At 37.9% G+C, this 288,358-nt stretch overlaps 5 protein-coding genes across 30 annotated transcripts; 2 read left to right on the top strand and 3 right to left on the bottom strand.

Annotated features, from left to right (window-relative positions):
* Positions 1–9,610: 9,610 nt before the first annotated feature.
* Positions 9,611–24,760, bottom strand: DNASE2B (deoxyribonuclease 2 beta). Of its 5 annotated transcripts, XR_016469271.1 has the most exons (9): positions 24,309–24,760; positions 20,585–20,762; positions 19,259–19,340; positions 18,191–18,352; positions 16,508–16,705; positions 15,701–15,958; positions 13,722–13,961; positions 10,894–10,957; positions 9,611–10,021 (listed from the first exon to the last, which is right to left on the bottom strand). XR_016469271.1 is itself a non-coding variant. In XM_031600187.2 (7 exons), the coding sequence occupies exons 1-7, from the start codon at positions 24,476–24,478 to the stop codon at positions 13,894–13,896; spliced, it is 1,116 nt and encodes a 371-aa protein (XP_031456047.1). In that variant the 5' UTR covers positions 24,479–24,760; the 3' UTR covers positions 11,019–13,893. The 5 variants fall into 5 exon arrangements, 2 of the variants coding, with proteins under 2 accessions (XP_031456047.1, XP_031456025.1); XR_016469273.1 differs by lacking the exons at positions 9,611–10,021; positions 10,894–10,957 and adding an exon at positions 11,024–13,142; XR_016469272.1 differs by lacking the exons at positions 9,611–10,021; positions 10,894–10,957 and adding an exon at positions 13,076–13,638.
* A 740-nt stretch (positions 24,761–25,500) lies between these two features.
* On the top strand, positions 25,501–33,255 carry LOC116233357 (uricase-like). The gene is given in 8 exon segments (XM_031600199.2): positions 25,501–25,603; positions 25,605–25,844; positions 26,295–26,411; positions 26,533–26,611; positions 29,414–29,600; positions 30,087–30,210; positions 30,623–30,706; positions 31,778–33,255. Coding segments are annotated over 8 exon segments (1,032 nt in total). The 5' UTR covers positions 25,501–25,540; the 3' UTR covers positions 31,916–33,255.
* Positions 33,256–36,854: 3,599 nt separating this feature from the next.
* On the bottom strand, positions 36,855–49,930 carry SAMD13 (sterile alpha motif domain containing 13). Of its 11 annotated transcripts, XR_016469275.1 has the most exons (6): positions 49,053–49,930; positions 47,548–47,624; positions 43,545–43,656; positions 39,880–41,331; positions 39,512–39,730; positions 37,905–38,014 (listed from the first exon to the last, which is right to left on the bottom strand). XR_016469275.1 is itself a non-coding variant. In XM_090146443.1 (4 exons), the coding sequence occupies exons 1-4, from the start codon at positions 49,260–49,262 to the stop codon at positions 37,871–37,873; spliced, it is 543 nt and encodes a 180-aa protein (XP_090002569.1). In that variant the 5' UTR covers positions 49,263–49,925; the 3' UTR covers positions 36,855–37,870. The 11 variants fall into 11 exon arrangements, 5 of the variants coding, with proteins under 5 accessions (XP_090002569.1, XP_031456071.1, XP_090002570.1 ...); XR_016469274.1 differs by having other exon boundaries at positions 39,512–41,331; XR_016469276.1 differs by having other exon boundaries at positions 39,512–40,711; positions 49,053–49,922.
* A 9,220-nt stretch (positions 49,931–59,150) lies between these two features.
* On the bottom strand, positions 59,151–125,156 carry PRKACB (protein kinase cAMP-activated catalytic subunit beta). Of its 4 annotated transcripts, none has more exons than XM_090146440.1 (10): positions 125,019–125,156; positions 75,516–75,577; positions 74,494–74,622; positions 70,827–70,925; positions 70,050–70,132; positions 69,290–69,416; positions 67,062–67,157; positions 65,991–66,113; positions 64,555–64,719; positions 59,151–61,458 (listed from the first exon to the last, which is right to left on the bottom strand). In XM_090146440.1, exons 1-10 carry the CDS (start codon positions 125,062–125,064, stop codon positions 61,333–61,335), a joined length of 1,056 nt encoding a protein of 351 aa, XP_090002566.1. In that variant the 5' UTR covers positions 125,065–125,156; the 3' UTR covers positions 59,151–61,332. The 4 variants fall into 4 exon arrangements, with proteins under 4 accessions (XP_090002566.1, XP_031456085.1, XP_090002567.1 ...); XM_031600225.2 differs by lacking the exon at positions 125,019–125,156 and adding an exon at positions 92,771–93,085; XM_090146441.1 differs by lacking the exon at positions 125,019–125,156 and adding an exon at positions 88,606–88,627.
* TTLL7 (tubulin tyrosine ligase like 7) lies at positions 124,586–200,605 on the top strand. Of its 9 annotated transcripts, XR_004167957.2 has the most exons (23): positions 141,330–141,625; positions 154,848–155,006; positions 155,193–155,321; positions 157,014–157,135; positions 157,573–157,640; positions 161,864–162,022; positions 163,283–163,499; positions 166,001–166,165; positions 166,934–167,092; positions 172,161–172,255; positions 173,130–173,277; positions 173,356–173,429; positions 176,535–176,670; positions 177,225–177,311; positions 180,035–180,230; positions 180,982–181,262; positions 183,637–183,771; positions 185,479–185,559; positions 190,229–190,389; positions 194,654–194,827; positions 195,202–195,320; positions 195,931–196,004; positions 198,086–198,099. XR_004167957.2 is itself a non-coding variant. In XM_090146438.1 (22 exons), exons 2-22 carry the CDS (start codon positions 154,982–154,984, stop codon positions 198,118–198,120), a joined length of 2,721 nt encoding a protein of 906 aa, XP_090002564.1. In that variant the 5' UTR covers positions 141,329–141,625; positions 154,848–154,981; the 3' UTR covers positions 198,121–200,605. The 9 variants fall into 9 exon arrangements, 7 of the variants coding, with proteins under 7 accessions (XP_090002562.1, XP_090002564.1, XP_090002561.1 ...); XM_090146438.1 differs by lacking the exon at positions 195,202–195,320 and having other exon boundaries at positions 141,329–141,625; positions 198,086–200,605; XR_004167956.2 differs by lacking the exon at positions 195,931–196,004 and having other exon boundaries at positions 198,086–198,219.
* Positions 200,606–288,358: the final 87,753 nt, after the last annotated feature.

Below are 288,358 nucleotides of genomic sequence, written 5' to 3' on the forward strand. Positions count from 1 at the left end.
GTTTGTCCCTGGTAAAGTCACACTGCACTCGTTGTTTCCAGTCACCTTTGTGTCCTGAAAATGCTTGGAAATGGCTCCTAGGAGTGTTTGCTCCACAATCATCTTGGAGACTGAGGTGAGGCTGACAGACCTGTGGTTCCCTGGATCTTCCCTCTTGCTCATCTTGAAGTTGCAGCAATTTTTTGTGTAACTCTCTTGCTATATCATGTGAAGAGAAGTGATTTGTTACGCATTCCAATGGTGAAACATCTAACATCTCAGAATGTGCAAAAACGTGTGTGTGAGAAGAATTCAAATGTTTGGAAGTCTGAAACAGCAAAAGTTATCTGAAGAAAAATGAAGCAAACCAGAACATTTAAAAATAAGGCATTTTATGTGGTGTGCTTGCAAAAAAAAACTTGTAAATGTATTATTTAAATACTATGAAAATTCCCCTGACTACTGTGTTTAACTGTCCATCTTTAAAGCTCATTAGGGTTTTAAAAAAGATTTAGAAGCTGCTTATGTATGGATTTCAACACAACCTTAAATGTGTAAGTATATCAGACATCAAAATAATTCCTTCCCACAAGACCTATCAAGATGCTATAGCCAGCCATTATTTTAATCTGAGTAGATCAGCCTGATGAATACTGGGTGTTTGATTTCCCGCAAATCTGTCATCATTTCTGGTTAGCTAGTAGATTAAAACTACTAGATAATGCATTAATTATACATAAGCCAAAAAAAAAAAAAAAAGAAAAAAGAAAAAAAAAAGAAAGAAAGAAAAAAGAAAAAAAAAAAGAAAAAGGAAAAGAAAAAGAAAATAGGGGAAAAAAGGCAGTTAATGACAATATTTTGTTGACTTTGTGGGCATGTAGAAAATCGTCTGTTTCTTGGGGGGGGGGACTTGGTCCTTTATGTAGGAATTATTTTTCTATTGTTGGCAATTACACTTAGCTTGGGATACCCTAATAAAATATTCCTCCACATACTGAAGAAGAAAGAGTTTATTACAGTGTGACTCCTTACTAGACAGATAGATTCTGATTTTCTGATATTTTATATAAAGGCATGCTTGTGCTGTATGGTAATATTTTCTCTGTAATAAACAGAGTCAAATATAGCAAATAGTTTTGCTTGTTTCTCTGCTTGTATAGATTACATAGAAATACCTAAGAGTTTTCTCCTTTTCCAAAAATGATGCAAATTGATTTATAGATGTTACTTCAGAGATAATGGGACTATTTTGTAGTGGAGTAGAATACCTCAAGTGAAACTGTTTTTCCCCTTGTAGATTTCTCTTAACTCCATGGTATCAAAAAATATTAGCAACAATTAAGTGTAGTATATTGTATAATTATGCCCCTGCTTTGCTATATTTCAGAGTCTGGCTATCTTGCTGTTAGGCTCTTAGTAGATACTTTACATTTTCAACTGGAAAAAAGACTCAGGAACATTTTCAACTTGGAAGCATTAATAAGAAGCATTTATTAGTTTCAAAATTTATAAGCTAATACATAACAGACAGAAGTCGTCAAGTGGTACATAATAAGGATAGATTCTGCAGTGTTAACAGAATTTTAAGGAAGATAAGCTAATGTGAACAATGTGCAAACTAATACAGTTAATTACAAGCTAATATTTCTAGGAATGAAATATGTAGATCAGTTATCTGATGGAGAACTGTGATATGAAGAATAGCAATACAGACAGGCATTTAAGAGCACATAGAAATGCAGTCCTTGGGTGTACAAATGTGGGAGCACCATCTATGTACTAAGTAAGGATTCTACTGGTGGAACAGCATGTCTTGGTTTGATATCTGTGCAAAAGCTGGCAAACAGGAAGTGGTTAAACAGACATATCTAGAAACTGCCCTTACTGAAGAGACTTTAAAACCCTTATCTCTAGCCCATCTCTGAATCACACAAGAGCTAAAGAATGTGAAATCACCTCAGTAAGGAGAACAGTTGTCATCATAGTAATCTTCAGTTTAGCAGACAAACCTTTTAAAAGATGCAATTTTTGAAAGCTGAGATAAGAGACATTTCTGGATTAAAAAAGGCTTGTGAAGTATTGCTTGTCACGTGAAATCTTTAATCAGAGAAGGTGAATTTTTTTCCAAAGGAAGTGTTGTAGGTCCCCCAGAAATTACGCAGAAATCACTTGAGTTAGTTCTATCACCCACAGTGGGCAAAAGGTCAGGCTGGAGAATCAGTGCTTCCTTCTGGACTACGATGACATGAAAAGCTTATAATGCTATGAAACATCAAAATGGAGCAAAAAAAGAAAGAAACAGACAAACAAAAATCCTTTAAAAAACTACTATAATTTTATAATATCTATCATAATACTCAAACAGTACTTGATAGAGACTGCAGTGAATGGGTTTTTAATAAACAGGCTAAAAAACATTTCTAGCTAGACTACAGTGTCATTTCTTCTTTTCCCTTTTTATTGCTCAATTTTGGTGACTATTCACTAGAAAGGTAGAGTCGCTTTTATTTAAGGCTGACCAGCCCTTCTCCTGTGATAAGATTCTGCTTCCTTTCTTTATTAGCTTATGAAACCTTTTAAGATTGATATTTTCATGCTGGGTTTTCACTTCAAGATAACTATCTGGGAAGCATATTTCTATATTTGGTAGGAATTATAACAAAAAGCAAAATGACTGAGTTTAGTTACAACAATTAGTAAAACAAGGACAATTAGTTCTAAAATATTAAAAAGACTGGGGGAATATATATCAGGAGATATCCCTCTGTTTTAAACTCTCAATGACAGAACATTTTTTCTTACGTGTTGGTAAAATATGAACATGGTTTTGGGCGTTTATAAGTGCTAATCACAAAATAACAAAGGTAATGAACATTGTTAACTAGCAACATGTAATAATCTCAGTGTCAGATAAACTCTTTTTTTCCAGTATGCATATGTAGCTCTTATTAATGTAACTCAAGCTGCACATAATTACTGGTAACAGAAAATCGCTGGCGTTAACCTCCCACTTACAGAACCACACCTTGCCCTCCAGGAAATCCAGCGAGCTTCCCAAGAATGCCCCTAGCTCTGGCCTAGATTTCAGCCTGTTTTATAACATTTTACAGCAGAAGCTTGTCAGATCTAATCCTGACTGATGCACAAGATTTGATTGAACAAAGAAATAAAAGTCATTCTGAAATCTGGTTTTAAGTTACACTTCTTATTACAGTTGTTCCTTTGCTTGGTGTATGTGGTTCAGCAAGTTTGTTGTTCTATCCAGCACGCACAGACTGACACCAAGGTCTGTGGCTATTCAGTTCAGAGATGGAGGGCAGAATAAAAAAACACCATTTCAGTCAAAGCTACCGGACAAGATGACAAGGATGCATTAGCTAAGATAATATTTTCCTTTTTCTATAATTCCAATATGATTATATTTTCTTCTGCTTGGTACAGCTGAATGGCTTTGCTTTTATCTTCTAGGGTTGTGTGCAATTATTAATGAAGAGAAAATGCAACATGGTTCACTTTGATAGGAGAAGGCTTAATGGTTGATTCCTATTCATTTATTTCAGCAGCAGAATAACCATTAGTTTTAAATGCACCTGAAATGTAATTACAACATTCAGTCTGATACCAGGATTGTATCCATCAGCTGGTAAAGCATCTAGGCATGGTCTCTGCGATTCAGTTTCAAATGTACTGCTCGTGCCAATATGGGACTCAGAAGTCCCATTCTGTCCTCAGTTTCCTTTTTCACATATATTTCATAATAATATCCTCTGAGAAGCCCCTTTCTGCCTTATTTTTCTAGAAAAAAAGTGTGAAAGCTTTTTCTTTTTCTTTCTTTCTTTCTTTCTTTCTTTTTTTGCACCTTATAGAGATAAATTGGACTAAATCTAGGAAGAATAACAAGGCCAAGCAAATCTTACATGGAGTCATGGAGTGCTCTCCTGGGAAACAGACAGAGAAAAGGAGGTGGAGACTGTAATGGTCCACAACAGCTACTTCTCTGGTACAGTGACTAAAACAGAGAATCTAACTCTTGATTGCCCAAGCAAGAAAATATTGAGAAACAAAACAGTAGGGAGGTTTATAAATCCTCTGCGTCTGTCACTGATGAAAAACGTACGTGGGCTCTGTGTTCTCAAGTCAATAAGAACAATGAAAAATCAGTAAGATTTTATAGAATAAACATGAAACATGATTAAAGGGTTAGGATACTCTCCTAATGTGTGGTCCAAAGATTTCTGTTCATTTAGTTTATCAAAGAGAAAGTTAACGAGAGCTCTTTACATGCGTCTAAAAATACATAGCTTCAATCTAGCAGACAAAGACCCAAGAGTTAGAATCTTAACTTATAGTTTACCATAACTGACCATTGAGAGAGTTACCCAGCATTATCGTAGCTTTTATGTTATTTTTTGTATCAAGATGTGATGTTTTCTCCTTTAAATAATGCAATCTAGTCCAAAAAGGAGCTAATTCAGGACAATCTGCTCTCTGTTATACAAGAAGTCAGACTAGAAGATCATAGAAATCACTTCAGACTTTTTAATCTAATCTAATTAAATAGTTTAATTCTAGTTTAATTTGTTCTTTTGGTTGTTAATAAATAATATTTTTAATTTTCATGTCTGACTGCAGCCTCACCTAACCTCAAGTATTTCTTACTGTATGTGGGTGATGGGACATTGTCATCCTACCAGCACCTCCACCTTCATCCCTAAGACTTGTATCATTATCTTGTTACACAACCTGCAGGGCTTATATTGTTGATATGATGCCAACCACAATCACTGAAAAATGGAGGAGTGGTGATGGAGGACCCAACACAGCTGTTTGAAGACCAAGTTCTCTTCCACTTTTTAAAAACTTAACTAGAATATAGTGCTCAGGTGAGTGTAATCTCTTCACAGATCTATGTTGAGGGTTTTTAGCACATCATTCTCCTTTATTATTTTACAACAAAATCTATAACTTTCCAGACTGCAGGTATAAAAATCCAGGCTGACAAAGATATTTACAATTTTGTTCTTACCTGTTCATTCAGCTGTAGTTTTGCTTGGTAGTCCTGGGAACAGACTACCATCCTGACAAGGACAAACATCACTGTACCGAATGGAGAGAAGCTGTTCCTTTACAACACCTCATGAGGAAGCAGTCCATCTTGTCTGCGGAGCAATTATTTGCTGTCCTTTGGGCTCAGGATCTTTCATTCCTTATGCCTGATGGCAGAGATGAAACAAGATAATCCTGTTGTTTCAGGCAAGATGTCAATCCCATGCCCTCACCCCTGGGCTGTTTCCTTAGGTATGATCCTGTTTTAGGAAGAGGCAGGCACTCCACCACTCTGTGCTGTCCTCATCATGTTTGTGTGCATGAGTCGCTCCCATTTGTCTTGTTTCAAAAGGCAAGCTGCAGCAGACAACTCTCTTTACCTTTTTAGTTATCCCACATTTTGCTGCAGTAAATCTACTTGCAGTTTCCTGAACTACCTGGCCTTTAAATACTTCTTATACTTTCAAGAATTGTTAACAGTTGTGACCTAAAATATCAGTCCCAGTGTGTTCTCAAACCAAGCTTCCACCTACTGGGATTTTGAAAAGACACTCCGTTATACTACTATCAGGAAACTGCCTGGCTGAAACCAAACGATATACTGAAAAAGCATTTCAGTGGGTTTTAAGAAAAGCTTTGCTGCTTGGTAAAACCTTTGCATAAAGCCAGGATAATCCTAGACCAAATGTAAGAACCATAATGCTTCACTGAGCTAAACATGTCAAACTCCAGGATGGAGTTAGTTTCTGGGAAGGAGCTGACTAATGAGCAATAAGTAGAACAGAAGACTATACATTTAATAGAAAGAATTAAAAACCAGCAAAATGCTCTTACCCATTATTCGAGAATGCTGAAGATCTTGTACACTAAATGAAGGACTGTCCAGTGGATGACTAAAGACATTCCTGTATTTCTTCACTTTTAAGTGGATTTCTTTACAGTATCAGAGCTCTTCAGTTGTACCTTTCTTGATGCCTGATATGAAGCATGTTCATATGTCCATACAAATGACTTTCTAAAGTGGTCTTCAGTATTAAGCCATCTGGGACATGATGCTGTGTGTGTTTGAAGTAAAAGAAATCCAAAAGTCTGTTCTGATACATGTGCTTTCCTTTCAGTCAAAGTGTGGGGGTTTTTTTTATAAGCCTGCAGAAGAAAAAACATGGAATTGAAGTTAAGATGGAGTAATGGATGTGTAAAGGTGGAAAATCTTGGATGTCTTAAGATGCAAAAAAGGATGTCTAAAACATGCAACAGAAGTAAATGACTGAGCTGGATAGAAAGCCAATCATTTGGCAGAGTCTGGGGCACCTGCAGAGACAACTTTATCCTGGGAAAATCTGAAATAGAAAATTCAAAACACTGAGTTACAAAACTGTATCAATAGTGAAAGAAGTATCACTTATTCTTTCTTTAAAAAGGAAAACATAAGTTTCAATTGTGAGCATACGCAAAAGGTTTCTAAGTGTGAAGTATACTACAGGCTTAAACCTTTAGTTTTACCTTGAACACATCAGACCCAGTTTTCAAGGCTGTTCAGCACTTGGCAAACACATCATTTTCAACCATAATTATGAAAGATCACGTTTAAAAAAGCTGACTTTTATTTTTGAAGCCCAATCTGGAGAAGGTACTGAAAACCAGAACTCACCCTTTTACCAGTTTCCTCTGAGGGAGTGATGCTAGCAACATAAGAACTTTGCTAAAGAGCTTTTGAGAACTGGTCTCACAAACTTAGAAAATCTGTGTGAAGAAAGCAGTGGTTATCATTCAAACTGGATGCCAGTCTAATTACTGCTTCAAACAAATAGCATAAACAGGATTCATTTTTTAAAGAATATCTTTGGTACACAGTAGTAGTAGCCACACCTGTATCCTCTTAGAATAAACATATTTCTTTTCTGCTCAATACCTTGCACAAGTACACACAAGAATTTGTGCAGTGCTTTTGTAAATTTGTCAAGAGTTTAACTCTCCCAGTTTTTTACTTGACTGAACTTATTGTCATGCTTCATCCAATGCTACACTGAAATTACAGTGGACTTGCTCCGAATGCTGTTAGCCCTAACATGTGAAATTTCCCTTGTATAGAGAAGAAGCTGTACTTCTATTATACTTGATAAGGGCCACAAAGCTGCTCAGTTCCACTTTGCCTCTACCACATTGGTTTAACTAATCTAATCAAGTTGTTTGTGCTCAGCAGTGTTATGTTGGTGAGTGCCACTCAATCCCACAAAGTGCTGTGCTGGTATGGTAGGAGTCTGGGACCATGAAATAAAGATTACTTTCTTATTGGCAATAGTGTGTTTCACCTTTATTGCACTATCTGTCTAGCTGACAGTTATTTTACTTGGACTATCAAACTAATCCCACAAAACCTAATAGCACTACTACATGATTTTAAAAGCAGTTAAACCACATTTCTCATTTCTTACACTGATTTTATACAAGGTGATAGTTAAAAGTTAGGGCACTGAAAACCAATGGAGTTTAGTATTAAAGAAATACTGCATTTTCTTGGGGGGAAAAAAAAAGAACTGAAACCATAAGCTGTCTGTTCCCGAAGAATCTTTGGCAAAGCTCTCAAAAAATCAAATAAAAATTGATATTTTGACATAGGAATAAAATTCTGACTTGCAAAAAAGTCACAGCTTTTGAAATTTCTTTTAGTTTTCCAATAGAGGCATGGGCTTCCTTGAGAAATGTAATATCTAGAAAATATGCATGAACTTGCATTGTTTAGTGATATCTGTGACTCTCTTAAAGGGACTGAAAATCAGTGCCATGTAGAACACAGACATATTAGCACATGGTAAATGTATTTCTTTTAAAGAGGTTCTTGAGCAAATACTTATAATTTTTTTCTTTATGAGAACTGCAATGGACTGGCCGCACAGATCCAATAAGAAACATAACTTGATCAGTTGTTATGAAGAAGTCTTCTTCCTTAGGGTGCATACTCCCATAGAACATTTTTCTGAGAAATTTTCTGCAAAATTTGGTTATTTTGAAGGGTCTATCCTATCAGACATATTTTGGTGACCAATAATCAAGGATAATAGAGGACTTTTTCTTAAAGAGCTCAAACAGAACTACAGGGGCCATGTGTTTGTGGGGCAAATGAACTCACCTTTCAAGAGTACAACAAAGTCCTGGTGTGCACACTATCACACAGTGAGCTGATGTAGTGCAATCCTGGGAGTCGGAGAAGGAGTACATCAAAGGGATGAGAGGGAGAGGAATGTTTCTGCTAGAAGAATGGCAACTCTGTTATTTTAATGTCTATTTTGCTGTGTAGTGCCAGTACCAAAAGAAGAGATGCTTGGAATCACAAGGTTGCTTTATCTGGACTTTCCTTCTTTGGCTTTTTGCACCATTCAGCAGGCAGTGTGTACCCTTGAAGATCTTGAATCTCCCTGGGGAAGATTCCTGCTGTCCACGCTGCTCATCTTCCCAAATGTAGGGCATTGAAAGTAAACCCATAATCAGCATGAGGGTCAGTGTTCACCAAGAGGAGATGCATCTCTGCCTGGCTCCTGCCTGGCCCAGGCTCAGGGAGCGCTCTACCACAGACACTGCCTGTGCCTGAGGCCATGATGACGTCCATCCCAGCAGCCAGCACCACACACAGGACTGTGGTCAAGCCTGGCTGTGAAACTCCTGCTGGGGATGTTTCCACCGTGTCGGGGCCCTCTTCTGGTTTGTGTCATAGACCACAGAAGGTTCAGATTTTATCCTCCATTTTGTATGGACGATTCCCATGTCTTTGAAAACGTGTTCCCACTGAAGATGAAGGCAAATTCCCACTGCCATTAATGGACTTAGGATGTGTCCTCATCTCTCTTCTTGCTCATTTCCTTTGTTGCAGTAGAACTATTCCTTTATTAAAGCTTTTGCCTAGGGGGAAAAAAAAGCCACATTACTAAATAAATTATGAAATATTTGCATTTATGAAGCCAACCCCTTATGCCTAGCTCCTCCTCTGATATTACGAGGACACTTTTTATAGAGCTTCAGCTTCTGCACTACCATTACTCCTCTGTGGAATCCAAGACTGGGAGGCTACCAAGCAGTGGGTCACAATGAGCCAAGTGACAGTAAGTAATGCCTGCTGCCTTTGACTCAGTGCAGCGCCTAATACTGGTGTCTTGGTTAGTGCTAGAGAATGAAGTTGCACCAGGATGTAGGAAGAGATAAAACCAAAGAATGTACAAAACTGGGGAATTTTCTAAACTTAGCTTTATTTTTTCTGTGAGAATAAAAGGCCAAAATTTATAGACAAATCTGTAATAATAATGCCAAGAGCAAAGTGCTAAAGGCATCAGTTTGCTTATCACAGTTTATGCTCTTTTGTATTTGTATTTACTTTTTTTGCCTGCAGTTATTGAATGCCATGAGAATGAATTAAGTTAGCTTTAGTGTCACACTCCGTAATGAAATGGTCTGCAGTTAATCTTTCTATTTTTAAAAATAGAAAGAAAAAAGCATGTTATTCAAATACATTGTTCAAACTATCTAGGTTGGCTTGTAAATTGCTCCCTCCTACTTTTATATATGTAATGCTTTTGATTTTGCCTCACTCCACCTCTTGGAAGTTAGGTAACAAAGAGTGAGCTGCTTCCTCTCCAGGTGATTGGATTTGTTTGGTTTTTAATACTTGGCTAAGTCACTTCAGTTTGTGCTTCTCATTTTTTTCTCTCTGCGGCACAGCCTGTGGAGGTTATACCTGTAAAACAGATAAATGCTCAGCAGCTATCACAGTAAGTGAAACAGATAGTTGACTGTGTTTCTGCATGATTAACTCTTAATGGTTTGCTGTGATTGAAATCAAGGTCTCTGGCCTCCACGGATGTCTCCCACCCTAATGTTCCTTCTGCTCCTCTCTTGGCTCACCTTCTGTTGTCCTCTTCACTCTTCTCAGTTTTCCTCTGAGTTCTCTCCATTCTGACTTCTCTGGTTCTCCATGTTATTTGGCAGAAAAGAGGAGGGCAGGTTCCTGGGCAGTAGGGAACAAAACTACAGCAACTGCCTGTCTTTGTTGCGCAACGTTTCTTCTATGCTTTTTCCTCACAAAATGTCTCATGCAAAATTGTTAGTTCTCTCATTCTCCCCTTGAAAATCTTACTTTCATGCAAAAAATTATTTAGAGTAGTTAGAAAGCAAGAGAAGACACAGATTTAACTTGTGCAATGTCCAGGATTTACAAGATCAGTATAAGCAATGGAGCGGCTGCCAGGGGAAGGAAGCAGTTTCTGAAATATGCACTGAGCTTGGTGTTCTTAATCCTCTGCGTGAATGGGTGGGCAGTGGTGTTGAACATAAACACACAGGTGCAAGAATACAGTTTTAAAACTGCACTATAGAAATCTTGATTTCTGGCTGACAGAACCTTAGCCCAAAAAGGAAACCTGTAAAAATCCAGACACAGAAAAAGCCCTGGAGCTAAATACTGTCACACTTTGGGGAGTCAGAAGTATAGGAACAATGGCAAAAACCCAGCATGCCCAATGACATGGCTTTTAGCAAACAATTGACAGGTTTCAGAAGGCGACAGAGAAAAGCTGCACTGCTATAATGCGACATTATTATCTGAGGGCTTTAATGCATGTAAAAACAAATATACTGGTTAGTATATGATGATGCACAACTGTGTGGCTGATTTGCATGCACAATTTCTATGATTAATAAATTATGCAATGCTAGGACAAGTGTACTACAGTGAACTGCTTGCAGCAACCATGAGCACTCCAGCAGGTCACACTGAACACTCTGTCCTGCTCTGGTAAAGCTTTGAATATTTAATTTTTAGCTTGCAGCTCCTAGGCTGCAAAATGGTGAAAGGAGGGGAAAAATGTTCCTTGCTTTTACCTGATTTGCAGGAGATGCAGAATGGCCACCAATTACCTTGTGTAAAAATGAAAGATGAACTCAACTGAAAAAAATAAAATCAAGGGGATTTATTTGAATAAAAATATAAGAGTTGCTTAAGAATCAATGTATATATTTCAAATCCTAATGTTTTGTACTTAACAATTTGAGTAAAATTAAATTATCAAATATGTATATAATAATGGAACAAATCACTTAAAAACATTAGATAAGTATTAAAAAATTGTATTACAAACTACCTCCCGAGGCCAAGATCTGAAAGAGCTACAATGGTTTCAGATGCCATTTGCAGCAGCTTTTACTGCTGAAGAATTCTGAGAATATTCACCAGAGTAGGCTTTTAATCTGGTATCTCTGATCAAATAGGAAAGTGTCAGATATAGTTATTGTGTTTAGGGTATCAGGCTATCTATCAAAGACTGGTACCCTAGCTTGAAATCTGAGATCTGGCTCCTTGCCTCACACTGTGGAGAATGTATTCCCATGCTTTGCCTAACACAAATTCATTTCCTTTACATTCTCATTTTTAAATTACCGTCTTTTTAAAAAATCTCTTGTGTAATATGAGAAATGCATCATATTCTTGCATCACATTCTGAGCACAGTTAGACTTTGGCTTGCACTGAGGTTCTAGCAGACCCTGCCAGCACATCTCTGCCTCCTGAACATTTTACCCAAGGCATAGGCAGCTTACGTGTTTGGAAGCAATTACTGTGCTAAGTATCCAGTGATGTATCTTTTCCAGAAGCTGAAAATGAAGGTATAAAAGACATCTACACAATAATTTATGGGTGTTAATGTATGGGTGTAAGTTTCTCTGGGGATAATTATGTGACTACACTAATAATGCAGAAGATGCTTTGATACATTAAAGAAAAGAATGTTCTTTAGCATTTCAGTACTGTCAGGAGGGCATATATTTGAACAGAAGAGAGGGATGAGCAAACCGTATGTCTTATCAAATATAGCCCATTCTCTTAACACTGCAGGCATGCCATGAAGACACTGTTTGATATAAGAACTGATGTTTAGAAACATTTGCTGGAAACTTTCTGTTTTGAGAGCAGAAAGATGCAAACAGCATACTGCTGGTGAAGCACTGGCATGAGCCACTGCAGAAGTGGGAGAGGCATGGGTTACAACTGGAAGAGGGGGCATTGCTGGCAGTTGGATGGGCAAAACATCCACAGCTTTGCAGACTTTGGTACTTCTAAAAACTAGTCTAGCCCACTTTGAGGCTGACTTTGCTGTGTTTCAGATAGACCTGCAGGCCTTTATGACAAGTCCAGTGTCAGGCTTCATTAGCATGCCTTGAAGAAGGGAAGGTTCCCAGCTAAGTCAGAGCAATTTCTCCCAAATGATCCCTTTGCTGGCTGGCAGACAGCTGACATGGAACATGAGGTCCTTGAGAAGATCCCCAGCACACTGGTGGAAGGGATGGCTCCCATTGCTAGGCTTCAAGGTGTTTTTAGTCCTTGTGGAGACACCTGGAGCAATGCCACCATAAAGCTGCCCTGTGAAATGGCCTCCGGCTGGATGCCTCTGCCTGCTTTCCAGTGGAGTAACTGCCCAGCTGGAATGAAACTTCACACAGTTTAGGTTTTACCACCTTCCCAGTATTTTAGCTTTTGTCTTAGTAAGCCTGTCATCTAATCCTTTAGATGGCCTCTTCCTTTTATATCTGTATAAAATTGCTCAGCAAGCTACTACCTGAGGGATCCCCAGCCACTGGTGTTGCAGGAGAATCCTGAGAGGCTGACAGGAAAACCATCGGACTTGGTTTCCTGGGTTGATGGGGGCATGTGAGACTGGCGGGTGGATGGAGAAGGCCAAGGCAGGCACTGCAAGAGGCCACATTTGCACTTCCTGTCGCTGGAACGCTCATGGGGCTGCTGGGACAGGGCTTTGTCTGAGTAATTACAAGGCCATTCCTACCTAACAATGATACCTGCTGTTGTGTTTGTTGCAAACTCCCCTGTGTTACAGCAAGGCTTAGTGGATATTCTCATTTAGTCTAACCAGAACGGAGCCCAAGGGTCAGAACAGCCATACTTGTGCATCAAGGGGATGAGACACGGGGATTCCAGAAGGAGAAGAGCTTTCTGCCCTCTCCATGCTGGGTCCAACTCTTCTGCCCTTCCGCAGCCGCAGTGTGGCTTACCAGGTCCCTTCCCGGGGGCTGTGCTGCGTGCTGTCCTCCATGGGCACAGAGGGATCAGCAGGTAGAGCTGTGGAGTGTTTGATGTTTTGATAAAGAATGGCACATTTTAAATTAAACTCTTGTAAAAATATGCAAAAATACTTCACACCAGCGACAGCATGTGCTATCAGGGCATGGAAGTTTGAGCAAGGGGATGTGGTCCTGATGTCACATGGCTGGCCTGACAGATACAGGCCATTCAAAAATCCAGAAGTTCAGATTGCTGATCACAGGTCTGTTTTGGGAAAAAGAGCATCTACCCCTGTTTCATAATGTGTGTAGTGGAAGTACTGGGAGATATGCAAATACGGACATTATGCAATGAAAGGAAAACTACTTTAAAACTGTTTACAGTCAGAAAAAGTAAGAACCAGAACTGCAGCCTTTTTATTGCTACACCACTGAAATGAGTGTGTGCCCAGCCTACTTAGGTAGTGTAGTGTACAGGGCTTCTTTCCATCTTCCCACTGCTGTTTATGCCTCTTTAGTAACAGCTGACATGGAGGCAATCAATCTGGAGCACACTGGAAGAGGAATACTGTGAAAAGTATTGCTCTATGATAGCTACCATGTGAACAAATAATTAAGGATACCAATTAGCACTTACAGTCAAGGGATAGGCCTGGGGAGCGGGACTGTGACACACCAGTGTGTCAGCCTGGGGATGGAGACTCCATGCTGTTGAGCTCTGTGAGCCAAACATTGCGGCCGAGCATCTCCCATAGGAAATACAGGTGGTGGAGCAGATCCCAGTGCCCTCTGGTGCACCATGGAGCACCTCACCTGAGTTGACTCCAGTGAAGGACTCCTTGTTGTTCCTGTACAGTAAGGTCACGAACATGTGGTGCTGTGGGCAAGATGCAAGAGGTCAGGCCAGTTAGGTCAGTGTCTGCCATGAAAAAGTGGACAAGACAAATTTTATCTTGGCTTATTCAAGCAAAGCCCTACTGTCCCAGCACTCGATGCTGTCTAACAGGCAATTTTCACAGCCACAAATAGTTATTACTTGACCACAGCTAGTGAAACAATGGAAAGCATGCATGTAAAATAATTTGACAAGCTTCAGAGGAAAAACATTATTTAACATATTATTTGTAAAATTTTTGCTCATATGTAGAGATAAAGAAAAAAGTCTATTTCATGCAAAATATCTAAACTATTTACATTATTTTCATTGAGCTATGAGAGTCAGCTTAATCTTCAATCCAGGTCGACTAAACATACAATCCAGTTCTGCACAGTTCTCCCCATTAACCAGGCCAGATAATTTTATTTCTTCAAGAAGTACACTCAAATGTGATACGACACTAATTTATTTGTTACTTTGAATACTTTGTTGATTGATTGATTTTTTCAGGATGGAAAGGGAAGGAAGTCTTCAGTAAATTCTTGTGGTCATAGGGTACTTCTTTATAGCTATTTGACACTTGTATACAGGCAGGGGTATGGACTACAAACACAGCACAACAGAAATATTTGCAGGGCAGGCAAACCTTCAAACAGGAGTTTATAGCAATTCAGGAAAAAAAAAAAAACTAACAAGTGAGATATAATCCTACAAATGTACCTAGAAACATATTAAAAATTGATTCAAAAAATGCTACTGCAAGTTTGCAAGTTAGCTTTGTCTTTATAGCAAATCTATGCAAACTTCAAATGCTAGGCCTGAGAATGGAGGTATCAAAAATTAACAGCCACATTATCTGCAGTGTGAAAATGTAGATGAAATAACATCTTCAAATATTTTCTTCTCTCTCTTTTTTTCTCCCTAGTTTTCTCAATTTTTCCTTTGGCAGCTATAAAACCATATAACCAATCACAAATAGCTATAGATGGAAGAGAGAAACCATAAAAAGAACATCTTCTCTCTTAATTTATTTTATTCATTCATTTTTTGGACGTGTTTATTGGTTTATATGATTGCTGCACATGAATAAAAGCACTAGAAACATTTCCAAGCTATTGGTAACAAATGATTCAAAGCTCATTTCTTCTCTAAAAATTAATCATAAAAATGAAGCCTTCTTGTCCCCAGACTACTTGTCTTCCTGTCTGCATCCAATTACGCCTGATTTTTAAGAAATTCAGCCCAGCCTCAGCAGACATGATCTGATTTCAACAGAACCTGGAACGGGCGGTGATTTTGAAACATTTTGGGGTACTTTTCTCCTGTCAACAGCCCATCCCAGACAGCCTACATAGCAAGGCAAGTTTTCATTTTTCCTCACATCCCCTGTCCAGCATTTCTCACTGACATCCCCTGTGAACCACTGCTGGCAGCAGCGCGCTTTGCCTCAGCGTCACAGTGCAGGGAAAAAAACAGCCATGTTTTACCCATAAAATGCTTTTACAGCTAATGAAGTGAAAGTCTAGCACATCTGTTAACTTACAGGGCCATTTTTTTCAGAGAGAAAATACAATTTAAGGGAGATATTTCCTACACATTTTATGTAATGAGGGGCTATGCTGTTTGGGAGGAACAGTCTATTTATATCCATGTGGAAGCATCATTGCAACTTTCATAGTGGATCACCAGATGTCTAAAAGCATTGTAGATGTGTTTGTTCTGTGTACAGATGAACCCACCACTCCTCCAAGCTTGCTCAACAGCACGGTTTAAGTCTCCAATGCAGGTCCACTGAACTTCATCCTTCATTGAAACAGACCATTTGGAGTGATCCTGGATTGAGGGGAAGGTGGAATTCAGTGGCGTCCCTATGAGATTTATGTTGTAGACATAGTACTGGAGAGAGCAGTTTGAGGGAAGTTTTTGGCCAGAGTGCTGCCAGGATTCAGCCAACAAATCAGTCTTCAGTTCCTGAGCCACCCAGGCCACATAGATATCTGTGGGACAGCAGAGGATGGGAGAAGTCAGCCTTCATTTTCCTTCATTTAAGAAGGAACCAAAAAGGATCACCTAAACTGGGCAAACTTTGCTCCAATGCCTGAAGTGAACCAGAAGAGATTTTGCCCCCAACCTCCACTCATTTTGAGTTTTATTTCCTGAATTCACTCTTGTTTTCCCTTCTTTTGCTAGAAAACTTGTCAGAAATAATCAATAGGAAATAAAGGAAAAAAAAAAAAAATTTCAATTCTTCATAACAAAAAAAAAAGCAGATGATTCAAACCTCATTTTTGTTCTTTGCTCCTACAGTTGAATAGCAGGATAGAAAATTTCTGACAACCCCATTAGTGTGCATTGTAAGACATTTGAGAGACCAGATAGCTTTTCACTTTGTGGGGCTGACAGAATGACAGACCATTCCCCACTCTGCTACATTTATTTCTGAAACTGAAATTCTTTTCTTCACCTCAAAGAAAATATTGTCAAAGGATATACTGACTGCCCACTGCTTGCTTGAGCACGTGATAGATAACAGCACTTTCTCTTACCATCCACAAAAGAATTAGACTTTGCAAAGTGGAGAAAGGCTTCCCCACGTGCGGACTGCAGCTTGGAGAGGCGGCGCAGGGGGTGTGAGGGCAGCCTGGAGCCTGCACAGAGCTTTTGAAGGTTTGGGAGATCGGCTTGGAAGGTATCAGGTAGGGAGCAGCTGTAGATTTCTGGATTAGAGCTCAGCATCTGTTGGTCTGGAAAAAAGAAGTAAACAAACAAAAAGAAACAGAAACAAAAGCCCCCAAACAACACAAAAAATCCACAAAGAAATGAAAGCAAGCAAAATGAAAATAGGTTAAAGTGAAGCAATCAAGATAGTAAAGTTCTGCCTGGGAAGAGAAACACAAATCCTTTCTAATCTTCACAATTTATCTCCCAGAGGAGTTCAGTGTCAAAGTAGCTTGTTTTAGCAACCAAAAATGTGTTTAATTGCTTTGAGTTCTGACTGGCCCTGCAGCACACAGCCTGGCTGGGAAAGTAAGCTCCATTTTTACCATGTACACCTCCCTGCTCTCAGCAGAAGGGCCGTGCCACATCCCTCCATGACCATCTTCAAGCCTCTGAGTGGTCACACAGTGCTCAAGTGGCATGTGTGAATTCATCTCTGTATCTACAGGAGGAGTTTCCACTCAGTTACACTTGCCAAGCCAAAGCCAAAGAGAAAAGCTGACCAAGAACCTAGCTTGATTTTAGAGAGAAGAGTGTTTGACTTTCAGAATCTGGACCGAATCTGCAGAGGAAAGTTCTCTGTACAGTGCTCAGTCCTTGCTGTGGATTGCATAAAGAGGAAGAGTACAAATAGCTGATGAGTTCATGAAGATGACTCCATCAGGAACTTTCCAGTCTTTCCAGCTCAGGAAAACCCTAAACTACAGATTACCAGAAGCTGGGAGGATAGAGCATGAAAACATTACTGTGCTTCTCATTCTCTTCTTCCCTTTCCCTAAGCACAAGCAAAGATGCACCTCCAGGAACAGGATCTTGGTTTTGACAGCTCCATAGTGTGCCCAGCTTGTTTGTTTACAATCTTACACATTTCTTTGATAAAATCTGGCGCTGGTAACTGAGCAAAGAGCGAAAAACAATGTAAAAGGTGTTAAGGAACATATAAGTGTGTCATCTTACCATGCCTTTTGATAGTCCTTATTCAGAACCTCCAGTGTCAGGTACTTCTAAATCTTACAGATACAGATTTTTTTTTTCTTATTTTTAGGTTTCATGTTTTATGTGGCAAAAAGTACCTATAGAAATTCTGGGGAATATTTTTTCAAGCAGTGATTATTGATATTTTTCAAGCAGCTTTGCATTTGTAGAACTGCAGACTACAGCAGTTGAATAAGCTATTACTTCTGTTAAAAATGATGACCCATCCTCCTTTATATCTCTAAAGCATTTGGTATGTATGGGCTGACTTTGCCCTCAATATGCTCTTGCGACTATTATTATCTCAATAGACCCCATGGGAGATGGAGAGAGAGTGGAAGAGTGAATTTCCCACGTTCCCACAGGAAGAACTCGATAAATAGAACTGAAAGCCAAGCACAGAGTTTCCAGGCCCCATTTGGTTACCAAATTTGATAATGGAGGATAAAAGCAAACAATTTTGGAGGCACAGCAAAAAAGGAAAGGAGTCAGAGAGTTGCAGTGGTGCAAAGGCATTCTTAGGGAGGTTTCCTTACCTATTTCTATGAACTGCTCATACATGAAAGTTATGCACATGGCTGTCTGTCCGTAGAACTCCCCACTGGCTGGGTAACCATAGCCATCCTCAGGAAAGGGGGGGAACAAGGGCACGCTGTGGATCACCCAGAAGCCTTGTGATTTGTCCAAGAGCAGAAATCCTATCAGAGGAAAGTTATATCAAATGAATGACGTAAGCCCTGAGACATCACAGTGGTGCCCTGCTTTGGATTTGATGCTGCAGACATCATGCTTTAGTGTGTTAATGTCTACAGTGAAACTGTCTCTACAATATATCAATGGGCTATAGAAAACACTGATATTGTGCTAAAATTGCATTAATTCTTGGCTGTGTAGCCGAACTTGAACCGTCACCTCTGTGCTTTCAAAGAAAACCTTTGCAAAACTTTTTCATTCTCTGCTCAAATACTGTCTCTGAAAAATCTGATGGTTTAATATCTGTGACTCCCTCCTCATGACCCCCTCCCCTTCCCTTCATTTCATCACTGTGCTCAGTGCAGGATGCCCTGCAGGTAGGCAGGGGCCCAGGGAGCAGCCCCCAGCTCTGCAGCTGGATACAGCCCTGCCATGGCTCTCCAGCTCCAAACTGGGCAAGTCCTATCTGCTTCCTCGAGGGACCACCAGGACTGCACAGCAGCTCTGTGGCTATACTGTCACTGCTTACTTAAGTGCTTCTATAATCCTTCCACAGACATGGAAAGCTGGGAGCTCAGAGGCTAACCATCTCACAGGGTGCCATTCCCCTTGCACTGGGTGCTGCTGTCACACAGCCAGCTCAGGACGATGCGTCTGTACTTGCTGAAGGAGATACATGAGTTTCCACTCTTGAAAACAAAGGTTCCCTAATCCCTAAGAGTTCTTCAACACAGAACAGGAACAGCAGAACCAGAATAGAAGCAACTGCGGTTGTCACCACACTGCAAACCACTCATCATGCAAATTTGCTTTCCAGTTTTGTTTTAGGCAGGATTTTTAGATATGCAGATTGACAAACAAACAAATTCCACAACTTTAAAAAGGATGAAAGCTAGGGACTCTCCCTGTACCTTTGGTGTGTCCTCTTTTCTTGCTGATGGGGCCTGAGTGAGGGACCTCATCGTTATAGATTGCATACACAGTGTTGTTCCTCTGCAGGGAAACACACATTTCTGAAACACAACATTCAGTAAGAGGAAGGCCTTTAAGCAAACAACTTTTGCTGAAAGAATTCAGCAGATCTCTGCATACATCACGAGACTCTTTCCTGTGTCAGCTGCCACCATCTCCACAGAGCTTACACGAAAATAAACTTGAAGACTCAGCATTAGGATCCTGGTTAATATAAAGCAGAAGTTCTCTCAATCATTGCAACAGTCCTTCAAGCTCAATATGCTCAATAGGACAGTTTCCACAGGTTCTGTTGGGCAACCACTTCCCAGAACTTCCCACCCTCTGCTTTTCTGTGCATCTCTTTCTCACTTAGCAATAAGATCCTGTAAAAATGTCTGCTCAGGAAAAGAAGCCATTGCAAGTGTTCTTATGAAGGACAAACAATGAATATTTTTTACAAAAAAATTTACATACAACTGCACCTACATGTTATCTGCCCCGAATAAAGAACTTCAAAGGTTGAGAGACATTTCCCCACCTGATGCACAGTTTGCAAATGCTAGCAGGGTAGGAAGATGGGATCAGCATAGCTCAGTGTTGTGAGCTTGTAAAGATTGTTTGTATTACAGCTCCAGCGTGATACAAAATAGGAGAGTCGAGTGGTTTGGCAATATTCGACCAATTTTTTTTTTACATATAAATGTAATGACACCCTACACTAACCCACAGCAGAAATGCAAAGACACACCCAGACTCCTAAGAATGGGAACAGTGTGTAGATGCTAAAAAATAATCATGGGCAGACCTTGTGGTATTTTATGATCACACTAGTATAAAGGAAGTTTCTGACTAGAAAAAGAAATTATTACTGGTGAAGCAGTCAGAAGGCAACAGCAAAACCCAAATGTGATCTAAGGCATTGGAGCAGCTTGCCCAGAGAGGCAGTGGATGCCCTGTTCCTGGATACTTGCAATGTCAGCCTGGACAGGGCTCTGAGTGCTTGATCGAGCTGTCGGTGTCTCTGTTCAGTGCAGGGGAGTTGGGGTAGCTGACGTTTAGGGGTCCCTTCCAACTCAAACAATTCTACGATTCTATGATTCTAATTGTAGCCAGAATTGCAAATGATCTGCCAAGCCACCAGTGTGCTCACGTTGATGCATATTAGCAGATCTAGTCAGTCAGGTCTGGCTATATCCCTACATGCTTATTTTGGCTGGTTTCATTTAATTTGCATGTAGTGTCAAGTAGACATGCTAGCAACACAGCAATTAAACCTTACTTACCTTGGACTCGTATGCTTTGTAGAGCTGCTCCAGTGTCTGTCCCAAAGCACCCTGTGTCATGTTCACAAGGTACCTGCCAGGCTGCCACTGCTGCGCTAGGCTGTCCATGTACAGGTATTCCAGGCCCAGCCCTGTGCCATCTCCTTTGGTGTGCTTTGGCAGCTTGTATAGAGCAAACCTGCAGCAGTGACAAACAAATTTTGTTTTTCTCACTAACCATTCTACTGAATGCATAGGTCCATCTCTTCTCCCCCATGAGCATGTAAAGACCAAGGTGGCCACAGGGATGCCTGCACAGTGGCACCAGTGCTAACACTCTGGAGCCAGCACTACCGTGTCCCTGCGGACACCTTCAGTCTACTTCTCTGAAGAGGCTTAGACAGCACCAAACTACCCTTGCTATGGCCACACTGCTGTCAGTACCCCAGAATAACTAGCCTTAGTTTTCCCTCACTGCACCCACGTCCCTCCTGTGGCTAAAATGTGAACGTGAGCGTCTTTGAGCAAAACTCTGTCTTGCATCTTTATGAGGTTTTCACCCTTGGCACAAAGGCTGCTGAGAGGATGAGCTCTGCCTGGCATTTCAGTGATGAACTGTGAGCTCAGCATCAGGGAGATACAGCAGGGAAACCTATTCAGGGATGCACGTTGTGGGGACATCCTCTGGCATCCCATGCAGCCACCAAATTCATGCTGCTTGTTCCTGGCTTTCATAAACAGGAAAAGGCTGAGCCTGAACTTCAGCTCCCAAACTCAGTCTGTCATTCTCTTGGTCAGTATGGATAACTCTTACCAACCATTTCTTATTCCATACAAATAGAATTATATATTTATATGAACCATAATTACGTTGTATATTAAATCATAAAATTGTATAATTCCACATGTTCATACATACATATAATAAGCACGAAACCGTGATTAATTACAATCCTTCAATAGCAGACTCACATTCTGCTGAGCTGTTGCAAGTGGAATATTTAAAAACAATTAGTAAGAAACACAACTCTCTTCAAAATTGCAGAGTACTCTACATTGTTGGTAAATGGGTCCATTCCTACTAGTGTTTCTGATGAAGTAAACAGGTTTTCCTAGTGCAAAAGTCCATGGGATTAATTGCAGTCTAATTAATTGAGCCACTTTCTTTGAGTGCTCTGCTTAAGTAATTTATTATTTACGTCAATAGTAAGAACTGAGTGGCATTATTTTCAGTCCTGGGTATAGTACTTGGCAATAATGCAGTCTGACTGCACTTAACACTTTGAGTATGTCAGGAGGAGTAGGTCCTGCCCAGATAAATTACAGTTGGTTAAAAAAAAAAAAAAAAAGGCAGCTCAGAAAGCAGGTAAAAGCACCAGAAGAGCATTATGCTAGAGGGACATTTAGTCCATGGGAAGGGCACATATACAGGCTGAGGAGAAGCACACACTATGCTAATGGTTCTTGTAATCCACCTACATCCCCACTGTCTGAGGGACATCCCAGGAGAAGGTGAAGAAGGGATTTGCAGGGGAGGTCTGGTGAGAGTGTTTCCTATTTGAAAAGCTGCAGCCACCCCTCCACTTGCAATGAGGTTTTGGAAAGAAGACAAATAGTAGTAGTTATACAGGTAGGAGATGAGCCAAGAACTGCTGCCTGAAGCCTTTCCAAACTCCTCCAAAACATTCTGGAAGGTCAGTGATCTCTCCATGTTTACAGCCCTGCAGCTAACCTGCTTACAGGAATGCCCACTCCCAGGTGAGCTGAGTACTCGTCCTGACAGCTGAGTGCCTCAGCAATTGAAGCTGGATAAAAGTCCTCATTGCTGGTGGTGCACAGGAAGTTTATCATGAGTTTGAAGTATTGAAGTGTTGTGGGAATGGACAGAAATTACTTTCCTGACAATCAGGAAAAAGCAAAGTCATTAGCAGTAAAGAATCTGATTAACACAGCCACAGTGTTTCCTTCTGAGTGAGCACTGAATTTCTAGAAGCAATTTTTAACCATCTTTTAATGTCTTTTTTCCCCATCCTATAAAAACCAGTGCACTGCCCTGGCTTCAATCCCTAGCTCTGCGTGCACAAGATGATTCTCAAAGAGCGCAGTGAACTTGGGCCAATAAAGCAGAGACCTCTGCCCTCCTAAGGACAGTGGGCCTGGGGCCATATGCTGCGTGCAGGGGGTGCTGAGGTGAGCTCCCAGGTGAAACAGCACCTGTGGCCATTGCCAGCCCTACCACTCATGGAAGGAAGTGCAGGCAGGCTGGGGACACAGGTGGGAGTACAGATTCACGGCACAGTTTGGGTTGGAAGGGATCTTACAGATCCAGCTGTCCCCCAGTAGGATGCCTCCCAGTAACTTGAGTTGCCCAAAGCCCCCTCCCACCCAGCCTTAGGCATTTCCATGGAGGGATCAGAGTGGATAAGGGAAATGATTCCTTCAGTCTAGCAGCAAAGAAAATGCGTGTGAGTACTGGTAATAAGCAATTATGGAGAACTGCAGCAGGAAGCCACTGAACAGCAGAGACTCGCATACAGCTCCTGCTAAGTGAAAATAAAAAAAGTAAAAGCTGTGTTTGTTTGAAACGGTGTCAACATTCTTTGGTTAAGAGGAAGCTTTTCTCAGCAGTTTCAGTTCTCCTTCGTAGCAACTGACTTCAGAATCGGGAAGAAGCAGAGGATTTTGTCAATAAACAAGCATGACCATGCTGACAGGCAAGCTTCTCTTTCATCAGGTCACGATACGTTTGGAAGATCTCCCCTCTTCTCCCTACTACTCCTGTCAGAAGGGACCAGGGTCAGCAACTTACTCTGAAAAGAATCATTGTTTTACAGATAAATGAAGTCTTTCTCATCACCAATTTCTTGGCTGCCTGCACCAATTCAGATTCTGATTCCCAAAAAATGACTTTTATCTGGAGGTGCGTTGGTAAGCGGGATGGGGCTGGGCCAGTCCCTCAGGAGCTCAATGTGAGCAACATGCTGCCTGTGCTTGGGAGCCCCCGGTGATCCACGTGTGAGGGTGGTGGTACGGAGCAGCACCACCTCCTCTATCGCTTATATCTGAACTGATTGCTGCTCTATCATTCTTATTTTAAAGTGGTGATATTTGTCTTTCAGAGGTTTCAGTGCTTTTTTTCTTTTATTTCCTTTCTTAAGAGCCCTTGCTTTACTTTCTAAACCTGGGTTGGCTGCTATGTGATTACACTTCGTGTCTTTCATCTTCAGGGTGCATTAATCCAGTTAATCACTTGGCACCTAAGTGCTGGCTGAGTGCTGCCAGACACCACATTCCCACACAGCCATGGCTGCCTGCGCTCCTTGTGCATCTCCCAGCCCACTCGGCAGGTGACTGGGCCTCGGCTCCACTGTGTGGCCAGGGGCCATCAGTGAGATCAGGGCAGGGTGCGGGCATTTTCCCGGCAGTGCTGCTGCAGGCAGTTGTGGTGCTGGCACTGGAACACAGGCGAGGCTGTCTTTGATCATCAGACATGCATGCTGTGTAAACCTGTCATTATTTTGCAGTTAGTCATAACAGAGCAGCGTGGTTGGTTCCATGCAATGAAATCACCTTTCAATAACCTAGCCCAGGTTTTCCTAATGCAAAAATCAGCTACTCAGAGGCAAGAAGGATTAAACCAGTGATTGCTATGCATTACTTTCCAGTGACCCACCTACCCTGCACAGTATAATTTTAGGCATTATTTACTCATCCAGTTTCCCTCCCATGTGTGGTGCTTACTTACCAGTCCACTGCCTCCCCGTCTTCATTCCTGCAGGAAATCTCCGCTGCCCACAGGGCTGGGGAGAAGAGCAGCAGCAGCAGAGTAGGGCCGCACCACGCAGAGCTCGCAATCATCTCGGTGCGTGGCACAGTGAGTGCAGGGCAGGCTCCGAAAGCAGAAGTCACCCGCATTTCCTCAGGCCGTTGGTGAACGCCCCCAGGATCAATGCGGGCGGAACGGAAACGTGAAACTCGTCAATATTGTACAACTACCTGAAAAACTTCAGTTTTCAGACAAACAAACCAAACCCACTTTCTCCTCTCTGCTTTTTCATGCAGCCTTTGCACCACTCCCATTTGGGTGTGGTGCCAGCCCCCAGTTCAGCTCCGTTCCTCCATTTGCCCATGGGCACTGAGCCTGCAGAGACTGACAGCAACAAAAACCTCTGAGCCACAGCAATTTACTTCCAGTTAGTTAGTGAGGTTTTAAAATTCCTTTTAAAATGCATTAACATTTATCTTAGGAACAAAGTCTGAATTGAACTGAGCCTTGAAAATATTCTCTTCTCCTTTCCCATTACACTTGCACTGGAAGAAGTTAATATCAGGTACGGGACGAGTCAGCCTCAGGGAAAGTCTATTGCAGTCAGCACTGGATGTTTTAGCAGAAAAGAAAACCCCATGACCCCACAGTATTTTTCCTTCTCTCCCATTGCAGTGCCTCCAAGTTGGGCTGCACAGTTTGACCAAAGCAGGATAAAAGCAATTAGGGCTTAGCGCAAACAAAAACAATGATCCCAGAAAGCCAGGATTGTAGAAGTGTGAATTGAGAGCTGAATTTTGCTGCTCAGACTTGCTTCTGATCCCTTTCAAGAGCAATCAGGGCTGGAATCCAGTTGCAACAAAACCCTTTCAACCAGCCCAGCCCTGCACTTCTTTCCTTCTCTGGAGAACCACAACGTGCACAGATGGGGCAACAGAAAACAAAAGTCATCAAGAACATGACAGCTGCTTTCATTCTTTCGTTGGGAGTTATGCCTGCTCACAAAGCCACCTGCCTGCCCTGCACTGAAGCTTTGCTTCAATGCCCCTGCAGCTCCGCGTGCGATTTGCTAAAAGATCTGCCCTCCAAGAAACGTTTTAAAGTCTGTCATAGCTGTTACTCATAAAGACATCTTCTCAAAGCATTTATCCTTCTATCAGGACTTGGAAATATTTTCATAATCACAGGTAATCACAGAAATAAAACAATAAATGTTACTTATGTTTCACTGCCTAAGTGTAACTAATGCCTCTGCCAAGTTCTATTACAACTATAGCTTGTGTGTTTTCCCTTCAGATTAAGGATATAGAATTGCTCAACTGTGAATATGGCAAGAACACAATCAAGTTCCTTCGCCTTCATAGAGATGGAAAGAAGCACTTCGTTAAAGAAGTGGAAGTGTGCACACATCTCCGGCTGACTTCTGCTCATGAGTATTTGGATGGAAACAACTCTTTCGTGATACCTACAGACACCATTAAGAATATTGTCCTGGTGTTGGCCAAACAAAAAGGGGTATCTTTTACTTTTTAGCTATCCTTGCTTTTCTTGTTTCTTCACTAGGCAGTGTTTGTTATGCAGCATTTTAAACAGAAGGACTCTAAGTAGCTTAGTCTCCTCTTAATTCTGTTAACTGTGCTCTTACTTCCCTTAGTTCCTCATACTGTAAAGAAAATCTGCAGCTCAAGTTCTCTCTCTTTTAATGAAATCCACATTCAGCATTACATCCAGGGACTCCAGCTCCCAAGCTGCAGAATGGGAGATTGTTGAGCTGGATCTGGATGTTTATTTGCAGCATTTGCTGCAAGCTGATCAAATGAGTAGGCTCGCCACGTGCAGAGCCAGAATTGAAAGAAATCTGTATTTTTAACAACACTGATCCTCCTTAAATATTTACAATTAGAACAATCTGCTCTCATATGTGAGGTAATTGCTTTGTTCTAATAATATTCTTTGCTGCCTTAGATCTCAAGTATAGAACAATTTGCTATTGATATCTGCAAACACTTCATGACAACATTTTGCCAAGTGGCATACGTCAAAACCTACATTCAGGAAGTGCCATGGCAACGTCAATACCAGGTATCTGAAATACTAATGCATTCCCTTGGCTCGTGCTGGAGCCATTTGTCACTCTCTTACCCTGTTCTCCTGTTAAGGTGATGCTTTCTGCATTTTAACTCACGTCTGCTCTGGATTTTAGAACGGCGTTCCCCACATCCACTCATTCATACTTGTTCCTGATGGGATTCGCTTTTGTGAAGCTGAGCAGTGCCGGAATGGTGAGAAAAGACTTTGCAGCTTCCCCTGTTTCTCTGTAAATATTTCTGCTGATGAAAGAAGGTGGCTTTAGGGACAGCAAAAGCCGTGGCAGGGCTTACAGAGTAACAAAACCTCTCCAGAGGTCTAAACCAAGGAATAATTTTATGGTCTAATTGTGTAGTCCTTGATCTCTGAGAGACAGCTAAGGAACAGCTGAGCATTGGCCCCACATTCCTGCTGAAAAAAAAGAGAAAGCCCATGCAGGTTTCCAGTGCCTTTTGGCATAATGTTTTGTAATGTTCACAGTAATGTTGACAACTACTACATTTTTGTCAGCCTTGATATAATTAATTTTATCTTCTTGAAAAAAATTAAGAAACCTGAAAAAAAAAAAAGTTTATGCTTTCTTGAGACGCTTCTGCTTCCAGTGTATGAACTGAATATAATATTTCATCATCATGATAATTCTGCATGCAATTTTGCAATTTCAGCCTTTACAAAGGCTTTCTGAAAAAACTGCCTTTTCTTCTTAGTCTTTTCTTCATGTAGTCCTTCAGCTGTTTCTTCAGGATTCCCTGCTTGTGTGCACAATAATCAGAAGATTTTCAACGCTCTTTTATTCTCCTTATAAGTGAGCCTTCTCTATCTTTAGCATCCTCCTATGCACCTAACAGCCAGACACACAAATTTATTTCTCTGTTAACCCTGTGTTTTAGCACTTTACTCATCATTAAAAGAAAACTTGTGAGGCTTAACAGAATTACAAGTTTTTTTTTCTTCTTCTTTTTTTTTCTCCCCTGTACTATTTCAATTGATTGGAGGTTCAGAATTTTTTAAAACCTGAAAAAATCAGAAGTAACTTAATCACAGCATTGCAGGGTTGGAAGAGACCTCGAGAGATCATCGATTCCAACTCTCAGTGGAGTTGCCATCAGACAACTGAAAAAACAGTACAAGCACAAAAGCTTCTGAAAGCACAGGGACATTCAGCTCTTTAAAAACTTTGTCAAGGTGTTATAGTTCTAGGTAGATAGCTAGCCAGCCAGCATTTCATTAAAGCACTTGTTGCAAGCAGCTTTTTCAAACAAGAGTATGCATTTGAATATGAAATATTTCAAGGTACACTGATAGTATTTGATTACATTTGTACACAGTTATCTTATAGCTGAGCAATGAAGTCATCAAGATCTGAACCAAATCCAGTATATTCTGTTCAACAATATTGGGCAGTTAAGATAAATCTTTAGATTCTATAAAGCTTTGGTGAATAATGAGGGAATGTAGTGAAAGTAATAGATAACACCTCCCTGGACCCATTCAAAAAGCAATGATGAATGTAAACAAGAAAAGAAATAGGTGAAATACAGTTTTAATCATATCCAGTAACAAGTCATTAAAACAAACAAACAAACAAAAAAAAACCACTCTAAACAATCATTTCATTTGAAAATATCTATCAAAGCAAAATTACTTTCAATATAACTTTCACTGAATCATAGAATGGCCTGGGTTGAAAAGAACCTCAAAGATCACCTAGTTTCAACCCCTCTGCTTGGGAGCCACTAGACCAGGCTGCCCAGAGCCACATCAAGCCTGGCTTTGAATGCCTCCAGGGATGGGGCATCCACATCTTCCTTGGGCAACCTGTTCCAGTGCATCATCCTCTGAGTGAAAAGCTTCCCCATAATATCTAACCTAATCTTCCCCTGTCTCAGTTTAAAACCACTCCCCCTTGTCCTATCACTATCTACCCTTGTAAACAGCCGTTCCCCCTCCTTTTTATATGCTCCTTTCTTCAAAGACAATTTAAGGACAAAGTGTGTCAGTCCTCCAAGTCAAAGGCAGGATTACTATGTGCCAGGCTTACTCAAGGATTAATTTTGAACTAGCTAGTGTGTGCATGAAGAGCACAAAGCAGCAGCATGGGCTTCAGCCAGTGAACATCTATATGGGCTCTGGGTAAGTCTGCATGGTGTAAAGTTACTCTTTCCCAAATTTGCATTTCTGGCAGCCCTGCTCAGTGAAATTTTCAGTTATCAGTTTGGTGTAATCTAAATGACTGACCACATGAATTTTTTTAGCTACCATCCAAAATGACAGAAGAAAATGTTCAGGACACAACTGTTAGGTCTTGAGAAAATTATAATCCGCCTATGCAGCATTGATCTGCAACAGCTCATTTTATAAATAGTGGCTACAAGGAAAACATTGTCAGTTTGAACCTGTGGGTGGTATCTGTATTAATGCCAGTTCCTGCTAATTAGCTGAACTGCAAGCATTTGCATTGGCTCCTTGCCCTCTCGTTCTTAGGGATGTAAAACACAACAGGATGGATATGTAAAGTGAATTTCTGGTTGAGGTCCCAGTCTTTGTATAACCTACCTTTCAACACTCCTCCATGTTAGAAAAGGCCTCCCTTTACCTTTCCTGCACACCACAGCACCAGTAGCCCATTTCATTTCCATTTTGAGCAATTAGTGATCCCCAAATTGACATCAGTTAAGAGCCTACCTGATATGCATCCCAGCTCCAAGGAAGTGAGATGTGTCCTCAGTTCTCCACTGCAGGTCACTCCACAGGATTCTCTTCTTTTTAGACTGAGCTCTGATTTCAGTGGCTTCTATCTTGTTTCTTGCCTTCTTGCTGACATCAGCACACAGAAAATAATTTTTAGAAGTAGCTAGCCTTGCAGCAGAAACGTGCAAGTCTTGAAGTAGTCAATACCTGATGGCTCTAGAACTGCTACTACAAGTGCACAAGCAGAGGTTCTTTCTGTCTGCCTCTGAAAAGGGCTCATGCTATCACATATTTCTGGCTCACAGGTCCTCTGGTTGTTTTTGCTGGAATTAAAGATTTGAAACTTATGAAGACAACACAGTCTGGATTTGAAGGCTTCTATAGAAATGAACACACCACACTTCCTGAAAGGAATGACAGGATTTTATGTGGAGAGCTCTTCTGCAAGTGGTCATACGGCGAATGCAGAGATCTTGACTTTGACTGCATGTGGTATATATAAAGTTTAATAATATTTATCACCCAATCTTTGATCCCAAAGTCCCTCTAGGCATCGCAGCAGGGTAAGGGCCAGACCTGCAGCTGCCGAGCACCAGCTGCTCCTGTAGGTCTCGGCAGAGGCTCTAAGCATTCAGTACTGGGGCAAAAGGCAATCCCTGGGGCTAAATCAGCTTCCGTTTCCAATGGTCGACCGGACAGCAGGATTTAAATGGACAGTCTGTAGCTCAATTCAGAACACTTTAAGAGAACAGCTTCACAACTCATTTGTTAAATATTTTTAACAAAATATTTGCTGGCAAGTACAGAGTTTGCAAGAGAGGAACTGGGAGGAGACAAGACAAATACACTGATCTTCTGTGAAATCTCATATGCTTTTTCTGACAAACCTGTCAGAAAAGACAGAGAAAAGCAGAAATGAGCACAGTAAAATATGATGAATCTGGACAGAAGTTTTGTAAGAACGTGTTTTATCTCTAGGGCCAAAGTCCGGGAATGCATCCTTGAGGCCTTTTCAGGGCCACCTAACTGTGGGGAATATTCACCCTCTTACCAGAAGACCATCAACTGCATCCAGATGTGTGTCCTTTCCCGAGTGTCACAGGTATTGTCTTTCTTTCTGTTGATGTTTTACTTAAACAACAGTGTACATTAATTGTCCTTTGAGAGGACCAAAATGAACCTATCTCCTCTAGGAGTTCTAAGATGGAACTGTTTGGTGGTACAGCTAGATGGTCTGAAAAACTATAAATGCTCTCACAAGTTCAGTCCTGAGAATTTCTGCTTATTAGCTATGACCATCATGGGGGAGAACACTGCTTTATGCTTGATAGGATATGACTAAGGGTGAAAGGAACACTGCAACAGTGGCCATACATTCAATAGAGTGCATTGATCAGCTGTACATATTTTGGAGAAAGAAGGTGTTGCTCTGTTTTTCTTCACACTGAGGGAAAACATCATAGGCTGTTGGCTGAGAAATGTTATGATTCACTGCTCTGTTTTCATATTTTCAGGTACAGATCATAGAAGTCATCCTGAACAACACTTTTTATAATGTGGTAGACATGAAGGCACTAGGCTGTACCAATGACAAAGAAGTAAGTAAATGCTCCAATTTGCCAGAATTGCTCTATAAACACGCAGCCATAAAGCACAGCAGCATCTCTGCATAGAAAACAGAGTTAAAGGGAGCAAATTCCTCCCCACCCCCCGCCCCTGTAAGCTCTACCTTACTGTTAAAGGAGCTCTACACTAACTACAAGAGAAGAATGATTGCCTTCTTATGTTGCTAAGCACAGGAAAATGCTTTGGAGATCAGAAAGATCCGTAACAGATGTCTGAAAGAAATCATTCATTTTTACTGCATTACGATTTTAGTGATAATATCAACTTGTGCAGTTTTAACCAAGTAGAATTAGTCTCATCATCCTTTCACATGACCTGGCAATTTGAAATGCCAGTACAATATGGCTCTTCTTTCTACTCCATTGGCAGCACTGCTGAGGCCAGTGAGGATCCTTGGTGCTGTGAGGTCACAAGCAGGTTAGCCAAAGCCATAGACTTTATCTCTAGATGACAGAAGACCAGCACTCTAAGACAGCAATGAAGGAATTGTTCCGTAGTCATTAGGAGCCAAAGCAGGCTGGTCCAGCAGTGGACAAGGTATATAAACTAAGTTACATATATTATATTAAATTATATAAATATTATATATTATATATATTATATATGTAAACTTAACATCAAGCAGAATGACAGACAAAGCGGCTGCAATGTATTTTCTCCTTCTTCCACAGCTGTTGGTTTCCAGCTTTAGCTGTTGGACAGGTTCAGCTGAAAGTTTGTTCTGTTATCCTCACTTGACAGAGAGAAACTTGGTTACTTCATATTGCAGTTGTTGTTTTGACTGATCAACGGTCCATAGGCTGTTTACACTCTGGCCTTCCTTTCAAATCATGATTATCCTGCCACCCTATACTACCTTTGGCCTCTTGCAGGAACATTATAAAGCTACTTCCATCTGAGATGACAAAATCTACCATTGAGGTCCAGAAGGGATGTAATGGACCAACACATGATTTTGAAAGGAGGAGAATAGATGCAGTTTCTTCTGTGATGGTAATGACAGGTCCTTGTCTCAGGCATGACTCTGTATTCCTTCTCCACAGGTTCTGGTTCCAGTAGAAACTCCCTATGGTTCCTGTGCTTGCACGGTTGGCAGAAAGAAGTACTTAGAAGCACAAAGCCACATGATGAAAGATGAGAAGCAAAGTCAGTTTGGACTGGTAGCTACTCAGGGAAAGTAAACCTCTTGGCTTCCTGTGTACATTCCTGATAAACTTGCAGTATGGCTTTCCTATATACTTACTACTGGCCTCTTTCATGCTGACTACTTTCCACTCAGTGAACTCCTAGATTGGGATTTCTAAATCCTCAGAAATTCAGATAACAAAGTATCTCCCTGGAACTCAGTGTGATTTGCAGACTGAAATCCCAGCTGGAAACATTATACTCAATTTTTAAATCAGCTATTCCCAGATTTAATGAATTTTATAATCTTTAACATGTTTTTGACACACAAAATAAGCCATTTTGTATATTGTCTATTCATATTTCTTCAGTAAAATGAATATACAGACACAATACCAGATGTTTCACTTATGTAACCTGTGCCAACCCCTTGATGCCACAATGACCTAGAGAGTTGAAGTTCTGATCTGACAACCGAGTGGGGAATCAGTCAGACACTGATTTCTTTGTGAAGGAAATAATAATAATAAAAAAATCTAACATATCTTCTGTATAGCATGACTAGTTACAGCTGTTTACTAATTTCTCTGCATACGTTTTGGTTGCATGGCTGCTGCTGCTATTCATGAGAATATACAGTTACTTTATAATTACTTTTATATTAATCATTGAGGTGTTTGAGGATTTGGGCTATCTCTGTAATTTTAATTAAATAGGTTTCTTTGGTCTAATAATCTCACCATGACTTCTGAGCAGGCACAAATCAACCTAAGTAACCCTATTATTCTTAGGAAGAGGCAGAAATACAGGATGCATTGAGATAAAACTGCAGAACCAGCAATTCTCATCTCAGAAATGGCAGCTACCACATTTGCAATAGAAATCCTGCTCAACTTCTAATAGCTTCTAACCACTGCTTTCATTTTCTCCAAGTTTCACTGTCACAGAATTCCATGTGACAGAGACAGCAAATCCAATTGGAAGTGCCCTAAGTTATGTCTGAAAACTGCAAATTGGTTGCCTTCGTGCCTCCTCAGCATTTCTCGGAGTACAGAGGGTCAGAAATACTGAAAATGAAGAACATGTCCTGCACCATACTCCATGACAGGAACTTGCCTTGATGAACAAGATTAACAGTTGTAAAGGGAAGGCGCTGTTCACAATCTGAGACAGCACCTCAGAAACAACAGAACAAATGATACCACAGATCTGCTGTTCTTTGGTCACTTGTTGATTCTGAATGCTTCATTAGTGACACTGATTTGTTTTGCTGGGGTTTTGCTGGGGATGTGTATTCTTACCTTGTTTGACTTGATTTGTATTGTACTTGTGGGCTTGGGCTTATATCTTGCTACTTCTTCTATGTTAGGTGCTTATAATTTATTAATTTATCTTTCAAAAGCAAATAAAGAGCAATATAAAAAACCAAACAAATCAGAATTTGACTCTTCATAAGAAATAAAACAATTTCCTACTTGCATATACATATAAACACTGTATGGAATGATATTTTAGTTCAGACAATTTTACTTCAAAAAGTGATCAGCATTGCTTCAAATGACAGTTCACTACCAATTGATAAAAACAAAAGGAAAAAAAGGTTCATACTGCACATCTCAATCTTTACCCCTTTCTAAGCAAAGCAGATTATTTATTCTGCTCTTCACAACCAACTTTCCTTCTACCTGATAAGAAATGAGTTGCACTGAGTGGAAGGTTGTCATTGCTATTAGTGCTTCATCTGTGGGCTTACAAAGTAATAATGGATTAACCTTCATGGCAGAACAAGGATGCAAAGAAGCAACTAGTTGTTGATTTAAATTATTCTCTGGCTAAAAGCACATACACACTCTTGTAATGTGGTTTCTATAGACCTCCACACACACGGACCCACAGCAGTTCTTACAGACATCTCAGCACAGCCCCGTCCAGCAGTGCAAAACCTGAGTCATGCATATGGACATATTCCTTCCAATGTAAGTATTTAGACAATAGGAAGAAGCCCAAATCTTCTACACGACAACTAGAATCAGATCACAATGGGATAAGTCATTCCTGAAAATGGGACTTAGCCACATTATTTGGGCCCAATCCCTGATCAAATTCCTTTTTATCTTCACAGAATCACACAGAATGGCCAGGGTTGGAAGGGACCTCAAGGATCATGAATCTCAAACCCACCTGCCACATGCAGGGCCACCAACCTCCCCATTTAATACTAGACCAGGCTGCCCAGGGCCCCATCCAATCTGGCCTTGAACATTTCTAGGGATGGGGCATCCACAACCTCTCTGGGTAGCATGTTTCAGCACCTCAATGCTCTCATAGTAAAGAACTTCCCCCTAATATCCAACCTAAATCTTCCCTCCCTCAACTTACAACCATTTCTCCTTTCATCTTAAAACCATTTCTACCTTCTTTAGATTTGGTCTCCATGATGGTCAGTGAATAGGAGGATCTTGGCTGTAGTATGTCTCCCTGTTCCTGTGCTGACTGGCAGCAGGGCAGGGGTTTTGATTGTTGCTTTGCTCCTTCATGCTGCCTCCAGGAAGTGGAGGACTCTCTAAATCATTCATTCAGTGTGAAAGCAAAGAGACTTGCAGCACTGAGACTACTATCATTCTCACACCCAGTATCAGCTGAGCAGTCAGACACTGGGCACCCAAAGCACGAGGCTGGCTTTTAACCAGGACCCCTGCATAGCTCTGCCACTATTAGAACCACAGTTCTGACATGGTATCCAGTACTGCCCATCAGTTGTTTTCTCATCTCAACAGCAGCTGTGTTTTCTGGAAGACGAATGGTAGCTAAAAATAATCTGGCTTTTACTTCCTCTTTCAGACTCTCCAGTCTCTTTTAAAAAGATTTTACCTTTCTCTCACAGAAACAGCAAGGAGTATGTAATGGACAAAATCAGGACAGTCACTTACACAAAGAGAATCAAAGAATTGCAGGGATTGGAAAGGGTCTCTAGAGATCATCTAGCCCAACCCCCAGGTTCCTAGCATAGATTGCAGAGACAAATATCCAGGAGGGTTCTGAATATCTCCAGAGAAGGAGACTTCACAACCTCGCAGGGCAGCATTAGAAAGCTCAGAGAGCAGTAGGAAACCACAATAAAGATCAGGAAAAAAAAATGGTTATAGTTCAGAATACTCCAAACTCCCTTCCGTGCTTGCACTGAGCTTTCTGTAAGATCTCTACTTGTATGAACCAGTTCACAGTATTGATCAAGAGAAGAATACAATCTGGATGGTTTTTAATCCAATTCACTTACTCACTAAAACATGTTAAAAGAAAGCACAGTACTCAGTAATCACCATATATATGTCATATTTATTGTCCTTTTCCTTTTCTCTATCTTAGTAAATAGTTTTATCTCAAGCCACAAGTTTGTTGGGTTTTTTTTTTCTTTTTTTTTTCCCAATTCTCTCTTCCATCCCATCGGAAAGAGGGGAGTGAGCAAATGACTGTGTGGTGCTCAGCCACCTGCTGGGTTAAACCACAGCAGTCATTAAAACACATTAAAAGAAAGCACAGTACTCAGTAATCACCAAATGAGTCCTCACAGCTGTACAGCAAAGATTTTTACTTCCTGATGGAATGAACATCTTTTAATTTGATATCATCCACAGATCTAAAAAAAAAAACAAAACAAAAAAAAAACCAAACATTCAAATGGAGGAGGAAAAGGGAATATTTAGTTCATCCTTTGGTAAGGTAGCATGATGTATTCCACTCCAACAATTCTACAAATTCAGGGCAGGTAGGAATCTCCAGACAGCTACAGGCAACTGCTTCACATAATCCTTCCCATAAGTAAATCTAATTCTGTATTAAATAATTAGAGAAATTTTATGTGTAATTTTTCAGCTGAAGCCTCTGACTGGCCTGATACAGCCTGTACCTGAAAATTCCCCAGGGCAGGGATGATTCTCTCTACTTGATTGAAGTCTTCCAGAAGATCTCTATTCCCAGTAGGTATCCCTGGCTGCTACCAAACTATAAACAATAAAATTGTAACTAGAATTCAGACTGTGACCTACAAACTTGCTAACAAACAGATACTTAAAGAGAGCACAGTTCTCTGAGGGAAAGGAAGAGAAATGGTTAATACACCCCAGAATCCTATCACACATCTAAATAGATGCTTTACAGTGTAAAGGTTAGGAACTATACAAGAAAGCATGCTGCTGTATAGTTTATCTATCATAGCACACACCATGAGTTTTACCCATACAGCAGATACACATGTGGCTTTATCCCCTTCCAAATGGCAATACTAGAAATATAAGCAACTCTCCTATCACTGTAGCATCCACAGCTACCTTGCACTTGACCAAATCATAGTGAAGGCAGGACACCTACCTAAGGCAGGAGATTACAGGAACTTCTCTTTCCTGTCACAGAATGCTGTCCCCACTTGGCTGAAATCACCACACCCCTACTCTCTCCCTTCTAATCCCATCACAACTGCCTCCCAAACCATATTCACTTTTAGCACACACTCCCACTTATTTCCTGCTTCCTAGCTCATCTGCTCAGTCTCACTTATGCAACTCCACATCCCATTTTAGAGGTCATCACAAAGCTCTCTGGGCCAGAGAAGATGACAAGCCTGGACAGTGCTAAGCAGTATCTGTACGTTATCGCCCAGGCACTGAGGGATAATTCACTCTGCTGTAGCGGTGCCAGCACAGCACCTCTGCACCACTGACAGCTCTAAAGAAGGGTAAGAGAAGTACAGATGTTACTGGTGAACATAACCAATGCTTCAAATTCTCTCCTTCAGCAGTATGTAACACTAGATAAGAAAAAGCAAAAATAAAGTCTTTAAATATCTTGGTAGGTGGCGTTAAAAGTAATCACAGGAGCAAAGAATATGCAGAAGGTTTTGGTACTGTTTTAATGGAGAAGTGGAAAAAAAAAATAATCAGGAAATTCAATATAACATAATAAAGAAACAAAGTAAAAAGATCTATAAAGTAAACCGAGTTCAAACATAAGCAATGCTTTATTGGGTTATAGCAAGCAACCTATCAAGGAAGGAACTGGTACAAACAGATTGAACAAGACTCTCTTTTAACAGAGATGTATGGTGACAAGACAGTTTCTTTCAGTTTTTAAAACAAGTATTCAAACTATTAAGTAAAGCATTAAAAAAAAAATAAACCATTACAACACCAATGACAGACAATATTAAAAATGTGCAGGTTTGTTTAACAAATTTCTGCATAATGTTAGAAAACAAGTTATCATAAATTAAAAAAGAATGATCTATTTCTTTTGCTTGCAAAGCAACACAAACTTTAAAAACCAACTATACTTTACATAGAGCTACCGTTAAAAACAGGTGAAAACAAGCTGAAAATTTAAAGGACAGCAAAAAATACACAACCCAGTTTCACCTGTCAGCAACACCTTCTGCTATCGAAGGGGTTATGTTATTTTATGTACAGCTTTAAACATCGCGGCATACCACAAATAAACCTTAATAAGGTCAAAATAGGACCCTCTGCAAAAAAGGGTGAGTTGGCAAATGTCAGTCCCATCCCAGAATTACAAGTAGTAATAGTTTTAGTAGGTTTTTATTGTACACCAGAAGATACTTCCAACGGTTTATCTCTCCCAAAGATGCACGTAAACTTTATTTTATTTTTCTTCTGTTTGTTTGATTTTTTGGTATTTAAATAATGATATTAAGAACACGTCTGGCTCAAAAATGAGAATGACATACCTCCCTTTTGTTCTGGATACAGTGATGTAGCTATTTCAACATGCTCACTGACAAACCCTAAAAGAGAAAATCATTATGCACTATGTGAAAAATACACACCACCTCTCTCAATTCAGACTCAGTATACATTATATTGCCAACTCTATCCAATAGGATAAATATCTAAATTTGGTTTAAATTCTTAATATATTCTCTCTTTACAAAGTTCCATCACATGAAACCAAATTGCTTATTTACTGTTTGAGGCACAACATGACCCCAATTAGACAATTCGCTATAAAGAGTTGTTCTTTAGATGTTGTGTCTGTAGAGGTTTTACGTGATATTCATAGATTTTCAGCGCAGGCCCCAGTTTTAATGAAAGTCCAGTCAGTACATCATTTCTTGTCATCAACAGTAATGATTTGCCATCAATTTCCTATAAGAAGAATTAAAGAATTGATAAAGAAAACGTACAAATCTAATAGCTGAGAACAATCATGCAACAAATGGAAGACTACTACAGAGGATCAGTGAGAAAAGAAATAGTAGCCTTTTATTTTTCTGAAATAATTGTTCGTAGCTGCTAACATCTGCTGTTTGGTTTTTCAAGTGCTCAACTGTGCTGACTAATGCATAAATACTATTTAGTCAAGCACAAAAATCAGCCTCATTTCAAAATTCCCTCCTTGTACATCTGTTTGAAATTAATAGGTACATGTTCAGCTTGCCTAACTAACGTTAAGCCATTAAGCAAAGGACACACTTAGGGAGAAGGCAGTGAAATGTGTTTCAAAATTATCACTGACAGCAGTGTGCAAGTTTGGACTAGTCAGTACCTGCTAACAACTTCAGGTGACTGCTTTAAATGGCCAACTTCCCACATACCCTGCAGAGAAAAGGAGACTCCTATGATCAGAACTTTTACGAGGATCCAACTGCAGAGCTCAGCACTCCAAAGAAAATTCCTTCAGCTACAGTGGAAAAGGCAGCACCTTCCCAGGCTGAATCTCCACAATGGCTACACTTTTAAATCATAGGGTTTTCATTCTTTTCTCTTTTTTTTTCCTTTATGCTTTTCTTTTTTCTTTTTTTTTTTTGGGGGGGGGGGTCTCCTCTCTCAAATCTTTGCTTTCTAACCTATTTTGATTAGAAATCCTACAGGCTTTTTTTTCTCCCCCATCTGATAATCTTGTCATATGTTTGCAAATTAACTGTAAATGACTCTCCATACATCAAAAAGCAAAAAGAATCCCTATCTCACAACTCCCACCTCTGTTTCAGACACGTGACCATTCTTTTATTTATGCTGTCACAGTTCAATCACTGTGCTACCCATGAAACAAGCTACATCTACAAAGCAATGCATTGACTGGGGCCTCACAAGGTCATCACAGCCCAAAGTCCTTAATGTTAGGATGTTCTCTTGCACTGGACTTCACTTTGCTGCATTCTTTTTTACTTTTAATTAAAAAAAACAAATTTGAATTTGGCATCAATAGCTGACAAGTTCATATGCCTGCATATATTATTGTCGCCCATTGCTCTATAGTACCACAATTTTGTGTTTTTATAAATACCATAGATAAATACCACACATAAAACAGTTCCACTGCAGTATCTTTCTTACAAATATTAAATATTGTTTTGGAGATGTTACTGATCATATTTTTTGTTACAATTTAACATGAAAAAATGACAAAGAAGGCACATTAGATTCAATAGTAGCTTGACTGGACTGATCTCTCTCATGATTTGATTAAAAATACAAGATTGATGGAAAAAGCATACTATAACCAAATATCCACTGAAAGTGGAATCTCTTTAAAACCTCACCAAGAGATATAACTGCTAATCCCTCCAGAAGAGCACAGTGTAACAGTATTTCTGAAAAAATCACATTTCCAGTAACTTTTTACCCAATTATAACAGGTACCTCCTTCCAATTTCTGTTGAGAATGTTAATAGTTAAAAACAGTTGATATTTTCTTGTTTCCATTTGTCACAATTCTTTTTGTGGAAATTCTGACACCACTGAGTATTTTGCTCATTGATATGACTGATCTGAAGTTGCCTTTTCCACTGCCGTTCAATGACGTTATGGAGTAAGAACAACCTCCAGCTTGGAGGGATCCAGATGAAGAAAATCCAGTACCTGGAACAGGAGAAACTCCATGAATAGGTAGAGAGAATTTATTTCCTTTTTCCTTCTTCTTCCACAGGGTTCCCCATGGATTTAAGAAATGCTGGGAAGTAGATCATCTAAGGATTTAATTGAATAGAAAACTGATCCTCTAAGCTTACCTGGGTAGGAATGAGTAAATATATATTAAAATTCCAGTGTGTTACATCTCTATGTCTATCTTATGGTTTACTTTCACCTCTTTTTGTTTTCTTTCCCCTGCTTCCATAGATTTGCCATTGTCATTCCACTTTTTGGCATCAGGTAAGACTTTGTGTGCTTTGGAGACTTCTGTGAAATTCTTCTCTGCTACTCCACTATTTTCAGGATATTTTTCAGGATGCAACGTCAATGCCAGCTTTTGGCATGCCCTTCTAGTGCCATCTAGAGAGGCATCCCTCTGCACATCTAGAGCTAACAGTAGTTCCTTAGCTGCAATAGTCAATTTATTGTCTTCAGCAAATCCCCATGTGACCAGTCAAGAATCAAGTCTGCTCTTTTTCCAAGTGACTGAGAACTGCAACGTTCTGCATCACAGCTGACAAGAAAGTATACCAGCCAGCATGCCCACGTGCTCCTCCTCCATGCTGTGAATCTGCTAGAAGACGGCAGCAGATACCAGTTAATATCAAACCTGTTTCCCTTTTGGTAAGGCACTGTAGCAAGGGCCAGCAAACTACCACTGAGTTCCTTAGGCTGAGCTGCATAACACAATACTAATGGTAAGAAGTTGCGTGGCAGTAGTGAAGGTCGAGCATTGCACTACCACATCTCAGGACACGTCATAAGGATTCCATTTCCAAGCAAGCCAAAGCCCCCTGTGCTCCCAAGGCTCCTAGAGAAATCTCAGCCATGTACTTGCAGATAACAGTTCTCTGAAGATGTTCACACTGTCACACATATCTGGTCTGCCACTCTCTTCAGTGATCCTCTGTGCCCAACTTCTTGGCTTGCCTGGAAAAATTTGCTTGATGTTATTGTTTTGGATATTGGGCAACATCTTCCAGTTGAATCTTTTCAGAGAGCTCTTACAGCTTGCTGACATCAATGGAACTCCAAGAAAGAATAAGGTATAACCATCATGTACTCATCATGCCCTATCAGCACTTACAATACAGTTACTAAAAACATTCTGTAGTCCTTAAAATGTTTTTTTCATTTTCCTTTGAAAGTATAAGAAAAAAATCACATCTTACAAAATCCTTTGAGTCACTTGCGTCATGTGAGTCCAGATTTAGATTCATTAGAAGTGTGGACTTAGTTACTGTTACGTAGAAGCTGAACATACTAATATTTCTTGAGATTACATTTCGAACTATGGATGTCTTGCAAGAAAATCGTTGTGCTAACCCTTCTGAAACAGTTCAGTGGAAAACAATTTCTCAGTGTTGTAGGTGAATTAGGATACTTCCCTTTACCACTTACAGCCTTGTACCCTTCCAGTATATATCCATTGCAGTGGCAGATCAAACAAATTTCAGATTCTGAGACCCAGACAAGCTGCAGAACAAATGGCATTTAAAACCAGAGATGGCCACAGTTTCAGCTGCCATACCTGGGGAGCCTGTGAGATCCTGATAACAAATACCATAAGTATACAGAGTTAAAATTAGCGTCTTCTAAACAATGCAAAGGAAACAAAACAACACTGCTGTTAAGAGGATAGAGATAGAATTGTTCCTAAAGCAGACAGGGAAGGGTCAGTTCTTGCCTGCTCTCTATGCTGCTAATTGAATAGAAGCGGAAGGGAGTGGCAATCATTTCCACCTCAAATGTCCATGTCACATCTCTGGCTATATCTTGGTGGCACCTGTCAGCTTCTCTCCAAAGCTTTAGCATAAAGTGAAGTTAGTAGCAGAACCAAAACCGTAATTTCTGCCTATGGCACTTACTGCCCATCTAACCTAGCGGAGCCTTGGCAATATGTGGCTAAAAATAAGCTTACTTCATCTTTCCTCCTGAAGCCACTTGCCCTCACTGCAGAATACTAACAAAACCTGTACTTGTCACTTCTACATGGTATTTTCCATCAGGCTGTTGCAAATTGCTTTGCCAGAACTCCTGAGCTAGCCTCACCTTGCTGTTGCAAGATCAGTAGTAATTACTGCAGTATTATTGACAAGCCAGCTGGTGTGTAGAGAGGTTAAAGCACGTAATGAAAGTCAGAAGTATCTATCAGAATAAGGAAAAAACCCAGAGGCTGCAATTACTTGGCTTGTGTTTTTTTGTGTGTCATGTTTCCAGGGTTGTTGAGGAAACATGAATGCTGGTATTAAGGAGTTGATAAACTTAGGCTTTTTTTATTTGTTTACACATCTTCAAATTCTCAAAAATTATTAGCAGCTGCAGCAAAAATCTCTCTGCCTTCTGCCAGAAAATTAGCCAGTACCAGGCTTTTCACCTCCCAGAACAAAGAGCTAAATTTAGATACTTCTTTATACTCATCAGTTCCAATTGGATGGGACTTCATAGCCCAGGTGCAGAAGGTCAGCAAGATTATTCTGATCAACTCTATTTCAGTTTAGATGTACTGTTCTCTAGCAAAGTTGGCCATATCTTACTCTGGCTCAGGCCTTGGAAAGTCAAGCCATCCATTTTAGTAACTAAACAAAAATGTTCATGGAATAAATCACAGAAGGGTTTGGGTTGGAAGAGATCTTACAAGATCACCTAGAGTTCCAGCCCCTCAGCTGTGGGCAGGGTAACCTTTCACTAGACCAAGTTACCCAAAGCCCCATCCAAATTATCATGACAATTAATTTCCTGGTATTTGCACACAAACCTACTATTTATTACAGAATGTGCTGAACTGACAATCTGCAGATTTAAGATCCGTCTCTATGGAACAAGCGAACCACAAGTCAAGTAAGCAAACACCCCTATCCTTCCTCACTAATGCACTTTAACAGTGTGTTGATAGGTGAGTTACCAAGTAGCTATATGACAGCTATTCTTTTTGCAAAACTGCCAAAAGCAGCTATTCATTGCATCAGAAAGTGTGTTCATAATGTAGGTACTTGTTATACTGAGACTAACGCCATATACTGAAGCTAACTCTGGAGTCAATATCACAAAGGCTAAAGTTGTAACAATGATTTCTGAACTTGATTCATGCTCCCACAATTGTTTTTTCTGTGGAAAGCAGTCCATGGCTGTCCCTTTAACTGATTTTCCTCCAGTAGCCCTTCCTTGTCATATAAAGGCTGATGGAAAATTCTCCAGCTCACAGCTTTTGCTCAGTTCAAGGATCTAAACTCTCCAGGTCTTCCTGATGCTTACAACCACCCATCTGCAAGCCCCAATCTCTTCATCAGATTGGAAGTCCTACAAACATGCCACTCCTGTGAAAAGATTATTCCCCTTAATTGCCAACTTACTCTTTCCCTGTTCACATGTATTGTCTAGTTCAATGGAACTCAGTAGCCCTTTTCATTTTCAAAATTCAAAAGCAATTATTGTGTTAGGAACCTTGGATTTTACAAGTACTCATGAGAGTATTTGCACAGTATACTTAGGAAGAAGGAAATTACCATCCGCATTTTAAACCAGTCCAAGTGAGAAAACTTGTTTAGATTCCTCACCTTTCAGATGACATTTCAAACATACTTCATCCCGTTATGTGGATCCTGTAACATGACAATCTTCAACTCCCACAGGTTTTCATCCAATAACATACCCAATCACCTAATGTGGGATTTTTCCATTTAACAAGGTATCACTGGGTCCATGGCAAAAACGTGCAATGGGAGAAGGTGGTGGCAATCAGAGTGTTTCCTAGCAGACTTACCTGTTCTTGGAAAGCACTGGCTTGTTCTTCAAATCCAGCTGTCCTGAAATAATTCACAACATCTATAACAGCCCAGTCAGCAGGATCTGGAGGTCTCCCGTTTTCTACTGAACTGCAATATACAAACCCAAACAAATAATCACTACTTGTCTGTAGAGTGCCTGCTGCTTCTTTGTAGACAACCCATGTATGTTCCCTTCTCTGTTCCTCCAGGAATAGTACCCCTCAACACACCTGACACCATTCCAATAGAGAAGAATTACTGCTTTTCTGTTTCGTTTCAAAGACCTGATACCAGGGATAAGTGACATACTCCTCCCTTCAGAAAAGAAGTATATGAATATTCACATCAGCCAAAGGCAGTCAATCAGGAGCTTTGCCTGTGAGTGTGCTGCCTTTGCAGAACAGAGGCTACCTCTGTAGTTTGCTTTCAGCTATCAAAAATTCATATAGAATTGCAGTATGCAGATTACTCTTCTCCAAGATCAGATTGTGCTATATTGTAACAGGGGTAACAGTACTGGAAACTATCTTTAGCTCATAAAACAAGAAAATAGAGGCACCAGTGATTGCATTAATTGCTCAATATAGGGAATCCTTCAAAATTTCTTTTTGACTTGACTTTGGAGAAATCCAGGGACTTTCTGAACTAAGAATGCAAGAAAATATCTGTTCAACACAATCAGAACAGATTCTATGATTGACTTTAAGCAATTACTTTCCACAGTAGTAAGACCAACCAATCACTCACGTTGCTACTCTAACACTGCATTTCTTATCCTCAGCCTGCCATCATATTATCTCAGATAACATTTGTGTATCCGCAAACTCTTTGTGAAACTCATGAGCTTGACTGCCTGCCCTACAGCAATGTAGTAGGATGAAGAACAAGATGTCATTCAATAGAAAATAAACTTGGATAACATGCTTCTCCAACTAGATGTCCCATGCTTACAGGCCAGATGTTTTTCATTGTCCTGCATGCTTAATCATAATGTTAATAAAGAAATTACAAAACCATACAGATAGAGTACCAGATGGAAAGCAAACTTAGATTATACTCCTCTGACAAAGTTTTTGCTCAGTCCTTCAAATTTTCCTTTTCCAGTGTTCACCACCTCTGCTCCTTCTAGACTTGTATGTCTTTCAGCAGACTCACTGGGTGAATGAAGGGCCAATCATTTTTTTTAAAACCAGCCATGAAGAGATGAAAGTAGAATCACACCAGGTACTTTAGATCACCGTTTCTACAACATTTCTATTTCTATGACCACATGAACATGGTGAGCATGATTTTTATTTCTCCCTTAATTCTTGAAACACACTTGTCAATATGACAACAAAATTCTGGCTCTAGAGACTCACAATGCAGCCTCAATATCACACTGTATGTTGTAGTTGACCTTTTAAAAGCAGTCTCTTTAAATTATCACACAGTATATACATATTTCAGCAGAAGGAGCAAAGGCCAGAGTTTCTTGCTCTTGCTCATAAAGTAACAACTTTATGAACTGTTCTGCTGATTGGGATTGCAGAGAAAGGCAACACTCAGCAAAATTTTAAATGAGACTATCCAACTTTATCAGAGTTGCACCTGAAGTTTTTTTTTTTTGGTGTGTGCACATTCTGAGGCTTAAGAAGTAAAATGCTGTGAAAAGCACCATACAAAAATCTATGCATATTTGTAGAACCAAGATTTGAAGACTTATATACGTATATGGATTTCCCCCCAACACAGATACTTGCAATGACACATCTTTAACTAAAAATTAAAAATAAACTAAACCCCCAAAAACTCAGTATTAAAAAAAAAAGCTAAAAGAACTATATAATTATTCCTAAACAGTAAATGAAAGACTCAATCTGTCAAAATACTTAACCGAATTTTGCTTACTTTCCAAAGCATTTTCATTTCAAGTTGACTATGATCCCCCCACAATGTATTTCATCCCAAGTGTATTGGTTCTTCATACAGCTCTTCTTTTACTGCTAGGGAACATAGCGCTTGGTCTAGTCTCATCCTAGGCCCAACTGAAACATCTTCAAGGGCTCCACCTTAGTCATTCCTAACCCCAGGAATAATGGCAAGTTCCTAATTGGAATAGCATCATGTCGGATCTCAAGTAGAGTCCATTTCCACAGCTACAGCTGCAATAAACTCACAGGCATGTGGCATACCATCAGGGGCTGGCTGGATTTTAAATCATCTACCCACACAGATGCTCATTTGGCTTCTAGACAGCCTTCTCCTTGCCCTGCTGTTGCACACGGCTCTATTCTTTAAACAGAAAAGGGAATATATAAGAGCCACTGTTTAGCCATTCTGGATGCCCTAAAAACTTAAGAGAGCGAGTATGTTAGGCTTTATAATCAGATGCTAGGTGTGCTAACAATGAATAAAGATTTGACTTGTCTTCTGTTTGCCACTGTCCCTGTACCTTTATTGCCATCATGTGGCCGAAACAGTAAGGCCTGGAAAAATATAACTGTGAACAAACAGATTTTATCCAAGCTATTTATAACCACTTCAAGGAAGCGCCAAATACTTCCTTAGTACTATATATTTTTCTTTAGAAACCACAGCTTATGCTCTGTTTAATTATAATCACTACCAGATTTAAAAAGCCACCACTGCGATTAGTAGTTGAGTCTTTATCACCTAAGCGTTGGGAGAAAGTGAGTAAATGTAAACTGTCCTTGTTTTCACTGCTTCCCTTCTTGCCTCTGCCATGGAGTCTCAGGTGCAGAAGAAAAATGGGTAACTGAAGGTGGATTCTGAGATGCATAATCTATGCATAGTCACTTAACAGGGAAACACTTTTTACTTTGGTGTAGTATAGCCAGAGTCTTAAATTAATGGGGAAGATACAAATTTTATTGGCTACCAGCAGATCTTTTGATGCTGTATCATAATCATGTATTTCAACAGTATCCTGAAGAGACCATTATTATTATTATTGTTGTTGTTATTTACATTATTTGGTGCTGGGAAACCTAAGCATCATCACATTTTCATGGACAACTTCTGGCAAAGAGACCTGAAAGACAAGAATGAGGTGCAGCTTCATAGCAGTGCTGCAGTCTGAGAGGACAGGTGATAAGCTCTCTGTAGTTCCCTTCTCTGTGTTACTTACCAACAGAGTATCTATAAGCCTAACAGAACATGGCTGTTTATCCCACACAGAACTTCAGTTTTCAGACAGTAAGTTAGATTAGGACTAGTGATCTTAACTGAAGAACTGATGACCTTCAAAGATAAAGAAATACCTCTAAAACAGTTCCTATCCCTTAGCCTGCAGCCCACCACACTGAAGAAAACTGCAGAGCTGTGTACATCATGTCTTTCTTTCCCTTATTTCCACCATAGGTATGAAGAAGGAATCTGTTTAGAGCTTCTCCAGCAAACAGCTTAAAATATCTGCTTCAGAAGGGACACCAGGGACACATGATGCTTCTCAGCTTAGGATGGCTGGGCAGTCAGCAGGGAGATAAAAAGAATGGGAGGAGACATATATATGGGACACTTCTCCCCATCAGGCATTCGTTCTAGAAAGCACAGTCACCACAGGCACCATTTGCTGCTTTGACTTTTCCAAGTCCTTCCTCAGGAATTTCACCTCATCAGTCAGTGTGGATGGTGAGAGGAGCTTTCCCCACAACAGCAAACAGATGAACATGGGCAGAGAATTGGTTGCTGTGCTACCACTTGCTTCGGTCTCTAGCTGAGATAAGAAAACAATGGAAAAAGGAATACTACCAACTCATTAGCTTCCGCACTTCTCCATTGCTGTACTATCCTCCTGCATACCACTTTAAATCACTTCAGTGCCCTAGATTCTTTTATTTCAAAGTAGAAATGCAATAAAACTAACTGAGAATATAGATTGGTAGAAATAAGAAAAGATAGAGGTCCCCACCCTTGCCAACCATATTAAGTCAATAGAAAAATACAATCAAAATTCACATGCTGTTTGCATAAACCAAACTCTAAGGAATCACTTACTTTTTGACATCCAGAGAACCATTTTCCTTGTTTTCCATGTCAACAGTTCGCATAGAGAAGAGAGGTTTCCTCAGCAGCTACCAACAGGAAAAAAGCTGCGTTTAGTTACTAGTAGTATGAAAAGAACAACATGACACAACAGAAATAAGTATTCTTAGAGATGCAACTTTTTCCATCTGAGAGTAAAGTGCTGTAGAAGACCACTTCCCTCATAACCTTGGCAAAGCTGGTAGTAACTAATGAATTAGGAAAAGTTTGTCTGTGCTTTGAACACAGGAAATCCCATCTACCTTGATTTTCAGTCTTGAAGCATTACATATGATCCTTTTTTAAACTAATACAATCTTGATCTAAACTACGTAGAGAAAGACCAGCCTGCAACATGTCTATGACCGGACACTGAGCGTGCTCTCAGTGCCTTCAGTCACCCCGAGCAGAAGCATGACCCTACTGCTAGCGAGGCTTGGAAATCTACGCCCTTGTTTTATAAATGGGGATCTGAAACCCCGATGAGAAATGCGATTTCTACCCCAGTCACAAACCAGCTGGCAAGGCGAGTCACTGAACGAGTCCAAAACTCCTGAGGCCTAATTGTGCACCTTCTCCACCAGCCCGTCCTTCCTGCGCTTTGCACTGCTGCCTCTACGCACACTGAGCTCGGAGGGGGGAAGGACCGCACAAAGGACACGGGAGGAAAGGAAAGCCGGCCCGCCGGCTGCTCCCACCGCCCCAAGGAAGGCACAGAAAGCAGCCCAGCCTCCTCCTTCTGCTCTCAAAGGCATTTCTATGTCGGGGAGCCCCGTAACTACCCACGGGCTCGGGATGTTCCCGCTGTAGGTTAATGGACGCCGGCGGTACGTCTCGGAGCTCGGGGAAGTACAGCACGGGGAAATCGCGCTCCTCAGCTAAAACTTTGCAAAAACAAACGATAGCGATCAATGCCGCTGCGTACAAAAATAAAAGCAAAGGAAGGACCCTTCACGAGCCAATTACCAGCGCCAGAGAGCAGCGCCAAACTGACGGTGAGGATGCTCCTTGCACGCCGAGCCCGGAGCACTCGGCGCAGCCCAGGTGTGGGCGCGCTGACAGCCGCCGGCTGCGGGCCGGGACGGAGCCGCCGCGACCCCGCCCGCACCTGGGGGCTCCCGGCGGGCGCTGCGTGACACGCGCGCACCATCTTACGAGCATCTCCGGCAGGCAGCGTGGCACCACATTGTCATTATTTTTCGTGCGGGAGGGGAAGGGAGGGAGCGGAGCAGGACGGACGGACGGACGGACGGACCTACCTACGGGCAACTACACCGAAGCATGGCTACGCGCTGCTCCGGCGCGGCGGAGCCCCGGCCGCCAGCCCCCCGCCGGCAGCGGGGCGCTCGGAGGCGGCTCCGTGTGGCAGCGGGCAGCGGCCCCGCCTGGCTCCCGGCCCGCGTGACGACGCCGCCACACACGGCCCCCACCAACCGCCGCCCGCGTCATGGCGGACCATTTAAAGGCGCCGCGCCTACCTGCTGGAGGAGACTGTCTGCCTCCCTGCCTGCCGCCGCGGGGCCGGGCCCTTTCGCTTCCACTGTCCTACCCGCAAGGGTGAGCCAGGCAGTATCAATGGAGCGAGTGGTCGGGGCGGCGAACAACTCCGCAGATAGCTTTGGAAAAGAGCCTCGGGAAATAGGAGGGAAATAGAACAACCGGGCTTTGCAAAATTGGAGAAGTTGCATCGAACTACTTCTGAAATGAGTTTGTCAGTACGTGAGTGGGCAGCGAGCGCTGGGCTGCCTCTCAAACTAGAAACCAGAGCATGGCAGTTGCAGCCCGGGCGCCTCGGGATGTGAGGCCGTGCTCCCACCTGCCCTGCGCATCGCACGCTGCGGTGCTGGGACACGTGCGAGTGCCTGCAGGGTGTGCAGTGCAGCGATGTACAAAGGCCGGTCTGGCCCACTGGAACTAACGTTCCATCCACTGAGATTAACAGATTTTGTCAATTTTCTCTTGCAATTACATTTTTGTTTCACTCTATTACACACTGGTTATTTCTTTTGCAAAGTTTCCCCAGATTCAAGAGGTTTTCTAGCAGCATAGAAGTATTCCTGCAGATGACGTGCTATCAGTGTGAGCAGTGCTTACCACCACATCCTACCTTGCCCCGCTAAGGCTTTCCAGACCCCTGTGCACGATGCCCCAACGACTGCCTCACCACTCCTAACAGCACCAGTTTGGTATCAGTACAGAAATCATTTTGGTATCGCCCCTAGAAGCAGCTGAGTGCACCCTGTGTTTGCAGACAGGGATCCAAGCCCCAAAATGGCAAACCAGCACAGCAATCGCAGGAAAGGCACAACTGAGCCCATGGGCCTGTAGACACAGTTCCCCCTAAGCATTTCATTTTGCCTTAACCAAACAAATAACCAAAGCATACAAAAACTATGCAAATAATGATAAGAGTGCTGAAAACTAACAGCAGTGTGAGTCCTCACTGCTTTAGATTTTAAACAAACACAGATAAACAAGTCAAATAAAGTATTAAACATACTGCACCCGAAAGAAAATCCTCTTTACCTCAAATCCCAGTGCATATGGTAAAACGTGGCATATTTGCAGTGGACAAGTCACAGAAGGCAATTCTATTTTGTCTCTTGAGAAATAAGCACTCTAAACGAGGCAATAACGAGTTTTCTGCATCAGCTGATTTCTGACTTTGGTAATGAACTGACATTTGAAGCTACAAATATAGACCAGCTTTTTACTCATGCTCTCCCGTGCCTTCCATCATGTTCTCAATTAGTCTTTGGAGCATTCAGCACAGGGCATGCAGCATAAAAGACCTTGAGCAGCAAAGAGAGGAAGTTTAAGAAAACAGACTGTAGAAGAATTCAGTGTGGAATATGATCTGCAGCTCACATTTTCACTCATTAGGGTAAGGTGATTTAATTAAAGTGAGATTATGTCTGGAGGGAGACAATGCAGGAAAGTAAATTAAAGGTTTTGTTTGACTACTTGCGTCCTGCTTCTGGCAAAAACTGTGTCTAGGCCACGTGAGACCGGAGCAGGAGCAGTGCTGGCTGAGCCACGCCAGGAATCAGCCCTGCCTGACTGAATTTCTGCCGCTTCTCAAACGTAGAAGTCAGTGTGGATTATTGTACACAATGATCTTATCTTCTGGGTATAGGAGAGTGTCAGTTTTTTGCTGAAAGCCCAGCAGTGACAGCTGGGTATGCAGACAAACATCACACAGCTGGCACAGGACAGCACCAAAGACCAAACTCCAACTCTCCCAGAGCTGAGAGGGGTCTCTTCAGATCCTTCTTCTTCCTGTGTAAAAACATGACTAAACACATTCATTGGGAAGGTTAGGCAAGAAAACAACAAAGGAGTTTTGCACTTTCAGCTGGAGGAAAGCCAGGAGTGCTAAATCAGCCTTACACAGAGCAGAACGGGTCACACACCTGTATAAAACACACATTTCTGTCAGTAAAAAATGTGTCCTTTAGACTTATCAGCAAAAATTGGGGACCAAGAACTCAGTGCTGCAGTGGCCCGGTACCGGAGCAGCCCCTCTGCCAGCCCTGCCATTACTGCCCATGCATGGCCCTGCCAAGTGCTGCTGGGATGTTGTCCATGGGGCTGCTGAGAGCTGAGGTCCCACCAACACTGCAAGGGCATCCAGGCTGGTTGCAGGGACACTGGCACCCTCTGCCAAGAGCCTGCAATGTGGCTTTAGGCAGAGACATCACCAAGAAGTTGGGTGTAGGAAGGGTTGGGTCACTTTAAGCAATTCCTGTCACAGGAGTGAGAGTGGCACAGGTTGATAGTGGCTGCTTGCAGCTGTGAAACTGAATTCATTTGTCACTATTTCCAGTCTAATAACCTACTTACCTTCCACCTCCCTTATGTGCTCTGAATACCCTGGGTTCATGCTGCACTTACACTTCTATTGCATACCCATCACACCCACATAGCATTGTTGCTTCTTGTTGTCCTAGGATCTTGAAGTACCTCAGAGTCCTTTCCATAGTCACCGGAAAAAGCTGTGCATCCAGAAAAAGGAAAAATCTCCATTACCAGCCCTGGTTATGCCTTTCCAACACTTCATTCAATAAAAACTCTTTCCTCAGTAAGGACAAAGTCTTTTCCACTCCACTATGCTCTCTTTCTGTTTTTCCTGAATGAAGCATCAGCATTTACCTTGATTCTCAGCACCAACTGCTGAATGCCCCTCCTCCTGCTCTGCCCTCGTCAGGCATGGAGGGGAGATGTGAGGGATAGTTCCCAGCTCCTGTCTGCACACTGAGTTCCTGTGCTGGCCAGGAAGGTCATCTAAAAGCCTGGATGCTGTGTCTTCGTTACTGATACTTCTGACCTGCCATAGTTCTCTGTATGGCCAAGCTTTCTACATCGCTCTGAAATTCTGCACAAAGTCCAAACAAAAGGCCAGAACTAGCACTGGTGTCAAGCAGGTGTGGGAAGAAAGGCAGAAATTCTGTGCCAAGAATTCAGCAGAGGAGTGTGTGCCAACCCAGCCCTTGCTTCTAACGCATGTAACTCCCCAGATGCATGCTGGAGGTGAGACCCCCTTACTTTATTCTGATGGAGAGACCCTTAAAACTTTTGATTCTCTTTTATTGATGATTGACCATGAATTTTAGTGGGAACAAAGCTGAGCAGGAGTCACTAAGAATGTCATTTTTATAGCTTCTTAACATCAGAAAAGAAAAATACAATAGGTAGAGGAAGGCTCAGAGCATTATTTTCCATCACTTAGCCCTCTTTTCCTGTTTTACACTGCATTTGTCACTGTTGTAAGCTGCAGCACTTTCAGAGATGGACAAGGACTACCAGCAGTTTGTGCTTTCCAGTGCCTCATGCGTACACTGGCTGCACCCTGCGTGTTGCACAGCTGATTTCTCCTAAGGGAACTGTGCTCCCGCAGCCCGTGCTGCGTGACACAGTGTGAGTAAAAAGCACACTCATTCATCGAGTAATGGCTTTTTAACTCCATCAGTACAGTACAGTTTAGGGACACATTCTCCAAATGCCCTGCATTACTACGTCAGGAAATTTTTATACTGTAAACATTATTCAGTCTTTTTTTTGTAAACATATAAATCTCATATAAAGATGACTGGAACTGCACCTTCCTCACACAAGGAGACAAAAGAAATCTCACAACAGTGCAAGGCCAGTAGCACCTTTCTGATTGTGTTTCCTGTGGCTTGCAAAGCTGAACTGCTTAAGCAAATGTCCCTGCACGTGAATTATATCCACTTCACTTAGAATTTCCTGCCCTACTTGTTTTGTTGTGCTCCTTCTTATTCTGGTAACTGCTCTATATTTAACAAAGCTACTATCTGGACATAAGTACTTGCTAATTAAGCATGTACTTTACATCACGAAATCACTGTATAAAACACAACCCCATGCCACATAATTGCCTGGCTAGTGATAATGTAACAAGCGGCTTTTAAAAATTATTCCTTTGAAAGACCAGCATTATAAAATCCAGCTTAATAAATATATTTTATAAAAGGGTAGCTCAAGTAATTCGGTGAAATAGTGCTTATGTCTACAGGAAATCTGAATGGTCACAGTTTGGTTGTATGAAATGAGGCAAATGAAGAGCAACACACGTCTGAACATAAGAGCGGGAAAAAAAATAAGTTGTAGGTAATAAGACAAGCAGAAATCTAAACTGTATTTTAAATGATATGTGAAGAAATCAGCACTAGACTAGGAATCTGATAGCTTGCTTGCTATCAGAGGGTTTTTTTTTTTTTTGCTTCAGAAGCAAAAAACCCATCTATGACTGGGAAACCATCAAAAGCCAAATGCTGGGTGCCTTGCAGTCCCAGTGCCCTGCTTGGCAATTGGTAGTGACAGGGCAGTTTGCATACCTACAGGCCCATGCAGATTTCCCTGAACACTGCTCAAAGAAGAGACCCACACTCAGTTCAAAGAAACATCCATCACAGACACACAGATAACAAGCTGGAAAATATTTTCTGCAGAGACAACCCCAAACACCTCCTCCATTTCTAAAAATCCTATCTTATTTTTCCAAATTCTTATTGTTTTTCCAGCAGGTAAGACCAGCACCCAGCTTCTCCAGTAGCCAACTGACAGCAGCTATCAAGTGTGCCAGCGCAGCTGTGCTGAGCCTTCCCCTATTTTCAACATGGGTCCATTAACAGCTGCTCCACAGCTGCCCATGTAATGAAGGTTTCTGCTGGATCCTGCACAGGCTTTCTAAGGTGTCATTAATTTCTCCTTAAAAGCACCAAAGTAACATTCATATATCACTTCTCATCAAAAGGTTTTCTTAGAAGCTGAAGGCGGTAAGATTCAGGACCAGGTATACATTTAATGAAGAAGACCAGAGGCTTGTTACAAACTCATCTTGGTATCAGAAGTTCAAAGGCTCCGTAGGCCCTGAACTATGAGAAAACTAAAAGCAATCAATGCAATTCTAATCTTTGTGCATAAACACAAAAGACAAAGGGATGCGTGTGTGGTTTTGGCAGACAGCGATTGCAAACAGCACCAGTGACTGCAGGAATGAAAAACCCCTGTTTCAGCAGGGCACTCCTACCACCGAGCAGGAGGAGACCCTGCTTTTCCTCTCTACCCTCCTTTGATATAAAGCAAAACCCAAACCATGCAGATAGTCACATGTGAACATGAGCAGACATGGCATTGAGAAGTTATTCATTAAGGTTATAACAGTGAGGCTGACCTTTTAAAAATATACATTTACTGATCTCTGAATTGTTGATGGGTTCTAACCTGAGACTCCCTGAAGAACATGGTTGCTGTAACTTCACTTTCTCTCCAGCTGCTCTAGTGCTGACCTCATGCAGAAGAACAGTGGACAATGTGTTGGGATTTTTTTTTTTTAGCTTTTAAACAGTTCAGTTATGGTTAGTAGTAGAGGCAACATAGAGATGCATCTAAACTTGATTGGTATTCAGCTCCCTAATACACATCTTTTTATTAATGCTGTATGTTTAGTGAACCTGTTTAGAAATTATGTTATTGTGAAAAATCTTTGTTTTAAAGCACAGGACTTCTGAAATTTCAAGTGCAGGTAATAAATAAACAGGACTGGTGCTATTAAAACAGAAAACACTCTGACCCCAGATTCTAATTAAAATAGAATTAAAGAGTCCTGGATTTTTAGGGGAATTTTCATGTAGCTGGTGCAGACATAGTACAGAAAAATGCTTTTGTTCAAGTTAGCAGCAAAAAATTTCTTTGTTACTGATATAAAACCCAGTTAAAAACATTGCAAGCATTAGTTACTAATTACTTCATAAAAGATTTAATGGCAAAACATAATAGATAAGCAACAGATACTCATGGTTGGTATTGCATACATTACCTTCTTATTAATTATCTGAATGCTCCTACCCAAATTTCTCCTTTGCTACTACTTGTCAGTGGGCACTGTGCAAGCTGCCTGTTCTTCCTACACACCACAGCCGGCACTTCTCACACATCTCACATCCTGATCCACATCATTTCCACGTGCCATCTACTGGCAAATGAATGCAAATAGAGAATTTTGGAATTCAGAAGTCATGTTAAAGTGGAATTGGGATCCATTTTAATTTACAGATTTTCATTGTAGTCTGGAGTATAAAAAGTTTAAGAAAAGTCAGATTTCCCAGCATAAACTTTCTTGGTAAGGACAGAGATGAAAAAACCCCTCAGGCAAATACCAGCTCCTTTTAACCCTGAAGCAGACCAAAATCTTCCAGGCCCATCTTTGCCTCATCTGCTCTAGGTAGAGCTTTAGGACAGCCATCTTGGGCCTGCTGCCCAAGGCACACCATCACAGGCTACTTTCCAGCTCCCCCTTGGTGACATGGCTCTCACAGGCAGTTCTGAATGCCTGCTGTAGCCACAGGATGCCAGCAGTTTTGGGAGCCCTGGCACCAAGCAGGATCTGGCATGGGTAGTCAGAAGGACCCAAGGCTTCTGGTGGCATATCCTACTGCCCGCCTTCCCCTTTTCGCTTAATGCTTGCCAGGGACAAATGGGAAAGTAGGGCTATGGCCACCAGGGCTGTGTTCATTAGCAATCAGTAGAGTCCTGTAGGTCTGGAGTTACAAAGCAGAACAGCACAAACACCCTAATGTCTATACAATACAGATTTTAAGGGCTTTATTTGTATTAGCCTTAGTTTCACCTAACCCATAACGGTCTAGTAGCAGCTGAAGCATCTTAGACATGCTTCTAAAGCATGTGTTCCAGTTAATCCAGAAGAATTCCAGTTTGTGATAGACCACACCATAGCAACTGGGACCAACTGTGAAGTTTACCTCAGAACCACACTCCTGATGTGAACCAATATGCTAATGTTGACAATTTCTTAATGTTAAAGTTATATAGACACTATATCATGTAGTCTTTAGGCTGATTCTGCCACCAGGATCTTCTGATGACAGAAGAATTTCAGAAAGTAATATTAACCAAACTGAAGAGCAGAAAGTTAGAAAAGAATACATTTTTATTTTCTTAGTGATATGAAGAAAGTGAAAAAAAAGGACCACCTTGCCAGTGTCTTTCTGAAGAAGCATCTAGAGAGAACTCACTGGCTGGTAAAAGCTTGATTACTGAATCAGTTTGTTATGGAAGATTTCTGTCCACAAAAGTTAATCACTGTATGTAGAGAAATATACCTGTAGGATATAGGTGATTTATAAGCCATTTAAATATTCTCTATTTACAAGTCATTTACATAGTACAAATGCTATTTCACTCCTTTTCACTATTTATGATCTTATTCCAAATAAAGCAACAGAATAAGCAAAAATAAAACATCAAGTATCTGTGATGCTTTTCATTTACATGAAAAAAAAAGCCAAAATCAAGGGCTCAGGATTAAAACCAGGCTATGACAAGCAGCTTTCACACTTGGCTGAGTGTGATTCTGACAAGGTGCATAGAGGTAGAACACACCCTCTGTTTCAATCTGTCAGCATTTTAAAAAATATTGTCTAAGGACAAATTTACATACTGATTTTATATTCTCTCTCTTTGTCTCTCTTTTTGTCTCTCTCTCTCTTTCTCTCTCTCCAGTTACCAGAAAACTGCTGGGGCAACAATCTCTCTGCTTCCTGAATTCAGCACTTTGGTGCTGAGGTGAAGGATCAAGCCTTTCTGCCAACACTTTCAATTTTTCAATATTGTCCTGCTCACCAGTATTTTTTCCTGGAGTTTTCAAACTGACCAGATGGACTCAGAATGCACCACACTACACACCAGACTGCTGAGACCTTGCTCCACTTGGGTAAATATATCCTGGCAGTGTTCTTGCCAGCATTTTGGAAGCAAAGAAAAAAGATTAGCTTCTGTCTCCTAGCACAGGAAAACTGCTAATATGGTTTTCTGTCATCAAACTCCTCCTTAAGAGAAGAACTTTTCATCCTAAGGAGCTTTTGTGCTGAAGTCATGTCCATCTATTGGGTGAATCTGTATTGATATATCATTGAGATGTATCACTCTTATATAGGCTACTTCTCAATATGAAGAAGAGAATTTGCAATTAGATAATGAATTGATGTCATGTTGTCTATAAAAACTGAAACATTGCAACCTGGGCACTAATAAGGAATGTGCAAATCCACCGCTGGATCTTTTCTACATAATTCATTGACCATGAACCATAAATTGCTTTTAAAATTTAAAAGACAGACGCAATTAAAAACCCAAACAAACAAACAAAAAAAAAAAAGAAAAAACCAAGCAAATATCAAGAGAAGACAAAAATGGGACTAGACCTCAGATTTAAACAATCATCATCAACTTCAAAAGCTAGGAAAATAAGCTATCTTAAGGTCTTCTCCTGAGATACCTGTCTTGTCTTTCTAAGGAAAACTTTATATAATGGAAGAAGACATACTTACTATCCTATAGATATTTAACCATCTTTGTGGAACCCATCTACTATGGTCATAATTTAAATTCTTTTTTTCTCATTTTTCGGTCAGACATCCAGATCAGCTGTACACACCCCATCTCCAGAACAAAATCATGCTTTTACCAGTTTCCTATTTACTGGATCTTCCCAAATTCTCATCTGGGACAACTCCCCTGTAAGTACAGCAAATTTAAGAACAGATTTCAATGACACCTTCAAGTTACTGCTGGACATGCTGTGTTTGCATGGGAGTTTTAGTAAAAGCAGATCATCTAAGGAACTGCAAAATGATTATCTTTACAAAAAGTACAAGTTTTTAAAACGCAATACTGGTTTAGACTATGAAACAAAGTAAAACAAAAAAACCCACAAAACCACAGCAGTAGGTGTTACGCAGCATAAGCAAAGAGTTGAAGCGCTGATCAGAAGTGGGAAGAAGAGGAGCTGCATTACAGATGGAGGTATCAGAGCCTCTCGGAACAACATTTGCAGAAAAAGCCTCCAGACAGACAATGCCAAGACCATTAACAGTCTTTACTTCTATCAGTTGTTTCACAGCACAATGAGACACAGCACATATTTGTACAGCGGGATCTGCAGACAATTTAAAAACAGGCAATTATCTTTAATAAAAAGCAGCAAGTCTGAATGTGAAAATATGAAGACAAACAATACTGCTGATAATGATCACCTAATTTTCTTTTGATTGTCTAAGAAGTCCAACTCACTGACTTCTTGGAGTGCCTTTGATCCATACCACGTTCTCCAAACATCCTAACTAGTGCAAATCTTAATGGGTCCCAACTAGTACGTGCAGTATGGGTCCTAACCTTCTCATCTTGTTTCAAACACCTGTTGCAGTGTGTGGTGAGATGCAATGACTCATCATACAACATTTTGATTCACAAAGAAGCAGCGTGAGAGTTGTACATAATTTAATTTGCACTTCTGTATATAAATGTTTACTATATTGCACACTATTGCAGCACTTAAAAACATCTAATTATTTGCAAAAATTAGTAAAATACTTTAAAGGATTTAAAAATAAGGGTTTTAATGCAACTGACAAGATAATAAAAAAGCAATTTACTTAATGAGATACAATCCTTTATGTTGGAAATGAAAGTTACATACAACTAGAGTACAATTAAAATATACCATATAGTTCAACACTTAATTCCTCAAATGTGTAAAATTAACAAGCTTCTACTGTCATAGATATACAATTTTTCCATATTGTGAAAATGATTTTTCAAATTAAATACAGGTAACATAATATTCTGCAGTTATATTTTATGACTGTGTTTAAATGAGAGGGTTGTATAATACTCACATTGTCAAATGTACTCACTAATGCCTTGGAAATTGCACACTTCCCCTCCTTTTCCAAAATAGAATCTCATTTCCATACTGAAGTCTATTATGCCATATTGGAAAAGTATTTTACTTTCTAACGGGATTTTCATAAAATTAAAAAATATCATAATATCATGGCATTACGATGACTTTCCCACTTATGCCCACGTTGATTTGTTCTGGATATCAGACAGACATGTCAGAACCAATTTCCTAGACTTTTGTCTTATTGTACACGCAAGATGATTGATTACAGTATTTTACAAAACAGAAAATCTCTGAATCTTATCAGAATTATGCAATGACTAAAAATTAAAATCATAACAGAATCAAATTGTGATCTCCAACATTTATTAAAATCTTTTAAAGTTCATAAACGACAACAAAGTTACTGTAGAATTTATCGCATACAGCTAGCATACAGCAGCATGTCCTTGGTCTAAATGAAATACAAAAGATTTTAACATTTTCATACAAAGGATTTCTTTAAATTTATTAATGTGACGATATATCTTTGTTACATAAAATTTGCTACAGCAAAGTATCTTATACTTTTCTTGCAAATATGTAAATATGGGTGGACAAAGACTGCATTCAGTGTCAGCCTCCTAATGATGTTGTGCAAAAATGCTCAACAACCTAAACATAGAGAATGTTTGATGGTACGCCTCATACTCTTTTGTAAAATGTCGACAAAGTCTTTTCTTAAAGGAGTGTCATACAGTTTAAAAGGAAGGAGTGTCAGTGGTTTATTTTCTCTGACATTCAAACAAATACAATGGCTATGTATCAATAGAGCTCAGTTTTATTAAAAACAATTCATCCTTGTATGCAGGTAAATTTGTCATGAAGTATGAGTCTAGTTTAAACTGTTTTGATGCGCCGTTTTAAGACAGGTCATTGAGAGAGCCAGAATCAAGTGTACAAATAAAACTACTATGAATAAGTTTAAAAGCAACCCCCAAAAAAGTGCTGAGCCACTGATTATTAACATTGAAATAAATGTGTAAAAGTGCCCAAAGCTAGCACATGACAGCAATATCTTTTAAGTCAGTTGGTGAGAGTATACAAAACATAATTAAGCCCAAATGCTTATATCTGTGTGACCATACATTCTGGTTGATTGAAAGAAAGTAGGTTAAAAATGAAGACACAATGCAACTAAAATAAAACCAGCTGTTGCAGTTTTTAAACTTTGTCTCTTTTCTTCATGAATGAAGTGCTGTAATTAAAAAGAAAGTGATTGTAGCAGTACTCCATCCTCAGTTTACTAATATAGTATACCAGAATAAAACTTGGCAATAACCTCTTATTCTTAACAGCTAACAAAAAATAACCGTGTTCATCCAGCAATGCATCTAGAACATTATTTTGCATTTGCTAAACCATTTGCTTTTCACAAGCCAATGGCAGAGCACATTTTTTGTTTTTGTTTTTGTTTTTTTTTCGCTTTAACATCATTTTCTATTAACTTTTTTTTTAAAGGATGCCTTTAAAAAAAAATAAATCAAAAAAGGCTTGAAACAAGGAATACTTTGGGAGCCCAAATATTGGCTAAGAAAAAGAAAAAAAAGAACCAAAATGAGTCATTCTCTACAATACTGACCAAAACTTCCTTTAAGAGTACAGGGTTAATGTTCTTAAAAAAGTCGTTTCATATGGCCAACTGAAATGCTGGTAAGTTGACTTGGTTAAATATGGTCCAAAATCCAGACCAGATGGAATTACTCCCTCTCTTGAGACTGTAAGCTTTCCATGGTACAGTCTGGTTATGGCAATTGACCTACTGCCTAGGTGGAAATACAAAGGAAGGAGGCAGTGACAAAAACCGCAGGGATGTAGAAAACCAAGGCACGGGGTCTAGCTACTGTCTCCTACTTAAGCCTTCCAATTGATTCTACTGAATTTTGGTCAGTCTCCAGGAAGAAACATTTTTAAGTTAATTTAGCAGACATTTATATGGCGATAAATACTACCTTCAAAAACGCTAAAAATGTTGGCTAGGTTTAGTCTGAGCTACTAAAAAATTATTATTATAAATTGTAGCATCAGACACGAGACAGACAAGAATTATTGGCTGGCACAGACTAGAAGCAACATTTACCTTTCACTTCAGTCTAAATCACACTAGCCGCAACACCTTCCATTTCACTCACACAAATAATACATTATTCAAAATAAAATGGAGCATTCTTGGGTAAAAAACTACTTCATTTTAAAGGGGAAAAATGAACAATACACAGAAAACAAAGAACGACAGAAACCAAAGTTAAGTAGGAAAGTGGTCTATTATTCTGTGTTACTGCACAAACAGTGCTTGCTTAATTGTGCCTAGTTAGAAGGGTTGGTGCAAACTGCACACATGGAAGATGGCAATAAAGACCTCAGTCAGCTTTGTGGAATGAAGTAACTAGGTAACTGTTTTGACATATGATGGTCTCAGCTCCACCTCATCTGTTAACAGAGTGCAAAGATCCCAATGTGAGCCCTGATGTCATCTTGTCCTCCTACTCCTACTAAAAATCAGCAAATTCTTTTGCACATTTTTCTGTTAGAGACGCACGAATATCTTCTTCTTCATAGTCATCAAAGTTGCTGGTATCTCCAGGGCCTCTGCACTTTGGTATGAATGGAGCTTCTACCTGTGTTTACCAAAAAAAAAAAAAAAGAGCACATTAAATGTTATCAGTCTAATACCTTCATATTTAGCACTATGATAACAGGCATAGCCATCTTCCCTTTACTTCTCAAAGCCTGCTAAGAAAGTAGATAGTATAGTAAACCAGCTAAAAGCTGTGGCAAATAAATAACATCAGCCTAAGATCATGTAGGTCTAGATGAATGAATGTGTGTTAAAAAAGTCTAGTATCTCATTGTCAAACACGAATTTAAAAAATACTTCCACTTCATAACAAATTTAATTATTTCCTTTCTGCTTCCTACTTCCAAGCATATGTAACTTAAATGTTACTTTCTCTTACTGGAAAGTAAAAATCTTCCTGGTAAAGACAGGCAGCACATACTCACAAAATCACAAACACATTGTTAGGTTTGAAATTCTGTGCATCTTATGCCAACTGTATGGTAATAAACAATTCACATTTATATATTAGAACCAGTTGTTTTCCAAGATTCTCAATACTGCTGTTTCTTAAAGCTGACAGAACCTGCTACTTTTTGATCTTGACCTTAGAAAATTTATCCATCTTTATACAAAATTTAAATATTATTTGATATAATGCAAATTCAAAACTATAAAAACTAGGAAATGCAGAGTGATCGGATAGGTATCTTTCTCAGGAACTTCCCAAGAAGAGCATATGCCTGAAAATAACATGAGCTTTCTGCATTTATGGACCATGTTACAGTTATCAGGAGCATACTGTACTGTCCCTGAAACAAGGTGTCTGTTTAGGTTATGTATCCGAAGAATATTCTCAGCCTCAGTAAATACTTAGTTACCATTAAATACACTTACCATTATCTAAATTCTATTTTTACATCTTCCCAAACTAATTTTCAGTTACTGCCTTATAATAAAGCTCAGAGAACAATAAATATCTAATTTACTGCTGGAATTACAGAATGTGTTCAAATGAGATGCATCAGACAGCTATTTGTGTCTGTATTTCACAATGTTTTTCCTATTATCTTCACTGAGAAAATAGCTAAAAAGAGATTGCAGGAGACAGTACTGTTTTATAGTGAAAATACCTGTTTGGCCCTAAGTATACCATATTACCAAGCAGCATTTTAATAAATAGCCATGCAAGCATACAAAGAAAACACGATTTTATCTCATCTGAAATATTAAGTAACTGAATGTATTACTTAAGACTGCAGCATAACAATATTATTCCTGTTTTGATAGCTGCCAAGGAACACTAGGTTTATTCAGGAAAATCCATGCTGTGTTAACAGCTTGTGTGAAGCTGGCATAAACCCTAAGTTTTTTTGCAGTATTTCAATGATTGCTTAAATGAGACTACAATATACACTGTTGTTTCAGACCTCTAGTATTACTGTATTTATGTTGTAGAATTAGAAGCTTCAAAGTTCTTCTGTATCACTTTTCACAGTCCTTTAAAGCTAATAACAGCTATTCTGCCTGTAGTACCAGTTCATTTTTAAAAAAATATTTATTGTTTCTGTAAAAGTAAATTTCTACAGCAGTGTACTAGAAATGCTATAACAATATTATTTTTATATAATAAATTATATTATATTATAATGCTTCAATATAATGGGGCCTGGGTGTCCCAGAAGAGCATACTATGGAATGAAACTCATAGTGTTTAAAATTATCTTGTAAACAGGCATTAAGAAAGCAGAGAGCAGATAATTACAATTCTGCAGAGGGAAATCTTTTCTTAAAACATCCATACTTAACACAATGAATATGAGATGTCTTAATTGTATCCTGTCTTCTACTAATTAATATATAAGCGAATACCATAACAACTGTACTGTCAGTTCGTGTAGCCAAACAACCAGTTTCTTTTTATAAACTATTGTTAGTGTCTAAGTTTGTCCTTTAAAATTCTGTTACAGCAGCAAGTTCATGCCTCTAGTCAAGACGGATAGCATTTTAATGATGGTGAGCCGCTCCTTGAAGTGTTTGTTATTGTATTGTATGTAACCTTTTTAGCAAATTCTGAACACTAAACGATTCTTCCACATGATTCTTCTGGGACAGCACCAACAGAATTATTTTGGTCTTTTCTGGTGTTTATTGAAAAAAAAACAATTCAGAGATTGCCTTAAAACAACAAATAATTTCTAAGCAATCCGTTTCTAGTAGCTCACTAATATACAAACATTCAACTTTGACTTTGAATACTAGAATATAGCTTCAACTAGCTTCCATGGGAAAGGGAGATTTGGAGCTACTGGAAGACAGACCTACGCTGAACTGCAGTCATCCTTCCTCTTTTCTCCAGTGTCCTTTCCAAGCCCTGTCTTACTAATCCCTGGAAGTACTGTGCTCCTCTGGTTTGCTACTGGCTCCCCATGCTCTCCAAATACTTCCAGTTCTCCATTTTACTTTCATTCTTATGCAAGTTCACAGTGCATACTGGGCATCAAACTTATTAAATGCCACATTAGATTTCACATTGGCCAGGCAGGTCTAGAAAGCCATTCTGAAAATATCACAAAACAGGATTCAGGAGGGCTCTGTAAGTCACTGCTGTAATTTACGAAACCACAGTCAGCTGCAGTGTAGTGTCAGAATGGAAATATCTCCAGTAGATACATTCTACATCTGAACCTGTTCCAGTCACAGGTAAGGCAAGAGCAAGAGCAAAAAGGGAGATTACATTTCAGCAGAGAGTGATACTTCAGCTTTGGCTAGAGTTTCTCTCCAGTAAAGCACAGCCTGGCTGCTAAGAAGTAGTTGGAAAGGAAAACAGATTCCTCTCTGCTGTGGAGTATTTATAGATGCCATTATAACAGGGATAAATAAAAAGCAAGAGAGGCAGGAGATGGCTCATTCTGAGATATTCCAGAAATAGACTAAAGCACAAACACGTGTTAAGTCAACATGAGTATACGGAGGTCCAGGATAAAATGGCAACAAGAAAGAAACATAATTCAATCAGTATATAATTCTCAGTCTTATATGTTCAACTACTTTCACATTTTCTCATTTGAAAAATTACACATTTAAGAAGGCAAAAATTAACAAAATAATTAGAAATTTGACTTCAACTCCTTATTTGATTCAGGAAATGTCTTACCTTTCTCTGATAAATGGCAATCCAATCTGTAGTCGCAAACCACTTGTGGTTCTTTATGTCATTTACACCATTCTTGAGATTTCCATATCGTTTGGTCAGATCTACCTGGAGTAAATTTCTTAGAAGATCCTTTAGGTCTGAACTGAAGTGTGATGGGAACCTTACCTGAAATATACATCCACAACATTAATGTACAGATTTGATTCTTCCCTTGTATAAGCAAAACAACGTTGTCGCGAAAAAAAGCATTGGTGCCACTTTCCATTCCACTTTTAACCACAATCAAATAGTAACATAGGAATAGAGATCATTATTGTTGCACATTTGTATTTCTGCTTCAGAAAGCCTTTATCAAGAGCATTACCTTCCCCATCTATCATTTTCTGATCTGGAAGTTTCTAGATTTGATTGAGTTGGGGGGAGAATATTAATTTAATATAACAACAACATGAAAGCTAAATCTAAATTTTACTAACTAGTTTCACAACAACAAAACCACATTTCAAGGCATTCTCAACTAATTTCTAGGACCAAATTTTTAAATTACATGCATAAACATACTACATGTATGCAATTTATATATATAAATAATATATACACACACATTCTGTGTGTATATGTAGACACAATATATATAGTAACAACATTCACGTACACCAAGTATTCTAAGTAATGAACTAAATGCACGACAAATTAAACTATTAAATTGAGGCTATAAAGGAAATATACTGAGATATGAGATATGAATATACTGATATGTGAGAACAGAATACTAGAGTTTCCAGTGTTCAAGTCCACTGTTGTTTCCACAGCCACCCACTCATGGACTTAAGAACAGATTAGATGATAAACAGTAAATATGTCAAACAAAATAGGTAAAATTTGAAAAACAACAAAAACAAACAAAAAAACCCCATCAAAACTACAGCACTTCGTTGCTGCAGAAGAAAACGACTATGAATTATGGAAACACTTTAGAGCTTCTCAAAAGCTACAAAGATATTTCTATAAAGAAAATAGCTAGGTAAACAATGTACTGGTAAATGGTTGTTAATAGTTGCTGGATCATTTTTATCCAAGCATAGAATGGTATAATACTACGGCGTTGTAAGTTTAAAAAGATGCATTTTAAATTTGATGTCAGGGACCTGTACAGGCTGCAAATATCTGGATTTTTAAAGCTTTGATTATTATTACTGTCACAATGCCTGTACCTAAGAAGTATTCATTACAAATTCTTCCCATATTCATAGACAGTTTGGTTTGGAAGGGACCGTTAAGATCATCCAGTTCCAGTCCCCTGCTACATTCATTCCAAACCTCTCAGTGTCTATAGCATCCAGTGAATTTTGCATCAACTCCACATAAAAATTAGGTACTACAAACATAGTGAAAAACAAACTGTGCTTGTGAAAACATACAGAGCCTTTACTTACCTTGCCAGACACAATCTTCTCATAAATTTGAATGGGTTGATCTGCAAAGAATGGGGGATATCCAGCTGCCATTTCATAGATTAACACTCCTAATGCCCACCAATCCACTGCCTTGTTGTAACCCTGGATAAAACCGGAAACACCACAGTTAGTACAATTTCTAAGAGTCTAACATTTGCTATACATATATCTATACAATGTAAAGAAAGAAAATATAAAATATATATATATTTTTGCTGATTTAATACGCCCTAGTTCAAAACAAACTGAAGTTCTCCAATTTTAACAGCAATACTGTAATGAAAGCAAAACACTTTGCACAAATTCTTGTGTTGATTCCCAGTGATATCTTTACAGCAATAGGATATATAGAATCTATAAACACAGAAAACCCCCATAGCCCGAGTTTCATGTGCTCCCTCTGAGATCTTTTACAAAGCTCAAGGTCAAGAGTCAGTTGTTCTTGAAAAATCAACTATGGAGAATTTGTAGTAGAGGCATTGCAACTTCCTTTGCTGCTTTAGCTGTCTAACATCATAAACGCCAAAAACATCCAACACTTTCTCCTAAAGTAAAATTATTTTCTGTTTAAAGACCTACAAAGGGTATTTAATTAAACTACACAAAACATAATTTAACAAGATTGTGAATGTAATGAACAGTTTCATGAAGTATAAGAATTTTTTCTTTTGCAAAACATGAAAAGATACTACAGCTATAAGATTTCTTCTGTGTTCAAATAGAGTACAAGTATTAGACTGCATATAATTTATGTGCAAGACCAGTGTTTTTCCATGTTTGATTCGTGTGTAATGCTTTAAACATAAAACACTGCAAGTAGTTTTCCCAGTGACTACTGATTCAACCATAACGCAGTTCTGGAGCTCCTCTTCTAGTCTGTTAACACTTATGATGCAAAACTTGCATTTTGTATACTTCACTAAAACTTGTCAATAATTTGAATTTTCAACTACCGGCAACTGTTCATCCCTCAGAGGTTAATAATTAGGTAATACCTTTTAATCACACCAAATACATGACTGACAATTATCATTCATAGAAATGAAGTACCTTGCTGAGAATTATTTCAGGTGCCAGGTATTCTGGAGTCCCACATAACGTCCAAGTTCTTCCTTTTACTCTTTTTGCAAAGCCAAAGTCCGTGACCTGGCATTAGAATTTAAAATTAAGTATCTCTGAAATATTTTGGAGAGGAATTTTATACATGGGAAAAATTTATGTGTCAGATCACATACTATCACATAGTCACATGCATCCTATATGGCAACTTTTTTCTGATAATTTTAATTCACTTAGTTTTGTTTTTCTCATGATAAAATAAACAACACAAAAATAAATGTTCTCTTCCTCAAAAAATCTTCTGTTTAGAATTTCAATAATCAGTAGAAACTACAACTCCCTCATCTGTACGTACTGCAAAATATTAACATTTTCTTATACTTTTCACATCAAACTGTTTACACCGCTAAAAGTTCTAAGAATGTAAATATTAACAAGATATTTATTTTTTCCCCTCAGTTGACAAACAAATGAATCACAAAAAGGGTTAAGATATCAGAGAATCTTGGGGAAGTTTTCATAGCAGAAGTGTATAAAGATAACATGGAAAAAATAGTGTGGGAACATGACAATGTAGAAGAGGTCTTCCAGTAACTTCTGGTTCTGAATATCTTTGAAAGCATCACCAGAACCCAGCTTACTTATCTGAAGATTGTGTATGTATGGAAAATGTAGCTGTAACTGTAGTCACAAATGACAAGTTCTTGGCTGTTAAGGATTCTTCATTCCACTTGTCATGTTTTCTGCAGTAAGTTTTCAGAACTTTGCATGCTAATTCATCTTTCACACTGGGATTTTTCCTGGACCATATTGCAGAATACATATGGAAGCCAGCAGGTTACTTTTGAAATTCTGGGACCAGTTTCAACCTATCAAGTCTATGCTTACTTGAGGATCTATTCCTTCTTTTATTTCCTCCTTTTTGGTATCACTAATTACATAACAACTTGTGCCAATGTTTCTCATACAGTAAGGTCACACAGAGATAGTTAAACAAGCTAAATGCCAAACTATCAAGGCAGCTTTTGCTTCATTTTTCATAGAAACAACAGCAATCACACCTGCAACTGAATGGAGAGAACAAACATGCTGACTAAGCAGACCTGCCTCAGTCAGCAAAGAATTCCTGCTGTGTTTGTGAATGCATATTAATCTGAGTAAGAACATACTGCAGGCTTGGGACAAACAAGTAACTGTTTCAAAATTCAAGAAGAAAATTAATGGAGCTTTTAAACAAAGTTTAGTTGGAGCTGCAGCATGAACACATGAACACCAAACTCCTCCTGCTTAGAAGCAGAAACTAAAGAACCTGCCATGGGAAGACTGACTGCTGGGTCTGTTACCATTTGCAGTTTGCCCACCATCATAAATATATATTGTTCAGTACAGAGAGTCAGTAGTTCTATAGAAGACATTCATAGCTTTATGTTCATGGTACTCTTTAACCACATTAATGAAATTCATATTTCTCTTCTCTCTACAGTGTTATTTTGTTCTCCATGCAGTATTATTGTACAGTTAAAAAAGCTCAAGTTAAGAGTCCTTTCCCATTCTCTCCATGTTTTCATAATTTATTTTTCTGTTAGACTTAGGCATGGCTAAAGTTGACGCTATGAGGGAAGAAAAGCTTCCATAGTGTAAGAACTGCAAGGTACTGCAGAATGCTTGTTGCTGTATATCACCTTCCCATTTGTCCTTTTGATCACAAACAGAGAAACTAAAAAGAAGTTGAAGAGGTGCTGAGAAGCTGTTGTAAAACAAAAGAAATCATTTGCAGCACTGCAATTCTGATCTGAATTGCTGAGAAGGTTATGGGCTCTCCAATGCTGGGAGATTAAGTACTGCCTGAAATTAAGTACTATATTGCAGATGTTGACATCTAATCATCCTCAACTGCTTATATAGACAATGCAGAGAATCAGACACTGTAGGATACCTTCTCATTTTAGGGCAGATGGATAATATAGCTCAGATGAACAGAGCCATATAATCCCCTCCTCCTCACCACAGACCACAGGGGAAATCCTGACAACTTGGCCAAGCATAGGCAATAAACGTGTGCATACTTTGTTTCAGTCACAGGATGTTCAGCCCAGTGATGCCCCAGAGCATATGCTAACATGCCAGCCAGCTCATTTATTCTAAACATATTTGCTACAATTACCTAACTGCACTGTGAAACGAGAGTTCACTCCCCAAATACATGAAAACTACCATACCTGGATGTATCCTTGCTGATCAATTAAAAGATTTTCAGGCTTTAGATCTCTGTAGATGAGGTCTAATGAATGGAGGTACTCAAATGTTAGCACTATCTGAGCTGCATAAAACCGTGCATGTGGTTCACTGTGAAGAATTAAAACAATATTAAGTAACTCGATGATATGCTAAGACACTGAAACAATCACCAGATTGCCAGAGACAGATGATATAATCTTTTAATTAGTTCTTTTATTGTATACTAAGAACAAAAAGAAAAACCAAACAAAAATCCGTATCAAACACAACCCCCCAAACCACTGCGAAAACAACCAGCAAATATTTTAGAACTGATCCTTTCATTCATTAAATCTAATTTCTTAGGTTTTGTATTTAAAATATATTTTCAAATCAAGATGATTATATTGTACAGCATAGAACTTAGAAAAACTCAGATTTTAAACTTTACTTTTCAAAACCATTATCAGTTTCAGTGCAAATGTGCATAGCAATTCCTAATTACAGGAATTAGGAAAATGGAAAAAAAGAAAAAAAGCAGTTCCTAGATTCTATTATGCCTAGATTACTAATACCTGTAGTAACAAACTGAAAATTAATTATAATTTTTTCATTGCATATATTAGGCCGCTAAAAGAAGGCAAAATTAAATGCACTTACCCCTTAATGAACTTTTTCATTAATAGTAACACATTTTATGAAACTTTTCCACATTAGCAGCAGAACTATTTTTGAAGGAATAGTTTTACTAAGACTTCTTACCTGAACCTTCCGATTCTTCTTAGATGTGAGAACATTTCACCACCAGGAACATACTCCATTACCATGTATAAATTAGAATTGTCCTAAAGAAGCAAATAAATGCACATAAATACATACTAGACATCCTATAGTGTTTATAATTCCTAGGTACAGTATATTTTATTAAAGAATGAAAATGAAAAATTGTAGCCATCCAATGACCTTAATAAATAAAAAGAAACACAGGTAAAAAATTCTTGGAAAAATGCTGACACTCGACAAAAGGAGTATCAGAATGTCAAGAAATATATTAAAATTAATATTAAAATATAAGGATAATTAGTGGGCTCCTGACACAGAATGGTGTAGAATGATATGAAGGAGCAAAGGGGGAGATGCTGACCACAAGCTATGAACTTGCACTCTTACATCTATAATCAACAGCCTATAATACTCTCATCTCATAGCCCCATCCCAAACCTCAAAGTCATAAACATTAAGCTAGAATGTCTGTTTGTTTAAAATGCTAAAATAAAAATAAAAATAATTTTAAAAAGTAGTAAATATTCACAGGACACATATCACTATTAGCAAAATACTTGATTTCTTTGCAGACCAACAAGCACACGCTGTCTCGGAGTTAGAAGCTGATCTCGAATTTCTCACTAAGGTTGTCACTAAATCCTGCTCCAGGTAACAATCTCACACAAATAAGCCGCAAAACAACTACAATTTTTCCTAAAGTTTGATCATGTACTTTCCAGAAACTCAGATCATTACTTTCAAAGTAACGATTACCTTAAAAGAATACTCCAGTTTTACAAGGAAAGGAAAGTTCACTGCTTGTAATATTCTCTTTTCATTCAGTGTGTGTTCTATCTGTTTCAGCTTGACAACCTAGTAGAGAAAAAACAAACAAAAAAAAATCTCCAGCCTATGACATTTTATAATTATCAGTATATTTTTCAGTGCAACAAAGTCATTTGAAAACAAGCACATATCTTTACAGATAGCCAAAAACCTAACAGCTTATTAGTACAGTAAAAGTATTGAGAAAGGAATGAGAAGCATAACCATTCTAAAGTGTAATACTCATGTTATTTAGTCTGCAGGTAACTCGAGAAACAGTAGTTCTTCCTACCTGCTGAGCATAAGAATCTGTAAGGAAAACATTTTTTTTTTTACATGTTCATAAGAATTCTTTGTTCTTAGAACAGAGATACTTCTGCAGCAAGACAACTCAGTAAAAATCTAGTAACTGGCTCAGCTAAGAAAGGCAGGAAATTGTATCATATATTTAATTATGAATTTTGTTACAAATGAACAAAGTAAACTGATTCACTTTACAGAGTTCACACATTAGTGAGAAGACTAAGGAAAACATACATTCAAAGTTTCCATTTTTATGAACAGTTACTTCAGTGATATTTCAATGAATTTTGCTTTTTTGTATTATATCAAACTGCTTGGTGATAGAACTAAAAAATTAAATGCTACCTTCTTGAAATACATTACAGCGTCAAGCTACCAGCAAGACAGCAAGCGGTAGATGGCTGATCACTTCTTGGGAATTAGCAATTTGTTTCCTGATGTTAAACCCCATTTTACTTCATCCATATTACCTAATTTATCTGTATCTTGAGAATGACATAAAGTCACTTTTTTCTGCACTGGAAACATGAAAATGTACAAGGCTGATGAAAATAAGCCTGTTTTCACAGGTTTGGAAAGCAAATGTAACTGCTATAAATAACAGATAAGCACGATACTCCAGTCCAGACTAAAATGGTGTTTAAATTTAACTATCCTTTAAATGAAAATAGTATTAAAAAAAGGTTTTGTTTTTTTTCTTAAGAAATGCCATACAAAAGAAATTGTGAATTAAAAGTATTAAATCTCTTTTCAATCACAGGATTTATAGACCAAATCAAGAACTTGCACTGAGGCATAAGAACAGCAGGAAAAAAACCCAAACACTATGAATCAGCTCACTTGTGGGAAGTGTCCCCTTTGTCCCCAAAAAACTATGGCACTGGAATTGTTTTGGCCACCAAAAACAGCAAACTAAGGTTGTAATTTGATACTGCAAAGCATTCAGCTTCTAGACAAGATTTAACCACCTTTTCTGCAGCTTCTGCTGTTGAAATAGTGGGGGGTGATCACAGCAGTACCACATGCCGAGACTACTACTTGGCACTTCATGCTATCAAATTGGAGCCTCAGCTAACACAGCTTTATTCACACTGAATGTGGCTAAATTTTGCCGTCCAACGACACCTTCTAGATCAATGATATCCACACCAGCTGAAGGTTATCCCATAACTTGCTTGGGTCTGAGCTTTTGTTAACAATGCTTACCTTCCAAAATCAATTGTGTAACGAAACTATGCATTGTTATGTGGTCTGCTCTGAAAGTTTGCCTTCTATTTTGTTATGTTGGCCCACAAAGTCAGAGGTGGATGTTGGTGGGATGGTGGTAGAGTCTGAATCCTCTCACCAATACCCCATTACATGTTGTTGCCACGTGACAGATGGCAGCAAAGGGGCAGTGTGAGCATGGAGTCTGATATATAGGTGCATACGAAGCAAAGGAGTGGCAATGAACTCCTCCCAGTGGAAGAAATTGTGTCCACTGACATTCATCAATACTTACTGAACGTTTCTGGAAAACAAACAGGATTTGAGCACAGTGAGGCAGTGGGTGGTGCATTTCAGCAGTGCTGACAGTGGGTCACCACCACTGTTACAGATCCTTGTGAGTGCAGCATGCAAGCTCTTGTTCATTGCTAGCAAAAATGCGCAGCTAATGGTGGTGACAATATTGAAAAATGGTATTTTGTAGCTGACTATTTCCTCTGTCTTATAGTGTTTTTATGATCTTTGTATCTGTCATTATTTCCACAGAAATAAATAGGAGGCTTTACTTTCAATGACCTTTGTATATTATATCCTTGCTAGGTCAAGGCAGACAAATAAAAGAGTAACAACCCTACATAGGTCAATATACTCTATATTTCTTTCCTATCCTAATGAATTAGACATAAGTTTTGTTAAAAAAAAAAAGTCACTGCTTTGGGCATCCATCCTGTTCAATATTCCTTCAAATATTTCTGAGATGATCTGTCCTTTGTGATGAAGGACTCATAAATTCTCTGTAAAACTTATTGAAACTGGCAGAAATTTCCAAAAGGAAATACAGCTGTATATTTGATAAAGAGATGACTGACAGGAAACCACCACCAAGAAGTAGTTCTTGCAATTAAAATACAAAACAAAACCTTTTCTCAAATGACTGAGCTCCTAGCCATTTTCTTTGTTTGTATAACAGCAGCTGGACTTCCCTGTGATCCTCTATGGTAACAGAGGGCAGTAATGCAGCCAGCCCTGGAACAATAAGCAAGAAGTGACTGATTTCTCTGTGCCTAAAAATCCCAAGGACAAGCTGGCTGGACTAGAGAGGCAATGTTTCTACATGCCACACTTGGTTAATGTGCCTTGGGAATCAAAAGAGACTGGAGCATTGCAATAAGGGTTCTTTGCAAGAGGGCTTCCCGGTTCTAAAAGAGATGGACAACACCAGGCTGTAAAGAGCTTCCCTTGGAACCAATAGCTCAGTATGGCTGGACACTGCCAACACAGCACCTGGCACCATGGGACCAGATGCTGACATCAAGGTTTGTACACAGGGCAGTTCAAATGCCCAACGCCTGGTTCCAGCCCAAGCACTGGAAGAAAACTGACATGATTATTGACTTGTGTACTTCATTGTGGAGCAGCAGACAGCCTTCTGCCAGCAGACAAAAAGCCACCTATCTTTCTAATAGTGAACCAAGCAGACAAAAAGCCACCTATCTTTCTAATAGAGAACCAACATAACTAGTTGCAAATATCTTTTAGCCTGTCAGAATGTTTTACTGTAAATCCAATACGATCATTAAAAATGTGATTTTTTTTTTGCCAGATAATTTTATAGCTATAGCTATCCAATTTCCAATTTGCCAAGTCAGATAACTGACTCTCCCACAGGCACAGGATGCTCTTATTCATCACACCCTCTTTTACAGGGAAACTTCTTGCAGAATTTCATCAGCCATAGTAAGGGAATAAAGTGTTAAAATGGTCTCAGTTGCCTTTTATTTGTACTGTGTTGGGAAGTCTTTTTAATTTTAAGTGAATATTTTCTGTCTTTAAAAAAAAAAATAAATGTTAGAAAACAGTCTTAGGAGAATGCTAACGTTGAAAGAAAAAAAAAAAAAGAGCTCTTTCAAGTAAAAATAATGCCAAGATTTATGCTATAAAGTTTAGTTTCCTAAGTCTTGTAAAGGAGTCTTTATTAAATTACACATTAAGGTTAAAATTTGTGCAACTGTACAAGTAAGAGAAACACAGTTTAGTCACAGTTACCAGATTTTGTCTGCATTAAACCCTTCTGAACCACAAAAATGCAATAAAAAATTGCACCAACCTTTTGTTTGTCCAGTATCTTCATGGCATAATACTGTTCTGTGGCTTTATGCTTCACCATCATAACTCTCCCAAATGATCCTGTTCCAAGAGTTTTTTGCCTCTCAAAATCATCTAGGCCAGCAGTATTCTATGTGTACAAGGATAAAATGATATTATTTACAATCTAATATCAAGAGACAACAAAATATAGGCAACCTAGTGCTGTTTTAAGTTGTCATGCTTATTAAATTTTAATAAGGTTTTATATTTTACATTGCACTCATGAAAACAAAAAGACTTAATTGAATTGTATTAACATTTCAATAATTTGTCTACACAGATGACAAATGCTTAGTAAGAAGGAGACTTTAACAGTAAGTAGATCATGAATTTAAGGCACAGATAAACAAACCCTGTGCTGCTCCACAAAGCAGAAAATTAGAGCAAAATCCTAGAACCAAACCACATATACATTGTTCGGAAGAAATATCACTGACAAAACTTCCTCAGTTACTCATTATCAAAGTATTTCAAATGCTGCTTCAATAAAATACCATCACCATTTCCACTGTCCCCACCCCTCCTCTCCATGAAAAAGCCCACTCCCCTCAGTTTAACTTTGAACAGATTATTCTCTCAAGCTCCTCAGCCTGCCCACAAGCTTCAAGCAGTATATTCTTTCTTAACAATATAAGAAAATATCAGCAAAGTAAATTACAGATTCGCCAATCACATGGTTACTGCTACAAAGAGCCAGGTAAAATATGACCATTGATTTTGAGTTTTGTCATGTTGATGGTAAACATAATTCAGTGCAAGAGAAAGCAGTTGCTCAGTACGACAATTTCATCAGCTCAGGCTAGAGATCTGAGTCTTTTCTGACGAACTTCAGTGACAAAATTGACATTCAAAATGGAAACTCTTTTGATAAATGTGTTAAACTTATTTCAGTTTTTTCTGCTGCTCATTACACTGATACCACACTTATAGCACATCATGAAAAAATGCTATTGAATTATTGAATTATTAAATGATTGATACCTGAGGTGGGCTTTCCCATTTTCTTAAAAAGTCTTCTTTGGCTTTGGCTAGGAACTCTTTCACTGAAAACACACACAAAACCAACATTTTTATTAACGTAAGTCATCATGGATGTGATAAGAGATGCACTGTTTACAAAATATATGAACTTCATTATCAATTCCACTCTTCAATTCTTAATGTACTATTTTCTATCTTCTATGGTGAGCACCAATGTCTCAGACTCCTACAATTATCTCCAGGTGATCTCTAAGCTTCCTGGAGTAGCTACATTATTCCACACACTTTACTTAAACTGCACCAGCTCTAGTAGCTTGAAATACTGTGTAAGCAAGCAGGTTTTAAGGCAAACAAAACTTTCCTAATTTGATTGGGAAAAAAACACAAACACCTGATGTATAAACAGCCATTCAACAAGGATAATTTAAAATAATACTTTTTTCTTTTCTTTCAACTTATTAAGTCTCAATACTTCCCCTCCACCCCCATCACCTTTAAATAAAGGCTGTTTTCAAGCTCCAGTAATAAAAAGCACAGCATTACTGCAAGCAAAGACAAAGCACAGGGCTACAACACTGCACGTTAGATGTGCCCACAGTCAGAGAGTAAGTATTCTTAATTTTGCATTGAGATACAAGAAATGAATAAGTGCGAAGTTCTAATGACCATTTAAAATGTGCACCAACATTTTTTGTTCAGATAATCTTTCACTTGTTGTATTTCTCTGAATATCAATTATCAGCCAGATCAAAGTAGGTTACTTAATACAGTCATAAATGAGAGGCATTTTAGAAATTGCTGTGATTCTGAAAAAGTCACAGAATTGAGAAGAAAGCATCATACTGTTTTTGTGTTTTCTGAGTCACTACACATAATAAAATATTAATGACAATGGATTTTGTGTATTGCAATGTTCAGACCTAAGCAATTTCTAAAAATACTCAGTAACGTGTCAAGATTATTCTGGCCAATATCCGGAAGTATACAGTTTTGGATCTATCTTTTACTTTCTGATGCTCATAGAGACCTTTTCTCTTACCATTTTTCTGAGACTGATGCAGTATCTGCAGTGATAAAAACAATGGCAGCCCTGGAATAGACTGGTCACAAATTCTGGTTTTCTTTCCCTCCCAGCTGTGCTATAAGATTCAACTGTAGCAAAATACTCAAGGAAGAGGGGCTTGCAGCTCCTGCCATCACTGGCTCCTATAGGATAGCATCGATGCAAGGGAAATTTTAGACAAAATGTCAAAAGATCTGGCAGACCTTAAGGTTAGAAAAGTGTTTAAAACGTGAGATATGCTCAGTAATTTTATCTTAAGAGGAACACATGATAATGTACTCCTTCTCTCTATTACTTTAAACTTATGTGTAAGTAGAATAGAAAAACATTTATGTCAAAGGAATTACATTAAATTGGCATTTAAACTGACTGTGAGTTAAATGTATTTTAGCGGGGAGCCAATAAGATGTTTGACAGTTGTCCCAAGTAGGAAAAACATCTTACTGTTTTGAAATATTTTGGACTACTCATTTAATGATTCTCATTTGAGAATTTAATTCTCAATCATTAATCCTCATCATTTAATGATCTAAAGATCCTCATTTGAGAAAAGGACAGGATTTCCCATGACATAAAATTCTCAACACAAAAAGGGAATCTCACAATGTCTAAGTTCATATCTAATGATCATCTCCTTCCACTAGGAGTACTGAGATGACTACTGATTAGTTTGATGACTACATGTATTTTTATTTACTTATTTATTTTTACGTAAGTTGACTCCAAAGTAATATGACTTATTGTTTCTTAATGACAAGAAAAAAAAATTAAGATGATCAGTACAATTACCAAAGAGCCAAACCTTCAGACTTGTGGGCCTTCAAATTTTTAGGGACACAGTTTAGTGGGCCTGGTGGTGATGCGTTGACAGTTGGATTATACAATCTTCATGGTCTTTTCAAACCTCAATAATTCTATGATTCTAAGCAGCTGTAGATGATTAATTAACATTAACTTTGTTTTAACAATACAAAGCATAGACAAAACATGAAGTTTTAATTTGCTCATGTTATTATGGTATAGCATGTCTTAAATATCCCTTGCAAAAGTTCCATTGTTCATATAAAGAAATACTTTGTGTTTCCACGTTTCTTGCACTGAAATATAATTTCCAATATTTTAAAAATATACCATGACATTTTCATGTAATCGTCTCTGTCTCAGTTCTTCTTATGGAATAAAGAATGTTTATGAAAAAAATTGAAATCTAGCTGGAAATACTCAAACTGTGGATTCAGGGGAAAAAAGAAGCCTAGTTTCTAGAAAAATCAAGAAGCCACAAGCTCTCCTTCATACAGAACATTTAACTTACTCTACTTATGTTCCTTTTCAGAAAGTGGCACTGAACATGTGTTTACAAAAGAAAGCTACCTAATGGTACTAATTTATTCACGACGCCCTCATCTTTTAAGAGAAAATGTATCAAATTTTGCCTGGTTCTTACATTCAGAAGTCACCTGGATTCCTACACCACATCGAAATTCAGGAGGTGACTTCCAAAATAATTTAGGCAACTTAAACGCACACACTTATGTCATTTCTGAAAACAGACAGATATTTTTTTAAAATGTATTTTGATCATGAATCATTACCTCTTGATACAGAACTCATTTTATTTCTACCTTTCTAGTGCCAAATCAAAATTTATGCTAACTAGTTGTAGTCTGTAGTAGCCAATGGTATTATTTTGATGGTGCAAACAAACATTAAATGATGACTTTGAAGTTTTTCCTCGAGTGCACATTTTTAGCCACTTCACATTGCTGCACAATGAGACCCCCTCCACCCCCCTCTATTTTCTCATCTTTAAATTGTTCCCAGCATCTGACTTTGGGCACTAATGAAAGAATGAGCATACCAAAGGTCTCTATAGGTCCCCAAAGGGTTTGCAGGAACATTCACCCACACAGATGAGATGATGAAGAGAGGAAAGAAAGAGAAAAAAAAAATGTTTTATGCATTTCCACAGCAAACACATAGAAAACACAAATACATTTCACCCTTTCCCCTCCCCACTCAGGGTTGGACCCAGCAATAAACCAGTCCTTTCCCACACAAACAGAATGACTCATGCTACACCACAGAATGTTTGAGCAAAGATTAACAAATGAAAAATAAAAAAAAGAAAGAAAAGAAAAAGAACACACCAAAGGCAGCTAAATTCGGTATGAAAAAAAGATGTTGCATCACAAAAATAAGCACAGCTTACAAAATTTCAGAAGATCAAGTTGGCATCCCCAATAATTAACCTATTCCAAGACATACACACATCCAAGGAACTGTTGCTAATAAAAGTGTATCTATCTTCATTGCAGCATTCACTATAAAACCTGGAATTGGGCGATCTTCCCACTACTTAGCGCTTTGCTCCAGAAGACGACATGTGTGAACTGCACACCATGTGGTGGGCAGCGCAGAAATGGAAAACAGTCTCCAAAAAATTCAAAACTGCATTTCAATCCCATTACCCAACAGCAGCAACAAAACCATTTGAGAAGCCTGAATCACACAGATGAAGTTATCCTACCCAAAGTGCAACGCATACTTGAATTCTCTGCAGTAGCTGTATAAATACAATTTAATTTTGTGAGATAGGCACAAGAGAGCTACAGCCAAAAATTCTGGGAGCACCAGTAAGGAATCAGCTGGAAGCAAATAGGCTACACCCAGACCAGTGAGCATGAGTAGGCCCCGTTGACCTAGCTCTCATTGGCATTCTCAGCCCTTAGCAGAAGTAGTTTCATGCAAGGCAAACATCCAAAGCCACAGCAGGAAATCAGAGGAGATTGAGAAAAACATAGTTAAGAAATGGAGTGGTGACCAAGGAGTGAAGACTGAAAACTTTATAAAACTGAAAGACAAGTTTAATAACTTCTGCCTGATCAGAGGGAATCCTACAGGTGCACAGAGAGCTCAATTATATACCAAGGATTATATATGCTGTCACTTATGTATTGCAGATGATGTTGAGACTAGGCCAATGGACATCTGTACCCATAACAAAGGAAAAATGGTGATAAGTGGGAAAGCCTACTAATGGGAAGCAGAGAGCAGGACAGAAATATATCAAGTTCATAATAGAACACAGCCACTTCCACACACAGTGCCAGACAATGACAGTTACCAGTTAGTTTTTTAACTGTCCGTGGTCATAATGAATGCAAGAGCTTCCTGTTCAAATAAGCTCTGTTTTCAAGTGACAAAAACCATCTGGTCCCAGCGTGATGAAAAGGTGCTTATTCAGAACACCAAAGGGAAACCCACAGATGGCTTCTTTGGTTCAGAGAGGCGCTGCTCCTCACCTGCTCTGTGCCAGGAACTATGTGTACTTAAAACTTCAGCTTGAGATCCAGAGGTTCCCAGGTAATACTAGTAGCAAACAATGAGGTATTTAAAAAACAAGCAAATAAAATCAAACGAATACCACAAAACAAAACCAAAAATAAACTCCCCCCAAAACAAAGAAATGAACATTCTCACCCTCCAGCCCTCTAAACTATAGGAGATGTGGCAAATAGATTTGTTTTGTTTTTAGCAGTATATTAATGCAGTACACAATATTTTTGTTTAATTATTTTATGGATGAACTTTTATATGAAAAGTTAGCAGAGTTAACAAGAAATAACAAAGAATAGATGAATATTATAAAATAAAGAGTACTCTGCTCTGACACAGTTTAAAAGCAAATGAATCCTAGGAAGGTTCCTGAAAAACTTAAGCAGTCTGGGACGTGTCAGCTGAAGGGGTGCAATTAGGGCAGAGGGGGGAGGTGTCACAGGTGGAGAAGTCCTGAAGAGTTAACATGAATTACTTTGCCTTTCTCCCACCTCTCACCATCGTATTTGTTATTCTCAAGCACATCTACCACAGTAGACAGCAAGCCAGATTTTTTTTTTTGGGGGGGGGAGAGGGAAGGGGAGAGGGCGGTATTTGGACAGGATTCATGGAAAAAAAAAAAACCAAAAACTAAACTGATTAAGACTAAACACTGGGCACCACTGCAAACTCTCATATGCTGTACTAAATGCCAATCTCTGCTTGGTATTTAAAATGCCCTTTATCAAAATACAATTCAATTTCTGTTCCAAAACTGTAATGTTAGCACTTGAAGTCTGGAATTGAACAGGATATTTAATTTAAATATCCAAATTTGATTTAATTGAAAAATGAGTGTGAAGAGATTCTGATACCTGTATATTTCATTTTCATAAAAACATAGTTTATAGCCTTAAACATCATTGAGGTGTAAGCAGATGTCTCAGTGAATCCTGTGGTTATGATATCACGCTTTAGAAAGAAGTGGGAAGTGTTTGAGTCAAGCCTCTCTCTTACACCATTAACCCGTTGTCTTAAATTTCTTTTGTACCTTTCAGTAGCAAGGCTTACAACAAGATATTTTTACTTAGGTGAAACACACTTACTGTCTCTGTTGTGACAAACTGACCACTGATGATTCTGTCTTGTTTCTGCTCTAAGAGTTGCAAGGTCACTAAAGCTAGATTAATCAACTTTCATCTCATCTATCGACTTTTTGATTTCAACACCAAGGTTTTGATCTAATATTTCAGTTTTTTAAATTTCAATGATCATTAAAACTGGTGGTGCAAAGCAAACTAGTAAATTAATAGTGGCAATAGATAAAAATTTTCCTTCAATTTTATATACATGGAACACCTCTGAAATACAAGAACTAAAATTTCTTATGGAGTGAAGGATCACAAGAACTGCTAACTTCATACAAATTCGCTATTAAAATGAAAGTACAATTAATTAATCTAACTGCACACTGTAAACACTTCTAGGGAATACCAGGAAGGAGTAGTAAAAAGTAGAGAACAAAAGAGCATGGAAAAGTGGTGGAGAAAAAGGGTGAGGAACAGAATAAACAGTAAATGAAGAGCAACTGCAGCTGCAGTTTCTGAAGATCAGGGAAGCAGTGGAATCTGATTCTGGGGGAGTGCATTCTGGAATTATCATTATGGTACATTGTAAATTGACAAATAAGGAGGATAATTTGCATTTTACAATGCAAAATATGGCATACAGGCAAAATCTTATTTCATTATTTTGAAGTCTTAAGCTAGACAGTATTTTATCAGTCTTATAAAAGAAAACTAATCCAATTTTTTTTTCCCCCTATTCACGACTGCAGGCTACAATTTTAAGCTGTACATTAAACAAACCTGAATTCTTACTTACTCTTCATCTCTTGACTTGATTGCCTTGAAGGCAACAGCCTGTACAAGAGATGTGACAGATTCAGGCAAACCAAAGGAGCTGGATTTGCAGCTATCGAAGATGATGTCTATCTTTGCTGAATTCTGAGTGGATAGAATTCTACTGCATGCAACTGCCACAGACTGACTTTCTTCTTCCTTCTTTTATTTTTATTAGAGAAAAAAAAAATCTTATTTTCAAATCTAATTTTCAGTCTTTTCCCCTCTGTCATCATTTTAAATCATAAAGTACTGGTCCAAGCAGAGGCAGCAAACTCTGCTAATGTCAAAAGAACAGAACAGAAGAAAATCCAAGGAGATAGGATCAAATCCAACCAACACTGAATCACTTAAACACGAATCTCTGAAGTATTGCTTAGAAGTGTGTAATCAGTAAACTTATTCAGTCAAAATCACAATTGAGTCTTGAACTTGTTGTTCAGGTCTATCTGCTCACAATAAATCATCTTCTAAAGAAAGAAAACACTGGTGAGAGGAAAAGAATACCTTCTTAAACTAAAAAAAGAATTCAAAACCAAAACTCATTAAAATTTACAACTGAATAAGCTTCATTAAAAAAAAAAGTGACTCCTCCCTGAAGACACACATAGATAATGCTGCATTTTCCAATTATATCAAAGCCACTCATCCTTTCTGCCAAAACCAACCACACTAAACCCATTAACCAAGCTAAGATTTATTAGTCAAATCCTAAATTTTTTAATTACATGCAAGATCTCATCACAGAGGAGCAGAACAGCTTCATCAGAACATGCAAGGATGGGCAACCTAAGATATATTTGGCAGATGCCTGCCAAATGCAAGTTGCATCCCACCCCTTTGGGTCTTAAGGTCCTTCATGGTGGTTGGCACCTCCCTTTTCTGCCCAAGCTCCCCTTCCAAAGAGAGTATTCTAGCAACCTGTCTCTGACTGACTGAAGTGGATGTTGTCTTTTCTTTTTTCCTCCCAGTTCATCAGTTAGAACAAGTGCCCAGTTACTTCTGGAACACATTACAACTAAGCTTCAGGAGGAAAAAAAGGAAAAAAAAAAAAAAAAAAGGAAGTTCTTGTGTACCTTTTCCCTGTCCTTGAAATGTTCACTGATGGGAATTATTCCAGCCTGCCAGGAGACAACCTCCATATTTTTCATGTTTATGTTTCCATTCTTGCAACAATCCACATGCTTTTTGGTTTGAAAGTCCAAGGAGCAGACATTCAGAATTGGATTTGCAAGGTTGCAGCTCAGTGTGGACTGGTACAAACAAGCACTGCTTCCAAAAACCCCAATCCCATTCTTCCACAACGTTTTGTTCCTGCCTCTGTATCATGACCTTCCTTGAAAGAGCAAAAGCAGCCTGTGGCTGCCTGCCAAGGCAGGTTAGGGAACTAGGCCAGATTAAAACGTAATGGACAAAAGGCAGGAGAGGACGAGGAAAGCTAATTTTAATCCAAAGCAACTCCCAACTGTATTCATGACATGAATGCTTCTCCCAGGGTGATGGAAGAGCAGTGGGATGGAAACGTACAAATATGTGTGGCAAAGAGAACTGCTCCTTTTCTAAAGGACAGTCACCTTATGGTAGATTAACACAGCCTAGAAGCACTGCACTGGACTACTGAAAAGGTTTCTAAGTAATAACTCTAATTTTAAATTATTAACCTTCAATTATTTGATCAGTTAATTCTATTAGCTTAAAATTTTAAATTAATGAGAAATTTAATAAAATGGCTTTCAATTGCAGTACTTAATACTCCCCACATATAACATTACTTCACATAACATGATCCAATTTTAACAAATAAAGTCCTCAAATATTATACATTGATGTGTTTTGTGAGGAATTAGGAATTAAGTGTTATCAATGCAGTACAACTCTCTACAGTTGTAGCTGAACCTCACTCAGCATGTAATCGAAAGTGTAGCAAATATCACAGAATCTGTAGTGCAAAGCCCCGCCTCTGTGAAATGTAACAGGTACCATTTTACAAAGAAAATTGAAAACTGTGGGCAAATTGTGAAATTTCAAACACTTCTGTTTCTACAGTGCATGTGTTTCCATGGTTACCAAGCAGGAAAAAAAAAAAAGAATAAATTTTAAGAATGAATTCCAAGAACAAAATTTTCTAGGGCACTACTAGAAAACATCATGTAACTGTCTATATTCCTGAGTAAAGGTTCATGTTATGCTAGTTAAATGTGAATAAATAAAATAATCAGCTTTTCCTCTTACCATCACCCACACCAAGCCAAAGTTTACGTTATCTGCTGTTTCACTCCAGTTTATCCCTCTGCATTACAAGTACTGGCCAACTGGTTGGCATCAACTTTCCTCTCTGGATTACTATCCCCCCCTTCCCCTTTAGTGAAAGTCCACTGACAAAAAAGGATAACCAGTTTCTGAGCAGCTATCACTTCATACATCCTTCATAACACTATCTATATTCATGCACAAATAATTGTTTCTTTAGAAATAACTCAAGTTTTATTAAATTCATTTTCTACTTGTATTCCAAACAAAGCATCTTTAGGGGCTGTTGGATGCTATATAGATGCCTATGTATGTAAGTTACTTGAAAAGATTAGCTCTTGTGTTGCTCTCCCTTTTTTTTCCTCTCAAGTATTTTGAAGCATCAAAATAATAGTAGATACACCAAACTTGGCTTAACTGCACTCATTTCTAAGTCCACTTCCCACAAAAGTACTTTGTCACAGCCCTCACATTAACAAAACCATACACGATCCCAAGTACTTGCTTTGGAATCGGTAACTTCACAGCTGTCAGAGTAAATAAGCAAAATAGCTCATCTCTGCAAGATTTGAGAATCTGACACATCACAACACTGACATGTCTCCCACAGAACATATTTCAATATTCATTTTTAGTATTTAGAGGAAGGGGTTGCCTTTCCTATCCAAGCAGTAGAGGTTCATTTATAACCTTAAATAGCGGAGATGGATTTTCTGAATGTTTTACGTAAATAAACATATTTCACAATTCAGCACATCAAGTGAGCAACATTTTGTTTCCTTAGGATTAGGGTAGGAAAAAGTAGGTAAGAGTGTTTGATATCCATTCTGATAATGAATGGGACTGTAGAGGAAAACTGGTTAAAGTCAGTGCTTATTTTGATGAAAAAGACAACGTAATACTCACACACTGTACATGAAAAAAAACACAAAAACACACAAATTAAGAATTCCTAATGAGCTGTAGTACATGAAAACAACCACAACAACTAAAGGAAAGCATCAAAACTATTAGTTAGGTTACAAAACTGCCCTTAGTAACTTCAAAGATGTGACATTCATGCTACACACTTTGGTGAACAACAGCAATACCAGCAGCAGGTCTTAGAAGAACTAACAACAAATAGTTATATAAACTATTTGAGATGTAAGCTAAAACACAACAAGAAGAAAATCTTACTGGTAATACATATACATGTAAGAAACATAGCAGAAAGTAGAGTAAGCCACAGTTCTACAGAGATGCAAGATTACAACATATAAAATACCCTTTCCTCTGGAAGCAACACAAATTTTATTAAATTAATCTTTTGCTCATACTCAAAACTAAGCACGCTGAGGACTGTTCTCCGGATGGAGGCATTTTAAGAACTATGTCAAAGCAGCAACCCATGCTGTTTTTTCTTTCTTCGGATACTTCATATAAGAGCCAGAAACAATATGAACCCAGCTCAACACCTAAGAAGTTACCATATTCTATTGTCAGTGGCAAATTGATAATGGAAAATTTTTGCAAGGAAGATACCTTCAAACCAACAAGACACTTATAGAAGGACATGTTTCTAGCACCTGAGCATTCCACTCTTTCATTTTCTATACCATCTCTTCAGCAGCAGGAAGAATTGCTTCTCAAGATCTTTCTCCACAACTATATGTATTGAGAGGAAAACACTTGCCATGTTCAGTACCAGTACTGACATGCCTCTAGATTTCTCATCTATCTTATAGTGGTAAGATCCTTCTTACCCTTCAAACCAGTATATCTGGCACTGATAAATGCAGCCCTGTCTCTTTCCCTACATAATCAGCTTCTAAGCTCAGTCAGCCCAGATGTACAGCAGGTCTTCAGCTTCAAGACCTCTTTGTTACGTGTTCTGTTACTGCACAATGGGAACCTTCAGCCAATTCAGCTTTGCTCTGATACAATTTCCTATTTCTCAATTGCTAAAGTTTCAAATATACTTCTTTGAACTGGTTGTCCCTTGCTCTTAAAAGACTGTCGCAATACACACAGCTAAGATATTTATACTCTGTCCCTTCACCCTTATTCCTGAAACACTCCTGTTCTCCAGTGCCTCCAGTCCTGACAATAACTCAGCAGAGGCTATCAGCATTGCTCACACTCCTCATACTGCTCCATCTGTACACACATATGGGGACTACTATCTTAAGAGCATAAATTTCAGGATCAGCAAATACTTATTTTCAATATTGAAAGCACTAACTCAACTGTGGACTTGGTGCTACTAGGAGGATTAAGCCTCTTCCTAATGAAACACCACAACAGCGCCTTTCTTGCCAGTTTTATCTGTTAAGGAATGTTCTGCTATTAAAAATGAAACAAACCCTGAACCAAAGAAAATGAAAAACAAGGACTCTGAAAGGCAAACAGTTTTTTTTCATTCTTTAAAGAAAAAAAAATATATATATCTCTGGAACTTTCCTAGAGGAAAGAAAAAAAAGTACGTCAACCATATCTGCAATTGAAGAAAACATTACTATTTCATCAGTTCCACTTCATCTGGACCACCCTTTAAAAGGAGAGCATCTGATTTTATCCACTTAAAGGGTGTAGAACTGCTGCAGCGAAGACAACTGCAAAGGTGCATCAAACAGCAGAAATAATATTCAGTGGGATAATCTAATCCTCCTGACAGGAAGCACAAGACACCTTTCACTAAGGTAAAACAAATCTTCTGATTTGCAGACTATTTTGATTGGGAACTGGCAATAGGTACAAGTTGCAGTTATTTATTTTTATTTTCAATGGACTTGGGAGCTTGGATGTCAAGGCGAACATAATGTACAGATGCAAATTGTGGAATAAAACCCCATGATAAAAAAAACAAAAACAAAGAACAAGCCCACAAAAAAACCCAGAATGGTTGCTTCTTTTTCACCAAGTTTCAGTAAGAAATTTATTCCCTTAAAATCACTCAGTCTTAGGACAACAAAAAAAGGAAAAAGTAAATGCTTAAGCAGAAAAATCTGAGATTGATATAGCCGACTTCCACAAATCTTAATTCCTGTGGAAGTTACCACACAACTGCAAGGAAAAACAGGAGAAAAAAAAAAAAAAAAACAGTTAGGAAAAATCCAGCACTGGTGATGGCGACCAGAGACTTTCCAACTCATAATTTGAGTCCTCTTCATCCACAGAATAATGCAGCCATGCGATGCCAGCAACACAGCAGGGCTGCAGGCTCACCCTTGCTCAGAGGAGCAGCTCCTAGCAGGGAGATGTTGCAGCCCCCCGCCCAGCTCACGGCTTCACATGCCCACAGCCATGCAGGTGGGGGCTGGACCACCCCTCCTGGTCGGCCTGCCCTGAGCTATACTTCAGAGGCCATGATGCTGTAACGTGGGTCTTCATAATTCATGGACAAAGTTCTGATAACTTGTCTTACAGCCATATCTGTACATTGCTGCATGTAACAATACTGCATGTTGTTGTAATCCATACACTGAGGAAATGACGGCAACGCTTTCCTTTTCGGGGAGGACGACCTCAAAACATTTGTATGAGATAAGTACATGCAAACTGATATTAGGCAAGGCAGTGGGTTGGCTCCTCCCACTTTTTGTCTCATGCCTTCTACAAAACTGAAATCTTTGTAAAAACAGACCTTTAAATTCGTAGGACAAAGCAAAACCATGCAGACACACACACAGAAACTCTGTATAAAATTCTATTTGTTTTTTTTCTTTATAAGAAATCTTTAACCCTCTCAAGTCATTTCCCAAGGCTCCAGATTATCTGCTTGAAATGATACGGCACAATTGCAGAAACCATTATGCTTGGGCTCTTTGAAAACCATTTTCTAATGACATCTTCTTCTAAAGAAATGAACATACATAGTTTAAACATTTAGGTACAATTTTGGACAATATATCAAGGAAGAATAAAATACTTCATAATCCCACTAATTCGAGGTGCTTTACAACAAAGCAGTCAGTGTTTTTGGAAAGCAACCACCTGCCTGATAAGTTCACTGCACCCATTATAATATCTCATTTTAAATGTCACTCTCCTCCCCTTCTCCACTTCCATGCACGACCTGAACTATTCTGCTATCCATCATTTAGAAAGAATAAAGAAGAAGGATAAGACGGTTCAGATGAAAAACAACAAAAGCAGTTCAGACTTTTAGGTGACAATTATAATAATTTCAGAAGGGTTTTTTGATTTGTACCAATTCACAGAAAATAATTTGTTATGAATGGCACACAAAAATAAGTGAAGCAACACACAGAGCATACAATTATAAAATTCTTCATGTCAGATTCTATGCCCTATTCAATGATTTGGAACAGTTATTTCTAAAAGAAAGCTGCAAAATAGAATTTCAAATGCTAAATACCAATTATGCAAAGCAAAATGTTTAATAAAACCGCTAATCTTTAAGACAGGTCATTTTTAGAATCCACAGTAAGTCGATTACAGAAACAAAGGGCTCTGTAGTCGATGTAGCTCTGCAGACAAGAAAGGGAAACCTGGTAGATTTTTCCTGACTCTGAAGACAGAACAAAAAATAGTGTCAAAGGCAATAGAAAAGACTTACCATTCATGCTGAAAAGCTAATTTTCAGAAACATATTGCTGCTAATATTAATCCAACAACTGCTGAAGTATGTTAATCTCTACAAAAATCAGTGCTCCAATCTCGAAACACAACTATACACTAACTGGAAAGAGAAAGCACACAGAATCCAGAGAGCTTCTCTTCCTTACGAGCTCCTTGTGATGCAAAAATCTGTGAAGCACAAGATAGCAGTAGTAAACCAAAATCAATATTCAGCACACGGGTATTTGGTTTTGCTCATTAACTACTTCTGTTCTGACCAATGCTACCTATTCATGTCTAAAGCAACTCAAAATGGCAGGGCGAAAAAAGCATGCAAACACCAGGAGGTTTTTAAGATGTTCTCAATTATATCAAGCACTGGTTGTTTCCATGGCAACCTTAGACCAGAATTATCTGTTGACTTGTACCCAAATAGTAGTTACTCTAAAGCTTTAATCAATTTGCACAATGTATTTTGCACGTTATTTCATATTTCAATTGTATTTTTTCCTCTACATATATCTAGCAATTATTCAGCTAAATTTCTCTAAGAAATTCCACAGTACTTGAAATATATTGGTAGGTTGAATCAGTTAGAGACCAAATAGAATTCCTATTCAACGTCCATACATTTGCAATTTATAGACTATGAGAATCTGAAGATAATAAAAAGATGCAAGCGGTGCCTCTCTGGACCATGCCTGTTATTCCAAGTTATTAAGACATACTCTTATTTTGCACAGATTCATAAAATATTTGTAGCAGCTTAAGAATAAAAGATTCTCACTGATCTTGCCATCCCTACAGTCAACACCAAGCAGCCTCATTCTCCTATCCACTTCTACTTCAGTCTTTCAGAGAACAACAAACTATTAAGAAAACAAAACAAAGCAATCCGCAAAAATAATCAAAACTTGGGTTTCACATAACTGCAACCAGTCACGTTCCAGACATCTGAAACTCAGAGAAAAGTGTGGCATTCTGCTGCCTACCATCACATCCTTTTTGCACTTTGCAGCACACCTGACCCCACTGCTGCTTGTGCAGTCTGTGCATTTACATGTGCACTTGGCCAATTTTTCAGAATAGATTCAAAGGCCTGTGGTATCCAAAGCAACCTCTGTGCCTACTGGATTCTAAAGATTTTACAGAACAAATTAATTGCATATGTAGGTCACTCTGAAAGTAATGCCTCCTATTTATTTCCATGGAAACTACAACAGGTGCAAAGAGCACAATAATACTGCTTGACAGAGCAAATTCTTAGCTACAAAGTACTATTTTTCAACACAGACACCATCATTAGTTACACATTTTCACCAGTGATAAATGACAACCTGCATGCTGCACTCCTAACAACCTGTACCAGCAGACGTACCCACTATTCCTATTGCCACTACTGAAACACCATCTCCCACCTCACTATGCTCACATCCACTGTTTGACCTCCATAAACATTTAGCAAGGGTCGATGAATATCACTTGGTGCCTTTTGGCATCCATTCTTCATGGAGGAATTCAATGAGGCACCTTTGCTTCATATGCACTTCCATGTCAGACACCGTTCTGTCAGACTGTCCATCCAGTGCCATCCGTCACACAGCAACATTTAATGGGATACTGGTAGGAAGGTTTGACCTCTACTGGCATCCCACCAACACCCACCTCTGACACTGTGGGCCAACACAATAAAATAGGAGGCATCACTTTCAGAGCAAACACTGTACATTAACTAAGAGTTGAAGATATATTAGAAATATCATGTTCCATAGATAACAAAATAATGAAACTAAGGCATTGAATAAGTTTCAGAATCAATCACTGAAAACCCCTGAGGCTGCAGAGCACATGTCAAGGTAGTCTAAGCCACAGCAGTAGCTGACTGGCAGCACATTAGCAAGAAGCCACTTGACAGCAAACAGCTCCTTCACCTTCAGTAAACACAGTGTCAGCAGTAGCTGCTTGCACAAGGACATACACAGAAACAGACCTGTTACCATGCTGCATTACAGAAGGTGTTAATATTTTAATTTTCTTTTTTTATCAATTCAACTTCAATACTAGACCTACAACAAAAATCTGAAAAGTTCTTTTGCAATTTTTTAGGAATGCAAGAGTGTTTTTACCTTCACTTTAGAATTAATTCATGCTAAATATCTGCTATTTAATTTTAGTCAAGCTTAAAATTCCATAAGTTGCTGTTATATTCATAGAAGAGAATATTCAAATATCCATCTAAAACAAACATCATCACATTTCTAAAATTGCTTATTCATTAAACTTTGTGAATTCAGTGACCCAATACAATTCTACAACACTGACTTGTTTGGGAGGGAGGAGAGGAGGGGGGAACAACAAAAAAAAAAAACCCACAACACTAAAATCTTCTCCCTTCTATTTTTCCTTTGCAATGTTGCAAAGAACTTTCAGGGATGATGTATTTTCCCAGGGATACAGTTACAAGTCTGTGCAGTCAGCAGCAGAGATAAAGGAGAGAAAGGCCACCTCCCTCTGCTCTTCCTTCTCTATCACTCCTTGTGCCATAGTGCTAGTGAAGCCGGAATCCTGACACGTATATGTAGGCCATACCTACCAAGAGGTATCCTTAATTTTTTAGCAGTGGACACATTGAAAGCCAAGATTCAGGATAGATACTCAGAATATCACCCTGAAACCAAAGCTACATAATCAACCAATATTCAGCTGTTTTCCTGAGAAAAATCAAGTAATTAAGCATGGTGGTGGGATGTAAAATGACATTCACGTAACAGGCCTTTTCACTATGTTTATCATTCGAATACATGACAGTCCATTTCCTCATGGAGCATGTCAGACAAGGAAGCTGGCCTTAAATAGAGGGGAAAAAATAGTAGAGACTTGTACACGAGCAGCTCACCATTTGCAAATGTCAGTAGGTCAGTAACATTTTTTTTCCTCCATGTTACATAAACAGAAGTTCTTCATTGTTTTTTTTTTTTTTTTCAAACAGTTATTTACATAAAAAAGAACTTCTGCATAAACAGAATAAGCATCTATTTTTACCAATTGGAAAATACTTAGGAGAACCGGAAACTCAGAATTTATGCACTTTTCATCATTTACCTTTCCAACTAAACTATTCCATCCTTTTCCATCCCATTTTGGAGACCCAGATTTAATCTATTTTAGGTTGATGCATTAACACTTTTTGTTTCCATGTTTACTGCCTATCCTCTGAGAGCAGATTCACTCCCAGCTCGTATACTGTTAGCAGTATAATCATAACTGAAAGCAGGGATATGTGCAAATGCTGATTTTCATCATGCTAATACTGGTGCTAAGCATTTCAAATAAGGCCTATTTTCAATTGAAATAACTGTGCTAAATCTATCAATGAACCAGAAATCTGGAACAAAATTATCATCAATTACCATATTGCAACATTTTAAAATGAGTATTTAACCACAGGGATAATAATTGCTTTGAAAAATAATGTATTGCTTAAAAAAAAAAAGTCAATTCACTTACACTGTGCTATTGCTGAATTCTCCCTTTTATTAGCCAACACACAATCATGAAAAGTTTTAGTCCATACAAATGCATATTGTCAACTCTTCACTAATTAAGAAATTAAAGCTAACGACATCCAGCATTCCTATACTAACAGATCACAATTGAAACTAAACACAATTTTATACTGTTTACCACTGTATGGACCATTCTGAGACACCATGCAAAATTAAATGACAAATGACATAAAGCCCTATAATTTGAAACTTAATCTGTGCAGCCATGTCTGCACAGTCCAAAATTTAAACATCATAATTTTCAACAAAGTTTCTCTTTCTGCTGAACTTGTAGATTTAATTCGAAACTAAAGGAAGTAATTTAGCAGTATACATTGAAGCGAGGGCTTGCTAAAACTAGTCACGTGTGCTTTAACAGAACAGGACCAGTCAAATTCTCCTGCCAGTCACACAGTCCACGAAACCATTCCTCACTTCCCTATGCATGATAAAATTTCTTATTCTTCACATTAATGGCTTATGGTAATGAATTGTAAAATTGCCCCTGGAATTCATTTCAGATTGCATTCAATTACATACATGGAAGTTCTTCAACTGCCTTGCACACTAAAGAGAGAAAATCTGTAAAATAAACAACAAAAAAGAAGTCCTACTTACTTGATTTGTCCCATAGGACAGCAAGTTCAGAGAAGTGATGGCTCTCATTTTCCAGAGTCACTCTCAGTTCATGCGCACTGCCCTTTGAATGCCTATGGAAAAGGCGATTAGCGAAACCTTCCAGTCTCTGCAGTGCGGTGGCTGTCCCTGTACACTGGCCACAAGGTACCTCCTTCTGAGCTGCCATCTATGCACACTGGCAATTTTCAGAAAGTCAAAACAGAAAATATCTGAAAGGACGAGTCACAAGCACTAAGAGCTACGCGTGTGTCTAACTTCCTGTATGCAGTGTTTTCTAACCACTGCTCTGTTCTACTTCCTGCTAAGAAAAGCTCTATCATGTAGTGTTTTGTACCGTTAAAATGTCTCTTTTCCTGATAATTAAAAAGAATTTCTGTAAGAAAACACCAGCAACAACTGCTGTAGCTTCTTTGCATTACTTTTTAACACATCACCTATTCCACACCATAATGTAAGTTTTATACTAAAATACTATAAACAACTTGCTCAGAAGCAAAGATCAGAAGCCAGATATGTATATATATTTTATCTTACCACAGCCACGCCTGAAAAAAGAAAAGTGACTATTCTACAGTCCTTCCTATTTAGGAAGATGGAGTACTAGCACCAGCACCGCAAACACAACCAGCTGTAATTTAACCACTAACAATCTGAAGTTTTCAACTAATTTTCTAAGCAAGGGTTGCCTTGCAAAAACTACTGAAGAAATTATTATCATTAAAAATATATTATCTCTCTCTACTTGGATAAAATAATTTTGAAGTTGAATTCTATTGTAACATATAAACAAGTATAGCACGGGGGCTGGTCTTGATCTCTAGAGTTTCCCTACAATTACCCTTTCAACCCCTATAATTCTGTGATATTTGTCCATATGGGGGACTACCTACTCTAAAAATTAACTTATTAACAAAAGTTACTTAAACTTTTTCAGTAATAAGCTACCAGAACACATCACATTGACAGGCCCTTACCCAGTAAGTAGCCCATTCTCTCTCCCAGCCCCAGAAGCAGCCGGAGGGGAGTCCCAAAGTCACAGCCACTGCCTCCTAACACTACTTATGTTGAAGTGCATGTCTTGCGACATTACACATGGAGGATTTTTCATACGCAAGAAATCTGAATATTTTCAACTGTAGACTAAGACTAGAAAGCATCATTCTTATTGGCCCACAACAGTGGGGAGATAAATTGAAAGTGGCGTTACATGTTATATTAATATTTAAATTATGTAATTTTGCACACTTACAATGAGTAACACTTATAAGTATTTGTGTTTGTGAAAGTGGAAATATACGTAGGGCAGGTTTCCCAGTATATCTTCAGAGGGGATAAGATGTGGTTTCTTAAAAATTTAGGACTATTCTTGAATAAGATTGAAGTAACTTTTCACAATGTCTCCTCTCTTATAGACAACAGGCCTGAACCAGGCCTCTCTACAGCAACCTAATTTTGTCTCTCTTATTTTTCACCACCATACTTCTCACTAAATAGTTTTCAAGTGTCAGCTGATACCCATACTTGAACATTACATAACTATTTCATAACAGCTCGTGTTTTCAGATAGGATGACAAAGCCATTAGTCCACCCCACTGAGGGCACAAATAGGCAGAATGACATGTAATAGTGCAAGTAGTGATATATGGAAGCTGGCATAGCAATACTCTAAGACATATTTACATCAGCACGTCTGTGTTCACCCTCTTGGTGAATGTTCTAGGGCTGAAAAGAGTCCCTGTGGAAATATTCAGCCATGCTCCCCAGGAAGCTCACAGCAAGTCTCTGCATATCCAGGGGATCTTTCCAAGAGACTTCTTTATTTCTCTCACCTTTCCTATTTTCTCCAGTAAATCAAGCCACCTGTCATGGAGGTGTGTTCAGTTAGTCTTTTTCCTCTCTCCTGATTGTGTGCCTTTTTTTCATAGCACTGTAGCTGTATATTTCACACAGTTAGTTTCCCAGATCAAAAAAAAAGATAACTTACAAAATTCACATCACTTCACATTATGTATGTCACAAGTCTACCAACCCTCTGGCATCAAATGAAGATATGCGAGAGCTGCCTGAGAGCATCTCTGCCTGCTGAAGTGCATTTTGAATGCACCCAAATGGCTAACCTGGGAACTTGAATGAGATGCCAGAAACAGAGCAGAAATCACAATCCTCTGAGACACAGCAGTGAACTGGTTTAAGTGAAACAGGTTATCAACAAGGGATTATTAAAAGATACCTAAGAGAAAACCTGGATTTGCCAGAATTTTAAAATCTCACTTCTCCTTGCAGCCAAAATGAATGCTGACATATTAAGAACAGCAGAAATGCTATTTTCACTTCTCTCTAGCCACTATGTCTTGGCAATATTTTGAAACACATTTTTTAAGAAAGATCCAGCTACAAATATAAATGTTGTGTGTGTAAATTATGATACTATGATAAATGTTTCAATAAAAGTTCTTAAGGTACCCTCCCAACACAAGAACGGTCATAGAAACAGACTGGGACTGCAGTGCTGTAATGTGAACAACACAAAATAATCATTTACACTTTTCCTGATGGCCAACTCATAAAGTCAGTGTGCGCTTCCCAGCAGGTGATCCCCAGAGTACATATTTCAGCCGCAGTTAAAAGAATGCAGCAGTATAATTCAGCCAGACTTCCAGTTTCTCACTGAAAATGAGCCAACAATAATGTAGCTAGATGGATTATTTGTTTTTAATAATCTCTGCTACCACATCATTCCTTAGTTTTTAGGAAGCCAATCCACTCTACCAATCAAGCCTTAAAATTAACCATTAAGGAAGAGCACACTCCTTTCCTCCAAGAACTTAGAAATGGAGGAGTAACACCATTATATGTACATTCTGGCTTCAATTGAATACAGAAAAACACATTATAATTTTAAAATGTTTAATATGTTCCCCAAGTAAAGTTACTGTGAGATGTCTGAATTTCAAGGTAGTACAAAATGGAATAACATTAAAAACTACAGCACAGCTAAAGACTTCAAGATGTCTCTATTTTAGTCCTGAGAACCAATGCCACAGAACTGAAACTCCCTCACACTATCAGAACTGGAACACCTTCCCATCATTGCCAATTATGAATATCTTAGAATCAAAAACACATAGGAATTTTTAAGACAATGAACTATATTCCCCGATGGGGTCATTAAAGACGGGTCTATGATGTAAAAGAAATTTCAGATCACTTGCAACTAATATTTAGGTCTTAATTCTAATCCTGCAATTTAATGTTTTCCTGGTTATCCACAAAACTGAGTCCACTTGCCTGTTTAAGCATGCTCTACTACTTCTTAAGAAAATATCATTTAAAATTAATCATTCTTCTTTTCAGCACTGGCCTTCATCCACAAGTAAAAAAGACATATTGTTACACATTTTTTTTATTCATAATTATAGAAAAAATAACTTAAAGAAACCTCATTAATGAATAAGAATGATTTTTTTCTCCTCTAGATGTTAAGGACAGTTTATTTATTTGCTTCCAAAACAGTTTGCTTCATAAAGTGTATTTTTTGCTTTACGCATCAGTTATTTCTACCACTCAAAATCCAACTTTATTATTAACAAGAATGAGCAGTTATTAACACAGTTAGTGAGGGCTCCTCCATTTATAAGACCTTGTGGATTTTGCTGAATTTTGCATCTCTCCCACTTACCTATACAATAAGTTGATAGAACCATCATATTTTAAAAAGATTAAATATTTCATTGTCTCATTTTGGATTTCAAAATACAGGATTTTATTTTTATTGAATAGCTCTACAATTCATTAAAGGATGTGTAGTAAATAAAGAAACTGGAGTGTTTTGTGGTATAAACATGAGGAAATACATATGATCTTTTTTCCAGCTATTATATAAAGCTTGAAAGGAAAGGAAATAAAACAAAGTACAAAGGTAGTCATTCAGTAGCTAAAAATTGCAAGAATTTTATCAGAAATTATGTTATTAAATGCAATTCATACTAGCTCCTGTCAGGCATTCGTATTTCAAAAAAGAATTATGGGTAGAAAAGAGGCAGAATAAAAGCTTCCTGAAAAAGCAGATGTATTTTGATTTTCACTGTACATCCAGTGCTATGTCACTAGCTTGCATTTCTTTTTAAATGCATGAAAGGAAGTGCACTATTTGCTAATATCTTACAGATTTAATGGCTTTCCACTTTGAAAGAGAGATTTTTCGAAATGTGTATCAGCAAAATAAACACAACTGATAACTGTTGAACAAACCTGAAAATTCACCCATGCAGTCTTAGTGTAGATTCACATGCACATTTTTTCTAAAAAAAAAATTAACCCCCTATTAGAAAGTCCCTCTGTAAGCAGTATCAAAGCTGGGACTGCAGCACTTCTATAAATAGGACTGTCAAGAGGAAGTTGTTGCTATGGAAATGCTGGTCATATTTCTATTTTGACTCAGTAGATCTCTACTGGCATCTACTGTACACAAACTTAATTGCAGCAGACATCTTTTACTTTCATCTCTCACTAGGAAGCATAAATTAAGGGTTGCATGGACAACCAATATCATTTTCTCTTTTTCCATGACAATACAAAAGGAAGAAGAACAACAAAACAACAAACTAAATGCAAAGAGAAGGAAAAAAATGAAGAAGTCAAACACTAGTTGTGTTTAATATCTTATTTTTATAGGTAAGCTACAAATTGTTCCTCTGTCAGTTTTCTTGTCAAAATATGACAATTCATCATCCAAGTCAACAGGATTTTCCTCTTGTATATACTATAGCAGCAGATCAAGCTTCCTCCTTTTTACCAGCACATATCTGCAGCATTTTGAAGTCAAATACCTTGTAGTCATAATTCCAAATCTAGTCCTCTTTAAGTACAGGACAGAACTCTCTCATCACAAGTCAAATCTTCCACAAAACCAACCAATTTGCCACGAATGACAAAGAGCATCATATTCCTTCCTTTCTAACTCTGCTCTCCTGATACCTTCCTTTGACACGATGTGGTCACTGGTGCTTGTGATCTGCACCCATCAGTAGCAGCCACACTGCCAGACAGTTTCAGAATATGAATAAAGATTACACAACAACTTTGTAATAGAACTTTAACAATCTTTGTTTCATCTTTGACATATTTGCTTTTACATAAGTACAAGAAGTCTTATGAATGAACTTGCAGAAACCTTAATAGTAAACCAGCTTATTAGTAAAATCAAGTTCCTGAATTAGAAGAAAGGCTAAAAACGTGGATATTTTACTACACATTTGACCGGGTTGAAGGAAAAACTTCTTGGCTCAATTCTGAGAGATCTCATTTTGAAACAACAGTTTTAAAGTTCAGCCTCTCAAAACAACCAGAAACAGCTCCAGAAGCTTAGAGTTAGCCACTTCTTTGCAACCCAAGAGATACACTTGTACTTGAAGTCTCCTGTACAGGACAAATTAAAAATTATGTGTTTCAGTCACGAGTGTAAAGAGTGCCTAAGTTAACAACTAATGATTAAACCTGAGAGATATAGGGAGGGTCACATTTCGAGCTCATTCTTGGTGTGGGACACTGGAAGGAACAAAAAGAAGGGACAGTAGTAACATGCTTACCAGGACTAATGTCCTGCAGATTAAAATTCTTGACATAGTAACAACTACACTCTACTAATCATATACTGTACTGTATCTATTATCCTCGTCTTCTACTGTACTAGAGGAACTATATTTGTTTTAATATCTCTTTCAGGAAGCTTATCTGCATTTTAGATCATTCTCTAAAGGAAAACAAAACAAAGCAACAAAGAACCCCAGAGATTCCATTTTGGACTAAATACTTACAGTTACTTAATCAAGAGGAATAACTCTTTTGCATAAAGTGAAAGAGTACCAAATGCAAATTAGAACACAATAGTGGCCTTCATAAAGTGTGGTCTAAAGTACAAAACATTTGACACATTATGTGGAGAGACAAACACCTCTACTTGTATTAGAAACAGACCCTGTATTCCTCTGCCTGATAGCTATCCCACAGACACCACTGCATAGCCTTCTGGCTCCTCCTCTTCCACTAGCCTGCTCTATGTCAGATATTCCACAGGAGAGGGGAAATACTGAATCAGTATACCTCTACCACTAACCTCCACATCAGCTGAAGTGAACAACCAGCATTACACTCCCTACAAGTAGAGGGGATGCTGCTGGACACTATGTGAGAGGCTGTAGAACGTGCAAGAAGATATATCAAAGTTTGTTAAATGTTCTCAACACATCCTTGTGTTAAGAAGGTAGAATCCTAGTTGCAAGAACATGCATTAACACACAGACATCACAAATATAGCTCAGAGACCAGGATTTCTCTGTATTTTTAAATTACTAATAACTGCGCTTGCGAAATTTCATGCATGTCTGCATTTAACTGCAGAATCAAATGTTCTTTCCTGAAGTAGGATCAAACCAAATATAAAGAATCGAAATTGGGTTACTAAGCAATAAATTTTAGAAGTACTCAACCATTCGTGTGTTGTGTAAACAATTAAGCAACTCTGATTTTTGAGAAGATAAATATAATCCACACCATGATGTTTCTAACTACAGGCTATTTTTATTAGTGAGGCAGCAAAAAAGCACACATATTTTGTTCCAGCTGTGACACATATTCATTAATAAATCATAATTTATAACCAATTGGTTTCATGAAAGATGAATCTATTTAATAGTAGTTTAAATATAGCCCTGAATAGCATCTGTATTTGAATATAACAGAAATCAATTATCACCCCAAAATAATTAATTATAAAGAAACATTCTCTGTTGCTGTTTACAAAATGTTCTGGCTACCAGTAAGCAAATGGGCATTTTATTTCTCAGTAATTACTATCCTTTCTGTAATAAAGGCTAAAAGAACTAAAGTTTAGACAGGTATCTTGAAATTGAGGTCACTTTTTATTGTAAGATGTAACTGCTGGTAGGAGAAACAGCCTGGTGACCTTTCACTTTTATACTTACTAAGAATGAAAGAAATAGATTGCAACAAAAACTTGTTATTTACTCTAATACCTGTTTAAAGCACAGGAAGGCAGAAGGCACTATTCAAGATGGAAATTTTATATGATAAAGTGTATACCTGTTTCTTTCTGTAAGTTTGTCAAGATGCTCTTTTGCTTGTTCTTTACAGAATATTTACAGTGCACAATAGAATTTCAAGAATAATAATTAAGAATTCATAAAGCAACACAGAATTTGCAAAAAATCTTTAGAAGTGAATATGAATAAAATGCACCATTACTTGTAATTCTCTTCCCCAAAATCAAGCAACTCATACTGCATTTCAGCTTACCTGACGGAAGGTAAAATAGATTTTCTTAAAACAGTATCCTTGAGAAGCCACAGCCTTGCAATATTTTTATTCTCCTTGTAAAATTAGATTCGGGAATACACAGCAATTGTATTTATCTTTGATTTTCTTTAAAATTAAGAAAAAAGGAGCAAGCAATAATTAAGAACGCATCCTGCAAATCACTTAATCTCATGCTGTGATATGCCAGCAAGAGCAGTTTCTTGCAATAGCACATCTCATGCTATCAACACAACTCAATGTTCTACTAAAAAGGAAATAGTAAGACTTTTCTATATCACTGTTATTCAAAGAATTACCCAAGGTAATATTCCAGCAAAATTTGGCCCTGCAGTTATCCTTCCCTCTGCCCTCTAAGCTAATGAACTCTCCTAAAGGTAAAGAATTTTTCATGGCATAGATCCAATCTACTTGATATTGAGTAATATTAGCCATAAAGCTCACTCTAAAATTTTTTTCCCCACTAGTTTCTATTCTTGATGTTTACAGAAATATGATGCTTACAACAACGGAAGTAATCTCAAATTTTGCACGATTTTAACCCTATTCTCATCCTAGTCTCAAAAGCCAAGAGACCTAGATGATAAGAAACTACTTGTGATAGATTCAAGACCTAACAATTCTAAGGTAAAAAATCTTTGAGAGCCTTGGTCTGGCCTTCTAAAGATTAATTACAAAATAAGCTTATTAAGATATGACTACATATGAAAATAAAGCAACTAAATCCAGTAACTGGTCAATAGCAAGTGTTCTATTTGTTTTTAGAAAATGCCACTGACATTTCATTTTTTTCCTCCTGATCAACAGAACTCTTGCTAGGAAAAAAAAACCACCACAAATTGAACACAGGAAGCACACACAGGTCAGAATTTACTAATTGTGGCAAATTACAGATGCTTAAGTATTTTCAGCCTTAAATGAGAGATCGCTGCCAAAAAGACTGGAGCTGTAGAAATGTGCATGCCTGAAATAACCAACAGCTTCAGTGCACGCCTCAACTGCAGACTGCATTCTGACATAAGCAACAAAGAATTTGCCTAAACAGGCCTTTAGCAACGTGGGGGATTCCTGCTAATAACTGTGTATGCTACTCTTAACCTTGCAATGATACAGCCATCCTATCCATGCTGCTGCTCACATCGCCACAATAACAAAAAATATTGTTTTGTATATCCCTATTTTGAATAGGCAAGATCTATCTTATGATAGCATCACAAGGGCTCTTCAGTTTCTGGGAAGCAAAAATCCCTCTCACTTAGAAGACCAGGAAGACTTACCATCTTGAATTTATTATCTTATTTGTATCATTTTGAGTAAAAAGTAACTAAAATTTTTTAACTAGCCAGAGGCTAGTTTTCTTCCTCCTGGAAGAACATACATGTTTCATCTAGAGCCAGTCTCAGCTGCTCATAACTCTTCCTAACAACTTCAACACTGAGAAGTTATTTCTGGGAGTCACATGGCACGTGGGAAGATTCTGGTTTTCTTCCAGTTCCACTCAAGTTAAACTCTACTCAAGAAAAGTGCCAAAATGAAGTACCAGTTGCAATACATTACATGCATTTTAAAACTTATTTTCACAATAAGAGTCACATTCCTTAAATTTTGGGCAGTAAAATTAGGAAGAAATATAGTACCATATAGTAACCCATTTAAGTGAACTATCAAAATAATGGAGTTATTTACTGAGCAATTGCACTTACTGAGCCTTCTTTCTCACCTTTTTATTATGATAGAAGAAACAAAACTTAAATTATGCAGAAACGAAAACCGAAATGAATAATTATCCTGAAGTGAACTGCTTATGTGTTAAGTAAATAACACATCCTTCTCATTTCTGTCCATTTTCCTCTGTAGAGAAAACATTCTCAGAAGAAAAATATCAACAGATTATTCAGGCAAATTATGTATTATTTTAACTTTTGGAAACACTGCTGGTCCCTACTTTTCCTGAAAATATGTGAAAAGTTAACAATGCTAATATGTTGTCTAATGCATCTGTGTGTAGTTTCTAGTGGGTTTCTGGGTAAACAGGATGTCAAATATGTGCAAGTTCTGAAGACAAATGGATTTGGGGACCCAAGTTGAATGAGCTCTTAAGTTCTACTCAGCTTGGAATATACATTTGAATTACCTTTTCAAGCAAGTCTTACCTCAAATGCAACCCTTATTATAATCATGAAAGTAAAAATAATACTTCAGTGTACCAAATACAATTTCTTTCAGAACTTTTCAGAGAGTTTTACATTTCCTTTCTTTCTTTAGTTAAAATGAGACAAATATTAGAAGCTTCATTAGACATCCAGATTGTGCTGACAGCTTAGAAACTGGTTCCTTTGATCGTTCCGGAGATTCACTCATCACAACTACTAGATTAACTATAGCTCCTTACTATCTTCAGGTAAATGTTCATTAAGACCTCCAACCATGAGCTAATTAACATCAAAATAAATATAATTGTTGTCCATACTACATTAACTGTGACTGCTTCAGTAACACTCAACTATGCCCAACACCAGCATTTGGTCCAGTCTGTACGCAGCGCCAGCCCCTTTGAAGAATGGTGTTCCAAAACAATAAAGATACACCATGTGGCTTTTAAGCTCTGAAGGTATCTTATCTTCTAGCTTTATGGAGGATAACACCTCTCACAACCTCTGGGAACTGAGTAGCATATTCCACTCTCTTAACTGAAAAGTTAAATCAATAGATCAGATTCAAGAATGTTATCAAAAGCATATCATTAATGTCCATTACCACCCTTCCCTGGGACCATAGGTTTAAAATTGTACACACTTAATTCTGGGAAATAACAGATTAATGAACAAAGCAAACTTGGCAATTTTTTCAAAACAAAGCAGAGCACCAAATATGATTCCACCTTCTCTTATGCTTGCTGCACAAGCATGCACTTGCATGTAACTTAAGTTACTCCGTGACACTCCACCCAGCCTACACAGAAAAGACAAGTCCAACCTAAAATAAGCTCATCTTACTCTTTAATTAAGAGCTTCAACTAGAACTGCAGAGCTTTATAGGTCACTGGAAAATTTGCAGCCTGGTAGCTACTCACATTGAAACAGTTTTTCTTCTTTCCCCCCAGGAAAAGAATAGATACCTACATATTCTCCCTAAGAAAAAGGCAAGAAAAGCTGATATCCTGAGTACAAATATTGTTCTACTTAGAGCAACCAGCTCAGCAAATACAGATAAGAAAGGATTATTTTCAGTAGTTTCAAACAAACCCGTAACTAACAGTATTGATAAGATGCTGGAAGACACCTAGAACAGATATGAAAATAAAAAGTCAACAAACCCAGAATGAATCTTTACATTTTTTCCTTGCCTACAAGTTCTTCTCAATGCTATCAAACAACACAGATCACACCTCTTCATAATTTCCAATATAAGATTCTGAGCACCAAGTTATGAGCAACGCTACGTATGAATATATGTGAAGCACTGCTTTTGAAAACAGGAATGTATTTTTGTCATTTGGAGAGCTGTTATTTAACTTGCTTGTTTCATTCCCTCAAGGGAATGAATGCACATCAAAAGACAAGAGGACAGAGCCACAAGACAGCCACACCTCTGTGAAAAGATGAGAGGTCACACAATCACACCCTGCACAGAGCACAACGGGGTCAGGTCCCCTCTGCCTCTCCCTAAAGCATCATTTTTCAATCAAACTGCTTCTTTGATAGAATTTTGCCCCACATATTCAAGTATTTTTCATTTCAGTCTGACTGATCAATATGCCGAAATTTCTACCATGTATTTCTCTGTTTTCATAAATTTGTAAGTGAAATTTGAAATAACTGGTGGCCTGAAAAATTAAATTAAGGTTTAAACATGGAAAAATTTCAAGTAGATTTCACTACTTTCATTTAAATAAAAAATGACTTGGTGTTTGATATGCTCAAAACAGCATTCTCAAATTCAAATGTTGTTGTTAAAAAACAAAACAACCACCACAACAATAATAATATAAAAGCCACATTTAGCAAGGTCTGGTTTTTTTTTTTTTTTTTTTTTTTGTCCTAAATCAAATAGATCCAAATTCAAGGTCTCCCGAGATAACATGTTGATTCAAAACACTAAAATAGGTCTTATGAAAATGCGAGAGCAAGACATACACAAGCAACAGAGAGATCAGTTACTGATGTAACTGGCTGAAATATGAAAGTTAAAGGAAACTGTGCTCTCCTCTCTGCTCACAAGTAACCAGTGAACTCTTAACACACAGCATCAAGTAAAAGTATTTTCTTATTCTGTGTCATTAAGTGCCAACCTCAGGAATAAACACAATACAAACTGAGGGAATGCACAATATTATACAAACTGAGGGAACATACAATATTACAGTATACCAAAATATCCCTGCCAAAGTGAAAATTTTGCAACAGAACTGTAAAAAATGAAGAAGATACCAAGTACCAACTACAGCTTCAAACAAACACAAACAAAAAAACCAACAACAACAAAACAAACCAAACAAACCCAGGCCCAAAACAGAATGTGACAAAAAGAAAAGATGCTGTAAAGACAAGTCCAAGAGTGCAGCCAAAGCTCCTCCATACAAGTAAAAAGTCTGCCCTACCACTGGTCGTGGAAAAGGTGAAAAAATACCTAACCAATCCCTGTCATTATTTTTCAGTCCCTGAACTTAAAACGCTCCATGCCTACATACAATTCATCCGTACTTTGTCTTAGACAATAATTTTAGAAGGCTGTATCCCAAGACTGACACAATACAATCTCATTATCTCAGCTCTTTTCATTCCAGTTCGTAAACCAAATTTAGTTACTGACTGCCAACTGTGCATAAATGAAAGACAAAACACCCACTTGAATATTTCCAATATTGTAGTTACTTCAGACTTAGCAGCAACTGGCTCAAGATATGAATACAGACACACCTTGGGCACACATCAAACACTCATTCTTAAGCCTTTTTTGCTGCCTTTTTAAATTTCTACCTGGTGATGTTAGGATACTGGTCAAGATACTTAAGTTACAAAACCAATCGCAGCACCACTAGCATGTTGACCTCTAGGTGACATTAAAAAATGTCTTCTGTCCTTGAGGTGCACTCTCTCCAGCTGTATCCAAGATTTCAGACAGAATAAAAAACAGCATAGCATGAATACTATTTAGCACATAAGCTGAGCAATGAAAATACCCGGTCAGCTGAGGATTGTGTTTGTGCACTCCTGGATCCCAAATGATGAGATAGTTTGGATTGAAAAGAGCATTAGTGCTACTTTCTCATATTTTGCTAAATTCTGGTATCTTCTCTGCAGTGCAGCCTGTTGGTGGCATTTTTGTCTTTGTGACTGACTGCATTATTACAAATGATAATTGCACAGATTTATGCCGGTAAGCTGCTCAAACTATGATTAGTGTATGAAACAACTGCATACTCAGATGCAACCATGGAACCAACCATTCCAGTAACACCTCATCTGGCCTCCTCAGATTCATCTGTCTTCAGAGCTGCCTTCAACCTAGAGAAAGCTAAAATCCTTGACTGCTTTAGAAATTCATTCAGTTTTGTGACAATAATTTGGTGAGGTGCTATCCTGCTAGAAAAGTTCTAACAGTACAATTGAACTTGCTTACTAAGGAGATAAAAGAAATCCCCATTGACCATTATAAAACAAATACTAACTTTCACATAACTTTTGAACTGTTTTTCTCTGACTTTGGTTACAGAATAGAAGGGTAAAGATTTTCCTCTCCATCGGTCAACCTATTTTTCATAGAGATGTTTGAGACATTTAATACATTTTGAAAAACTTACACACAAAGGGAAACAGCAATTATTTATTTGATATTGATCTACATTTACCAAGAAAACATTTACATGACAAAATAGGATAATGCAATTCTGAGCTTGTGACATACAGTACACATCTCATTTTCCTTTACAGTATCAGAACATTCTCAAGACTGAAATGAAGAGTCACTCTCTCTGGCGTTCTCATTTTTAAAGAGAATTTGCACAATTCACTCTAGTTTTATTTCAGCTTTTTATGATTAATAAACATAAAAGCCTTGAAACATAGCCAGAAAGACCAATGGATAATACATGATCCCATTAGGAGGCACTTTACCCAGAAATACATAGGAAACCTGCTCTGCAACAGAAGCCAAAGTTTGAAAAGTACTTTCCCAGAGTCCATTTAGACTTAAAAATAGATAAGCAGTATTATGATACAGCAGTCACATGTGGTACATTTGATCTATTTTGAGCTAAAATTAATAAGCACTCCAAGAACGTGAAGTAAATTGATATACTAATTGCCATAAAAATAAGTTATAGCTTTCTCTGCAAAACAGACTTGCCAATTCAAATGCATGATTGGTGAAAAACGAGCATACACACTTGTTTAAGGTACCAGAAGCGTTACTACAAACCTCTGATAATTATAAAAGGACACATTGTGTATTTCTATAGGCCTACGTCTTCTAAAAAGCTAATTCCTTAATAAATACTTGCAGTTAGTTGCCAGTTTTCAGATAAAAGGTGCTTAATAGCATCAACTAATTTTTAAAAGGTAAGATTTTTCCTAAAAGACATACTTTCCTCACCAGTAATTCAGAAATGGTTAAAAGCAGCAGGACTGCTAAGCCTGATTGCATTGCCTCTGCCTTGTTTTTCTGGAACATCGCGACTGAGAAGTAAGGATTTAGACAATCACATGATTCCCAAGTTTAACAGCCCAGATTTTCAGTACATTGAGCCTACATACAAAGATAGCAAGTACTGTGGTTTGACCTCAGTTAAGAGCCAAATCGTATCTACGAACCCTTTTAATCACCGGACAGATTTCTGTTATTCTTACAAAACACAGAAGGATGTGCTTTCAACAGAGATTCAACAAAAGAATGTTCTAATGTTTCTGGTGAGTAAAAGCTTACCACTACTAGAGTCTACTCTCTTCCCACAAACCTACATTTTCCTTGAGAGTAGCTATACAAACATATGTCAGGTTTGACAAATTTTTAGTACCTTTCTTTAAATTGAGCATAAAAATACACAAACGATGAACTCTGCCATTGGAAAAGGTTCCCTATGACATCCTAGCTTCACTGTATATTCAATAAACAATAAGCAGAAATTCAATCATCTTCAGATACAGTGAACTAACCAACTGTCAACTCAGTTGTCAAATTATTTACAAATACATGTAACTGACAAGCAAAAGACAATTGTTTTAGTATCCCCTGCTTCTTTTACATATTTGTTATAACAGATAAAATAACGTATTCCTTTTTTTTTTTTTTTTTTACAGGTCATACCTCATGCAGTACAGCACAGAGCTGCTCTGGAAATCGTTCACGACTGTGCACTGAAGGAAATTTTTCTGTAGGACTCTGAAGTGGAAAGTGGAAAGACAGACAGCTCTGGGTAGCTGCAGGACATTGATGGTGAAGGCCACTGAATGCTGCCCTTGCAAAGCCCAAGCTCTCTCTGCTCCACTGCAAGTTCCTTAGACCACGTTATTTTCAGCTGCATCTACTGCTGCTTTTCTATCCCCAATACGATGACCAAAGAGTATTTGGTGTCTGTTCCACAAAGAAGAGCGAGCATTTGTAACTGCCACAGAAAGCCATACAATTAGCACCAAAGTGCTTCAGAAGATTTCATGTAGTACATTCTCTGAGAAATTAGGGCTTCCTAAATAAAGGAAAACATCTCTCTGCATCTCAGTCCTGTTAGTAAAAAGTATTTAAAGAGACAGTGTAAGGGTATTGTAAGAATATTTCCACAGTGTCTATATTCTAAAATGATTTTTGCAAAAAGCTCTCAAGTAGAAGAATAACGTGCATTAAGGCAGATGTATATGCACAGAAAGTGATAAGGAAAAAAAACCAACTTGCTCAGCGAGTACTACTAAATGTCTTATGCAGCAAAATCAGTAAAATACTTTGGGAGGTTAAGGTTTTGGGAGAAGAAACATAAGGCATGGTAATGTTTTGCTTATAATATCATAAATGCAAGGGAGCTGAAATGCAGTTCATTCAGGTAGTTTAATTCTGCTCATCCTGTCCTTTTAAAACTGATTTTGCAACATTAGCAATTTTTCCTCTTTTCGGTTACAGAATCTTAAGGTTTTTAGAGAAGAAACCTAAGATCCAACTATCAACTTGTGGCATCATCTAGATCAAGAGATCATTCATCAGAAGATCCCGCCCTTGAACCTGTTACATTGGCTGTTAGGGAAGGTGTCTTTGGAAGTGACAGACTTTTAGACTGTTTTTCTGTATGGAGAAATTCAGTGACACTCCTCTGCTTCATATACACCTCCATGTCAGACATTTTCCTGTCTGACTGTCCCCCTCTGCTGCCATCTGTCACACGGCAACAACACGTAATGGGATATTGGTGGGAAGGCTCAACCTCTACTGCTGTACCACTACCATCTGCCTCTGACACTGTGGGCCAACATAATGAAACAGGAGGCATTACTTTCAGAGCAGCCCTCATAATATGAAGTTGTAGCATACTAACTTAGGAACTCCGTAATATTAAAACACTTAATATTTCAAGGCTACCAAAACATTATGCATTATAACACAATGGATAATTTAACACAATGGAAAACTGGTGCAATATTACAGAGAATTATTTTCTTGCTCCACCTTGTGATTATAACTGTAAAAACATAAGCAAGGAGGAAACAGTGATTTATTTTATTCTCTGTGTTGTATCGCAGTGCTTCAATGACATACCAGATCAAGTATCTTTCAAATGGAATTTTAAACAGAAAATTGTTTGATATATACAATTTATATAATAATAATAATAGTGAAGAAAATGTTTTGATTTGAACAAAAATTTCAGGGAGACACAAAATGTATCTGGCTCAAATAGAATGAAATGGAAAGAGAGTTTTGGGGAAAAAGGCACCAAAAAAAGATGTCTCTTTGTATGCTAAATAGATCTAGAAGTCCAAGAAGAATTGCATGAAGAATACTACAAATAAGAGAAACAAGTTCAATTCCTTACCAAATAACTTCAATATTCAAATATTCATCCTCACCACGGTAATGCTTATTTTAAATTGCACAGACAAGAAATCCTCTGATTGTTAGCAGAGCTCTAAGAGCACAACAGTCACTCTTCAGTTTACAGCCCCAGCCTAACAGTTTAAGCCAACTCTTTACAACCCATAAAGGTTTGACAGAACTGGAAGAAATAAACCAGAATTTATTTTAAAAGCCTCTCAATTTATATTACAATTGTAAACTTTCTGAGCAGCAAGAAAGCACCAACTTGGCAACATAAATGACTCAGTGTGTACCTGGTAGTGCATAATCATGGATTCTCGGAAGCCCTTTCTGCACAGACAGCATATACTGGTATTGACAATGGAAGGAAATCCATGTAGCAACTAAAATGTCATGCTGGGCAGAACAGTTTGCCTGACTGTAACTGAGGCTGCCTGGCTATGCTTTCCATTCTGCTGTCTGAACTCTCCTCTCCAGGTGGTGCAGGTACACTCCTCCAGCCCTACAGCTCTGCCCAATGCCTGCACTTGGATTCAAAACATTCCTTCCATTGGTTTGAGTTTTGATGTGGGAGGAGTTGTTGATTTTGATTACCAAGAAAAAGAAAATTTCATTTCTGTCCTTCAGTATCTTTAAACATATGCCCAACTCATAATATCACAAATGGAATAGCAAGAAGGGGCAGCAAAAGAAACCTGTCTCCTAAGGGTGCAAATCATTTGACCACTTAATTTTAGAGGACACAAGATAAAACAGAAAGAGACACAGTGTACAAACACCTGTTTGCAAGAAAAGCACAACTCCAATTCAACACATTTTCTTCTGGTAAAAATAATAATGCTTGTAACTAAAACCACTTAAAGGAAAGAACAGAAAATATTCTTCTGAAGAAGATGATATCCACTTTTTTTTTTATGTTGCTACATGTACTAAAACAGAAACACCGAATTAAGACAGGCTGTCTTGGTACTCATAAACTAATTTGTTCAAATTAGACTCTTCGTTAATAAATAACCAAGTAATAATGTATCATGTAACCTCAGTTAATGGAACTTTTTTACTTCTGTTTTTTGACAGAACAACAGAATATCTGATCCCACTGTAAAAACCTTTTTAAGTTCCTTAAAGTGGGAAAACAAAACAAAAACCCTCAAAAATGCCTTTTAGAAGGCTAAAAAAATTCACTGAATTCAGACAAGTTATTAGATCAAATGCACAATACTGGTACAAATAACGCCATGGAAAGCAGACAGTTAATGAAATAGTTTCAGATATTCAACTTTGAACATACACATCCCATTTTGTGCCCTATTCGTAACCAGACAAACAAACTGCACAATATCAATCTCTTCTCCATCACTACTAGAATGCCAATGACCTAAGGCTTATTTTCAAGGAGGTTATATGTATAGCTTTATCTTCTGATGAAAATTACTGCTGTATTGAACAGTAATATTGTTCATACCATCTGAGGTATAAATGAACAATGGAAAGCATATATATAGGAATATGACCATTTAAAAAAAATACAGTGAATAAAACAGACCTCTTTGGTCACTATGGCTATAAAAAAAAAAAAAAAAGAAGGTAAAATATAAGATGTCACTAGAATAATTGGCCTTTACATCTATGATACTGCAAAAAAGGAGGCTGATCTCTGATTTCTGCCATGCTGGTCCTGGTTTCCATCCAAGTTCTTGTCAAGATTTCTTATAGTATTTCATATAACAAAATATTAACGTTACAAGCCATAACTGTTAAATATTATGTAGGTCACAAAAGCAATGACTCCTATTTATTTCCATGGAAACTATACCAGGTACAAAGAGCACAAGAATGCTATTTAATAGAGAACACTCTCAGCTACAAGATGCTGTTTTGCAGCACAGACACCTGTTTGATTAGCTGTGCTTTTTTGCCAGCAATGAAGAACCTGCATGGCACGCTCGTAACAATCTGCACCAGTGGAAGTGACCACTGTCACTGCCAACAGTGCTGAAACACACCTCACACCACCTCACTGTGCTCACATCTACTGTTTGGTGTCCATAAACATTTAGCAAGCAGTGATGAATGTCAATGGGTGCCATTTTTTCCACATGGAGGAATTCAGTGATACCCCTTTGCTTTATCCACACTTCCACATCAGACTCTATTCTGTCAGATTGCCCCTCTGCTACCATCTGTCACATAGTAACAGCATGCAATGGGGTACTGGGAGGAGGATTCAGCCTCTACTATCCTACCAACATCTGACTGATGTCATGGGCCTACCTAATAAAACAGGAGGCATTACTTTGGGACTTGTGCTTCCTCAGTGACCCAACGCCATCGCATCTTAACTTGTGCTCCAAGAACATGACCAGATGGGAAATCCCCCTATTTGTGCATTGTACATCAAGAGCTGTAGAATAAAAATCAGCACTGCATTTTTTTTTTCCTGTTATTACACGAGAGGGCAGAGTATGTTCTCTAATTAATTAGAATGCAGGTGTTGCTAACATCTGTTTCTCTTTGGAAGGTTTCTACTTCCTTCTATATTTTGACAAAGGTAATATGAATTGTATTTAATTGTCTGCTGTAGCAACAACTTCTCAGTGCCCTTTGATAGGAGATAATTCTTGCACCACAAACAGAAACAGTACTCATATATTATAGCTGTCTGCTCTTAGTGGCTTGGTTTTGTGGTCTAAACACAGCTTAATTGTCACAGCATTAGACAGTTCATAACTTAGATAGCTGTCATGTGAAGTATCAAAATACTGTGGTTAGAATTAGACGTTGTTGCTATTAAAAAGTCCTTCTACCCAATATTTCTACTGAAGGACTTAGTGGTGATGGTATTTAAGAAGGGACAACAAAATTTAAATAGCTGTGATAGACAGCCTACAGATATAAATTCGGTACTTCACATTTTTACAACTTAAGCAAGCAAATATCTAGTCATAACAGTATTCTAATATTTACAGCTTCTTTTTACTGAAGTATGTATACATAAACAGAATTTGCTTAATAACTAAAGGAAAATCTCTGAACAAGTGGAAGACAACTTACTTCATGACTTTCAGGTTGGAGAATATCCTGCATATTCCTTCTTCTTACTACTACTGTGATTCTCAGAAAACTGCCACTACTGTACCTTATGCCTGTAACACTGAGTATATCCCATCTCCTGCAGCTACAGTATACATTTTCCCCAAACCCACTAGATGTCACCTCCTCAATTAAACGCGCATCCAAAAAGAAATAAAATCTTTCCCTCTTCAGTTCGCTCAAACAATGACACATCATTTGAGAGAAATTCTGATTCTGTCATACCTGATCTCTATTCTCTCATTTCACAACTTGCAGTCAGATTCTATAAATCACTCACGTGCTGCACAAGTAGCAAGCAGAATCTCAGGGTCAGACTTTCTTTGCTTCTCAGCTTCTCTGAACCATACCTGAAGGGCTGTATGAGAATGGCATGCATTTAAGTACTTTCCATACTGAACAGTGACTGCTCTCCTGGCTTCCCAGCCCCTGCATTTTGGGCTAGTCCTCTCACCTAGCACACTGGCAGTGGAACAAACAAGTTTGTATGTATTAGCGGAAATGAATGAGTCAATTTAGTTGGTGGAGAAAATTACCATGTTCTGAGTGTAACTGTGCCAACCACTATTTTCTGTTTGTTTTCACACAAAGAAAGGCAGAACTACCTCAAGTTATCCTTTGAAAAAAAGACCAGACTTGATTTTTGCTTTAAATGAAAACAAACAACAAGCAAAACAAAAACAAAAACCAAAAAAACAGCCCTGCAGAAAATCAGTATCTTTGCCATTAAGTGAAAAACTCACTCAGCTGCTGAAAAAGCAAATGCAAGAGATTCTTAACTTTCTTGTCAAAGATCATATTAAGCTCACAATGCTTATACCTCCGGTCCTACTGCATCATTTAGGCTACTTTCAGCATCAGGCTCCCCTGCGTCCCTTTACATGCACATTGTACACAACACAGACTTGCATGTTTCTTCTCTTCCTCCTCTCACTCCCTACTCACATGTTGTACCTAAAATCACTGCCTATATATTAGTCATCTTCCAGTTTTATTTGTCCTAAAAAATACTTGAGCACACACTAGAATGATTAAAAATATAAGCAGGAAAGCTGGTGATCCCTTTGCCAACTTTTGATCAAAATAGATTGTGCTCTGGTGATGACAAGAACAATCATATTTAACAGAACTAAAAACCATTTTAATCACAGTAGAAACAAAAAAAAATGGGACAACTTCTGGTGACTCACTTGTTTCTCCTCTTCTTCTACACCTCCCCCCTCCCACCTGTATCACTACAACACAAGGGCAAATAAGTCCCTGAAATTAATGGGTTAAACAGGAAAGCCAGGGGAAGAAGCTAAGATTTAAGATGACTTCAGTGACTTCTGAACAGTCCTCAGAACAGCAAACTGCAGCATGGAGCAGAACAGCAGGGGTGATCAGCACAGGAATTTTTCAGGACAGCTTTACTGCCAAAGAAAATTGGTCAGCTAATCACTCTGTAAGCAGCAAGTTAATGAAAATTTTATAATCGAGAGTCTGAAACCTCAAGTGTGTTGGTGGGTTTTTTTGTTTGTTTTTTGAAAAGTCATCATATTGGCAAAACTCAGGATCTACTCTGAAAACACAACTCTTTCCCAGCAGAAATTAGAGCTACTCCAAAGGCCTTCTGCAAAAGCATTTTAAGCAGTACTAACAAGTAATTGTGGTTATAACTGATTTAGAAATTGAACTAAATCATCATATGATATTGTCCTAAGGTTGAAAAGCACAACAGTTTCTTGGCCAAATTATGTTCTGTATTTCCACTGTAAGCTACTTGGCAAGCAGTTTTCTTTAATAAATGGTGTAGTTTCAAACACCTGTTAAAACCAAATGAAAGTTCTCTTCTGAAGGAAACAACTTTTTAACTGCAGTTCAGTGTCTGAAAATAGCAAAATCCAAAAGAAACATTATTCCTTTAGAAAAATATTCTGAGTAGCACAGATAATTATCAGGATAAAAGATCAGACCAGAAGTACCGCTCTGGTACTGCAAACAATGTACTCCCTCGGTGCAATGGAAACCCACCTAATGTCAGTCTAAAGGAAAACTGCCCAGGACTGTTAGGAACACAGGTAAGAGCATAAAGAAGCTTAGGAACGTAGATAAATAAGGGACTCAACATCACAAGTATCTAAGGAAAATGCTAAAAGATAGCTGAAACTCTACAACATTACAAGTATACCATCCTTCTCCGGCAGAGATAAATAAGTATACTGCCTTTGTGTATTCAACATGAAAACAGTCACTAAAGTGACTGCCTGCCTGGGATATTGCAGCTGTACCTGGAGTCCTGTGTCCAGTTCTAGCCCCCCTCAGTGCAAGAGAGACTTGGAGTACTGGGAAGAGTCCAGCAGAGGGCCACCATGATGGTCAAGGGTCTGAAGCAGCTCTCCTGTGAGAGCCGCCGGGACTGTTCAGCCAGGAGGAAGAAAAGGTCAGGGGTGAACTCATCAATTTATGTAGTGAATACCTGAAAGGAGACTGCAGAGAAGATTGAGCCAGGCTCTTCTAAGAGATGTTCAGAGGCAGTGTACACAAACTGGAACATATGAGGTTCTTTCTGACTATCAGGAAGCAGGAACTATTCTGTGCAGGTGCCAGAGCACTGGCACAAGTTGTCCAGAAAAGCTGTGGAGTCTCCTCTCTGGATATCTTCTCAAGTTGCCTGGACATGGGCTCAGGTATCTTGCTCAGAGAGGCCCTCCTTGAGCAGGGGTTGGACATGATGGCCTCCAGAAGCCCTTTCCAACCTTAGCCATCCCATGATTCTGCGAAGGTGCCCTGACCTGCAAAATGCCATTTCTACACAACAGCCAAACTTCTGATTACAAACCCAGCAGCAGATTCTGTTGTCACTGCAATACATACATACTTTCCCATACAATTCAAAGGCCTCATGACATCTAGTCAATTAATCTTCAAACCTCATCTTGGAAAATTCCACTATGCTTTCATGTCTCATTTTCTCACCTTTTGCTCTATCCAGATAGCAGGAGACAGGATCTCTTACCATCAGAGAGGCAAGATGACAGGTGGACAGCTTGTACTCCAAGCTAAATCCAAACCTATCCAGGAAAAACACTGTGGATATCTTTATAATGCCATTCATAGATGCCCTGAGAGTTCTGCTACTTCAAGAATAAGAGAGAGCACACACATGGGAGAACCCTATTGAAACAAACAGCAATCCCTTCTCCTCTAACTTCTCTAAAACTTCTTGCCAAGATTCTCTTACCTATATTCTCCTTTATATTTATACATTTCTCCTCTGTGGATTTATCTGATGCAGGATTTCCTCATCAACTCCATAGATTATGACTCAGGAGGAAGAACCATCATTGAGTGACACTGACACCCATTTCCTCAGGAAGAGCACCTCTAGCCAGTGTACATCAATTCACTCTCAAGGAGGGATCTGATATTTTAGTAGGTACCTGGACCTACAGGAAAAAGCCATAGAAACAGTGTCTAAAAGTGGCTACTTAAGAAAAGCAAGAATGTTGAGCACACGACACTTCTCACTTCCTATGGCACACAAAATTTTACATATGTCCTCTTTCAGTTGTTTTTATTCTAGATTGACGAGCTGTCATAGGGAAACCCTTTAATGTCTTTGCTGCTCTTCTGTGAACCTATTCGCAGGCATTCAGCTTGGATCCAACATGTATGATACAATTCACTGAATTGTATCATGAATGAACACATTTATTATGCTGAAGGGAAAAGTCCAAATGGGAACAAATGTTACTCAGCTCACTCAATGGAAATGGAGAAAAAAAAAATATGTGGACACATTCACACAAAGTTCAAGAATGTGCTTGTGCTTGGTAATTAAAAAAAAAAAAACATGAGTTAATATAAAAAGAAATACATTCTGTATTTGAATACTAAATGTGCAATCATTATGTAGGTAGAATCAGAAGAGTAATTATTTGGCAAAAAGTGTGTAATAACAAAGATAGAAACTAATCTCTTCCCAGGTATCAGCACAGCCTGTGTATGTAAAAAACTGAAGCAAACTTCAGTTTTGTGTTGGTTTCACTTTTAATCCTTAGTCCAAAGGGAAATTGAAAGAAAAAGCACCTGCTAATTTGTAACAGAACCGTAAGATAACCCAAGAACTACTGAAAAGCACCATGTACCCTAAATTTTCCTGTTAATCCCAGATCACAGGAAGTTGTTGTAGACTTGAGCTAACTGCAAAACAAGTAAGTTTTGCAATTTCATATTCACAGAGGCCACTCAGTTGTCCAGCACTTCATTTTACTCTGAAGATCAGTCCCCATAAAAAAGTACCATTACAATACAGGTTTTACACAAATGCAGAGAAATCAGTTTTACCACAGGATGAACTGCAGCAGTCTAATCCATTAGCATTGTTAACACAAAGTGGAGCCCTAGCACTGGGACCTGCAGAGAGTGCTCACTCCTTCCTTCAGTGAGAGCCCCTTCCCACATGGGTTTTCACAGGGACCAAACCTACAATGGAAGGCTCCAGTGTAAAACAAAACAAAACAACAACAAAAAAAGAAAACAACAACAGAAAACCACACAATACAAAGTATTTCCACTGGCTGGTAAAGGACTACATCTCCATTCATTGTAATGGCACTGCTTATTAAGAAATATCAAGATCTTCTAAATCAGCATGGCATGAATTTAGCTACATAATGTTTCCTTTCTCTCACCACATAGTCAGTTTTTAAATGAGAAATCCTGATAAAAACCCCAAGCTCCATATTAATTCATCTACGGATCAGTTAATGATAGACTTCTTGAATACAGGTAATTTGCATTAAAAACTTTATCTTAATAATAGACTTACATGCAGCGAAGTCACATTTTTCCTTGTTAAAAGTAAGGGTAGATTATCACATACTTAAGAATCGGAGTTTAAATATACAATAAACCTAGCACTGTTATCTGCTGTAAGACAAACAAAGCATTTGAAACTGCCTAATATCATGTTAATCAAAACTAACCTTAATTACTATTGCAACATACCTGCTGATTTGTCTGAGTACGTACACCCTTAATTATGTCACTTCACATGAGGGAAGTGCAATTAGATTCCAGGTACAGGCCAATTAATGATTTTCTATTTTTTTTTTTTTTTTTTTTTTTGGAGTGTGTGAGGGGTGGGGGTGGGGTGCCAGAAGCACAGCTTCCTTTGTTTTAATTTCTTGAATCACACTGCAGCTGTGGGTTTACACATCAGCACTAACAGCAAGTGCTGAAGGTTAACAAGTACGCATTTGCTGGAAGCAGCTTAAATTGAATGAAATAAACAAAAGTTCCTCATATCCTCTGTTTAAATATGATGATATTTCAACAAACAGACACAAGGTAACAATATGCAGATGGGTAACAAAAGTAACACCTTTATATATCACCCAGACTACACCCATTAGATTATCCCCTTGAAGGAGGATTTCCTAGGTTTCTTCTTTTAACATTACAGAAAACAGATGTTACTGTTTCTGTTTGTCAAGAAGATACTGTCCCATCCAGCAGTCAATGCAACAGTAATTCTTTGCCACTCCTACAGAGAGAACTTGGCTGTTCTCTGGGACAGAAAGTCTGATGAGCATTTTAAGCCATGTCATGGCTTTTATTTTCTCAGAGTCTGGAGACCCAGAGCCTGGAGACCCAGTCATCTCTAACATGTAGGGTTCATTTATATAACTTGATGGTTCTCTGAAAGACTTTCTAAAACACATATACCACTGCACTGTACAGAAACATGCTGAGAACAGTTTCTGTCTGGTCTCAACCTATAAACACTGTGACTTGCTTCTGTTTAGAAAGGAAAAAAACAAAACCAAAGAGCCACCAAGCCTTCATTACATTTTAAAATGGTGTGCAACACAGACAGAGAGCACTCATGCCATAACCCTTACTGAGTGACTACATACATACATACATGGATGCATCTCTAGGAATATACACCAGAACTCAATACACTACAAGCTAGAAAGATTATAGAGGAAATTCTTATTAGGAACCAGCAGAAAATAGTTTAATGAATAAGCAAATGAATGAATGAATGAAACAAAAAACTTCAGGAAGCTTCTTGGTTTGAACATCAGATGGGCAAAAAAAGAACTGAATTAAATTTAAAAAGTTCAACAGACTAAAATATTGTTTTCTTAAAGATCTGCACGATGAGCAGAGATAGAAAGAAGCAAATCTTTGCTATACCTTATCAACCCATTAAAGCTTGAATAAATGAAGTCCAACTGCTAGATGCTAACACCCCTTACTAAGAGCTGAACTGTGAGACTTCAAGTAACTCATATGAACGCAGGCAGTCTGAAAAGAGGTGGTTTTGAGTAATCATTTTTCCAAGCAGTTAGCAGGGTGAGGTCTTAGGAGACTGTTGAGTTAATTTAAGAGCTCAGTGCTAAGAAAAGAACGTCCTTCTTCTTGCCACCTCACCATTTCATTGCCAGCAGTGCTTTCACTGGTTCCTCTGAATGTCTGTTGCCATCTAACACCTCAGCAAACTCATTTGGCTTGAAAAATAATTGCAGAAATCCCAAAGGGATAAAAACCACATTTTTATGGCTATATAACACAGCTAAACAATGGATTGAAAAAAACACTAGAATTGTGACAAGTGAAGAAACTAGGAGTAAAAACATACTTTCCACCAGTGCAAGCCACCAGATGGGCTCAGCTGTTTCATGAAACCCTACCCTCAGTGGAAGATGTTGTTCTGCTGTGACGCTGAAGAAGTAGTGAACAGGATGCCAAACAACAGGCTCAGTAAAGTGCTGAGGTTTGTCCACTTGTGCTGATCCCTAACACAGCAGGGAGATATATCAGTACCTTCCTTTTAGTTCCTGTAGAGCAACATGCACACACACCCTCACAGATCGCTCTGCTCTGATTCTCCTGTTACACAGCCTGCTCATCTCACTTTTATTTTCTGTCTGTGTTGACCTTACTGTCTAAGGTAAATCAGACCATGTGTATTTTGGAAAATAAATTGTCTATTCTGTGTTCGTGTGAACAAAGTGGGATCCTGATACACAGCCAGCCCTCCTGAATGCAGGGACAATACAAATAAATAAAATTACACACAGGAACAAGCACAAGCCTTTCCCAAACATCAGGAAAAAAAGAAAGAAAGAAAGAAAAAACACACAAAAGAAGGTGAATGTATCTTCAGTTTGCAGTTCCTAAGAGAACACATCTCTCACTTCACTTACCTGCTGACATTTCCACTGCTACTCCATCCTCTGCCCCGTTCCCCAGGCAACATCCCCGGCTCAGGGTGTGAGGACAAGGCCCGTGGCAGCACTGCAGCTCTCCAGCAACTGCAGCTGTTTGTGCAGCCCCTGCTTTGCGCCTGCTCTCCCCTCTGTGCCACCTCTCACTGCACTGGCGCAGTACTGGTGCAGCTTCAGTGCTGGATCAGACAGCTGAGCCAGGTTAACCAAAGCCCTTCTGCTTTCCCTTTTTTGCAGGGTTATTTTTAACCTAGATCAATCTCAAATTCAGTTCGCCTTGTTGTTTCATAAATAGTGTTCCAGTACACTTGAGGGCACAGAGGCAGAAACGAAGCAGCAAGAGATAGAAAAGCAGAACTGCAACCAAAGGCATGCTTATGAAATAACAGCTTACACCTGTATCAAAGGCACAGATTGAGAGCAATACTGCAGAGCAGATTCCTCACCAATTCCAGCCCAGTTTCACAAGTTTATAAGAAAAATCCCTGCAGACTGAAAATTCTGAGCACTGAAAATACTGCAGGCTTAAATAACCAGAAAAACTGATTTAAAAAATACACTGTGCTTGGGTCTGACCTGGACCCACCTGCTGTGCAGCACAGACATCAGCCTTTATTAAACTAAGTACAGAAAGGCTTCTGGGCAAACAAGCCCTTCACAATAGCTACAGGAAAGATGCAGGCGAAACACACCACATCTGAAAGTCATCCAAAGAGCCCTTTCCACAGCTCTGTCCAAAGGAGAGATGTGTCAGTTACGGAAGAGCTGAACTAACTGGAAAAGAATCCCAGACAACCTCACACGCAGCGGGGCACACACCCAACAGCAGCAGGGGAGACATGAAACTGAACTTCCAGTGTTGTGTCCTTCTGATTTTCCCACTTACTGCTCTATTCACATTCTGTTCCTTATACCAAATAGGTAGTTAACAGCACGGACACAGCCTAATTACACTAAGGAACAAAGCAACGTAGTTAACTTTTGAAGAACAGACATAGCCTTACTTACACCAGGAAACAAAATTCCTCCCCAAAAATAAAAGAACTCTAGTATTTTTCAAGATATTTCAGCAAATGTTTCATTTCTACGATTGTGGATTTATAATTCAATGAATGAATGCTAAAGAGGTAGCAAACAATTTAAAATATTCTGTTTAAAAGCCTAAGGATAACAGCTGAATACATACACTATTATCAATAGGGGTCCTTGTGACCTTTTGTTGAGCCCCTAGGTGGCAATCAGTTACTGAATAGCAACACTTAGCATGTACTAGCTTTGAATATGCATTTTGTTTTTAATTAAACAAGAATTTTAAAACAATAATGTGCCTCTTTAGGCACATTGTTATCACTATTACTGTTATTATGTGTACTGACGGTCTTACACATTGGCAATTCCATCCAATGAATTCTTAGATATTACTCCAACAAATTATAACTATCGCTGATATTCTGATGATGACATCCCATATTGTTGAAGCCTAATGATCAATGGTGAAACATTACAAGTCCAAAATATAAGAAAAGTAGCTTTAAAAACAGTGTTTAATAATACTATCCATAGAATCCTCCTACAATAGATGTATTTTAATAGCCCCTGTATACAATAAATACTCTCACTGATGTTCTAAAATAGGCAAACAAGGCTCCAAAAGCTGTTTCAAAATTTAAAATCATAACATGGTGGGCTAAAGACAGACAACAGCTGATGAACTGAACTACAGACAAAGTAAGAATACTGAAATCAGGGTCTCTGGAGAAGTGACAAGGAATCAGCAAGCCTGCAATAGCGATGGCCGTGCAGCTTTTCACCTCCAGTTCACTGATTTTAATCCAATCAAGGTCAGCAGTGACAGAGCTTTGCCTCATCCAGCCTTTACGTGAAATGAACTTGTACTCTCCTTTAGTACTCGGTGAGTAAACACAGCAGTGACCCAGCACTGAACACACATGAAAAATAAGAACAATAGGCAGTTAAGATCTTCTGGCAAAGAAGAATTAAGAAGGCAGCATATTCCCTTCAAGAACGCTTCAAAGGAACACTACTTACAGAATAATTATAAGAGTTAAAAAGGGAAGAATTGACTATAATAGGAACACTTGTCAGAATGATGATAGTAGTGGGAGCACTTTGAGGAGGAGGAGGATTGAATGAACATAAATCTCACAAGCAGAGTAGACAGTCACATACACACATAGTATGTGGCTACTTAAAGACCAGAGAAGGTAAAGCTACTCACAACATTAGATTAATAAAATCTTCATGCACTGGAAGCTGCAGATTTGAATAGCAGGTAAGAACAAATTTGTAGAGGTTTGTGTTTTGAAAGTCATGTATGGGTGGACATTTAAAGAGCTATTTACTATGACATATTGCTACAGAAAAGCAAATGGCAAGGACCATCAGAAGCCTGCCTAATGCAGCTTGGAAGCCAAAACTGTGCAGCTTCCAGAGCTGCTGAAAGACGGGAAAGCGTACAAATCTTCAGTCAGCAAAGAGTCTGTTCTGGTTACTTGGCTTCTAATCCACTTTAGTGATTTAAAATAAAAATGAACAATATCAACACTAATCATTTTTGAACAACAACAATACTTCCCAGGTGAGGACAACACGAGAGATCACCATTAGTTTCTAAACAAACTCCATGCTGTCATGCATTCTATCACCATAGGAATCAAAGGGGCAAATAAGTCAGATGCACACACACACACAATATACATTTTTGACAAATTTGACAATTTGCAGGTCTGACATTCATTCCTGTTTAAAAAATCATCCTAGTAAAGTTAAAATATTTCTGTTTTTATATAAGATCAATAACAATCTTTAAAATGGTCCAGTTAGTGGATTAAAGAATACTCCATGTCCTTTTTTAAACCCATAGATATAGCTATGTTTCTATTGCAATACTGTAATAAATGATTCCAACATAATGAACCTTAATAAGGCCAACATCTTCCTACATTAATTGCAACAAATTAAGGTAAGTTCTCAATTACTTTTTAATGCAATTTACCATATGTTGACTTTTTTTTTTTTTTTTTTTTTTTTAACTTGTGGCTTGCAAAGGAATAAATCTCAGCTACTGTAAATTGAGCAGCTGAGAAAAACTACCCATAAGCAGAACATATTAGGATCAAGGACCAAACTTACAGAAACTTCTAAGATGACTGACAATCGTGTCTCTTTTTTTACTCTTAAAAAACCCTCAGAATCTGTAGGCTGTTGTGCCCTGTGGAGACCTAGGACACCCAACAACCCCTTTTAAAGCAGATACAGAGGGAGAGCCTCATGTTTCTCTTTGGAACAGGATCATTTCCAACTTTGATTCTTCAAATCGAACTCTACTACATTTTAGGAGAGCCCAGAAAGAAGGGCACAGGAAAAAAACTAAGAGACTATACTAAAGCATTCCACCTTTTCCATACACACATGTACAGCTTGCCCTCTGTCCATGTAGGCCCAATTTGATTTTTGGGAGCTGCACTTAAGGAAGTTGAGCAGCACTCAGATCTCCTTCACCTTCTGCCTAGAAACACTCTGAAATGTTTGCTCCATTCTACTACTGGTGTTTCAGGCAGCCTGAGTGAAGTAACAAGTGCTGACGATATTTAAAAATATGCGGAAAGCTCAAACAAACAAGAACATAAGGGCCACAGTTAGGTTAGCAGCATTTTGTAGCCCTGAGCACAGATAGGGAAAGAGCTCTCAAATTACACTTGATGAAATAGTAAGTACAGTTATCAGGGGAAGCAGTGTTACCCTGCATTGTTGTCTGTGGGACCTTACTGTGCCCTTGATCCACACAACGCCATAAGCTCTGAGTATGAATCAAGGGCAGAACATCACTACTACCATTCCTACCCAGGTTGTTTTCCTGTCACCACATAAAACTTTGCTTTAAGTGTACTAAATTTTGGAATATGTACTATTAAAGACCTGGTAGGAAAGTATGACTGTCCTATCAGTGTGAATGGGCATTGGAAATACCAAAGCTCCATCACACTTCACATTTCCCTAGTTTTTAGATGTCACACATTGTATGAATGGATTACACACCAACTTCCACTGCCAGAAAACCAAACGTTGCTTCTAGTGATTTATTCTATGTAGAGTATTCATATACAACTCATCCTTGCAGTAAATGAATCCTGGTCATTCCCAGCAGAATGTCAGCGACAATCATTATCCTCTCCCAGTTACAGGATTTGTATCAATGCACCCAGTATCAGAACACCTGAGCTGCACGTCGCAGGCAGCATCGTGTTTTCAGAGATCAGTTCTTTAACAAAGGGAGAGAGAGAAGTTCTGTGAACAACTGTCTCTGTAGCCTCAAATCCCTGCGTTTGGTAATATGAGAAAAAAAATCATTAAAATGAAAGGAAGCATTCTCCATGGTATGATGTTATTTCCCTGCACAGACGGCGATGCAGCTTCTGTTAAGTGTAAATTGCAATGCTCTGCCAGCATCTGAAGCACTTGAAGCAGCCCATCCTCTCTTCCCTCTTCAGTATCCACAGGTAGGCTATGACGCTTCCTAAGAGAAATGTCTGCACGCAGCTTAACAGCAAGAGCACCAGGCTGAGGGAGAACCACAGCAGGACCGGGGCGGCCACCTGGGGACCCCGGCGCCGAAGGTGGAACAGAGCCGGCATGGGCAGGCACCGACCTACGAACAGGGTCACCCAGCTCCATCCTGGCCCTCGGTACGAACTGCATACGCCACAGTAAATAAACAACTAAACACTTAGCAAAAAATAACGCGGAGTAACCCGGACATTTAAAGTTCTCTCCTTTTATAATGCCCACGGCATTTCCAGTAACAAAGGGTATTGTTGTAGAGAGCGCTGCGCTCCCACAACAGGCTGTTCTTACGTCTCGTCTCTTATCCATAATAAACGCACCCAAACTTTTCAACTGGAAAAGCAGCCGGTAAGACCGCTTACAGAAAACAGAGTCCGTTATTTTTTCTAAACCCCGGAGCGGGGTTTTATAGATGACGCCGGGATGCTCGGACGGCAGAAGAGAACTAAAGCGGCACGCTGCCGAGCTCCCACCGGCGCTTTTGTCCTCCGTTCGCGGCGGCCGAGCAGAGCCGCGGCCGAGCCGCTCCCGCCGCCCGCTGACCTACATTCCCGGCGGCGGCCCGCGGCCTGCCCGGCACGGCGGGGCTCAGGGCCGGGGCCGCGCTGACACCTGCCCGCGGGGCTCCTCCTCCGGCGGGAGCGGCGCGCGCGGAGCCGCGGTGACAGACACCTGCCGGGAACGGCCGCCGGAGCCGGGCCGCCGATCGCCTGCGACGGTAAGCCCCGGGGAGGGGGGAAGGGAGGCGGCGGGGCGGGCCGGGCCCAGCAGGCCGGCGGCGGCGGGGCCTGCGCGGGGCGGTGCGGGGGGCTCGGCGCTAGGCCGCGGGGCCTGCGGCGGCGCGGGGCGGTGCGGTGCGGGGCGGTGCGCCGGGCCCGGCCCGCGGCCCCTCCTCGGGGAGCGGAGCCAGGAGCCAGAGGGGGGGGGGGAAGGGAAGGCGGGGGGGGCGCGGCGGCGGCGGCTCCCCCTCACTCACCGCTCTCGATCTCGTTGCCCTTCTTGGCGGTGGCGGCGTTCCCCATGGCCGAGGCGGGGCGGCGCGGGGCGGGCGGGATGCCGGGCGGCGGGCGGGGGCAGGGCGCGTGAGGCGGCGCGGCGCGGCCCGCGGGCGCGGCGGCGGCTGAGCTGCCCGGGCCCGCGCTGGGTCTCTGTGTCTCCGGCCGCCGCGGAGGAGGAGGCGAGCGCTCTGCCCCCCTCCCCCACCCCGACACACGGCGGAAATGACGGCCGGGGCGGCGCCTCCGCCGTGCTACGCCGCCCGCCGGGCGGCCGGGGGCGCGCGGGGCGCGGGACGCCGCCGTCCGCGACCGCCGCCCCCGCCGCGCGGCGCTCCGGGGCCGGGCCGAGGGAGAGGGGACCCGGCTGCCGCCCCCGCCCGCTGAGCGCCGCCGCCTCCGCCCCGGGGCCGCCCGCCCTCGGCCTCTGAGACGGAGGTGCGAACGAACGCCCGGGGACCCGCGGGGCCCGACCCGGCCGGCGGCCGCTGCGTGAGAAGCGAGAGCGCTGCCCGGGGCCGCCGCGCCCAAGGTGACCCCGCGGGCCGGGTGCGCTCCCCATCCCCGCACCTCAGCGAGCGGCCCCGCCGGCGCTCACAGCCCTGCGGCTGGCCCGGGGAGCTGCCGTCTGCTCACGGCTGTATTTACGCGGCTCTTCCAAAACAGTTAAGAGGGGAAGAGAGCTGCCAGGAAATAATTTTTTTTTTTTTCCATCTTGCTGCCACTCATGACATAAATAGCTGCAGCTACTCCTTTTCAAATGGTATTGTGACTTCCAACTTGATGATAGTGCTTTAAATATATGTATTTATCGTGTGACATGTTTGGGGTATTTTAACTTCGGAAGGAAACACTTATCAAAAAGAAGGCTCTGTTTTATTGCGTCTTTGCATGGTGAGAAATGGGAAGCAGTAGTAGTAATCCTATGGATCACTGACCATATCTGTTTTGCCAGGACCACGTACACAGTGCTTAGCCTCCTCTAGCAGCATCCTTTACCTAGGGCCATACAGACCATTCTGGCAGCAGCATCCCAGCTCCCACCTTTCACAGGGTGAAGAATTCCCCCTTCGCTCCCAGGAATGCCTACCTGGATGGCATGCACCACCAAAGCCCATTTTCCACTTTACAAGATGGGTTTTTATGCACAAGAACATGCACTTAAAACAGACACCCATGGGAAAGTTCAGATCTCCTGAGCTTGTGCAGCAGAGTACACATCACATGCAGAGGAGACAGATGTGACAGATGCAGCCTGTGTGCAGCTCTGCCTTGACAGGGTAACTGCTACCAGGACTGTCTGGCAGCATGTTCCTGGGAACACCTGCCTGAATTAATTTGATGTTTGTACACTGACAGTCTACCAATGAACCCTTCCATTAGGGAATTTTCTCCTACATTTTCACCTTCTCACTTTCATTATCCTGGTTTGAGCGACATTGCTCCCTTCAGACACACATCTGTGCATTTATGATTATTGAAGCTAGGTCTGTGTGGGTTTGGAGGTCAGAAACAAGATGTAAATGTGTAGAAACAACCTGCCAACCAGTGGGGGGCAAACCTACTGAGGAATACTGTTGTGCTTTGCTGTAGCCAGTCTCCCAGTTCTTCTTCACCAGAAGTAGTTAAGCTTGAGGAAAAAAAGAAGTACATTTCCCATTGACCATCATGATCACTCTGACAATGGAAGACAAAAAACCATGAGGCACTGTAACACTGAGATAAACATCTTAAGATAGTGTTCCAGATAGGTAAAGATGTTACTCTGCTCTTAAATTATTTTCTCCACTCCAGCTGCCATCATTTTCATTTTGGTCAGATCAAATCTGAGTCAGCTGATTTTCATCCAGGTGCTGACAGGCATTTTGATATCCTTGAGAAGACAGCAGCTGCATCGCTAACAAATGAGATCTGCTGCAGCACCCATAGCATATTATTGGCATTAGAGTTTATCCCTTATTCTCAGTGGCAAGTTATGCTGCATAGGCTCTGTATGAAGGACCCACCAAGGTCCAATTGGCCATTGCTGCCCTTTGGGAATTGCTGGACAAGGGCCTGCTGGTCATTGCATGTATTCCAGCAAAATCCTATATGTGCACACAACATGTATATATGTGCTGCAGTGTATTAGGCTAGTTCTCAAATAAGCACATGCTCTGTGATTATTTGCCCTGTGCTTATGCATTTGCGTAAATGTTTGTACACAAACTCTTATAATCTGAAATGTAACATATATTGCTTAAGTCAACAGTGCTGCAAAACATTAAGTGAACCACTTCCACAATCACAGTATTAAGTGTCTAATTTAAGATGACAGATATGAGGACTCAGAGCTGAACATTCACATTCTCATTCACACTACGTATTCAGCTTATGCTATAGTAACAGGTTAAGACTCATTAATTGCAGAACCTGTGTTGCACTGTATTATATGTACTACATATGTAATTAGCATCCAGAGCATCACATCTAATTCCAGCCCCTCAGCCCTGTCTGCCTTCCTCAACTAATCCTTTGCTGCAGAAGTGACTCATGTCACCTGCTCTCACAAAAGTAACGTTTATTTCTTTCAATGCAGTTTGTTAAACAATCAAGTTAAGCAAATATGAAGTGTTCTGTTTGTATGTTAGAATATCTCAGTAATGGTGCAACCTAAAAAATTTAATTTTTACTGATCTGTGTAAGATTTAGAAAATTGCTATACTCTAAAAGATTCAGCTCAGCACTTTTACTACTATACACATTTAATGAGGGAGGTTCAGTGACTCACAGTGGATTTTAATCTGTGTTTCTACACATTCATTGGGTACTATTGATTACAAATATCCTAGCAAGACCAATTTTTTTCCCTCTGTTACCAAAGCTCTGTAAGATAAGTATGTTCCCTGGTGGAACTTGTATATTGCACTCCACATAGAGCAGAACTAAAAATGAGAGGGTCATTTCAGGACAGAGAATATACAATTCTAGTAGACTGAAGGCTCTCTCATACGCTTTTAATGGAAATCACTCGTTCATACAGTAATTACTGCTGCAACCACATATTGTTTCACTCAGTAATCACACCAATTTCCAGAGGAGACAGCAGCATTTCTGCAGCAACTATAGCAGTTATGTCCAATATAAATTTGAAGCAATCACCAAATATGAATTGTGACACATCTTAGTTTTCTTCAAATGCATGCAAGGTGTGCCTGCATTGCAAGGGGCTGGCACACAGAGACTAGAACTTTGTCCATCCATACTGATACAGACAATCAGTAAAAATAACTGGTACTGAGCTGTTGCCCTGCTCAGACTATGTACCTTCCTTAGTTGTTACTCTGTACAGCCTCTGGATTGCACCAGTGCCTGTTAACCCCCATTTTTGCCTGCTGCTCCCCAAATCCCACATTCCTGCATTTGAGTATCATTGCCAGCCTCCTTCTCTACTCCTAAACAAGGTGATATATTTGGCATTTTACTCTTTGCTGTCCTTTCAGGTTGTTCCAGACTGCTGGCACATTTCCTGCTGCCAGCTAACCCAGTGTGGGATGTTTTTCTAGCAGGTTGCTCAAGTGTCAAGAAGCATGTGCATCTCAGTGAGCATAAAAGCTACTTTCTAAGTTCTACAGCTCCTGACCCAGAAACTGCAGCATAATTTCAGATGTGCCAAGAAAATATCAGTTATGTCATATAACTATGACAAGGGAAAGGATGGAAACTGAAATATAGCAATTCCCCCTTTCCATGCAGTAGTTATACAGAGAGTGACAACATACATTTTTGTGCGAGACCAAATCCACTGGTGCCCAGTTCGCACCTGTTTGAGGACATGTCTCACAGAGAAGAGCAGAACAAAAATCTCACACTGAGTTTCTACAATATTTGAGGTTGCCAGCACCTGAATTCACAATGAAACCATAGCAACTCAGCCAACAGCTTGCTCTCAGATGTCCTGAGAAATGCACCTCAACACACCTTGATTGTGAGTCCAGAAGGAATTCAGAGCCTCAGGAAAGCAGCATGCTGTCTGCCTGCAGCTGTTGTGATTATGAAAGATTTTAGTTCAAGAAGGGAGGGCTTTTTAACTGAAGTTCATTCACTGTGAAGAGGCATACTGAAAGGAAGAAGCAGGACAGTTACACTAGCAGCCACCATTGCATTGAAGAGATTCTTGGCATTAGGCATTTCCTAAGACAGTCCCTGGTCAGAGAAAACATTTACTTGCAGAAGCAAAGTGTTTGTATGTTTTTCATACTGATTTTTAGCTACACATACTTTACCACAAATCTCTCAAGGATCATAAAGTTCCAAGGCAGTGATTTACCCTAAACATAATTAAAAAACACAGATACACTGGAGTTATGCTTTTGCACCTTGATGAGATCATATTTGCCATTATCCTATAGATAGTAGCTGTGTATTCATTCATAGGAGGTGCTACATGCTCCCTGGTGATCAGTGTCCCACAGAGAAGGCTTTTTTTTTTTTTTTACCAAGACAAACTATGGACTTATTGAATGGTAAGTCTAGCCTCTCTGGTTTTGTCCTTTATCTCATAGAATCATCTGGGAGAAGGGGTGTGGTCTCTCCCTATCAGTCAAACAGCACCTTTTCAGTTGCTTATTATTGTTCCATAGATCCTTCTTTCTCTGTAGAATACACTGCCTGGGTTTTATGATTCAGAGTGAATTACTAGCAACAGTTAAAGAAACTTCTTACTGATTGGCCTGTGTAACTGACTCGGTCCTTTTGCATACCCTGCTGCCATTGAGCTCACTTTGCATGCTTCCTTATCCACACTGAGAGAAGTCCTTCACATTTCTACACAGGCATTCAAAAAAATTGTTGCACTCATGATGGATTTCCTAGTCAAGAGAAGCATGATACTGTGTATCGTCTTCATACACTGCACTTCTGAACATTTGCTTATGTACTAAAAGCTAGCAACAATATACAAATAATTGCACATTTTGTTTTTGAATTGTTAGTAAGTTCAGAAGATTTGGCTTGCTGTACATAAATTACAGTAAGACTGAAACTTAAATGAAAATTGATTGTATAGATGTCTGATGTAGCTCCAGACTTCACACAAGAATTTGACTAGAAATAGCACTTGCGTAGCCAAAGCTATTCAAATCATGGCGATTAACTATATTAAAACATTTTCTATGTATTTGAGACTTCATTATTTGCCTACTGTAACTTAAGCATGATCAGTAGTACGCTAATGTTTGTTCTGTATATTGAGATTGCTTTACTTTTTGTGGGATAAAATTGAAACAAAAATAACAGTCATTTTAAAATACCTAAAAAAAAAAAAGGGGAAATTTTACAGAGATCTCCAGTTAATTACACCTATTAAATTTAAGTAAATGAAGCTACATAGAATGCCTTTATGTTTTACTTCAGAATTAAAAATGACATTGTTCAATTGAATTTCGTCTACTATGGAAGTGAAATAGGTGTCTTAGTGAAGGTCACTTAAATCCTAAGGGAGTTTACACAAAGAGTTTGTGGTTTGACTACCATCTGAGGAAATAAATTTAGATAACTTTACAATATCACTATACAGAGTATACCTTATTATAGTTTATAAGCATAATCTTCATTTTTTAAGAGCTGTCCTTACAATATTGTTTAGATAACAGGAGGGAAAATGCATTACGCATGGGCAATTAGAGCATAAGGGAAAAGTAATATGAATACTAGTGAGATACCAGTTGGGTAAGTGAATTTATTTTAGAGTTATGGAATGAGGGAAACTGTAAGATCAATAGTAAAATGTCTTTAATATATCAAATGCTCATATAAAATTAAGCAGTTTAATTATTTGACATGAGCTACATCTATTGACTTACTCTTCCAGTGCTTACATAGAAAAGGAAAAAGTTGAATACATTTAGTGAACAGTGTGGTATTAATAGAACAGCAAGCAAAGTTTGTTTAAATTGTACTCCACTGAAAAGTTCCTGATAACAAGAAGAGCCCAAAACAACTTCTTTTGTGTTGTCTCATGTTATTAGTGGTTATCCTGGAGATGAATTTCTCTAGAAGGATCCTCCTTACTTCAAGATACAATTTCTAATGCAACTGCTTACTTAAGTAACCTGAATGTTATTAAGAATTCCTTGCTCTTATAAAGCAAAGCATCATCCACATTATTATAAGTGTTTAATTAATCTCAGATATTCACACCATGACTTATGCTTAAAATCTGCATGAAATATCAGTGGTATTTCTGCTGGAGGCAGAAAATTCATTTTTCATTAAGCATTGTGTCCAAAAGTCTGATAGGTCTGATAGCTTTAGCTTGCTTATCTAGAAGTATAAAAAGCTATTTTTAAACACATGTGAGTCTTTGCTCCTTTCTACCTCTTTTTCAGCATTTAAACTGTTTACTTAAATTGCTTCTGTTTTGCTTTTCCAAAAAGTGTATTTTACACAACACAAATACACAGACTTTATTACTGCTCTGCAAATATTAGTCTGGCTTCGAAGTATTAGCGCCATTAGCATTGATTTGCATCATGTAACCATACTGGATTGTAGTTGCTCCTAGCTGATAACAGCTTCAAAGATCCTGAAGAACAGCAAATATCAGTTACAGAGTCCTAGCATAATATTGCAATAGGATGGAAAGTACTACAATAGTAGTCCTCAACTACAACAAAGTCCTCAGCTACAGCAAATGAGAATGAGCCTGTAGCTATAGTAGTGAAGGAAAAAGAGCTGTTTACCTTTAGAAGTCCTCAAGTTGACAGAGATCTCCAGAAAAAGAGAGCCTTGCTTCTACTTTCAACCCTTAAATGAAGTCTGGAAAGGGGTGGATCCTGGCTCCACCCCTTCCTGTTACTCAAGTGCTTTGCATGCACCTGAGCTCCCCGGGTTGGCCCTGCCTTCCGTCAATTGCTGTTTCAAGCCATGACTTTGTGTTTCTGCTACAAATAGAATCATAGAATCGTGGAATGGCTTGGGATGGAAGGGACCCCAAGGATCATCATCAAGTTCCAACCCTCTTGCCACAGGCAGGGCCACCAACTACCAGGTCTGGTACTAGACCATGTCAGCTTTATCTGTAGTAGTAATAGACCTAAGTTGAGGCTTTGCTGTATTCTCATCAAATGTATATCCTGTAAACTGTGCCTCCCAGTTACGTATCACTGCAGTGGGTAAAAAAAATCTCACTAAAAAGCTTTTAAATGCATAATCAGCTCTTCAGTTGTAATTTCTTTGGTAGTGTTACCTAAAAATAGAAAAACAGACTAGGATATTTTTCCTGGTTTACTATTCATACCTAGATGCATGTTTTTTGTTTTTGTTTTTAACAGAAACACAATCTATTTTCTGGGGAAATGCAAACTGAATTTTACTTACGTGCCTTTACTTATATGTTTTTCTGCAACCAGTTGGTTTTCTTTTAGCCCCTGGAAATAATACAAATTTTTTTACATATGTTTAATGGAACGTAAAATATATTCCATTTGCTTTCATGGTTATACTATACTGTTATTTTTTTCTGCAAGATTTCTTCCTTCATGTGAGAACAGCCATCTCAGCCACAGGTGTTAGCATCTGTATGGTAACTATTGAGTCACAGCCTGAACCACTGATTGAGCACCTGGGGAGAAGACCCGGTCAGCCCTGGGAGCACAGGTGAAGCCAATTCAGCTGTGTGACAAGAAGGGGGTGGAGTCTGGCTGCGCTTCTCTTAGACACTATTTAAGTGGAAGGATTGCCAGTTGGGAGTTCCTTCCTTGGGGATCCTCAATTTTTGGAGACAGATGAGTACTTTTACTTTGAAATATTGTCTTATCTCTACTGGTCTCTTTGCTGTTCTATTCCTGTATTGCTTTTCTACTGCTTTAATCTTTCCGATTGTACCAGCTTCACTCAGTTTGTTTGTGGCTCAAATTCCTGATGCTTGCAGTGTCTGTCGAGTTAATACAAGCTTTTGCTTAACTTTCCACTTTTGTCTGTTTTATTTGTGTTGTTAAGGCTTCAAGCTCTATTTCTTTTCTGTATCTAATAAGTTTATCTTTGTATATTTTGAGCTTCTGATGATATCTAAGGCAGTAGAGCACTATCCAGCCCAATGCATAATTCAAGTACTTGTTCTATGGTAGATTCTTGTTGGGGTCTACTTCCTTGAGGACTTAATTCTCTCTTGTTTCCTCTTCAATTGCAAACCAGAAGCCTTCTAAAATCAGTTTTATTAAATATAAATGTTCTGGTTGTTTTTATCCTAAGAATGTGCTTCATTGTAACACCTTGTAAAAGGCAAAAGTGTTCTAGCTAAAATTTGTCTTTCCAGCTGTATAAACTACAGAATGCTTCTAAACCTTGAAGTTGAAGGCATTTGACTTTCATAAGTTTCATTTTATTTAGAATGTAATACAACAGTTTCACAACCATCTCACTTCATGTGGATTGCTGACAACTTTTAAATATGTGAAGTACAGCAGTACTTTCTCTTTTCAGAAGGAAAATCTTCTAATGGTCTTGCTTTTAAATAATAGATCTTCCAGATGTACGTTGGAGTCTTTTTTATTAGTAGTTTCTGGTATTTTTCAGAGTTTGAGCCTTAAGTGCTATGATTTCTTCTCAGAGTCTTTTGTTACTCCATAAATGAGGAATCATTCTGGTCTCAGAGGATTACAGTAGATGTTCTTTAACCATGTGTGTCCACAGTGCCTTTTTCTCATACTTGCAAGATAAAGCTAAACCTCTGAAGGAATGTTTTACCAGTAACCTTTTATTATAACAACAAATAACAAAAGAGAACTATAGTACTGTATTTACAGATATATAGAAACAATCATGTAATAAATAGAAAAAACTACTTTGCTTCTGAAAAAAGGAAACCAAGAAATAAACTATTTAATTTTTTGCAGTTCTATTTTTGGCTTATATTTGTCTGCTAAAGATAGGAGAAATATGCTGCTAGCCAAGAAGAATGTACTAATCCTTAGCAGTGTAAAGAAGTGGCTATTCTTGGTGGTTATAATGAAAATATTGATATAAAATCTTTTTCATCTCAACTACAGAATCTGAGATGCCATTTGCAGAATGCACTTTGATATTAGTGAATGTTGGGTATTTCTGGTAGCTGCATTACCAGCTCACCAAATGAGAAGTCAAATGTTTTCAAGCAATTCTTTTTATTTCAGATCTTTAAATCCCATCTGCATTTTTTCGGAGATGGATCTTATACTCAGTTGGATATCTGAAATATTGGGCTAATTTTCTAATAATAGTTGAAATAAGTATATTACTTCCAGTGAAGCTTTTAAAATCCATCTTAAGAGATTGTATCCATGTGAAACACAGGTTTTTGTCAGAAATATGAAATACAAGGCTTTCTAATTGGTACTAGGTATTACCACATTGATCATCATATTCTCATGAGAGATCTCCATTCATTCCATTTTGTGCAAAGTGCAGATCTATTACCAAGTAATATATGAACTGATAAATATCTATGTATAAATATTACTTTCAAGCATTTCTTTTGTTTCCTAGTGTTATAATTCCTCTCCAATGATTTTTTGACAAAGACAACCAATCAAGGTCTCTAGTAGAAAATATATAGCCATACAAATATCTGACCCTCTTAGGGATAATGTTTGCACTTAGTTGTGTTATGGCCATGTGCAACACTGAGTGATGCAATTTTATGTATAGATCACTTGAGTTAGTGGCTTACTTTGTCCTCTGTAATTCTTACTTTCTGGCTATTTTATTTTTTTAGTAGAATAAAAATTCTATGTTTTAAACAAAATATACCTTTGTACTTGCACTGCCTTTATTTCTTTTGTATCCCTTTTGGCTTCCTTTCATCATCACCTCTCCCATCCCATTCTATTTACTTGCTCTTTTCCTTTGTACTGCAAACTTATGACCAATTCACCAAGCTAATACAGTTCAGAAGCACACTTTGCTGATGGTTATCTCTTGCTGCAGCCAAATACCTGGGACATTAGATCTCATTTTCACTAATAGAGTTGGGTGTAAGGACATGGGCATGCCCAAATCAGCTGGGGTCTTAGCTGGGCATTACTGAACAGGCAAACCACAGTTAAGATTTCTAATCCCCTGAGCACACGTTCTCAGGGGCAAAGGTCTTAAAAATCTTTGCTGAGGAGGAAAATATTGTTGGTCTGAAATGAAGTCCTACTTCACACTCAAAAAAGGTTTTGCCATCACTGATACTGGCTCTGAGTTGTTCTATTTTTAAAGCTGATAATACTTTAGCTACCTTAAAGAAAACATGGTTACATGCTGCCACAAGATTGCATAGATTAAATACTAAGGAAAGAGTGTAATTAGCTGTATGCATTCCTTCGAGTTTGGCATAGGACAGGATCTGAATAGGCATAGACACATTAGCAATGGTCTTCCTGGATGAGTAATTTATTCCTGCATTTATTGTTTCTAGGAAATTGTAGGTTACTTTCTTCTTTTCTTCAAAATACTTTCTTTACAGAAGATAGGGGAGGATATTTCTTTTCTATCTGCTACCTGTTTGAAGGGAGGGGCTAAATGCTATGGATAGTGATCCTTTAACATATTTTTCATCCCTAAGTCCCAGAGCAAGAAAGTCAAAGCTTCTAAAAGTTTCAGTGGTGTTTGAGAGTGGCAAACCCCTGGCAGCTGGGAGTTCTTGGGTACAAAAGAAGGAAGGGCAGCAGAACCCCTTGTGAGGGGCATCTTAACCCTGCTGCAGGGGAGGAGAATGCAGTAACCATGGTAAAAGGCTAAAATAGTACAGAAGAGGTTTTGAAAATGGTAAACCGAGAGAACAAAGAAGCCACAAGTGCTGGAGTATATACCTGCAGAGAAGGCAAAACAGGTAAAGTAATAACAGGAGGGAACTTGTGGAACTTGCCTCATTCAACAGGAAAACATATACTACATCTAAGATAGGGAAGAGTACAGAAGGTATTAGGTTTTGTTTAGAGAGGAAAAAGCAGGGTTTATGCTGACAGAACCTGTGCTCTTGTTATGTTCTTGGCAACATGTATCCTTCTCTATGTGGGGGCTGCGTGCAGAGCTCACAAGTCACTTTAAAATGAGTCTGAGTGGGAGAATTTGCAGATCTCTTGTCTAGACAAAGTGTTTTCATATATATTTGGACATCTGCATTAGAAGAAGATCCTGATTTTTGAATGGGCTCTGTTTCTGCCATAATTAAAGTAAGCCATAACCACTTAGCAATAGGGACTACGTTACTTTTTGGACAAATTGGTCTTCTAATGCCATAGGATATTTTCTCATGAGATTGTTAAGAAATCTAAACTAAATCAATATTACTTGCTGTATTCAAAGCTAATACATTCCACTGTCTGAACCAAAACAAAAAAATCATCATGATTACATGTACTTATAGCAGTCTTGTTTCTTTGCTATGAAAAGTAGTTGTGAAGAATTCCACACATTTTCTTAAATCAGGCTATACATTTCCCCATAAGCAGCACCCTCTATGAAGTTTGTTTTCTTCTGTGTTTCAGAGGCTATTGAATGAACAGGATAGACCCCTTTAAATGTCCCTGTTTTATCTGGTTGCTTGGGACAACCCCTGTAAACATCAGAGGAATAACATGTGGTCTTCAAAAGACCTTGAGGGGGAAAAACTAGGTCATGATGGAACAGTCAGATTCTGTGCATCTGTACCTACCTGTAGGGAAGGAACATGTTTCTGCATGTTTTCTTGGAGTGCTTTATGGTTTTATGTTCTGTACTTGTTTATTATATTAGGAATTAAAACATTATCTGATAATAGCTTTCCCTCCTGCTTTCTATATTGCTTTTCTATTGTGAAAAACATTACTGATTTAATATTTAAATGGAACAAAAGATTATAAGAAAGCTGACTATACAGATGACAACTATACTTATCATTTTAATTTTACATTGTCTTTTTATTGTGCCTTTGTAAGTGATGGCTCTAGAAAGGCAAGGAGCCTATCAAAAATGTAATTAAAAATGTTTCTGATGGAAGTTAAAATGAAAGGGTTTCTCTTTGCAATACTAAGTTGCTAATTGGACAGTTGAACAAGTTAAGTATTAGCTAGTTCATAGAATCATAGAATCACAAGGTTGGAAGGTACCTACAAGATCATCTAGTCCAACTGTCCCCCCATTACCATTGCTACTACAATGCTTGCTTTGCTTTGGGTACAGTGAGGCTGGCTCCTCAGGGCCATGCCACGCAGCTTCTCTCTTCACTTGTGTTCTATCAGTGAGCAGGCAGTAGAGGTTTAACACATCAGCACTCTAATGTATTAGCACTGAGTAATGAAATCCAACTTTCAGATTAATATTGACTATGCTTTTACTACTTACTCTATTTAGGTAAATATTACCTCTTTCACAGCCCTTTTTTTCTTGTAAGAAAATAATGTATTTCTGTGGCAAGGGATTCCTTGTAGTTTAGTTTCTGAAAACTTGCATCTGAACTTAAGAATTCAGGAACAAATTTGCTAGCTAGCTACTGGAGCAATGCTCTGCAGAATACGAACTGGAGAAATTTTTTATGAAGTAAAATGCTTTGATTTTTAAACTACTAAGAAATACAACAAGGTTATAAATTTCTACTCAAAGTATATGTTATGTGTTTTGTAAGATAGTCTGTGACAACAGATCTATGGAGCATGCCCATTTTTCTTCCCTGCAAATCCTGACAATACTGCTTAAGTAATGATCTATCAGCTGTGAAGGACAAGATGCTCACACACCCACTTTGGTCTGCAGGCCAGCAATAATAGCACAGGCAGCCTTTGGTAAAAACAATTAATGGATTTTATGAAAACTTCATCTCCTTGATGGCCATATTAACTTAGTTGACAAGCAGATAGAAATTTGCATTTTCTTTCAATATGCCTCATTTGGTCTTAGAGCACCCATACAGTGCGCATATTTTTTTTTACTAGTTTGATGACTGCTCAGCATAAAAAAAAAAAAGTCTTTCCAAAGTGTGGAAGTTTTAGGGCTCCTTTTCTCTTAAGCAGTGCAGACAACAAATGGGAACTTGACAAGATTGCTTGAACAAGCATCTCCAAGCTTTGATTACTAATCAGATAAAGATACTCTGAAATTATATTCTGTGTAGTTAAAATAAACAAGTGCTCTTGTCTCAAAGCCATTCAAAAACATGCCTGAACTGACAGGGCCCCATTAAGTTTTGGTGTAGTTGACTGCAGTCTGTGGTCACCTTTGGTACTATGGTGTCTGCTTACATCAGTACTGAATTTCATCACCATGTGTTTGGAGTGGTGAGGACTATAAAAAAGTTATTGTATGAAAAGCTGTGTCAATATTGTATTGCTACAGCTTGTAAATTCGCATTGATTTGTCTTATAAAAAATGTTTATAGCAGCAATGAACACAATCAGACCTATGGCATGTGTGGTGATGTGTGTTTTTTTTTTTTTTAAAAAAAAAAAGCCATCTTGCTAAGAATTGATTTTTTAGGAGATGATCCTAGACAGTGGTCTGAAAATCAGAGCGATAGGAGACAGAAGCTGTGACAGGCTGGCAGCATCAGGAATGCCATACTGTGTTAGTAGATGTTGGTACCACTGGGAGATTGTTGGATGGATTTTGCTATCACACTGAGCAGGTGGTTTGTCATAGAAGAAATGGGAGGTTTTTCAAAGCAAACAACATATATGGGTTGAAAAGTCCTGTAGTCAGAGTCCTGAGGGAATAAAAGGTGTAGAATTAGGACTTGAGCTGAACCTTTTTTCTTGATTGGCAGTGTTTTTTTGAGTCAGACTCAAGGAAACTTAATTTTTGACAGTGCAGATTGTTTGGACATAGTTTTATAGCAAACTGGAAATGCACCTGTTCAGAAAAGCAAAATTAAATATATTCAAAAATAAATGTTGTGCAAACAGAAGGAAACACTTGGAATTGCTAAACTTATCTTTCATCTACAAGCTGGATCTGTTTCAAAGCTTTTGAACTTCATGATTGCTATCTCAAATTGTTTAGAACTCCAGCTTCCTGGCATTCCCCAGCACTAACTGCATGAAGATACAACCTGTTTCATCTGCGGAGGTGAAATGCAACTCCAAGTTTTCTAGACTATAGCAGTCTGCATCCTATTGCATCCTACTGCACCTCTGTAAGCTAGTGGTTGATTGGACAGGAAAAACGTTTTCATTTCAAAGTGTATTTTGGAACTGTTCAAATACTGGTGGTCTTTGAAGTAATTATCATCTTTTTAATATGAAGAAATTACATTTTCCAGCTTTGACATGAATTACGTATAATAAGCATTAGAGTGCCCGTGATGATCCAGGGAGGACACTACTGGTAACTAGGAAGATGAAATAGGAATTGTACTCAGTAGCTTTTCTGTAAAATTTAGGATTGATCTGATTGCTTCTATCATTCTTCTGCTATAACACTGAGGTCATAAAAGTCTTCAGTGTCCCCACATGGAATGACTGAGGGGAAAAATATTCATAGAAAGACGCAAACTTGTGTCAGCACATTCATTCTAATCTCTAATTGTTTTGTTTGTTTTGCCTATTTCTTCATTTTTGAAATTCATAAGATGTTCTCTGTGCCCTACAAGGTATTTCTTACTGCTAGTTCTATTTACAATAATTATTCTGGCATGTGTTATCGAAAGGGCACCAATGTTCAATATTTGAATTAGCTCAATATTTAAGCTACAGCTCTATTTAATGTTCTTGATCAAGCATATGAGTATTGGATACCCCATTGGAATTGCCTACAAAAGTGTTAGCTCTAATATTTCAGCTAGGAGGTGGGGAGCACTACCTACTCTGATACAGAATGTAGTTCACATTTTAGAAAAGGGAATGTGATCTGCTTCTGGGGAAACAACTAAAAGCCCATTCTGGAAGAAAATCTGGAGATGAGAAAAAACATTTGTGTGGTCAGACTCTAGTATTTGCTGGGAGATTGTGCCATAGGTGGTGGTTTCTCAGCTGAGAGCAGCATCTGTCTGCACCAGCCTTCCTGGGAATCGGAAGGAAGAACTACACCTTGGAAGCTAGGTGGCTGGAGCTGCCACCTGGGGGCACAGTTATACTGGAAGGCTCTAGGTTTGCCCAGAAGTTATAATCTGCAGCTGAGTGCAGCTTCCTGTCACACTGCTTACATAACTTAGCACAAAGGTATGCCTTGACTTTGGGGCAGAGAGACCTGATTTAGGGCACAAAGTCAGAGCATACAGCTGAAACAACGACGAGACCTGATGCAAGTCCAAAGCAAGCTCTGACCTGGAGATTACATGCAATACAAGGGTTTCAAATTGCTTCATCTGCAGCCCATGGCAACATCCCAAACACCTCAAATGGAAAGAGAACCAAACCTTTCCTACAAGCATCCTATAATGGCTGTGAAAAAAAAACTAAGAGAACTAGGAATGCTTACATGGAAACAGCCAAGGGTTGCATTGCTTCTGCATGAGATTTCTTTCAGTAAAATATAAGCCCAATCCTGCAAACACCAACCACCACGAAGAACTATGTGGATTTCAATGTGATTACACACTTGTGGACAGAAATGGTACCTGTTTGTTTCCGTGTATTATTAAAGCCAAAATATAAACTATAATTAAACCCAATTAAAAAGACTTATCTGTGACAAGTGAGCATTGCTGCAGCTGTACAAGCTGCACATCTACCCTACAGAGGTGAAGTGTGACATATCCCCAGTGCACTCTTCAGAGTTTGTTTTCAGGCCTTCTGTCTGTACAGCCCAGTGTCTACAAGAAGCCCACAGCCTGTTTCTGTTCACATATCGGTTTACTTTGTAGGATGTAGGAGAGAAAATATAAAGCTGAAAATTCACAATTACGTTTTCAATCAACTTTATTTGCTTTGCATCTTTTTAGCAAATTTCTATTTATTGTCAGCTGTCTTTGTTGCTGGATGTAAAAGACAATGTTCTTAAAAATCCGGGTGATGAATGCCCCTCCATTTTATTTACTGTTACTGAAGCATTTATCTCCCTAGGTCGTGTGTCTTGTGCTAGGATGCACAACGTTACAGAAAATGACTGACTTTTGGAGCGGCCTACTGCTGTTCCACACACATGGGTTATCAGGCCAAGTGGGAAGGAAAAAAAAATAGATGTCTGACAACCGCTGGAAATCAGCGCGGCTGCCCGGGTTGCAGCGGTGTAGGGACCCGAGCGTTCCGCCTCCTGGAACGCCGTTGCTCCGTCCTGCTCGCTGCCCCGGGCAGAGCGCGGGCCGCTCCCAATGCGAGCCGCAGGGGGGGTGGGCGGGGGGGCGGTGCTCTGCGGGCTCTGACCCGGCCCTGCGCCGCCCGCCCCGCTGCGGGCACCTCGCCGCGCCTCGGCGTCCGTCCCGCACGTACCTGCGTGCGGAGGGCCGCTCCTCCTCGCCCCGCCCGACCGCTCCAGGCGCTGCCCCCTCGCGGGGAATGGTTTCTCCCGGCCTCCCAGCCGTACTCTGCCGCTCCTCCTCCTGCTAGTGCCCAGCTCTCCGGGTGCCGGGGTGGATGCTGCGTCCCGGGAGGGCTCCGCTGCACAGCCCGTAAGGCGCCGCTCGCTCCGCACCGCACCCGCGGGGACCGCCGGACGCCGTGCCCCTGCCCGACAGGTAACGGTGGGGCAGCGCGGGACGGTGGCTTGCGTCTCCTCCCGGCAGCGGCGGCCGTTGACCCCCCGCCCCCCGCCTGCCCTCGCCCCCGCTGCTCGCGGTCCGCGCCGCCGTCCCCGGGGAAAGGAAGCGGAGCGGCTGCCTGCCGTGATTCAGCACCACCGCCTGCGAGGGAGGAGGAGGAGGAGGAAGAGAAGGAGGGGGGTGGTGGGGGCGGCTCGAGGGTCTGCGGGGCAGGAAGAGGAGCTCCGGCTTCTCGGTGCGCGGCCGCAGGGAGCCCGCTCGGCGCAGGGTGCCCCGGGCTGGGCCGACCCGGCCGTGCTGCCCGGCATCTCCGTGTCCCGGCGGGGCACCAGGAGCGCAGGGAGCGAGCAGGCACTTCCCACTTACAGGCGTTCAGTTTTCTCGCTCGGAGTTCGCGTACAGCGTCATTTATCTCGGGTGTGTGGCTGGGCCGCTTCGGAGCCAGAGAAGGTTAAAACGGTGCCAAAATCTGCTGACGGTGTTATCCAGCTGAGCCTAAAATGTAGACCGCGTTAAATCTCGGGAGATGAACTTCAAATGTCCTCTCGTGCTTTTGCTTTTAGCCGAAAGCCATTGTCTGTCGGATTTCTGTCAGTTTCTGCTGTTGAAATGAGGTGTAAATGCATGCACAGAGGAGCGTGCTTGGTGATTGCTCTGCAAAGAGATGGGGGTGTTGCTGAACTCTGTGAAACCATTAAGAGGCCTCTGCTCTGACCATAGTTGTGGCTTATGATGTTTTGCATTGTGAGTACTGAAAGTAGAACATATTGTTTCACTATTAAAAACCCAAACCAGCCGAGCAAGAAAACCCTGATACAGTATTATTTTCTGCCTCAAAACCTTAGCTGATTTACGTACCTGGATGTTGTTGCTGTTCTTAATAATACTCAGAGAAATCACATTTTTTTTTTTTTTACAGCTGGAAGATGAACAGTGCTGTTCTGTGTGAGCATTGGTTGTCCCTTGCATTCTGTGAAGTTATGTCTGAGTCCCTTGGCTTCAGTAGAAAGCTTTGCTATTGGTTTAAGTACTAAGGTGTCTTTTTTTCATAGAAATAGGAGATGATAGGATTAGATATATCAGTGGTTCCTTAAACAAAATTCAGGTAGAGACAGTAAGAGTGCCAGGGGGCTTTTCCTAGAGGACGAGTAAACTCACTCTCTGCGCCAGCATAGGGAACTGAATTTGAAGCCAGATTCTCTGAAGGCAACTGTTACAATATTTCAGAAAATTACATCACGTAGGAGATGGGAATTCTTTTTTAGAAAAGCACCCCCATTCTATAATTCTGATAATTGGGATACACGCTTCCATAGAGATTTGCCCATCACTTTGGGAATGCTAAGGAGGCCGGGAGATGGGGCTGTCAGCACTTACGTGGCCGTCATTCCAGTGAGCCCAGAAGCATCTCCGTCATCTGAGGCTCAGGTTTGTGACGAAGTGATGATTTGTTCTCACTCTTTCAAAGTGAATGGTGTCACACTGGCAGCACAGATCAAGCTTGAAGAACTGGGAAATGGAGTGGTTAATGAGCAGCTAGGTGCTAAATCATCCTGAAGTCTTTTGTGTAACCAGGATTTTTTCCTAAGTTCTTTGTAATTCTCCATATCTACCATGAAAGCCATAAATATCTTTATGAAGATGAAACATGGCAGACTAATGTGTCTGTGGAAGGACCCTGCTTTGAACTGTCAGCATCAAAAGACTGAAATCTCCATTGTCTTGATTTAAATCTTCATCTGTGGATATTTATTATCTGTTTAAAAATGTCTATAAGATACATATGGCAAATGACTAATTTCTTATATTTCCATATTTTCTAATGTCCAATGTATTTCTTTTTTCCCCCTGTGTAATAATTTGTATTAATAGATACTTTCAGATGTATGTATTACTATAAATTAAGAACACATTATTAGTGAAAAAAAAGATTAAATCCATAAAGACACTGAATTATATTGATAGGTTTTGTGTCAGTCCCTGAAGAAAAATGCAGCTGGTGGCAGTTCCTTGTATTTGGAAAGATGCAATGGATTTACTTAACTTTGACTGTTTATAGGTAGGTATTACATTGTATCTTCAGAGGATATTAGATCTTTTTTTTTTTTTCCTTTTTTTTTTTTTTTTATTTTCCCGTGAGCTTCAATATATCTAGCTTGATCTTCCCTTTTATTTTCTACATACCAAGGAAGTCAATTGGGACTGTTTGACTTCCAGCAGCATGATTTAAACTGCACCTTATTTAGCTGGAGGAAGCTCTTTACAGCTCCATTAATGCTCACCTAAAACCCTGCCGGGATGGGGAACTTCACAACTATTCCTTCTGCAGGCATCATGACTTCCCTTTAAAGATTATTTGAACCTTTTTAGCATTAATATTTAAAATATTAATGTATTTGAAAACTGGAACTGAATCTTTGATCTTGACTACAGTGGTGGATAAGAGAAATCTGTAACTGAGAGTGGATGTGGGAGAAAAACACTGACATACTGAAGTGGTCAACCTCTGTAATGGTTGGATCTTTGAGTAAATTTTCCTGTTCCACAGTAGTTACCCTTCTTAGAGCTGAAAGTTCTTTCAGACCAGGAGGATCTGTGCTGCCTTCTACCAAATATTCATCTCTCTGGTGGTGTATGCAGGAACACACAGATTCTGAAGGGACTAAAGTCTTTGCTTTTCGCTAAGTTATTGCTTGCAAAAGAGTCTCAATTGCCTTTTGTTCATGCACGTATTGAAAAGCAGTATGCCAACTACCACATTAATTTATACTGATTCATAGATGCTTTTGCTCTTGCCTTAAATTCCTTACAAGCTGAGGCATAATAGAACAACTTTTTGGTTTTGTGTTTTAAATAAAGCAGGCATCGTGTCACTTTCATTCCGTCTCAGTTTTAAGCTGGATGCAGGATCCCCAAGATGCATATTTATAGCTGTAACTTTTCACATTCTGAAGGTGTAATTTCAAATAGCTTAAACCATTAAAAACATAGGTATGCCTTACTTACGTTCTTTACTTCAGAGGTAATATTTAAGAATATGTCACACTTTTTTGATGAGCATTCATCTCTGGGAACACAGAAATAGTACTGTTTTATGGTGAGCCCAAATGAACAATAATATTGAAAGAAATACGAAAGAAAACTCCTTTCTTATTTAGGACACTTATTTTTCTGTGGGTTTAGTGGCATGGCAATTCTCATTTATGCCTGTGCTTTGTTTTGGAAGGATTCCAAAAAGAATCCTAACACACATCTCTTCTCAAATGCACTTTGGATGGTTGCAGTAGTGTTAATTGATAGAAAAATGGATGCCAGAGGTAGTGCTTCACGCTGCAATTCAGAAGCATCTTCCTGGTTCAGCAGCACTAACAGTTGCTTTTAAGAAGAAAGAAAAATAAAATCCACCTTTCGTCTATTATAAATGCTGCAGGAAGAACTGAGTGGGGTGTGGGCTTCACAGTTAGATGCAGCTATGTGTTGACAAGTTTATTTTCATCCTTGCTTAGTAGCAAAATGCTAAATATATTCTTCTTTAGTTACATTAAAGTATGTTTCCTTCCAACTTCGTCCTTGGGTTGACATGTGTTTGTTTTATTTTTAGCACATGAAAACCAGCATGGTAATATTCCTATAGGGTGCAGTGAAAGCATTGGAGTATGGCAGGATGAAATGGAATCAGATGCTTCATACTGCATTTGTGCAGGTCAAGAAGCAAAGATCTAAATACTAGTTATGAGCACAAAAAAGAGTGGTCTGGGAAAGCAGAAGATTCTGAAATTTGTTGGGAAAATTTCTCTGTATTACCTGCCTAGAATGGTCTTTTCTTGAAAAATATATAGCAGAGCTATGTGATAGAAGTCTGTGCATTTTCTTTGATTTTTATGTGTAGTTATCATGTGCTGACTGAACGTGAAATTTCTGTTGCTTCATCCTTTGAAGCTTTTTTGGGCTGAGGAGGTATGTTCTAAAATGCATGATATTAATTATTGATTGAAGAGGTCTTAAAAATGTGCTATTTTTTTCATCCAGGAAAAAAAAAAACACCCTTCTAAACAACATTTTATTTTGCATGGGTTTTTTTGAGGGATGTAATGTTATTGTAACTTCATTTTTTGTCAGCCTGAAGTCTTCAAAAGATTATGAAATACTAGCAAGCATTAACAATTGTGCATTAAGTTGAATTAAAAAAATCAAAAAGAGTTATATGAGAACATGACTTAGCTTGGTACATTCTGTACCATTTTCAAAAAAGGAAGCATATGCTGAAAAGAATATTTCTAGGAATGGAGAAGATATATTCAGTAAGTAGAAGTGTTACTGGATGAAGAGACAGGAATCGCTGCTATTTTTGGGCTGTTGCAAGGACTTTATTAAAATGAAGCGTCTTGCAGATGCTCTATATCTATATCTTCTAGGCAAAGAAATAGAAGAAAAATTAAAATACAGAGTTAGATTTGAAATTTTGGATAACTGCATCATCTCTCAACAGTTAATGACTCCAACCAGTCACTTAACCTCTCCATATATTACTTTCCACAGTTTCCTCTATGTCTGAAGAGGAAAATGAAAGAATGTTGCAGCCTTTCTGCCTGAAACAGCACTTATGAATGCAAAAACATATAGAAAGAGTGTTTTTGATGTTTTCTGAGAAAATGAAATAAAATTTGTGAAAAAAAAAAAAAAAGAAGTATATTCTCTTGAGAAGGTCAAGATGGCCAGCGTGCCATTTAGTTTCATTGATAAAGAGGATTCAAATTCCAGTCAGTCATGGGTCACACTCAAGTAATGCTGTTGCAGCTATTGGAACGTGTGAGATCTTCAGTGCCATTGAGGCAGGCTGTCCTTACCAGTTAGATGTAAGAAACTGGGCACCATGACAGTATGTGCAGCCACAGGGAGAAGCCTTAGGTGTGAAAGGACTTTAGGAAAAGTTCCCAAAGAGGAAATTGTGCCTTTCTGACACTCAGTGTAACCCCTGGCACACGTGCCATGTCTCTGCTCATGGATCTAGAGGCTCTGCAGCAGCCCAGCCCAGGTCTTCAGCCACTGAATTCAGCACTTAAATTTTGGAAGATGTACCTGTTCAATCATGGCACAAGTAGAGGCCTTAATTCTTCTCCTTCCCTCAGTTATTTTTTCCCCCCTAAGGAGAGAAATGTTTTCATACTGAGAACTTGGATGGGATTCATCTCACCAATGTTTACACAGCTCCAATCCAGACACCGGCAGCTGCCAGCACTGGCTGTCTGTAGGCTGTGAAGGCAGCCCAGAGCAACTACCTCAAGCATCTATGCTGTAGGGGTCAGCAGTTACACAGATAAATCCACCATTCTGTCTTCATATTTAAGAAGTAAATGTTGTTGCAATGTCACCTATGGGGCTTCATTGTAGTATTTTTACCTCATGTGAAGGAAAGAACCACATTTCTTTTGAACTGGGGAAAATAGCAACAAACTGTGATAGAGCCATTGAATTTTCAGAGCCTTATTTCTTTGTTCCTGTGGTGAAAATACACATATTTGTTTGATTTTCTGTATCGCTTGAATGTGCAAGAGAGAACATCTACTTTTAGAATTCATAAACTGTGTGGAAGCTGTTTCATTCTGCATGCATGACATTAAAAGATGGCAAAAGAACCAAGACTACAAGCTCTTTATGCAAATATTCCTCTCAGGCACACTAGAATCTGACTCTTTGCAATTCTTCGTCTTTGTGGAACAGACGTGGCAATACGTTGGCCTTGTCTGGTCCTGCATTCTGTGATAAGGGACTTGAATGCTCTAAAACTGGCTCAAATACCATTTCACATGGAGAAATGGTACCGTTTCCAAATTGTCTGTGTTACTGCTTGGCACAAAGAGCTCAGGATTTGCTTACTTGAAAAGTTCTCTTTGAAAGCTGGAGTTTATTGCATGCTAATATAAGTATACTGTCAATGTGGGTAATCCCAGCATTTGGAAAATTGTCAGTTGTTCTTTTGTAACTTTAGAAATCTGTCAGTATGAAGCAGGAAGAGAACTGTAACCGTTTTTCTTTTAGCACATGGGCTATTTATCTTAGCTTGCTTCTCTGCTTTGTGTTGCTGTGGTCTTGACCTCTTAATTCTACATTTGGAGAAGTCATTGTTCTTGTTATAGTTTCTTGGTATGTCTTTGGTAGAACTCCTTCCCGATCACTGAGTCACTTTCTGTTTTTAGATTTAACTTCACTTTAGCTTATTGTTATGACTAAATTCTACTGACTTGCTTCCCGCAGCTCTTGTCACACACTAGGGGTGGTGGAAAAACATTGCATTCTTTTCTTAGAGCATGTATCAGCCTTTCTCTTTTCGCTCAAAACAGTGAAACATTACCTAAAAAGAGTTAAGAAAGACATCCCAAAAGCGCTAGTATGAGGCTAAATGAGAAGGTGCTGCTACTGCAGCGTGTTTTTCCCTGGTGTATAAGCATTGCCTAAAATTGTATCACCTGTCAGTTATTGATAGAAAAATCTATTTCCACAGCTCTAACAACAGCCTCAGTAAAGAGAAACTAACAGGTAAGTAATTACATTTTGCTACTTCTGCTGTAGAATTATTTTAAATGAGTTTCTGTTTCAGTGGGATGTCCTGGTATGGCTTTATTTTGCAGGATGTAATCTTTTTGGTTAAATTCATTTTATATGTATTTGGTGTTGCTCTTATCAGTAATTTGTGTGCAGAAGAATTTGGTATAACACACTGCCACATACTGCTACCATTTTTTTTTCTCCACTATTACTTTCTATTGCAGGCTATGTGAAGTGACAAAAGCATTCAAATTGAAGGTAGTGTATGTGTCTTGTACATATTTTGGTTTGAATTCATTTCTAGGATTCTTGTTCATCTCAGATGCTGCTGCTTTTTTTCCTTTCTCAGTTCCTCATCTCATAGCTGCAGATTGCCTTTCCTTACAATGAAAAGAGAAACCATGAGCATCTTCTGAATACAGTGAAATTTTATCCATTAGCTAAGCAATTTTTTTTTTTTTTTTTTTTTTTTTTTTTTTTTCTGGAGAGCAGCAGGAAGATTTTCCTACATATCTATATAGTTTTTTTCCAATATATCTGTATGTTAGAAAGAAATCCTTTACTCAGGGAGTGGTGAGACACTGGAACAAACTGGAGGAGCTGTGGATGCCCCATCTCTGGAAGTGCTCAAGGCCTGGCTGGATGGGGCCCTGGGCTGCCTGATCTGGTGGTTGAAAACCCTGCCCATGGGAGGGGGTTGGAACTTAATGGTTTTTAAGGTCTCTTCCAACCCAAGCCATTCCGTGATGGGTGACAATGTTGACCTGTGCTTTAGTTATATACCTGAACTATGCTTTCAAGGCTGTTCTGAAATTGGAACACTGTGATTTTAAGCCCACAGCATTCAATAGAAACGTCTACATTTACTTTGTTGGGCAATATCCTGTAGCATATAGCTTATTTGCATTTACACACTGGACTTGAGACAAATATTGTCACAGGCACAGAAGAATAAACATTGTAATTTTCAGCCTAAGATAGTGTGTTAAATAAAAAACTGTAGCACTTTTCAACCATGTTTAAATTAATTGGGAGGTTTATTACAGCATAAGAAATGACTACTATTCTTTCTTTTGAATATTTGAAAGCCAGCTAACTTTGCAGCCAGCATGTATTTGCCTGTTTAAATTTCTTCTGCTTCACTAGGACTATATCTTTGAAATTTAAGATTAAAGCAATGAAAAATCAAGTAGAACCTTGGAAGTGAATTAAATACCCCATGGCTCTAGCCTCTGACTGAGGACTGTTATTTCAGTACATTTCTTGAGTGTAGCTCTTAACCAATACACAATGGCTTTTTGCTGCTTAAAAAACACTCCAGAGCCAATTGCTTTTAAGTGTTTCTTTTTAGGCGCTGACAAAGATGGATGAGGACAGGGCTAACTGTGATATTGTTCTAATCTTGGATCTGTGCTACTGCTGTGATTTCAGTTGTGAAGGGAAATATGTGTGCTTCGGTTACTTACCTCATTCAGATTTTGTAGATATTTTAAACTACAATAAAACCTACAATACCATTGCCAGTACAACCCCTGTTTTGATAAATAAACTGTTCAGTACTTACAATAATGTTGAGAGTATGATTCAGAAGGTATATTATTCTGAATATCCTGGAGAACTACTTTTTGGTCAACAAATTTTATAGTCTAATTTTTATTGGCTTTTGGGAAAAATTAAAGCTAGTGTGTGGGAAGTGTGTGGTACATCATTTTTCTTGTTTGTTTTGGTCATTCCAAGTATTCACCTTATGTGCAAAATTTAAGGCATGTTATTCTAGACTTTCTGAGTGCTTGCTGTATTCCTCTGTAGGTAAGCAATACAGACATAAAACATTCCTATAATAGGATATTGGAGTGGGATCTCATTATTGATGAGGACAGGAATTCTATTTAGATCCCCTTCAATGAATTACAGTAGAAAACTGTGGGGTTTGTAGCCAATTCTGCCTTTAAAGCAGTTTTTATAAATCAGGTCAGTTGCAGTTAGAGAGGCTTTTGCAGGTTCGCATCCATTCCCAATTGCTAAATTTATCTTTTTTTCATTTGTAAAAATATTTTTAAATCTTATATTTTAAATAAAGTACCACATTAAGGCCCAAATACTAATCTGTGGGGAGGAAAGCTTGTTTTTGCCTAGTGCTTTGTAGCTTCTGGAGTTTCTCACTTGTTTATCAGCAGTTTGAAAAGTATTACTGCCACTGAGTGCTGTTGCAGTTATCTCAGTGAGGTTCTTGGCCAAAACAGATCATGTTCATTATAATACAGGAGATCAGCTACCAGTCCTCATACAGGCACCTTGGTACTCCCAGTGAAGCTGAGCAAATTGAACAATAGTAGGAAGTGATGATATAATATGGTAAACAAGTCAGTGATCATGTAAGAGTATCTTTCTTGTACTTTCATGGCCAAAGAGAGCTTTGAATAGATGTCTCTTGTGAGTACACTTGGTAACATATTCAAGTCTTGATTTTTGTTTAGCATTTTCACATTAGGTGCTGGGAAATGTTGCAGGGAAATGTCAACTAATTTATATTTCAAGCTGCTGTGGGAGTATCCTCCTTGTTGTTAAACATTCTTTTGTGACAGTTTGTCAGAGTATTTGTGGGCCGTGTGTGATTGAAGACTGCCTTCAGGTGTGCTGAAATAGCTTGATGGTCTGTGGGCCTGGAACATGGGAGATGTAATGGGACAGACTTTGTGTGGTGCTAAGGTGTGGCTCTTGAAACAGAAAGGTCTCTAGAAATGCTGTGTGTCCCTGAACTTGAGGCCAATTTCCTACTAAGCCAACAGCACCATCTTGAAGCAAGCGTGTAATAAGTAGGAAAACCCTTCACTACTATGATGAACACAGATGTAAGGGAGCAAAAAATCTTAGTTATTTAGGTCACACTGAAAATACCAAACTCTGATATTTGCTCGGTTTATGCTCAGCAATCTGCTTTCTCTTACTTCTTTTTGTGTTTCTGTTAAATTTTCATTATTTCTATTTTTCATGTAACTGGGGAGTAAGAAGGGCAGTGCTATGCTTTGCCCTTTCATATCTGTGATCATCTGCCAAGTGGTGTAATTGCATCTGAAATGCATCTCCATTGCAAGGTGAAGACTCCTCATTTCAGGAGCTTTGGGGATTTCTTCTGAACTACTGTGCATTTCCAGATGCTTTTGACAACACTGAGTAAACTGCACTAATGGACTCAGATGAAAGCAGTCTGATAGTTTCAAAATCTATATTAAAATATTCAACTGTTGGTGAGTAATTACTTATCTTTACACAGGGAGTCCAGTTAATTCAAATAAAACTGGCAATCCTATTTTTGTAGTGCATCACCTCAGTAAATACAGAAAAAAGTGAGAAACTTGAGAAAGCCTGTTGTCTTTGAAAGCTACTGTCATACATACCACAGCTTGAGCTCTGAGGTCAAGGTTTCAGTTCATGTGTGTAAAGCTAGGTACGTGCATGGCCTTGTGGCTTTTCAAACTGGTTACCAAACATGGAGTGATTTGTTAGTAAATGATTCTATCATTCTTAGTGCTTAAATCTATTAAACTACATCTATTTTAAATGTACATATGCAAACTAGCCCCTTTTTATTTGGGTACACAGTATTGGTTAAATAGTTACTGATGGGATCCTCATTTCCTTGGAGGATCTCACTGATTTTGAGTGCTCTTTGGAATAGATTCTCAAGTTGCACTGTCTTATTTTAAGTTTGAATTTGATATTCCCCCAGTCTCTATTTTGATCTGATTAAGTCAAACGTTTTCTGGGATGCTTGGTCTTTGGGGAAAAAAGGACTTGATGACGTGCAAGATACTATTTAGTGTTGGAAAAATAACCTTTTCATTTCCATACTGCATCAGGACTGAAAGTGAAGGATCATGAAAGGCAGAGGTCATGTGGAAGCACCGTGGAACAAATAACTTGGGAAATGAAAGAATGGTTTGTTCAAAAATGCTTTTATGTAATCTAGACCAGAAGAAAATCTTTCGGGGAGCATAATAACTACTTCTGATAAACTTTATTTTTGTAATAGCAAAAAAGAGCTTTTTTTTTCTTTTTTTCTTTTTTCTTTTCTTTTTTTCCCTCCCTACAGCGAATTACAACTTGCAACCAAGGAAACAAGCAGTATTCCGTTTGTTATAAAACCTGCTTTTCCCTCTGTAACCGACTCTGCACCCAGGCGTCCTCCTAGCCTCTGTTACTATTACTTTTGTCCTGTTACTTTTGTGCATTGTCTTGAAACTGTTCCCTTTGATGGACTGAAGCATCTGTCTTGGTCTCTGTGTCAGTGCAACATTGTTACTCTCTAGTAAGAGTACCTGACCTCAAGGAAGGATCTCCTTGTTTCGCTGGCCTTTGCTTTCATGGTTTTTTCAGCGTCTCTGAAAGAAGATTTGACATCTATTAGAGGAGTGCATAATTCAGCTGTGATGATTAAAATTATCTATTCCATAGTCCTGTCAAGAGAAGAGCTTCTTCAAAGATCAGTTTGCAGAGGTTTTTCTGAGAATTACTCAATCGAGTGACTTTCTTTTACATATGGCCTAACTAATTGTCCTCAGAGTACTCCAAAGGTCACCATAAATCTTTACTATCCAGTTGTGGATGTGTGCCAACAAGTTGGTTGGCTGGTAGTCAGTAAGGATGGGAGCTGAGAGTTTCTATTGAAGTGTTGAACACTGAGTCTGTAGATAAAATATTCATGCCAGGGTGTTTGTGGTCCCTATTAAATAATCTGAAAAGCATTCTACTCTAAACAGTAGAATATAAAAAGAAAAAGAGAAAGCCGACAACGTAGTATAGATTTGAGCTTTATGGACTACTTTCAGAGTATCGTGGCTTTAGAGAAACTCTGGACAGATATTTTTCTCTGTTGCATCAGCTCTGCAAGCTGCTTGATTTTTACTGCTATATGATAACTTGTAAATCGTGGTATATTTGTAAAGGCTGCTATTTCTAACAGGGAAATATTAGTCATTTTGACATTTTTTCCAAACTTGAAAGTTTTTAGCCAGTACAGCTGTGAAACAACTGCTAGGAATCTGTATATATCCATACAAGTCCTTAACTGGCAAACAGACATACTTAAGTGTTATTCCCAGAAACTAAACATGTCTTGTACTCTGGTGGTATTCTTAGCTTGAGAAACAGATAACATGCAGTATCCAGTGAGTCACTGTGTCCAGTACTGCTTTTCCTTAGCTGTGCTGGTAAAGAGGACACGTGCTTCATTTCACTGTCTTTGTATCTAATTTTAGCAGGAGAGCTTTCAGGGCACCTTTTCAGCTGAGGATGTCCGAAACATTAAAACCTCAAAATGATCTGCCAGTTTTGGTTCAGTTTGTTCTCAGTGTCACTTTATCTACCTCTAAGGCTCTGCATGTTATTACCTGTTGGATAAAGGTTTCAGAGTTAATTTGCACAACTCTGAACAGACATGAGGGTGATGTTTTTGTTTTCTTTCAATCAGAAATCATAAAAGAACATCATGATCCATTGCATTAGAGAGCTTTTAAGGATAGCTTCTCTCTTGAAATGAAGAAAGATCTTGCAGCTCAATCTACCTGTTTTTACAATTTCTTACCATAAATGTGACTTGTCTGGGATAGAATAATTATTCTCTCTTTCTCCCTCATAAATATACATACTGTACATGCTAATGCTGTGATAATTTTGCCAATGTACATCTTGCCCAAACTTACAAAAAAAATTTGTTTCACATCACAAGTCATGGCTAAACTTGACTTTTTTACTGCAATTTTTGCTATATATAGCTGAAGAAAGTCCTCATGCTCTGTACAAAGTTATTTTAAGTAAGTTTTGCAAATACTGCACGCAGCCGTATGAACTCATCTAAAGCTTGGATAAGGAACTTTAGCCAAAGTCATGCAACTGTATGTTTAGACCAGCATTTCTCTCCTGAGTGTTTTTCTAATGTTTTAGCTTGTTGTTCTCGTGTATGTGGAGTTTTCACATGTTCAAGTGTATTCTGAGATTAAAAAAAATGTGAATGGTTTTTAGCAATAGACATGAAAAATAGCATTTCATACAAATGATTTAGAAACTGACTGTTCAGATTCTTGGCAACCCAAACTGTCTTTTAAATTTCATCAGTTGTGTCATGAAGTATTTTGAAACTGTGGTCGTGTATTACAGAGTGATTACTGAACAATCATTTCTAAAAATGCTGATAAAAGAGAAGGTGGAAAAAGGTTATTAAAATAATTTCAATTATTTTCCTTTTAATATCTTAAAATGCATAATGCATGGTGTCTGATTTCGATATGTTAATTTAAGTATGGTTTTAAATTCCTATAAATTCACTGGGATTTGAAGAGTCAGAAATGTGCAGTCTCAGTTGAGTTCAGTATTGCCTGTTTTCACTCCCCAGTCTTTTGAACATAAATGAAAATAAGACAATGAGATAGCATAATCTTGTTTTGTAAATTAATACTGCAAAATTATTTTTCTCTGAAACAAAATGATTGAACTGCATTAAAGTTTTACATCTACAATAACTTGCTTTATCCCTGAAGTGGTACTTTTGACTTATTAGGCACAGTTCCATAGTTTTTGTTTGTTTGTTTGTTTTTAGGATTTATCTATAACAAAATTTCTTGTAATTTTTAAAACAAATAATTCTCCATTCCAGAATTAATATTTGCAACAGCCAGAGACTGAAATGGTACAAATAGAGCGTTAAAATCCCATCATTTCGACAACTCCATCATTTTCTGAGAACCTGGAACATAATTTGGGCTCTGCTTCAGCGTGTCTTAGATTATAATGCCATCCTTGCCTAATGACGGAGGTATGCAGGTCTTATATTTTTTATATAGTCTATTAACTATTTCTCTTGGCTTGTACCTGTAAGTTGCAGTGAGGCTATAACTGACTAGCTTAGATGCTACTTGATGGTATTGTGATTTTAGTTCATTTGTATACATTATTTAAGACATGAATGTTATGTTGATAGTTAAAACATTATTTTTCAAAGATAACCATGGAACTGCTGCTGTGACTTTGCAATCGGAACTACCCTATCAAAGCACAATTAAAAGAAAAGTCAGAAAGAAGAAGAATGGAGTCATCACTGCAAATGTTGCTGGCACAAAATATGAAATTGGTAGGATGCTACATATCTTGTTTTCATCATAATAGCCACTGATGTGAGTGAATTGCTAACTAATGGGGTGAATTAATGGACTTTGCAGACTGACAGTGAGTCACATCCAAAGGATTTTGTTTTCTAAGAAACCTTAGTTCTTTTTTTGTAACATTGTGTTGATGATTTTGAACAATGTACATCTATTACTCATGGAAAGGCCTTGAAGTGAAAAAAAAAATCTAATTAATCAAGGTGTCTGTGGAAAAAAACATCTTAATTATGAATCAGGTATGTGTTTGAAGGTATACTTAAAGCCTTAGGAGATGAACGGTGTAAATTAAATGTTGAATACCCTTATTATATAGAGGTTTCTCAATTAAAATCTAATAAAGTTTTACATTTTAATGCTTGGGGCTACTATCACATTACATTTATAGTTTGCATTCTCCTGTGAAAGAAAAAATGTGGAGTACTAGAATATTGTAATTCGGCCTCAGGCTTTTAAATAGTGTGTTTGTGGGAACAGCATTGTATTTTGGTGCAATAGCAAAAGAGAATCTGGGAGGCAGCACTAATGTTGATTCTTGATTAAGAGCAAATAATAACACTACATATATGCACAATGAGTTTGTTCTGATAGCTGTCAAAAAAAAAAAAAAAAAACAAAACAAAACCACAACAAAACAAACAAACAAAAAAACCCCAAACAAACCAAAACAAAAAAACCCCTACACACACACACAAAAAAAAACCCAAACCCAAAAAACCTTAATGGCGAAGAGTGAAGATGTGTAGTTTATCCTTCTCAAAAGTACAGTTATTAGTGACTAAAGAACAACGCTTCCTCTAGCCTTATTTCTTTTCAACTGTGTAAATATTTCAACAAATTTTTCAGAGACTGCAAGCCTAATAATTATTTCAGAGACTTTCAGTGGCATCTGTGAAGCTTCAAAATGAACTATCTAGTCTGGAAGCCAATGGAGAATTTCTCTCAGGTTCAAGTTGAACTAATAATGACAAACTTTTGAATTCCAAACTCACAGTACACTCAAATAGACTTGCTGATTTTTTACCAGGTGGGGATAATGTGAAATCCAGAGATGTGCCTTCTGTAGGGAGGTGGTGTCAGAATAAACTAGTTATATGGGTAGCAGAATTAATAACTTAAGGCAGAAAATATCTCTCTTAAATTGCTTTGTTTGTAAGTTTTTCAGAAAAATCTTCTATTTTAGAACCTGTGTTATGCCTGGCACAGACAGATTTCCTCTTTTTTATCTTCCTATAATGTGTGCATATGTTTTTGTAACTGCAGTATTCTTGACTAAAGAGGCCTTGTCCCTTCTGCAGTGATGCTTATACTCATCATAGTTTTAAAATTAACATATATGATGGTCAAGATTAAATCTAAAAGCTGTTCTAGTGGACCTTTACTAGATCATTGTGGAATAACTTGAAGTTTATTTGTGGTTCCCCACAGTGATTGCCCTCTGATTTAAGCACTAGTACAAAGTCCTGTAATGCTGTAATTACAGTTTTGAAGTAAACTAGTGGAAATATTTCAAGTTAAATAAGACCTTGCATTCTAATATTGTTCTTAAACAAAGGGTTGAGTGTTGCATATGTTCAAAATCTTGATTATTTTTTCAAGTTTTGAAAATTAATGTGTTTTAGATAGTAAAAATATTCCTTAACTATGTGATTTCTCTGTAGTACGCATTGTAATACAAGAAATGGGATTTGTGAAAACACGTGATGAAGATGAAACAGCTAATCTCATTTGGAGTGATTCTGCTGTGCAACAGGAAAAGATTGCTGAACTTCGGAACTATCAGGTAGAGCCATAGTTTGTACTTCTGACACGTTTCAGTAAACTGCTTCACTTGGAGTCCTTCAGTAATACCTTTTGGTCAGTTGCGTGTATATAGAGAATAAAAAAACCACAACAGCAAAACAATGTTAGGCAGACTGTAACAAGGCTACACCACTATATATTTTGAAGAATTTATTCCCTTTTCCATAGTTATTTGTTCATACCATTTGGAATCTGGTGTTTAAATATTTGGAGCTATTCTTTCATGCTTTTGTCTGCCCATGAGACATTATGAATGGTCACAGTTAACAGAAGATACGTTCTCTTGAATGATTTAGATGTAATAATGATTACATTTGCCTGAGCATGGAGTTGAATGTTTTAAATGATTATTGGTATTGGTTTTACCAGAAAAGCTAAAAAGTATCAATTTACTTTCTCTTCTTACTCCTTCCTCAGAGAATCAACCATTTTCCAGGAATGGGAGAGATCTGCAGAAAGGATTTTCTGGCAAGAAACATGACTAAGTAAGCTTTCTTTTAGTACTAAGAAGTTTTTTTCAGTGATTTAATGCAGTAAAATGCTGAATTATTGCAAGGTTTGATTATCTTTGAGAAGAGGCTCCGAGAGGACCAAGAATAATCTTCAAAGTTCCTTTGGCTTTTGGCCATGGCCCTGTAGTATCTGTCTGGGCTATATTTTATCTTTCTGATTTTTTATCTTTCCACCTGAGTGGAAAATTATTTGGTTCAGTTTTGTGTCTACTGCTGCAGAATGCCTGAAGCAGTTTGAAATTATTATGTAATACATGTAATGTATAGTAGACCCAGAAATAGTTCATGTAATGCTAGAAAAGTATAAATGACAAGTATGTGAATAGACATTACTTGTTTTTAAAATAACCCATGATTATATTTTTGTATATTTCACATTAAAAATGTGAAGTGTTTTACTGTTAATGTAAGAAATAAATCAAATAAGCTGATTTGTCTTGTTTATACATTTCCCTTCCTTTAGTGAAATAAATGAGAATTATATTAGCTTAAAATCTGTGAGTAAGACCTGTGAGAAAACAATAGTAAATGATGATTCATCAGCTTAGTAATAAGGAAGAGTCTAGAGAGAGATGTGTGTGAATATTTTGATCCTTCTAACCTAAATTAGTTTAAACAGTTTTAAAAAGTTCATCTTTTGGGCCCAAATTTTACCTATACTACATTTGCCTTTACTTGCATTTATTAATGTATTTAATGTAATCTGTTCACTCTTTCGTGTCCTCTCTTTCCTTTTCTGCTTTGTAAATCCTACGTATCACATGTAGAATGTACACAAATAGTATGTGCATTGCTATGGTGCCTACAAGTCCTGCTTATGGACCAGGATCTCCTTGTTCTGGTCCATAAGTATCTGCTGCTCAGGAACTTCTCACTGCCCCTTCCAGACTTAATTCGAAGTAAGAGCATGGAGATAGAAGACTGATAACAAGCAGCTATTTGGAGACTTCTTTGAAGCAATGGAGCAATTTTGATTAGTTTGAAAGGCAGCACTATCCTTGTATATTGCCACACTTCTGTGGTTTAAAGCAAATGTTCAAAATGAGCAAGAGGTTGATGTTATCATGCACATGTTGTTTTCTAATACAATCTCATTATGCCTCTCTCAACCTACCGAATTCAGAGTTTGAAGCATTTTAAAGATGCTGAAGGTGGAAATTGCATATATTAGAAATGAGTTTTTCATTTTCTTCAAAGAGAATCCACAAATGTCCAGAACTTACTTATCTCTACATGCATTTCTTGGGAGAAGTAAGCAAACAACATAAAGAAGAAAGTGAGAATGAAAAGATTTAGAATAAAATTATATACCGACAGTGATACTAAATCTTTCTTCATCAGAGGACCATTTTGTTTCCATATGCAGAAAGGTGGAAGGGAAATAGTGTAATATGTAGCAAGTGTAATATATATGTAATTCTTACCTATTTCCTAGCAGGGAGAGTATAGGAATGTAGAAGAAATTAACCAGTAGCAGCAGAAATGACACTGAGAACAAAAGAAGGCATGAGAGTAATTTTCAAGCAGAATAATCAGAGTGGAGGAAAAAAAAATAGAAGGTGGCATTTTACTAAACTAAAACTAAATCTTGTTTTCTATAAATGGTCTCAGATGCAGTCTCCTCATGTGAGTGATCAGTGTGCCAATCAAACAGGTCAAACAATAAGTATGGCAAAAGGCGTACAGGTGGAATGGGCAAGGGAATAGAGCTATGCATGAGATGACTTTTTATGCAACACCTTTGTTGTTTACCTGTTTACATTTAAATGGCTTGTGAATTGATTGTGAACAAAGGACTTTCTCATTCCCTACTAACTTTCTTTCATACTTGAAAAGTCAGGAGATCTTGAAACATAGTCAGTGGAACCTGTGTTATTTGATTGATAAGTTACTTCAGTAACCTACATTTCGTACAAAACACCTTTGATCCTTTTGCACAGAATGCACTTGGAGAAACAAGAGCAAGGTCTGACCAATGAGTTAAACAGCACTCAAAAGAACAATACTTGCTTTTTAATTCTCAGATCTCAGTGCCAGTAGGGACTGCAAGACTAATGGACAGAATAGCACAGTGAAGAAATGGTTACCAACAGTAGTAGATAATGGAAGCAAATAGAGCTATTGTAAGGGGATAGATCTTTGTTTAGGAAGCTGCTTGATGTTCCTATACCATTTGTGAATAGGGCCAGGCAGGAAAGAACAGAGCTGAATTCTTCTGTCAAAGATTTCAGTGTGCACCAGAACTTGTAAACAGTGATAAGTATTCAGCTTCATATTATGAAGTGTTTGTAGTCTACTCAGTTATGCATAAGATTAAAAAAAAAAAAAAAAAAAAAAAAGGCACAGAGCTGATGTAATTGCAGTCAGAAAATAATCTATGATACCATCTTGTTATATACTTTTAATATTGAATTCTATGAATATAGAATATAAATAGCAAGTTTCTGTCATGTAACTTCAGGATGTGCATGATAAGTAATTTGGTGAGAAATGTGAATGGATGCAGAAGTTGCTTTTTCCCTAAATATAATAATATATAATATATTTAATACAAGAATATATAATATAATAGTATATAAAAACTAATTAGTTTTAAGTATGCATGAATGATTATAATATTATTTTATTTTATTCTGAACATTCATTGGCTGTCATCAGATTAGATTTTAAAAAATGATTGTTACATTGAAGCTGCAGGAGCACTGAGTCTCCTGCAGTACTTCAAGGCTACTTTAACTGTTGTGGTTCCTGCTGAGCTTTTGTTGGGTAGTTGGCTGAACAAGTTGGTGACAGTCTATCTATTATACCAGTAGGGCTTGGCTACAGTCCTAGTCTTACAGATGCAGTTGGCTGTTCTGTTTCTTCTGTTAGTATTTGAATCACTTGAAGAAAAAGTGCTTTATACTGTATGAGGATTGTGTAGGTTCAGAGCAGAAATGAAATTCTGAAATGATATTGGTAAGTCTCCTTTACATTTAAGTTATCCTATTAGCTTCCATTACAAAAGAATAAGTGTAGCTAAGTCTGGAACTAATTAAAAGATATTAAAATTCACCATAGTGCCATTTTAAAAAACTGAAGTCTGGGCAGTTTGCTTTGTCAATTCATCTGAAAGCTGCATGCTTTAAAACAAGTGATCTGTGGTTATTTGTATTTTTTGATGTGTCCACCCTAAATGCTCCAGACCGTTGTCCACTAAGCTGACTTCACGGAAAGCAGAAAACTACATATGAAGTTTCAGGAGTCCTGAGTACCTGAAACATGCCAACTGCTTCAGTATTTAACTCAACTAAGATTAAATTTATCCTGCTGACAACTGTGGTATGCTAGTCAACATAGTACTACTTAGTCTACATTGCTTGTTAAACTTGGCTGCTACCAGTATGTACCTAGCCAGCACTGCCAACCTGGTGTGGGTATATGAGCTTTCTATCTGCTAGCAATACAGCTTTGGGTGATGGAAGTTTCTGCTAAGCTTCTGCACTGGAACAAACTGCCCAGATAGTTTGTGGAGTCTCCTTCCCTGGAGATATTCAAGACCCACCTGGATGCTTTCCTGTGCAACCTGCTCTAGGGAACATGCTTTAGCTGGAGGGTTGGACTAGACAATCTCCAGAGGTCCCTTCCAACCCCCATGATTCTGTGATTCTAACTGAATTCTCTTCTGTTCTTCCTCTTCAATCTCTCTTTGCATTCAGACAGTAGATGTATGAAGTCAGACATGCTCACACCTCAGCTGCCCCAGCTATTAAAGCAGAGAGATCTGGTCCTTGCTGCATCCTTTAACCAGAGTCAGTTTATGAACTTGTTCCCATTTCATAACTTTAGTTTTGTTTTACTTTGTTCTTCTTATTTTTTTTCTTGTGTTACCTTATATTTCTTTGCTTTCTTTTGAAAGTGTAAATGAACAAAAACTAAATATTAAATGTGTGTCAAGGAATGAGAGGAATGCCAGTAAGATAAGCAAATGCAATACATTGATAAGAAAAATGAACAAGATTTTGCTTTTGTTGTTCCTAAAGTGTACGTTCTAGAAAAATAAATTTCTCTGGCATACGTTTTCTTTCTTTCCTTCTTTTTACAATATTTTGCCAATAAAATTTCCTTGTCAGATTACTGTAAATACTATTTAATCAGAAGTCTTGTTTCCATCAAAGTAGTTAAAAATTTTTCAACTCAACTGCACTTTTTTGCAGAATGATCAAGTGCCAGCCTCAGGAGTATACTTTTATTCCTCGAACATGGATTTTCCCTGCAGAGTACACACAGTTTCAGAACTATGTAAAAGAACTGAAGAAGAAACGTAGACAGAAAACTTTTATAGTTAAGCCAGCTAATGGTGCAATGGGGCATGGGTAAGTTGCATGTTGACTTCAGTCTTCTTATCCAGAAAAAATAAAATCTAGTGCTATTTACATTGTTAATTGAAGCTGTTTATCAGTAAGAAGTTTGTTGTTCATTAGTTGTCTATCAGTATAAAAAGGTCATCTATTGGACAAATGCTTAACAGCAAGAAACAGCTAGAATATAAAAATAAATGGAAGTGGTATTTTCATGTTGTTCCGAATGTGGCTTAATTTAGGAATACATTTTCTGATAATGATCATGTAATTCTTAAGATCAAGATTTTTTTTTTAATTGTGAAATTGTCCAAGCAATATATATTTTAATCTATTGTGCTTTAACTTAGAGAGTGAGATTGTACTGGGCACAAAAGGCAGGGTTTCAGTAGCTGTCAGGCTGTTTGCGTGGAAGACAATCAGGATCTTCCATAGCTCTGAAAACATTCCAAGTACCCTAATGCATGCCAAAACTGTGACACAAAAGTATTTAAGAGCAGCAGCCTCAAGGTGGAGGAGAAATTGAGGAGACACTGTGGGAGGCACAGTTTTGGAAGGATGTGAGATATGCCAGAAGAGGGACGCCCCTGAAAAGACTGTGACCTGCAGCTGAGTTGAAACTGTTCTGCCTGCGTCAGGTATACACAGAGAAAAATGAGATGAGATTAAATATCTCAATTAATTCTTAACTCTGTTCTTATTTTTACCTATTTCAATTTCAGATTTTATTGCTTTAATATCAGCTTGGATTATACTGTATAGTATAGTGTTTTTCCTACGTTTTCATTCCTCTTGATAAGGACAAAGATGAAAAGTAACAGGTATTTCGTGGAAAATATGGGGAAGAAAAATGGTGGAAACTAGAGATAGTGCATTCTGCCAAACTGTTTGTAAGTCTAGAGGGAATCAATTATTATACTTTTTCTTTTTTTAATCAAAGTACAACACTTGCACTTAGGCCTTGTTGAACCTCATTTGGTTTACATGGGCTGACTTTTTAAGCTTGTTCAGGTTCTTTTGGCTTCTGCAGTTTACAGAAAAAATATACAAACAAACCAAAACAACCCAAAATAACTCAGGTACCAGCTACAAGGCAGGGAACTAAAAGCCATCTAAGTAAACAATACTTTTTCTATACCCTACAAAACAACTCTGTAAGGTCTTTCTCCACGTACTATTTAATCTGACTACCTGACTGACAATAGTAACGTATTTCAAAGAGCTTTGTCTAAGTCCTACATTTTAAAAATAACTTTTTTTTTTTTTTTAATCTAGGATCTCTTTAATAAGAAATGGAGAAAAGTTACAAGCTCAGGATCACTTGATTGTTCAGGAATATCTTGACAAACCGTTTCTTATGGAAGGCTACAAGTTTGATTTGCGTGTATATATTCTTGTAACCTCCTGTGATCCATTAAAAGTATTTTTGTATCATGATGGACTGGTGAGAATGGGCACAGAAAAGTATCATCCTCCCAGTGACTCAAATTTGGTAAGTTGATGCTCATTACAATTTATTGCATATATATGTAGAATTTCATCCGTGTAATGTTTGGTGGAGAAAGAATAAAATGGTGACAAAATTTTCATTTGATATTCATGTGGCAGAATTTTTAGATTGTCACTGAAGAGAAAAGAAGTATTTAACTAATTTCTATACTTGTGACTTTCATAGAGAATATATTGCTTATGTATAAAAAACACTCTTCTGACTTGTGTATAGGCTAGAGTTTAAATTTTTCCTGAAAGCAAACAAAAGAAGTCAATTATTAACATTCAACTTAGAACAAATGAAGTAAAGAAAGTAACTCCAACAAGTTACGCTGTTTTCATATTTGTCTGAAACTGAGTTTAGGGGATGCAGGGGAAGTTAGGCCTTACCCTGTTAGATTGTTTTTAATGTCCCTGAAGTGTAGAGCTTCTCCTGATCCTGCAAGGTTTCAGACATTGTTTTAGGAACCTATTCAGGAAATAGGAAAAAAAAACAACCAACAACCAGAGATGTGAAGACCATGGCATGAGAGAGGTCACTAAAATCCCTGAACATCAGAGAATCTGTTGACATTTGTAAGTGACTGCTTCTTCTGCAGGGAAAGAAGCATGGAATTATATCACCCATTTAATGTTTACCCAATATATTTGTTAATTTTAGATGATGCAGCAAAGCTGCCTATAACCTTGCAGAGAACCAAGAGAATGGTAAAGGACACGCTAAAAAGCATGTTTTAATCCTGTGCTGTTGAGAAGTGCAACCCTTCTCTTCTGGCACAGACCTAAGTACAGATGGCAATAAAGAAAAGACTTGGATTTGATGCATCCAGGCATCAGTGGATTTAAATTTCTTATATGTCACTCTGTACTCCATTGCTTCTTTATCTTTCCTTTTCTAGAGCAATGTATTTTTAGAGCTGCTTCAGTGTAATTATACAATAGAAAGTGTATGGTGAGCCATTAACTCTACTTGTCACTTAAAATAGTGTTCTTTTGAAGAATGCAGGTACAATCTGTATCCCAGGAGAAATGGTGCAATTGGAAAAGTTCCAGTACTATATTTGGAACAGCTTGCTTTTAATGGTTTTTATTGTTACTAATCTCAGTGTTATCAGCACTGAAATATGCTCTGAGTCGATAAACAGAGCAGCAGAACAGACACTTTTCTCTGTGATCTTGCAACTGTTCATGCCTGTCTATTGTATGAAATAACCTGGCTTGCCGCTAATGACATTGTTCCATAGTGACACTGTTCCAGATGAATTCAGACTAAAGATTAGTTTATGTGTTAAACTCATGTTCCAAAAACACTTTCAGGGTGGGTTTTTGTTTTTGTATTTTTTTTTAATCTTCTGAAATAATTTAATTTTCTGAAATAATTTAATCATGTAGAAAGAATACTCAAAACCATAACAGGCTTCAGAATCATTCTCAAAGCCGTAATTGTAAGCCATGTGAGAAATTCATTGCTTGTAGTGCTATTGTTAACTAGCCTGCAATTAAATTGTGTTTTTTTTTTTTTTAATTTCGTTCATTTTTCTTAAATGTATGTGTAGTGAGATAAATGACAGCAGAAGGTTTGTGTTGTCTATTGTCTGTCTGATCAAAAAGGAATTGGAACAGAAAGCTTATGGCCAGCTTATAACATCAACTATCACTTGAACAAGGAATGAAATGTGACAGACAACATTCTCTGTGGTCTGTCATCGTGATAGCGTATGTGGAAAGCTGAGTTAATACTTGTAGTGGAAGAGATGCAAATACTTGTAGTGGAAGAGATGCAGATATATAAATAATGATTGATAAATTGTGATTTAAAGGCTTTGTTTCTTTTTAATGTAGCATGAATCGATTGTTGTTTATATTTTCTTACATAAAGAAACACTTACTTATTTATGTAATATATATTTTGAAATTTATCTCCCTCTAATCTATGGCTACCAGCCACTCAAAAATGAGCAGTTCTGGCAGATAGCAACATGACAGATGAATTTATATGTAGAAGATATTTTAAAGTATTGCTATAATGAGAACATTTCTCATAAATAAACTACAGTGAAAACTGAAATGTGGGATTGTCTATGAAACAGATGTCAGAGTGTTTTTTAGCACTTCAAAGTTGATTTTTTGATTTTTTGTTGTCTGCTTCTTGTAGAGTGTAATTTTTCTGTAAGTTATGACAGTAGCTTTCCACATTTCTATGGAGTTTTTTACTTACACACCTGTAAAAATGGCAGGTATATTATCTAACCAGATGTTGATTAGCACATCTACTACTATTGCAACTGGCTTAAATATGAACCCAGGTTATATAACAAGGCTACAACATTCAGTATGTGAAATCTCCAACAACCAGAAACACTAAACCTGCACATAATATATTTGCAAATATGAACTATTAGACTATGTCATTATTGATTTAACCTTTTCTTTTAATTTTTTATAATTGGTCATTCTAGAATTATACTTAAATTTTCTTTTTTCTTTTCTCCATTTTTTTAGAGCCAACTGTATATGCATCTGACCAACTACTCTGTGAATAAACATAATGAACACTTTGAACGGGATGAAACAGAAGACAAAGGAAGTAAACGCTCTATCAAATGGTTTACTGAGTTTCTAGAAACAAATAATCTTGATGTCTCCAAATTCTGGAATGATATTTCAGTAAGATGAAATTAATATACTTTTCTACATTTTCCTTAATGATCATTCTTAGAAATTTTATTGCTTCTGCAATCACTTTACTCAGAATCCATCATTATTTCTGAAATATTATTAACTCTAACTCTACACACCACAAATGACTTGCTGTAAATGAAGATTAAAATGGCTAAGCTTAAGAATTTTATTATAAAGTTAATGTTGGACTTCTTCTGTCTGAGGGACATAAGTCCTTCCAGTTATTCATGTAAATAGTACCATGCATACAGACAGTTCTCAAATGTGCTTTTCTAGCATATTAAGTGAATTTTATGTGAGAATATTTACAAAACTGTATTCAGCATTGCATACATCAGCAGATTGGAACCTGCACCATTCAGATCAGTGGATGTGTTACAGACATCTTTAGGTGAGGAATACGACTGAGATTGTTACAGCTTAGGCACTATCTGTAAATATGATTTTGAGAATATTTATTGGAAGCTATGTCATGAAATAAAATAAGTAAAGGTTGGCTATGCTATGCCTTAACCTTAATGTAACTTTAGCATTTAGACTACTGTCTATCTTAAAAAGAACTATGTACTATGGAAAGTATAGTAATGTTTTTTACAGCTATTGAAAGTGTCTGTTATTCAGTATGAACATTTATTTAGTATTAAAAATCTTCTACATTCTACTAAAGTATCTATAAAAGAATGAAATACGTAAGTTTGCTATATCCTGGTGTCATCTCTCCTGATAAATTTTTCTGAAAAAAAATCCCTACAGGAGTTAGTAGTGAAGACTCTCATAGTTGCAGAGCCACACGTTCTTCATGCTTATCGCATGTGCAGGCCAGGGCAAGCACCAGGAAGTGACAGCGTCTGCTTTGAAGTCCTGGGATTTGATATTCTGCTGGACAGAAAACTAAAACCATGGCTTCTAGAGGTAAACTCCTTTAAACAAATGTAAACTTTTAAGAGTAAACTTAACCAAGCCTCAGCTGAATCCATGTCTATGTAAGAAAACTTCCAAAGAAAATCTGTACCTTGCAGAATGTACTGTTGTTGGGTAAATAGATCATGCTTTTTTTCTGCAACAGTTGTATGGCAACACTGTTTTGCATTGATTTTGGAGACTCACGTAAGGTTGTTTTCCTGAAGAAATGTTGCATTTTTAAATATTTCTGGAAGTTTTAATGAGAAATGCGCTGTTAATCCAGTTGTTCCAGGTACACTGTAGCTGAAGTTTATAGAAATTGAGTACTGCATAGATTTCCTTCATGAGGATGGTTCTGGTAACAGTTGTGCTTATCTCTCTTAGAGTTTCAGTATAATTTTAGTTAGAAAAATATAAATTAGTTTACTGTCTACCATACAGATACAGGCATACTCAATGGCTTTGATGTGCTGGCTAAAATCAAAGAACTTCAACTGTATTACATCTACTCCTCTTTTTGTCCAGCAATCCCTCTGATTTACCTCTCCACTTTTCAGATTACCATCTATAGAATGCCTGTAGTTTGCACGTAGGTTCTTGTTTAAACGACTGAAGTTGCTCTGTGTAGGCATTTCATCTAACTTTGTAGCAAATCTCTCTTCTAGGAGAGATAATGAATCATATTCTTTAGTGAATCCATTATGAAGGGGATCTTCTATCTCCTTGGATGTTTACATGAAATATCAAAATGTGGGGGTTTCTGACTTCAATTTATGCTGTAGGGCAGTCTCAGAGGAGAATCCCTGGATTCCTTGTTGTGAGGGAGGTACCTGGCAAGGTAAAAAATGCTGCTTTTGGATTCTGGATTGCTGCAGAATACTTCAGGACTTGAAAAGCCGTGTACTTAGTTGTTATCTTTTTAATGTAGAAGGTTGATGATTTCCTCTTCTGCTTTTGATAATCCAGATATCCTTTAACTTATTTTGCCAGGTGTTGACCTAAGCTAAGAGAAATTTCAAACTTCAGAACGTAGTCAGTTTCTGCATTCATCCACAAATTTTCATGGTCTCTGTTTGTGTATTTTGCAGCACTCTCAAAACAAACACGCAGGGTGTATATATGTGTGTATATGCACACACACATAACATATTTCCCATATATATATATACACCATATGTAGTGTAATACTGAACAAACATATACTGCATATATATGTACAGATATAATGATGTATACTTAGTGTGTATGCACGTGATGTAAATAATAATAGGCAAGATATACAATGTGCAAAAATATAGGTATTTATATACATATGTTTTTTCTCAGAGAGTTCTCGATTCTCCAGCCTTCTACTCTTCTCTCGTTCCACCATTTCCCCGTTGCCGAAGCTCCCCCAGTGGATGTGCTCTCCCTAGCAGCGGGAACAAGCACGAACCACAAGGCTCTGCATGTTCCCAGCGCTGCGGGAAAACTGCCAAGAAAAGATCAGGATGGTCAATCTAGTTTCTGCTTTCCATAGCTCGCGGAGCCGTTCTGTTGTAAAGTTAGCTTAATAAACTATTATAGGAAATAAGCTCTGCGGCGCTACGATGACTGCTTTCCCGAGATGATTTCTCTTTATATTCGCCGTTATCCCCGTATCGCTCCCCGGGATGCTGCCGAACTTCCGGAACCTTCCACAGCAGTGAGCGCAGGGAAACGCACCGCTGCCATCTGGTGGCGCCGGGCGGCCCTGAGCCGCGCTGTGCCGCGCCGGCGGCTGGCATCCTTCGGCCATCTGTTCCGCATCACTTCCCAGTTTTACCGTAACTGGTCTGTTTTACATTTCACAGATTCTGTTTTGTATTCCCTTTTTATCTCTAAACCTAGTTTTATCTAGTTCACAAGGTTTCATTGTGAACGTTACTTGGCTCATTGCGTTTAACTGATGCTTGAGTTATTTGTTCATAAAATTGCTGCATAAATATAATCTTTTGCTTGAGATCAAGTTCTTCATCTCAGTCAGTAGCATTGTTTGTAACCAGTAACAGCATCTCATCTGATGCAGTAGGGTTTTTATGGGTTATGGATTTCTTTTTTCTTCAAAAATGCTATTCTCAGAGTCACTGTCTTAATGGAGAATTTAATCCTCTCCAAAACATGCTGTCCTACAGGTTGAGTGGAGATAAAATTCCTGTTACTCAAAAGATGTAGTATTTTATTCCATTGATTTTAGGTTTATTTAAGTCATTATGTAATCTCTTTATTGAGAAGTGGAATATTTCTATTCCCACTGTATACTACTAGAGATGGGAATGCTCTTGATTGATAGGAATGCTTCCATAAGGAGGTGAAATGCCAGACTGAAATTTTTCCCAGGTATTGATGAAGATGGCAGGGAGTTAGTATCTTAGGCATTTACAAAGTTTCACTTTTTAAAAATCAGTATGTTTTGCAAATGTAGCTGGAGGTGGGAGCCTTACATGCTTCAGCTTACACTGCTTAATTTAACTATTACAGGTATGAAGTCCTTTGCTGAAAGTGTTTAGTTACGAAATATGCTGAGCTCCACAACTGCTATGCTCACAAGTAGTTTAAGTGTCTGTGCTGTATTCAGTGAAACTTGAATTATGAAGCAAAAGTTGAAGATAGTGGTTGGGGAAATTAAAAACTTGTGGAGAGTTTAATTCTACTACTAATACTACTGAAAGGTAGTTAAAACTGTGACATCATAAAAATGTGTCAGAAACGTTGTGTTCAATAGTCTGTACCAAGGAATACTGTACTTATAAAGAAGTGGGTTTTTTTCTTTTTTTTAATTTTCTTTTTTCCCTTGTGCATTCTTATATGCATCAGACTTTTGAAGTTTTTATGATAGTTTATCCAACAGACATAGCATAAATCTAACACATGACACTGAATAGGAATATCTTGTTTCTGAACATGCTTCAGTATAAAAATATGGCCTTAGAGATTTATTTCTTCTGACATTTAAACTGTATTGAAGTTGAATAAAGTATTCAAATTCTAGTCACTAGGTATGCATGCTTGTGTCCCTCTGGCAGAGCACAGCAAAAATCATTTGATCTTAGAAATGTCTCATCTTCCATCTACACTGAGTGATAAGCAGGCTTTATACTTAAGGTCAGCTGTCAAGACTGCCTTCTGAAGTTTCCTGATGTGAGAAAGAACAGATAGTGAACAGGTGGAGAAATTTAAAAGAAAGGTTTGTTAATGCAGCATCCTTGCATGTAGTTCTACTAAATCAAAAGGCAGTTCAAATATCCACACAGGCAGTGAGCATGGAATAGCCAGTTGACTTTAAATTCACACCTGCTCTCTCTGTATTAACTTTCTGATGCACTCAGTTGCTTGGATTTTGTGTTGGATCTACTGCTACATGAAATACTGCACTAAGACAAGTTTGCAGCAGCCATCCAGAACTGGATCACTGTTTTTACTGTCCCTCTGGTTACTCCTCAGGACTGAGGTTACGTTAGGGTCAGGATTTCAATCTTTAGTCATGAACTGTGTATTAAAAAAACAAACACCTACAAATCCTCTGCAAGTCACAGAGTAGTGTTCCAGTTCTAATATGAGAACAGTAGCATTTCAGCTTCTTAAGTGTCTGCCTTAAGTGGGATGGTAGCGTAATGTTTCCCGGTAGCATTTGGTTTCAGAAGAGCATTTTAAATGCCTTCCTACATCTTTCCTACCCCTACCCTAATTTTCTGCTTATTAAGCACAGTCAATGTGGTTTTGTTCAGAATAGCATATTTTTGGCAACATTCTGTCTGTAGGAGAGAGATTATAAATTATTTTATACATTTCAGAGTAAATTTTTAGCACCTATGGACCTGCCTAGTTCAGGTCTGTGTATGTGTGCATCTAGCAGTCCTGTGAGTTCAATACTGGACTAACGTAGCATTTTACATGTTTCAAATAATTTCTTGTATTTAACTGCATTTTAACTGAATTTAAGGATTCAGTGTGCTGATTCTAGTAAAATACTAGAAATTAACTGGTTGGAAGTTTTAATAGCTATATTTCTGTTTGCTTACTTGTTTTTGATGCATGAAAAAAGCATTTCAAAGCCAAATATTGTTAATTACTATATGTAGCTATGGAGTCAAAAATTCAATACAGAATATCATGTTGTACAATATCTAACATTTCTTCTGAATAAGATGGGGCTTGATTTTTACATTTTTGTTTTCATTTCAGTGAGCTATCTGTGTATTTAGGTATTTGCTGAACTGAATCATAGTACTCCATGTTGTGTTTCACTTCTCATTTGCATGTGATACAAGGCATTAGTTTTCTCTTCTGAAGCTTTTTGTCTGTCCCTTCCTTCACCATGACTGCTCATTCACAATCAGCATGATTCCAGCCTTTTATTATCACCTATTGCTCATGTATACCTCTTCATACAAGCCTGAAAGGTGTTCCTTGATATATTCATGCATTTACTTTATTCTCCCTGAAAGCTTTTCTGAAAGCTGTTCTGCGGTGGCTCTAGAGCTTGGCAGTGGTTAGATGATGCCTGGTAAAGTCTCCTCATTTCATTTCCTTTCTTCCTCTATGTTTATATTAACATTTATGATGTCTTGCTCTGCACTTAGATTTTAAGTAACTCATTCTGTTATTTATTTTATGTTTTCATACCACATGCTGATTTCTGCTTTTACAACTTGTTACTTTTCAGAGTAGAATTGTATTGCAGACTAGGAACAAGGAAAGAGTTTCCTGTGCTGGACTCCTGCAGCACAGCACATAGTTATACTGTACTTAACAGCACTTGCTGTGGTAGATTTCTAGCCTCAGCAACCAGGAATGCAGTAAACTGGATTTAAATTGCCAGTACTTGAATCAGGTTCATTCTGAGTGTCTGGATAAGTTGATGTCTGAGAGGTACATCTCCTGGCTCCCGATTTCTGTGATGATGCTTGATTCTCTAATTATTTAAGAAACACAATCTGAGATGAGCATTTCAACGTATGTTCTCTTATTCTCTGTGATATCTGAAAGAATGTGTTTTCCTGTTACAACAGATAAGTTCCTAATGAAGTTGAGCATTCCTTATTTTTTCTTTTTCCAGATTAACCGAGCCCCAAGCTTTGGAACAGACCAAAAAATAGACTATGATGTAAAAAAGGGTGTTCTGCTAAATGCACTAAAGCTTCTCAACATCAGGTAATCTTGTCTTCTTCAGTCTGGCTCTCTTTTTGTTTTTGTTATTTTTTTCTTTTTTCTTTTTTTGTTTGCATGTTTGTTTGTTTGTTTTTAATTGGACTAAGTAGAGTATGACATTTCTTTCCCTGTTCAAATTCTAAAAACTTAAATAGTTCTCTTGCTGTGAGTTTTGCTATTAAAAGCTCAAGTTTAATCTTTATATCTGTTCAAGTACTTGCCAGAAATGAAGTGGTAATAATCATTTTCATGCCTTTTAGAAGCTTTTTCAAATAGATCTCAGAGTGGGAGTATTATTGCATTCATAGCAAGTTTGCTCTGACAATAATTTCATGCAGAGTCATGAGGCATACCCCTCTATAAGAAAGCCTGCTTGTTGGAATTTGTTGAAGAAAATCTAAACTTCAGGAAAATAGCTGCTATCATATTTCTGCATTAAATTTCAGCATTATAGCACACCTTAATGTGTGAAGATTGGCAGCCATAAAAGTTAATATTAAAAAAAAATTCTTAGTCTTTGACAACTCATTTGTGTATCATAAACCATACAAGAACAACTGAAAGCTGCAGATGATTTACTTGAAATGAAAGTGCATTTCAACTCAGCTGCATTATGTCAATAATCAATGCTTGATAAGGCAGTAAATCTTGATGCTCTGATTTGAGTTCTGAAAAATAATGCCTGAACTCTTCTTACTGCTTCTTAGCTATCAAAACCTGCATGGGGGCTTATTTAAGTGAATGTGCTAGACATATCCTGCAATGTATTTTGTTACAAAGGTCTTTAATATTATCTGTACAGAGAATAAACATTTTTCTAATTCTTCTTAAAGTATTCTTTGTGGATTGATGTACCTTAATGTCCCTTGTGATTCAGAACAAGTGATAAAAGGAGAAATTTAGCCCAACAGAAAGCTGAAGCTCAAAAGAGACTGTATGGTCAAGGCTCAATGAAAAAACTGTTGCCGGGTTCTTCAGACTGGGAAAAGCAACGTCACTCACTGGAAAGGAGAAAAGAAGAACTGGTAGGAAAGAAAAATGCTGTTTCTTGCCCATGATTTACATTATCTTTGTTTTAATTGTCTTACTTTCTTGATTTATAGAAGGAAAGACTTGCACAAGTACGCAAACAGATTTCCAAAGAAGAGCATGAAAATAGGCACATGGGGAACTACAGGTAACTGTGTGAGCTATATCAATCAGAAGATTTAATGCAATCATTGTTGGGAATAAAGGGAACAAACATTTTTGGTAGATAATAATTTTATGACAAAGAAAAGTATGCATTGATAGAAAACACATAGATTAGACCAGGTAATTTTTTTTTTTTTTTGAGGTCTTTTTCTTGTTCTGTATTTTTGCATGCATTTACTTTATATTACATCAATCACTCCAGTGTTTGTGCAAAACATTTGCTCGAAAGATGTGATTGTTCATGTTCACTGTACCAAGAAGTGTGATTTTCATTTTGGACTTCTTCTGTAATCACAAATGGCAATTCTTTTCTCTGGGGTGGGATAGTATCAGGATGTTAATATTCCTGCATTACTCTACAGAGAATGAAATATCAAATCTGAATGTTCTCTATGATGCTTCAGAAGCCTTGTTTGTGCTTCTATCACATTCATATTTCTCTTGGTTGTAATTGGATTTGGCCAGAAAATAAGCATTTATTTTACAATGTTTTTATTATTTCTTGACATTAGCTTCAATGAGAAGTGAATGCAAGGCAATGAATATTTGGTGAAAAGGAGCAGAACACCACTGAGAAGAGATGATGGGAACATTCACCCAATCTTTGTAACATTCATCTGGGATGTAAGAGGTCTGGGTTCATGTCTTTCATTCTGAATTAGTCAGAATGCATTTACTGCTGTTCTTCATCTCTGCTTTTTGAGCAGGTGCTCTATACAACCCAGTAAATTTCTTATTTAAACACACATATTTCTGTGTTTTTTTCTTTTTGACAAATTATCTTTGCTTACAAAAAAAATTACATCTTTGTAATGTTCCCAGCTTTAATTATATCTTTTCTTGACACATGTAGAGGTGAGCTAGTACATAAAAACAAAGACAAAAAGAACACAATGAAACAGTTCTTATTAACTGAATGAGAAGAAGGAGAAACATCATAATGCTTTTAATGCATTTTGGTTTATTGATAACTTTAACTTTTTAACTGATCCCATATCAGATTGCTCATTCAGTTCTGGACTGATGAGGCAAATCTTCTCTTTATTAAGCTTTTTGGTTAATCTAAAACAATAAAAATGCAAACATTTTAATTTTTTCTTAGGAAAAAGTAAAGTGGCATTTGGTGACAAATGTGCACATGTAAAAGGGCTGAACAGCAGTGTGTTTTCATAATATCATGTGTTCACAAAAAGGCTGGAGAGTCAGCAGAGCCTGAGAAGTAATCTTGGCTAGAGATTCAGACAGGTGTTATCTAAGCAGTATTTTCTCTTTGCAATGTCCTTCTGCAGAGCAGGACTAGTTCCTCTCAGGCATTGCCATAGAATCATAGAAATTTTGCATGCTAGCATTGTTGTGTGGATTCATATTATTTCCAGAATGAAAATCTAGGGAAATCTTTATGTCCAGACAACTTTTGAATCCTAATCCTAAGAACACTGTATTTTTTCCCATTAACCTCAGATTTTGATAAAGACACTGTGCTTGTGAATGGCAGTTCAGGAAGCAGCTTAGTCAAGTGTCCAGCTGCGAATACAACTAGCCTGTCGTTTTCTTTAGGATCTTGTGGTGTTTCAAAGCAGGAGCTGTGCTTTCAAGCATTTGTGAAAAGAATGTGTATGTTTTTGAAATGGTCTTTAACTACAGTGTATTTCCATATATGTTAGGGTGAATACCTTTCTTACTTTAAAGAATGAGGGCTGCTCTGAAAGTAATGCCTCCCATTTTATTATGTTGACCCACGAAATCAGAGGCGGATGTTGGTGGGGTGGCAGCAGAGGTTGAACCTTCCCACCAATATCCCATTACATTATGTTGCCGTGTGACAGATGGCAGCAGAGGAGAAGTCTGACAAATTGGTGTCCGACATGAAAGGGCAAATGAAGCAAAGGGGTATCGCTGAATTCCTCCATGAGGAAAAAGTGGCGCCCACTGGCATCCATCAGTGCCTGCTGAACATTTATGGAGACCAAATAGAGGATTTGAGCACACTGAGGTGGTGGGTGATGTGTTTCAGCAGTGGTGACAGTGACAGTAATTCACCTCTGCTGGTGCAGGTTGTTACCAGTGTGGAATGCAGACTATTGTTCATTGCTGGTGAAAATGCATAGCTAATGTTGGTAATTGTGTTGAAAAATAGTGCTCTGTAGCTAAGATTTTTCTCTTTCAAATAGTGCTGTTGTGGTCTTTGTATCTGGTGTAGTTTCCATGGAAATACATAGGAGGCATTACTTTTGGAGAGACCTACATAATTGTTCTATGCTACATTTTCAGCAGTGGAATCAACACAATAAAAAATGTTGACTACACGTGGATTAGAGTTTGTGTAGGTATTGTATGGAAACTGAGCCACCTTCCACTTGAATCTAATGAGATTGTTCTTTTGCCATTGCTTCAAAATCGTAACATAAAACCTTTCCAATGAGAAGTCTGTAAAGCAAAAGGAGAGAAAGCATTGTAAGAATTCCACAAAAGTCATCCAAAACATGCCAGTCATGTATTGCCAATTAATTTATAAATAATGCTTATGCTTTGCACAGTGCAGGCAGAATTAATTTGAGTTATTCATTACAATATATTGTAAGTTAGTATCCCATCTCCATCATTCAAGTGCAGCACATATTCAATCTTCATGTTATGTCCATTAACTCAAAGAATTGCTCAGATTTTCACTGTTTTTGTACTTTTGTTGCTAATACAAATTATTTTGTTGCACTGAATTTTACATGCAATACTTTATTAATACTTCATGAACCTTTTGCACCTGGATGTATTCAGACCCACTGAAATTTCAGAGAGTATTGCAAAGCTGTGTTTCTATACATCTCTGGAATGGCTTGCATGGGATTTTTTTTGACTGGCTAATTATTGGTTTAAACATGTAAGTGTTCACTAAGCTAAAATTAGATTTGGAGAGCATTGCTAGGAGCATATGTGTCATGGTATGGTATTGCATAATAATTACAGATGGGATACATATGCATTACCATGAATTAGCTGCATGACTTTTGTTCCTAGTCTGATAAGTAGCTCAGAAGATACTATGCTTATCAGTAGAAGATACTATTTAATTTTTTTCCCCCTATTTCAGGCGAATTTACCCTCCTGATGATAAATCATTACTTGAAAAGTATGAGAGTTTGTTAGCCACTGCTTTCCAGACATTTCTTGCTGGGAGAGCTGCTTCACTTCAGCGGGAAATGAATAACCCTTTGAAAAGAATGAAGGTACTGATTCATAGAAGTCTTACTTGAAGTCATTTTTCTTGGAATTCATATCCTTGCAGATTACATTTATGATTGTGATGAATGATGGGTAATAAATAGCATTTGATAACATTTCCATCTTATACTTTGTATAGCTTGTGGGCTAGAACCTTGAATTTGGATGAACTGCAGTGGCCCCAGGGTGGAGACAAGCTCACTGACTTCCATTTCCCCAATCCTCAGCCTTATTCTTGGCAGAAACTGCTTATGAGCTGGTCATTGCCACCTCCTTCCTCCAGTAATGTCTCCAACCCATTGTGCACTTTTACAGATTAGAATAACTGATATCATAAAACCAGCTCCACTATTTCAATGCATCCTCAAACTCGGCTTCATTGTCTATTTACACAGTCAGAGATAAAGAATAGGAGAATCTTACTCTGGAGGCATTCATTATCTTATTTCAGGGATAGGCAATCAAAGTAACTTCAAAGTCCTATCAGTTGGCACTTGAACTTTGGAAGAATAGGATATGCCACGTTTTGAATTAATCATAGTGAAATTCCTATTTCTAGGAGGAGGACATTTTGGATCTTCTGGAGCAGTGTGAAATAGATGATGAAAAACTAATGGGAAAATGCACCAGACAGCGAGGACCTAAGGTATTTGACTTTGAGATAGCATTTTTCTATTCCTTCATATAAAAAAGTGGTCTGAGGATTTTAATTGGGGAATTTAGTTAGCTGATCCTGGTGGATGCTTTCTTCCTCATACTCCCATTAGTCTGTGTATTTTGCTTAAAAAATGAAATGAAAAATGAAAAATTTTAACTCTATGGTATTCTTTTTCTCTCTAAGCTATTTTGAGGAATTGCTGGGTATGGTAACAACTGTTCTACAAGAGACTACTTGATGTCAGTGAATTGATCTTTTATATCCACAAATTATCTCAAAAGAATGCTTTGATCTTTAGTCAATTAGTGCCACTGAGGATTTTTGAGATCATGGGATAAGAGGCACTATGGAAGCTCAAAGGATTATTTATGATCATGATGTATCTGCAGCTTGCGTACTTGCTAAAAACATCATACGAAATATCTTGGAGCCAAAATCTGATTTTAAAGTGAATCTATGTTATTTTTAGCTTAACGCTTTCTGGTTGTGCACACAGTTCAACTGAGCCTTTGCCTTAAACACACTCTGTATCTCTGCAAACTGGTAAAGATTCTTGAAAGTCTTGCCTTCCCTAAATCTTTAGTGCTCAGGAAATCACACTTTGCCTTGGGCACACTCCCTTCCTTGAAGAAACAGTAGGGAATCTAAATAGCTGGAATAATAAGGAGAGAGAAAAACATTTTTTCCTCATTTTCCTCCATATCCATACATAAAACAGAGGGATAGAAGGTGTGTATTTGTATAAATAATCTTTGCATGTAAAAACAAAACATATTTGCTAAAAATTTCAGCCTCTTTTTTTTTTTTTTTTTTTTTTTTTTTTAATTTGAATACAATTAGGAGCTCATGTTAGAAAACAAGCTGAGATTCTTCCAGAGCAAAGACAATTTTGTCTGCAATTGAAAACGTTATTGAATTCTGCATGAATTGAGAAATATTTTCTGAAAATGTCTTTTTAATTTCTGGCCTCTAGAGGGCACCTTAGACTTGCATACTGGAAGATTTACACTGCTGTGTTTATTACACGGCACCTATTGCATATGAAAAGGATCGAAGGAAATAAAATAAATACATATACTTTAGAGGTAATTTTACTATAATTCTTCTGTTATAGAATCAAATGAGTTCAATCAAACAAAATGAGGGAAAATCAAGCTGATTAGAATTGCTAAGCAATTTACTATTTCTTATTTTAAGTGGTGACTTTAAACCCAGATCTGGATTTTATTTGTTATTACTTCTTTTTCTAATTTCTTTGACCTTTCTTTTTATTCTTCTTGTTTAATTGATGTGAAGTCTTGTTCAGGCTGTTCTTATTATTTTTCAGTACAGAAAGTGTTAGGAATATGTATATGGTAAGTGGAAATAAGATCTCCTTTAAAATCCATGATTTTTGTTTGGAAGTGTTTATTATTTCTTGTATAACATCAGGAATGTTTAATAAATATCTTTTCATGATATGTATTATTTCATTATTAGGATAGCTATTTCTGAGAAATCAGTAAGTGTTGAGACACCTTAATTTGTCCTTTTCGCTGGTATGTAGACATCATAATACTCTTTGTGTAGTCTGAACAATTGCCAGGGCTCTCCCCTGTGGGATATATCACTTTATTATTAATATTTCTTTAACTCTTCCTTTTCTGGCCAGACAGCTTGGGCCTGCATAAACATACTATCACTGTTAAGTCAGCAACAGAAATCTCTTTCCTTCCTCATCTGGAGTAGAAGTTTAGGTAGCTTGTGTTTAGTTATTAAATATTGTCCTTCATAGTTTATATTTGTGCATTACATTATATTAAAACTTAAATGAATCCTAGGAGCTTTTTTATTTCATGCTGATCCAAAAATTACAATATTTTTTAATGTGAGACATAATTGCTGTCCATTAGACAACTAGGAAGATGAAGCCATCGCTTATTATAGATGGGGGTTAATGGACAGAAAGCATGTAGGGGGAAAAAAAGGGACCACATGAGACTTCTTAGGTTGATAGATATAATGGAGGACATGGCACTTCTGTTGACTGCACCATGACTGCTGCACGAAGGAAAATTTTCTGTTGTTAGTTCCATTCTTGCAACGCTGTCTCCTACTTTTTGTTCTTTATCTCACATTACCCTTGGTAATAGCATGTGATTAATTACTTAATGACACTGAATCCCATATACATATGGGATTCCAAAGATGCCTAACATAGCCTGCTGTATCCTTCCAGATCCTGCTTTCTATAGGATGCTCTTTCAGAAGTATACCAGCTGAAGTTCCCTGGTGTACCTCATTGCCTCAGAGTGATCACTGTTAAAACATTTCTTCACTTATTGCAAATACTAGTTAGGGATTGCAACTGATTGCAAATAATATTCTGTATCATTTGACTTGTGATTTTAAACTTTAATCCAATATGTTGGGCAGTATAAATTGTACTTGAAATAAAATAAAATGACATTTTCACCCTACTGTATTATGCTGCTATTTGTGTGAGAAAGTTTGGGATTATTGTCATTAGTTTAATGAGCTACTTAAACTTTTATTTTAAAATTAAGGAAAAATTTCCAGTCAAATTTGGAAGAGTTTAAGTATGTACAAATGAACCTCCATAACTCACAAATCTAGTAAAATGTTTTTCTGTTCTTTTTGGATTATTAAGAAAATTAATTTCTTTGCTTTTTTTTTTGTGTGTGTGTGTGTGTTGTTTTGTTTTGCTTTAGCCCTTGTGTTCTATGCCAGAAGTTGCACAACCCGTAAGAAAATTTAAGAACTACAGTAGTGATAGCAGCTGTGATAGTGGTAGCAGTATGTCAGGGTCAGGAGATGAAACTGAAAAGGAAGATCACAATGAGAAAAAAGAGAAAAAGGTATCATATGATCTTGAAGAAAATAAATGTAAACCTTCAGAACGATCAGGTAAGTTAAATTATCACGTTTCTAGCTAAGCCTGGCATACATGAGAAATTATATAAAATGCTTCACTTATTTCAGAATATATTAGCATTCGTAACTCAGGGTTACTCATACTGTTGTTTTTTTCCTTTTCATTTTTAAAATCTTTTCTAAATTAATGAAATTTTTTTATTTTAAAAAGGATTTTTTTACAAGATTGCTAAAAGGAAAGACACACCTGAGTCACACTTGGAAATGTTGTAAATGCTTCTCTAACTCTTTTATTACTTTGAGAAGAATTTCATTGTGTTATTACACAAATATTTCTAAAATTTTATTTTTAATGTTAGCATTCTTTATTTAGACTGAATTAAAAAGCTTTACAATTATGTAAAAGCAAATGAGGGAAGCTGGGCCTACAAATATATGCTCCAGCAACCAAATTCTTTTTTCCATATTATTCCATTCAGGAAGCCTAATGTAGCAGCCCCACACAATTTTTAACCTATAGAGAAATATGTGCTCCGTATTAAATCTGATGCACGTTATAGAGGGCTGAGTCTACCTGATTAAAGGTGACTATGAAGAAGAAACACATGTTCTAATAGAATATATAAAGCGTGCATTATTAGGGGATCTGTCATGAATGACTACTACATATAAGGTATGTGACACTTTAGTGGATGTACACATTTGTTAGTTGTATGTTAATTACTGATGGAAAAATGGGTCTTAAATGATGCAACTACTTGTTAAACTTTTAATTTGTCTGCAGGTAGAATGAACTGGAAACCTTCAATTAAAAATACAAAATCTCCATCATATTCATCCTCATCATCATCTACAGGTCCAATAAGGCGTTCAGTAAGCTGCCCTCGTTCAATATCAGTATTGTCTATGCAGTCGCATGCAGCTGAGCATCGTCCCTTCTCTGCCAAAGCACCTCTGCAAATCCAGCGTGCATCCTCAGTGAATAGGTCTCGTTCTTTAAATTGCAGCCCATCTTCATCCAGGGTCTGTCAGACATCCAGCTTGGGAACTATGAACTCTTCAGGGGTGAGATAACATTCAAAAATGTTCAATTTCTCTAAAGTTCAATAAATACATTACTAATTTTTACAATGTCAAAAATCGTGATCCATTATCATCAATTAAATTCTGTTTTGAGAGATACTCAGGAATATAAGATATCTAGAAAGACAGGTCTAGACATGTATTTCCTTTTGAAGCCTGTCCCTGAGTTAGGCAGACAAAACATTTACTCAGGTGGTCCAACTAAATCATGAATAGAAAAATAAAATAAATCAAAAAATTTTAACTGTTCATAATTTGTGTAGCTGTAAGATAACAGTGTATTTCTGAACCATACTTTTTTCTTTTGAATTTTTGTGTTTCAGTTCATATTTTAGTGCCTGGTCTGTGCATTTCATCACCCAAATAACTTATCTGGAGATGGGGCAGTACAAAGTGGCACTTGTTACCCACACTTGCAGCCTTTCTTTCCTGTGGTGTGCTTTGATTGTCAGAAATCCTTTTGTAATGCTAATTAAGTTGTTTCACAGTATTTACTATCTCTAGTAGAGATGCATCCGACAGAATGCACGTTGTCTGCTTTGCCTGTGAGGCTTTGTCTAAATGATGAAAAAGGATCCTTTTAAAATTGTGTGCTGACACCCTGTGAAATATTCCTTAGCATGGTTTTCTATCTTTTAAAGTCAGCTAATAGAATTGGGAAGACATTAAGATTGTGTCTTCACCACAACGTGTTGAAGGTGTTGTTTTATCACATTAGCTATCTCAAGTTTAAAATGTACCCTTTTATCATCAAGATGTATTCTAAGAGCTAAATGAGACAGGGCTGATATAGATTTTTCTACTCGCATTAGCTCTATATCAAATACAAATTACTGAAAGATTAAAACCAGTCTCTTGCCGAATGATGTAAAAAATGGTCTAATCTCTTAACATGAGCAAGAAACTATACTTATTTTTCATTGAGAAAGCTCTAGCACAGAAATGATCTTGATATGCAGATCAATTATGTGAGGTAATAGAGCTTAAGTCGTGTTTCTTAAAATAATGTGAATAAAATTACTTAGAAAATGGATAAGAACTTATGATAATTTAGCACTATATTGTGAATGCAACTCTGATCATAATTATTTTTGCAACTAAGAACAATATACTATATATTACTGCTAAAATAAAATTGAAATTATGATCAACTAGAACTTACTAAAAATAAATAATTTGTCCATGTTAAATTAGTTTATTGATCCTTCAGGCAGGAAAAAAGGAGTATATTGTCATTTTTGGAGGCTTGTAAGATTCAAATGTACTGAACGTATGGAAGCTCAAGTTTAGAATGAGCTACCTGGAGTACTGCATTCAGCACTGGGGCCTCAATGTAATAAAGACGTGGACTTATGGGAGTGGTCTAGAGGGGGACCACAGAGATGATCAGTGAGCTGGTGCACCTTTCCTATCAAGAAAGGCTGAGAGAGCTGGGCTTGTTCAGCCTGGAGAAGGGAAGGCTGCAGGAAGCCATCATACCAACCTTCCAGTACTGAAAAGGAGAGACGGGAATCTTTAACAGTGATGGAACAGGGAGTAGGGACTTGAAATTAGAGTAGAGCTATAGACTAGACATTAGGAAAAAAATTCTTCACAAGGACAGTGGTGAGGCACTGGCACAGTCTGCCAGGAAAAGCTCTGGGTGCCCCATCCCAGGGCAGGGATGGAAGGTGCTCAAGACCAGGTTGTGTGGGGCTCTGGGCAGCCTGTTCTTGGGGACTGGAAACAGATGATCTTCAAGGTTCCTTCCAACCCAAGCCATTCTGTGATTTACATTTGGGAATTACAGATGTATTATTATAGCAGTTATGATCAAAAGTAAATATTAAGCAATGTCCTAAAAAACTGAAGACAATGCCAGAAACCCACGGACCAGAGTGTGATTAAAATGTTTTTGCTTCTTTATGTTTCCTTGAAGACTTTGCACAAAGTCATATAATTGGCAGTTTCTGTAAAATATTAATTCAAATTTGTTGCTGTGCAGGCCTAAAATGAAGTTTTTAATAAGAATTTATTTTAATTATATTGAACTTAGTTATCTCACATTTCAAATTTAAATTCAAAGTGGTAATCATTATGAATATCTATCATAAATTTTCTTACCTTGTTTCAAACAAACGTGCATTCAAACTTGGCTTTTCCTGCATCCCTTTACAACAGAAAGTAACCTTGATGGGTTAATGTATGAGGTATATATGTATGTCAGATATGTATCAGATACTACATCTGTGCACTGCTCAAATGTATTCTATATCTTCTTGTTTAGAATTTTTTTTATCAAGAAAATATCTTTGTTACCATCTGATGATCTAATATCACGCCTGATTTTTTTTTCTCTACATAATATTGTTTTTAGAGTGAGTCCTTACTGCAGCAGAAAACTAAAGAGCAAGAAGTCGCTTTGACAAAAGAGACTCTACTCATTTTCAATGACATGAGAATGAAGTTCCCAGGAAAAACAGATGAAGAATCAGAATTAATTATAGAAGAAGTAAGTATCTATAAATAAGAAAGAAGAATTACAGTCTAGATACTTACTGTTTATGTTACTAGAATGAAAGAAAGTTCAATTTATGATTCATGAGCTCCTGTGGCCTTAGAACTTCCATAACTCAGGATAATTCAAAGATTTCAAAAGCTTGCAGCTTTGCACACTTTCTGACCTTGAAAAAGCAGCACTGAAAACATTCTTATGCCTTTATAAAATATATGAGAAACTATCAGAAAGGTTGGGAAAAATCAGTTTTTCATTGTGGAGACAGTTCAGACTTTGAAGTAAGTTAAGAATAATGTTACAATTCATTAACAGTTTATATTTTATCTGGTATTGTTAGTGCAGATCCTGATGTGTTTAATTTGAATATGCTTACTGGAGAACACAGAGAGGTATGCTGGGAGGTTGCTAGTCATAACGATCACAATTCACACTCTTTTTTTGGCTCCTATAGCCTGCTAGCTTGCATTTCCTCACATCCAATGTTATTCTGAGCCTTACCACTTGACATGAAACAATCCTTGATCTGAAGGAGAATTAAAAAGCAACATCTAATATTCAGCTATATAAGAAAAAAATATATGGTATTTAAATCTCTTATAGATCTCTACTGCAAAGAAATTAACGTAAGCTTGGAAAAGAAAAAATAGAGAGATTTTTCTGAATCTAGTAGAAATATAGAGGGATGTAGTCATTTAAATTAACCCCTGTATTCTGAAGTAAGTAAGCAGCCCACGGTGTGTTAAAATTCATCAGGCTAATTCCTTATCCAGTTGGAAATGTCCTTTGTTCTCTTCTCTGAGCTTTCAAATTTGTAGAAACAATTTGTAGAAACAAATTTTTTTATTAAGTCTCCAATAGTCTGTGCAAACGCCTCACAGTGGAAAGGAATTGTCCTGTATTGATGGTTGATTTACTTGATTTTAAAAGACAGCACTTGTAAGTAGCATGTTTGGATTCTCTTCTCAGAACTAGAAATAAGATTCTTCAAGAGTATATGCATATTTATCTGTGTGTGTGTGTGTGCGTGTGTGTTTGTAAATGCACTCCATCTAGTGGTGCGTTCTAATAGAGTGCTAGGATGATTGTAAATGCTATTTCTTACTGCAGAATTCTCTTTAAAATTCATCTGTTTTTAATCAATTTCTGTTAGAAAATATTTCATCTTGGAGGTACGGAAGTAATTGTATATTAGTTGTCAAGCAGAAAGGGCCATAGGTCTGGAATAGAACACAAAGATAGAATAGTAAAAGTGTGTGCTCACAGTTTAAGCTATTTTGTTAACCGACATCGTAAAAGGAAAATATTGCTCAACAGCAATGATCGTTTATAGAAAACATGTTTTCGATGTGTATCTAATGTCCGTTATGAAAGAAAGAAACTGTTATGCATTATGGAACTCATAGTGCTGTTTTGAAGGAATCACAACTGTGTCAGTCAAGACAGGCTTCTATCTGCTTTGTAGTGTAGGGCTGTCAAAATCCAGGTACTAAAGATGGAAGGATTAAACTGAATGGCTGAACATATCTTGGCAAATGTCTCCCAACATAAATTTGAAAATACTTTATTTTAGAGAGATTCTTTTTACACAGAGATCTCCTAGACAGTCCATATGTTAAAATTGTGAATATCTGTGAATGAAATGTCAGATTATGATTATTTTTACATGCATTTATTTTTTCTTTTGTTTTGCAATGACTACAGATAATGGATAATTGGAAGTACCATAAAACAAAAGTGGCATCATATTGGTTAGTAAAACTGGATTCTGTAAAGCAACGAAAAGTAAGTGATACAGATTTCGTTTTCTCCAGATCATCAGAAGTGGACAAATAGCAATATGCCTACTGGTGTTTAGCAGTTTTTGAGAGTGACTTGAGATGTTCAAATACTGGCTAGTTTCTCTAATACATATGAATTAATTCTATTACAGATAATGATGATGCTCCATATTTAGACAAGTGTAATTATTCTGAAATATAATTACAAAAACAATTTCTTAAAAAACTAGACTGCTGAAAGAAAAGGGGAAAAAAAACCAGCCCCTTGGGTACCTATCTTTTTAGTGAACATTTTGAGAAGGGTACTGATTCAGCAGATTTGATTGATAAAGATGAGTTAGTCAACAATTTCAGACTAGGAATGTTAAAACTCCATTAGGGTTAGTGATATTGCACTTGGTTAGTTGAGTCTTTGACACACAGTATTACAACAGATCGTGTTAAAGAAAAAATAGGCCAGCCAAGCAAAGATTTTTAACATTGTTATAACATTCAACTGTCTACTTTAGTCTTAGAAAGGAATAATTACATTTATTTACCATTCTGTCTTTACTCATCTGATGTCTAGGAGGTACTGTTGTACGCAGTTTTTAAAAACTGGCCAGTATAGGATGCCAGTCTGTGTGACATAACATATGCCAGTCAAAATCATCTTCCCAATATAGTATTTATTTAACTCAATGCAGAAGAAATTTTTTGAGAGTATTGTTAGTGCTTAGGTGACCCTAAAGCAGTATTTGGGTCTTAGTTTCAGTCACTGACACAATATGTGGATTTGCATATCTGTTCCAGGCATTTAATTTCTGTATTTCTCAGTTTCACAATCTATTTTATAGACTATAAAAGCAAGCAACTTAATAAAAACGCTGCACACATGATAAATATTGTCATTGGAAAAGCTTGGTTGATGGTTATGAAAGAACAAGAGAACAATTTCTGATCCTCATCTCAACTTTTATAAAATCAGCCCTATTATTTTCAGGCTTTCAAACTGTATTTCACTGAATATTGCATTAAATGCTTGTTTTCGTACTGGACAGAGAAAACGTTACCTTAATGTGATATCATTTGATAGAAATATATCTGACTATTCAAGTCAAATTATGAAGTTCAGATATTACATTGAATGTACATCTATACAGCTTTTAAAAGTTAAATTAGACATGACAGACTTGACAGCATGGGAAGCTACAAATAACTAGAATTCTTCTTTAACCATGTCAAGTGGCAGCACTATAACTTAGCAGACTTCTTGTGCCATTGTCAGGAATCTGTAGAGCAGCTATCTTCATTTGCTGAAATTGTTTAATTTTTTTTCATATCTAGACCTTTTTCTGCTGAATATTCCTTTGTTTAAAATGATCTCATTTGTTTCTTGTTACAGGAATGAGTGTTGCAATGCCAATAGGCATTCACATAGGTCTTTTCCACTGTGTGCATGTGGCAGCTATAACCTTTAGTGCAAATCCAGAGAGAGGCTTAGTGTGGACTTGTAGTGATACGGAGGAAGATTTGCTGGGAGGATAGGGGGACGGACAGATATATGTACATATACATATATCTAACAGTGTCTCAAATTCATGCTGCTGCTGCAGTGAAATCTCTTTGCAGCAGAAATCCTTGGGGCAGCTGGAGATAATCGGGGTTGTGTAGCCAGAATTGACTCCTTTAGTCTGTGCAGCTATGAGTGTGAATAAGGGTCCCTGGCTGAGGCCCATAGTTACAACTGAGATACAGGGCTTTCACAAAAGACTAGTTAAAGTATTTCATTTTTTTTTTTCTCTCTCTCTCCAATTATTTTTTTTTCCTCTCTACCTTCCTTTCTTTTTTTCCCTTCACCATCCCCCTATTCTTGTCCTTCATTCTTTTCAGAATGTTCTCCTCTAAGCACTATTGTAACAATTTCCGAAAGTCTACAATATACGTTAGTTATGCCCTTTATTTGGCTGGCAGTCATGTAAAGGCAAGGGCACATTTACGTTGGGATGATACAGGTTGATATGCTAGGCCGCTATTGGTAAAACTGCACAACCATGAATATGGTTGTCTTTGCTGCTCTTTTGGGGGGGCATCATTTGCTACTTGGGAAACTAACGATTCTTGAAGCACAAGTGGGCCCTTCATCTTTGGTTACGCTGGAAATAATTTTTTTTTTCTTTACTGTTTTTAGCCTCAATCCCTTCAAGCTATCAGATAGTTATTCTTGGAAGGGTAGTTCATAAAAATGGATTAACTTTGACAATGACATTGCAGCTCAGGACTGCCAAATGTAAGCTTTTGTTGATTTGAAAGAAGTGTGTTTTATATTCCAGTGGGGTGGGTAAAGCAGAAAAGAGCTCAAGGTGAAGCATATTTATGCAAGTAAAGAATCTGTCTCAAAGGTACTTTCTGCAACTTTGTGAAATACAAAACAGGAACTCAGTCCCCTTAACTATACTTCAGAATTACTGGCAAGTTCTAAAAAAAAACGAGAAGAAAATACCTGGGCAATGCACAAGATTTCACAATGCTTGTCCCTGACAGATGTATTTTCTTAAATATTATTCTTCATAATGTAGAAAAATTAAACTCTTGCTCATATTCTTGCCTTCTAACATTACAACATTACAGCAGAGTTAAAGGAGGCATTTAGAAGAAAGTTATGAAATCAATACATGCTAAAATGAAATTTAATCTCTCAAGACTTTTAGGAAAAAGAGACTTCTGTATGACAGGAGTTGTGACTGTTTTGTGTTACATCACTTTACATAATTTCTTTAAAAACTGTTTTGATGGTTACCAGAGGTCTGTTCATCTTGTTTTGAATATACTCTCTTATAACATCTTGTTCTGTTACACGTAGATAATTGGCTATGATGATGATGTAAATTGATGTAAACAGAAAGATGAAGGCAATCTAGGGAAATTAGCTTAGAAAAATGGGTTTGTATGCTCCATGAAGTTCCAGCCCTTTTGCAATGCCTTGTCTCTTTTTCTTAAATGGATGATTGAGGCTCTGTTTGCAAATTAAGAACAATTAACTGTGATATTTCCCACTCTGGCGTATTGGCAATGTCAACACAGCAAAAACAGAACAGGTTTTTTTTTTCCCCCTCCATAGTACCTGGCAGTCTGTACCTTGCTATAAGATGCAAGACTCTATTTTTGGCTTTCTTTGCCTCCAGATGCTAAAGAAAAGGCTACTCAATAGCATCTAATCTTTCTATCTCACTCTTGCGGATCATGTGTGAGAGATCAAGCGTGTTTTTTCAACGGCAAAGATTCTTAACAGATAGGACAGCATTGTGTTCTCATTGGTAACTATGTGCACTGGATTAAAACAACACCTATACTTGCATACAATCCTATTTCTTCAAAAAAGAACTCAACATGTCAATGACATATTTCATCCAGGTGGTTTTTATCAGTCACCCACAGGTTGGTTTGTTTGTCAGGTGTGATAAGACTATTTATGAACAACAGTTTGTTATGCAGATCTAAAACATTGAAATTCTACATCATGCTTCCATATTTTGTTTTTATTAAATCTCCTTCACCTTTTGAGACCTAGATATTTAGCCATACAAATCTGTGTTTCATACGTCTAAAAGTTGCCAGAGAGAATACCATACCTTCTAAATTTTCAAATTTGCAACATCTTGTACTGAAAGAGTACATTCCTCAGTTCACTACTCAGTTGAGCGTGATGTTTTTTTGGAGATGATATTTTTATAAAGAGGCAACAAGGGTGCCCACGTTATGTACAATTATGGGTGTGTGGGTTTTTTTTGTTGTTCTTTTTTGTTGTTCTTTTTGGTTTTTTTTTGTTTTTTTTTTGTTTTTTTTTTTTAAAGACTACATGCACCATAGGCTCTTTTAGGGCAGAGTTTGGAGCTCCAATGAGGGGGCAAGATACTACTTCAGTGTTCTGGAAGTTTACTGCTTCCTATTCCTGGTTTTATTGATGTATCTGAATAAATGGATGTCAATATATTCTTTCAGCTTGTTTTCTTCCAGTAAGTATAGAGGTAACTTAGATGACTGACCTGAGAGAACCTACAGATATAAAAACAGACATGATGAATCCCACTTTCCATTTTATATTTTTATATAAATATATCTAAAATCTCTTTCATTGCTATAGACATTACTTCTTTAAATATTTTCCTATTTTGTTGCCTATTTCACTAGCTTATTTGTCAGCTGAAAGCTACATTAAAATAGTTTGATCTAGTGTAATGCTGAGTTTCAACAGACGTTAAACCAGAAGTTTTTGAGGATGTTTTAGTTCTTTATAAAATACACGGCATTTTAAAAGGAAGGGGAAAAAGAGATAATCTTCATATGTACAATATTTGGGTTGTTAATTATGTTGCTTCTAGTCTCTAATTGTATCCATTTTGTTTCACTTTAAATGCTTTTTGTAATTTAAATTAGCTAGAATTCAACAGACTGAAAAAAAAGGAACTTTTCTGTAATAAAAATAAAATATTTTTATTTAGTTTTGCAAAATTTTATTGACAGAAAAAAGCATCTCATAAAGGTTTGCTGCTGAATGCACAGAAATGAAATGTAGACATCTGTGGGAATTTATAGCTATGCAGTGATCTGTGTGTGCAGTGAATCAGAGAACAGTTGTTTTTTAGATTTTGCAGTATGCCTTTCTTTGATATGCTTCAAATACTGTTACCTAGGTTTTGGATATAGTCAAGACAAGTGTTCGTGCGGTCCTCCAGCACGTCTGGAAGGCTCCAGACATTGAAAATCTACATCTGTACCGTCTCTTTAACCGTGTATTTAATCGTTTACTTTGGAGCCATGGTCAAGGTTTGTGGAACTGTTTCTGTAATTCAGGGTAAGCCCATTTTACTCAATATCTTAATGTTTTTAATAACTCCACAGTTACGATCAATGCAGGCATACTTTATTGCTCATCTTCATTCAAGAGAACACTGTAATACATTGAACTCATTTTAAAACAATGTATAGATACAGCATAATTAGAAATCTAATAACCTTTGCCAACTGTTTCAGTAATGGAATCCGACATCTAGTAAGATTTTTACAAATATAATAATCTGAGGACATAATCTAATTTTCTAAATAGCTGAGCTTTTGTTCAACTCTTTCATTTGGATAATCCACAATTTTTAGGCCAGGCCACTCTGTCGAATGTGGATTTACTCTCTAAAAAATCATTGCTGTCTCAAGACTTGCAGGAGAATAGTTCAATCTCAGGTGCAACTATCTCTTGCCAAACACAATCTCTGTTCTGTCATTTACAAATAATGGGTCAGAATTTTTGTGCTTGATTATGCTTGCTGTTTCACACACTGGTGGGAATTTAAGTATGTGCAGAATAGGAAATGTGCACACTGAAGTAAGCAGATATGCTTGGATTACAAATAAATTTTCTAGAGGGGAAAGAGCAGTCAGGCCATATTTTAAAAGTTCAATATCCTATACTTCAAAATCTACATTCCTGAAATCAATGGCATTTGTGTAAGGATGTTTTATACCTGTGGTCCGATTCTCCAAATTTCTTGATAACATGGTAATGTGTAAATATGAGATATATTGTATACAAAAATACATTTTCTCTGGAAGTATATATACAGTGTTTAAAAGAATGGGATGGGATTTGAGTAGCTAGCATAAGATGTTTTAAGTTGTTTATTGAAGACGAACAACAAATGTAGTATGCTAATGGATATAGTATCTACAAAAGAATCAAGCTCAATATATTCCTCTCTTGCAGTTATTTGTTGTATGCAGAGAACACATGTACTGCACTTGTTAATTATTTCCTAACATAATAGAAGAATGTGCTAACAAAAATGAGGGATCTGAGAGTATCCAAAAGGTCATCAGTTTTGTTGTTGTCTCAGAGTTATTTTCTCATTGCTGAAGGTTTGTTGTTGTGTGAACTGTTAAGTCATCTTTGTTTTTTTTTTAGGGTTAAGACTTGTTAGAAGTAGCTGTCAGGAATTTAGCGTGCTCAAAAAGTTAACACGGAAACCTTTTCTTAAGCTTGTTTTTCCAATCTAAAACACTTCTTTTACATAATCCTCAACAGCTAAAGAGTCCCTTCTTAATGGCAGTAGAGGTGTGGAAATCTTTTAGTTAAGACTCAGTTTTTTGCTGTCATGTAATATTGTATGTTCCCTTTCAGTATTGCTGATCTTATTTTGAATCTTATTTTTAGTGTGCTCTTTTGCAAATCTTCTAATATGCATTAAAAAAAAAAAAAATCTTTTAAGTTTTTTCCTTTTAAAAATAATATATTTTGTTCAAAACCAATAAAGAATTCTGTTCACTTGGCTCAGGAAAAGTCTTTGGGTTCAATGAAGAGCAGGATTTCCCATTTAGCACTACCTTCACTCTTGCAGATCAGGTCCCAGCTGACTTGAGAATGGAGCTACGCTCTTTGACAAACATTCAATTCCTTGTAACAGGAGTTGTTATGTAAAAATTTCTAAAAATACTGTAAAATATACATATATATATGAATAACCAGTATGTGTTGAGATCATTCTACATGTAACATACCTGCTACAAAATTCATAGAAGAAAGCAAGCTGAAAGAGTGTTTGTATCTAGTCAATATGTTGTTTATTCAGTTGCAATAAATCACTCTTGCCATGTAATTCTCAACACAGACCTCAAGACAACTATGCAGCAGAGACCAGCTTCTCATCTGTCATCCTTAGGGTTAACTGTGCCATTTTAAAGAACAGAATAGAATAAATGAAGGGCATGTGTAGAATTTGGGGACAAATGTGTGGAGGGAGGTAACTGTGCTAATCAAGAAACAGTATGAATATGTGAAAACATCAAGAAGTATGGCACTTTTATTATCAATAATATGTATGTATTAGGAGAATAATAGCCATTAGCTTTTTTTTTTTTTTTTTTTTTTTTATATAGCAAGAAGAATGAATAAAGAAACAAAGAAAACCTAGTGAAATTACATGGATATAGATGATTTCATAAAACTACATTTGTATTACTACATAGTAAACAATTAATACTAACAGGAAGAACAAGTTGACCTGAGATGGTTTTAAAAACAATGAGAAATAATTGAAAATACTGCACGACCTAGCATAATATTCTCTAGATCTATTAAGAGCTCAGTGATTTCTTACTCATGTATGGAAACTTAAGTTACAGCATAATAAATTAAGCTTCATTGGGTAACAGTACTCCAGTCATTGTTGACTGCAGTATAATGGAGTATGAACTGAATCTGTGTAGCATATGGAGGAGATTGATCAGGAACACTTATATGAAATCTCATTAAAATTCACACATATATTTCCAAACATCAATCTTTTTTATTAGGGTAATTGTATATCATCATGCTTGTAATCAGCCATAATTATAGCAGGTCATATATTCTTCTTCACTGATAAAGTCTCTCATAACTGTGGGAAAGTAATCACAGACCTCAAAGCCCAGAACTTAAGGAATTTATCAGGAGAGTTTCTAGCAGGAGATTTTGGAGATTTATGGGTTGAATTAGAAAATAATTATGTGTAACACTGTGAATCCGGTGAATGAATGTAATACATAGAACTTCATTTTGCTCCTTTCCACCAGATGTCACATGGTGAAGGAAATAATAAAGACAGTAGATTAATTTTCATGCAATAGTAAATGTGAAAATTTCATGGTCAGGGAACAATATTGAGAAAAATACATTAAGGAAAAGCAGTTCTTCAAGGAGTATAATTATTCTGCTTATTAAATAAACACCTTTGCCTTAGAAAACATCTTAATTCATTATATAGATAAGAATTAATGAGATAAATACTTTTGTCAGTTGAAAATTACATATGCAATGGAAAATTTGTAGGACTGAACAGTTTCAGCTTGCACATACTATTTAGACATGGAATCCAGGCTGAAAAATCAGGTATATGTGATTTGTTTTACTCATTAATATTCATAATTGCATGCTAATACATTGCAATTAAGAAAAAAAAAAATCTCATTAGATTGAAGAAGGCACGCTGGTTCTTTGATGTGTACTAAAATCCATTGTTTTAAGAACAAACATCTTACCTCAGGGATGTAAAGTCTACTACTGATCTCAGTGGGAAAAGGTAAATCATCCCAAATGCCATGTTGATCCCAAAAAATAGATGCAGCAAATTTTCCTCACTCTCTGAAGTGCTTCTTTAATAACCAAGTAAAAAGCATCAAGCTTACAATGCCATCTGTGATACTGGGAAATGTTTTGATGAAAAAGTGGCCTTAACAGCGACCACATTGCCTTTAAAACATAGAAAATGGTCTGTAATCTGATCAGGCTTTTGCATGGAGCGTAACATAGGCACAAACACAAGTGTTAGTGTATATACTAAAATTAATATCAACTTCTGTAATAAACATATCAGATACATTTTATCATTTATTTTTTCATTTTTTGTTATTGTTTTTGAAAGGGAAATGGCTTTTTAAGAAAACAAACAAAAGTATGATGGTCTGCATTTAAAAAAGAAAGCTTCTGTACATGCACCTCATAAGTTGCACTGAATAGTGGAAGACCACCTCCATATGGCCAGATGGGATAATAAGTAGTATTTTAATGACTAAACTTAAAAACTTTCTTCTTATTTGGACAAGAAAGCAGAACGTGTGCTAATCTCCTTTATGTTCTTTTAATATTAATTTCTTGGTATTATGAACTTAAAGTATTATTGTGCTGTGGAGAGATTTAGAAATAACATACTGCTTTTATTAATATCACATCAGATCTGCATTCAGCTGGTGGCCTGTTAAAAATAGTGATTTTTCTTATTCCTGTTATAAGACACCATCTACAATTACGTGACAGCGAATCTTTATGTGCTAAACCTAAGTAATAGCCCTATAAATGCTTAAGGAACATTTCAAATGAAAAATAGATTTGGGAGATTTCACATATGAAAATTAACTTTTTAATATGGTATTTGGTCTCCCAGCATTTGAATTATTTGTTAAATAGTATAGAACATTTCTGTAAACAGGCATGTTAATGCATTTTCTCCTGTTCCTCTATTGTTAAATCTGATATAAAGGAATAAAGCTCACAGATTGCAGAAAACATGAAGTCTTATCTGTTTCCACAACAGGAACTCTTGGGAAACCATATTCAGTAAAAGCACAGAGGTGGTGACTCCTGAGCAACTCCAGTGTTGCCAACGAATAGTACAGCTTTGTAAGCACTGCCTGCTAGTGGTGTACAAATATTCATCAGACTCAAGAGGATCCCTGACTGGAATTAGTCCTAGCTGGGATGATACAAGGTATGCATTTCAGTATTCTCTTCCTAAAATACAATGATCAAAGATAATACTGGGACAGAATTAATATAAGCCATTACTGCCATACTTCCCTTTAAACCTAGTTTACTAAATATTAAAAGAAAAACAAAACAAAACAAACAAACAAAAAAACAACGAGAAAGGCAAAAATAAAAAACAAAACCCAGTTCCCTTGATAGAAAATGAAAACCATTTGGAGCTCTCTAGCTCCCTCATGAAGTGCTTCCAAAAAAATTAGGTATTTAGATTTTGTGTGAAACTACAATTATTAAAGTCTTGATTGCCTACTGCTCAAGTAGCTGCAGCAAAGGCTTTTTGTAAAGTGAACTGAAAATTTCCTTTCTTCCACTTCTCAGATCCCTCAAAGTCATTGATTCCAGATTTGCATTCCTAGAGGTATCCTAACATGTATGATACTTCTGGCTTGACATTCGCAGTGGGATGCTATAGGGGCTCAGCTCCAGCCAAGGGTCAGGTAAGTGCCATCTGATTTACTGTATTGCACAGTTTTGCAAAGTTGATTTACAAACCCTACAGATTTCAAGTTTTATTATTTCATCTCACAGAACATAAATATATTTTCAAACCTTGCAAAACAGCATCATATAGTAAAAAAAAACCTCTTTGGCACTTACCCGATTCTCCATTGGCTGGTTTAGTTTTTCAACTGGATACAATAAGGATCATATTGTCAGTATGGGGATCACTGAAAATGCTCCCAATGTGGGAGTCAATGCTCTGTAATTTAACAACTTTAGATGGAAAATTAAACATGTTTAAGATTACTTAGGTTCCAAATTCTATCCATAATGGCAATTTGAATTATTATGTATATAAACATACAAAAACTTTGTTTATATGAAACATGTCACAGACGCTATATTACAGAAGAGTTTCTCGAGTTAAATATCATGTGAAAAGCAAAAACTTTGATAAATTATCTGTTAAATTTATGACTTAATTGTGTACTTGATATATCCAAGGCCAGTTATTTGATATACTAAACTCATTTGTTATTGTCATATAAATCTAAAGGCGATCTAACAATTTAAAACCAACTGAAAACTGCATCTGTTCGGTCACAGCAAAAGTCGAAGTACCTTAGCCACAAAACGAATCCTATTCAATATCGACATTACTGAGCTGCAGCAGGAGTACGGTAAAGTAATTTGGTTTAGTTCAGAGTAGAAAATCTTCAGGCTTGAAGTTTTTATTGCTTTTACTGTTAATACTGCGGAAAAATTTTCATTATAACCAACCACAAACTATTCAAACTGATCGGATTACTCTAATGTACTGCAGCTAACAATCCTGTATTTGGAAAGAGGTGGGATGGATGACCCAACAAAACTTTTTTCATCTCTGGTTTCTGTGTTTATTTTGACACTGAATGGAAGTTCATTCAAAACTTTTGCAAGCTAGAGGAATCTAGGACCTGGTAAAATATGGTAGTTAACTATGACATTCTGAATTTGTGAAATGAAAGATACGTATGAAAACAAACGCTCTTACTTATTGTGTCCCACAACATGTAAGGCAATGAACTACTATTTCTAGAAATGGGAGAAATACAGTATTGTTTCATCTAAGTTTCTGTTCTTAAATTACATAAGAAGCTGCACTACCACTAATAATTTTTTTGACTAATGGTTAAATTTTGCAGGTGCAAGAGATCAGAGGATAATTTAATAAATATACAAGAAAGTCATTGTTTCAAGGCTCTATAAAATCTAACCTGAAGAACTCCATTTGTCTTTTTTTTTTTCTGACCAAAACACTGCTTTTTGTTCTGTGTTGATGACTAAAGCTTTCAAAGTTAGCAGATGCTCCTTTATTTGGTAAAATCTATTTGTACATAGAAAGAGAAAAAGGGTGTAATGAAAACCACAGGGGTTCTTCTTTCCATTTTTTAGATTTGTTCTCAATCCCAGCTCCCAACTCTACATCCACTCTATGTGATGGAGAGAATGAATAGGAGTATTAATGTAAATGGGAGTTAATGCCTTTTTTTTTCCGCACAACATTAAGTGTAAAGAAAACAATGAGAGTACTCAAAAGCTATACCAAAACCTCTTCAGATAATAGCCAAGAAATGATCTGTGTAAAGTGCCAGACCTTTCACATTTTTATAAATTCACTGATGTTAGAATATGTAAGAAATGTGAAAAATACCATCTATTACTAAATCCTTACAGCTTGCTAAGTGGCATTATGACAGATTCTCTGACAGGCATTAGGGCTGTTCTCTGTATCAACAAGAAAACATAGGACTCAGTCTGGTGAGATACTGAGCTATGAAACGCATCACCAGCCCAGACCAAATCAGACTTTTTTTTCCCTGTAAATTGATGAAAATAAAAGAATAATAACATTTTGATAATAACGTGATTCGTAAGATCAATCCTCTAACTTATATTGATTAATGATGAATGACTCAGTAGAATGATGCAATGATTTTTAAGCAATAATTTATATAATGTGTTGTGTTAATTCATCCTAACACTGACGTAACTCTTTACAACGCTCTGATTTCGTGTGGATGTTATTTCTGCAGTTACTGTGCTCACCTAATATTTTCTGCAACTATTAGTAAATGATAAAATAAAAATAGATTTAAGAATGAGTATTAGACATGATAAATCACTTTTATAGCATTATATAAAATACAAACAATGCAGCTGCATGAATATAAAAGAATAAATCATGTGACTCACAGTGTTGTTGCATCACTGTTTCTTGCTTTACAAGAATTGTGATGATAGCATGGCAATTTTTAGGGAAGGAGAGCAGGAAATCAAAGCTGAGAAATTGTTTTTTTTTCCTAATAAAAATTTTTTAACAACTTAAATTTTAATAATCTAGTTAACATAAACTCCAATTTTTACCCAGTTTAAATTGAACAAATAGTACTATAATAACAAAGACAATGAGTGAAATGTTAAATTTGGATGGCAGTGTTGCACAGGATGCCACGGTTTTTATTTACCTCCTTGCTTTAAACATTGAGAACTGGCAAGATGTTTGATTATCATACAACGTCCTGAAATTCTGCTAACCTGTCCCTGACCTTAGGATCTGTTTCATGAGTTATTCATTGCCTAGTATTCCTTATGTGTTATAAATAGTGCTTATCATACGTATTTTCTTGCATATAACAATTATAAAGTAAGCACATGAACAACTAATTGCTTCAATTTCAAATCTTAGTTTTACCTATAAATTCTGCTATATTTTTCATAGGTGTTTATTGCCAGGACCACCGCAGTTCATCATGAAATCATCCTCGTCCAACCTCAGCTGCAGTTCATCTGGAATGCCTCGCCCTAACGTTTTGTTCACACGCAGATACAGTCACCTGTGAAGGACAAGTTACTTTTCATTGTAAATAATGGCACTCCATTTTTATTTTCAGATTAAATTTGTGATGGAGCTTAATACAACACTGTTATATATAATATTACCATATTATGATAACATTTAGCTTAAAACTTACTGTAAAAGCAAAGCTTTTCTGGAAGCATAATAAACCTTGTTAAGTTGTTTACACACATGTGAATGTGTAGATCTTGCTAGGTTTATAAGTAATTCCTTCCTACTAGAAATGTTATTTTTGCTGCAGAATATATAAGACGGAGTTGATCTTGAAGATCCTATTACAGCGTTATATTATTTTCTACATACAATACTTTTGAGTTGAATATTATTTATTGTAAAGTATGCTATTTATTGTCTCAAATGTAAGACAAGAGCCTTTAAAAAGACAGATGAATAAAAAACTGTAGTAGAACAATAAAACTGTAATTATTATTAAAAATAACCTTACCATTTCTTGGATATGTTTAAAATAATCCCCAAAACTCTGTAAGCCAAACATTTCTCCTCTGAAATTACAGGCTCTGCTTAAAGCTGTTACACTTCTTAAGGGACATGTTATAGTATCTTTCAGAAAAAGTGAAGAAATTCTGTATGCAATCAGTAAAAATACCAGTTCAGGCATTCAGTTTCTAATTGGATTTTTGTAATAATACAGAAGCCAATATTTGTTATCAGGCTTTCATTCACATTAACTGTGGCCTGTGCCTTTGGGAGCAAGCAGTCACCTACAACTTGTACAAGCATGCATAGTGAGTATTTTTTCTGTTTTACTGCACAAGTGGTGAAACAGACATTTTTAGGAAATACTGCAGCTATAATACATTATTTCAGTCTTACACTAATTGGTTCGCTGTAGCTTTTAACATACATTCTGCAGTATGTACTGAATTGTATCATTTAACTAGACAGTATTTTCTAGACTTGTGGCACCTTTAAATGTTGGAAATATAATTCATTAGAAAGCTCTCATTCAGATTCAGCTTCCTGGGCCTGGCTGAAGAGCGCTAAAAGAAACTGAGCCAGGGCATGGATGTAGAATTAACAGGACATGTAACCTGAAAACATCATTCAGGTTTGCTATGTAGTCCCATTCATCTCATTCAGCACTGTGCCATATAAGCCTTATTCATTGTATAAATAGTTATTTAAAATGAATTAACCTAGATTTAAAAATGAATTAAGTTTTTAAACTAAGTAAAGAACAAAGTAGTAGATATTTACCAAAGATGTGTTTACTTTCCAATAATAAAAACTGCAAATGTGTTTGTAAATTATCAGTGAATTTTATGTAGGTTGCTCTGAAAGTAACGCCTCCTGTTTATTTCCATGGAAACGGCAACAAAGACAAAGAGCACAATAATGTACTGATAGAGCAAATTCTCAGCTGCAAAAGATTGTTTTTCAATGTAGTCACCACCATTAGTTATTCATTTTCACTGGTGATAAACACGAGCCTGCATGTCTCACTCACAGAAGTCTGCATGACTGTCCAGAACGTGGCTTGTCTTTCGTGTTGCTGTCACCACTGCTGAAACACACCACTCACTGCCTTGCTGTTCTCACATCCGCTGTTTGGTGTCCGTATATGCTTACCAAGTGTTGATGAATAGCAATGGGAACCAATTCAATGATGCACCTTTGCTTCATCTGCACTTCCATGTCAGATGCCATTCTGTCAGACAGCAACAAAATGTAACGGGATACCTACTGGGAAGGTTCAGCCTCTACTGCCATCCCACCACCCAAATCTGATATCGTGGCCAACATCATAAAATAGGAGGCATTACATTTGGTGCAGCCCTCATAAGTAGACACTAAAAAAATAACATGGGGGGGAAGTTGTCCTCAGGAGCAAATATGTTAGAGCACTTTGAATATCCAGAGATTTAAGAGATATTTAAGAGACTTAAGAGATTTGAGAATTGAAGTTGTCTGGAACTTAATGTTTTATGCCTTAGATATAGCATGTATATCAGGTTGGGAATTTTGGTAATACTTTTGATGCCTGTGTTGTTATCCATCAGTTCTAGAACTGCAGGATACAACACAGCAAAAATATTTGTAAACAATTAACAAACCTCTGAGATAAGCCAGATATAAGTAGTCTTCTAGTCTGATAAAGAGCTTTCATTTTCATGGTAGTACTAGTTTAGTAATATAGCATATTCACAATAATTGTATATCTCTTTAGATCCATACAGTGACTACCGATAAAGCGTACTGCGGTTATCTGTAACACACAATAAAAGCTGTACATCTCTCTTCCTGGAGGAGGCTTCCACTGTATTCTGCTGTGGGTCATAGAGGGAAAACCAGCTTCCAGTCTAGCTTGCCAAACTCAGACTGAACCCTGCCCCAGCAGGCTCACATGAGACTTTTTTTTTTTTTTTAATTTTGTTCTTGTTCTGTTTTAAACTTCTTTTGATCAGTATTTTCAGAGGGCAGTGCTGGGACAGGTCAATCTGTACAGAGTACTCTGGCAATGGAAAGAGATCTCCTATGGGCAGACCTAGAAAAAATAACAGTAAGAACAAAAGTGGACCAGATGGTTGGTGCATGTCTGATGTTACTTAATTTATTTCTGCTAACCTTTCCTAATGTGGTGCTGTGTTCCTAACAATGTGGAGATCAATACATAAAATAAGCGTAATCTCAGATTTTCTTGCCAGCTTCTGAGAACAAGTGTGCATGGCCCACAAGGGAGAGCAGGCTGGCTGCACCTGCAGTCCAATCCAGACAGTGCCAAGGGGGAAAGCATTGCTGCATTCCTCCTGCACACAATCCCGACCCTGGGCTCGTTTTGTAGCTGCACGACGATCTCAGCAACTAAAAAAAATCCCTCTGGCGCGAGCGGGGCTGTAGCGTTACGCAGGAGCAGCGTTTCTGGCTCACGGCCCCGGCTGAGCTGCCGGCTGGATTCCGGCCAGACCCTTGGGGAACGCCGGGCAACGAGTGGCTTCCCCAGCTAAATTCCATTAACGACCTAATCTTCATAAACCCGCTGATACTTATTCAAAAACACTGCCGCTTAGAGGAGACTTGTATTTCCCATTCGTTTTCCTTGGGGCGGCTGGCAGCACGCGCAGCAGCACCCCGCCGGCCTCGCGCTGCCCATCCCGAGCCGCCGCGCGAGGCGGGCGCGGGGTCCCGCGGCGCTGCACGAGGCGGCACGAGGCGGCCGCCGGCCGGGGAGGCGCCGCGCTGCCGCCCGCGTGTGGCCGCGGCACGAAGCGGGGCTCACCTCGCCGGCCCGGGGCCGCCGGCAGAGGGCAGCAGCGGCAGCAGGTAAGGGGCAGCCGCCGGGGCGGGGGGGGACCGGTATGGAGGTCAGGGCGCTTCCCCGCCCAGAGGCGGTGGAGCGATAACTTCAGCCTGCCGTTGCAAAATGCAAGGTGTGATCACCGTAAAAAAAAAAAAAAAAAAGCCTGTACTGCTCGCTGGGCGTCCAAATCAACTCATGGTAGTGATGGCGCAGTCAGGGCAAGCTCACGATGTATGGATGTTTGGAAGGAGGCAGCAGCTGCTGTGATTTGGGTGCCAATCTCTCACGGTTTCCTCAGCGCGAGGCACCTGCGGAGTGCAAAGGCTGCGCCGTGCTCCGGCTGCTCGCGTGCTCGGGTCACTTCTCAGCGAGGCGCGCAGCTGCACGGTCGGGCTCAGAAGTACCACTTACGAAATCTCACAAAGTTTTCACTCGGTATTTGTGCTGTGAAGCAGTTCTTAACCTGTGAGAGCGCAGCCTCCTGGCATCTCTGTCAGCCTTTACTGGAGAAAAGCACCTTGGGCGCTCGGTGGGAGTTGTGTTGGTGCGTGTTACGAGGAGGGCGCCCGGGGGCTGACCGGAGGGCATGGCTGGAAGCTGCTCCTGCAGAGCTGGTACCTGTCTGTTCTGCGCTGCCGGGCCCAGGAGTTTCGTTTTCTGGTAAAAGAAAGTGCATATAAAGTTGCTTCTTTAGTTCTCGGTAACAAGCTTGGGATTCCAAAAACAAAAACAGAGCAGCAAAGAAAATATACCTTTGAAAGGATTGGTTTGGCAAAGTAACTTTCAAGGAAGCAGTATTCATAGCAATACTTACTTGCTAGACTTTGGCCTTGGGCTGACGTTCTGCCTGAAATATTTTGTTCTCTATGGGGATGTCAGCCACTAATTTCTGATTCTCTATCCAGGAAATTAAACGAATTCATATCAACTGTTAAAACTACATCTGAATGATTTCGTTGCTGGGCTAGCTGCTCACGTTCACTATTTAACATACACACATGTATTTACAGTTTTTGCCCTTTCCTTGAATCTTCAAGCGGAAAGTTTGGATTACACTTGGACAGTTATGTAACATCTAATTTAGGCATTTGGAAATGTGACTGTTTGCAAGTTAGCTTTGCATGCAGTGTTAAAACGGTTAAGTTGGAGCTGTTGTGTTTATTCCCATTTTCAGGAGATCATTTGCTGTTAAATCGTATAGCTATTGGAAAATCTTTCACTCTGGCATTTGCTAAAAACGTTCGTAATGTTTTTCTGCGTGTGGTGAAATTCCCATGCATTAGTTGTTATTCTGCCTCTGTGTTCTTTGTTCTCTGTCAGCCACCTCTGTGCAATTTCCTATGTTGTTCAAATGTTTTGTTAATGCAGAAGCGTCTTTGTTGGTATGTAAATAGCTGTAGCACTTAAGACTCTCAAGGAATCCAGCAGTAATTTTACCATTTATGTATATGGAACAAGAGCAGATTCTACTTGAGGGGGAGCAAGACAGTCTTAGTGGTTTTTTTTGTTGTTGTTGTTTTGTGTGTGTGTCCTTGTTTCTTCTTTTAAAACAAAAGGCAGCCTTCCCTTAGCAAGGAGAACTCTTATCGCTGCACTTAACACTCCCCTTCTTTCACAATAAGTGATATTACCACAAAATTATGCATTTAAAACTGATTTTTATGGCCTTTAAGTGCCCTGTGAATGGGTCTATCTGTTCTTAATGACATAGACCAAAATGGAGCCTGCCTCTGGCTGAAATGGTGGTTGACACCGAGCTCCAGAACCTGCTTTATATTCCACATCATCTGCACAGCGGTCGGTCACCTCTGCGCCTATCGCTGTCAGAAGTTATCAGCCTCGTCGCAGAGGGCAGCAGAGTGCAGGGAAGTGACCCGTGCCCGCCGTGGCTGCTGCACTGTGATCAAACAACTGCTCGTGGCTGCTGGAAGGCAGTTCTGCCAAGCGCTGTTACGCAGCTTGCTGCAGCGGGGTGACGGGATGTGCAGCTTGCTTGCTGCAGAGGTCTGGCTTTGAAAGCTGAGGGTGGTGGTCATGAAGTACAGCGATGCCCAGAAGGGCTAAGAGGAGTCAGGACATCTGGTAGGAAAATTCATTATCCTGGAGCAGGTTTTGCATTAAATGTTTTCCTTGCGCCCATTCTTGTGGAAATGATTGGCTCTGTTGCAGCAGAACAAAAGACTGCTTCATTAAATGTTATATCTGTGAATTTTTACTGAGTGGAATTGTCTCGTTTGACTGCGTATGCACTTGGTTGTTCCTGTCATAATTCACCACGTTCCACATTTTAGAAGTTTTTCAGAAGAGAGTAGAGGGCCCTATTTTCTCAATAGGAGATTTTTCATAAGAAGATAAAGGAAAAAAATGTCACAGTATACCTGTGTTGTAAGTTCTGTGTAGAGCATTTCTTGATCTGACTCAGATATCAGACATTGCCCAGTTGTCAATGCATAAGGATTTGCTGTGGGAGTAATTTGCTTTGCAAAGAGAAATACAGCTCTGAGGATGCCCATGTGGACTCAGCAGTCCACTGAATGATGCATCTGGTGTGAGACTGGATAGAGGTGAAAATGCTGTGTGTTTCCAGGAGGATAAACTTGCACCTGCAGCCAGCCTTGTGCACAGGCACAGCTGAATGTTCTCAGCTTTCACCGTGGTTGCTTCCCTGCGCCTCTGACATTGCTCACTGTGCCTGGGACGTGCTGTGTGGCACACACGACTGCAGGCTTTGTTGGTACAAGCTCACATTTGGTAAAATAACCAATAAGCAATAACCTTTGCAAATGCAGTATATTAAGCAACTAAGCGTTGCTAATGAGAAGCAGGATGGATTTTACAGAGATTTGTACTATCTGTGGTACCTGAATTAGTAGGTGATGTGCAGTGTGACATATTTTTAGTTAGAAACACCATGGTTAAATGGCCAACAATCTCAAATGTATGTCAGGTGGGAAAGAGCCGCAGCAGCTGCAGCTACCCTTTCCCTTTCAGGCCCATTAGACGATTTCTGGCATTCTACTAAGCAGGATAATTGGGAATTACAACCTGTGCTTGTAGGGTTTGTGCTGCTAATAGAGGTAATCCCTTCTTTTACACAATCGTATGGGACTCCAGCCATCTGATTTATTTTATTCTAATTCAGAGAATGAATAAAGTACCTACACAGAGATGACATAGTACTAGAAAATAAGCTACAGGGCAGTTTAAGTTTAGTCACATTGTTGTCTGTTGCTTCAGTTTTCAGTACATTATGCCACCAGAGGCAACAAAGAAAGCTTATTGGCATAGTAAAAAATAAGTACTTCTGACACTTAAAATAATTTCTACAAGTGTTGGTGAGTGAGGCCTGATAGCCTCTTCCAATCGTTAATTTACTTAACTTGTGGGAAGATCTGTCAGAATGCTCAGCGTGAATTCCTGCGGCTGTGTGGTTGGGTTCTGCTCAGGGTGCACTAAAGTTCACTGTATTGCACACCAAGCACGGGCTTTGTGTATGCCTTGAGTTTTGTCTGCAGTTATTTTGGAGGATGTGTTCCTCGCCTGTCACTGCATCCCTTGGTTTTGTTTTGAAATATGTGACATAAACCAGAAACAGCTCTCTTCCTTCCTTCAGCCTTTTGGCATACGGAGAAATGGAATGCTTTGCTCCACTGATATGCCACTGCATTTGACAGTGCTGGTCACAATTGCTGAATAATGGAAACATGGATAGCAAGAGAATTTTTGGGGGGAAGCGGTATACAGTGCAGCAGTTTCGTACTTACATGTTTCCAAGCTGCTGGGATCTTACATGCTCACATTATTACAGCTTTCAGAGTAGCATGGTTCTTTGGTGTGATAGGGGAAGGCATCACTACCAGTGTTCTTTCTGAAGTGGAAAAATTTGCAGTTTTTCCTCCCTATTTCCTCCCTCTCCCCCCTCCCCTTCGATCAGGTTAAGGAAACAGTAAGTACTGTACATCTTACAACTTTCAAATGCTAACGAATCTGGACTCGAAGCAAAGGTTTAATAGCTATATCAATTAGCAGCTAATGTGAATCAGTGTTCAAACCATCCCAGTATGTGTTCTAATCTGCATTTGAATACAAATGTTCCTATACAAAATGCGTTTGAATTGTCCAAACGCTATTCAATTAATGTACTTTGTAACATCCCTGGATGTTATATATGCATGGGAATCTTCTTTCAAGTACACAAATACATGTATTATTAGTGGTAATAGAAAACCTATTTAGGATTAGAAAGCTGAAGTAATTGGATGGTTACTCTTCCTTTAGAAACACCCACATATGGAAGAAGCTTGGCTCTCAATCAAGCTTTTGGAATGATGGGATCTATTTCACAGTAATTTTCTTCTCCTGTACAGATTGCAACAACACGATGGGGATAGCTTTACTGGCTATTACAGTCAAGTCGAGTAGATAAAATTGGTATATGCTTTTGTTTTAGTTGGCTGCAGTATAACCTGTTCTAACACTCTAGGAGGACAGTTGTATATCTTCTTTTGTATCAACAATGATAACATCCAGTAATGCTAATATGCATATTGTTGTCTCAGCATTTTCATTATTTGGGAATTTGTGTCTCACTTGGGTTGCAGTTTAGCTCACAGAGCCTCAGCAGGAAATATAACACCATAGTGTAATTATTTAATCAACAATAAATTGTACTTCCCTGTGTTGTGCCATTGTGCCTTATATTTTTTTAAAGAAAATATATCATTCGAAAGCAACTTTTTCTTTTGTTTGTACATCTGCTGTTGAACCATCACTCTTCAGTATAGCCCCATAATTGGGCTCTCACAATACTCCCTTCATGCGTTCATACCTCTATAAAATTTACTATCAAGTTATGTTATTCTGCAGAGAGAAATGGTTTCACAGGTTGGTTGTGCCGGTTGTAGGCAGTGAGAGCTGAGAATATTTCTAGTTCTGGGAAGTGTGTGTGGGAATCTGAAAGTGACTGAGCCATATGATGAAGCAGATATACCGCAGAGACACTGCAGATCGTGTGCTGTCTTGCTTAATATGCAGCATTCTGTGGCATCGCAGCTCCTCAGCAGATTTTGGTAATGTCACCAGTTGCAGTGCAGTCAGTAATCAGCATTTACAATAGTGAAGGTGTCGATAACAGGTTCTGCATCAAGCAGAATTTTCAGCTGCAGGGTGTTCTGTCCTGTTGTCCTTGCACAAATGACATTAATACGTTTTTTTTCCATTTTGCTTTGCTCATGGCTCAGCCTGCTCATTTTTGTTTTTTGAGGAAAACTAACGTTAGTGATTTTTGAAGCCGGCTGTAAGTGAGCCTAATGGAGGCAGGTGTGGGCAGTGGTGTAAAGGCCGGGCGCTGCTGCTCCCAGCTGCTCTCAGCAGTGAGTGCGGTGTTTCTCTGCTGCAGTTTCTAGAGAGCGAATGTGGCTGTTACCTGAGCACTTCCAGCACCACCCAGGGAGCACCACCGGCAATGTAGCGTTTGTGCCTTTGAGGTTCTATCCTGCTTCCCTAGAGCCAGCCTGGCCCAGGTCTGCGTAGTTTTCAGTGAGGAAGGCAACAGTGATGCGGCAGCTCACCCACTGAACAGATGTCTAGCCAAAAGTACTGCCATTAAAGGCAGAAAAATCCGTGGATATCTTAATGGCAATTTAGCTACTTTTTCTTTTTCTTTTTTTTTTTTCGTTATTTTTCTCCAGCCACAACATACTTTTTTTTCTCCTTACAGTGATTAAACTTACGAAACATACCACAGCAGCACTCCTGCCAGGTTCTGTGCAGAACCAGGGGCAAAGACAGGGACTGCCTGGTGAGCCCTGAAGCACTCAGATGTCAGTCTAGAGAGATTTGTCACCTGCAGGAAGTCTCTGCCTCTCGCCCCTGGTGCTGGGTTCTTTTGTGCTGCAGTTCTGTGACTGTGTGAACAAGCTTACAGTGCTTCTCCCTTCTGACAAGTGAGGTGTAGCTCAGCCTGCAGGACGTGCCCGTTCAAAACACAGCCAAATAATCATAAATCAGCACAAAGGGCTGAGTTTTAGTGCCACAGCAATCAAGAAATTATTTCAGCACTACTGATGATGATTTTTCTGAATTATTATAATTATTAGAACAGTTTTCTGCAAAACTGCTGGAGAAAGGAGAGAGTTTTTTCACAGCTGAACGTTTTCTTGTTGCCAAAATTGAGTGAGAGAGCAGTCTGCGAATAATTGCCCCTGCCTTTTTGTGCTGCAAATTATTAGTGGGATTTTTAATTTTTTTCTGAATTCCTGTGGACATTAATTTTAATCAAGTAGTGCAAACTGCCCTACCCCTGTGTAACTAGGGAACAGCTTTTAAGCTAACAGTGGTTTTCTTTTCTATAAATTAACATCAAGTATCTACTTTTCTATCTTACACTTTTAGCAGGTGGAATAAGAGATGGTGCTATTCGTGCAATCAGATATTGTCAGGCTGTATTTTGAGAAGCATTTGCCGACAGGAAATACGAGATGCAGGCACACGCAGCAGGTCTGTGGGCTGGCAGTCCCTTTCTACAGGGGCACAGCAGGCCTACTGCAGATCTGTCCCTACATCCCTTTACAGGACTCGTAGAGGCCCCGTGAGCCCTGGTTTGAGCAGAGAGGGGAGAGGGTGGTGGGAGTATCAGCATTAGTCTGGCAGGGCGCAAGGTGATGCTTACTGGAAAAACTGTAGACTCTATGTGGCTGTAAGGTTTCTGAGCCTGAGTGGTTGCTGATGTGGGGCTTCCTTTCTGCACTCGGCAGAAAATGCTTTTCAGGATCAAGTCTCTAACTGTCACGTACAACAAATCCAGTTCACAGATGGCATCCTTGAGTTTACTTATTTTTATGGGATTTGGTTTTCCTGTGTATTTTGAATTGTGTGGTATCACATGGAAGTTCCATTTTGAGTATCTCTTAATAATACAACATAAAATATTGGTGTTACTGAGGAGTCTGAAATGTCGCTGATGTGGGAAATGTTTGTATGAATAGGATTAGCTCGCATATGTAATTCATGTAACTCTGGGATCTGGGAAACCTGCAGTTGTTTAGAAGAGAAAGAGGTAGATTGTCAGATGTACATAATAGCCAAGTATTCTAATTACTGGGGTAGTTAAGGAAGAAAAACCCAAACTCCCCCCAGAGGAGTTCTCTAGTTTAAACCGATAATTGCAATTAAGAACTTCCAAGTAAAAGAATTATATAACGTCACTCCATTTTGCTATTAAAAGCTTTAACTTTTTCTCAGTTGGAATTGAAAGTGGAAAACGAATCTCAAAAGGGCTTAATTAACTACTAAACTCGGATGCTTATCAACTATAAATATTATTTGATTTCCTTAGCAATAGGAAATACATAAATGTAGAGATTTTAAAGATCAAAGTTAAAAGAACTAAGAAAATAATGATTGACTATTTATTTATATTCTTAATTATTTTTTTTTTAAAACTTGGCATTTCAGGATTTCCCCCTCCCACCCTTACTGTGGATTATTAGGATTTGGTATTTAACCTTGCATTTATTGGGTAAGCTCTAAATTAAAAGGCTAAATAATGGATGTGACCTCTAATAAAGCCGTAGTGGGAAGAAGTTGCTCTCTGATCCATCAGCTGTATCGAGGGACTGGAAACAGGGAGTTTCTGCCTTCATTTCATGTTTGGACTCATAACTGAAATAGCTTCAGTTCAGGTGTGGTTCAGGTCAGTAGCTGTGCCCACAGTGTGTTCCTGGCAGGCCCACTGGGCTACACAGAGCTCAACTTCCACAGACACAGCCTGCTGTGCCCTTCCCTGCCTCTCCTGCTGCACTGCTTCCCTCTATCTCATGGAACCTCGTGCAGGGCTGGGGCTGCTGCGCAACATGGTGTGTGTGCTCACCAGGGGATCATGGGACAAATGATGTTGCAGAAAGTTGAAAACAGCCTTGCAATTTTCGAGGACTGGTTTGCAGAGGGTTACAACAGTGGTGGAGTGTGGAACAAGTCATCTTACACATCTGGGCCAGGATGAGCGGGCATCACTGAGGCTGTTCCCTTTTCTACAAGGAGTCCTAAAACTGCGGCAAGCGTTTGAAAGATCCAGCTCTTACACACAGTGCAGCTTTGGAATGTGCTTTCTTGGTTTGCGGTTGATTTTGCAGATGATAAGTCTATATCTGAGGGTAGCAGAAAGCCACAAATGTTTGATCTGCAAACAGCGGGAATTGTTTAGAGCAGCACCTGTGTTCTGCCCGATTCTCAGTGATTGCACAAGCCCAGTCCAGCTGCTGGCAGGCAGCATTCAAGAGAGAAACAGTTATGACCCGACAGGAGATTGCAGGGGTACCCAGTGAGAGCACAGTGAAGCTGCATAGCAAACTCTCAGCTGTGACCCTTGAGGTTCATCCTTGCTCTGACCTGTTCCTATGCATCTCCTTGGTTTTTGCCCCGATGTCCTCTGTCTGAAGCGGTGAGCTGACAAGAGGGCTGACTCAAGTGTTTCCCCTCTCTGTTTTGCCATCGAAGATGTTCTACAGCTGCGTCCTTGCGGACAGACAGCTGCTGCAGAGGAGGACTGAGACAGCTGAGAGAGGGGGAGCTGTGACAGGCGGGGTGGTTCTACAGTGCAGTGCTGTGGAGATAATTGGTTTGGGCTCATTCTTAAGCTTAATGTTAGATGTATGTCTTTGATACCTACTTCAAACTGGAATTGTCAGTAATTTATTTATTATTGTTACTGAATGCATGTAATATTTTATATATGCAGGAGTTAGATCTCTCTTTTTTGTGGTGTGATAATTTCTCCCATCCCAAAAAGAGCACCACTCTGGTGCTCTTGGTTTCTATTGTGCAATCAGTTTCTATTATTAAAATTAATCTTATATTTTTTTTCCCCTGAAGTATGCTATTTATCTACTTATTATTTAGGTTGTAAAGATACATATAGCACCGTTATTTCAACAACTGATTCTCTGCTGGTGAGGTATGATGCTTGTTGTAAGTTTTTTAGTTTATGTTCTCACCATTCAGGACTTGGGTAGAATTGTTTGAAGTATGACCCCATTACTCTCTCTTCTCTATTTATATACAATTATTAGTTTAAAATTTCACTCATTAGGATATTTGCATAAGTAAAACACCTTCTGATTCTACAGGTATGGTAGGAGCACTAATCCAACGGTATGATCATGGTGATTCTCTGTGATTTACTTGGTTCTGTGTGTGGATGCAGCAAGTTAGCTTCCCAAGTTCCATCACAATTGTTTAGGGAAGACATTCAGAAGCTCTCACCTGATTTGACTCTCTAATTTCCTGATGGATTTTCCTTTGTTTTACACATTAGACATGTACATCTGTGTCATGCAAGGTAGATGGCTGCCTGAAAGATAATAGGGAGCTACTCCTTGTGTGCTTATGCAACTTATATTCTTCCTTGTTTGTTGTTCTCAGAAGAAGGAGGACAAAGCTTTCAAGCAGTGGTTCCTAAAGTTAGAGCCAAAAACATACCGTCACATGTCAATTAAAAGAGAAATGATTTAAAGTCGCTGAGCATTTTGAAATTGTCAGGGATGTCCAAGAGAAGGGCGAATATTCTCCTACATTGATGAGAAATGTCTCATCTAGCTTTGCACGTTGGTCTGAAAGCTTTATTTTAGCTGCCTGTTCGTAGGAAATTGTCCATTGTTGATTAGACTTTCTCACAAACATAAACGGAGAGAAGCATTTGCTCTCCTTTAGTACTTTTAAGCCCACATGTACCCTGAGGATTAATGTCTTTAATTTAGATTACTTGCCCCAAATGAGAAATAGCCCAAAGGTTATTTGGCCCCACTCACCTACCACATGGAGTTGGTTATAAACATTATTGCTGCAGCTCTTTCAGCCCAGGTGGAAAGGACAGGGATTATTATTAAACATTTTATAGCACAACAGATGCACATGCAAACAGCCTAACAGAAAGGAGACAAAATAGGACAGCAGTTGAGGAAAACAAGGATATACTGATATCCCTGCTGAAGCAGAATTTAATCCAGGTGCTTTGGGAGAGTAGGAAAGCCCAGTGAGGATAAGATGCAGAATATGCTATTCAGTGATGTCCTGTTTATTCTGTTGCTACGCTTAAATAGCTGTGTTTACACTGAAATGTACAGCAGATGCTTTACTATCTGCCGGTCTTTGTTTTTCCTGCCTTGACCTCGAGATTAGTAAAGTACAACTGCCATTTTCCGGTTTAAAAAAGAAAAATGCAGTTTTTTGGAATCTTTTTTCTAAAATTACGTACCTCTCTCAGCATATATATTTTGTTTGATTTTGAGATTTTTGTGCATTTAAATATGATATTGATTACTTTGATGAAGAATGTTGTAATATATATTGTATATATATCCTATATATATATATATAGGATGTGCCTGATGAAGGAACAGACCCAAAAGCGATGTATTTTGTTTTGTGTTTTCACCCAACTCTTAGTTGTGATAGTGATTAAAAAAAAAAAAAAAAAAGCCCAAGCCTTTTGAAGTATTTAAAATCAAAGGCTAAGTGCTATTCATAAGATAAATTTTGGGAGTAGTGTTGAAAAAATATTTTTTAAGTGCTGGAATTGCTGCACAGAGAAATTGGTGTCAGTACTGCCTGTTCACCAAAAGAGAGCAACATTGGCCCGTAGTACGTGCTGCAGGCACGGAGCCATTTTAACTTGTGAGCAGGAACATATTGTCCTCTGCCTCAGAGTCTGTATTTTACCTTTCTCTGAACGTGATGGATGTGGTGCAATTATTAGTTGGGTTTATGGCTATTGATGGCGTATGCTTTATGGATCATACTTTTATCTTTCAGATGTTTATGTATAATATGTTTCCTCATTCATTATGATTTCATTCCGGATAGATGTTTCTACATTTACTGAAGCATTGCTGCCGTCTTCCCTTTTAGAAACTTTTTTTTTCCCCAGCGTCAGACTTTGCACTCATGAATTTTCTTTAGCTAGAGCTATTAAAATATACTGAACGTTTGCAGTTTTATTAAATGCTTTGGAATGATATCAGCTATATATTTTTTTTTATTGATTTGGAAAAATGATCTCAAAAGCCTAGAAATGTTTTTGTTTGTTTATTTTAGTATTAATGATCGTCAGCATCCTGAGCGTGTGGAATGTTTCATTTTACATTTAGTTTCATTCTGCCGAAAGCTCCTCTTAGCCCCAAGGCTAATAAGTGCACTCAGATACATCAGGATGCTTTTTTAGCTAAACGTGTTGCAGTGCTTGAAGTCTCTTTGCTGAAGTACTATACTCAACATTAGTTGGTAGCTGTGAATTTTTTAAAACAAAAAAGTGACCCTTGAAATAAAAGTACAAAAGATTTATAATGCACAAGGTGTTTTCAGACAACAAATATTAATCTACAGTGTCCCAAACCTATTTCATTTCTCATAGCTTGCATGTGGAATGATTATTAGCAAGTGGGCTGTTTTCATTGTTTCCAGCTATTACTACGCCCTGCCGTCCTCAGATGGTGTCTTGTCACGCATTGCAGAGCGGGAGCCCCTTCCATCTGTGCTGGCTGAGGCAAGGACAGCTCTTGCTGCACTGGGCACAGGGAGGGGGCAAAGGGACAAAAGCTGTCCTGTGCCAGGCTGAGAAGAAGGGTTTTCTCCCTCCTCGTGTAAACGGGGCAGGATGAATGGATATGACTCCCTTCTTGTTTTATTCCAATCTCTGAACTATGCAGGAGCTAAGGCAAGTTAGGATAAAAGTTCTTTTCCTTCCAAGCTGGTAGAAATGAAGTGCTGTAAGCTTTCCAGTCATTCCCAACATCCCAGTAACACATTTCTCCAGGGCAGTAGGACTGAGTCAATGCAGCAGCTCTGCTTGCAAGGACTGTGAGCTGGGGCCCTCAGGCTGTGCCCTGCCGAAGGTCCGACGCAGGTCCTGGTGGTGCCCAGGGCTCTCAGCACTCAGTGCCCTCGGGCAAGGCCCCGGCTCCTGAAAGGCTCTTGAAAAGATCCCGCAGCCTGAACGGCTACACTGGGATTTGCTTCAGGGAAACGTCAGCTAAAAAGCAACTTCCAGAGCACTGGAGGATGGAGCACGTGTTTGTGCTGCGACCCTTTGCTGGCTGGGGCTAGCTGGGGAGTGCAGGGGGAATAAGGGGCTGAACAGGTGCTGTCATGTTTATTGGGAATGTGGATGGTTCATAGTTACAGAAATGCAATGCAAAGTGCGTGTAAAATAGGAGTGAGTTTGAATCTAAACGTGGCCAGAGGCAGTGTAAATGGCAGTATGTTTGTAATAGGGACAAAATGTGCTTCGGTGCTGCAGGCAGGAAGTTCTGGGGTGGGGGTTACTGGGTGCGAAATAATTTCCATTCATAGCCTGGACTTTTCCACGTGTTTGCGGCTGTTTACTCCTATTAAAAATAAATACTTAATTTCTGAGTTCAGTATTCTGTGACAGTTTCCTGTGAAGAACAAAAGGCCAGCTCTGTCAGATTCTTGTTGTGGGAGTGAGAGCAGGTTTGGGCCCTGGAGAGCTAAGCAAAGATAGAGCAAGTAGATTTGGCTGTGCCTGAGGCTTTGAGCCTGTGTTTGTTTGTTGTGGTGTGTCTGCAGGAAAAAGCAGCTCTTCATCTGAGACCTCCGTGCTCAGAAAGTGACCCTGAGCGTGCCAGGCAGGCGCTGCCCCTGAGGGGCTGCCCGTGCAGCTCCCTGCCAGCTGTGTGAAAGCATCCAGCCTGGGTCTGCTCCCCCCAGCAGAGCTAGCTGCTTCAGCAGCCCAAGGTCTAAACGTAGGGCCTGTATATAAGCAAGACAAAACGTATATACATTCAGCAATCTACTGGCACACACATGCACAAATTTTATTCAAGATCTCTCAATTCAGAATTCTGAAAGCATTGTTAAAGAAAAATATATTTCTCTGGAAATAGAGCATGTCTTAAAATTCTCCTTTGAAGGTGTAAGCTCTTATAAAAAAATGTTGGCTGGCTCTCAGCAGAGTGGGGGATGCTCATTCTGTCCAAATGCAAGGTGTTCTGTGTTTAATTCAGTTTAATTCAGGAAGACCACTGCAGGGTCTTGTCTATTGCTTCTTTCTGTAGATCGAACTCTTAGATCAAACTTCCTAATATTGACCCTCAGTGCGCAGCAAGAGTATTCCCTCTTTCTGAACTATGGAGGTTTGTTATGCATTTATACAGACTGGGAAAGAGTCTGCACAGGAAGCTCCTAAATAAGAGACCCTATGGATTTTTGCATTTACGGTTTTGTATGTAATTCTTAACCAAAACCAGGTTATTTACTTGTTTTTGGTTTTCTTTTTCTTCTTGTGTGGAAAATTTTGAATTGTTGAGCTAGACTATTCTTTTGGCTTACTTTAGTAGTTCTCTGTTTACACAATCAGGAATGGTATTTTAAATATTAAGTTGTGTGAATTTATCAATGTGAATTTAATGGACTTCAGTGTGAATGCCAGTTATATATGCGCAGCGTAAATAGGACTTTTATTTCCAGACAAAGTTTGTACAATTTCTGTGAACAGAAGGTACCTATCTTTTACAAATATTGGTCAGTGTAATCTGCAGTGCTGTTATTGAGCCCTTTTCAGGCTGAGATCTGTATTTTTCACAACTGCTGTTGCTCTGTTACTTTTGTTATTCTCTTGCAGAAATCTTCCACTCCTTGTGCTCTGGTTTGTAGGAATGCAAACAATGAAACCGTGAAACTACCAGTCTTAGACCAAGAATTCTGGAAAGTTCTGTTCAAATGAGTTGGAGTGGCCTTTAGGCTCCTGCAGGATGAAAGCAGGGCGAACTAAAGCATGGGGACTACTATGCAGGTGGGATAAATGCTTCTGAAGTGGTAAGCAACCAAGTGTGCCTACATTGACAGCCTCATGCGCTCAGCCAATGCTCTAACAGACACCATAGCTACACAGAAGTTTCTTGCTCTAGACTGCATCCTTCAAGAGTAATGGGCAATTGCCTGAGGCCAGCACCCAGCTGCTCTAAACTGTGGCAGTGTCAGCAGAAAATAACTGTTGAACCTTCAGCAGGAAGCACTTTTCAAAGTCATACTGTGCTCCTGTGCAAGTCAGGTTTGAAAGACAAATACACTATATATGTTTATTTAAAAAGAAAAAAAATATTGAAAAAACCCAACAATTATTCTGCCATCTTTCCCCCTGTATTTTGGCCACAATGATTACTGATCGAAGCTTAAGGAGATATTTCAGAGCTTTGCTGATTTTTAGTTTGCCTCTTTCTAGTTTTTATCTACTGAAGACTATTTTCTGCTCATCTGCCTATGCAAAGTAGTGCCCAAAATGCTTTATGCAGTTGGTAGTGGAATTTCTGGAAGAGCTAAATTGCAGCTGCTGAGAGAGAAAGAAATTATTGGAATGGGAGAAGGTTCCAATTCAGGTCTTGCTGTGTGTGCTTCTGTGATTTGTTTGCATAACGCAGTACTGTAGCTCTTACCACCTAAACAGCCCTGCATCATCTGGTCTCCTGCTGTAAGGGTGAGATGTCTAAAAGCACAGCAGGGGCATGAAAATTACAGAACTTGAAGATCAGAATTGACCAATACAGAAGTTACAGTAATTGTTTAAATCTGTAGTATCCAACTGGTGGATGATGGCTTCAGACTTCTGCTTCTCATAATTATTTTAACAAAGCTGCAGCTTTTAGTCATGTCTGATGTGAATCCAGAGAACAGCCGTTGCTCTGCACTGCTCTCAGCAACAGGATGTGGATGTTTCTGCCTCACTGCTGGCAAAACACACTTCTTCTACAGAAGGGTGAAAGGTGTAACTGTGTTGCCAAAATAAAGGGTGTGAGGGATAGAATGGTATTAGATATTTTTTCCTGAAATAATACAGGCTTCTGTCTTATCCAGAAAGGTTTCCTAGGATTAGCAATCATTTAAAATCTTGTAAGCATGACACGAATTATCATTTCCTATTTCATTGCTCTTGTTTACGTGCTGCCAGTGATTCCTGGGTCTGTAAATTATAGCTAAGTTACTCCAGCCTACAAATCCTGATGTTTTTGCACAATCTCTGTTGTGAACAGTAAGAGCATGTGTATTCTTCTAATCCATATTCAGGCACAAGCGTGCAGTCAGGGCACTAAATATAGATTGTTTTTAGGCCAGGAAAAATAAGTTGTTATTTTCTCACAAAAACACACCTTGAAGCAACTGAAATATCGCCTATTTTGTGTGTTTTTGATTTAAAACTGTTTTAAAGTATTCTACAGCAGACATTCTACCCGCAGAAAACAGCAGGAGAGTTTTCTTACATAATAATCTGACAGATGTGTCATGGTATCTAATCCCTTAAACCTCCAAAGCCCTCTGATAGTGGATGTTTTAAAAGGCCAGATTGAAAAGCATGCTGCTCTTTTATTGAGTCTTTACCTTCAGTGCCCATTCCCCACTCGACTGCTTTATTTTGCTTAAGCAGAGTGCATGGTAACTTGAAGTCAAGAGAAAAAACACGTATGTTAAAGAACAGAGTAAAAAATGACATTAAAATAATTAAAGCCAAATGAGAACATCATTTCAAATCTACGTTTAGGTCTGGATCTACTCATTCAAATCTCTCTTCTGTGCTTTCTCTGAGATTCTATCAGGAAGTAAATCAATAATAATTACACACACAAAATGACCAGCAGACTTGCAACTGAGCCATCAAGATTTTCACATTCCTTAACTATGCAACCGTGTAATCATATTACTGTAACTCTTGTACTCTTTCTTCCCAGGCATTTCTGTTCTGTAACACACTGTATCTGTGAGTATACTAAGGGCCATTCCACATTGGTGACTCCTCTATTTATCCAGCTAAGCACCTGGTGTACTTTTAAAAATAACTAAGTCATCAGGACAGTCTTTGCCTCCTAGCTCATTTTAGCCTTTTCATTTTCAGGGCTCTTACGGCTTTAATAATCCAAATGTCACATGAAATGTCGAACATGAATTCAGATGATCAGAGTTTTAGTTAATTGTGTTAAATAAGTTCCCCTGATAGGTACTGCGACATACAGCCTAATTTCAGTGAGCAGGAGTTTTGGATATCTAGGGTTTGGATAATCAATGTCACAATATTTTAAAAATCTTATCCTATACAGTCATGTGGGAATTGGATTTGAACTTGTATCCAAACTTAAAAGAGGAAAGAAAAGCTGATTTGAGTATTTTTGACATTTCTAATATTGTGTTAATGTGTAGGCAAGATTCTTTCAAAAAAGTTGTTAATGTTTATATTGATAAAATCATAACTTTCTAGTCATAATCTGTATTGCTTTTAGTAGGACAATTATTTAGGGCTAGTTCACTGAAATGTGAACTGACTTGAGATACATCATCTGATGAGGTTATCAGAGTTATGAAATGACACTCTGAGACTGAGAAACTAATCATCTATTCTTTGATGGCACAAAACACTCTTTCTTCTTCATGAATGCAACAACTGACCTTGACTTTATACATGGCCAGTTTCTACCTTTGTTGAAGCTTTCAGAAAAAAGCATTTTTCAGCACACTAATCCTATAATGCAGTGATTCCTTTTTCAGTGAGGATTTCTCAGTGATTTTTAGTTCTGTTCCGGCTAAGGTTCTTTATGTACCAGCTGTATACACATTAAATGCAAGATAAAAACAAGAGGATAGACAAGAAATGAAGATTACTCACAAAGACTTCCAGGTTAAAGTGATTCTGCCAGACTAGCAAATGTGAAATACAAGGTTAAGAAAAAGTCTTTGTTATTTAAGTGGCACATCTTGCTTTACGGGCAAGATTTTTTTTTTTTTTTAATTTGGATTACATTAAAAAAAGATTATCTAAGGATGATCTCCATCCTTTGCACATCCCTTCTTATGGTGTCAGATCTCTTCTGTACTTTCTCTGTACCTTGTGCAAAACTGACTATTTTCAGATTACCTAATTTTTTGTTTGTGTTTTTATTTTATTGATTATTACTTTGTGTATATTGAGAGTAACCTGATGACTTGGTTAACATTAAGTTTAGAAATATATTATCCCAGAAGTGTGATGATATTCTCAATTTTAAAATATATTCCTCTCTTAACTTGTATACACGTTTTATGAAATTATGTATGTAACAGAAGATTAATCCTATGATTAAGGATTTAAATTGTGAAAAAAAAAATGAAAATGAGTACTTAGGTTCTTTTGGGTTCTGTGTCCTGTGTTTGTTGAATTGTTGGTTTGGTGTGTGTTTTTTTTTTTTTCCCTAACTTTAATGTGTACCAAACCATATCAGTTTGCAAGTATGAAATATAATTATTGCAATTGAGTATTATTTATGTCTTTGTGAGCTGTTTGCTACTGTTGAATATCTACACTCAAAAATTAGAACACAAACCCCTGATTCTACAGTCCTATTACAGTACTTCCAGATGTTTGCACAGGTAACATTTTACAGCAAATCTATGCCTTGTGTTTCATGGCTTGGTGCACTGAAGGACAAAGAGAAGGAGACATAAAACAAAGATTTTTAGAACAGATGAAAATTGAAAGGCATGAGGATGGATAGGTGGTGCCTTCGAAAAATGTATTATCCTGTTCTTCTGAAAATGGAGCACAAAATACATTGCGCTTATCTGACCTTTTAGGAAAATTCTAAGCAAGGTGTATGTAGGCTGCTTTTCTTCCTTAAGCTACTATTCCACTTAAATCTTTAACCGCTTTTGTTTTTAAGTCTTCATAGGCTCACCGCATTTATTGGTAAAAAGGTTACAACACCAAGGAACAGCTGAAATGTACCATGGTGCATATGCTACAATTATTTTCACTGTTATCTTTCTAAATCAAAAATTTAGATGCTCGGAAGTGATGCATTTGTGATGCTGGCTACAAATGTAGGAGAGCATGTGTGCAATTTTTCATGTTGAAATTCTTTGTATTTTAACAAACGAACAAATTGTTCCTGTAGCCAAAAAGGGAGACTTGAGTTAAGCTGTTGGAGCAACTGTCTAGAACAGGAAGAGATATGTTCCTGCTCTAATAAATAGTTAATTAAAAGAGATGTTTTATAGAGGTTGATTTATTATTTTTTTTTTTAAATATTAAATTATATTCCTAATTTAGAGCTGTGGGTTCCTCCAGGTACTTAGAACAAGATGGCTGGCTGGTAGGGAAGCTCTGCAGCAGGGAAGTTGTCTCCAGAACAGCGAAGGTGCAACAGCCAGGTGTACCCTTCTGAACTGGCAGTGCTGCACAGTTCTGCATGTGAAAGTTCATCAGGCCAAATTCTGTTATCAGTTGCTTCTGTGAAGAGCCTGTGGGCTTTTACAGGTGTAGTGGATTGGAAATTAGCAAAATTAGTCAATAATTCTGCTGGCAATTCAGAATGAGGAATAAAACCCACTATTTTGTGTAGCTAACTGAGGTGATTACCTGCATAGGGCTAATGGGAGTGAGAGTAGGAAAAAAATCCACAAATGAAGCTATTTGTTAAAAATGATACTCTCTCAAGACTGCTTCAAGTGAAATATTAATCAGGAAAACTAGAAATGCTAGTGTAAGTTTTGCTGTGTGTCTCTTCGTTGTTACCTAATTGTCATGTAATTAGCCTGCTGTTTATTGGGAAGGCACACGGTATGACAGCTATCGGTAACATCTATTTCTTTTAAAAAATATAATTAAAAACCCACCACGTCCTGAGTTGAATATGGGACTTACATTATGACACTCTGGGGGAGCTGTTTGATGATGTGCAGTAGCTTGAAATCAGAAGGGATAATGCACTTTAGAAGCTGGGTAGTGTGGAAACTCCCTGGCACAGGTGAGGTACAGGGCTGTTGGCTGTGGAGAAGGCTCTGTGTTGTTATCACCATGCTGAGTGGAGTGGCTGAGGCACATTCAGAGGGACCAGAGGCAGTGGGTGCTGGCACTTGGACCTGCTTAAACCACAGTCCTCCCTCCCCGCTCTCCCAGCACCCTCATCCATAGCAGGGACAGCAGGTTGTACAGCACAGGATGATTTAAAGTTAGCACTGGATTTTGGAAAAGGCCTTGCTGTGAATTTAGTAAGGAAAACTAACATCAGTAAACCAGTCCTGAGTAAGTTTTCCTGCTGCTGCAGCTCTTCAGTGGCAATCTCCTGTTCAGTGAAGTTCTGGAGGAACTTGGGTTCCTGACCAAGCAGAACTGAAGTTCAGTATTTCCACTCTAATTGCACAAGGGTGAGGAATCTCCATTCCCCATTTTGGAATATTTAATGTGGTAGATGTAAATCACTTTAGAGCAGTAACTCTGCGGAAATGGATGGAGCCATTGTAGCTCACATGGTATGGTTTCTTGTCCCATCATTAGCAGTTTTGTTTTCAAATTTCAGACGATAGCAATACTGCTAACACTGCTTGGAAGTTCAGATTGTATCTGTTTCTGAAAGTGGATGTCTCCATGTACATTTTCAACATTTCAGTTGCTGCTATACTTTTACACTTTATTTCCAGAATTATTATTTTCTGAAGTTGTATTCAGAACTCCCTCCCTTGCTGTTCACTCAGAGAAAAACTTGCTGCAGGATCAGGATCTGAACTGGAACCAGTGGTCTGTGCTTATTAACAAATACGCTTAGCGAGTGCAGATAGGTTAATTGAAGTTAGTTGTGTGTGACCAGGTTGGTTTGTCTTTAATCTCTTATGTTTAAATTTTATGTGCATGAAGACAATTAATCCTCTTAACTGCTGTAGACTTTGAATGCTTAGTAAATAAGTGGCCTCTTTAATTGATGCTGTGCTGTTTGCCTGTATAAGCCAAAATAAAAGTAAAGCTCTACACACTGGGCCTTGAGGGAATCTTCATCAGTGCAGTGAGCGGTTCTATTATGTAAAAGGCTTAAGAGTCTTCCCAGCTCATTATTTTTATAGTATTGTCTGCTTTGCTCTTTTAAGACAATGTTCCTTTTTTAGCATCAACAATTTTGAGATCAGAGATCACTTCCTGAGCCAGTGCAAATGGAGCAAGATATTTCAACACTTGACAATCAAAGATGCACTTCTCATGTACACAGCTTAACAAAGCTTTCAATTTTTTTAAACCAAAACCCAAAAAGGTGTTCTTTTGCAAGAGAAGGGCTTATTATCTTCACAGTGCATACAGTAAAATAATAGTCCAGAGCTTATTTCATAATCGTACATGCTTTACAGAGTGTATATCTAGGGTTTATTCACTGTCCAATCATCCAAAATACTGTTATTCTGTACCAGTATACCTGAATAACATTTTTCCTGAGATATAAAGAATATCTTATTCATTTTTAATTATGAATCAGATTTCAGGCTGGTAAAATGCAATCTTCATTTTTTTTTTTTTTGAGTTGCATTTAAGCACTTGCTCCACTGAATCCATGCTAGTGACAGCACATCTTTGTTTATTCCAGGTTTCAGATCATATCCATGTTTCTTAAATCACTGTTCAAGTGATGCTTTATTTACCCTTCATGTTGAATAGATTAGGTGTAGTAAAATGGAGGGAAAAGAATGTTAGAGGCAATTTTTTGCAAGGTATGATGGATAAAAGAATTGTAGTCTCACTTAAAATGAAATCTAAATCGAGATGAGTTTCACAACAAATATTTTGCCAGGCTGCAAATGTCCTCGGTGCTATGCCAGCCATCAGCTGAGCACAGATTGGAGTTGTTAGAGCCTCAGCCAGGCTTTTTCTGCAGGTGTCACACTTGCTCACTGCCTCAGCTTGATGCTGTGTTGCTGTGCTCTGAAGTCCTCAGATCTTATCACATTTACTTGTAATTGTGTTCATGCATAATTTGTTATTAAATTCAGTCATATGTAATATTTTGGGGGAACTAATAATCTATTTAAAGTACAGTCTGTATTTTTGAATAAGTTTTCTTTGAGGTTCTTAATTTTTAACACAACTTTTAAGGTCAGTGGTCTGACTGTTTAAATTATTAAATACTTCTGAATTTTTTATGTCTTTCCCCAGCAATGTAGACTGGATTTTCCCTTCTCTTCACAGTTCCTGGATGTGCAGTATGGAGGGTGATGCTGCTCAGCCTTTGCTTTTTTTGTTTCAGATAATTGTCATTAATGTGAAATCCAAGCTCTCATTTTACCAATTGTAATGATAACATAGAGAATATTTTGCTCCCTCGCCATGAAAATTGACCTGTTTCTTTAATCTGTATGGGGTTGCACAGTAAGTATCATGTTCATTCCTTGATTTGGATCAGTTCTCAAGACAAGGACCAACACTAGCCCAGAACAGCACTGCAGCAGCAGCAGAAATTGACAGTCTGCATTTCTGCCAAATCTGAACCTGAAGACCCTGTCCTAGGACAGAATTTTGTCCTCTGAAATTGTGGAGCAACATGATACTGCTCATTTTTAGCAGAGTAACTGTACAGAGCAGAATTTTGCAAGGCAAGAAGAATTCAAGTTGAGGTCCATTTGCACTAGCTGGTGATCTAATCTAAAGAAAGATGCAGTCATATGTATATTTCTCCACTAGCAAGTAGAGAAAGGAGCTTCTTGAGTACCTCTCAAATTGCTTTAGAATTCCACAGCAATCACATTTGCTGTTGTCTGTCAGAGGGAGATTCCTGGTCAGAGATCCTTGACTTCTATACATCGCCCTTACTGCTATTTTTTTTTTCTCAGCTTGTGTGTGACTGAATCCGTGGCTAAGCTGTGGCAGTAGAGTGCAGTGGATGCCTTCAGTGTGTTCCTGCTCTCTAAACAAGGGTTAGCCTTTATCAAATACTTGGCAACTAGTGAGAAAAATCCTTATGACTGGATTTGCTTGTTTATAAATTCTCTGTGTAATATGGGCAATGAGAAGCTGTGAGATGCCTCTGGGACTGTGAATTGCCTGGAGAATTTGTTCTTCTCATCTTGACCAGAGAATCCCATAAAAGCTGCAAACAAATTGCACCACAGACGCACAAGTGACATGGAGTGCAGTTGAACTGAGCTTCCTGGGCTGGCTGCACAATTTACAGTGTGTTACTTCTCCTTTCATAAATCTTGAGTGGAAGAGAATAACGCCTGTGTGTGCTAGCAGCTTCTTTGTTTTTATTTACTGGAGTGTGGTGTTTCTTATCCTTCCTATTCCTCTTCAGAAAGTAAGCGGATTTACCTGGAAACAGCATATTAAGGTGATTGTGATTATTCATGGGGTTAATCAAGGGGTGGAACTCATAAGTCTCAATTTGCCTGTACAAAAATTTCAACGGGGCTACTTTGTTTTGCCCAAGGAAATTGAGAACTATCCCTTCTGTTACCTTTGTGTCTATTTCCTTGAATGGATTGGAAATACTTGCCCGTAAAGCAGTTATTCTCTTATATGAATTGTAGCTCTTTAGTAACAGTTGTCTTAATTTGGAAGCCTGTTTCACTTTCCCATGATAAATGGCTAGAACAATTCAAATAGTCCTCACTTGGAGACTACTGTTAGTGGATTTGGCTTTTCCCTCCACATGCAGTGGTTCCATTTTAGCATTGTGCTTACATCAGTATGTGGCAAAAAGTAAAAAAGCAGTAGAGTAATTACAAGCATTTACATGCAGTAATGAATGCAAATCTTTGCAAACATTACATCTTTTTGTTTGGGTCAGCCATTTGATGCTTTGTTGATGATATTAATAGAAATCAGTTCAAAATCTTCCTATCAGCGACAGTCGCATCAGCTGCATAACTAGCAGCTATAAAAGAAGCTGTAAAGCAAAAATATAATTCACTAGACTTTCAGAAACAAGAAAATATCCCCTCAGCAGGAACATTTCCCCAAGCTCTCTAGAGAAAGCACATTGTTCTTTGGCTTGTCTAAGTCTAGAAATGTTGGTGATACAAATATTCTATCTATCCTGTGACTTAAAGGAAAAGTGGCCATTTTTGTTCTCTGATCCATTAGAGTCTTCTTAACGCCTTGTTTGCTCTTTTCCTGATTAAAGAGGAAATTTAAACATCCATTTCTTTTACTTCAAAGTGCTGAAGGCATAGGCAATTCTCTTCCCTAATCTCTTTAATTCTAGATTTATCAAGGTGTTTTGTAAACTTACCTAAAATTCTTGAGTTCCATCTGTGCTTTCCAGTGGTTCCTGGATGTGTTTATGATTGCAAAATGACAATTCTATACTTAAAAAATTCTAGGGAAAGTAGTAGACATTAAGAGCAGTTTGAAGCAAAGAGAATCTAGATAAATGAATTGGTGCATGGAATGGTGCTCCCAGTTAGCTCTGCAACTGGTATGTACCAATGGACACCATGATCTTCAAAAAACAGTTCAAATACAAAACAGGGACTTTGTTTTTGTTTTGCTTGTCTGTCTGTAAATGAGAAGCTTAATTTTATTCTGACGGAGTCAGGTAATATGCAGCATTTTCTGATGATAACCATGCATATGTGTAGACTGAAGTGACCACCCACTGTGTGCATCGTGGTGCCCAGTCTCTTGGCACATTCGTGCCTGGCCTTCAGGCTGCACTACTTGCATTGATGTCAATGCGAGCTGTGAGTGTTCAGCAGTTCTGGAAATCAGACACAGATTGTCTCAAGTTGGGTGCCCCAAATCTTCAGAAAATGCTGCTAATTAGGCATTTTGCTGGAGGGTGCTCTCTGAAACCACCATGAGATAGGGTTACTGTGATTGAAGTCTCTTCTATTTTGGCATCTAATTTCAAAATGAGTGACAATAAACACAGTGCCTGATCAAAAGATATGCAAAGCATGAGGTCCCCTCCTGCTGCATATTTATACGTTGCAATGTGTTATAAATACATTAAACTCAGTAGAAACCATTGTAGTTTATATAAATCAGCTGTTATTGAAGAGCTAGCCAGTTCATTAGTGTGTGTGTTTCTGCATATGAACACGGTTTGCTGGGCTGCTGGAGGGAGGCAGTTATGGGAGTATCAGACCTGTGGTGGTCCTCTGGCATCTTATACCACTTGGAGGTACCAGCAGATAATTGTGCGAAGTCATGCATATGTTTTGCAAATAAAAACACTTGAGCCTCTGTTTTCTTTAACTACCTTTCAATCAGTTATAGCATAAGTGAAGAAACAGAAATTAAACACTAGTGTTCTAGGTTAAACACATCCACCTTTCAGAAATAGATTATTTTCCCCTTTGATGTCTGTAGATCATTTTGTGTCAGTGCTGAAGATGGAATTTTTCTCTTTGTGTCTTTATCTATGTCAACAGCCTAATGTCAGGAGAAAACAGAACCCAGTGATTCATATGCAGTTTTACCTCATAGGTAAATGTTATTGCATCATGAGAGGGTAGAGAGAAGGGTCATAAAATTTATTTGCCCTCCTTGGCATTTAGATTAATGCATGATGTAGACTAGAGGAATTTCTCCATGGATTGAGTGAAATGGCCATATATGATACAGCTTTCCTTGAGCAGTATGTTGGAACTAGACGGAAATTCTAATTCATTCATGTTCTTGTATGTCAGTGTTTGAGAACAAGATTGGGAAATTCTAGAATGTATCTATGACAACTGTATATAAAAGACAATTCAGTCTGTCATCTGTCATGGTAATGAGTGCATAAAAATCTGGTAGAAGACCAGATATGTCTCTAACGTTAGTAGGTTCCCAGAAGGACAAACAAAACCAAAAGGATGTACAGACACGTATGTAATTATCTCAGTTCAGAATTTTCCCTTTTCATAAAGTGTTAATTTCTCCAGTGTATAGCTACTTATTTGTCCAACACACACCATTGCTTTTCATTTTTTGAAGTTAAATGTTAATGGTGGGAAAATATCTGTCAAAATGGAGAAGTTACTTCTTTGGGAGGGGTGATGATAAGGGGAAGGAATGTTCTTTCTCACCATCTGTTTTCCCTAGAAGGTGGCCCATGTGGAAAATTGCATATATAACTGTAAAGTCAGCTGCTAATGAGCCACTGGGGGCGATCTTGGAGTAGGAAGAGTAAGTCTTACCAGGCTCTTGCTCATTGTGCTTTATGGACGTTAATGTTTGCAGTATTCCTTAAGTTAGTGAGTGTTGTTATGCAAGTATTAATCCTTTTTATGTACAGGCAATAGAATCTAGAAACAAAATGATTTTTTTCCATAATCATGGAGAAAATCACTGCTGGAGCCAGGAGAAATTCTTACGGGATCCTGTTTCCCTGCTCTGCACTCGCAAATACATCAGGATAATCCTTCCAAGTTTTTTGTCACTGTATTTTGTAGCATGACTCCAGCTTACTGTGCATGCAACGTACTGCACCTCTGCAGATAGCTGTCCTGGTTCTTAGCCTTGGCACAGATCTGGAGAACTGCAAAAAGAAGCACCACTGTGAGGGGTCCTCAAGCAAATATCAAGTCCCTGACCTTTGTTTTTGGTGGGACTGTTGCCCTTTATCAGATAGCTTACAAATCTATGCACCTTGTTGAAGAAAGGTACAGTCATAGGCAAGAAACTTTAAAAATCCAGCTTTAACAAAGCTGCTATAAAGAGGCTTGCACCTCTGCAGAGGTACAGGGCCAGAGGGCAGCTGCTACCTCTGTGCCTCATTATCAGGAATTGTGTGTTGGCTTGGGAGGCAGCACAGATCCGCTAAACCAGAGAATCCATAGACTTACGTAATTATCAGCTTCCACTGAGCCCTGATTTGGCCACCTGGTTCCCTTTCTAGCTGGAGAGCTAGCATGTCAATAATAGCTGCTAAGAGGTGAAGCCTGGAGGAGAAAATATAATTCCTGTTGGTAGTGTTTGTGAAAGTCTGCTGGAATGTGGCTGAGCATTGTCCTGGCCACAGAAAACATGACAGGATATTATTTGTGGGGAAATGTAAACAGCTTTTTTTCCTCTTTTTTTTTCTTCTTCTGTTTACTGACTCAAATTAGTGTGATGGAATAGATAAACTAGTGCATCTCAAAGCATTTAAGTTTAGGAAAGTATTTGCTCCCTGCTCATTTTGTTTAGTTACACTCATTACACTCATTAAGAGCTAACCAGATTGGCCTAAACTGCAGCAAGTTGGTAATTTTCAACTAGTTTGGTCCCTAGGACTTGTTTACCTAATGGTCCTATTGCACTATTTGTAATAATTTTATGTATTCTGTGATCACATAAAAAGATTATTGGACTCTTTATTGGGTATGATAAAGAGAATATTTTTGTTCAGAAGTGTGGGGGAAGCATTGCGTAGGGAATATTTTCTCACTTCAGCAGCTGTCTAGTGGATTAAATGCTGTTGCAGAGCCTTGATCAGGAGTTTATGGTGTCACGCTGAAGGGCTGGTGACATCACCAGCTCAGGAAGTAAATAAATCCTAATGTGTTTAATGCCAACTTTAAAATAACAGTTTGGGACAGCGGTAGTTTTAAATGTAGGTAGGATGGGGAAAAAGTCCCTGAGCAGGAGGAATTTTTGACAGTAAAGACCTTGCCAAGGTGCACTGTACTTTGTTTATATATTCCCTTTTTGTTATAGATTTCTCTTCCCTGGAAGATGAAAGGAGGATGTGTTTTCCCTCTGTTTTAAAACTTGTGGTACTACATGAAGAAACTTCTTACCCACACACTGATTTAATGAATCTGTAATTTTAGGCTCGTCTATTTGGAGAGAAGGGATTTTCCAACATTTCCTGAGGAGAGTTTCTGAAAAGCAATAACTATAATATTAAAAACCTCCAAGTCACCTTTTCTCCTCACAGGAAATAACACAGCTTTCCTTGCATCTCTGACAGTATTTAATTATATACAGATTCTTACAGAATGACAAATGGCAGTTTGTCTCAGTGGTAGAAGGTCTGAATTTTTAGCTGTGCAATGCAGATGATGTGGGTCCTGGATTATCTGGGCTTTGCCTATATATTGGATCTCTGTCAGAGTTTCCACTTTCCTTTGTACCCTAGAAAGCACTGAAAGAAATGCTGCAAAGAGACGGGAATTTGGCAGTGTGTCTGTAACGTCTGTGCGATGCTCCTGACTGACAGTGCAGCCTGACTCACTGCCTGGCAGTGGGCAATGCCTGAGCCCCACGGGGGAGCAGAAGCAGAAAGCAGTGTGGATGCATATTTATTTGCAGGGAGCTTCCTCATTCCTTTTGTTCTTTTCTCTGCCTTGGTGAATGCATGCAGAACTCTACTCATAATGAAGAGTTCTGGGTTTCTTTTTGGACATCTCCCAGCCAAGGGTCCCTTTTGCAGACAGCCGCTGAAGGACAAGGATTTGCTGACTTCAGCAGCAGCACAGAGGCAGCTTTTTGCGACAGCAGAAAGTTCTTTGTAACTTGGGACCTCAGTTCTGAGCTTTTCTGATACAGTCTCAGCACGGCACCAAAAAATTATGAGGCGAATGTTTACATCACCATTTGGGAGAGTTAATGGTGTGGATCTGACAATTTCTTTCATCCCCCACAACAAGGCGATGAGAGCAGCACTGATGTTCCAGTGTGGGTGTGGTGTGCTGCATCCCGCTGAGTTCTGGTGGCTCACATCAGTTACAGAGTTCCGCACCTGTGGCTTTTACATTACAGGATGTCTCATCGTAGTCTTGACCCCATCCTGTACAGGAAGGCAAAATACATTTTGGGGGGCCTATTCTGCCAGGGGTATTTGGGGGCTGGAGTCAGGCCACTGCGGGGCCCGTATGGCAACAGCTGTGTGCCTCAGCAGTTGGCACTCCGCAGCTGTTGGCACTTCTTGCTTCTTTCGTGTTTTTTTTTTTTTTCTTTTTTCTTCCCCCCACATTTGATTATTGGTTTCATGGAGCAAATTTAACCACGCTGTTTTTTGAAATAGAAGGGTTTCAAGGCTGCCTAACCTCTCCTCTGCTGAAATTCGCTGTGCGCTTACCACTTGGCAGACACCAGAAATAGCTCAGTGGGTGCTTTTTATAGTCATCATCAGAAAAAAATAAAAAATCGCCACCCCATTAATACACTTCTTTTTTGTTCTAACTGCTGGTAAATGCAAGTGTCTGCACAGATTGGTGCTGGCTGAAACTCCAGTCATTATACTGCAATAATATTTTTGATAGATTTTCAACAGCTCCAGAGTTTCTGTCAACACTGCTTTGGCTTTTTAAAGTTCTTCTCTTTAATAGGTCCCAGGACCCAAGAAAACATTCAGGTCAGTTTAGTACCTGAATCTTCCCAAGTAATTAGCAGGTAGAATTACCTGGTAGCAGTCAGTGTTTTTCCCCATAATCCATCCACAGGAGCTGCAGCACGGTAATTGCTATCTCTGGCGGCCCTGCAAACATGTCTAATTTAATGTGTCAATAGGGATTTTTCTGTCTGTTTTTTCATTCCTGATGCCAGGCAGTGAATTTTCCTTTCAGAAGGCCAGACTCAAAGTGAGATGGATATATTGAACATGTGGATCTCAAGGAAATGTATTTCTCAGCAACTGTAAATGTGTAAAAGCATTCAGAGCTTGTTCTCTTTTCCACATGACTTTTCAACATGTTAAAAAAAATATGTATGTAGCAGAAAGATACTCACCAATATGGTCCTCATTTACTGGAGCAGATAAATGCCAAGCTGACCATGGTGCCTCCTTGCCAGCAGTGCAGCATTTCATCCCTTCTGGCTTCTTTGGGGATGCTCTGGTGTTCTCTTGTGTTGACTCAGTGATGTCGACTGCTGGTGAGACACATGTAGCTTTTAGTCTCCCCTCAGTCAACATTTGTTGGTAGTGAATGAACAGATGGGCTCAGATCTGCTCTGAGACCAGATGTGGCATGTGCATATTTACAGGGGACTCCACAGGCAGGCTTTTCACCAGCAGGTTCTGCATCATGGCTGGCTCTGTGGGTATTCCTGTGACTGTGTTTGGGAGCAGTGGTGGGTCAGAGGGCTGCAGTTCTCTTAATTGCTTCATTTGCCTAAGTGCTCCTTTCTTGCATGTGAGATTGCAGAGTACTGTGTGCTTTTGCTCTGCATTTAAAAAAAAGATCCTATTCTTCATGAGGGAAAGAATATATTACAATGATAAAAGTTGTTATTCCCAAAGAGAGACAGAGTGATATGTGCATTATATATTCTCTACAGATCTATAAACGGTCCTTTGAGTCCGTTCACATCACACTGTGAGTCACTGATGTTTCCTATTTAGTTTTCAGTGAAGACCCTAGTATCTCTGTTGTAAAGGAAAAATAAAAATTAAATAATCCATCGTGAACAAACCCATTGGGCATGTTTTGGAGCAGTCCTGAATATACTACGCACAATATTCTTGCTTATTAAAGGAGAAGATTCCAGAGAATCAGAGGTCATGTTCTGTCAGGGACTGTAAGCATACAGAATAAAACTGTCCTTCCTGAGAGCATGAGCAAGTCCAGATCCTTAGGTGACCTAGCTGCCATTGCTAAGCTGGAGGCAGAAAACCCATATTGAATTAGCCACTTGATAATATGATCTTTTATTCCTTTCCATTAAAAAACAAAACAAAACAAAACAAAACAAAAAAAACATTTGAAAAAGTAAACAGCGTAGGCTTGTAACAGTAAAGGACTGTAGTGTGCTACACAAGTTCTTGTGTTCCTTTTTCTTAACTTGAATTTCCCAGTTTAAAAATTGAACTTTTGAATTTGGGAATACTGTTTTCACTGGCTAGCATTAACATTTTATGTACTGCAGTTATTGAGTAAATGGATATCAAAGTTAAGTAAGTGTGGCAGAATCTATAGTGAACATAAGTAGAACAATTTTATCAATGAGTTAAGACCGTAATTTAATGTAAAACAAAAGAGAAGATCTTATGTAAATTGAAAGATTCGATTCCTTTAAATACAAGTGAAATTTCATGTAATCATGGATCACATTTTTAGCATAATTATTTGTATTTTGTTTTTTGGGTGGGCCTTAAATTATACAATATAATAATACTTCAATGCAGGTCATTTTAGAAGACCTAGAAGTTTTATAGAGAACTCACTCCAAACTGCCTCTCTATTCAGCAGATTAAAAATTGAGGTCCTTCTGTAGTTTAAATGGCAGTCAGTAAATCCACAGGTAATCCCTGTAACTTTTCATATAAATTTGATAACGAAAGAAAGTATGCTACTAGCATCTCTATAACATAACCGAGCTTCATTGCATAACTCAAACCATGATGGAGATTTTGACATGCTCAGTGGCAATCTGACAGATGTGTCATAGTGTCTAATCCCCCAAAGCCCCAAAGCTCTTTGAAAATGGTTGTTTCTGAAAGACCAGATTGGAAAACATGCTGCATTTTTATTAAGCTTTTTCTCTCAGTGCCTGTATTACTTCCAGCATCCTCTTGTTGGCAGGCTGACTGTACAGCTGTGCACTAACTAGTCTGGCAGTTCTGCTTTGCTAGCAAAGAGATAGTATAGATATAACTATGTATAGTTAAATTATACATTTTATAAAAATAATATAGAAATGTAATTCTTTGTTTATGATATTAAAATATTGAAATTGTGAATTTAGGGCTATTTTATCCCACATTTTCCTCTTCTGTCAGGATATGAGTAGTATATTGGTGTGTCCCAACTTCAGTATTTCTAGCGTTAAAAAAAAAAAAAGAGGTAACATTAATACAGGTTTGCAATAAATTCAGAAAGTATTCCGGAGAAATATTCATAATGTTAGAAGAAAATATACTATGTGCTTGAATGCGATTTTAACAAAATGGCCCCTAAATCTAAATGCAGACAGAGTCTCTAGTCCTGGGATTTGCCAGCATATCTCTAGCCAGACTCATGGGAGACTGAAAGGGGTTCCACTGAAGCATCGCTGTGTCCTATAGATTGTGCTCCGCAGTTTCTCAGTTGTTTGGATAACATCCACAATTGGTAAAAAGAGAAAATTGGGCCAGTTTACATTCTGTTACAGAGCAGCTTCCTGGATGACAGAATAATTTCCAATCAAAAAGCCCTGGATTACTCCCTGCTGTGAGCTAATAGGGTGCTAATTAGCATATTTCATTTATTTACTTAACTGGGATAAAAACAATTGGGCACAGGTCCCATTTACAATGGCTTCCTGGGGAAGCTGCAAACTGCTGTAAGTGTAACCGTGCTGCATTAAAAAGATATAAGCTCACATAAACATAATGTGCAGAGTGAACACAAACTGGCATGGCTGCCCAATCTCCTTATAGACCAAGGTTTAGAACATTAAATAAAGCTGTATCTCTGTTTCCTTTAAATCTTAAATGGGATAAATGAAATTAGAGCAGCGTTTTTCCAATCTTTGCTGGTCCATTGGTGACAATAATGAAGAAGTGCTTTGCTGAGGACACCATCTTGCTTTGCCTAGTGTTCTCTTGTGCTGGCTGCCAACTTCATTTGTTGTGACTATTAGCTGTGCTGAAGGTTCATGCAAGTATTGGGTCCCCATGAAACATGAGTTAGAAATTATTATCCTACAACTTTTTCTTCAGTGAAAGAAGAAGCAAACAGCACTTTTAAATTGGCAGTTCCAGCCTGGGCTGCACTGAGGTTTCTGGAGGTTCCTGGGGTCCCTGAGGTTTTTAGGCTGGTGTTTCTTAAAACTGGAACATATTCCCAAGGTGGGACACACCTGCCCAGTGCGTTGTGCCATCGGTGAACATCTTTCTAGTTGCATGAATATTGAAAGGAGCCTTTTATTTATTTGCTTCCTCTCCCTCAATGTCCCTTTGGTCCTGTTTTCCTGGGCACAGGTCTCTTTCCACGCTATTGAACATTTTAAACCTCATTTTTGCATTTTTATGTCTTAAGCTAGACTTTTACCTGCAGTGAAATTCCTTATCCATTTAGATTCATATTCTGCTTAGTTATGAAAATCTGGATTAGCCCTGAGGCATTATAATATCTCTCTGCATCTGGGAGCGAAGTTCATTAAACTGTATGGAGAGATTTTGAGATCAAGAGACTTGAGGTTTGTGTCTGACCTTCTTCTCATCTCATTGTGTGATGTTGAGTAATCTGCCTTTCCATTCTGCACTTTCCTTACCCATAAACTGGAGAGAATAATGCTTTATCCTGCCCTTTTAAACATGCTTTAGTATTCTCAACTGGAAGATGCTTCATGGCAAAGATACAATAATGCCCAGCCCTCTGCCCTCACCCCAAACCTCATCCTCATAGCTGTGGGAGGATCTTGCTCTTTTTCCCCGGACCAGAAAGACCCTCTGCTGGGAAAGAGCAGACTTGCTTTGTATGTTTTCTGAACTGCATGTTTCCTTCACTGTATTGAGTGAAACACCTCTTTGGAAGACTATTGCCCTTCTGCATTTTCAATGGTTGTAAAACAGCTAAGTATAAAGTATCTAAGTATAAAAATCTACAAGCCAACTAGAGTAAATGGAGACCTGAGTATGGGGAGATGCAGCACCTTTCTTAGGCCTATTAAAACTTGTTCAAAGGAGGCATGCTTTCAATGTTTATCATGTTAAAGTTATAGTATATCCCAGAAAAGCATAATCTTTTCCATTTCCTCTCCCTGGATATAGAAATACTGTCCATCTTTTCTGATGCAGCGATGTCTTTGCAGAAAACATATGGTTCTGCTTTGGGGTTTTAAGACTAGGCCTAGCTGCTACAAGCTATATAGCTGGGGGAATTTTAACATGAAATGACACATTAGTTATTTTGTTTTCCCCCGAACATTCTGCAGAAATGAATGGAACTACCCACAGAGGACTAGCCCCCAAATTTGAGAATATTCCCTAGTCAGTCTCATAGCTACAGTGTATTGGCACAAATTTAGGAAAAAAAAAAAACTACAAGCAAATTTTCCCAAGGCTTGTGAATTCATGACTACAGGCCCAGAAATCTGACTGTTGATCTGTGTGCAGGAGAAACTACTGGTCATGATTTCAGGGCATTTGGATTCCATCAGTGGCCAAAAATCTAGATGATAGTACTGTACTATCGTTTTAGTGTGTTCCATGTTGGAGAGCTCATCGTTGGTGAGTGAACCAATTTTTCAGTAATCTTTGTCACCGCAGGCAAGATAGAAATTGGCCTGTAATTTGTAATCATTACTTTTTTGCCTGAGATTAATCATGGATCACCTACAGTGAAAAAAGATGCCTCCTAACCTTAGGACGGACCATTCTCCGTTCAGAACGCCATAGATGCTTTCTGCTCATAAAGCACACTTTGTCTTGACCATCCTTCTTTTTTATGTCAGTTGAACTTTTATCTATGTTTGCTTTTCTCTATAAGACTGAATACTTCAGACTTTTTACATAAAGCAATTTTCTTGATTCTTAGTATTGTGAATGAGATTGGACGGTGGGGGGAGAGCTTTGGGGTTTTCCTATGGGTATATTTTTCAGCAGGGACAAAAAGGTGTCGTAGTGCATGCAAGCACATGTGGGCAGTGATCAGAAATAACCTTTATTGACATAGGAAGGCTCTGGTTACTACCAGGTAGTTGATATGAGGAATTTGGGTTAAAGAATACTGTGGTTCTAAATATCTGAGTTGGCTTATGAAAGCGAAGCATTCACAAAGCAGCCCAGCTAGTCTGGCACTGTACTATATATAGTGAAACTGGAAAGCTTCCAATATTCAAAATGATTTCTTAACTGACCTCCTTATGGTATTACTAAAGTTTTGTATATAATGTTTTAATTTTTTTTCACTTAACATCTGCCTTCGTTTGGATACTGATTTTACTTCCTCTCCTCTGGCCTTGAGTTTGGTGTTATAATGTGAAATGCTTTTGAGTTGAAGTTGTCCCATTTGCTATAATAGTGATAAAAAAATAGGAGATCACAGAAGAGGAAAAAAAAAATGTGAATAGGTTACAGAGATGACTGTGAGGTATCAATATTGAAAACAGTAAATATGGTCATAGTATTTCATTGGCATCAGGTTTCCAGTAAAGACAGTAAGGTGTCATACTTACTGTACAACTTTGATCATCCCTGCTTAAGAATCATAAATTTAGAAAAGGACAAGTGAGAAAAGCCTTCTAGAGTGCTTAGGGCAGTGAATAGGCTATTACATGGCAAACAGTACAAAGGAAAAGAGTTACGGAGGTGAAAGACAAGGTTAGAATGCCAACAAATATATATGAAAGGCCTGCAATTAAATTGGAAATGAAAAAGTTTCTAAGCATCATACACCATCACTGGTGTATGCATATATCCATATGGTGGTATAAACCATATGGTGGTATACCTGTCACTGAATAATCTAAGAAGTCCTTTCCAGTATATTTCCTACAGTGATGTGTTCCTACATATGTGTTCATGTAATCTTCTTGGATTGGGATAAAATGTCAGAATAATGTTTTGAGATCTAGTTTTCAAATAATGAGCATGTGAATTGGAATACATAACTTAAATCAAGCTGTAGGATTAGAAATTTCCGAATAGCTTGTTTTGGTTAGCTTTCTTCTTGATCTGTAAACACCAAAACTATTGATTCTACTTAAAAGAGAGCAGCAAGAAATACTGGAAAAAATATTATACATAAATTACTGATCACGTCTTACTGATTACTTTTTCTATTTAACTGAGAAGTTAGATACATCTGATTTGTACTTCAGATTCAAGGCAATTCAAAAAAAAAAAACAGAAAAAGAAGTACTGGCAAATTGTAATTTTTCTAATATATCCAGTGAGGCCATTAATTTTATGTGAATATTTTTGAAGTTTCCCTGGTGGGCTGTTGCTTGCTTTAAATTATCATTGGTGCATGTGTTTTATGTGGGATATATATATGAACTGAACCAAGCTCCCTGCAGAATTTGGGGGAAACTGCATAATTTTACATGTTTTAGAAACATTTTCCTTGTCTAACTGGGATGTCTCTGGATGGGAGACTGTAATGGAAATGCTAAGTCACGGCCTGACACAGTGATTGAGCACCTTGTGGTAAGGCAGGGCCAACCCAGGGTTGCTCAGGTGCATGCAATGCACCTGCAATGCACTTGAGTGACCAGGTCTTCCCAGACCTCATTCAGGGGTTGGCAGTGGAGGCAAGGGTATCTCACTGAAGATCCCTGCATATATGAGGCCTTCCAAAGGTAAGCAGCTTTTTTCCTTTGTTTCTGTGACCATGGCTGCTGCATATGGGCTTGTTTTCATTTACTGCAACCAAAGACTTTGCTACAGCACTATTATTGCTATACTTTCCATTAATCTATGGCATTACAGATGCTTTTGAGGATTATTTTTATTTGTTGTTGTGGTATGTTTCTCAAAGTCCTTGTACTTAATTATGCACAGAGATAATGAAGAAGAGAAGTGCTTCTTTTGTATGTAGGATGGAACTGAAACTAATGTTTTCTCTGCTGGGTGAATGCTGTAGGTGTTGGTTAGTGGATGAAAAAAGGATGTTAGAATGTTGTCATAAATAGCTCACATCAAAATTTGTGAGAAAATACTCCTGCAAGTGCAGTAGGAAAAAAGTTGAATGCAAAGCTAGATGTTAATTCATGAATGTTAGATCTGTGGCATGTAAAATTGAATTATGGACATGGAGACATTCTCATTCTGTGCACTAGGGGAGAAATGTTGGCTGTGAACTTGGCGGCCCTTCAAGGAATTTCTCCTTGGTGTATGTGACCAAAAGCAATCATATATTGGCCATCCTGGAGAAACTGAAACTAACAGGAATGTGATTGCCTCCTGGAGTTTGATATTAAACAAGACAGGAGAAATATCTGGATGCTTGGGAAGAAGGTGCATGGCTCTGAAAAGAACAAACTGTTTCCCTTTCCCGTGTTCTGCTCCTCATCCTGAATGAGGTGACAGGGCAGGAGGGTTCTGGATGAGCTAATGCTTGGCTGATGGTGTGTGGTCTGAATGTGTAAATACCCTCTCTGTTTCTTATCCCTCTGTGCTCCAGGATCACACCAGAGGTCCACAAAAAATGAAAAGAAATTGTGTTAAGGGAGTTTCTATTTCTATCCCATTTCTCCCAGCATTGTTGATGTGCAGTATTTTTGTATGCCAGTCCTTGCTGCCCATTATGTCTGCATATCGTAACTCGGGGATGAGTAGTTGAAAGAAACTGAAAGGCTCCTCCTGGCTTTAGGTGATTTATAAACTGAATATTTATATAAAATAATGGAGGGAGGGGGCATTGTGACAGTATGGAAACTACTCAGAAGAGACAACTGGACATCTGTGAACTAATGAAGTTTGTCTGTTTCTGCTTCTATGCACACAAGAGATGTACTCAGATATATTTACTTAATTAATTTTTTGCTATTGTCTCATTTTCTGTGTTCCTTTGTTGCCTGATCGATCTTCTTGTTATTTGAGCTTGTTCTTTTTTGTCTGCTGAAACTGATATGTGCATAAGCTGTAGCAAAGATAGCTGAATATTTGAGATTTTTGAATCTGTGACTCATTCTGCTGTGAACTGAATACATTATTTTCTTACTCTCTTTACCCTTTAGAAAAGTATTGAGATACATATTCACATTCCCTTAAATGAGAAAACCCTACCTCTTTTTAATATATGTTTAAAAATATGCTTTGGTATAGTTTCAATTTTTGAAATATTAATTTCAGTGAATTGGTGGTTAAAAAAAGATAATTCTGCATACATCTCCTGAAAAACAAATTCACAACCCCACTCAATCTACTCTGCAGCAACAGCAAAAGGAAAAAACAAAACAAAACACCAGTATAGATATAAAATAAATATGCCAACTTTAAGTTTTGGTTTTGAAAAAGTATTCTCAGTCAGTATAGGTTTGTGTTTTCCAGCGCCTCAGGGCTACATTTTCTTTCTGTCCATCAGAGAAATCTTTTTGTGAAAGTCCACCTTTTATAGACTCGAGGAGAGGCTGTGACCTGATGCACTGCGCTTGGTCTGGGAGTCAGGACCACCCTCTCGCTGACCTTGGGCGAATCCTTATGCTCTGCTTGCCTTCCCTTGCTCTCTCCTGCCTATCTTCTGGTGAGGCATTCGACACCGGGACTGTCCCTTGTTCTGTGTAAGGGCTTCTCTCAGCAGAGTGCTGTTCTCTATCAAGACTCCAGGTTGCTGTTTCTGTACAGAATGTAACTTCTGGTTTGCTTGTAGGTGTTTTTAACTAAATGTTGGTGATAGGTGGGTGATTTGACTGGATGATCTTAGAGGTCTTTTCCAACCTTGATGATTTTATGATTCTATGAATTGTGTTTCAGTAATAAAATGTAACATTCTGACAGTACATTTATTGTGTCATAGATATGACTTCAAGTAGTTAATGCAGGAGACGCTCATCTCTTTGGATACTAGTTTTTATTTTTGCATTTTTTTTGTCAAAAAGCTAAATGCTCTCTTTCTTAATGTAAAATGAGGTTTGTATTTTTACAGTAAATGACCATGGGCTCACAACATGTTAGCAACTGACATCATCAGGACTTTGATATGCAGAGAGGTTTTCATTACTCATACCTTTTATTAATGCTGTTTTCTTCATAAGGTGATGACTTGCAGTTGTGTTCAAGAATGTGTAGTAATTGGTTTTTTTTTTTAATGCTATATCAGAAATCTTCATACATGTATCCTTTTGTAAATATGTGAAGCTGTAGAGAGAGAAATAAAGCCACAAAGAGAATTGTTAAATCAGACTTCATGTGCTTTGCCAAACAAAGGAAAAGTTCAAACTGCATTGTAGATATAGTGCAAATGAATTTTTCTGCAGCCATAGACACTCACCCGTGGTCTATTAAAGAGTATTTTAATTCTTTCCTTTCTTCAAGACATTTATAGCCCCGTCTGTCTGTATGGAAACCCTTATCAGAATTGAAGTAGACGGGTGAGAACACAGTCTGCCTTGGGAAGTTGATCAGGATGTGAACAGAGCCCAGAAAGAGCACTAATCACAGCCCACTGCAGATAGCCTACCAAAAATGTGCTGGATTAAAGAATAATATTATGTAAGAACTCAAACATTCTTCTTTATGTGAACTCTTCTTTTGAAAATCATCAAACAATTTTTAGACAGTTATAGTATATTTGAAAGTGGTGGAGGAAGGAAAAAAAAAATAATGTTCACAGGGACTAATTGAAGCAAAGAGATAGGCTTCTTTCTTTATGTTCCATTTATTATTTTTCACCACTTGTTTTATTAACATGCATCTAGAGTTACATGTTGCTTTAATCTCCTTGATTAAGACTTGCTGAAAGGTTCTGTCACTATTTATTGTCTGAGTGCCTCGGGTCCCTCTTTTTGTTTTACATCAGCTATGCCAATACCTCTTTTGAGTTGAAAAGGAAATATTGTTGTTTCACTAAAGTTTAGTAGGATTGATGTTCTCCAAATAAAACAGAAAACAAAAAACAAAAAAAGAAAAACAGCAAACAGAAATTCAGATGCATGGATAAATATTGCCTTGAGAGAGAAAAGCACCCTTTTATTCCAGCAGATAGGCTCGAATTAATATTCACAGTATCTTTTCAGAGCTGTTTTCCATGTTCTTTTCTTACCACTGGTTTGCCATGAGTATCATTTTCCTGATTAAATGTCCCATTTTCTTTCCTCTAATAAATCCATCTTCAGTGCTAAGCTGTGCTGTCTCTTCAGCCAGAAGGAGTTAACTCTGCTTGCTAGCACTTTGCTGCTGAGCCACATTTAAGTAGTTCATTGGGGCATTGTGACTGTAAATGAGATATAGCATCTTGACAACTGTTCATGATTTTTTTTTTTTCATAAGTAAATAAAACTGCATCAGAAGACATTCTACTTCTAAGGAGTAGACAGTTAAAGATAGTGCTTCCCTATTTCTCATTTCATAGAAAGAAATTCACTCGAGTTTACTATGATTTCAGCCCAAGAAGGGAAAACATATTTTTAATCTAGGATCTTTTCCCTGTCAGTGAGTTTGGGAAGACACTTAACAACAGAATGAAATAAAGTCCAATGTAAAGGTAACTAACTCATCATTATCACATGCATGCTGGTCACAAAACACGTGCTACTATTTTTATGGTACTGTTATCTTTTGATATTATGAACTTGATTTTTTTTTTTTTTCCCAAACTGGCTTTTTGTATTCAGGAGTATGTCTGAAACTGTATAACTTAAAAAATACTTCTAACATGGTAGAAGTATTTGTATGCAAATACCACCTTTGATCCCAAATCTAGCCATTAGATACTGGATTTTGTTTTTTCTTTGTGTATTTGTGTATAGGAAAGAGAGAAGCTCTGGTTATAAAAGAATCTGGTTATAATACCTGCAGGTTAGAGAACATAAGATCTGGTTGGAGAGTTGGTAGCTAAAAACACAATTTAAATATTCTGTGCTGTTAATGCTTCAGTTTAATAAAAACTGTTGTAAGAAAATATTTTAGGATACAGATATTTAGAGCATTTGGATTACTTTTGACAACAGTGCAAGGAATCCATTCAAAGCTGATTTCTCCCTTTTGTTCACTGAGGACCTGCAGAATCTAAGATAAAAATGGCAGTTGTCCTCAGGGCACCCTCAGGCATGTCATTAAAATTGGAATTTGATCCTCTTTTCATGGTTACTTGGGACAATCAACCACAGCAAACCTGAAAACTCATCAGTTTTCAAAAATATGATATGCCCTTGACTTTGTCAGTTTGGATTCGGTGTGCAAGATTTGAGTATTTCAAAATCCCTTTAGATGTCACTCTGTCTTCAAGAATACAAACATTGTGTCTTGTGCAATATGAAAGATACATCCCAAAATTTTCTGAGCACTTACCCTATATATCCAAAGGGACGAACTAAATTATAGTCATCAAAGGAAAATGCTTTATTAATTGAGAATTTGAACACAGCTAATTGTAACAAATAGAAATGTACAAAGTCCGGCTCTTTTTAACTATTAATACAATTTTTTTAATTGGAAAATTAGGCTGTCAGAAGCAATTTGGAGCTTTCAAATCTGCATGAAACTATCAGTTCTACCTGGCTGTGTATTTCTGTTTGATAACTACAATTTTAAAAAGTATCTGGAAAATGGATGTAGCACAATGTTTTGCCATTTATTCCTCCATACTTGGCCTATTACTGCTTCGAGGTGTCTTTCCCTCCACTTTTCTCAGCTTCCAAGTTGAGGAAAGAATTTGCACACCCTTTCATATGCACTTTTTACAAATAGCAGAATGATCACTTTTTTGTTTCCTGCAACTGGGCTGCCAGAAAACTGTGTTTTGCCTACATGGCAGGGGAGCTGGCCATTTTGCTGTCGCTGTGCAGCTTGCCATCGTCAGCTCGCTGGTGCCTGATGCCATATGGCCACCTCTTTCTGCTCCTCTTTCTGATCCCCTGAAAGTTGCAAGAGGAGAAGGACCAGCTGCTGACACCAAGAATAAACAGGGATTTTCCTCAAGAGAGGAACAGTGATGGCAAGAGACCTTCGGATGTACCTTGGCTTTCCCGGAAGACATTTTCTTGCCAGCTACCCTTACACTTTCTGCATTGCTCATGCTCGTTCCTTTTGTATTTTTTTTTTTTATAACTTAATCTGTAAACATCTCTTTTTACTTAACTAGGAACTTTAGTTTACAGATTAATATGCAGATTATTTGTAACTGTCTATCAATTCATTTAATAATTGGCATAAGTGTGTTACATACACATGGAGCAGCACAGAACTTGGCAGCTTTAGGCAGGCAGAGGTTTCTGCTCCTAATCCCCATAAGGCACACTAGTTAAGGTTTTTACTTGCACCATTTCTGTGGTAAGGAGAAACTTGATCTATTCACGTAGAAATTCCTAATTGCTGTCTTCATTTTGACAGATTTATAGGTTATGGCAAAACATAATTGCAAGTAACATAACAAAGCAACACTCTCATGAGCACCTGTAGTGTTGCTATTATAAATAGCACAACTAGCATCTTGTTTTGACTGTTGTGAGAGTACATAAATCTGCTGTTCTTCTCCTGCTTCTGTTTGCAGGAGGATTCCTTTAGTCTTCAGTCCTGAAGGGCAACATCTGTTGCTTCGCTTTCCAGATCTGCTGCTCATCGTTGAAACAGTTAATAGGATGTGCTAGGGACTCCTGCTAGCCTGATACTTGTCCTGAATTTTAGCTTTCACAATTTAAATCACTGTTTTTTTTTGTAAAATAATCTTCTAGATGACTTCATAAGATAGAATGGAACATCTGAAACAGAGATGTGCCTTTGGCAGCCGAGGAGGTTGCCCATCTACCTGCTCTGCAACACACTGGCAAAAAGATACTCAAAGCCACTTTGTGCTCTGCTGTGATGTCTCCCTCACTGGTGAGACTGTGAGGGACTCCAAGTGGGTAAACAAGGGAAGAAACCATGACCTAAGATTAGAAGTTTTGGACACCTCTGCTGTCTGCCTAACTCCTGCACTGAGTTTTCTTTTGTAAGAGTTGACAAAGTACCTGACATCTTTTTGCTTTGCTGTCTCCCTTTGTAGACTGAAAATGCTTCTCAATTAAAAAAAAACAACAACAAAAACTCTGTCAGAATGTTCTAGGAACATAAAATCTTTTCAGACACTGAAAGCCTCCTCAGATTAGTGATTATTATGACTTACGCTTCTATTACAGATGTAAGAAATATTCATTGTATACGAACATAGCCCATCAAGTAAGTGATGAAAAGGTCCTTCTCAAGAGAGCTTTTCTCCAGTTTATAACTGCCTAGTTCTCCAGCCTCAGAGACTAGTATCTCTGTGTTGTGAACTGGGAAGGCTCACCCAGCCGGGACTTTGCCACCACAGCCAGTTTGTGCCTGTCATCCTTCACAGTCACTTGCAGGATAGGCAGAGGCAAGTCCTGGTTCAGGCTTTCTTAGACGCAAGGTGGTATTCTTTAGAAGAGAACCGGACTGCATTCATACGTTGCATTTCTAGTATGCTACAGGATTTTTTTTTTCAGAGCTCCGATATCAAGACTGTTATATATACAGCACTGTTAAGTCAGAGGCTGGGTGTGTTGGTCTTACATGAGCAAAACCAAAATGACAGCATGCCTGGTGTTGACACAAGTCAGAAATGACTTTGCTTGAGCCAGTTCAGGTGTGAGGAAAGTCAGAACTTTGAAATTCAGATTTCAAAATCCTCCCCAAAGTTCTGCCAGCAGAGTGCCCCCGACATGGTTACTGTCTGCTTGTGTTAAATCAGAAAGCCTGTCTGCATGAGGGGTTTGTAAGTAACGCAGCTGCATTGACACAAACTGAAGTGAGATTTTTAGGAACTGGATTGAGGAGTTGTGCCAAGATAGAATTCTCTTTAAAATTTATAATCAAGTGCATTTCATTGCATTTGGTTGGAAAATAAATCTTATTAGGTTTTCCCAATTCTTAATATTAAATGCTGTGACTGTGGGTAATGTTTAAGAGATGGTTGAAAGAAATGGAGATTAACTTGCATTTTTTGTACAAATTCTAGATTCTGATCACCAAAGATTATTTACATGTACATTTGTAATTACACTGAGAGGAAGTATCAAAAACTGCCATCAAAAATCCAATTTAAATAAGAAGAAAATGTGTAACTTGTAAAAGATTTAAATTTTCTCAAACAGTAGCTGAGTGGCAGCACCAGAGAATTGAAAAACAAATTGGTTGTCAAAGATGACTGGGAAAGTAAGTGTGTGTGGGAAGCTATCAGAAGTTATCCTCATTTTAATTAAAGGCTGTTTTTTCAACAGAAAATGCACTTCCATTGCCTGACCACTTGCTTTGTTTTATCTTTGCTTTTTAGAATTTCACCTCTTGAGTTCATATAATTATTAGAGAATTTAAAATTGTTATCTATGCAAAGAAATCTTATAATTTATGAAGGAAAGCTGGAAAATGGTATTCAAAAGAGAAAAATGAACCTTGAAAAAAGTTCAGAACTGGGAGATGTGCAAAATAAGCCATACATAAGTTATGTTTAAGTACAAATATTTAAAGCTAGTTCATGATTATTTTTTCATCTTTTTAATTTATAAATCTGTCACTACTAGTTAATCATTAATTTTGGAAGGATTTAAGTTTACTGCAATGAAAAAATTCTAACCAATTCTAATAACAAAGTAAAACTGGAATAAATCGATTGACTTTGAATTAGGGGACAAGAAGTATATTCCAACACATTCTGTTTGCTGTGCCTTTTCCTTCTTTTACTGGACCATTTTGCCCCTCTCCCCTTTTTTTAGATTTTTTTCGTTCTAATAGCTTTTTATCGTTATGTTAATTTTCTCACAAGGGGTAGTGAATGTACAAGCATGCTAATATACTGAGTTTGCATACTTTGTACTATGTATTGAAAATTCAGTCATACTAGTTTTAAAAATTATATATTGAAAATATAATGAAAACTGAATAAAATCTGCTGCTATAAATCATATATTTGGATTGCAGTCACTGTGAGACTGAGCCCTTGCAGATTCTTAAACTTTCCTCAGGATAATTTTAAAGCTTCACTCAGCCTAGGATTTTAGCTTAAATCTATTAAACAGAAAGGTCTTAAGACCGTCTGTCAGAGTTTTCTGTAGATAGTAATATAAGTACTGGGCTTACTCAAACATTGGCCTCACTGGAATCTGAGTTCCTTGAGCAAGGTGCTTCATAGCAAGAGCTGAATCTAATATTAAATATAAAATATTGATTGTTTAGATTTCTTGCTGAGAAAACTCATTAGCATTTTAATACCACTGCATGTGTATTTTCATATGACATTCTATTAATTTATGTTTGGTCAACATGAAAATGCCCTTCTTCTGAGGCTCAGACATTCCTATTCTTAAAGATATATAGTTTTTGTTCTGTGACCTTTATCATAGAAACATTCAAGAGTAAATCTCATTCAAAGCATTTAAATGAGATCAAACATAAACTGCAGAGTAGATAGAATGGAGACTGCTCTTTTTGTAATGCTTTTGATAGCAAAACTTGCCTTTATCCCCTTGCTGTTGAAGTACAACATAAATGTGATCCCATACTAGACTAGACTAAACTAGTATTGATACAAGTGGCTGTGCCCTGCAGATGAAACCCAAATCTGATGTGTAAAAATTAGTGCTCCATTTAAATTTCAATGGAAACATTTTCTTCACATTGTGATAGTGGAGACATTTTAATGTTGAAGTGCCAGTACTATGCGGCAAAGGCAGTGTTAGTAATACTTATTAGTACCACTTACGTACAGATTTTTTAATGTCATTGCAAGTCTTGCTGTGATATATCTCAACAAATAGCACCAATTAATCATTGCTGTTCTGCCTTAGTTTTGGTCCATTTACTTTTCTGTTACTAAAAATGTAGACTTAAAGACATTTAATTATAAATATGAAGCAAGGATGTTTACTATTAAAATTGAAAATGACCTTTATTATGATGGAGCATTTGTGAATTTGGAAGTTTTGGAATATATTGGTTTGTATACCGTAATGTATTTCTGTCTTAGTTAAGGATTTCAGGATAGAAGGAAATAGTCTCACACCTTAGCTAAAAATTGTGAGTGTGAATGTGGCAATTGGGTAATGAGGGATTTGTAAACTTAGTAAAGTATGTAATTCTCCTCCTGGGTTCTTGTCTATCTGGATTTTTATGTCTTCAAGTACTTTTTTTTAAATGTCTTTAAGTACTTCATGATCAGTAAATAATAAATTCAATTTACTGAAGTTTTGTCACATAGAAATACTTACTTGGAATATATATTTTTAATTGGCATCAATGGCACATTTCCCAGGGAGCATAACAAAATGGATCATTTAATAGATGCCCAATCTCTCCATCCATCTATCTATCAGCACAGCACATGATGTTTTGACTTTAATATGGTAATTATCTCAGGCTGACTTCAGAGGAGGAAGCTGCCACCCACACAGCAGTGCTTAATTACTTTAGACTTCAGTTTGCCAAGAGAAAATCTGACTTTTTTTTGCACATTGCATGGAATTGAAATGATTTCATTGTCATTTTATTTGAAATGCAGCCTGACATCACCATGGCATCATGGGAAAGAAAATGCAAAATTTCTCTGAAATTCTTAAAATAGGCTGAAAGCTGCCTTATATTTTAATGGTTTTCTATGAAGGCTGTGTTCACATTCCTTGAATGTTAATGATGAGCTGCTTCAGCTTATGGGAGGAATTTTTTTTCTGTGAATACATTTCATTTGCAAGCCTATGAATGCATTTTGTTTTAAAGTTGCCAAAGCTAATACAAACTTTGGCATTTTAAGGGCAGATGACTGTTCAAATTAATGTTTGCACAGTGTAAAGTTTGAGCACATAACTAATAAGATGAAAGAGATAATGAATTAATGGTAGTGTACAGGCAGCTCAGGAATCAAAGAAGTAATTTTTGTCATTGACAATCATAGTTATTATCATGAAATGAGATAAAGTTGCATACGTATGTTTTCAGAAACTGAAAGCTAAATTTAATATCGATGAAAATTAGCTCTAGGTTTTTTGTCTGTGTTGTTAAACATGCTGCTAATTGATTCACTATACAAATAGTGGGAGTAACCTGCTTGAATTAAACACTGCAGACAGGTTTTTGTGCTCAAAGAGAGGAGCTCAATTCCTAGAAGTCTTACCTCATCTCTGCTGAAGACAAAGGGCCATTTGGGGATTGATTTCAAAGGCTTCATTGGATCTCTTGCAATCCCTGATGCCAGTGTTGTTAAAATCATGTAAGTCTGGAAGAAAGGAGAGGAAATTTAGCAGGTCAGTAGCAGGAGAGGTCCCATGGACCTTTGTTAGGGTGGAAAGAAAAGACCTGGGTCCTGGCTCTGATGCCTCCAGCAAGAGGATGGCTGTGGGTGTGTGAGTAGGGCAGATGGGTTCTGCAAAATGCCTGATGCAATCTCTCCAGCTGTGGTCATGATCAGAGACAGGCTTTGGCTGTGCCTGATCAGCACATACTGTGCATGTTTCCTCTGGCCCTGTGTGCAGGACTGAGGTGGGAAGCAGCAGGTGCATTTCTCTGTGCCACGATCTGCAGTAAATCTTCACATGGTGAATGCTGCCAGTCTTGCTGTTATAACTTTACCCTGAACAAGAAAATTCAATATACTGTCTTCCCAAATGGCAAATAAATAATATCAATACTTTCCTTTTTAAGGTAAGATATATCTTCTTTTTTTTGGTTTAGACAGCTATACAGCAAAGAACCACTGAAATTATTATTTCTTTGTCACATAAACTTTTCACAAAAGAAGAATATAGAGAAGCCTTTTGAAATAAATCTGGTGACACTGGAGAGTTTACAAATACTAGCATATTAATATACAGCTAAAATAATAATAAAAAACACCATGCTGCTAAAGATGTTTAGTATTATCCGCTCGCTGTGGGAGTTTATTAGAAACTCCAGCTTTCTTTTATTAAAATTTCAATTGGCTTGGTGAATGAGATCCTATGTTAGTGTCATAAAGTGAGAAGCCAGAAGGAGAGGATATTGGCATTTAAGTGCAGATTTCATTTTGAAATAGGGTATATTAAAGCAGAATATTACATATCACAAGTATTACATATTACTGGTATTAGAAATAGTTGCACTGATTTCTATATTCATCAAATTGTTGTTTTCTGTGCCATCTGCTAGTCTATATGCATCGTTTTTAAATATATCCTAAGAGATTTTTAAGTATAAATCGAAAGCAAATCCTGCTTGGCTCTGACTGGCACAGATCTCCCAGAAGTGGCTTCAGTATCAAGGAGTCAACTTTGACCCAAAGGATTAGGCCTTTGTGAACCAACATAGGGAAGACCAGGGATTTAGATTTACAAGTTGTATCTTTTTAGGTCTGAGATTTAATAAAGATTTTGGTTTAAGACTGTCCAGTGTTATTTTACCTACTCTCACATGTATGTAAAGCAGCTATGTGAATGTGAGAACTTACCTCGACAGTAAACTGGACCTTTTTTGTCCTTTTAAAACATGATCTCTGAGCTCTCAACTGCATTCAGCTGTGGTGCATAGTACTGTATAATTTGCAAAAACATTGACAAAGATTTTTGCTGCGTATCAGTCCCTATTTTTCATGGCATCTTCAAAAAGGATGAGCTGGAAAGTAGGTAGTATGCAGAGAAATAGTGGAGGTGGGATATTTACTTATTGCTCCTCTTTGGCTGGTCTGGAATGATGATTCTTCTTGTAGACTTAAAATAGTGCTATTTTCTTCATGCTGTAGGCAGCTGAAGTTGAGTAGGATACAGTATCAAGTAACAGCACAGGGTTGGTGAGGGAGGAGTAGTGCTCTTTCATTTCTCTGCAGAAATGAAGAGACTTGTTTAGAACTGTTGGTCAAAGCTTTGTTCCATTTCAGACTGTAAAATATGAGTCTAAGATGTGTGTACATATGTCTGTGTAGACATACACATATGCACAATATAAATACATATATTTCAAAACTCAGTTTCATACCTATGCTTTTCAAGACCATCTCTGAACTGCCGTTCAATTATATATTGATATATATATTTTTTCCCCTCATAACTTTGGTGATCTCAACACAGTGACATCTGGGCATGTTGCAAAGTGGCCATAAATTAGCCCACCGTTTGAAAGACTGATATGATTAGCTTCAGATTAAAATAATAATAATAATAAAATAATAATTTTAAAATTATATATATATATATTTAGAGAGATTCCTCTCCTGCTGGTTGTGATTGGATAATCAGTGTTTCATTAGTGGGTGAAGTGTGGCTTTAGAAGTTAATGGCACCACCAACTCGGTCCATCTGGAACTCTCCATGTTTGGAAAAAAATATCTCACATTTCCCATCTGGATTCTTCAAGACATATCAAGAAATTTGCACTTCTGCATCTGCAGTTCTTTCATGACAGGTTCTGTAAATTTTACACATGGCTGCCTGCTTGGAAAATATTTTCCAGATTTACATGTTTACAGTATTGATATGTGAAGCTGAAGAGCCTTCCTTCTTGACTGTGGCACAAGTATTCACAGATTGCACACTAACTTTATAAAATCTGGAAATGGATCATTTACAGCTTTCAGACAAATCAAAGTGCCCTTTGATCTTGACTCCAAGTTTCCTTAGGAGCAACGAATAAAAATAACTTTTTTTTTGTATGTTTTTCCTAAGTATGGTCACTATTAATGTAGCTGTTGTATCTCTCTGGAAACGTATGCACCATGTTTAATCTGTTTTTGTTTTGAAGTGCTGTTCCTCTGAGGAGAAATATTAATTTGGCAAATGTAGGCATCAAAGAGTGCACTGTACAAATGTGGAGTGCATTTGTAGGGACTGTACAAACAAAGTGATGCCTTGCTCCTTTCTTTACTCCCTTCTACTTGTATGGCTTTGTATTCAAAATTTTATCACAAAACAGTATTAACTTTGTTGGGGTAGGAGGGAGTAAGCTCCATGGAAATCTGTAGTTACTTTGATGCAAATTAATTTATCCTATAAACTTCAATTATGTTTCCAATTCCTACATAACCACTAAGCACTTTTGGTGGTTATAAACATTTTTAAATGTTGCATTAAAAATGTATGCTGTTGGAAGTATGAAAAATCTGCAACAATTAAAGAACACTTGAATTTTAAAATATTGCATTCAGTTAGTAATCATCTCTCATGAGCTTCAAGTTATCAGATTGCCTATATTCACTGTTTTCGTTTGACCGTTATTTATTGTATCTTGAGTGAAGTTTTAAGATGCCTTTTGGATGCTATAAAAGTTTAAAAGGGAAAAATACAGCTTGTTGACAAAAGAAATGCACATCATTTATTAACATTGGTGCCAAAGATACTTAAATATTCGTTAGACATTTCTGTTTTCACAAATGTGTACTTTTGCTGCCTGACAAATAGTCTGGCAGCCATCCATGGTGCAGTGTCCTAAGTGTTCTCTTACTGCCAGTCACAGCGTTGCCTGAAATATTTTATTTTTGTAACAGATAAACTGTGGCACAAAGGACATTAAAAACCCATTTTCTATATTAAAGGTGGACGTTAGGAAGAAAAGGCTGGGCATTTCAAAAACAAAAATTGTCTTGGAGAAATGTGAAGTCGTGTGGGTTAGCAGAGCAGGTGTCAGATATCCCATTTACAAGGAAGGAATGAAACGTGTGTGGGCAGTTTGAGTGTTTTATGACCTGTGTTCAAAGAGCTGAGCACAGATACAGTTTATGCAGAGCCCCAGGTGGCCCAAGGCAGCTTTACATTCAGTGATGTGCATTAAGTTGGAGAGAGCTTTAAAACGTTTTGTCTTGTTTGGACTGGGAAGTTCATGATGTAGCACTGTCTGTGCCAGCTGGGGGAATGGGGCCAGGCTCCTGGCCCTGCAGCTCATCTGTTCCTCTTCCCCACAGTCCAACTCTAGGGAAGCTTGGGCATAGCTGCCCCTGACCTTGCCTTTTTATCGTAGTGCTCCATGGAAGCTTCACCTGGAAGTGCTATTTCTACTGTTTTAGATAGCCTTTTTACATCTTTGTATGTTGTATGTACCTGGGCCACTTGCAAACAAGCAAATGACTTCAAATATTTGATGCTTCTCATACTGGTTAAAGATAATGATGGATGTATAAGTAAAACCAGAACTGAGTCTTTCCCCTCTTCACCCACTTAACAGTTAAAAAAAAGTCCTCTGATGCTTTGTGGTGGAAGCTGTGCAAATGTGAGAAAGCAGAAAGTCGGATGACTTTTGGATCCACTTTCACATGTAATTCTAGGTGATGAATAGTTAGGATAAGCTAGAGGAGAAAGATGAGCTAATGAAAGTGGTGTAATATGCAAGCCAACCCTTAAAAAAATATATATTGCCTCAATAATAATATGAGAAATTAAAGGTATCACTTTATATCTAGTTATTTAGTACCCTCATGATTACCTGCAACACATTTAAAAAATGAACAAAGCAATATGTGTAGAAGGAAAAGGAAGCATCTCCTTTTCTTTAGTAAAAAGACCCTGCATTTTAACAGCACTGGGATGCTCCTAAAAAACTTAATGATGATGTGTTAGTACAAAACCCCACTGTATACATGCACTGTACTAAACTGTACACAATCATAGAACTGTAGAATAGCTTAGTTTGGAAGGAACCTTAAAGATTCTCTATTTCCAACCCCCCTGCCATGGGCAGTGTTGTAAGCAACTAGATCAGGCTGCCTAGGGCCCCCTGCAGCCTGGCTTTGAACATGTCCAGGGATGGGGCATCCACAGCTTGTCCGGAAACTGTATTCTGGTGCCCCACCACTCTCTTGAGTAAAAAATTTCCAGCTAATGTGAAACCTAAATCTCTTCTATTTTTGTTTAAAGCCATTCCCCCTTATTTTGTCACTATCAGATTTTGTGAAAAGTCCATTTTTGGCCTGTTCGTAAGTTTGCCTCAAGTACCACAGCTCTGTACTCTGGGGCAAATCTGATGTTTTCCCCTGCTGCTTCCTGAAGTGACAGTGCTCCTTGGCCCTTCTATATCACTCAGAAATACATGTCCTTCCCACAGCAAATCTATTTTAAAGCTCTGGTGATGAGCCCAGCCAGTTTGCTGCCAAATATATTCTTGCCCCTCCTGGTTAGTTCATTCCAAATGATGTCAACATGCCCAGTCTCTTGAAGATGCATACAAGATCATAGTACACAAAACCCCAAGCATGACACCATCTACGAAGACATTCATCCAACTGTTCTGTTCTCAACCAGTACACAAGCAAGGCAATGTTACATTTTCTTCTACTATGAATTTCTACCTAGTACTCTTTCATCTCTGCATAGCTTTCTGATAGTTGGATAAATTTATCTGAAAATGAGCTTTACTGTCTTCTGTATCTGAAATAAACAGTCTTCAGTGTAATGCTATAATCCAAAACTCAACAGTATAGAGTTCATAAAGATTTGTATTACTTTATCAAGCTAAACTCAAAAATCTGTAGTATAGTTGCAAATGATTGTTATTTCAAACAGCTGTCATACAGCTTCTAAATCCTTTCCCCTGCTGCTTTAATATAGAATTTCTTTACAGTTTTCCATGAAATAACTTTTTTTTTCTATTCAGTTCTTTGCTCTTGTAGTAAAAATTCTGTAGTATGTTCATATCATGGAAATGCCTGGAAAAGAAACTGTTAATAAAACTTGTAGTCTGTGAGCTAATTGATTTTTGAAAGAAACAAAATGGACTTTAACAGGCACTAGTAGTCAATGGGCATTAATATGTGAAAGTTGCTTTTTGAGATTATAAATGCTTGTTTGCATTAGCATTTGCATCAGCATTAACCTAAACGTAGTGGGTAATAGTTACATGAATGAGAATGCTAAATGGAGACTTTTCAAATGGACTATTTTTTTTAATTGCTGTATCATGGAGAGGGAATGGCTGAAGGATACCTGCCCAGGGCTATCTGTTAGTTAAGTGGTGTGGGGAGATATTTGCAGCACTGCATCTGCAGAGTTCTTCTCATGCTCCTGTTACAGTGCTGAGAACAAAAAGGAAGTTGTTTTCTAAAAACTGAAGTTCAAAATCTATGCTGCACTTCTTTCCAGAGTTCCTGACTTCTGTTGGGTTGGGTTCCACTGGAGGGAAGTGAGGAAAAAATCATATTTCCGTAGTGAATATCTTACACTATAAATGATCTGAATGTCATGGTGCCAGTGATGACTTCTTTTGCTTCCTCTTACTTCCTCAGCTGAAGGAGCTGGGAACCATTGTTCCTGCAGTCACAGGGCTATTGGCCAGCCAATGCCAGCTGTACAATTAGGCATTCCTGTAGAAGCTTTCTGGCTATTTTGTTCTTCCACTTCTTATAATAACGAGTGGTATTTGGTCTACTAAATGTGCTATGAGGGTGGGAGAAAGGGGAATGGGAGTAGTAGCTGTGCTTGTGCCATAATAATCTGATAATGTATGAAATCTGAAGAGAACAGGATTTGTGACACACTAGAGGTTGGAGACACAGTAACAGTGGGAAGATCTGCTTTGCTTATTCTGATACTTCTTCTGTACTCTTCCTCTGTGACTTAATGAAGACAATTTCAAATTTTGTTTAGATATTGCTGACAGAAAGAAGCTGTCATAGGTAAGAGAATAGAAACTGCTGATCTCATTCTCTTTTTTAACTTTTTTTTTTTTTTGGTAGACACTTGAGACTTAAAGAAACTCTCTCTGTATTGTCTTAGTTTACCTTGTACTTAAGTTTACCTCTTGGCGAAGTAACCATTATAACATTTATAATCCTTGCAAGAAATCTGTAGTATTTCAAACTTCAACATTAATGGATGGAAAGCAGTTGGTAATTTAAATTGTCATCCAGATGTCTTCCCTTTGTGCTACATTATCACGCTATAAATGTTTTCAACAAAATACTTAATGCAATAAGTTGTTTTTGTTGTTTCATTATTCACAAAACTTCCTTGCTAAATGTCTTGCTTGGAATGGTGAAAAATGTAAGCTGAATAATCTTACAATTAAACATTTGTCTTTCCAGTAAACTGTTTGTGAAATTTAGGCAGCGTTTTGAATTCCAAGGTACTTGTTAGTGAGATATTAACTTAGGAGATGCTTTAAAATTCTTTCCACATATCACAGGATGAGGAACGTTTTCACATCATACGTTGCAAGCATTTCAGCTGTGACTCTCAGCTGCTTGTTTTCTCTTTAAGTGAAACAAAGTGCAGCGCTCTGGAGTTGGCCATGTCAGCCATGAGAAAGTGAGGGGCCAAACTGAGCACCAGGTCATATCTTCACTGGAATGTATTATGTTTCATTTTATTGCAATTGTCATAAGTTTCTGCAAAGGAGTCTTATTTGCCACATAGCAAATGTGGTTGTTAAATTTCAACCAGCACTCTTTCACTTTGTTGTATCTTAAATTAAACCAAGGTGGATTGCCTTGCATTTGAGACAAAGAGCTTGATTCTTAGTTCTTCTGGAAATTCATGTTGTTCTTGTGTTTTTCAAATACTATGATGTAAAAATGCTCATAGATATCACTATAAATGAGAATAGAGATTTTTAAAATTTTTCTTTCTGGTGAATAAGGTTCTCCATGTTGTATGACAATGAGAGATTGTTTCAAAACATTTCTCAAGAGAAAATTCAAGTGATTTGCTTCTCTTGAGGATAAATTCATGTGCTTTTTTAGTGTGTGGGGAAACTACTCGAAGAGCAATGGTAAACAGAGCAGAGAGATCTAAATGAGCAGTTATTTCATGGAAAGCAGCAACAAATCAATGCTTCTGAGGGTTAAATCTCATAAAGTATGCCATTTATTTCATATCTTTCTGACCAAATAAGAAAGAACCTGCTAGGACTTTTTTTCTCCTGTCTTTCTACGTTTTTAGTATGCTCCAACAGGGAAGTGCTCTGGAGATTCACAGAGAATGCAAAGCAAAGAGTTAACTCAGAGCTTGAACTTCTGCTGATTGTTGTTCATGAAGTAGGAGATGACCTAGCTTGACTCTCAGATTTGAAATTGTATTTGCATGTTGGCAGGCAAAAAAGTAAACAGCATTTAACTTGTAAACTTAGAACTTAATTAATGTTATTAAAGTAATTGAGATAACGTGAATGTAAAATGCCAAGATGTGTTTTTTATAGCACCCTATACAAAGTAGTACTGTAGTAAAAGTAATTCATTCAGAAGAGTATGAGACCAATATTAGTACATCAATATTTGTGTTTATGGAAGTTTTTATGGTTTATAGGGCAGTTGAAACACTAAAAAAATAATGCTGGAGACAGCCAAGAATCACAAACAACAACAAATATGTTACAGTATAATGAATAATCCAGAGTATTTCTAGAATATCCTGAGCAGGCAAAGACCATACTGGCATGGATGTGACACTGTCAATTGCCTGTTCGGCGCACATAGTTTCTTAAAATAATGATGAAGCAGACTCAGCCACAACTCTATCTGTGTATACTTGTGCTAACCTAGAGCCTGCAGGAGTTCTTGCAGTGCCAAATATTTTGTCCTGTGGCAACTACCTAGAGTGCTTCTGAAAGTCGTCGCTGTCCAAGGAGCTGCTGGTCTGGGATGAGTCCCTCAGAGCTGCCCGTCACAAAGTGATGTTGCTTACTGTAGCTGAGCTGCTATTTCTGGGAGAGATCAGGGTTAGTTTGCTTCAAGGAGGTATGACTTCACCTATGCAGCACAACCATTCACACCTATGCAGCAAAAGCAGGGGAAATGAGAGAATTAAATCTCCTGTGTTTATTTCTGAAGAATGTGGTCAGGAATATAATTTTGATTGGAATTAATTGTTAATACAATACAATTAAATAACCTTTAATATTTTCCAATGTAATATTTTTACAGTAGTAATGCAATGACTATTCAATTAAGTAGGTATGTGGAAAAGTATGGAGAGAGTGTCCTGGAGGGCTATCAAGTCAAGTAATGATGCAGAGAATAGTTAGAGCGTAGAAGTAAAGGAAAGGGAGAAGAAGGAGCAAACCAAGTCCATATTAAATACAGCTGCATAGTGGGAATTATATTCGTTCAAGAGAAATGAATCTGTGTTCAACTATTCCATGTTCCAGATTATGTTGTTAGAAAGCCAGCTCTTAAAAGAGAAAAAAACCACTTCATTTATTTATTGTAAAAAAAATCTCATGCTTGGTATTGAATTCTATCTGTAGTCTAATAAAGTTACAGAAAATAGTTTTGAGTTTACAGTATGGACCACAGAATATGTTTTTAAATAACTTTTAATTTCCCTAGGCTTTTTCCAGAAGGTCTTTATTTTTCTTAGAAAAGGAAAGACCTTTTTTTTTTCTTTTCTTTTCTTTCTTTTAGTTGTGAACAACACATTTTACACATTTGACCCCAGCTAATGTTATTCATCCATTTTAGTGTTTGAAAGAGAAAATATATTTGCTAGTTTTGTACCCTATAACTAAATTAATAGACTCAGGGACCAATTCATTAAAATTTTATATCTAATTTGTTTAGGTCATAGCTCTGTTATAACTAGTTATAAATTTCTTATATTCCTTAATATTGCACACTGTGTTAACATAACAGACATTAAAAACAATAGCCCATTTGGAGTTAAAGGGAAAATAGCAATAATCATTTACCTCACTAGCTGAAAAACTACACAAAGACCTTATTTGTTATAAGGGTGATTTGACTCCTCTTACCTGTAATCAAGGAAATTATAAATAATTAAATGGCCTTGGGAGGATCAATAGGAACTGTCCATATTCCCTCCCCTAATGATCTGATCTTTTTATTTACTCATTCAGAAATTCACTGAATGGTACATTAGACTGAGGAACTCTTCTTTTCAGGTTATTTCACTGAAAAAATTGAGCAGTGCTTGCTATTTTATGACAGATTAAGATAATGTTGAGTCTTTAGCTTTTGTATTAAATTTTTTTCATGCATCATCCTTTAAACATATTGACTAAGAACCTCCAAAAAGGTTCTTACAGACAGCAGCAGTGCAGGCACCGCAATGCTACCCAAACCTCACCTCACAGCAGAGCTCTTGGAATCTCATGTTGACTGACTGTTCTTTGAAATTTTGTGGTATAAGCAGTATTACTTATGCATAACTTGTATCTGAGTGCTGGAAAAGGTGAGAATGATATGGAGCTGATTTTCTCTCTCCTGTCTTATAAATCTACTGTAGATCTCATGTTCCTTGTGGCATAAAGTGGAGTAGGGCATATGTGGTTGTTGACCAGGAGAGTCTGTGTGTGCTCATATAAAGAAGAGCTGTTTTTGATCTTTGTATTTGCATGCTAAACTAGGCATATTGTAGGCTTCATGGTTGAGACTTTGATCAGCAAGCCAAACTCAGATGAGCTGAGTGCAATTGAAGAACAAAGGCTGCCTAAAGTTGCAAAAATGCTACATTTCACTCATCTGCTACTAACTATCTGACTTGGCTTTTGAATTCTTCCTGATGACTGTGGAAGAGGTAGCTGAGAGCATTTTGCCCATTTCAGGCAGTCCCCAGTTAATAGGAGGCTGCCAATAATTGTCAAAATGTCAAAAAAAAAAAAAAAAAAATCAAAAGATTTACAGCTTCATAGGGAAAACAAAAAACAACAACAAAAAAACCTGCCCATTTTGCTCCTTCAGTAACCTGGGAGAGTTGAAAGGGGCTGGGGAGAACCAAATTTTCTTTGAATGTGTGCAATGACAATCACTCAGCAGATTCTTAATGACTCTTTAAAGAAAGACAGAGTTGCTCATTTCTACTTCCATTAACTACTTTTGTGTCAGCACTGTGCAAATGCTAAACATGACTCATCAAGTTGTAGAACTGCACTGGCTACAACTTTGTTCATTAAAGCAAAGATAAATCATTATTAATAGTAGTATTAGGGAAATGCAAGACTCTTTTGAACATGTGTTAGCAGATTTGTGTCATCAGAATTTTCTAGATGCTGAGTAGATTAACTCAATGAAATCACAGATGAGTGCTGTTTTTACTTCAGGGAAAATTGGAGGAAAAAATCCTGTTTAATTTATTTGTTTATAGGTGGATAATTTGGAGGCACAGTGCCTTTCGTTATTTCTCATAAATATAATTTAGATTTTCTCTAAAACTAAGGTGAAAATAATCAATCTGGCAAAATGGAGAGTAACCTTCATTTCTACTAATGCATCATAATGTTAAGCATCTGAAATGGAAAACCTTTTAAATGCAAGACGTAGATCTTTCAGAACATTGTAATGCAGTGAAGTGATTGCAAATAGTTCCATGTGACATAATAACTTCAGGGTGGGCCTTCTGAAATACTCTTTAAAACATATTTCAGACCTTTGTGATATGTATTTAAAGGCTAGTGAAATATTTGTGTAGAATAATATATTTCTTAGTTTTAGTTACAGGATTTTGTCATTCGTCATTAATCATAGTGGCATTCTTTTCTCTTTAGGCCAAGGGCAAAAGTTCCTTGTTGATCTCACCAGAAAGTATTCTAAAGTTTGCAGTGGCATGTCATTAATATTTATGCTGAACAGGTAATAGAGTAAATATTAGAGCCATGAATTATTGAAAATGAAAGAAAAGTGATGAAGCACTGTTTGTTGGTTTGGTTGTTTTGTAGATTTGCATGTTATTGTGAGAAATGAGGGACTCCTAACAGAAAGTATCACTTTGATTACTGCTTATGATTTCTACATTTATGGGAATTTTCATTGTCAAATGATATGAATCTTTAAAATACTTCTAAATGCAATTCTTATGATAAATTGTAGAACAAGAAAGAGTGGCAATAATTTAATACAGCTAGTTTACAGAGGATGCCAGAGCGCCTTTTACAAATGACTATTCTCTGAAGGGATGGTTGATTCCAGAGTACTGACAGTCTTTACTGTGATTTTCTGCACGACGTTGGGCAAGTGCTTTAGCCCAGATTTTCCCCTCTGTTAGAAGATAAACAAAGGCATATTTGCATCAGACTTTCTGGATCATTATCCTGCAATGCCTGTCAAAGAGCTGGTCATGGACTAGAGTCTCTGATAGGTTTTTGTAAACTTCTCTCTTAACTTTGGGGGAGGATTTTAGGAAGATGTACATATAAACAGGAAGCGTAATGTTGGTGTACTCATGTCTACTAGTGTGAAATGGGGAAATAAATAAGGGTGTTTTTTGGGGGGGGGAAAGAGTGATTCTATGGTGAGTTTGTAGCAGCCTGCAGCTACTAAAGTCACAGCACTTGCCAACAGATGGCATGACGTAGTATGAAGGTGATCTGAGCAGTTCTCTTCACAATTTATCAGGTTTCTTTTTTTTCTCCTTCTCTGGCACTTATTAGTGAAACCTGACCATGCAGGAGCAGGCATCATACAGGAGACTGAGTCTAGCCTAATGAAACCATCCTCTGTGCAAACCTTCAAAGCTGTTAGCAGCAGGGATGTGAGGAGACCCTCTATGCTTTGGTGTTGACTTCCTGTGGAATTCAAAGAAAATCTGCCCCGATGAACTAAATCCTGCCGTGACCTGGATAGTAGGATTGGTCTTCTGGGGTAGACCAGGCAGATGACACAATAGCAAATCACTGCTGGTTTCTTCATTAGGGACTTATAATAAATAAAAAAAAATCATCAACTCTGTGTTGAGGAAATCATTTAAGCCAGAGGGCCTGCCGAGGACTACAAGCAGTGAGGTAGGAGTTAGCAGGCAGTGGTGGGGCTAGTCAGGCAAGCTGCAGTGCAGAGACAGGAGAGGACAGGAGTAAGAAAATGCAGGAGGGCTGGGCAAGTAGGTAGCGGGACCAAGGATCACAGTGAGGAATCAAGGTGTGAAGCATGATATTGAGGCTGCAAATTTCCACAATGGTGCTAGTACAGAGAGCTGTTTAATGTCTCATTTCATTAAGCAAATGCACTGAGAATGGCCTTGGCTTTCCATTACCTCAGTCACCATTGACCAGTGATCAAAGGAGCCTCACTCCAGCTGGGCAGCAAGTTCATTACATTCTTATATTTGTAGTATGGCAGGAACTGCAGTTCCCATCTCAGTGGTTTTACACTGTCTACTGAGTTTGTAGTTCTTTATCCAACTGGCAGTGAAGCTGTTATCAGAAATTTACATTCTGACAATCCAGGCTGCCTGGACTTGGGAAAACTACAGGCATATTCCTTGTTGGCCTGTTAGACTAGTATCTGCCTAATCTTTACTCCTTCACATGCAGCCTCTCTGATTGCTCAAGAATGGAGTAGCTGTGATTTTGCTGACTGTGCTGCTTTGGTTCAGCTGTGAAGTTGCTTGTAATTGGTGCCAAGGAATAGCAATCAACTGGAAAAAATACACTGGGAAAAGTTGAATTTTTTTTCTGCAAAATATTTCTGTGAGCTGAGGCTTGAAATGAAAATGTGGGTGGAAGGAAAGAAGGCATAGTAGAGTCTGCTTTTCTGTGGTTTACAGTGAAAATCTGCTTCTGGAATAAAGGGAAAGGAAAACAAGATGATTAGCACATATGCTGTGCCTGGTTCTCAATGGTACTTTTTATGATGTCTCAGGGGAGTGTAGGGTATGCAAAGGAACAAAATTCTCATGTTCAGAATAAGGCCATTAGCTCAAGTCATAGGAAGACTTCATTTGGGGGAGGAAAAAAAAAACCAAAACCAAAACCTTGACAATGTCCAAAAATGAAGATCAATGATTCGGATACCTGTAGGTAAAAAGTAGTTTCCAAATACTAATAAAAATAGAAATTGAATTTCTCCATAATTAGGTATTCCTCCTTGGAGAACCTCAGAGTCATTTTCACAGTGGATTTCACATTACAGTATGTATTTTGATCACAAACTATTTACTAGTATAGTTTTATGGTTTTAAATAGGCGCTGAGCGTCCTATCCTGAAAATAAGCAAAGTGAATTCTAATGTCAGCTACTTCCAAATGTTCAGGAATGTATGTATTTCTAGGCCATAGTCAAAGAAAGCACTTATTTCTGTTATTTGAATTTTGTCTGCGTTGTTTTTTGCAAGCCTCACACTGATGTGTGAATATTGGAAGTATATGACTCCTCAGTTCTGCAGCGCAGCATGCTCGCTTAATGTTACCATGGGTCATCTGTTTGTTATGGTCATCTTTAATTATTATTTTTTAAGCTTTTAGCTTAATAACGTCTTATTATCCAATTTCATCTCTCTTGCTACTTGAGATCTTAAGGTCATCCAGTTCTTATTAAATTTTCATATTTTAATTTTTTCATGTCTTACATCTTTTTGCTTTGATTGCCCTCATCATTTTCAACAATATCTTATTTTGTAATCACTAAAATCAATACCAGCATTTTCATCTCCTTGATCCTATTTTATATAAAAAGCTCAATTATTATCAGCACTTTGAGTTCAACTTTCATTTAAATGGAATAACTCTCTTATAATTTGTATTAGAACTACTTAGATAAAAATTACATTGATGAAAGTAATATACCAAGCTCAGCCCCTGACTTTTACACCGTGTCTGGTTTGACTAATGTTTCTGTGAAAGTTCTTCCCTTTCAAATGAGCTTTCTCCATTTTTATTTCATTTTAATTTTTGTTTATAAGGAATTGCTTTTGCTAATTCTGTTGTTTTGTACATCTTTTCATGCAAGTGCTATGGAAACCAGATGAACCTAAGCTGAAGATGCATGAAGCTCCAGTTCCCTTAAAGAAATATTGTATTCAAAGACTTTTTTTTTCCCAAGTATGAGTGAATCTGGGACTCATGAATATTTGTAAACATTTTTTTAACTACTAAATTGCTCCTGCTGCTTGTGTAATCGTAGGAGTAAAATGTTATTTCATACTTGCCTAGGTAGAGCATGTACATTAAGATAGAGCTATTAACAAAAGAGTCACTGAGGAAAAAAAGCATTTCTTAGCTCTCTGCTAATGTATTTCTTATAGGCTTGGATCCTAAATGAAGTAGTGAGGAAGTATGCTGACCTATCATTTGAGTAATACTTTACATTTTGAATTTGAATGAGTGTTCTAGGGTTTTTTGAAGAGCTGGTTAAAGAGTTAACACCAATTCACTTCTTTATCTGTGGTTCACAAATTGGTAGTGAAACTTTGTGTGGAAACTGGTAGAGATTGTAACAACATAATTGCTTTGTCAGGGAGACTGAACCTGAGACTTCTCGCTCCAAGGCCCAGACCTCTGCTGCTGAGCCAAAGGACTGATCTGCTCACTGTGAGCACTAACAGTTGGCTCTTCTCTTTGGGTCAGCCACAGCAGGAGACAGGAACACAATGTGTTAGTGTTTAAAAGAGTTTCTTTTTGAATTTTTACTTTTGAAAATGGGAATTATGTAAGTCAGCTACATAGAGCCTCTGCTTAGCTACAGCCGGCGTCATGCTGGTCATACTGAGCCAATTAGGCTTCCAGAAGTCTACCATGAAGCCTATACCAGTGACTGTGCAACAGCCGCAGCATTCAACCTTGGAGGGGGAGGGGGAAAAAGTGAAATAATTGGCCTCTAGAAATGTGTACAATTCCAGAGAGTGCTAAAAATTACATTTCTGCTTTTAATGAAAGGTACTTGAGCTCAATAAAAATTTAGAGCAAAGCTGGTTCAAATTATTAGTGCACACCTTGGACCTAGTGAGTTTTATATAGTTTCATGTGGCCCTTTGAACATTTTGCACAGCTTTAGTTCAACTCTATTGACCTCCGTGTAAGAACCCTTTTATAGACTTACATACAGATGAAATTAACTCCTAAGAAAAAGTATTAATGGGATGGGATTTCTCATAGTACTCCTTGGAGGTGGGGAGGTTTTCCAAAACAGCAGTATGCTATTGAGTGGGGGAAAAATTACAGGTCTGAGGTCCTTGCTATTTAATTTAAGAACAGTAATATTCCAATAAAATGAAACACTATGAGGACAGGATTGTAATTGTGGTGTGTCAGTTATAGTGGAGTGTATTGAAAAAGGTAGTTCTGGCTGTCCAGCTGGCAGACATTTTGCCCCCCAGTTATGTTCTTTTTTTTCCTCACTTAGTAGTGTTGATGTCTCAGCATTATTTTCTGTCCTTCTGTGTCACACTGTTGCATCCTAAATATCTTGGCAGTTATCATGTGAAACAGTCTGACCTGACAGGTATTGATCCCTGTGGCTTTTTCACATCTAGGTCATGGGATTCAACAGGTGGGAGAAGGAAGCACAAGTGCAGTTCATTTAACCCCCACATTTTATAGCCTGTTCAGGACTGCTTTGATGACACATCAGAAGGGAAGCTTTCAAAACAGTGCTAAAGAGGGATGAGTTTATTTCTTTCCTATAATTAGAGAAAAAGATGGAAGACCTGTTGTCTGCAAGCTTAATGGCAGTAAGTTAGAAAAGCACAAGATAAAGGGAAAAAAAAAAAAAAAAACTTCCATGAAGGAAAATAAATGAAAAAAATCTAGTTTTCTGCAGGCAACTGCAAATAAATGTGTTAGACATTCTCTGTATTTATTTTCTGCAGAAAATCCAGTCATTGATTTCAAGAAAAAGAAAATATTTTTTTTAATAGTAAAATTATTTATCCTTTTAAAATTATTTCTCCTAATTACTGATTTCTCAGTATGAAATAAAGGAATAGGCACCAATCAGCTATGACACCTCTGATGAGCAAATCAGGGAGATCTTCACTGTTTATGACATTTAATATGCAAAGCTCTTTCTACTGTACTGGCTCCATTCATAGCTTCGAGTTGTTTTTATTTTTAAATACTCTGCTCTTTTTAAAAATGATTCCTTGTTACAGTAAATAATCTTGTCAATTTGTTCTGCATAATCTAAATACACTATGTGAAAAAATGGCAGACATCATTTGTCCTAGAGACTTGAGTCAAGGAACAGTATAGTATGAGTGAAAGATTTAGGAATTGACCATGCAATGGAGGTTTTAGATAGCTGCTGATCTTTGTAGTGCATAGGCTAGCAATCCCTTTTAAAGGCAGAAGTATGCAGGATAAACTTCTGGAAAGGACCAAGACCTCCATCAAAATAACATCAATCATCTTATTCTACTTATTAACCACCATTTCTGCTAAGTCTTGTATTTCATAGAGTGTTTGTAACCACTCATATCTTAGTTGAAGTAACTTACAAAATGTCCATAGTGGATGAATACCTTAAATTGACAAGATTCATTCCACCCAATATGTGAGAACAGTGGATGTGACGTTTCCTCCTTTTATGTGTACCAGCTAGCTTGACTTGAGCCACTGTAATTTCCAGTGGTTGTGATGGTGACATTACAGAATGATTCCAATTACTGCAGCATATTGTCTTTGCATTTTGCCCATCCTCTACATCTGCTTGAACTGTGACATATTGCTGATGGTTTGAAGAAATGAGGAAGCATATCAGAGAGGCCTGAACTGCTGTTCAGTTCTGATGAAGCTGGCAAAACTGGCAGGTGAAATCTAAGGAGTCTCCTTAATGCTGAAAATGACAAAGTTCCACTATTCTGTTTGATTTTGCACATATTGAGCATACTGGTGTTCTGTTAGTCAGAAATCTTTTCATTATACTCTACTCAATGGAGTCAGTATATTTCTACATTACAGATAACAGAAGGAAAATGTATATTTCTAGTATTTTCCCTGTATGGATATGACACACAATTCCTGGTTGATAGTATTCTCAAACCTTATGAAATACGCAATCACTTTGATGTCCATCTTCCTGATTGCACTATTAAAGTTATAAGCTCATGTTGATTGGGAAATGTTACTTGGGAAAAGTTTCTTCGTATCTGGTTGTTGTGGTACACTGTGTAATGTCATTTCAGAATAAGAAACAATAGTTCTGGAGATATTTCATTATTATAGCAATCGTGGATAAGAATTAAAAAATTTCCTTTCTAGAGGTGGACAGAGATTGTTATATTTTCAAAGTAAATTAAGTATTGATGAAAACATAATAAGAATTATGTCTGTGGAACTGAAGTAGGATGACAGGAGACTAAACTGAGTGTGGTCAACACATAGATGCAGTTATGGAAAGAAAAAAAGTGCCAACGAACATTATCAGTATAGAAATGTTGAGAAAGAAAGGTTTTCATTTTCTTTGTATGTATATATACTTTCTTTTTAAAACAAAGACCTACTATTTCAATAAACACAGAATAGCTTGAGCTTCCAGTTTGTAGAACTGATGAACTGGTGAACGTGAAATTTTTCCTTTCTTTGGCATCATTCCTACCAATTTTCTGTGTGTTTATTTAGTTCTGGTTATTACACTTTCCCTTCTCAAAGAAAGTGCAGTAAGACAGAAGACAGGGAAGCAGAAAACAAAGAAAAGGGCTCCATGTTTCTAAATAAGTCATGCGAGGGATTAAATATATTTTCTTGAAATTTGGGTGCATCAGAGCTGCAGATTATAATCAGTTTGCTGGAGAATATCTTAACTGTAAAACTGTTCTTACTTTCTTAATCCATTTGTGTAATGCAGACGTTTGGCCACTAAGTCTCAGAGTACTCAAAAGGTGAAACTGTTTTTCATTTTACCAAGTTATTGGGAAACAAACTGTTGAGAATTCATCACTGGTCCTGGGTTGGGTCAACATATTAATGCTAGGAATTGTTAGCATAATATTTGATATAGCATCCCATCTCATATTACATTAAAAAAGAAAGAATAACAACAAAAACTTTTGTGTATTCTCCTGCCTTCTAATGAATAGATTGCACGGAGGCAGGAAATGCAGCCTCTTTCAGAGAACTCTCCAGATTCTGCTTTGAGAGGTGCAGTGGCACTCAAGTGCCTTGCTTATTAAGAACTCAGATAAAATGTAGTTGACTCCATACTTGAAGCCTAGTGCTACTACTGAGTTTTATTTTTTTTAACAAAAAAATAGCAGACGTAAATGAAGAGTAAAGAGGAAACAACAGTATTTGGAGGTGAGAGTTTAGCAGCAGGTATAGTCTCCTCAGTCATGGTGTTTGACTTCAAAGAAATTACATGAAAAGTGCAGCCTTCTGAAAAACAGATACATCAGATATATCACATGTATCAGAGTTTATATTTTATTTGTAAAAATAAGATAGAGTGTGATTTCAATTGCATGTATTAACTTCCAGAATCTACAAAATAACATGACAGATTATTGTCTCGTTACAGTTTACTTAAAGGAACAATATTTTTTTCATGGGTGTACACTAGGAACTGTCAAATTGTACGTAATTGATCATAGAATAATAGAATGGCTTAGGTTGGAAAGGACCTTAAAAATCATTAAGCTCAAACTCCCTGTCATAGGCAGGGTTGCCACCCATCAGGTTGCCCCAGTCCCCATCCAACCAATCTAGCCTTGAGCACCTCTAGGGATGGCACATTCACAGATTCTCTGGGCAGCCTGTGCCAGTGCCTTACCGTGATATCTCAGTTTCTTTTTCCAGGATAGAGTTAAAGTTTTAAAATATATTTCATTCATCTGAAGACAACACTTGTCATTATCAGACCCATGGGGGTTCCACAGTTTATAGATTCACTTCTGTTCAGGAGAGAAATTCAACGTTTCTGTGCTTGTCCTTGCTTCAGCTGAATATTCTCATTCTCTTCTCCTCTGCCCTTGCAGTCTGCATAATTCCCCATAGATCCTTGTCCCCTCCATTCACAGCTGCCACATGTCAATAGACAGCACTTCTGCAACTTCTGCAGTCCAGTATCAGGCTCCTTTTTCCCTTTGAATATTAGATCATGAGACTAAGCAGTTTTGATTTTTTTTTTTTTTTTTTTTCATTTAAAAATGTAGTAATTCTGTCACTTGTCCCCATGTTCTGGTTTGAGTTCACACACTCTAACAGATATCAGATGGAGACATTTCCTATTTCATTTTAAGCTTCTGTATCTGCTTTAATTTGCTTACAGCAAAATATTTTTACAGTATGATCTGGAAATAGAATATAATAAGAATGCAATTTTGGTGCACGATGCAGTCATTCATGGTGATTAGGAATGTGGATGGCAATTGGCATCTATATGTGCACATACAAGTAGGCACATATGCACATCCATGCATTTTAGCACCCACCATCCTTGCAGTCTGCTAGAATATACAGCCCAGTATGCACACACAGACTGTTCCTCTGCACAGTGTGACAGAGACTTATGTGTCAGTACAGAAGCTTGCTTTGTCTTCAGAAAACATCATAGAGAGAGGGTGAGAAAAAATTACTTCATATAGAAGGGAAAAAGGTACAGGAGACAAAAAAACATATTGTGAAAGAGAGATAAGGAGGGGAAAAAAGGGGAGATTCCTAAGTGTGCTGTGTTGAATATGAGCGAATGGTAGAAATGTAAAAATTGTCACAGACAAAAAGAGGAAAAGAGACAAGATGGTAGAAGAAAGGGAGGAGGAGAGCCTGAAATGTGATGAAATAATTTGGAAAAATGATGTGCCGGGAGGAGAAACAGAGCATAAGGGAATGAAAAGCATGAAAACGGGTGGGTGGGTAGGGGTTGCGATTTGTCTGAGCAGAAAGTGATCGTGTAGAGGAGTGAAAAGTGAATACAAAATAAAAGGGAATGACTGAAAAGGGAAGAGCAGTAGTGCACATACTAGTAAAATTGAAGTGATTTTGGTTTTATTGTATCACCTGTATTTCTTAGCCTAAAGCAAGAAAATAAAGATAAAATAAAAAGTAAGTTAAGATGAACTAAGGAAGTGGAAAAATTAATGATAGAAGGTAGAACTGGCTCAAATCCAGGAGACCACTGTCTTCAAAAAATGATTAAATGCAGAAAAATCCCTAAAAGCTACATCCATGTCTGTGATACTTGACTGAATATTCTGTCTTTAAACACACACACACACAAAGTGAGGAAGACATAAGAATAATAACTTGGTTTTGGATTTCTATTTTTTGTGAAATGTCTTTGTCCTTTACATGTTTGTTTGGAAAACTTCAGTACAAATTATTTACAGATAATAAAACAATCCTACTTATTTTCATAAGCGTCTGTACTAATAACATTCTTACTTAGTAAAATGAATTAAACATGACCTGCATAATAGCTAAATATTTGTCATGGTAATGTCTTTTTGTGAGAGATGAATTATTCTGAAGAGCTCAAATCTTCCAAACTAAATTCCAGAATTTGTTATTATGAGGTAAAATTAAAAAAAAAAAGCTAGGACTGTTACTTTTCTGCAGAGACGTAGAAAAAGTAGAACATTCTCTCATCGTAGTTGTACACAGTTTCTTTTCAAAATACTCGTTCATAATTGTGGGAAGGAGAAAGTTTATGCATGCTAAGGGGGGACCTCATTTTTTTGAACACTTACCAGAACTGACCAGGAAAGTCAGATGTGGCTGTGAGCTGCCAGCCAGGTAACACAGTCTGCTTTTCTGTGTGTGCTGAACGTTGTGTTCAACTATACTAATACACGTATAGAGATTTTGAAAACTAGGTCATCATTGGGACAGCGTCTTTTTATTATGATGTATAGTCTGAATGGGTGGACAACCAAAATAATATCTGTGCATACTGTGAATCATATCCATATTTTATCCTTAGTCTCACTTTTCTGTGATATAAGCAAACTCCTATTGATTTCGAGCAGATTTTACTTGAATAAGGACTGAGGAGGGACTGTAGTATTTGGCCCTAAGGATTTTGAGAGCTAGAATGAATCACAAGAATTTGGAGACAATATATTTTAAAATGATTTCCTCTCAAGAGCATTACTACATACTGTGTGTTACTAGGAGCCATGTGAATGTTGTTAGCATATGGCTAAACATCCTCTTTCTCCTGTTCCCTGTTCGCTCATTTTTCAGAGCCTCCCTAGTTTTCTTGGCAGGTTGTTGTTGCAGAACCACTATTGATGGGACTCTTCAACCAGGGCACCTTGATTCTAATGCTCTATCCAAAAGCTTGGTATCAAGCGTTTCGTTTACCCATGGACTTTTTTTGAAGACAGCCCCCCCCCCATATAAATCCCGACAGTCAACATCAAGGCCTCAATCTTCTTTCTACTTGCCATGGAGTTTGTGATCAACAGCAAGAAGACAGCTCAGTCTCCTTTATGTCTCTAGAGTTTTTTAGAACTCTGAAAATACGAAGAGCGTGACCTTGAGATATTTTTTTTTCAGAAAGTGAACAAAGAGGAACCTGTCAGTCAGTCTTTCTGAAAGCTAATTTTGACAGGGAAACTGCAATCTGCTGCTGATGTTGGTCTAAAGGTGTATAAATGTGGCCCAAACGTGAGGCACGTTGTAAAGCAGGTCTCAAGTGAATGCAAGATGTTAGTCAAAAACTTTCTGACCATGAATGGTGACTTCCGTGAATCAGGACATATGCTTGTGCTCATCTGTAGTGTTCTCCTTGCTAACCTTTCCAACAGAGGCTGTATGCCTTGGGCTTTTTGGTGACTTTGAACTACTGTAGTATATATGGGAAAATAGGTATTTTTTGTCCCTGAATCAGGGCCTGTTTTATATCCACAGTTTTACACTGATTTAAGTAGTAAACCAAATGATATAACAAGCTGCATTTTAAATTTCCAGATAGATAAAGGTATTTCAGAGACTTACACATTTGCTTCCTCTTGAATTGGTTAAAGTGGTAATCCAGAGTTTTTTCCTATAATTCCTGTGGGTTTTTTGTGGGTGTTTTTTTTTTTTTTCATTTTTTTCCTGCTGGGTTTTTTGAAATTGTATAAATTATAGATTCATGAGTCCAAATGGATTCTATATTCCAGTAGAATTCTATTTCCAATAGAATTTTATCATGCCTTAATTGGAAATATATGCTATATATATTTCATTACGAAATAATTGAGAAGCAAAGTAAAATAAAGAAAGGAAACTTACAACCTGCTTTTTTACCCTTATGACTTGAAGGTCAGTGTAAGAATAAAATGAACACCTGTAAATTGCAAATACAGGTGAAAAAAACAATGTTGGTCTGATAAATTAAGTGTTTTTGAAAAAGTAATTACTATTCCAGAAGTGAAAAGGGAATATAGCATACTGCTCACTAATCAAGTACAGCGTATTTGTACACCACTCAAATTATTTTCTTTAATGCCTGTGAAAAAAAAACATCTTCTCAGATGTTATCAAATATGCAAAACAATGTATTAAAAAATCTTCAAACCTTTTGCATAATTACTTCTGATAACAGATGTAGATACTTTATCTACATAAATTAAAACATTGTTCCAGAGTGCTGCTGCATTTAAAGTTATGTCAGTCAAGGGCAATATTAAAAGTTGCTTGGCTCCCAGTCTCATTGGACAGGGTTATTTCTGGAGATGCATCCTTTTTGATATGGCTAAATTATTTTCTAAGTGCTTGTTTTTTAACAATAATTAATCCTTTGCACTTCTATATCTGTTCCATTAAGAATCTCCTAACTACTGAATTAAATCTGACAAAATCCCATTGGAATTGCATTTAGTTTATTAGCTTTAAAATTCTAATGGAAATACCTATAGTGGTGCAAAGGATTCAGAATTATTAAACTAGGAGGTCAATAAATATTGCATCCATTTTACAGATGAGTAAACTGATGCAGTGGGAGGTTAAGTGATAAAGGTTGTAAGGGAAAGGTTTAGAAAGATAGAATTCAAACTTCAGTAATGCAGTTGCACTAGATAGGAATACTGTGGATTTTCACAGTTTTTATATATCAGAATTTATCTCTACTTGAAGGATTCAAGACCTGTAGTTAATAGGTTTTGCTTTTAATTAAAATAATGGCATAATCCCTTTGAAAAGTACCAATACCTGAACTGTCCTCTTACTAACTTTGTTTCCTTCTTCCTTGTCTCCAGTTTGTGTGACACTTTGGAGGAAATGTGTTTTGTTTCTTTGGAAAAAAACTGGAAGTATTAATTCAATCTTTAACTTCAGAGATGGAAAAGAGTTAATAGAAACATTAATAAGTACAACCTTAATAGGATTTGAACTCCCAACCTTTGAAATATGAATTAGAAATTTATCTGGTAGTCTACACAGTCTTTCATTAGCAGCTGTGGGAATTTACAGGTGTTAAATTAGTTAGAGAAATGCTCCACTATTCCATGAATGCAATAAAAACATAATGAGAACTACAAGGAAATAAATTAATTCTAAAAAAGAAAATCTAATATAAGGGCAGCAAAGTTCAAATAAAGCCTGCTCTCTAGTTTCTAACAAGATCTGTGAAATGTCACCAATATTAGACTTAATATTGCATTGTTATGCTTCACTTGTTAAAATATTTTCATTATATGCAAACTTCACTGAATTTTTGGCCTCTCTATTTTTTTTCCTACATTTTGAAAATTTCCATTTAATAGTTTGCCAGTTAAAATGATAATGTATTGTAATAGGGAGGATTACAAGCCTTTGCTCTTAAGATAATAGGAAGCTCACTGCTCACAGGTGTTGATGAGCTAGGAAAGGAGTAGTGTGGAGCTCCTGGAGGTAGGTAGAACACAGCTACTGCCTTTGGATGGAAGGAAGAGAAAATGGCTCGATTAACCAAGCATCTTTTCTGCTTGAGGTATGTGAAAACATTAGAAATTTTGAGTAAAAGTATGTTTTTGCTTTGAGGGAATTAAAATACTGTTATCCCAGTTGGCTAAACTAAGAATTAAAAAACATGATGAAGTGTACAAAACCTGACGTCTTCACAGTGTAAACATGTTGGAGTGTGTAGTAGGGGATTCAATTTTATTAACTTATTTTTAGTTCTCATGTTTCTTTTCCTTCTCCTGATTTTCAAAAATGAAAACTTGAGTGTGAATTGTATTCAGTCAACAAATATAGCAATTAGCATCTCAGGGAAGGAAGAGCAAAGAAACTTTTTACAGAGACATATAGAAGGCTGTTCAGAGAATGTCTCTATTGCAACAACAGCCAGTTTGAGTAATACATCCACGTCGGGCATTTTGCTCCATTACACCCTTAAGTGTCTTCTCCAGTGAATTACTGTTGGTGTGTGTTAATAATGCAGCTGTAACGAATGAAACAAATCTTTCCTCCTTAGAGAAAGGAGTGGCTGGCTCATAGGCACGTGGGACTGTAGAATAGTCACCTCTGAGAGATTTGGTATATACTGCCAAAATCAGATCAAGATAGATGTCCTGTTGAGTACTGTGGTCTCTCTGTATCTTTTTACAGAAAAGCAAAGGCTGAGCAGTGAGGTAGGATGTAGTGCTTGGTGTTACCTGAAGGAGAAGTGTGGAAAAGAGATGTAATTTGTTAATGGATCTTACATTTCACATTTCTTTAATATAAATGTGTCAAACTTTGGATGCTAGTATACTCTTTGCAAAAATAGACATACCCAATTTTCAGTTTAAGAGCTTCTGAATCAGGAGCTGCTATGTCATCTCTTTACTTCATTCCTCGCGCATCCTGTACAGACCTAAATATGGTGGGGAAAAATAAAGTGTTCTACACACACTGCTATCAGGAGAAGAGAGAAAGAATAACAAAAGGCTAAATGAAATTCTGTCTTTGTATTTGCATCCATTCTTGATTAAGGGGGAGTGGAAAAAACTGTTGGATTGTGGTAACCTGGTAACCTTTTTTTTTTTTTTCCTTCCCTCTGAATTACTTCCAAAGCAGTTCTGATCATTAGGGAATAGATAATAATTTCAGAGTTTTATCCCTTGAATATTCTTACAGAATACTTAACTAGATAAAAGTATATTAAGTTCAGCTTCTCTAAATTTATCCTGTGAGTTTCTTCTCTCCAAGAATTCTTGACCATCATTTACAAAGCTGGGTTGAGTGGAGTGAGAGTCTCCAACCTTGAAACAAAGTAGAAAGGAATATCCAGCTGTGCTGGGTATTTTCTAATGAGTTAGAGCAGCTTCTACTGTTAGGAGGCTCTGCTTACTGAAAGTGGGCAGCTTGCTTTGGCCATGGTAGTATCTTACCCCTCCTCTCAGAGGATTTACAGAATTCAGTGAATGCTGAAGGAAGGAAAGTTTACCTGTATAGTTTTTTGTTGCTTTTCCATCATTCTGAATTAGTTGTCTTTTCTTTTTTTTTCTTTTTTCTCAAGCTTTTTCTATTCATTACCATCTGTTTTATATTGTGATATATCTTCACTGTGGCATCCTGTAGTAAATACAGTGAAATTGAGACCTGTTGAGAATACTACTTAGAATGCAGTTGTGAACCTTTAATTCATTTGTACTGCATGACTTAAAATGGGTTAGAAGTCTCCTCTGGACCTTTAGAATTACATATCTTTTACTATAGAAGTATGTTGTTTTTATGTATGTAAATATATATGTTATACTCTGTATGTTCAATATAAATATTTAATACCTTTTGGGAAAATACTTGGGAAAATGACAGTATGAGTTCTCAATAATTAAGGATGAAATATGCACCACTGTTTCCTAGGTTATTTAATAAAATATACCATTTTAATTTGTTATATCAGTCACATAGTGGAATTAAAATAATTCAATTTTCAAAGGCTTTGTGCATAAAATATCTTTTAATTTGGTGATTTAATACCATATAGCTTCATTATTTTAGAGCAGAGCTATGGGCACACACATCACTGTGTCACTTTCTATGAAACAAGTTATATTATTTTAATTATTAGAAAAAAAACAACAACAAAAAAAAACCCGAATCTGCCACACAAAACACAGCAATTTGAAAGATCTACAAGTCCTGCCTGATGTCAGTAGGTAGCGTTTTTAGAGAAAATAAACTTAATAGTCAATTGAAACTGTTATGATGGTTCATATCTGTAGAATTAAAATAAGTATCTTCAGAAGCAAAAAACAACGAAAATGATTTCAACATGTCAGATATTTCCTTTTTTCTTAATGCAGTCTTCTTTTTTCTTCTTTTTTCTTAATTCAGTTGGAAAGATATCTTTATGTTCTTTAAAATGATCTTCCTAGTTTCTAACAATGTTCTGTTGTTATCTTGAGGTAAGTGGGAGCTTTTGGGTTTTGTTTTCCTGAGGGCCAAGGCAGGAAACTTGAAAATGATGTGTGTGTCTCAGGGGCTGCAGTGCACCCAGAAGATGGGTTGGTTTTCCCCCCCAGCACTGTCTGCCAGTTTTACCTTTGGTTCTAGCCTTTAAAGTTTTTGGTTGAATAATTTTTTGTTGGATCTAGATGGATTCAACTCATTTCTATTGATAAGTTTTCTTCTCTTTTTCACTTCTCTTTACAAACTCAGACATGAGTTTCTGGTCGGGATTTTACCAAGAGTTTCAGGTGAGCTTGTATCCAGTATTTGGTCATCCCTTTTAAAAGGGAACCTTAATTTGCTGCAACATTTTCCTTGGTACTGTTTCTTTAAGCATTTTGCTAAATAACCTGTGACATTTAACAACTTACACTGGAACTATTCTCTCAGTTACAGTGGTGCAGACCCAATGACTCCTGTTTTGTTTGTTTGTTTGTGGTTAAGTGTGTGGGACAAGCAGTATTCACTGTACTGTTTCTTTCCTGCTGATCTCCTTTAATTGAGCTGGTTCCTTCTCCTGCATGCTCTGCCACATAGGTATGTTAATTCAATTCATACAGAATGAGTTTTTCTCCCTTCCCGAGAGGAGCTCAGCCCTGCCTTCTGAACTCAGCTTATTATTCAGCCTGTCTTGCTACCTGGCAAATCTCTGATTTTAGTGATTCCTGTCATACCCTGCTTTCTATCTCATACATTCACTTTATTTTTTTCCTTTTTTTTTTTTTTTTTTAAACATGGTTTTCTTTTATAGATAATATTCTTGCCCTTCACATACTCAGCTTTTGATTGATTTTTTTTTTAAACATTATTCTCTTCTCATCTTTTTATACCTCCATCTCCATTTCAAAGACCTCACGTGTTTGGTTTATTCCAGTTCTATAATATCACCCTGTTTTGATCCAGCAGTGATTTTTTTGGTATATTTTCATGTATGTTCCTGAGGTGAACAAAATTTCACTGGGGTAGTAATGTTCTGGGTATTTAGTGCAGCCATTAACCACATGTATGGAGCAAAAGGAAAACATTTCTCTAGATTTTGAAGTAGCAGCCTTAAAGAACTGAGTTCAGAGGTGGAGGTGCGTGTGCCCTATATGAGTTAATTTGAATAGTACTAGGCAAGCTGTTCTCCAGTATTTATTATGGTGGAGTCATTCTTGAAACATGTAGGAAATATGGCAGAAAAGTATTGAAATCAGCTAGAAGAAAAAGAGGAATGCGAGCAGGTTTAAATGTTTCACTTGGTACTAGTGGTTGCAGATAATGCCTAGACCTGCAGGCATCCTTTATTGCCTGGTATCTCCAGTCTTGACAGCTGTACTTAAACATGGACCTGCTGTCCTGCAGAAATTACTCTGATGCAGCTGAATTGTGGCTGCAAACCACAATCTATCACAGGAAGGCCTTACCTCTGGAATATTCCCGAGCAACTTAGCTGAACTAAGCCTTTCTGAGAGCAAGTTGGACAGTGAAAATCTTGGAAAAAAAAAAGTCAGATGCTTCCTGTCTCTCACCCTTGGTCAGACACAACCAGGCTCTCTTTTTTTTCACTTCATTATGCAGAATAGATCAGTATGTCTGACAGCATTACAACAAGGATCAAAAAGTCCGAAATATGATCAGAAAATGTTCAGTTAGAAATTACACAGCATCACTGAGAGAAATGCTGGAGGTAGAACAACATTGGGACTCCTGTTTGCTGAATTTATCCTATCTCCTTAAAGGTACTTTTAGCCTGAAAATTAGCAGTCTGTTACGTAGCTGCTGTAAAATGTTGTTGTGATTGGGTTTAAAGAGAAAGACTTGTATTTTCTTCCTGCAATATGTGAAATATGGTATAATTCCTACATGTAAATGAAAAAATAAGAAATAGATTATGAGATAAGTAACCCTTCAGTAGTTGTCTTGAAATCTCAACTTTTTTCCTTGACGTGCTCTGTTGTTTTGTTTGATGTTTTCAGGATGATGATTTCTAGTTTGGGCACTGGGATGGCAAGCCATATCTTGGGCTACTGTAAAGATTTCTTTTAAATTCTTACAAAGTACTGGCAGTAATTCTCATGCTGAACAGTTAATATTATAGTATGTCACACAACTGATGAATGGCAAAGTGTAAGCCCAACGTATTTATTTATTTTTTCCTGGCAAATATACTCTTCCTTTTGTAAAGGCCAAGAAATTAATGAATGATTTTATTCTTCCCCCTTGCAGCCTGCACAGGGTAATTATATATTATTAATAATGCAGCAGTACAAATGATATTAAATGAACTACATTTGTTAATGTAGATCTTATCCTACTGCTTTTTCCATCGGTGGACTGTTTCTCATCAGGGGGTACTAATTAGCTGTAACATGTGGAAAGATGGGACAGAAATCCAATCTGATAAATAGGATAGATTTGGGGAAATTCAGGACGGAAGAGTACCATTTAAGGCTGTGAATGTATTATTAAGAGGGAAGATTAGAACTTCTGCATTTTCATACATTTCATAGTCATTTAAAAACTGGGAAAGCGTCACCTGTTATTCTACCGGAGTTACCAAGGGCTCATTTCATTTTTCAAATTTGTAATGTTTTTTTCTTTTGCAATAACAGAATGCATATAAAAGCTATCAAAGTCTTCGCTATTCTTGCTCTTGCATTTAAACTAATGCATTAATGAAGATTAGTGATTGTTTATTGCCATTAGAAATGTATTTTTAAAAAATTACAAATCCCCCTGGTAAAGTTTATTTTCTCTCTGTTTGAATAACAGTCTCTTAATTTTTACAGTTACACTGTCATATAGTTAAACGTGGCTATATAATGCATAATGCATAGACATAATGCATAAATGTAAGGGATTGTTTTGACTGCTGTTAAAATCAATGGAAAGACTGTGGTAGGCTCCAGAGGGCAGGTTATGAGACCAAGTAATTGTTCTTGCATTTAATGTATGGTTGAGACCCACTCCATATCAATATGAAACCAACATAATCTCATTTGAAAACAGCTGTTTGCACCTGTGTTCATAAGATGGAAATTAAATTAATCTCATTCATTACAAGGCTTACTACACATTTGCATTGTATAAATTATTAGTGGAGTCCAGCCGTTCTTGTATGCACTGGGACCCCACCAGCTACGCAGTTTTCTTCTCTTGTCCTTTAGTACAGCTGTTTTCTTTTTCAAAACTTCCCAAAAGCATCTTTCCATTTAGAACATCAGGAAAATAGAAACTTGTTTGAAAACTCATGGTAGCAAGCTTGACCCTGTGGCATGCCAACACAGGCACTGTTCAAAGCCTTCAAGTGAAGTGAATTGCCTCATAATTTTTTTTTAAAAAAAAGATTAAATATGGGCTTTCATATTCCCTCTAAGTGATAGAATTTGCTTATTTTTTCCTTGTTATTTTTGCTGGTGGTGTGTATGACCAGCAGTTGCCCTATCAGGCAGCAGCACATCCCATTGCCATTAGCTGAAGCAGAGTGAGCAATGTGTTGTAGGGGCAAGAATATAGTGGTATGACTGCCAGCTGAGACATGTGGTCCTGCCCAGCTCGGGTGCCTGTGCTGTTCCCATGGCAGCCTTAGTGTCCAGGAAACTGTTTAAAACTCTTTGTAGAAATATGGAGGTTCAGAATGATGTACATTTTAATTCAACTATTTCATGTAATTAAAGTAAACAGATAAACAGATCAATGTGTTGAAACAGATATAAAAATATATAGATAGACATATTGCACAGAAACCTTAATATTTCATCCAAATGAAATACTCTATTCCAAATATGCCCCACAGGAGTTTTGCTCAAGGCTATGCTTAGGTATACTCAAAAATTCCCGATAGCTGGTCATGAGGGGAAATATGTTCTCTTACAGATAATTGCTACTGGCAGCTAGAGACCTAGAGAATTTGATGTGCAATAATGTGACCTGACTATGTATTAAACTTTTTTGAAGGACATATGTAAAGAAATTTTATATGCTACTCACACTTCTTGTTTTTTTTTTTTTTTTTGGATTTCTCTTCTGTTAGCACATTTTTAACAACTTTCCTATGTTTAATACCTGTTAGAGCTCATTAAGATTGGAGGGTTTTTTAAAAACTTCTAAATTTTTTTTTTTTTTCAAAACAAGTGAGGTTTAGATGTGTAGGATGGAAAGGTGTAGGGCAGAAAAATAAACCTCATGGGCCAGGTAAGGAATATGTAAACAAAGCAGAATTGTGTTATTGATGATGGAACTGGAAAAAAAATGAAACCAGTAAATCATTTTTTCGTTAAAGATGCATGAGATTAACTATCCAACTCTGCTTTAAATCACAATGTTGTCTTCTAAGCATCTACTTTGGATCTAGATATATGCAGCTACCTCTCTTTTATTTCTTAGGAAAGCTTAAGAGATGATTGACCATCTTTATTCAAAGAGGTGTATAGTAAACACCCACTTATTTTCTCCGTTGGAAAGTAGTAATTGCACAAACACAAAAACAAATTCCAAACTGCTGTTAGACTTATTTTTATCTTTAATGCTGGTTTGTGACTTTTGTTTTCCAGTTAAATTCGATTTTTTGTGAACTATGAGAAACTGAAAATGAACTTCCAAATTTACAAAATGATACAACGTCATTTTGTAAACTGTTCTACAGTTCATAAAACTTCTTGATATCATTTAATTTTCTTGTTGACTGATGTTAATAGGTCATAAATATGGGTCATTGTTGTTCACTGGCCAAAGATAAAATTGAAATAACTGTTTCCCTCCATTATAAACCCTTTCAGTTCCTCTTGTTTACTAAAAACAAAGAACAACAACAACAAACAAAAGAAAAAAAGAACACACCCCAAAACTCCAGAATTCAAAGTCAATAAAAGTCACTGAAATATTGATTTTTATATTTTTAATTGTTATTATTTTTTGTGTTCTTTAAATTTTATATGTGAGTATAGACAGTAATGTACTGTTTGTGTATAAGCTATGACAATATTTTGGTGTAATGTGGAATTTTAAATGAAAGAATATTTGATTTTGTTTACATAAAGGAATCTGCTTAAAGCTAACGAAAAAGCCAACAATCAAACATAACAAAAAATCCCATGTTTTTGTTATGGTTTAGATTTTGCTAATCTTAACATTGGAAAATATTAGGCCATATAATATAATAATTGGAAACATGAATTGCATTTCTGTTCCTGAAATCTCCATGGTTTGGGCAGTTCATGGGCTTCCCTTGGTGCAGCGTAGATGAATCTAAGTAAGTCTGTATCCTGATCATACTTTCTTCTGAAGATCCCTGTGTGTGTTGTTGCCAAGCAATAAATGCAACTTTTGATAACCAGGGTTATACTGAAGGATTATAAAATTGTCACAGTTTTGTCAGGAATGAAGTCCCATGGCTCTGTTGTCAGTGGGATGCATGTAACTCTGCTTTTTGACTCTCTCCTAATACGCTGCAAGACCAATCTTTCTACCTTCTGAAGATGTTTGAATTAAAGCTGTTCCATTTGGGCCCTTAGAGGTTTGTTGTAATGCTTCTTCAGCTCCAAAAGGAAGCATCTCACTGTTTTAGCAGTGTGGTTATAAATGAACGGAGGGAAATTGACTTCCAGCTTTCTGTGTGGTGGAGACAAACTGGGCCCAGTTGATGTACTGTGTGAGGTAGCCAGGTGGCACCAGGCAGTTAGTAAATGCAAGATGAAGATGACAGCAGCAAGTTGCAGCCTGGCTCAGCATACTTGGCTTAGCTGCAGCAGGTCCAGGCCTGGGGCAGGGCAGCAGGGCTGGCTCCTGGAGGAGCATGAGGTCAGTTGCCAATGCTGCTTAGCTGTGGCTGAGTGCTGCTGTGGGGCTGTGAATGCTACATGCAGTGGCACTATTACAGGTCTGCCATAAAATCTGTGAAACCCAGCTTGCTCCTGAAACCAAGAATTCCCCCAGAAACACGAATGAGGTAAAAACTGAGCCCAAATGTATTTATTGAAAAGTGCATTATGAAAACACATATTTCATTACTTAAAGGATTTTTAAATTTTTGTTTGTGGAATGTGAGGGGTTTGTATAAGGAAAGTGTAAACACAGCTGTACTGGATGTCCCGGACCTTTCTAACTTTTGCTGTTGGGTGGTGGGTGGCTCCTACTGGATCCTGATGGAGCATAGGAGGTGAAAGCAGTCGGGATTATCAGAATTAGTTGTTCATGAGGAAAAGCATAAAAGAAACAATTCTTTGCATCTACCTTTAAGAGAATCTATATTCAAGCCAATATCTATTTCTCTTATGCATATCCCCCTGATACAAGGTTGTAAGCCCAAGACTTGGCCCACTTGTCAAGTATTGGTCTAATAATTATTTTCTTTCTCTCTGTAATGTGCCTCTCTTGTATCCTTATAACCAGCATTGATTGTAACAGCTTTACTGCTACTCTTTAAAATAGAAGATAAATAATTTTGTCTTTTAAAAAATAAAACCTCATGTAGCAAGCAGAACTTTCCATCTTCTAAAGTTCCAATCACAGAAGATGAATTCCACAAATAGAAAAAACTCTCGCGTCTTTTTGTGAAGGGAAGGCAAGTTGTTGACATTAGGGTATGGGAAATAGTATGCAGTCAGATTAAGTGCAGATGAAAATGTGATGTAAACTGCATGGAGAAATAAGCAGCTACCTGTAAGGCAGTGGCTCAGGAAGAGTGCAGATGTGTAGACCCTTGTCATATCCCTGGACATGCTGCTGTCCTTCCATGAAAGGCAGTGTGAGATTTCCTTTAGCTTGGTGCCCTCCAGCAGAGCTAAGCATGGTTCACTGGGCACACACCCTTTGGGGAAGGGTGCAGTGAGCAAACCAAGCACTGCACGCAAACTAAATCTCTGCAAACTCACCGGGCTCATCATTAAGAGCTGTTATGAGATATGTTGTTTTCTTCACTGTGATTCTCTAAAGGACAACTGCTTTGAACTGGAGTAAGCTGTGCTGAGTCCATGCTCGTAGCTAAAATATTAGCTTGGTTCAGTGGTGTTTTAATTGTGACAATGAAAGTTTGAGTCACTTCAGAGTGCAGGCAGAATGAGCTCTTACCCCTCCTTATGGTTATGCTGTGGAGTTATAAGCAGTCGAACTTGACTTCAGGCACTCAGTGCTAGAAACAACAGGAATCTTTCCATTAATATGAACTGAGAAATCAATCCTGAGAGCAGAAGTTTTGTTCACTGTAAGGCTAGGCGTAAACAACAACAACAACAAAAAAGTGAAACGTAATTTGTAGAAATCAATCGGTGTATTGATCTTCATATGCTGATGGCAAAAACCAAGATTGCAGTGTTTTAACAGTATCCTGCTATTCAGTTTCAGATGAATCAAGAATCAGAAGAAAAGGTCTTGCCAATGTCATGTATTCCTTGTACAAGTAGCTCTTCTGAAATCAGTGACAGAACAGTCTATACAACTACTCAATTAAGTACTGCATCCAGAGAATCGCTGGGTCAGTGTACAAGTTTTCTCTCTTGCCATGCGTATTTGCATTGGTATGAAATGAAATAAACTTCCCTAGATGAAACTGATGTCCTTTTTACAAAGACAAGAAATGAAAAATTACCAGTCTTATCAATGACCTTAAAATATTTGGACAAAAAAAGTATAAACTAAGTGCATAACTGTGATGATTTTCATCAGCGACAGACACCTTGTTTGTCTGAGCTCATCAGTGACTGACTTCCTGTAATTTCTAGAGCAAGTGCCGAGATCTAAGAACTCAGGGTGGCAAATATGAAATACATTTTAAAAAAAAATAAAATCCAGAGGGGACAAAGATCCTTTCTACTAAACACCAGTTTAAAAACTACATAGTTAGAAAATATATACATTTTTTTTTAAAGGGAAAAGTATCTTAATTTTTTGGAGTAATATATGTTTAATGTAGATTGGTATCTCTGAAGCAGATGTCTCCTTGTCACGTGCATTCAAGCTGTTGTTTGTGACCTTGTAGGGTGAAGTGGTTTTGAAAATTAACTTTTCCTCCCAATCTGTGAAAATAATGCTGTACTGAAGATTTAATAAAAGTCATAGCTTCTCATAGAAGCCTATTTCAGCAAAGTAAACTATTAATTAAAATAACAAATGTCAGCTATTTCTCAGCTTGACAGTTAACACAACACAGCTTTTGCTTAGCATGATGTTCAGAATGTATGGGAGGTATACCTATAATTCATTTTTTCTATGTATGGTTCACTTTTTATGTTTTAAACAGTGATAAATTAACAACAAAAAAAGCGGCAGTTTTCTTACTGGTGTGAGAGCTTGGGGAAAACCCATCTGGCATGTAATCAGTGTGTGGCAAAAATGGATAGAAAAATGAAGTTGGGGGATTTTTGAAGGATTTTAAGCTTTGCCAAACAAAGAAGGAAATTTGTAACCCTGTCGCTTGCTGATTATGTTCTGTTACCTCCTGAGGTGTAGCAGAAGCAGAGGAATAGGAAAGAAAGGCGTGTGCTGTTGTTATAAAGTGCTTTTTGCTTAAAATGAAAGAAAAAGCAAGAGGAGAGGATTATGGCTTTTAGCCAGGTTAAACCACAACAAATGCCACACAGAAATTGAGGGAGAAGGCAGCTGCAGTCAAGTACTTTTGGAAGTTTAGATCTGGCAAGAGGGTCTGGTGGATCCTGTTGCAAATCAAAGCAAAACTCTTTGGAGTTTTGACTAGCATTGTCTAGTACTAGATGATATCATCAGGAGGAAGCAGTGTACTAATGTGACTTACTTTGCCTTCGCACAGCAGCTTTGCAAAGAAACTGATGTGGGCATTTCTGTGGATACTTTTGGCCTTTGCTGTGCTGATGGTTTGGTCTAAAAACATAGTTATTGAACATGTGAGTTTTGGTTTCCGTTCTTGACTTGCATCTGAGCAACCATCTAAGCTTGTGTGTGAGAAAAGCAGGCCATCGGTAACCTCTTCTCTTGCAGCTCTATGTCTTTGTGAACCCACCTCTAGGCGTCCAAGTACTTGTAATTTCTCCTATAGCATTACTTCTTTGTATGCTCTGAACTTCTTGCCCTGTCCTGTTGGAATCCCAGAACTAGAGAGTACCTTTTGTAATGCCTGTCCTTGACCTCTGCCAGGAGTTTCTTACCGACAAGTTATCTCTATTTCTCAAAACATTCAGACAGAACAAAATCATTATAGATAACTCAGCATTTGATATTCTTGTAGAGTTAATGTCCTTCATGGCTGAAAAAGGAAATCATGGAGACAAACAATAGCCAATGTCCAGTGTGAATGAGATGGTGGATTCAGAGAAGTTTATGTACAGGCCCAAAGGTAGTCAAAAAACTTATTAAACCCTCATTTCTGGAGTCAGCATTTAGAAGATTGATGGTCAGTGACTAGAAATTTTAGAAGTCAAAAGCAGTGCGCATAGTATGGTTTTTCTTTTTTTCAGGAGCAAAGGGCATTGTTTGCTAGAAAACGTTAACTTAATCTGCATTTGTGTGAGAGAGGGATTGCTTTCCTTTTGTAGTGGGGTTATTTAAAAGCACTTAATTAAATATGCGAGCAACTGAATTCTCTTGTTTTTCTGTATATCTAATTTTTTTTTCATTCTGTAATCTGCCTGTCAGATGAGGAAATAACATCTTATAGGAGCACATCAAGATATTGGTAGTGCAACTCTGAAGTTTCTCCATAAATAGTTGACAATGTAGCAGCCATGAATGGGAAAAAATACCTTTTTTTCTGTCTCTCTCTCTCTCTCTCTTTTTTTAATGGGGGGAAGCTGAACCTATACAGAAACCTAGAATGATTTGTCATAATGGTTAAGCAACAGTGCACTCAAAACTGACCTGCTAAAACATAACATTTTTTTTCAGTTGGGATTCTAAGGTTAAATTCTTTCCTAAGTCAATGTTAATGAATTGGTGAGAAAAGAAATCAGAAGTGAGGAGTTATAGAGCTGCTGAAAGAAAATAATTCATCTGACCTTCAAAAGACACTCAAAGAATTGCTATTTCTGTGATGTAATTTCATTCACATAGGTGTGGTAGCACTATTTAGCATTTGAATTTTAGCTGACTCTGGCCTTGATGCCACACTATATATTGCATTAAGTAGAGTCTCTGGTATAGAGTAATATACAGACCTTTTCACATTAGCTTCCTTGCATCCTTGCTCTTATTTTTAACCTTGAGATCTTGTGTAGAGTGCTGGAGATTGGGCATTGTTAAAAATAAACAGTGCTTGGAGTAAAAACTTTTTTTTTTTTTTAAATAGTTAAAAATGGCTTTAATTACTCCAAAATCTTGCTTAGACTTACTAGTGAGCTTGAGTAAAGTAATGGATCCTTTGCCAACTCTAATCAATGTAGCTGAAGCTGACATACTTCATACTGTGGCATTGGCTGCAATGAAGCAATAGAAAGGAAGCACTGCTATGTGGGAGAGTTGGTCTGCAGAGCAGCTTAGCAAGATGAAGCCAAGAGTAGTCCATAGTAGGCACAAGACTTGTTTGGCAAAAGTTCTTGATGTTTTCACTGGGAATTTTTGCATTGTGAGCCTATAGTCTGTCAGTCTCTAGGAAAGGATTTACACAAGATACTGAATGTAACAAATGCAGAAATAAAAGGACAGCCTGTGAACTCAGTATCAAGGGTTGTGTCTGTGGAGAGAGCTGTATACCAACATTTGTATTTCTCTGGTTAGAAATGGCTGTTACCAAGAGAAGGCCTTCATTTGGTGAATATTTGGTTTTCCTCTGTAGACTTTTTGGATTGGAAAGGGGAACATTTCTTGAAATCTAAACAGCCTGTATTTTTTATAATTTTAACTTAATTAATAATTGCCATTTTTGAGCAATAAATTAATTTCAAATTAAGTCATGGAATAAAACTTATTGAGGTAGAGAACTGAAAATTTTTACCAAATGGCTGCAAACTTGCACAAAACATGTACTGTGTGGATGATTGCAAGATATTGGATCTTTTCAGGTTGCAAAGTCCCAGCTAAGCAGCAGAAACTACTGTTGTAATTTCTGTGGAAATAAACAGGAGACATAACTTTCAAAGTGACCTGTGTAGTTGAAAGAATGTACAAGATGAAAATTTTCAAGCCTTAATTACTACAAAGACTCGTATTTGAAACCTGCATATCATTTGCAAATAAAACCACTGGTATACTTCATGTTTTGCTTAATACTTTTGGCTCTTTCTTTATTTATTCAGTTACATTTTCACAAAGAAAATATTATATTCTTTGGAATCCACTGGAAAGTGCTGTCTTTTGCTGATCATAATTCTGCATACTGCAAGTCTGTTCTAATTGTGTAGTGCTTTTCATAAAGGGAAAACTGGCCACGTCAAACGCTGATAAGCAACAAATAAGCTTTAATGCCTGTCTAATGCTGCTTTTGCTGTGTCCTATATCAATATATGCATGTTAGAGTGGGTCAAATAGAATAAGAACTAGCTCAAACATTTGTCTTTGACATAAAAAGAGTAAGGCTGTCATTGCATTGTTTTTCACAGGTTTTAAAATACCGAGTTAATAATGGCTATTGCAGTGTCTGCTTTCACTTGATATGTTCAATTACCTTTGCTGCAAGGGAATAAGGAGCTCATATTCCACTTTCCTTTCAAGGTGTTTGTCATATGCTTTCAGAGTTGGAATTCTGGGTGTTTCAGAGGAGTAATTTTTTTGCTGTATTTTTTTCTTCTTTTCGTGTGAGTAAGAGCTGAATAAATGGGTCTCACCAGTTTGTATCTACCTTCCACCTAAGAGAGCAGATAGTTGTAGTGCAGCAAGATCTCCAAATATTCCTTTAAAATATTTTGATTTATAAAGTTTTTTTGCACTTGTCATGAGCAATTCTAATATGTAATTTCTCTGTATGAGAGTAATATAGCCAGAACTCATATTGGTGGCAAACTGTTTTTATGCATAAAGCTGTAACTGTGGGAAAAGTTACTCCAAATCAATCCAGGGAAGTGTCCCCATCTTTTGTTGATTTTTGAGGAAAATTAGAGTTCATTCATTAAGGCATAGTTCCTTAGTACTGTCTGGTATCTAAAAAATAAAATGTACATAGTAGCAATAAATGTCTCTCTGATTCAGATGTTAATCTGATATTATCTCCTAACATCAGATCCATAGTACATTATAAATCAACACAAAGCATATTAATTTTTTGGAAAAAGCTGTGTGTATTTAACTTTCTAGCAAGAGTTTAGCTGATAATGTGAGATGCAAAAATTTCTTTTCCCACAGGTAACAAAATGTGTAATATTTATGTAGCTACTATTGCAAGGTTTTGGTAAAATCTGAAGCAATCCATTTGGTATGTAACATAAGCCATCTTCTGTTGAATCAAAAACTCAACCTGACAAGTAATGATCAGCTTTCATCTCATTTGATTTCTATTTATGAGTATGTTTATTTCCAACTCTCTTTAATTCACCTGAAGTAGTGCTTAGATCCAGCTGTGAAGATGAGACTCTCTTTAGAAACCAGTATCAGACATTTTCTTATGAAAGATATTTAACCACTTCTTTCCTGAGACTGTCTTTAGAAACCAGTCACCATTCTTAATGTCATGCAGCAGATGAGGGTTCTGGAGAGAATCATTAAAGAAAGCTGAAGTAAAATGTTCTTTATAGGATATTGTTATAGTGGTTATGACTCCATCTTTCAGAAGTGGTTACTGGAATTCAGTATGAACTATCTGTGATCTTTGGAGATTCTGGTTCAGTATTCTGGACTTGTATTATTGTGATTACTTCTTAGTGTCTGAAAACCAGTCTGTGACTGATGTGTTGGTGCTTACTGCAAACATACCTGTTTCTACGATTTTTAATCACGATTTATGGTTTCTTAAAGGTGGTCCCAGTAAAACCAGGAAAATATGCAGGTACTCTGCACTTGTTAAAGCAGGCTAGGTCTTGATTTTCTAGGATGTTAAAACACCCTTTGTGCTCTGTGAGTCAGAGACAGCTCTGCTTTCTCAGCAAATTGCAATTTTCAGTTCTTGCTGCAGATGGGCGTAGTTGGAAATACTGGCGCTTTTCCCAGAATGAATCAGGCTTAACACTGTGCAGAAGAGGAGAGCTTGTCTTACCTACCCTTTGTCCTCATGCTCACAAACTACTTATATTTAGCTGATATTGCTGGTATGGAATAACTCATCTAAATGCAAGAGCCCACTCTTCATGCTTCAGTCACTCTAAAGGCTTCATGGTTGCTCTTTTGTAGTGATGAGAGCCCTAAAAACTATTTAAAGCAATATGAAGTGTCTTTCTTGAGAACCACATTTTATAACGCTGGCTAAGCGCTGCTTGGTTGCATCTGGCGAAGCAATATCAGAAGTGCTTGACAGCTGATCACTTCGAGAAACTGGAAGAAAAATCTCATTCACTTCTCTGTCTTTGATGTGGGCAAAAAATATTTGTAATGCAACTACACTATACTAGAGAACTGTGAAAAGTTCTTCTGTAGGTAGGCTTCTACACTGACTAGTGGAGTTTGGAATGTTATTTTGCTAATGATAGCTGTAGTTCCTGGCTTTCCTCTCTGCTATTGCCAGCATTTTATTAGCTAATTTAATGTTTTTGTCACAACATAGCAGAAGAAGCAAAACTAATAAACTAAAATTAGGGGAACTACCTACCCCCCACCAGAAATTCAAGCTCCATAAATTGGCCACTCCATGAAGAGGGATCATTAGCTTTTCATAACCAGTTACTTTACCTTCTTTTTTAGAACACGCTTCAGGATTATCATATACATCTCATACTAAAATTATGTAATTTAGCTTTATAAAGTGAACAGAGATGCTTGTTTGGAGCGTGCTTGCTTTATGGAATAGCTGTCTCCCTAAAAGTAATGAATCTCTGTGGTCAGCATATATTGCTGATTTCACAGCTGTTATGGATTTCCCATGCTATAAAGATTAAATCTTTCCAGCTACTAGACAAATCAGTCATTCATTTTATGGATTGCTTACCCTGACAGAGACTGTTCCCGTTTCAGGAATATAAAAAAAATTAATCTGATAATTGGCTCTATTTACTGGCATTTTTCTAGCAAACTTTAATATATCTTCTATAGATATTGATTTCAAATGGTGCACATGTATTGGCTGAAATTAAATTTCTGTGTACTCTGCAGTCACAGCTTTCTGACTAGGAATAATGATAGTGGATCTAGATAAAATATACCGTTTTAAGTGAAACTGACTACTTAATTTCAAATAAATGTACTTGCAACTTCACTTACCACAGGATGATATTGCTAGACAGACAGTCTGAAAAGAGACATGCATCTTTCTCCTGTGAGGACAATACCAGGCCAATTTTGTTTATCTTCCTGTAAATGCAAGGGAGTCAGCTATTAACAGAGTTAATTATAAAAGGCATTGTTGGTCTGTGTTTAGCATTGTGCAGCAGCAATAAGAACACTGTATTTCGGTCATCCAGAAGCAATTTAGAGCCTGGGTTATACTCTAATACAAAACTCAGTATCTTTTTCTTGTCAAAAATAAAATCATATAATATAAATGCATCTTGGAAATCCTGCCTGTATTTATTGCAATGTCTATTAAGAAATGCATTAATTTTTGCTAAATGATTAAGCACAAAACATCTAGCTTCTGCTTTATTAGGCATAAGAATATATCTGGATCTACTTGCATTGCCTGGTATGGGGACACAGTTAAATGCTAGTGTGATTATGATTAATGAATTAGCTAGGATAAATCATA

Source organism: Phasianus colchicus, chromosome 9 (genome assembly GCF_987193195.1).
Source record: "Phasianus colchicus chromosome 9, bPhaCol1.hap1.1, whole genome shotgun sequence".
Classification (NCBI taxonomy): domain Eukaryota; kingdom Metazoa; phylum Chordata; class Aves; order Galliformes; family Phasianidae; genus Phasianus; species Phasianus colchicus.

Excerpts from the sequence above, each read along its gene's own strand:
- DNASE2B (XM_031600165.2), bottom strand. The coding sequence starts at position 24,478 with ATGCGGGTGACTTCTGCTTTCGGAGCCTGCCCTGCACTCACTGTGCCA. Across the intron at positions 20,763-24,308 it reads GACGGGGAGGCAGTGGACTG|GTTTGCTCTATACAAGCTGC; the intron begins GTAAGTAAGCAC and ends TCACTGCTGCAG. Across the intron at positions 16,706-18,190 it reads TGAGCAGTTCATAGAAATAG|ACCAACAGATGCTGAGCTCT; the intron begins GTAAGGAAACCT and ends TCTTTTTTCCAG.
- SAMD13 (XM_090146443.1), bottom strand. The coding sequence starts at position 49,262 with ATGCAACTTCTCCAATTTTGCAAAGCCCGGTTGTTCTATTTCCCTCCT. Across the intron at positions 43,657-47,547 it reads GGTTCTCTGGATGTCAAAAA|TTCAGTAGAAAACGGGAGAC; the intron begins GTAAGTGATTCC and ends TGTATATTGCAG. Across the intron at positions 38,015-43,544 it reads CCAGTGCTTTCCAAGAACAG|GAAATTGATGGCAAATCATT; the intron begins GTAAGTCTGCTA and ends TTCTTCTTATAG.
- PRKACB (XM_031600225.2), bottom strand. The coding sequence starts at position 92,957 with ATGGCAGCTCAGAAGGAGGTACCTTGTGGCCAGTGTACAGGGACAGCC. Across the intron at positions 67,158-69,289 it reads ATCAGCAAGGATACATCCAG|GTCACGGACTTTGGCTTTGC; the intron begins GTATGGTAGTTT and ends TTCTAATGCCAG. Across the intron at positions 64,720-65,990 it reads AGAAGATTGTGTCTGGCAAG|GTAAGGTTCCCATCACACTT; the intron begins GTAAGTAAAGGC and ends TGTATATTTCAG.
- TTLL7 (XM_090146436.1), top strand. The coding sequence starts at position 154,982 with ATGCCATCCTTGCCTAATGACGGAG. Across the intron at positions 155,007-155,192 it reads ATCCTTGCCTAATGACGGAG|ATAACCATGGAACTGCTGCT; the intron begins GTATGCAGGTCT and ends TATTTTTCAAAG. Across the intron at positions 176,671-177,224 it reads ACCCTTTGAAAAGAATGAAG|GAGGAGGACATTTTGGATCT; the intron begins GTACTGATTCAT and ends TCCTATTTCTAG.